We start from the raw sequence: 288358 nt of genomic DNA, 5'->3' as shown, positions 1-288358 counted from the left end.
CTCCATCGCAGTCTTTAACACTGGTAGCATGCCGCGACAGCGTGGACGTGAACCGTATGTGCAGTTGACGGACTTTGAGCGAGGGCGTATAGTGGGCATGCGGGAGGCCGGGTGGACGTACCGCCGAATTGCTCAACACGTGGGGCGTGAGGTCTCCACAGTACATCGATGTTGTCGCCAGTGGTCGGCGGAAGGTGCACGTGCCCGTCGACCTGGGACCGGACCGCAGCGACGCACGGATGCACGCCAAGACCGTAGGATCCTACGCAGTGCCGTAGGGGACCGCACCGCCACTTCCCAGCAAATTAGGGACACTGTTGCTCCTGGGGTATCGGCGAGGACCATTCGCAACCGTCTCCATGAAGCTGGGCTACGGTCCCGCACACCGTTAGGCCGTCTTCCGCTCACGCCCCAACATCGTGCAGCCCGCCTCCAGTGGTGTCGCGACAGGCGTGAATGGAGGGACGAATGGAGACGTGTCGTCTTCAGCGATGAGAGTCGCTTCTGCCTTGGTGCCAATGATGGTCGTATGCGTGTTTGGCGCCGTGCAGGTGAGCGCCACAATCAGGACTGCATACGACCGAGGCACACAGGGCCAACACCCGGCATCATGGTGTGGGGAGCGATCTTCTACACTGGCCGTACACCACTGGTGATCGTCGAGGGGACACTGAATAGTGCACGGTACATCCAAACCGTCATCGAACCCATCGTTCTACCATTCCTAGACCGGCAAGGGAACTTGCTGTTCCAACAGGACAATGCACGTCCGCATGTATCCCGTGCCACCCAACGTGCTCTAGAAGGTGTAAGTCAACTACCCTGGCCAGCAAGATCTCCGGATCTGTCCCCCATTGAGCATGTTTGGGACTGCATGAAGCGTCGTCTCACGCGGTCTGCACGTCCAGCACGAACGCTGGTCCAACTGAGGCGCCAGGTGGAAATGGCATGGCAAGCCGTTCCACAGGACTACATCCAGCATCTCTACGATCGTCTCCACGGGAGAATAGCAGCCTGCATTGCTGCGAAAGGTGGATATACACTGTACTAGTGCCGACATTGTGCATGCTCTGTTGCCTGTGTCTATGTGCCTGTGGTTCTGTCAGTGTGATCATGTGATGTATCTGACCCCAGGAATGTGTCAATAAAGTTTCCCCTTCCTGAGACAATGAATTCACGGTGTTCTTATTTCAATTTCCAGGAGTGTATTTGCCACTGTAAAATGTATGCTATGAGGAACTATTTTAATCTCTGCCATTCTCTATTGTTGTCAGAGCATATAACTTTCAGAGATCTTTTCGGTAAGAGTCAGCGATTCCGGTGCTAGTTGTCTCCGTGTTATAAAAGTGAAGTGATATTCAAGAGTGAACTATGTTTGTATGAAAGTAGTCAACGAACCTAACTGAATAATTTGAACAGATACCCTTCTTTATATACAACAGATGAAAACGGTTGTGTGTTTCTATTTAGTTCACGTTCATACTCATGTCATATTCTAGCCAGGTATTGTAGTAATGGAGTGAAGTGACAATTTAGAACTATAGACATCTTTAAATAGTTATTTTGGACGCTGCTAAATTTACGCATTCACAACACAGTTTAAAAGACAGCACACCATGCTTAGCGAGCCATTAGCTTTTTCGCAGCAAGCGCATTCACACTCCAACGATGGTGAGATTTACGGGTAGCATGAGTGGTGTACTTGCAGATGAATTTAATAGCAGCCAAAGGGGCTGGCACAATACCACAGCATCTTTTCTTATATTCCAAGCATGCCTGCAATCACTGTCGTCGAGTCGAGGATTTGAGTCAGTTAAAAATTCAGTTAAAAATTTATTATGTTATAAAGGTGAACTTTCCATCATGCACTTCCCTTCCTGAACTTTTCCAACCATTAGTCACCTCAATTTTATCTTTTTTAGTGTTTATCATTTTTGTCGTTGCATCTGAAGTAACCTTTATTGAACTATCTGGCACTGTTTTTAACGAAATTGACTTGTGCTACTAAACTTAAGAATTTAGCGTATCCTCGAATTTCATTTAACAGATCGTCAACCCTGTGCATAGTTAAGGAAACTGTGTGATTACCCACATCCAGTAATCCATTGATGGGCGGAAAATTAGCGTTTAGTAACTCCGTTGGTGCACGATGTAATTAGCATGGTTTAATTAGCGTGACTCATTGGGAGGTTACTATTAACGAGGGGCATTCAGTAAGTAATACTACACTTTTTTCTGAAAGCAGGTTGGTTATATTCAGGATTCCAATACAACATATTGTTCCTCACCCTTCTGACTGCGAAACCCTATTTCTCAGCTTCACCTCCGTTCAACGCGACAGCTTTACGCCACCACGCCGGTGGGCCTGTATGCCCGCATGATACCACTCTACTGGTCGACATCGAAGCGAACGCCCTGCTGTTCCGATAAGCATCGTCCATGTACTGCTTCCCGCGGAGTGCATCCTTCATTGGGCGAAATAGATTCGAGATAAATGTGAGAAATCCAGTCAGTAGCGTGAATGAGAAAGAACCGCCAGATGAAGTTTTGCGAGCTCCTCTCTCGGGTGGGTGGACTTGTGTGAAGTCTTGCGTAGTCATGGAGAAGCAGATGTTCGTTTGCATTATTGTAGTGATGAACACGCTGAAGTTGTTTCTTCAATTTACTGAGTGTTAAGCAGCAAACTGCCGAGTTGATCGCTGCGCCATGAGTCAGTATATGAAACAAAATGACACCTTCACAGCTCCAGAGCAGCATCGCCACGACTTTACAGAGTGAGAGTGCGGCTTCGAACTTTTTCTTCGGAGAAGAGGTAGTGTGGCGTTCCTCCTTAAATTGTCATTTTGTATCCGGTTCGAAATGATGAACCCATATCTCATCACCTGTGACGATCTTCAACAAAAAAATTATCACGCTCAGCTTCGTAACGCGTAAGCAATTCCGCAGAGGTGGTCCCTATGTGTTCTTTATGTTCTTCTGTTAAGCTGCAAGAAGTCCAGCGGGTGATCGCGTCTGATTTCCCTAACTGGTGTACGACTGTGTCAGCACTACCAATAGAGACGTCCAGCTAATCAGCGAAATGTTTGATTGCGATCCATCCATCACCTCGAATGAGAGTGTCCGCACGTTCCAACGTAAAGGGAACCGTCGTGCGGGAGATCGGACCTTGTTGCGATGACGTCAGACGCCTAGCCCAACAAGTCACTCTGCTTTTTTATGCACATTCAGGTCTCTTTAGACATTCTCCAGGCGCCTCTGTATATCTGTGATGCTCTGGTTTTCCGCCGAAAGAATCTGAATGACAGCTCTCTGCTGGAATGAACCTCCTTTGCAGACGAAACATTGAAGGCTACATATAGCGCAACCACCAAACGAAATTTCATGAAAAAGTGCGGAAGGGCTGAAGAGGGACTATTCCACGCGATCCCGCAACAAATTTCTCGCTTTTTCAACCAAAAATGGTCGAGCAAATATATTATATTACTTACTGAAAGCACCTCGTGGCATAATTTCTCTTTCTCTTTAATAGCGAGACGGGCTTTCACAATACTAGTCCTCAAAGTGACAGATGGAGTTCGGGTGCGTAATCCAAATCATTTGCCGAAGTAATCAAAGTAATAAATTGGTTTTCTGTCGCCTGCGTCATTCTCTGTCTTTCATTATCCACGAACGCTACTGTCCTTGGCTCCCAAGCCACGACAGTAGAGCAATAATGCCCCCGCTGATGTCTACTCGTTTCGCTGAGCGGCAACCATGGTCGAGCAAGGAGCCAGTGTTGCGCGCTGCGGCTCGCCTTGGGCTGTGTTCGGCTGCTCCCGTTGTTGGTGTTGCGCTGCATCTAACCAGCCAGGCGCGCAGCCGGGCACGTAGGTCAGGTAGGTAGGTAGGCGCCGGCGGCAGCGGTCAGCCGCCGCTTCCGCGAGGCCGCGCGTCGCAGCTAATTACCTGCCCCCAGCAAGCCTCGCCACCGCCCTGCAATCGCTGTTGTTTCAAACAGACGCCGGCCGGCCGCCTCCCTGTGTGGCTCTGACATCCCGCTCTGTCGCTGCGGCCGGCATCCCTCTGACCGCAGTGCCGGAAAGCAGACAGCAAATTACACTCATCCGCAGATACGGCTGCAGCTACAGCGCCAATAAATGGGAAATGCTGCAGAGCGAGCTGAGTTTCACACAACCGGATATGCCGTCTACCGCATATTCGTGCAGTAAGGTACCTGGCAGGGATTGCAGGAATCAAAATAATGGTAAATCTACTGCTGCGTGTGACATACCCAGACAGTAAAAAATGTTTCGATAGTGGATTAATAAAAATGGAGAAAAATCACCATGGTGGTTTTGATGTTTCAATCGTTCTTCAGTCCCCCCTCCCCCCTCATCTCACCCAATTGAGTACAACGCATAGAACGTTCATGCAACCGCGTGAAAATGTCCATCTTTCGAATGTTGTTCAACTCGCGCCTCACATTGGCTTCAGTGTCGGTTATGTCGTCAAAACGCTGACTCCTCTAGTGAATTTCTACAGTTTGTTGTTTGATGGTAGACTCGTACTAAAAACATCTGTTATCGTCAACCGCGGTGACATTTTCCAGGAAAGAAGCGTCCGCGTTTTGAATTTCAGTCAAGTGGCGGCAGGCGTTGTGATATTTGTAGCTTTGTACCGGTCATGTATGCTGGCGTTGGAGACGGGAGTATGGATTGACAGCTATTGAACCAAGAGCCAGTCGGGAAAATCTGAAATCACGCAGTGTAAGATCACACATCAGTCAACAGAATCACGCCTATGTGTTACTGTAATAAGTTATCTGTGTCTGTTTCCCGTATCTGAATGAGTGCAAGGTGGTCCTTCGTCTTCATGTCCATCTGAAATGTGTATAAAGATGTTGGTTTCCTTTTTGTACATATTTACTCAATAAAGTGAACGTCCATATGACGCAGAAAATTGTTAAGATATGCAGCGGACGACAATGTTCCAATATGAAATGAAAGTTGGGGTATGTATGTAAAGACATGTTAATAAAGCAAGTGTTTCTATTTTTTTAATATATATATAAAATAAAAAAAATATATATATAATATATACATATATAATATATACATATATAATATATATATAATATAATATATATATAATATATAATTATAATTATAATTATAATATATGAACCATGGACCTTGCCGTTGGTGGGGAGGCTTGTGTCCCTCAGCGATACAGATAGCCGTACCGTAGGTACAACCACAACGGAGGGGTATCTGTTGAGAGGCCAGACAAACGTGTGGTTCCTGAAGAGGGGCAGCAGCCTTTTCAGTAGTTGCAAGGGCAACAGTCTGGATGATTGACTGATCTGGCCTTGTAACAATAACCAAAATGGCCTTGCTGTGCTGGTACTGCGAACGGCTGAAAGCAAGGGGAAACTACGGCCGTAATTTTTCCCGAGGGCATGCAGCTTTACCGTATGATTAAATGATGATGGCATCCTCTCGGGTAAAATATTCCGGAGGTAAAATAGTCCCCCATTCGGATCTCCGGGCGGGGACTACTCAACAGGACGTCGTTATCAGGAGAAAGAAAACTGGCGTTCTACGGATCGGAGCGTGGAATGTCAGATCCCTTAATCGGGCAGGCAGGTTAGAAAATTTGAAAAGGGAAATGGATAGGTTAAAGTTAGATATAGTGGGAATTAGTGAAGTTCGGTGGCAGGAGGAACAAGACTTCTGGTCAGGTGACTATAGGGTTATAAACACAAAGTCAAATAGGGGTAATGCAGGAGTAGGTTTAATAATGAATAGGAAAATAGGAATGCGGGTAAGCTACTACAAACAGCATAGTGAACGCATTATTGTGGCCAAGATAAACACGAAGCCCACGCCTACTACAGTAGTACAAGTTTATATGCCAACTAGCTCTGCAGATGACGAATAAATTGAAGAAATGTATGATGAAATAAAAGAAATTATTCAGATAGTGAAGGGAGACAAAAATTTAATAGTCATGGGTGACTGGAATTCGAGTGTAGGAAAAGGGAGAGAAGGAAACGTAGTAGGTGAATATGGATTGGGGCTAAGAAATGAAAGAGGAAGCCGCCTGGTAGAATTTTGCACAGAGCACAACTTAATCATAGCTAACACTTGGTTTAAGAATCATGATAGAAGTTTGTATACATGGAAGAACCCTGGAGATACTAAAAGGTATCAGATAGATTATATAATGGTAAGACAGAGATTAAGGAACCAGGTTTTAAATTGTAAGACATTTCCAGGGGCAGATGTGGACTCTGACCACAATCTATTGGTTATGACCTGTAGATTAAAACTAAAGAAACTGCAAAAAGGTGGGAATTTAAGGAGATGGGACCTGGATAAACTGAAAGAACCAGAAGTTGTACAGAGTTTCAGAGAGAGCATAAGGGAACAATTGACAGGAATGGAGGAAAGGAATACAGTAGAAGAAGAATGGGTAGCTTTGAGGGATGAAGTAGTGAAGGCAGCAGAGGATCAAGTAGGTAAAAAGACGAGGGCTAGTAGAAATCCTTGGGTAACAGAAGAAATATTGAATTTAATTGATGAAAGGAGAAAATATAAAAATGCAGTAAATGAAGCAGGCAAAAAGGAATACAAACGTCTCAAAAATGAGATCGACAGGAAGTGCAAAATGGCTAAGCAGGGATGGCTAGAGGACAAATGCAAGAATGTAGAGGCTTATCTCACTAGGGGTAAGATAGATACTGCCTACAGGAAAATTAAAGAGACCTTTGGAGACAAGAGAACCACTTGTATGAACATCAAGAGCTCAGATGGAAACCCAGTTCTAAGCAAAGAAGGGAAGACAGAAAGGTGGAAGGAGTATATAGAGGGTCTATACAAGGGCGATGTACTTGAGGACAATATTATGGAAATGGAAGAGGATGTAGATGAAGATGAGATGGGAGATACGATACTGCGTGAAGAGTTTGACAGAGCACTGAAAGACCTGAGTCGAAACAAGGCCCCCGGAGTAGACAACATTCCATTGGAACTACTGACGGCCTTGGGAGAGCCAGTCCTGACAAAACTCTACCATCTGGTGAGCAAGATGTATGAAACAGGCGAAATACCCTCAGACTTCAAGATGAATATAATAATTCCAATCCCAAAGAAAGCAGGTGTTGACAGATGTGAAAATTACCGAACAATCAGTTTAATAAGCCACAGCTGCAAAATACTAACACGAATTCTTTACAGACGAATGGAAAAACTAGTAGAAGCCGACCTCGAGGAAGATCAGTTTGGATTCCGTAGAAATACTGGAACACGTGAGGCAATACTGACCTTACGACTTATCTTAGAAGAAAGATTAAGGAAAGGCAAACCTACGTTTCTAGCATTTGTAGACTTAGAGAAAGCTTTTGACAATGTTGACTGGAATACTCTCTTTCAAATTCTAAAGGTGGCAGGGGTAAAATACAGGGAGAGAAAGGCTATTTACAATTTGTACAGAAACCAAATGGCAGTTATAAGAGTCGAGGGACATCAAAGGGAAGCAGTGGTTGGGAAGGGAGTAAGACAGGGTTGTAGCCTCTCCCCGATGTTATTCAATCTGTATATTGAGCAAGCAGTAAAGGAAACAAAAGAAAAATTCGGAGTAGGTATTAAAATCCATGGAGAAGAAATAAAAACTTTGAGGTTCGCCGATGACATTGTAATTCTGTCAGAGACAGCAAAGGACTTGGAAGACCAGTTGAACGGAATGGATGGTGTCTTGAAGGGAGGATATAAGATGAACATCAACAAAAGCAAAACGAGGATAATGGAATGTAGTCGAATTAAGTCGGGTGATGTTGAGGGTATTAGATTAGGAAATGAGACACTTAAAGTAGTAAAGGAGTTTTGCTATTTGGGGAGCAAAATAACTGATGATGGTCGAAGTAGAGAGGATATAAAATGTAGACTGGCAATGGCAAGGAAAGCGTTTCCGAAGAAGAGAAATTTGTTAACATCGAGTATAGATTTAAGTGTCAGGAAGTCATTTCTGAAAGTATTTGTATGGAGTGTAGCCATTTATGGAAGTGAAACATGGACGGTAAATAGTTTGGACAAGAAGAGAATAGAAGCTTTCGAAATGTGGTGCTACAGAAGAATGCTGAAGATTAGATGGGTAGATCACGTAACTAATGAGAAAGTATTGAATAGGATTGGGGAGAAGAGAAGTTTGTGGCACAACTTGACCAGAAGAAGGGATCGGTTGTTAGGACATGTTCTGAGGCATCAAGGGATCACCAATTTGGTATTGGATGGCAGCGTGGAGGGTAAAAATCATAGGGGGAGACCAAGATATGACTACACTAAGCAGATTCAGAAGGATGTAGGTTGCAGTAGGTACTGGGAGATGAAGAAGCTTGCACAGGACAGAGTAGCATGGAGAGCTGCATCAAACCAGTCTCAGGACTGAAGACCACAACAACAACAACATATATAAAATCTCAAAGAACGGTAGAGCGCCGATAGGAGTATAAATCTTTTTAAACGTCTTGTCGAATAGGTTTACATAACACCTAATGAATGGCTGAAGTACGTTCCTACGAGAAACTACAAATAAGTAAATGAAGTAGTAGGTTAACGGAAGATTGCAAACAACTTATGACAACAGAATAATTCAAACAGCACAACTTATATTAACTGATTTATGATATTCGAATAATGAGGCTTGATTACTATTAGGAGACGTATGAAAGTTTTAATAATTCAGGGTGTAAGGTTATAGATATTTATTGAGAGTAACATGTAGGTTTTCCTTATTACAAGATCATTAATATAACAGTTACTCATACGTGGTAACAAAGCACTATTGAAAATTTTCTTGTAATATTGAAACGAACAAAAATAAACAAATTTATGTTTCAAAATTTAATCCACAAATTTCAGACTCATGGAATAGCACACCTATCGGGAGATACTTGCTTTTAACTCTAATCGAAATTGATGAAGGTCACCTATTTCCAAACTGAGCGTTGTCTTGGACGGTATTATAATTTTTGAAAATCTCAGAATGAAGGGAATTCTGGTGCTTCTTGCCTCAGCTAAACCTTCAAGATTCTTTCCTCAGAACAGCGAGGATATCAGCAACATGCCTATCAAACTATAAAAAAGTGGTATGAGGCAGCAGTAGAAGGTGGTACTCTTCCTGCGGGAAAGACATCCTAAATTGTAGTCTTTCACTGTGATTGGTTGCTGTTTTAGAACGCTGCGTGCCAAAACGATAACTTTCTATCATTAATATTTTATTAACTACGCAAGAAATTTCCTTGACATTAAAATATAGGTATCTCTACATAACAAGCTATCCCCCATAAACTTCGAAACTCGTAACAAAAAAATAAAACCAAAAACAAAAGCTAAGCGAAAAAGCAGAAGAAGCTCTTCGGTTATCTTTGGTGCCGCCTAAACTGCGTACCTGATGGAAGTGGTTCGTGCTGCCTAATCAGAATGGAACAGCAACCGTGGGGCATAGAACCGTTGGCTGCTGCGGTCGGTCATATTTCAGTTTTCTACAGACATGTTACGTATAGATCATTTTAATAATCAGTAAAGAGTAATCAGTTACTTATGTTAAGACAGAAAGTTTACGATTTTATTAGCAACGTACGACTTGCGGTTGCAGGCTTTCTCGGCATATTTTATTGAAGAACTTTTCTCGGGTGATCAGCCAAGTAGTGGCCTCGTGTTGTCGCAATGTTTCGATGAGTTTCGTATCCATCGTCCTCAAGCGAGGTGTTGGAATGCTCTCTCTCTCACCTTTTACTTTCCCCTCCTTGGTGAAATGTATGGAGGATTTCGTAGCCTGTTGGCTTTAACTCCACATTGTATGCTTGGTAGTGTGTGTGTGTGATTATCTTGGATAGTTTTGCCTGTCTGTGTATTGTGATGGTGTTCTGGTTGTGGCTTACCTGAGGTTGGTGATATGTTGGTATTTTAATAACGAAGGATTGGTATTAGGACTCAGAGATTTTGGGATTTTTATCTTCGACTTAGTCATCTAAGATCGTCCTAGGGCGTTTGTGCTTATCGCGGGACATGTCATACCGACCAAGGGACTGGATGAGGTTATTTCCACATCTGGAAGAGCTCTCATAGAAAGCCCTAGCCAGATCTAGGAATCTTTCTTTGAGGATGGGATTTCAGCAGCGGCGTGTCAGCCGTCTGCTGAAAACCCATGGGATGGATGCAGAGCCCTCCTGAGGGCGCGGTTCTGCAGCCTCCAGAGCTTGTCCAGGTGCTGCTTCGCGCGTACCCACATGCGGGACACGCGTATGCCATTATTGGACGTATGAGTGACTGGTATATTATTGTGACTTGGCAAGACAGCCAAGCCACTATGACCGGTAGCCGAAAGGCACGCGTTTAAGCTCACGCAGGCTGGCGTGAGGTCTGGAACAGTTAAAGGAGTTGAGTCTAGTAAAAATAATACGTAGCTGCTGGAATACTTAACTTTAATCCATGATTGGTGAACATCGGTCTGACGGTACATGCATCACAAGATAAATAGCAAATGATAATGGCGCCTTGCTAGGTCGTAGCAAATGACGTAGCTGAAGGCTATGCTAACTATCGTCTCGGCAAATGAGAGCGTAATTTGTCAGTGAACCATATCTAGCAAAGTCGGCTGTACAACTGGGGCGAGTGCTAGGAAGTGTCTCTAGACCTGCCGTGTGGCGGCGCTCGGTCTGCAATCACTGACAGTGGCGACACGCGGGTCCGACGTATACTAACGGACCGCGGCCGATTTAAAGGCTACCTCCTAGCAAGTGTGGTGTCTGGCGGTGACACCACATATACATTCATCCCTATCGAGCAGGACAGGGAGCTGATTGTGTTGAGGATTGGGTAAGGATGCACAGTCTGGCACAGACCGTCCCATGGACCTCGTCTATGTGGGGCTTCCACGTTAGTCTCGAGTTCAAGGTTAAGCTGAGATACTTGGTGGATCTGCGCCAAGGGAGTCTCAATCCATGTAAGTGAAAGGGGAAGGGCGCTAAGGGAGTCCACATCTCCCGAGCCTCCGGGTGATTAGCATAACCTGTGTCTTTTCAGGGCTGATGGTGATGCGTCAGCGATGGGCCCATGCTTCTGTGCCATCTAAAACGCTTTGTAGCCTACGTTTGACCAGGTCCTTATTCGCATTACGAGTGTAAAAGGCTGTGTCGTCAGCATACTGTGCGGTGTGAACCAGGTTGGCTGTGGGGGTGTCCACAGTGTACAGACTGTACAAAAAGGGCCCCAGGACAGAGCCCTCTGGCACCCCAGCAGGAATAAGCCTTTTAGTGGAGGTGGCTGTTTCTACTTTGACAGAGAATGTTCTGTTCGTGAGATAGCTTCGGATTATCTTGACTCTAAGTGTATAAGTTGTATAGTAACCCTTTATGCCAAACTGAGTCGAAGGTTTTACTACATCAGGTAGCACTATCTCATAGTAGCCTCTGTGGTTGAAGTCCTGCTTCCACCAGTCTCATGATCTGTTCTGGGGAGGAGTGCTTCTGTCAGAATCCGAATTGGATATCCGGCACAAGTCGCTCATTGGTGATGTGATCTCGTATTAGCAGGAGGCGCTCATTGATCTTGCTGATAGTTGGCAACAGGCTAATCGGCCTGTAGTGCTGGGGGAATAAAGGGTCTTTCCCTGGTTTGTGCATCGCGACCATTTACGCATGTTTCCAGTAAGGTGGGAACTCGCGGGTGCGAGTATTCTCATTGAAGACGTTCGCGAGGTGTTCGATAGCCGAGGGTGGTATGTTTTTAACTAGCTCGTTGGTGACACTGTTGTGTCCTGATGCCTTTTTTGTAGGGAGGGTCCTAATTAATTTTGTCACGTCTTCGGGGGTGAAAAGAGGGGGTTCGTTCTCTGGGTCATATGCAGCATTAAGGAAGACAGCCAACTGACGACGGACTACCTCTTCATGTTCAGCATCCTGGGGTTCTGCCACTTGAAACAGCTTCTTGAAGGAGTCGACGAGGGCGTTGGCCTTTTCAGCATGACTGTAGGCCAGACCCCACTCACCGTGCAGTGGCGGCATCCGAGCGCGTCTTCTGGTGTATTGCTTGGTTGCTTGCCAAAGTGTGTGATCGTCTACTTTAAGAGCTGTGAGGTAGTTTTGCCATTGCTTGTTTCCGTGCTCATTGAGCGCTACCACTAGCTCTCTCTGTAGACGATTGAGCAGCCTCCTGGTGGTCTGATTTCTGGTGATCTTCCAATCTTGTGCCACTCCGTTCTTGTGTCAGCTTTGGGCTAGCAAATGTTCCAAGAGTTGTACTTGCGGGGCGGGCTGTCCATTTGTGGGAAAGTGGCATCTTCCGCTGACTGTAAGATAATACCTGTTAAGTCTTGTAGCGCTTGTTCTACTGTTTCGGCAGTAGGTGGCGGAGCGCGATCGATATCAGAGGCGACAGTTTCTCGGTATGGTTCCCAGTCCGTACGTTTGTAAGTCGTCTGGTACTGTGGGAGTGGTACCCGTTCTCCCCCATCGACCTCTAGAATCATTGGTTTGTGGTCGGAGAATATTCTGTTGATTATCCTTGAGGCCACAAATGTCGTGATCCTTCTACTGAGGGCTATTTCTAACACGTCAGGCCTGTCTGCATTTTTTGGAAAACGTGTGGACTCGACAAGACCCCATGTTTCGAAGTGGTGGTCACGCGCTAGTTGTTGCAGTTTGGCGTCTGCTCTGGAGGTTACTCTAGAGTTCCAGTCGGGGTGTTTAGCATCGAAGTCACCTTCTATTAGGAGTTGGCCTTCAATTTGCCCTAGAGCAGCTATGTGTCCCTCCTCGTCTATCTCGTCTTGTGGGGGTCGGTAGATTGCAACAATTGTTAGGGCTCTGGTGGCAGTGGTTACTTCCACCGCCACTGCTTCGATTTTATTGGTAGCTGGTAAGTATACCTGGTGGTGAGGGATCCCCTATTTTATGTATACGGCCACTCCTTCGCCTTGGGTTGGTCCGTCTTTTCGATAGCTAATGTGGATGGGAACTGTCGCTTTTATTCCCGGTTTTAGATGGGTTTCCTCCATCATATATCTTTCCATGGAGATCTCCTTGATGAGTTCTCTGTACTCGACCACTTGATTAACAATGCCATCTACGTTAAGGACGCACATTGTCAGACCATGGTTATTTGGTCGTCTATCCATGATGGGGCTTTAAAACTACTGAGGAAGTATCAAAGGGGAGCGACTGCTGGACTGCTGCCTGAAGGGCAACGAGGATCTGAGTGTTCTGCCACTGGGCCTCCCTGAATTCCTTCATCCTTTCCATGAAGAAGTTCATGGTCTGCACCATAATACCTAACAACTGATCCGAGTGGGTGGATTCTGTGTGGGGTTCCCTAGAACTTCCTCAGTCTTGGTGGACCTGGTCGTTGTTGTTTTTCTCCCGGTGTCGTTCTTGTATGTGTGTCTGGTGTTGTGGTGACTGGGCTTCCGTCGATTTCTCGACGTTACCGTGGCTTTTTGGTGGAGAACCCACTTCTGCGTATGTTGCCTTGACTTTAGCCAAGTTTTGTCTGTGTGTATTGTTCTGTTTTGTCTTTCTGTGTAGTTTGATGGCGTGGTGGTGTTTCGTTTTCGTGTGGAGAGCGGCCTTCGCACCTTTACCTTCCGTGTGTGTTTGACGTGGACCTAACAGCCTAGGTATCCTGCCATGTAGTTTTTCCCACACAACGCGCACCTTATCTGTGGATCCATGTGTTTCATTGCGCAAGTCTTGGTGTCACGGAATTCGGCGCATTTTCTGCAGCGCACGGGCATCTGGCAAGGGGCAGCTATGTGATCCAGTCCCTGACACCTGAAGCATTACACCACCTTGTTCTTGTGGTGGAACGGCTCCGTTGTGACAGGGACTGCCAGAACACCTGTTTTGGCGATATCGGACAGAATGATATGCCGTTAGCCTGCACTCTAGCTACTTGCATTTGATTTCGTTTTATCGGGACTTCTGCTGTTTGTCTTGGTAGCGATGCTTGCGTCCTGCTTGTGCTGTTGTGTATTTTCGGCCCCCTTTGCCCACGCGTGCCGGCTGACCGTGTATCTAGTTCGCTGGCGGCTTAATGTATAATTGGCCTTACGCACGTAAGATGATAGATTTGTACTGCTTAGCTGATCTTCATTAACAGGTTGATTAATTCTACAGAAGATGTGCTGTAATGAATTATTGTATTTCTAGTTATTTAAGGCAGATGTCAGTCTGTTATAGATACCCACTAGTTCTGGGATTTTTCGTGCCTATTCGTGACCGTTGCTGCTCCCGTTTTGGGGTCCACGCCGAGCCTGTGTTGGAAACAGTTGAGTGGGCGGGCGTCCGCTTCTGGGCGGACTTGTTGGATCCCACGAGGCCGCTTGGTCACATGAAATTTTATATTTTATATCCTACATTGTAGGTTGCCTACCATTTAAGTAATGTGGTTGTGTGCAATGGTATCTGATTTGTTGTTGCCTGAACTCTGAACTACTTTGGTAATATCAACCACTGCAGTAACGAAAGACTGCAAATCCTCATTAAATTTTAGTAAATTGTTCTTCAGGTTGATCATAGTTTTTGAGTAAATAATTTTTAACTCATTTCACTAAATGTGTAATAGGCCATAAGTGCTGTGGTTAAAGAATGTTTAAATTTTGAAGTAATTTACTCTCACCTAAATGGTAATTTTAAAAATGTGTTGATGGTTCTATTTCTTATTTTTCTTGTTTAAATGTACCAATTAAATGCTAAGTGTAACTGTCGATGGTGATTGCCTGATGTGTCCCTTGCTCCAGTCCTACCACCCCACAGCCTATTGTGCTAAGCTTGAGTCGTTGTGTAAAATTTGAATATCATCCTGTGCTGAAAGATCACCATTTTTGCCCATCTGCTGAACGGTTTTTACAAAAAAATCCCTGGACAATCAGATTTGTCTCGACTGCTTGTGGGAGAGCCGTCTGGGAAGGTCCCTAGTAACGATGATTCTGTTTCTTGTCTTGGTGGTGGAGAACGTGTAGTGTGGTATACCTTGGTCAGTGAGGGCCTTTTTTATGGTGTTGTAGTGTGATTATGATAATGTCCCCCCCCCCCAGTTAGTTTTGCTTTGAAGTTGTCCCCGATTAGTGTTTTGATCGTTGTTGTTGTTGTGGTCTTCAGTCCCGAGACTGGTTTGATGCAGCTCTCCATGCTACTCTATCCTGTGCAAGCTTCTTCATCTCCCAGTATCTACTTAAACCTACATGCTTCTGAATCTGCTTAGTGTAGTCATCTCTTGGTCTCCCTCTACGATTTTTACCCTCCACACTGCCCTCCAATGCTAATTTTGTCATCCCTTGATGCCTCAAAACATGTCCTACCAACCGATCCCTTCTTCTAGTCAAGTTGTGCCACAAACTTCTCTTCTCCCCAATCCTATTCAATACCTCCTCATTAGTTACGTGATCTACCCACCTTATCTTCAGCATTCTTCTGTAGCACCACATTTCGAAAGCTTCTATTCTCTTCTTGTCCAAACTATTTATCGTCCATGTTTCACTTCCATACATGGCTACACTCCATACAAATACTTTCAGAAACAACTTCCTGACACTTAAATCTATACTCGATGTTAACAAATTCCTCTTCTTGAGAAACGCTTTCCTTGCCATTGCCAGTCTACATTTTATATCCTCTCTACTTCGACCATCATCGGTTATTTTACTCCCTAAATAGCAAAACTCCTTTACTACTTTAAGTGTCTCATTTCCTAATCGAATTCCCTCAGCATCACCCGACTTAATTTGACTACATTCCATTATCCTCGTTTTGCTTTTGTTGATGTTCATCTTATATCCTCCTTTCAAGACACTGTCCAATCCGTTCAACTGCTCTTCCAAGTCCTTTGCTGTCTCTGACAGAATTACAATGTCATCGGCGAACCTTAAAGTTTTTATTTCTTCTCCATGGATTTTAATACCTACTCCAAATTTTTCTTTTGTTTCCTTTACTGCTTGCTCAATATACAGGTTGAATAACATTGGGGAGAGGCTACAACCCTGTCTTACTCCTTTCCCAACCACTGTTCCCTTTCATGCCCCTCGACTCTTATAACTGCCATCTGGTTTCTGTACAAATTGTAAATAGCCTTTCGCTCCCTGTATTTTACCCCTGCCACCTTCAGAATTTGAAAGAGAGTATTCCAGTTAACATTGTCAAAAGCTTTCTCTAAGTCTACAAATGCTAGAAACGTAGGTTTGCCTTTTCTTAATCTTTCTTCTAAGATAAGTCGTAAGGTCAGTATTGCCTCACGTGTTCCAACATTTCTACGGAATCCAAACTGATCTTCCCCGAGGTCGGCTTCTATCAGTTTTTCCATTCGTCTGTAAAGAATTCGCGTTAGTATTTTGCAGCTGTGACTTATTAAACTGATAGTTCGGTAATTTTCACATCTGTCAACACCTGCTTTCTTTGGGATTGGAATTATTATATTCTTCTTGAAGTCTGAGGGTATTTCGCCTGTCTCATACATTGTGCTCACCAGATGGTAGAGTTTTGTCATGACTGGCTCTCCCGAGGCCATCAGTAGTTCAAATGGAATGTTGTCTACTCCCGGGGCCTTGTTTCGACTCAGGTCTTTCAGTGCTCTGTCAAACTCTTCACGCAGTATCTTATCTCCCATTTCGTCTTCATCTACATTCTCTTCCATTTCCATAATATTGTCCTCAAGTACATCGCCCTTGTATAAACCCTCTATATACTCCTTCCACCTTTCTGCCTTCCCTTCTTTGCTTAGAACTGGGTTGCCATCTGAGCTCTTGATATTCATACAAGTGGTTCTCTTCTCTCCAAAGGTCTCTTTAATTTTCCTGTAGGCAGTATCTATCTTACCTCTAGTGAGACAAGCCTCTACATCCTTACATTTGTCCTCTAGCCATCCCTGCTTAGCCATTTTGCACTTCCTGTCGATATCATTTTTGAGACGTCTGTATTCCTTTTTGCCTGCTTCATTTACTGCATTTTTATATTTTCTCCTTTCATCAATTAAATTCAATATTTCTTCTGTTACCCAAGGATTTCTATTAGCCCTCGTCTTTTTACCTACTTGATCCTCTGCTGCCTTCACTACTTCATCCCTCAGAGCTACCCATTCTTCTTCTACTGTATTTCTTTCCCCCATTCCCGTCAATCGTTCCCTTATACTGTCCCTGAAACTCTCTACAACCTCTGGTTCTTTCAGTTTATCCAGGTCCCATCTCCTTAAATTCCCACCTTTTTGCAGTTTCTTCAGTTTCAATCGGCAGTTCATAACCAATAGATTGTGGTCAGAATCCACATCTGCCCCAGGAAATGTCTTACAATTTAAAACCTGGTTCCTAAATCTCTGTCTTACCATTATATAATCTATCTGATACCTTTTAGTATCTCCAGGATTCTTCCAGGTATACAACCTTCTTTTATGATTCTTGAACCAAGTGTTGGCTATGATTAAGTTATGCTCTGTGCAAAATTCTACAAGGCGGCTTCCTCTTTCATTCCTTCCCCCCAATCCATATTCACCTACTATGTTTCCTTCTCTCCCTTTTCCTACTGACGAATTCCAGTCACCCATCACTATTAAATTTTCGTCTCCCTTCACTACCTGAATAATTTCTTTTATCTTATCATACATTTCATCTATTTCTTCATCATCTGCAGAGGTAGTTGGCATATAAACTTGTACTACTGTAGTAGGCATGGGCTTTGTGTCTATCTTGGCCACAATAATGCGTTCACTATGCTGTTTGTAGTAGCTAACCCGCACTCCTATTTTTTTATTCATTATTAAACCTACTCCTGCAGTACCCCTATTTGATTTTGTATTTATAACCCTGTAATCACCTGACCAAAAGTCTTGTTCCTCCTGCCACCGAACTTCACTAATTCCCACTATATCTAACTTTAACCTATCCATTTCCCTTTTTAAATTTTCTAACCTACCTGCCCGATTAAGGGATCTGACATTCCATGCTCCGATCCGTAGAACGCCAGTTTTCTTTCTCCTGATAACGACGTCCTCCTGAGTGTTTTGATCATATCGTGGAATTCCTCTTGTTTACGAGGAAACTCCGCCACGATCGGTGGGAGGCGGTGTGATGTGTGATTTTGTGTTGTTGTTTCCACCTGAAACTTGTTCGGGATGGATTCCACTCCTCGAGTAGGTGGAAGTCTCGGCTAGCGAAAAGTTTTTCTCACCAGCACAAAGCCGTCCGAATCCTTTCCGGTTTCGTGGTTCCCTTCCAGGGCAGGGGTTTCCTGGTTCCCTTCCAGGACGACAACAAGTGCTGCCGGTGTCTCAGTAACTGCGGGCTCCTCAGGGGTAGTTGGGCGATTTGGGTTGGGGGGGGGGGGGAGGGGGGGATTCCTGCACATCTTGTGCCAACCCTTGCAATCCTTCTTTGGTCGCCGCTGCTTCATGGACGTGAACTTCAGTGGGGGATTTAAGGAATTCGTATCGGGTGGGGGGTTGGGTCGCAGTTGTGGGTTTGGAGAGGATTTTGGGTGTTGGCGGGACTTCTACTGATCATTTAGGTTGAGGATGTGTTGGGTGAGTCGGGTTTTCGCGTTGGCAAGCGGAACAGGCTCAGGAGAGGGGAGGGAGGAGATCGCAAATACTGACAATGTAATTATTTGTTTGTGTTTTCTGTGTAGTTTCATTATGTGTGGACGTCACAATGTCTGGAGCTGAATTGGGGGTTGCTGCCAAGAGAGTTCCAGATGCAACCATCCTTGGCACCCTAGGGTTCCCAGTTCTATTGCTGGCCCTAACATAACGATGGTAGACGCGGAGCTCTGGACGGCAGTGGGAACCCTTCTCTTTGGTTTCACGACCGGCTTCCAGGTCCTGGCCCACTTTTTCCCTACGCTTGGGAGGGGAGCACAGCCTCCCTCTGCGGCAGCCAACATGCTCGAAAAGGCAGGCGGCGCTGCCCGCGGCAACAAGAGGACGCGCCTCGTGTCGTCAGCGGAATGAGGCCTCCGCGACCTAAGCTCGACATTCCGCTTTGCCGAGACGACACGACAATTCTGCTATCAGGCGACGCCACGCTAAAATTTCCAAGGGCCGTTTCGCTACGCTGAGAGCCCTCGTTGCTTAAGCCCGTCAATGTTTTAATAAAACAAAGCCGTTAGTCACTCCTGGTTTTACTCCAGTCCAAGTGGGAGCCTATGGCTGTACGTGCGCGAGTAATCAGAACCGACACGCCACGCTTGACTGCCACTCAGCAAGAGAGTCGGAATGCTGTGCTGCACATATGTACATAGTTACTTGACCGTTGTCCTCTTCTGCAGGGTGGCCAATCATGCGCCTCCGGAAAAGGTTGCCGAACGGGGTAGCGGTAGTGGGGGATTACGGAGTGGCCGGTGGTGGGGGACCATGGCGCGCCTCTGGTGCGGGCGTCGAGCCCTGATCGCTGTCCCTTCTGTCCGCGGACGCCACTACATTCAGAACGGAGCGTTGCTGCGTATCCTCTCAACTGCGGAATCTAATGCTGCGCTAAGTAAAAATGCGCTATCCCAGTTGACCAGATTGTTGTGGAGACGTATTTCCAGTGGCTCCTTAAAGACCGAGTCCCATAATCCGTTGGCCCTCCATATGTTCTTCGTTTATTCAAAGTTGTAAGTGTGCCACTGTAAGGTGTCAGGGAAATCCAACACCTTCCATGAAAACCCTGACATGATAGCAAATCCGGCAGAATGTCACATAGCTCCAAATAAATCCTGACAATGTGAAGGACATTGGAATTCCAGACGATGCAGTCCTAGCCTCATTGGACGTCGTGAACCTCTACACTAATATACCAATACCGGAAACTTTGCAAATTATAAGGAAAAACCTGATAAAAAGTAAGTCAATGAGCATGGGTGAAATCGTCGAACTCGTAGATATGCTAGAGTTCACACTGAGTTTTAATAGTTTTATCTTTAACGATAAAGTTTTATTCAAGATGAAGGTTTAGCTATGGGTAACAGTCTATCAGGCATTTTAGCTGAAATTTTTATGAATGACTTTGAGAACAAAGTTTTTAGCTCTTTTCCAGAAGTTAAGGAGAAGTTATTTTATTACAGACGGTATGTTGACGACACTATTTTATTATTCAAAGGGGAAAAAGAAGACGTAGAGGAAATGACTAAAGTTTTAAACGAGCAGCATCCAAATATTCAATTCACACTAGAAATGGAAAACAATGGGACGATTAACTATTTAGATTTGACCGTCAGAAAGGAGGAAGGCAGGCACGTTTTCGGCGTCTATAGAAAAGACACTTGCTCCGACAACATCATAGTAGCGACGTCGCACCACCCGGCACAGCATAAAAGAGCCCTCAGATTGCCACTGTAGGAAGATGAGTTGCAGAAAGAACTAGGTATTATTAAGCAAGTAGCAGCAGCTAACGGATACAGGACACAAGATGTTACACGTATGTTTAACAAGATCAAAAACAAGTCCGCGGGCATCAGTAGCGATTCTAGGAAAATTAAAGTTAAGAAGAAGTTTGTCACCCTGACATACAAAGGGCGTGTGTCGGAAAGAATTGCTAAATGCTTTCCAAAAATCATCGTAGTGGCATTTCAGAAAGAAGGGCAAATGCAACATAGATTAGGACATAAACCAGCAACGACGAAACAAATGAAATACAATAATTCCGGAGTATATAAGATTAAATGTGCTGAATGTGACAGTTATTATATACGACAAACAGGGCGGAATTTTGAAATTCGATACAGGGAACATTGCAATCATAGCAATCGAACAGCATTTGGAACACATGTAAAAGAGAGTAGACATGAAGTGGGTAATATAAATGAACAAATGGAGGTGCTACATAAAGCTCCAAAAAGTCTCTATCTCAACGTGCTCGAAGAGATTGAAATATACGCACATCAAAGAAAAACCCCAGGCCTACTACTTAATGAGCAAAGTGATTTTATGCACAGGAATTATTATGAGATTTTTAAAGACCTGTTTTAGGCTTACTCTTGAATGCAACAGCACGCCCCAGTAAGAAACAGGTACAGCGGAACGGCCCTCAGCGTACTGGCGGCGAGGTGAATTGAGCGCGGCGCAAGACGTCTCGGCGTGGCGTTGTATACGTTCTGACGTAGGGAAATCCACTCCACCACCAATCAAAAACAAAGAAGAGCAAACGCACATTTTCGGAAGAATATCTACATATTAATTATATTTTATGTTTCTTTATAAAGAAATTTTAAATTAATGTAAAAATTTTTTCGTTTCATGGTCCACTCAAAAAGATTATTCATATGTTATTACCTTAAAAATTGTTTTATTAAAAAGAATATTCGCCATTAATATATATGGCGAAATAATAACAGATGCACAATTGTTATAGGTAGAGGGCACTTTTTACTGTTACCAATCAGGTTACTCTTAAATACTGCGATATAATGTTTTAACAGATTGAAATTTACTTTACTTATGACAGTGAACTGTGTGTTCTGTACGGACAAGTTACTCTGTAACTACAACATATGGTATGTTGGCATTTAATACGTTCCAAAATTTCTTTTTGTAAACTAAGATATTTTTATCACTAACTGTATCTCTCTTATTAATTACATTTTTAACATTGTCTAACAGATTTGAAGATGGGCAGCTAGCCTGAAACCGGTAATTGAAAATAAAGAATATCGATCGAAGACTGAAACGCCATATTTTATTTATTAAATTAACCAAAGTAATACGATCAACGAGTGATGAAATGGAATACCACAGACTAACACAAGAACGCCTAAATGCATGTCATACCTTCCCACCGTGAAACAGACGCAGTTCCGAGGGGAGAAACGAGAACAGAAGCCGAGAGCAGAAACGTGTAGGCTAGGAGGCCCTACGATAAGGGACGGACACCCACGTCGCCAGCTGACCGCCAGAACCACCCCCCAGCCCATGTTAAAAGATAGAGCCCTCCAGAATAACAGTATAGATCTTACGATAACACTAAAAGGGTCACACCAGCTGAAAGTTTTAGCGTGAGACTTTTTCGCGTCTCTGTTACGTTGCAAACATTAAAAACATTGCCCCACCACGAAAAGTATAACGTTTCTCATTGGATAGACAGAATTTTTGTAGGTGGAGCTTAAGATTAACATTGAGACCCTGATTGGTCAGTTGAAAACACAGCCAGATAGCTTTTTTTAAAACCAACTTCAGTAAATTGTAGTAAGGAGAAGTTAGGGGAGAGTTGCTTCCGAGACGGCGAGGTGCGTGGAGCTGTGCCGCCCGCCGCCCCCTGACGCTGCCTAAACACCGACAAGGTAATTAACGCACATGATGCCGCATAACAGAGCATAAAGCTTCACTCAGAACTGCAGAAGTCTCATCTGTTACATCCCTTTTTTGCGTAATACTAGTGTCGATCGTCAATTAAAGCTCATGGTATTCACATTTGCTACATAAGCTAAAATCTGAAACGCGATGATTTTTCTGTTATACACTCCTGGAAATGGAAAAAAGAACACATTGACACCGGTGTGTCAGACCCACCATACTTGCTCCGGACACTGCGAGAGGGCTGTACAAGCAATGATCACACGCACGGCACAGCGGACACACCAGGAACGGCGGTGTTGGCCGTCGAATGGCGCTAGCTGCGCAGCATTTGTGCACCGCCGCCGTCAGTGTCAGCCAGTTTGCCGTGGCATACGGAGCTCCATCGCAGTCTTTAACACTGGTAGCATGCCGCGACAGCGTGGACGTGAACCGTATGTGCAGCTGACGGACTTTGAGCGAGGGCGTATAGTGGGCATGCGGGAGGCCGGGTGGACGTACCGCCGAATTGCTCAACACGTGGGGCGTGAGGTCTCCACAGTACATCGATGTTGTCGCCAGTGGTCGGCGGAAGGTGCACGTGCCCGTCGACCTGGGACCGGACCGCAGCAACGCGCGGATGCACGCCAAGACCGTAGGATCCTACGCAGTGCCGTAGGGGACCGCACCGCCACTTCCCAGCAAATTAGGGACACTGTTGCTCCTGGGGTATCGGCGAGGACCATTCGCAACAGTCTCCATGAAGCTGGGCTACGGTCCCGCACACCGTTAGGCCGTCTCCCGCTCACGCCCCAACATCGTGTAGCCCGCCTCCAGTGGTGTCGCGACAGGCGTGAATGGAGGGACGAATGGAGACGTGTCGTCTTCAGCGATGAGAGTCGCTTCTGCCTTGGTGCCAATGATGGTCGTATGCGTGTTTGGCGCCGTGCAGGTGAGCGCCACAATCAGGACTGCATACGACCGAGGCACACAGGGCCAACACCCGGCATCATGGTGTGGGGAGCGATCTCCTACACTGGCCGTACACCACTGGTGATCGTCGAGGGGACACTGAATAGTGCACGGTACATCCAAACCGTCATCGAACCCATCGTTCTACCATTCCTAGACCGGCAAGGGAACTTGCTGTTCCAACAGGACAATGCACGTCCGCATGTATCCCGTGCCACCCAACGTGCTCTAGAAGGTGTAAGTCAACTACCCTGGCCAGCAAGATCTCCGGATCTGTCCTCCATTGAGCATGTTTGGGACTGGATGAAGCGTCGTCTCACGCGGTCTGCACGTCCAGCACGAACGCTGGTCCAACTGAGGCGCCAGGTGGAAATGGCATGGCAAGCCATTCCACAGGACTACATCCAGCATCTCTACGATCGTCTTCATGGGAGAATAGCAGCCTGCATTGCTGCGAAAGGTGGATATACACTGTACTAGTGCCGACATTGTGCATGCTCTGTTGCCTGTGTCTATGTGCCTGTGGTTCTGTCAGTGTGATCATGTGATGTATCTGACCCCAGGAATGTGTCAATAAAGTTTCCCCTTCCTGGGACAATGAATTCACGGTGTTCTTATTTCAATTTCCAGGAGTGTATAATTATTGAGAACCCACATCGGCCACTGTAATTTACGACAAGTTAAATAAGTAATTAAAGATAGTTGAGGGTCACTGTAGACCATTTTGATAGTTTTCTCTTTTATGAAACTTAACTTAAATCTAGATTGTAGATGTGATATGGCATAGGTCATCCTTCGATCCATTGTAGAACATGGAAACCCATTCAGGGAATATTCGTTCACATTTTTGCTGAACGCAGTTGGTTTTTATCATCCTGTATTAAAATATTTCCTTTTATCAATATTGCAATTTATAAACAATGTTTTGTGAGTAGAATAAAATTTCCAATGGTGAACTTAACTGCTTTTTCGACGTTATTTTACCAGCTAACTAAAAATAGGAAAGCCTTGAACCCCTTCCACTAAATTTAGTTAGTATTAAGATTCTTTTACAGGGAGTGCAGTGGAGCTGACGCTGAAATCATTAAGTATTTGATGATATCATCGCCAGTTTTACTGAACTTTTCTGAACTCTACATGTCATGTGTGGTCTGTCGTCTCCTTACCAGCAACAGGTCCCAGGTTCGAACTAGTCAATTCCCTTAAAAAACATGCTCTAAGCGTCGTTGCGCGAAAGTGGTGGGGAGACACGACTTAGAACAAACAGACACCACGCAGAATGTTAGACCCCTCGTTAACACTATGTCTGATACCGCGGACTTGCTTATTTGTCTTAAGCACACGTTACTGATGTGCTCCGTACAGCGCTGTGATATACACCGTTGTGTTTGTCCGATGTGCCACCTTCCACATTCGCAATCGATACCGTAGATACCCGGGGTCTGTAATCCTAAAGGTTCTTTGGTCGAACCAGGTATGTCCTTTAGTTTCGCGTTGCGTGGAAGTGGGCTCATATACTGCTCTTTTTCAGTATTCTTGCGAATTTGGCTGATGGAAGGTCAACACAGAGCAGGAACACCGCACTATTTGTTTCGTCTCTTCTGGCTTGTCCTCCCGCTTCTTAACTCTCGGTAACGCACGTCTTATCTGCGAATCGCTGAAGCCGTGTTTTCGGAACGTTCCCTGAAGTTGCTGCAACTCCTCTAGCAAACTTCCCCTGTCGCAGATGGACCTGGCTCTATGCACCAACGTGTTTAGCGCCGAACTGCGTTGTGCTGGATGGCGGCAACTCCGAGCATTAAGATAAAGGCCCGTGTGCGCCTTTTTTCCTGTAGACCCAGTGTCTCAATGTACCGTCCGGATTCCTCTCGATTAAAGTGTAGGGTAGGCATCCGTTCTCTTCTACTTCCATGGTGAACTTTATATTTCCATGTATGCCACTGAGATGACGTAGAAACTCCTGTAGGTTTTCCTTCCCATGTGACCACAGTGTCGTCAACGTATCCCCAGAACGCCTTTGGTTTTCGGCGGGCGGTATCCAGTGCTACATGTTGAAAGTGTCCCATGTAAAAGGTTTAAAAGGTTGTCAATACCCGGAACTAAGGGGGAGCCCGTGGCAACCCCTTCTATTTTTTCATGGAATTTCCCACCACATTTGAAATAGGTGGTTGTTAGCACATGACGGAAAAGTCTGATTGCGTCCACATCGAAGTGTCCCTCGTGAATCGCTAAGGAATCGTCCAGCGGCACGCGGGTGAAAAGGGACGTAGCATCAAAGCTGACTAGTACGTCCTTCTCCTCTGCGCACAGCTCTTGGAGAACCTTAGCTAATTCTGTCGAGTTCTTGATGTGATGTGGGCAGTGACCTACAAGTGGTTTTATTAGTTGTGCTACATGTTTGGCTATCCCGTACATTGGTGAATTTATGGTGTTTAGTATCGAATGTAGTGGAACAATCTCCTTATGGATCTTCGGGAGGCCATATAGTCGTGGAGGCTCCGGTGTCCTGGGGTAAAGCATTCTGATGGTGTTCCTGTCTAGTCCTGAGCTGTTGAGAAGATCTATGGTCTTACGTGTGACTGCAGAAGTCGCGTCTTTCCTCACTCATTTGTATGCAGGGCCTTGCATCAAAGTCTCGATCTTTTGCCAGTAATCTTCTGTCTTCAATAGTATAGAAGCATAGACTTTATTTACTGCTGAGACCACTTCATCTTTGTCGTCGCGGGAGGGCCAGTAGCGCCTTGCGTTCTGTTGCCGAAATGTTGTTCTTTGTCGAGTATTCTTCAAGTCTCCCTCCTCACTTGTTCAGCGGCCTTCGAAGGGAGCCCACAAATGGCTTGCTCGACGTTGCTGATGATGTCACGTTTTGGTAACGTTCTAGTAACTGGAGCAAAGTTCAGTTCTTTCGACAGCACGGAGATTGTTGGTTCATCCAGTTCTCTCTCAGTCAGGTTGATGACGGTCTTAGCACTGTTGGATTTGTCTTCCTGCTGCCGAGCCCCTTGAAGTCGGAGAAAGGTGGCGCGTTGTTTCTTGCTGGTTTTAGTCTTGTGGAGCTCCCGGATTGCGTAAGTGTTACATCTAGCCACTCCTAGGTATGCGCTGGCAGAAAGGAAGCCAGATATGAGTAGTGAGAGAGCAAATTTCTCGCGTTCTTGCCGAGTTCCATTCTAGTAATACGGGTGTGCTAACGTACCAATACTCAACTGGCCCGTCGTAATATTCGTCTTGTCTTGGCTGTGTTGATGGGATGCTGTAAGATAGGAAACTGCGGCATCATGTCCTTATCCCGACACCTTAGCAAGAAGGCCAACCTGCTGAGCAACTTCCTTTTCTCGATTCGCAGTTTCTGCAACATCTTGTAGCTGCGCTGGGTATCCTCCCTGTAGAGGTGAGATAATTGCGATGGCAGGCTCTCTCGCGGTATTCCATTGATGAAACTTTCTCGGGTGAAAAGCCGAATGCTGGTGTCGTCTTGTCACAAAGTTTCGATGAGTTTCGTACCCATCATCCTCAAGCGAGGTGTCGGGAGGGTCTCTCTCTCTCTCTCTCTCTCTCTCTCTCTCTCTCTTTCTCTCTCTCTCTCTCTCTCATCTGATATTTTCCTCTCTTTGGGGAAGTGTGTTGAGGAGTTTGTAGCCTTTTGGTAGGCTCGACGTATTAGATATAGCTCTCATTAGGTGGATCTCAGGGTTCGTGGCTGTGGGGACGGTTAATAGAATGTCTTCCAACCACAATCCTGTCATCTTTGAGGTCGACGTGGGAGAATGAGTAGCGCTACCGCGGTACCAGGCGTCCTACAAACGCACAGACTGGGAGTGATACCGAGAAACTATCACCTCGGATATCGCTACGCTACAAGACCTAACAGGTACGATCTTGCAGGTAATGGAAGAGGCCACCACCCCCCCACCGCCCCCCCTCCCCCCCCCCCCCCCCCCCACTTATACAACTCCCGAAAAACATGTTACCTCAAATTCGACACAAACGTAGAGTAGCAAAGGAGTGGAAGATCACCAGAGATCAGGAAACTGCTCAATCGTCTACAGAGACACCTCAAGGCAGCGCTCAATGTGCATAGAAACCAGAAATGGCACAACCACCTCTCAGCCCTCAAATAGACTATTACACCCTTTGGCAAGCTACCAGACAATTCACCAAAAGACACGCTAGGATGCCACCCCTGCACAACGATCGGGGATTGTCTATAGCCATGCTGAACAAGCCAACGCCCTCGAGAAGAAATTCCAGGCCGCAGAATCCCAAGATGATGAGCATGAAGATGTTGTTCATCGTCAGCTGGATGTCTTCCTCAATGCTGAGGAAGACCCAGCAGACGAACCCCCACTTTTCGCACCCGAAGACGTGGCAAATCTAATTAGGCCCCTACCGACAAAAAAAGGTGCGGCCGGGGTGGCCGAGCGGTTGTAGGCGCTACAGTCTGGAACCGCGGGACCGCTACGGTCACAGGTTCCAATCCTGCCTCGGGCATGGATGTATGTGATGTCCTTAGGTTACTTAAGTTTAAGTAGTTCTAAGTTCTATGGGACTGATGACCTCAGAAGTTAAGTCCCATAGTGCTCCGAGCCATTTTTGAAAAAAATGCGCCAGGATATGACAGCATCGCGAACCAGTAAGTTAAAATTCTCCCACCCTCGGCGATCACACACCTTTCGAACGCCAACGTGATCTCTCGTTCCCGTGAGTTCCCAGCTTGCTGGAAACACACTGAAGTGGTCGTGATACACAAACCATGGATAAACACACTATTCCGCAGCACTACGGGCTGATTAGCATGTTGCCATCACTCAGCTAGATCTATGAGCGCCTCCTGCTAATACCCATACAGGAACATATTACCAGAGAGCCAGACTTCCAATCCGGATTCCGGCAGAACCACTCTGCCCCTAAATAGATCATGAGAGAGGTTGAATTAGCCGCAGAGGGCTTCAACCACAGAGGCTACAGTGGAATGTGCTACTAGCCAAAGCCGTTGACTCAGTATAGCATAGGTGGTTACACTATAAGTTACACGCACAAGGGTTCTCTGGGAGCATAGTTAAGCAAATTAAAAGCTATCTCACGGATAGAACTTTCTCTTTTAAAGTAGAAACTGCCACCTCCACCAAAAGGTGTATCCGTGTTCGGATGGGACCCCGTATTGCACAGTTTGTACACTGCAGACACACCAACGGGCCCCCCCAGTGCACACCGCACAATATACAGACAACACAGCCTTCTACACACGAAATGCGTACATGGACCTGGTCTTCCGTAGGCTACAAAAGTTTTTAGATGACATTGAAACTTGGGCCCGTCGCTGGAGCATCACCATCAACTCTGAGAAGACGCAGGCTATGCCGATCACCGGGAGGCTCGGATGGCGCGGACCTACTCAACGCCCCCGCTCCACATTCACCTAAATAGAACCCAGTACCCCTGACGCAGAAACGCCAAGTATCTCGGCGTAACCTTAGACTCTCGTCTAACGTGGAAGCCCCACATAGACGAGGTCTACAGGAAAGTCTGTGCCAGAATGTCTATCCTATACCTGTTAGGTAAAATTCTTTTATTACGAGGATTTCTTGGTCGGAAAATAACGAGAACTGTATTTTATAAATGTGGTCGTAATCTCGCGTTTCATAGCTTTATAACACAACATCGTAATCAAAGGACTATTTTCCATGCTGGATCACAGCCTCAGGTGCTCTTATTCAGTTCTTTGTCAAACACTGAAGAAATTTCTTATGGGTTTAAGTCCGCTTTATTATAAAAAAACTAAAATAACAATACAAAAGACATTTCAACTGTGTTTATGGTCCTCTTCAGTATGACTAGAAATCGATTGTATAGTTGTTTTAGCGTTTTACAGTGACATGATGTAAGACCCAAAATTGTTTTATTCATATTGACACTGGGTTTGAAGTCCTACGAACCTATATTAAGTACTATTAGTTCGACATCAGCTTAATCCACCCCTTACAGTACGTTTCATGACAGTTCTTCAGACCACGGATCTTCATACAACAAGTTTTCAATGTATTCCTACCATTCGTTTGTTCTTCCTTTGGTACTTTACGTCAGTATACTTTGCCCTGTCTTCATTAAAGAGATCTACATACACTCAGTGTCCAATATCCATACGCAGTCAGTCGACTTATCTTACGATTAGTTCGTGCTTATTCAAATTCTTTGCATTTACAGTTAATTTCTTTGGTAATAAACCTATAACTTTTTTTTTACTTCTAGTTCTACTCTTCCTCGTCTACACAGTTAACCCATTAGATACCAATTTTTTTCTTCGATCTACATTCATTTCTGTGTTCCGTGATTGACATAGATATGAGGGAAAAAATATTGAAAAAAAATGCAATAACCTTGAAATAAATGATTTATTTTAATCGATCTCCTAATGGGGATCATAGCACATGCCACTCTCTTTTTACATTTTCTATTATTTTTTGTTCCAGACAACAAAACAATCATATGGAGTCCCAAATTGCACACAGAACACTGTTTCCTCACATTTTTCTTGCAAATTGCACATTTTCTTTGTTTCCCCAGTGTTGTGCAGTCAGTCACATGACCGTTTCAAGAAGTCCCGAGTTCAATTGGCACACGTGAAAGGGATTATTTTGGGTATGATGGACATCCTGCCCTTTCAGGATCAGAAGTAGGAGATGACTGAACAAGCCATGCCCTTGCCACCATTCTCCTGAACTTCATTCGAGAGGCAGTATACGACGTGCGCATTGGCCAACGCTACATCTTATGCATTGGTGAACAATTGGAAGTACCGTTTCTTACCTCGAATTCTCACACGATATTTCTGCACATTCTAGTCCAGTTTTTTCACACCTCCCAAATGATAGTTATATTCTGAAATCATTCTTGGCTGCGGAACTTGCACTTACTTGTTCTCAGCTTTGCTCCATCTCTTTACTTGGCTAACTGGATGCAGTTTTTCATGGTTTGACAAGAGTTATACAAAATTTTTATCCTTCCACATTGCTGCATCTCCATATTCTTGTCAAATGTACAGTCATACGCTACTCTTTCTTTTTTCTTCATGCTTCTTCTCAGATTCTATTAGACAGTTATTCATTCGGTTCATATTGGCAGTGCCAGTTGCCCTTATTCCCATTTATGAGAGCTCTTTCATCAAACGGTAGCTCGTGAAAAAGTTATCAAAATATATTTGGTGAAGATCTGCAGTCTGCAGAAAAAAATCATATTCAACACAACTGGTCTGCCATGTATGGAAACAGAAACCGCTTTGAGAACAGTACATGGAGCACTTTTCGAATCCAAATCTCACTGGTTTCCCGCGAATGCACTGTTTTAGCTAATGGTGTCCATAATATCGTACCATTTGCTCATAAATGCTCGTTGTTGTTGTTGTGGACTTCAGTCCTGAGACTGGTTTGATGCAGCTCTCCATGCTACTCTATCCTGTGCAACCTTCTTCATCTCCCAATACGTACTGCAGCCTACATCCTACTGAATCCGTTTAGTGTATTCATCTCTTGGTCTCCCTCTACGATTTTTATCCTCTACACTGCCCTCCAATAATAAATTGGTGATCCCTTGATGCCTCAGAACATGTCCTACCAACCGATCCCTTCTTCTTTTCAAGTTGTGCCACAAACTCCTCTTCTCCCCAATCCTATTCAGTACCTCCTCATTAGTTATATGATCTACCAACTTAATCTTCAACATTCTTCTGTAGCACAACAGTTCGAAAGCTTCTATTCTCTTTTTGTACAAACTATTTATCGTCCATGTTTCACTTCCATACATGGCTACATTCCATACAAATACTTTCAGAAACGACTTCCTGACACTTAAATCTATACTCGATGTTAACAAATTTCTTTTCTTCATAAACTCTTTCCTTGCCATTGCCAGTCTACATTTTATATCCTCTCTGCTTCGACTATCATCAGTTATTTTGCTCCCAAAATAGCAAAACTCCTGTACTACTTTAAGTGTCTCATTTCCTAATCTAATTCCATCAGCATCACCCGACTTAATTCGACTACATTCCATTATCCTCGTTTTGCTTTTGTTGATGTTCATCTTATATCCTCCTTTCAAGACACTATCCATTCCGTTAAACTCCTCTTACAAGTCCTTTGCTGTCTCTGACAGAATTGCAATGTAATCAGCGAACCTCAAAGTTTTTATTTCTTCTCCATGGATTTTAATACCTACTCCTAATTTTTCTTTTGTTTCCTTCACTGCTTGCTCAATATACAGATTGAGTAACATCGGGGAGGGGCTACAACCCTGACTCACTCCCTTCCCAACCACTGCTTTCCTTTCATGTCCCTCGACTCTTATAACTGCCATCTGGTTTCTGTACAAATTGTAAATAGCCTTTCACTCCCTGTAGTTTACCCTGCCACCTTCAGAATTTGAAAGAGAGTATTCCAGTCAACATTGTCAAAAGCTTTCTCTAAGTCTACAAATGCTAGAAACGTAGGTTTGCCTTTTCTTAATCTAGCTTCTAAGATAAGTCGTAGGGCCAGTATTGCCTCACGTGTTCCCACATTTCTTCGGAATCCAAACTGATCTTCCCCGAGGTCGGCTTCTACCAGTTTTTCCATTCGTCTGTAAAGAATGCTCCCAAGGCTGTCAGTAGTTCTAATGGAATGTTGTCTAGTCCTGGGGCCTTGTTTCGGCTCAGGTCTTTCAGCGCTCTGTTAAACTCTTCGTGCAGTATCATATCTCCCATTCCATCTACATCCTCTTCCATTTCAATAATATTGTCCTCAAGAACATAGCCTTGGTTTAGACGCTCTATTTACTCCTTCCACCTTTCCACTTTCCCTTCTTTGCTTAGAACTGGGTTTCCATCTGAGCTCTTGATATTCATACAAGTGGTTTTCTTCTCTCCAAAGGTCTCTTTAATTTTCCTGTAGGCAGTATCTATCTTACCCCTAGTGATATACGCCTCTACATCCTTACATTTGTCCTCTAGCCATCCCTGCTAAGCCATGTTGCACTTCCTGTCGATCTCATTTTTGAGACTTTTGTATTCCTTTTTGCCTGCTTCATTTACTGCCTTTTTATATTTTCTCCTTTCATCAATTAAATTCAGTATTTCTTCTGTCACCCAAGGATTTCTACTAGCCCTCGTATTTTTACCTACTTGATCCTCTGCTGCCTTCACTACTTCATCCCTCAAAGCTACCCATTCTTCTTCTACTGTATTTCTTTCCCCCATTCTTGTCAACAGTTCCCTTATGCTCTTCCTGAAACTCTCTACAGCCTCTGGTTTAGTCAGTTTATCCAGGTCCCATCTCCTTTAATTCCCACCTTTTTGCAGTTTCTTCAGTTTAATCTACAGCTCATAACCAATAGATTGTGGTCAGAGTCCACATCTTTCCCTGGAAATGTCTTACATTTTAAAACCTGGATCCTAAATCTCTGTCTTACCATTATATGATCTGTCTGAAAAGTGTCAGTATCTCCAGGTTTCTTCCATGTATACATGCTCCTTTTATGATTCTTGAACCAAGTGTTAGCTGTGATTAAGTTGTGCTCTGTGCAAAATTCTACAAGGTGGCTTCCTCTTTCATTTCTTCCCCCCAATACATATTCACCTACTACATTTCCTTCTCTTCCTTTTCCTACTATCGAATTCCAGTCACCCCTGACTATTAAATTTTCATCTCCTTTCACTATCTGGATAATTTCTTTTATCTCATCATACATTTCTTCAATTTCTTCGTCATCCGCAGAGCTAGTTGGCATATAGACTTGTACTACTGTCGTAGGCGTGGGATTCGTGCCTATCTTGGCCACAATAATGCGTTCACTATGTTGTTTGTAGTAGCTTACCCGAACTCCTATTTTTTTATTCATTATTAAACCTACTCCTGCATTACCCCTATTTGATTTTGTATTTATAACCCTGTATTCACCTGACCAAAAGTCTTGTTCCTCCTGCTACCGAATTTCACTAATTCCCACTATATCTAACTTTAACCTGTCCATTTCCCTTTTTAAATTTTCTAATCTACCTGCTCGATTAAGGGATCTGACATTCCACGCTCCGATCCGTAGAACCGCAGTTTTCATTCTCCATCAATGCTCATGGTGTCGGAAAAAACTTGAAATTTCGTGAAATTGTTTAAATCCATCAACGGACGAATTTTAAAAAGTTTACCCCTTTGGACACGTGGAATTATTTTCAGATGTGTGTTATCGTTGAAATGAAGGTGGCGCTTTATTTCCACATATCTGCTGCGATTCATACACTGTCGTACATCTTATATCAAAGTCCTCATCTTCATTCTAGAATAGCTTTTCCTGTGGAAGAGCATGGTATCCAGTGAAGAGTAGTATATCTATGAAATTTCTTATGCATCCATTGGATAACTGATAGCTGTGAGTATTGTTCTGTGGAGCGTATTAGACACTTTCACCGACAGTAAAGTTCAATACCTGTTCATCAAAAAATTCTTCAAGTAACTCAACAGACATTTTCCTTTTAGTCCTGCTACTAAATTCGATTTTCGTCGTTCAATTTCTGCTGAATCAGAATTGGTTTTAGAGTGAGTCGCATCTTTTGTTGTCCAATCAGAAGTGATAATAACTTTCACTTTCTTCTTGCTTTGGCCTGCATGTTACTCATTTTCATTTTATCCATTGGCATGAATTTCCAAGGAACCTGGCACATCAGATGGAACAGTATTTTCAAATATATTTTTGTTGATATCTTCAGTCAGGCATCTGACGTACACGATCTGGAGGGAGCTCGACAATGTCATTAGTCTAATTCTCATCACCACCATCATCAAAAGAAGGCAAGAAGTTCGGATCATTTAACATTTCTTCAATTTCCTTCATATAAAGTGCTTCATAGCGACTCATTGTGCCTAAAGAGCAACTAAAAGAAAAATAAAGTTTGTAATATCTCTTTATATTCGATGAATTATTTTGATACAATTCTACCCTTGAATGACGTTTACTAATTTTCTATCTCCATACTCGCAGAATCCATGCGCAAAGTGGTTTCATACAATAGCTATGCCATGAGCGCATAATTATTCTCTGTAGCATTCTCTCTAGTGGTTGTTAGAAAAAAAAGCTTCCGAGATTGTCTTCGTGCCGATTAGCCTGAGCTTTGTTTTGAAGAACTGTAATCTGATTATTGAGATTTATGACAGAAGATAACTGATACGAACTGTACAATTAAAAGAGAAATGTATATTGCTCCTTCATACAAAAGGTGTGTATTTGACATTTGAGAATTAATGATATTCATCGATATATTGCGTAGTTGTTAATCAGAAGGGAACTTCCGAAAGACTGGATACGAACCTGCATTTAATAATCCAAGAGCTCCATTACTTCTTCGGAAGGTTAAACTTCATCAAAGCCAAATATCCGCTTGATCTGAGGTTTCCCGACTGATTATACAACGCTCCCAAAATTACGAGGCATTTTGTTTGTACAGATTAGCAGACTGCCGCAAAGCACGAGCCTCCAGAGAAGAAGAATCATCGCCTGATTTCATTCTAACAAGTAAAATTTCTGAATCATTTGTGTGACTGAGCTATGACTGTGTTTCATATTATGAATGACTGATTGCTCGAACGAATTGAGAAGTATATAATTACATTGATAGGAGGAAAAATTACAAGTTTTACGTGGAAACTGCCATGAGCCCCAAATGGGTCATACAGGTGACATGCAGAAATGAAATAGCTCTTTGAAATAAGTAATCGATAAACATCTTCTCAAACCATTAAAGACATGCTTGTATACAGATAAGTAACTTACGTAATAATATAACTTATGCTGTTTTGAAAATGTGCAATTCTTGTAAGGCTGAAAAATGTAGCTTGTTCACAGAAATAAGTGTACAACTCACTCACTCGTTTAAGAACATCTGATTAATCTTCAATGCAAGCGCTCGACAAAGGTCTGAACAATAATGAGAAATGGTAGCATTCACTACCAGCATTATTAGAATTGCAAAATTTCCATTACAAAGACAAATCCCCAAGTGGGCATCATGGCACTTAATGGGTTAAGTTACAAGGTAGTACAAAATAAATAGACTGAGAAAGAAGTAGTCGTAAAAAAATCGTCAGAGAAAAGTTGACAGATTAGTGGAACATCTGCCATGGTATTTAGAAATAATTTACTGCAGCAATCACCAACAGAAGCAAATGTGCTAAGAACAAATGCAGAATGTTTTTCTTGTAGTTGTTGTCTTCAGTCCGACGACTCCGTTATCAACGATTACTTCGCTTCAATGTCCATTGACTCTTATAAATGCTGTCTGGTTTCTGCACAAGTTTTAAATAGCCCTTAACTCCCTGTATTTTATCCCTGCTACCTTCAGAATTTGAAAGTGTATTCATGAAAAATTGTCAAAATCTTTCTCTAACTCTACCGATGCTAGAAACGTAGTTCATCCCGTAATATAAGTCGTAGGGTTAGTTTGCCATGCATGTTCCTACATTTGTCCGGAACCCAAACTCATCTTCCCCAAGATCGGCTTCTATCAGGTTTTCCATATTTTTGTAAATAATTCGTGTTAGTATTTTGCAAGCATGCAAATGTACTGATAATATGATGGTATTCTCACTTGTAGCACCCGACTTCGTCAGAACAGAGTTCATTACTACCATCTTGAAGCATCAGTCTTAATACAAAGGGGTATAATTTTTTCATCTTCATCTACCTCTTATTTCCTTTCTCCAAAATTGCCTTCCAATTCATTTCCTTTGAGTAGCTGTTCTATGTACTCCTTCCACCACTCACTTTGCCTTCCTTTTTAATATTGGCTTGGCATCAGAGCTCTTGATATTCATACACTAAAGAGCCAAAGAAATTGTTATAGATATGCGTACACAAATACAGAGATATGTAAACATGAAGAATACGGCCTTTTGGTGGGCAACGCCTCTATACGACAGCAAGTGTCTGGTGCAGTTGTTAGATCGGTTACTGCTGCTACAATGGCAGCTTATCAAGATTTAAGTGAGTTTGAACGTGGTGTTATATGTGAAATTTAAAATTTTCCCGGCGAACTAACTATTCAAAAAGATTTCGGGCTTGCATCCGGTCGTCGTTAGCTTCCATCCACGATATTTCGACTTTACAACTACCAGCCATCCTCAGGTGAGCCATCGAAGACTGACGAAGACGCCCTCCGTTCCACAATATATAGCGTGCAGCGAGTATTCCGCGCATGCGTCAAAATCATATTGACAGACGAACCACACCGCCCGCCAGCAGCGCCCTCGCTGGTGGAACCGCAGAACTCAGTTGTCTTCGGCGTTTTCAATTGCCGCGACCGTCGAAGTAGTGTGAAGTCTTCGTCTGGAGCAGATCTTAGAGATGACGGGGTTCCACGCATTATCTAGCTGGTAGCCGTTGTCACGGTTCATAAGATTGTCTGTCATGCGAATTTCCACTGATTCTTTTTTGACGGAGTCCCAAAAGGATGCTGCTGTGGCCAAAATTGTTGTCTTGTCATACTCCATTGAGTGTCCAGTGGAAATGCAATGCTCAACAATCGCAGACTTGCTAGGTTGCAAAAGGCGAATACAGCGTTGATGTTCAGTGCAACGTTCTTCTACTGTTCGCAATGTTTGTCCTATGTAAGACATGCCACACTGACAAGGTATTTTATAAATTTCCGCCTTCCGCAATACCAGATCGTCTTTCAGTGATCCCAGATGGTCGGAAATCTTCGATGGTGGACGGAAAATCACTTTCACTTCGAAACCGTGGAGGATTCTTGCAATTTTGAAGGAAATGTTGCCAACAAAGGGAAGAAAAGCTAAAGATTTAGTAGGTGTGCTCTCTTCTTTCTCCACACCCTGTTTCTTTGGCTTAATTGCAAGTGCCTTGCTAATTTGCCGGGTAGAATATCCTTTCTCTTTGAAAACCCTCTTCAGGAGGGCAAGCTCTTCAGGCAAACTATCTGCATCTGACACTACATGAGCTCTGTGTACTAGTGTTTTAAGTACACTCATTGTTTGAGATGGGTGATGGCAGCTGAACGAATTTAAATACAAGTCAGTATGTGTGGGCTTTCGATAAACTGAATGCCCAAGAGAGCCATCACTCTTCCGTCTAACTAGCACATCCAAGAAAGGGAGGCAACCATTTTTCTCTAATTCCATGGTAAACCGAATATTCTCATGAATGGAGTTGAGGTGATCTAAAAACTCAATTAATTTATCTTCTCCATGAGGCCACACTACGAAAGTGTCATCCACGTACCTCCAAACAACAGTTGGTTTGAGGGCTGCTGATTCAAGTGCTCTCTCTTCAAAATCCTCCATAAAAAGGTTGGCCACAAAGGGAGACAAGGGGCTACCCATGGCGACGCCGTCAATCTGTTCAAAATATTCTTGGTTGAACATAAAATATGTTGAGGAGAGAGCGTGGCGAAACAAAGCAGTGATTCCCGCCTGAAACGTATTGCCAATCAGTGCCAAGGAGATTGCGAGGGGTAACTTTGTAAAAAGAGAGACCACGTTAAAACTAACTAAAAGATCAGAAGTACTTAGGCGGAGAGCCCCCTGTCTGTTGATACAATCGGTCGAGTTTCGTATGTGATGTGGACAATTGCCCACAAATGGCCGCAGCAAGGATGCAAGATATTTGGCGAAATCGTAAGTGGAGGCCCCAATATTGCTCACTATTGTCCGTAAGGGTAGTCCGTCTTTATGTACCTTCGGAAGGCCATACAGTCTTGGAGGCACGCAACCATGAGTTCTTCAGCGCTTGATCGTCTCTGGAGGCAACAAGGAAGAATTCAGGAGTGTATATGTCTTCCGTTGCACACGTCCTGTAGGATCGGTATCAATCTTCCTGTGGGCAGAATCACTTAGTAGACCATATATCTTATCCACATACAAACTGCGAGGTAAAAGTACAGTTAAATTGCCTTTGTCGGCCTTCAGTACCACAACGTCCGGATCTTCTCGGAGATTTCGCAGTGCAGCCCTTTCTGCGGAGGTTATGTTACTGTGTTGAGGAGGAGCTTTCAGAAGAGCATGGCAAGTTTCCCTCCTTACTTCTTCTGCAGTTTCCATAGGAAGGCATCGTACGGCTTCAACATTACTCATAAAACTTATCAAAGGTGGTGCTCTAGGTGTAGGTACAAAATTCAAACCCTTACTTAATACCGACAGCGTCGCGTCGTACAAAATCTTGTCCGTGAAGTTAACAACGGAACGTCGTGCAGCAATCCTCTTAATGACTGCACGACACAAAGGTTTACGCCTTACCTTCAGTCCGGCTCCGCGCGACTGCTACGGTATCACGTTCGAACCCTGCCTCGGGCATGGGTGTGTGTGATGTCCTTAGGTTAGTTAGGTTTAAGTAGTTCTAAGTTCTAGGGGACTGATGACCTCACATGTTAAGCGCTCAGAGCCATTTTGAGCCTCACCTGCGCCCCTCAGGATCGACATCGTACTGTTGACTGGAAACATGTTGCCTGGTCGGACGAGTCTCGTTTCAAATGTATCGATCTGATGGACGTGTACAGGTATGGAGGCAACCTCATGAATCCGTGGACCCTGCATATCAGCTGGGGACTGTTCAAGCAGGTGGAGCCTCCGTAATGGTGCGGGGTTTGTGTAGTTGAAGTGATATGGGACCCCTAGATACGACTGCGACAGGTGACACGTGCGTAAGGATATTGTCTGATCACCTGCATCCATTCATGTCCATTGTGCATTCCGACGGGCTTCGGCAATTCCAGCAGAACAATTCGACACCCCACATTCCCAGAATTGCTGCTGGATGGCTTCAGAAAGACTCTGCTGCGTTTAAACACTTCCTCTAGCCATCAAATTCCCCAGACGTGAACATTATTGAGCATATCTGGGATGCCTAGCAACGTGCTGTTCAGAAGAGATCTCCACCGCTCGTATTGTTACGGATTTTTGGGCAGCTCTGCAGGATTCATTGTGTCAGTTCTCTCCAGCACCGCTTCAGACATTAGTTGAGTCCATGCCCCGTCCTTTTGCTGCACTTCTGCGTGGTCGAGGGGGCCCTACACGATATTAAGCAGGTGTACCAGTTTCTTTCGCTCTTCAGTGTAAATTGCTTGTCTATTCTGAAAACATCTCTTTCAGTTTCTCGTAAATGGCATCTGCTTTTACCCGAGCTATGCCTGATTCTACAGCTTGTCCTCTATTCCAGCTTAGCCATTTTGCAATTTCTGACAGTTTCATTTTTCAGAATTCGGTATTTCAGTTTGAGTGCTTCATTTATTGCATTTTTACACATTTGTGTGCACTACTTAAGGTCGAAAGTAACTCTTGTATAATGTACCACTGCCAAATAACATAGCTCAATGAAATTTAGACCACACATTGAGCCGAATGCTCATTCTCAGAGACTTGAACCCCCATCTGCTCCTATGCGCGCCGCTATTTACAGTTGCGGCGAGCTCTGGCTGTGGTTTTCTTGTAGCGCGAGACCGGCTGTGCCAGTACTTCTTGCACCGCAGAATTTGTGTGAAAGCATCAGTCGGCCGATATAACTTGCTAAGCGTGAGGAGTAGGGCACTTCAGTTTGAGGGCGTTGCTGCAGCCTATAGGCAAGGTAGAGCGACTCCCGTTCGGTTATCTGAGCAGCAACGCGTAGACAAGGGATTACTGTGGCGTTCGTGTGCGTCTAACTTGCGTGCTATAAATGCTGCAACGCGAACTACGGCAGTGTTATTATCAAATGTGTCCCAACAGGACCAACGTGCAATTATTCTTTTCTTGGCTGCCGAAGGACAAACGCCGGTGATAGTCATCGAAGAATGAAGAATTTGTATGGGGCAGTATTTCTCTCAAAAACTCTTTGTCGAATGGTGCGGCAAAATCCGTGCTGCTTAACGATGACCGACGTCCTCATATCGTAAATATCGCAAAGCAGAAGTCACGCCAACTGAAGTGGGACACTTTCGAGTACCCGCCTTACAGTCCTGATCTCTCGCCATGCGATTATGACGCTTTCGATCCCTTTAAAAGGACCTTGAAGGGTAGACAATTCCTTGTCAGACGAAGATGAGCTGTAGGAAGTTACGGACTTCTTCTTGTAGCAGGGTACAGTGTTTTTCCACACTGATATCTTCAACCTACTGCGTCGACGGGATGATTGCCTCAGTGTTCGTGGCAATTTTTCGTGATTGGCGGACCGTTTCTGGACCTCATGGCCTTCGAACAGAAACTTTTTTGATCGTCCCATGCATTGCGCGTTGTTTTATAGTTTCACCTGTTGCGATGAAAATGCTGTTCCGTAAAGTGTAGTTGGGATTCAGTAGGCACACTCTACACACAAGATTCTACGAAAATAATCTTTCATTCTTGCAGATGGGGCATCCAGTTATTTTATGTATTACCAGCTTACACTCCAAACGTTACTCTGGTATTCATTTTGCTAATTTTCTATTATAAATGTACAGTTTTTGTACCTTGGGAGCAGCTGCTTCGTGTATCTACGAGGTGATGTTGTGAACGTCTCTATGGCAACGCTTCTTCATAGCTCTGCAGACGACTATTGCTTCCGCCTACAACCGTTTGCCCTTTGCAATTGAAAGATGTCAAAAGCGCTTCCTGGTGTTATGATTTCCTTGCATTGACTCGAGTCTAGGTATCTCTTAGCAGTAAACAATAAATGTATTAAAACGTCATGTGCGATGCGCCATTTTTCAATCATCTCCGTGTTTATGACGTCACACCTTCTGAACTATGCCTGGTAACAAGGTACAATTTTGTAAGTGTATTTAACGGGATATGTGGGTAAGGTCTAAGAAATCTATTGTAAATAGGATTGTAGCACGAAAGTAATAAACTTAAATACCAAGCACAATGTTGCAGTTTTTCACTCTTATCGGTGTTTATGCCGTCATATGTCCTAATTTGTCTCGTACGGTGATATAATTCTGTAGGTACATTCAATGGCATATGCGGATACTGTCTGAAAAATCTATTGCGAATAGAATGAGTAGCAAGGCAGTTATAAATTTAAACGTCATGGACGATGCGGCAGTTTCACGTATCTCATTGTTTGACATTGTATCTCCTGAACTATGATAGATAGGTGGCTTCACCACTACACAAGTTGTTGCCTGACAGTTAGGAATATCCCCCCCAGGGGCCCCACAACTCTTTCGTGGATACGTGCGTAGCGAGCACAGAACCTCGAGCTAGTGTGACCCTGTTTCCTTTCCAGGCTGCATACCTTCCTTTTCCACATCCTTCACCATCCCCCATCTCCCCCCCCCCTCCTCTCCGCCTCTTCCCTTCCCTTTCTCCCCCTCTGGGAGTATGTTTCGTGCCTACGTCCGGAGACGGACGCTTGAAACTGTCAAACAGTCTCTCTTCTTCGCTTTCTCTGTTGGCAAGTCTCTGTCCTTTCTTTGTCCTTCTCTTTTCCTCTTTACCCTCTTCTCCGCTGCGGCGTTTGAGACCTTTCTTCTTTATGTTCCTTTTCTTTGTTCCTCCCTTTCTCCTTTTTCCTCCCCGTGCGTGTCTGAAGGCCGACCTACGTATTCCCACACGTAGCTGGTGACGGGGTAACGCATAATTCCCCGCCCCAGGTATACAAGTAGGACACGCACGTACCCCCTGGTAGCGGCCAGGCCCAAGGAGGGGTGATTAGCCGAGCTGATACCTTCCGAAAGTGCCGATTGGTCCCTCCGTCCGTTTCTCGGGAGGTGTGAACTGAGGTGTGAACAATCACCTAAGGCTGGAGTGCCCTCAGGTAGGGTCCCCACAAGGAAGGAGCGCGCCATCAGAGACGCCGGTAAGCATGGGGGATACTTCCGCAATGGTTTCCTCATCATCTACTATGTCTGCTCACAAGCGAAAGTTAAATGAGTCTCAGCCACGGAAAATTCTTCCATCAGTGCCACAGTTCCTTGTTGTTTTTCCATTGGACGAAGGTCAAGACTTCTCCACAGTCAACCCTTTCATTATTCAGAAAGGTGTCGATGCAATTGCAGGTCCTGTAAAGTCTTGTTCCTGATTACGAAATGGCACCTTGTTAGAAACAATCAGTGCCCTCCAGGCACAAAATTTGCTACATACTTCACTGCTACACACCTTCCCTGTCCAGGTGGAAGCGCACCGCACTTTAAATTCATCACGTGGGGTCGTTTATACACGCTCCGTCGACGGATTGTCCGACGAGGAAATTCAAAACTACCTGTCTGACCAGGGCGTAACGGCTGTTCATCGAGTCATGAAAAGGGTTGACAAGAGCACCGTTCGAACCCGTACTGTCTTCTTGACATTTGACAAAGTTCAACTTCCATCGAACATGAAAGCGGGCTATGAGATAATTCCCGTTCGCCCTTACATCCCAAACCCTACGCATTGCTATAGGTGTCAGCGGTTCAGTCATACCAGCCAGTCATGTTCCAATCCGGCCAAATGCGTTACATGTGGCAAGGATGCCCATGAGGGTGCTTCTCCACCTACATCCCCTCGTTGCATCAACTGTATGGGTGACCACACTGCTTCCTCTAGAGATTGCCCCATATTCAAAGACGAACGGCTTATTCAGGAAATCAGAGTGAAAGAAAAGGTATCGACATTTGCTGCTCGAAAATTATTCGCCAGTCGAAATCCCACTGTGTCTCATGCAGGTAAATACCGCACTGTCCGTGCCTCTCCTCGGCCTACAAAGGAGGCAGCCATGCAGACTTATGATCTCACCATTAGTGCCACAGTCGTCAGATCGGCCAGCGCAAAGATCACTCGTTCAACCTCCCGACTACCACCTGCTCACTCTATAGCTCACCCTTCATCGAGTTCTGCTAAATCAAGAGCCCCAAAATCAGACACCTGGACTTCCAAAAAAGGGCCTACTCGGGAAATTTTTTATGCACACCAACTTCACATCCATCTATTCCTCCCTCATCTCAACGTCCTACTTCCAAGAAGGCTAATTATGAATCCAGTTCCTCTCCTTCTGTGCCACTTCGTGTCTCCTATACAGCACCACCTGGCGGTAACTGCCCTCGGCCGTCTTCTGTGTCGCCAAGGCACACTGCTGGCGGCCGCTCAGCCGGCCGATCGCTGGTGGCAGGAGCTGCTCCCGAACAACCTATGGATCAGTATCTTCTGCCTTTGGATCAATGCCAATCCACGCTGTCGGCCGCCGGCTCTGAGCAGTCGTTGAGTTGAGGGCAACCTTGGTCATATTGTTCCCTTTTCTGTCCACCCTATGTCCATTATCCATTGGAATATCCGCGGCATTTGAGCCAATCGGGATGAATTGTCGATCGTCTTACGATCCTACTCGCCGGTCATCTTTTGTCTTCACCGAAACAAAGCTGCGTCCCCACGATCGCTTTGTTTTCCCTCATTCTCAGTCAGTCCGATTTGATCTCCCCTCTGTTGATGGCACTCCAGCACATGGAGGACCCATGATTCTTTTCCATGGTACTGTTCCTTATCACCCAGTTCCCTTAAACAGTTCCTACCAAGATGTTGCTGTCCGTCTTTCCCTTTCTGGATACACCTTCTCTCTTTGCACTGTATACAGTCCATCGTCCACACCAATGGCAAGAGCTGATCTCCTTCATTTTCTTGGTCAGCTTCGCCCCCCCCCCACCCTCCCCTATTTGCTGGTTGGGGACTTCAATGCCCACCACCCGCTTTGGTGATCTCCGCGTCCTTGTCCACGAGGCTCACTTTTGACAGACGTCTTCCATCAAGCGAATCTTGTTTGCCTCAACACTGGGGACCCTACATTTCTGTCTGTCTCCACGACAAATTTCTCTCATTCTGACCCGGCGCTTTTAATGGTTCGCTCTTGCTGTTACACACTCGAGTGACCACTTACCCTGTCTCCTTAGATTGCAGCCACAACTGCCATATATGCGCCCGAGACTCTGGAAGTTTGACCAAGATAATTGGACACTTTTTTCGTCTCTAGCGACATTCTATGACCGTCACTTTCCTAGCGTCGACGATGAGGTCACTCATATTACAGAAGTTATTCTTACAGCTGCGGAACGTTCAATATCTCGCACCTCCGATTTGCCCCGGCGCCCCCCAGTTTCTTGGCGGAACGAGGCATGCTGTGACGCAATACGTGAGCGACGTGCTCTTCGCGTTTTCCGGCACCATCCTACTTTGGCCAAGTGTATTCGCTATAAGTAGTTCCGTGTGCGATGCAGTCGCGTCATCCGCGATAGCAAGAAGGCAAGCTGGGACTTCTTTACTAGCTCATTTAACACGTTCACTCCCACCTCGGAAGTTTGGAGTCGGATTCGACGGTTATCTGGCGCGCCTAGTTTCTCCCCGGTCTCTGGGCTCACTGTCGTGCATGATACCTTAGTGGACCCCGTCGCAATTTCTAACTCATTGGGTCAACACGTTGCTGAGATTTCGAGCTCTTCAAATTACCCGCCAGATTTTCTCCCGGCTTTCTCTTCTCCAAATCGCGAAAGCTATAATACTGTTTTCTCCATGCGGGAACTCCAACACGCACTCTCTTCTTCTCGCTCTTCCGCCCAGGACCGGATGGTATCCACATCCAAATGTTGCTGCATTTATCATACCATAGTCTGCGATACCTCCTTCACCTTTATAATCGAATTTGGACCGACAGTACTTTTCCCAGAAGATGGTGGGAAGCTATCGTCGTTCCTGTTCCGAAACCTGGAAAGGATAAACATCTTCACTCTAGCTATCGCCCATTTCTCTCACGAGTAATGTCTGTAAGGTTTGGAGCGTATGGTGAATTGCCGTTTAGCCTGGTGGCTGGAGTTCCGAAGTCTTTTAACACCTGCCCAATGCGGTTTCCGAAAGCATCGTTCTGCAGTTGACCATCTTGTTGCTCTCTCCACTTATATCATGAACAATTTTCTCATGAAACGCCAAACAGTAGCAATATTTTTTTATCTGGAGAGAGCATACGATACCTGTTGGAGGACAGACATCCTCCGCACACTGTTCTCTTGGGCTTTCGAGGTCGACTGCTCATTTTTCTTCGTGAATTTATGGCAGAGCACACATTTGAAGTGCGGGTGAACACTACTTTCTCCCCAGAAATCGGGGTACCCCAGGGCTCGGTGCTAAGTGTTGTACTGCTTGTCAGTGCCGTAAATCCAATTATGGATTGCATACTTCCCGATGTCTCGGGCTCCCTCTTTGTGGACGATTTTGCGATCTACTACAGCTCTCAACGGACCAGCCTTCTTGAACGACGTCTTCAAGGATGTCTCGATCGCCTCCACTCTTGGAGCACCGCAACCGGCTTCCGCTTTTCTCCCAGTAAGACCGTTTGCGTTAATTTTTGGCGTCGTACGGAGTTTATCCCGCCTTTCTTACATCTAGGCCCTGTCAACCTTCCGTTCGCGGATGTCGCTAAATTCTTGGGTCTTATGTTTGACAGGAAACTGTGCTGTCGGCGTCTCGACTCTGTCCACCAACGTGGATTACGTTTAGCTTCTGGAGCTTTTTATACCAGCCCTGTGGAAAGCCTTTATGCTAAGACTTCTGAACCGCCGCTGTCTAATCGGCGAGCTGTCCTTCTGAGTCATTATGCTAGCCATCTGTCTTCCGTGCCTGCTAATCCGGCCCATGACATTTTTTTCGACACCTTCTTGGATTTAGGGTACGCAGGCCGCCCTTCCTCTCTACTACCACCGGGAGTCCGCTTCCGTCAACTGCTACGTTCTCTTTCCTTCCACATTCCTAAGACTTTCTCGACAACTTGGGGTACAGTACCGCCTTGGCTCCAGACCCGGACCTGCCTACTCCGTGACTTTGTCAGTTTCCCAAGGATGGTACCCCTTCTCTTGTTTATCGTCGGGCATTTGTTGCTCTATGCGCACATTTATTTACACTGATGGCTCAAAAACATCATTTGGTGTTGAGAGTGCCTATATTGTTGGCGACACCCCTAATCGATTTCAGCCTCCCGACCAGTGTTCGGTTACACTGCAGAGCTTTATGCTGTTCTCTAGGGTCCGCAGCTCGTGGTCGTGCGGTAGCATTCTCGCTTCCCACGCCCGGGTTCCCGGGTTCGATTCCCGGCGGGGTCAGGTATTTTCTCTGCCTCGTGATGACTGGGTGTTGTGTGCTGACCTTAGGTTGGTTCGGTTTCAGTAGTTCTAAGTTCTATGGGACTGATGACCATAGATGTTAAGTCCCATAGTGCTCAGAGCCATTTGAACCATTTGTTCTCTAGGCTGTCCAATACATCCGTCGCCATCAGCGGATGAAGTATATTATTTGCTCAGATTCGCTCAGCTCCCTCCTCAGTCTCCAAGCTCTCTACCCTGTCCACCCTCTGGTCCACCGGATTAAGGACTGCCTCCACTTGCTCCAGTTGGGGGACGTCCCTGTGGCGTTCCTCTGGATCCCAGGACATATTGGTATCAGTGGAAACGAGGCGGCCGATATAGCGGCCAATGCTGCAGCCTGCTGTTAGCATGGTTCCCTTCGCCGATCTACAGAGTGTTTTATGTCGTCGTTTGCTCTTTTATGGCATGCACATTGGTCTACACTTCCCAATAATAAATTGCGGAACGTGACAGTTCTTCCCTATGCTTGGACCTCTTGATCCCGAACTCGTCGTCGGGAGGAGGTAATTTTAACTAGACCCAGGATAGGGCACAGATAAAATAAATAAATAAAAAAGTAAAATAAATTATTAATTATTGTATATGTATGATAGTGATAGGTTGTAATTAATATCTGCTTATCTAGAACGTGGACGTTTAATTATTTGGTATCAGACGCTTGACAATGGCTTTTTCGTAAATGCAATGTTATTCGTAGTTGACCGTGAAATGTAACTCAAGTAATCGGACTTCGTATTTAAACCGTTTCCAAAGACTGCTGCGGTAGGTGCGGACTCAAAATCTCAATATTAGAATAATTTATAATGTCAATACGTGGTACAGAGGTGACTGTCTACTAAACACAAAGTTTACACAGTTAGTTAAATCAGATATATTCAACGAATAAGCCTACAGTTAAATAATTCAACTTACTTTCATAAATATAGAATCTTTACAGAGTCGAGTGCCTAGTGAGATTGCAACTCGCAGTGTTCTTATATAACATCAAATATGGCGGTGTGCCCGTTTATAAAATATACGTGCTTCCCGCACCAGCTATTGTACAAGACCTACTTCTTCTTAATGAAACATAAGAGTGTCGTAATTGTATTTTGCTTTATCGGCGACATAGCGCTGCAGTTCTGTGCCATAGGCTTTATTTATTTGTTAGAGATTAATTATTTAATTAAGATTTCGCGTTTCCGAGGAAACTCACGCACGGCATCCAAATGTACCTTTATATTGCCCCCTGAATTGCGAAGCGAAAGGACACACCTGCAAGCGAGCGATTCACCTAAAGGCACAAGAAAATCTAAGTTATCTACAACTATTTACATGACATACATTATACAGTATATTATATACAAAATTTGAATGACGCGCGTGCACCGTAAAAGTTCTTATGTTGACAAAATAGAGTGCGCGCATGCGCAGAAGCGTCTATGTGACTCCGGCACTGCCGTTATATCCTAAATTTAGATCACGCGGTACAGCATTGCAGTTCTATATTGTTTGTGTGCGCGCGCTTTTCTTAGTCGTTGCACAAAGAAAATATTCCACCAAGATTACATACGAAGAGTACATTCTATGACAGGTAACTTAATTTTAAAATTACAATATTTGTTATAAGACAATATAACTTTAGATTGTTGAATGTTCTTAGTTACATAGTATCACTGTAATTCATAGAGTGGCCAGTAGAAATACAATGTTCAGCGACTGCGCACTTGGTGAGTTGGAGAAGGCGAGTATGCCGCTGGTGTTCCACAATACCTTCCTGCACCGTTCATGTTGTCTGCCCTATATACGACTTGCCGCAATCACACGGATTCTTGTAGACGCTTGATTTACGTAGGCCCTGGTCATCCTTAACGGATCCCACCAGATTAGCGAGATCTATTGTGGAAAAATATTTTGCATCTAGAAACTTCTGTAATTGCTCTTCTAAATTTTCGGGTTTTGTGTGAACCGGTAAAATTATTTCATTAATTGCTCGTGAATCTAACACTAGCCTAATGCTACCATTTGGTTTTTTGACAACAAGTAGAGGACTACAGTAAGGTGAGGTGGATAGTTCAAAGATTTTCCAGTCTAACATTTGTTTTAGTTCTTGCCACACAGCAGGTCGTTGAGATAACGGTACGTTATATGTCTTGTGGTAGAAGATCTTGTGAGGCTTAACTTCAATCTTGTAGACATACATGTTGATAACACCTAATCGTTTGGTAAAAACTTGTAAATATTTGGATAACACTACCTGTTGTTTCATACGCTCATTTACACTGAGAGCTGTAGCTTCATTTATCTTATGATCAATGTTTTCAAGTCCATTAGGTTGGTGTCACATGAGTGTGTGTGCGTGTCATGAATGTCATTGTCAAGTACTAACTGAACCTTGTACCCTGTACAGTTTTTGTCATGTTTTAGAGTTCTCCCGTCCAAATCAATAATAATTACACTGCCTTTGTCATTTAAAATACATTTACCTTTGGAGAAGTCTATAATGCAGTCCTTCTCGCTCATAATATCTAATCCTAATATGCAATTTGTCACAAGGTTTTGTACAACCAGGAATGGCCATTGTACGGTTCCATTACCTATTTTAATGTTTACAAAAACTTGCTTCTTAACCCTACATGACTTATTACCTAGAGCAGTAGTTATTTTACAGTTTTGGGCAGGAAACTCAGGCACAGGCTCCAATTCACACATCTTTTTATAGAAATTAAAAGACAAAACGCTCACAGCTGCGCCTGTATCTAAGATAATAGTAGTTGGAATCCCACCTACTACACCAGTAGGAGAGGCTAAAACAATTTCATTTGTGTTTGAACGACATTGTGTACTGTCTTGCAAAAGTTCATCTGATATATTCTCATTGTGGTTGTATCTTATAAATAAAACAGGTAGTTTTTGTTTACAATTATTAGGCACATCAATATTTTGTTGTTCAATGGTGGTGTCAAATAACTGATTAACATTGAAGTCGCCCTCCAAGAATTCTTCAGCCACGACCCAGGGCATAGAAGTGACTGTTTCTAGTTTGTTGGATTAACATTTGTATTAGGTACTGACACAGATTGAGGTTGTGTATCAGGTGTCACTTCTATTATATTCACATTCGGATGTTGCCTGTTGTGATCTCCAAACTTTTGCGGTTATTGTTGCTGTTATGCATTATGACTTACGTGTCGGTTGTAAGGTATGCTCCAATTTTGTCCTGGTGGCTGCTGTGGTATAGCAGTGTTTGAATGAAAGTAGTGATCGCTACGAGTCCAGCCTTGATGCTGTCTTGGCTCGTAGTTATTATTGTTTCTGTTTCTGTTTGTGTTTTTGTTGTTATATTTGTATCCGTTGTTACCGTTGTTGTTGTAGTTATTACCGCGGTGCCTTTTGTATGGATTGCCGCATTAAGTGTTATTACTGTTGTAACTGTTGTTTCTATTGGAATACGCGTGTTGATTTTGATTTCCGTATTGAGACGGCATGTGAGTTGGCTGTTTTTGCTGTACGGCGTATCCAACTGTCGGCGCGCCAGAATTGAGTTAGCAAGCCTGCATGTTTTGCATACCACTGATATAAACATTGTGGCTGCTGTTTTGCCGCACGAAGCGCTGATCTTCTAGTAACATGTCAACCGAATCTAAAGCTGTTAAAATATAATTTGGATCGTCGTCCGGAATATGTAAGAGTTTTTCTTTATTGTTGAAAGGCAATTTGGCCTTCAACGGACGGAGTATATCACGTGTTGCGACTGGTTCGTCGCAAAAATGTCCCATGTTCAAGTATTTTTCAAAATATCTGCGTAAGTTAGCATTTTTACTGTTAAAAGTTTCGGGTTCTAAAATTTGTCTTCTGAGTCGCTCCTGAACGGATTGCGACCAGAATTTGTTCAGAAAGGCACGCTCAAACTCACTGTACGTGGTACATACGTCAGCTTGACTGCATGCGCAGACAGCTGCATCGCCTTGGATGTAACCGACAAAATATGAAATCTTTTTCCGGACACTCCAATTGCGTGGAAATGCGTTACTAAAAGATTTAAGAAAAATCACCGGATGAATGGTTCGTTTTTCTGGGATAAAAGTCTGAAATTGCCTGTGTTTTATTAAGCTTTCTTCTTCCATTGCATTATAATATGGATTTGTTCCACTGTAATTACTGTAATGTTCAGATGGCGAGTAATTACGATAATGTTGCTGTGGTTTACCATAATAATAGCTTTTGTTTGTGTTTGCACGACGTGGTATGTGTTGTTGTCGTGGTGTGTTTTGTTCTTGTGTGTTTGTCGTGTGCGGTATGTGTGAGTCATACTCGTATGTATATTGGTTTCTGAACTGTACATTTTGACTGATATTTTCGTTACATTCAGACTGTGGTTGATCCGTGAATTGTTTCATTGGTGCAGTGACAGACTGTACTGCGTCACTAATCAACTGTTTGTTATTAGTGATGTATTCCGCTATGGAGTCGTGCACAATTGTTGGTAAATTTTCACGTATGCATCTATCAAAATTGTCTTTGTTCTCTACCCAACCATGAAATTCTTTATTAATATTTTGAAAATGAGGTGTGGCATCAGAATGTAGTCTGTCAGTCAGGTGTTGTACAACATTTTCAAATAGATTCTGCAAGCCAGTAATTCGTTTTTCAAGGTTGTCTCGTACTGAAGGATATGTTTGAATTTGTTCATTAAGAGCTTCACCCGTGACATTAAGGTTTTTTACTTGTGTCTGTAAAAGTGCTACGTCATTTCTAGTCTTTTCTTGTATCGTATTAAGCTTGAAAAATTTCGTACTGAGTTCAGTTATCTGTTGGTCAGTGTGGCGTCTATAAGTTCCACACGGTTACATAAAGTGTCATTACATGTCTTGATTGCTATGAGACCAGATTTAATTTCGTCATTTTGTGTCTTTAACTGTTCATTTTGTGTCTTTAAGATTATGAGGTTTTCCGCGCTCTGCATCTTTAAGGTTGCCATATTTTCTGCGTTTTGTTTCATTAGCATTTGTAACATGTTGGCAATGTTTACTGTTTGCAAGGTCTCTGCCCCCGCCGCATCATTAGACGTGACGTCATGTATTAACATGGGCTCTGACTGAGACTTTGAAATTTTTGTGGTGGACGGTCTATTGTCAAAATTTCCGTTAACACTTGCGTCAATATTTGATGAATCATCACTACCGGTTGCTGCCATAAAGTCATTTTCTAACATTTGTCTCGCATCCGAGTCGGATTGCGTCTGAATAGTATGTCTTTGCTGTTCCATCTTTGCGTATTGTTTTCTAGTTATGACCATGCCACTCGTAAGATGTGTTTCAAGAAAATAAAGTTAGACACTGGTTTTAAAATAAAATGCAGTTGAACATGGATCGCTTGTAGCAACAATGGATGTTTGTTAATTTAAAAATGTAAACTGAATATCGGATTATTCTTAATGGCTGCTGGCCATGTTACAACGTACCGTAAAGAAGTCGGCCATATTGTACACTCGTGTATCGGTATTGTTGCAGAAGTTATTGTTTAAGGAAAAGTACTGAGAATGAAATTTATCACTGAAAAAAACTACGCGTGTAAGAAATACTACAGAATCTAATGAAAAGCTAATGCACTGAATTATGCGTCTGGTCAAGCCTGCCAATGCGAAGATGCAGCATCATAACTTATTTTGCTGAAAGCTTCGTTGCGTCTTTCTGCAAAATTTTAGAATTGGAAAATATCTTCAGATTTTTTTATTTCTCATATATTCACGTCCAGGTCCAGAAAGTTGATTTTTCACATGAAACAAAGAGAACAATGTAACAAATGACAAAATAACTAGTCCTGTCACACTCGCCAGTATAAAATAAATAAATTAATTAAATAAAATAAAATATTAATTATTGTATATGTATGATAGTGATAGGTTGTAATTAATACTGTATTTGCTTATCTAGAACTTGGACGTTTAATTACTTGGTATCAGACGCTTGACAATGGCTTTTAAGTAAATGCAATGTTATTCGTAGTCGACCGTGAAATGTAACTCAAAGATTAGGACTTCGTATTTAAATCGTTTCCAAAGACTGCTGCGGTAGGTGCGGACTCATAATCTCAATTTTAGAATAATTTTCCAGCCATGTCAACACGTCGTACAGAGGTGACTGTCTACTAAACATAAAGTTTACACAGTTAGTTAAATCAGATATATTCAACGAATAAGGCTACATTTAAATAATTCAACTTACTTTCATAAATATAGAATCTTTACAGAGTCGAGTGCCTAGTGAGATTGCAACTCGCAGTGTTCTTATATAACATCAAATATGGCGGTGTGCCCGTTTATAAAATATACGTGCTTCCCGCACCAGCTATTGTACAAGACCTACTTCTTCTTAATGAAACATAAGAGTGTCGTAATTGTATTTTGTTTTATCAGCGACATAGCGCTGCAGTTCTGTGCCATAGGCTTTATTTATTTGTCAGAGATTAATTATTTAATTAAGATTTCGCGTTTCCGACGAAACTCACGCACGGCACGCTAATTTGCCTTTATATTGCCCCCTGAATTGCGAAGCGAAAGGACACACCTGCAGGCGAGCGATTCACCTAAAGGCACAAGAAAATCTAAGTTATCTACAACTATTTACATGACATACATTATACAGTGTATTATATACAAAATTTGAATGACGCGCGTGCGCCGTAAAAGTTCTTATGATGACAAAATAGAGTGCGCGCATGCGCAGAAGCGTCTATGTGACTCCAGCACTGCCGTTATATCCTAAATTTAGATCACGCGGCACAGCATTGCAGTTCTATATTGTTCGTGTGCGCGCGCTTTTCTTAGTCGTTGCACAAAGAAAATATTCCACCAAGATTACATATGAAGAGTACATTCTATGACAGGTAACTTAATTTTATAATTACAGTATTTGTTATAATACAGTATAACTTTAGATTGTTGAATGTTATTAGTTACATAGTATTGCACTGAAATGCTTCAAAGAAAAATGTCTTTTTGTTTCATGTGCGTTGACCTATACACATCGTGTCGTTATTACAGTTTATATTCATCTGCTGGACAGTAAAGTTTCACGGGTTAGTGTCGTCGTGGTAAAGTTTTTTTGATAACAGTAAGATCGCTGTATAACAACGTAATTGATACATAAGCATGTCCATTTCCTATTTCCATTATAGTCATTGTGATCCAGTTCGTTGTGACAAAAAGCATTGTTTATAACAGAGCGGACGTGACCCGTCGAGTAATTGGTCCATATGCAGTTCGTTTTCAATATCCCGTGGAAGCTTGGTTGCAGAACCTCGGACGGCACATAGCTGGCGTCGATCCTTGGATAGTCCAGGTAAGTGTGTCCGTCACATTTCTAGAACATATTCACTGTCTTTTTAGCCATCGTCATCTTTTAAGTGGCGATCCTCCCCCACTTTGTCTCCATTGCTCTCAACTGTGGACGGTGAGACACCTTTCACTTGAGTGTCACCATTTTACTCCCTTACGCGCCCGTCTACAGCTGTCGCCTGATCTATTTTCCATTTTAGCAGATGACACACGCACAGCCGATCGCGTTCTCGAGTTTATTAGTGTCAGTGAGATGACGTCGGCCATTTGAAGTTCTTTTTGGGGACAAACAACCCTCTTCTATAGTTGTTTTTTAAGCTTTCCTTCTGTTTTTAATTTCCCCACTTTCTTGAGTTTCGCTCCCATTGCTGCTGGTTTCCAGTTTGTTTGTTTTTTAACTTTTCCTAAGTCACAGACAGGGGCGCCAATGACCGTAGCAGTTTTGCACCATAAAACCATAACAAAAGAAGAAAGGAATATGTGTACCAACTTTGATTGAATTGCTCTTGTGGTTTAGGAGATGTGGAGAGACAGCGAGACAGAAAGCCAGAGACAGAGAGACAGACTGGCAGAGACACAGGCAGACAGACTGGCAGTCACACAGAGACAGACAGACAGACTGGCTGAGACAGAGACAGACAAACAGACAGACAGACTGGCAGTGACAGAGAGACAGACTGACTGACTGGTAGAGACAGAGAGACAGACAGGCAGACAGACAGACTGGCAGAGACACAGAGACAGACAGGCAGACAGGCAGACTGGCAGAGACAGAGACCTCACTCAACTGTTTAAATAATGCATTATTATCACTTTTAAGCTGTTCTATCTGATTAAGGGGCTCCGGAACGCCCTATACTTGCAATGTTAAAATAACGCTTATAAATTACATCTTTCCTCACAAAGTATTTGAGGTAGGAAGTTGAACTTTATACAGATTATTTATTGGAATATGGGTTACAACTTTACACAGGGATTTTACAAAATTTTAGTTCAGTTATTACAGATGATTTTTTTTTCAATTGTAATGAAAATTCACAACATTTTTTTGCAATTTTTTATTTATATATTCAAAAATATACAGTTTTTTTTGGAAAAAGGCTGTGTTAAATTATGAAGAAGGTACTGTGTAACATTTACTGAAAGTTTGAAACAAATATGTTTGGAATATCCTTAGAAAACATGTAATTAGTATGAGAAAATAAAAGTTTTGGGGATCGAGCGACAAAGATTGGATTAACTTTTTAGTGCATTCCAGGTCCATAGGATGGATTATCTTCATCCTCTGCAAACTCCTCCTCCAGCTCCCTCTTGTTCCTCCTCCTGTTTATTCTTGCTTGTATTTCTAGACTCTTTACAGCCCTGTCTGCAGCCCGAAGGCGTTCCTTGTCTAAAGCAAGCATCGCTTGTACCATGTTAGAACCTATCTTCATTGTTTACAGTAATAACACATACCTTTGGCTTTCCAACATTTCTCCTTTTCTTAAAAGCCTTCAGAGGATTTCTAATAACTTTACTTTTACTCATTATTATACTTCAACAAAACAGAGACTCAAGAAACAGAATTAATTAGGAATATTTTCGAGATAACGACAGAGTAAATAAACATGAAACAATCGACAATCACACCAGCGATATATATTGAACCATCACAGATTAGCCACAACACATACTTTATCTCACATCACTAAAATGTACCTGATGAACACGGACGTTAATAATAACACCATTTGACAGCAGTTTAACAGCGCCACAGTGGGTCACGCCCATGTAGAACACATTTCAAAAAAATTTAAAAATAGTTGTAGTCTTCGGAATTGAATAAATTATATATCTATTAAAAGGTAATAGTCTGCAGATTCAGAAAACGCAAAAAAGTAAAAATTGCACTTTTCATGATTTTGAGCCTTTCCGGAGCCCCTTAACTAAGATCTGAATAGCTTCCTCAGTAGAAACCGCTTGTGGTGCTGACTCTGACTTTGTACGATTTCGTGTCATCATTTTACAAACTGTTAGTTACACAATCTTACTACACTGATTGAAAAAGATGTTTAAATATTTTCGACAAACTCCTAAAGTCATGAGAGAAAATACACTTCTAAATAAAGAAAATATTACGACTGCTATGCAAACCTCTATCCTTTCACACATTAAACAATACTAACTGTGGACCTTCAATGACTGTCATTCACACCTCATATTGAGCCAAGGGTTTTCCTCTGACACCAAATGTAATAGTTCTGTTACTAAATGTAACTGGGTTTTCTCTTTTGATGCTAGTCAATTGTCAGGATGAGCGTTACTGCAATGGGCATTTAATTCTAAAGCCTTATGTCAGGGTGAAAATACTCAATAAATTAATTTTTCTCTCTTAACAACATGTGGGCAGGGTGGGTTCTTCCTTGGCTCGGGTATGAGGTAGAATGAAACAGCATTTTTACATAAGATAACTTTCTTCTACAACTGTTTCCTTACTCGATGTCCTGGCTCTGAGAGCGGCAGCTGTGTCGTTTGCGAAGCCTTCTGCTGCGGCAGCGGCGGTGTCTGATTACGCGTGGCAGTGTGTATCTCGTGTCGCCGTCTCGCCCAGCTGACTGGAGACGCGCAGCGCGAGGTGGCCCATTTAATTATTGCGAGCGAAGTCGTGCATCGGATGGTGATACCTTGGATGCGGCGTCCCAGTGTTTGTCTTCTCTAAGCGGCCGCGTGTGTTGTGCGTCGGCCAGCAGAGCGGCGTAGCGGGGGAAGGCGAGTGTCCCGGACTCGAACAACGGACTCCCGCTTGCCAGTCTTCGGCTGTCAGATCTTCATCCCAGCTCACAGGTGACTGCTGATGTGATGCCGTCTCCTTCCCGTCCTCACGAGTCACCTGGGTACGTAAAAATCAGACTTCAAATACCTTTTAACTTCTGTCTTCTTGCGCCGAGGCTGCTGCTTGCTATTCCATTACAGCGGCGGACTTGGTGCGCCTGTGCATGATGTAGTCTCTTCTTGCATGACGGTCTTCAGCACCTAAACTGACTGAAAACTACTGCTACTCTTCTCTTCTTCCTTCGTCTTCCTCCTCTGGGCCCACTGCGTCTCGCGTATTTATTCACTTCAGTCCACTGGAGGTGAACGACTTCACGGTCATTGCCTCATCTGTCACGTTGAAAAGCTTTTCGAAGAATCTTCTTAACGTCGGTCTTTGGCTCTTGGAATGTAGGCGAGGGCCTTTGTTCACATGTGACAACTGAGAAACACGTGAGCCGGTCGGGCGATGCCCTGACGGCTGAATCGACAGCGTCCCCTTATGTGGAACTTGCTGACTTCACGGTCATCGTCTGTTCTGCCCGCTGTTTGCCAGTATGTAACTCTCTAAACTAAACCAAGTTTTTCGTTTATATTCTAATTTCTACTTCACTTTGATTTCCCTAATTTATTTACTTAAGTACCACTCAACACATCAGAGGCCCAGACAGAGAGACAAACAGACAGACAGACAGATGGCCTGGCAGACTGGTAGAGACACAGACAGAGAGACAGACAGACAGACAGACAGACAGACTGGCAGAGACACAGATCAAGAGACAGATGGACAGACAGACAGTATCTTTGCCAGACACAGAGATGGACAGACAAACAGACATACAGACTGGCAGAGACACAGACAGAAGGACAGACAGACAGTCTGGCAGAGACATGAGCAGACAGAGACAGACAGGCAGGCAGGCTGGCTGAGACACAGACCAATTGAGACAGACAGACAGTCTGGCAGAGACACAAACAAACAGAGGGAGACAGACTGGCAGAGACACTGCCAGAAAGACATACAGACTGGCAGAGACACAGACAGAAAAACAAACAGACAGACAGACTTGCAGAGGCACAGACAGAGAGAGAGACAGGCTCACAGACAGACTGGCAGAGACACAGACAGAGAGAGACACATAGACAGACTGGAAGAGACACAGACAGGGAGACAGACAGACAGATAGGCTGGCAGAGACACAGACAGACTGGCAGTGACACAGACAGAGAAACAGCCAGACAGTCTAGCAGAGACACAGACAGACCGTCAGACAGACTGGCAGAGAAACAGACAGAGACAGACAGACAGGCAAACAGACAGACTGGCAGAGACAAAGGCAGAGAACAGACAGACTGGCAGAGACACAGGCAGGGAACAGGCAGACTGGCAGAGACACAGACAGTGAGACAGACAGACAGACATACTGGCAGAGACATGGAAAGCGAGACAGACAGACTGGCAGAGACACAGACAGAGAGACAGCCAGACAGACTGACAGACAGACAGACTGACTGGCAGAGACACAGACGGAGAGACAGGCAGACCGACAGGCCGGCAGTTTGGCAGAGACATAGAGAAAAGAGACGGACATACAGACAAATTAGAGGAGATACAGACAGAGAACAGACAGACAGACTGGCTGGCAGAGACACAGACAGAGAGACAGACAGACAGAAAGTCTGGTTGAGACACAGACAGGGAGACAGACATACAGACACACTGGCATAGACACAGTCAGAGAACAGACAGACAGACTGGCAGCGACACAGACAGAAAGACAGATGGACAAACAAACACACTCTCAGGGACGGAGACAGAGAGACAGACAGACATACAAACAGACTGGCAGAGACACAGACAGAGAGACTGACAGACATTCAGACACACAGACAGAATGGCAGGGACACAGACAGAGAGACAGACAGAAAGACAGACAGAGAGACTGGCAGAGAGACAGACAGATAGACCAACTGGCAGAGTCACAGATAGAGAGACAGACTGACAGATAGAAAGTCAGACTGGCAGAGACAGAGACACAGACAGGGAGACTTACAGACTGGCAGAGATAGAGAGGCTGACAGACAGGCAGGCTGACTGGCAGAGGCTGAGAGACAGAAAAACAGGCAGGCAGGCAGTTGCCAGAGACACAGACAGAGTGATAGACAGATTGACAGATACACAGACAGAAAAACACACAGACAAACAGGCAGACTGGCAGAGACACATACAGAGAGACAGAGATACAGACATAGTGGCAGAACACAGACAGAGAGACAGACAGACTTGCAGAGACACAGACAGAGAAACGGTAAGACAGACAAACAGACAGACATGCTGGCAGAGACACAGACAGAGAACAGACAGAGGGAGTAAGAGACAGACTGGCGGATACACAGGGAACGAGATAGACAAACAGACTGGCAGAGACACAGGTAGAGAAACAGCCAGGCAGACAGCCTAGCAGAGACACAGACTCAGAGACAGACAGACGGTCAGACATTCTGGCAGAGACAGAGACCGAGAGGCAGACAGACAGACTGGCAGAGACACAGACAGAGAGACAGACAGACAGACCGACAGACAGACGGAAAGACAGACAGGCAGACCGAAGGGCAGAGACACATAAAGAGAGATGGAGAAACTGAAAGACTGTCAGGGACACAGACAGAGAACAGAATGACAGACAGGCTGGCAGAGACACAGACTTGGAACAGACAGAGAGACTTGCTGATGCACAGGCTGGCAGGCTGACAGACAAACTAGCAGAGACACAGACAGGGTGACAGACAGACTCGCAGACACAGCCAGAGAGACAGACAGACAGATAGACAGATTGGCAGATACACAGACAGAGTTACACACAGACAAACAGACAGACTGGCAGAGACAGACAGACAGACAGACAGACAGACATATACACAGTCTGGCAGAGGTAGAGAGGCAGACAGGTAAACAGACTGACTGACAGAGACAGACAGACAGACAGACAGACTGGCAGAGACAGCGAGAATGGTAGAGACACAGACATAGAGACAGACAGGCAGGCAGGCAGGCAGTCTGGCAGAGACACAGACAGAGAGACAGACAGACTGGCAGAGAAACAGAAAGAGAGACAGACAGACAAAATGACTGATAGAAAAACAGACAGACAGACTGACTGATAGAAACACAGACAGACAGACAATCAGACAGACAGGCAGACTGACAGGCAGACAGATTGACAGGCAGAGACGCAGACCGAGAGACTGGCAGACAGACAGACAGGCAGTTTGGCAGAGACATAGAGAAGAGAGACGGAAATACAGACAGAGAACAGACAGACAGACAGACTGGCAGAGACACAGACAGAGAGACTGACAGACTGGCTGAGACGCAGACAGTGATGCAGACAGACAGACAGACTGGCAGAGACACTGAAAGAGAGACACACAGACAGAATGTTAGAAACACATACAGACAGACATACTGGCAGAGAGACAGACAGAGAGAGAGACAGACAGACAGAGTTCCAGTGACACAGACAGAGAGATAGACAGTAGGACAGACTGGCAAGGACACAGATAGAGAGACAGACAGACACAGACTGACACACATGCAGAAAGAGTGGCACAGACACAGACAAGGAGACCGACAGTTAGACAGAGGGGCTGAGACACATAAAGAGATACATAGAAACTGACAGACAGTCAGGGATACAGACCAACTGACAGACAGTCAGGGAAACAGACAGAGAACAGAAAGACAGACAGACAGACAGACAGACTGGCAGAGACACAGAAAGAGAAACAGGTAGACAGACAGACTGACTGACAGAGAGACACACAGACATAGACAGACTGGCAGAGACACAGAGAGAGAGGTGGACAGACAGACTGGCATAGTCACAGACAGAAAGGTAGACAGACAGACAGAAAGAGTTGCAGAAACACAGGCAGAGAGACTGTTAGACAGACAGAGAGACTGGCAGAGACACAGACAGAGAGCCAGACAGGTGGACAGAGACACAGACAGACTGCCAGAGACACAGGCAGAGAGACAGACAGACAGACTGGCAGAACACAGACAGAGAGACAGACAGACAGACTGGCAGAGACAAGGACAGAGAGACAGACAGACAGAATGGCAGAGACACAGACAGACAGACTGGCAGAGAAACGGTTAGACAGACAGTCAGACACAGTGGCAGAGACACAGGCAGAGAGGTAGACAGGCAGACAGGCAGGCAGACAGGCAGACAGACAGACCGACAGACTGGGAGAGACATAGACAGTCAGAAAGACAGACAGACAGACAAACTGGTTGAGACACAGAGAGAGAGACGGACATACATACACACTGACAGAGACACAGACAGAGAACAGACAGACAGTCAGAAAGACTGGCAGAGACACAGGCAGAGAGGCAGATAGACAGACAGAGAGACAGAAACACAGAGACACAGGCAGAGAGACAGACAGACAAACAGACTGGCAGAGACACAGAATGAGAGACAGACAGGCAACGTTCAGAGATACATACAGAGAGACTGACTGACAGGCGGACTGATTGGCAGAGACACAGACAGAGAGACAGGCAGACAGACCGACAGAGAGACTGGCAGGGGCAGAGACAGAGAGACTGACCAACCGACTAACAGTCACACTCGCATACATACAGACAGAGGGACAGACAGACAGACATACTGGCAGAGACACAGACAGAGAGACAGACTGACAGACAGACAGAGTGACTGGTGGACACCCAATCAGAGAGACAGGCAGACAGACAGACAGCCAGACTGGCAGAGACATAGAGAAGAAATATGGGCATACAGACATACTGGCACAGACACAGATAGATAGATTGACTGGCAGTGACACAGCAGAGGGACAGACTGACAGATGGACAGACTGGCAGAGACACAGACAGAGAGACAGGCAGACTGACAGGCTGACTGATTGACACAGAGAGAGAGAGAGAGAGAGAGAGAGAGCAAACATACATACATATATTCATGTTTATAATATGTATGGATTACTTTGCAAATGTGTGTCAGATGGAATGATAATTTATATCATATCATTGCAAACTAAACAGCGAATTAAGAAAGTGAAATGAGCATTGCTACTGTCTACATGACGATGTTTTCGCTTCAAAACATGAAATGTGTCGACAAAGGAATCCGTTGAAGTTATGTTACGGACTGAACCCAATTGTCGCTGACTTTGTTAGTTCGTGTCAGTGTTGTAGTGTGTGAATGGAAAAAGCGAGCTGGACCTACCGGAAGTGCTGCTTAGCAGAGTGCGTGGGGAGCACGCGCAGGGGAGCGCCCGCTGATCTTTTATTTAAGCCTTGTGACGGGCGGCGTACCGCAGGTGTGTTCTCCGCCTGCCGCTGTGATGTTGCCGGCACTCCTTCCCCCTCCACACCCTGCTTTGGCTGCGGCGGGTGTCGCCACGGCGCTGACGTTGTGAGGTTTTTGTGTTCGTGGTGAGCGGCACCGCAATTGCGTCTGCGGTCTGTTGTCATGTGCGTCCTCATCGCCTGGTTCTCTCAGGCCGCCTGCGCGACAAGCAGAGTTGTGTTGTATTTGGAGGAAATGTCTTATCTTTCTCTACAATTCAATAAAATTTTCCTCGAAAAATTTAGCATAGAACGCGCAGGAGTCTAACATCTACACTATGTGTTCGAGTGTGTCCGGAGACTTGGTAATGGACATTAATATGAGGTGTGTCTACCCTTCACCTTTATTACATTCTGAAATCTGCTGGGGATGTTTGTGCAGGGATGACAGCCCATTCTTCAAAAAATGGTGCAAATGGCTCTAGGCACTAAGGAACTTAACATCTGTGCTCATCAGTCCCCTAGACTTAGAACTACATAAACCTAACTAACCTAAGGAAATCACACAGATCCATGCCCGAGACAGGTCTCCAACCTGCAACCGTAGCAGCCGCGTAGTTCCGGACTCAAGCGCCGAGAACCGCTCGGCCACAGCGGCCGGCGCCCGTTCTTCTCCCAGAGCCGAAAGCAAAGAACATCTCGTTTAGGTGCTGGTCAGCAGAATGTACGGCATTTACAAACGTCATAACACTGCGATGTCTGTGATAATGACATTTATTCTGCTACGGATTCGGTCTTTAATCATCTTCAACGGCAGAAAAATTATCGCAGATTTATCGCATGTCATACATGCTTTGACATAGGTTACTATCGAAAACCATAATTGCCAATAAAAACAAAAAATTGTAGCAAGATTACAATACGATGGCCCACTGACGAAACGACAACATGTGATGTATGGCAATACAAGTGAAAATGAAAAATTGTAGCAAGTTTACTGTATGATGGCCCATTGACAAACGGCCAGCATACATCACATGTATGTGATGTGTAACGATAAAAGTATCGTACTTCACAGTAATTACTGTTACAGGCTTCCAGGACTTGTAAAGAGGAAATAGTAAATGTAGCTTTTAAAATAGACTGTAAACGGAAATGTACCTCTCGGATATAAAATGTTGGAAGGCTAGAATACTTTCAAATCCCCCACAGCACGGTACGCACCATAACTGACAAGAGGGCACAAGTGTAAGTCACCCATCGTAGTTATGACATCATACATCGTTTTCACCGACTGTAACACAACGCAACTGGTGTGTGTGGCGGGGGGGGGGGGGGGGGGGGGGGGGGGGGCTGACAGCGGTGGTCCACGGGTCGCGCTGCCTCTTCCCGACTTGGAACGGTGAGTCCTTCGTCACTCAGAAGAGAATTGATTGGACGGCCAACACTTAAAACACTACCCATGACACTGGCTCTTGTAGAGCACATACGTCGGACTGTACGGCAACCACTGCGTGCGTACTGTGACCCTGCAGTTTCAAAAGTAGTTAGATTACACAATCAAGCCAGGTGGTGCAGTGGTTAGCACACTGTGCTCGCCTTAGGGAGAATGACGGTTCCAACCATGTTCGGTCATCCTGACTTATATTTCTCCAAACAGCTTCAGAAAAAGGCTGGGATGCTTTCTTTGAAAGTGCAAGGGCGATTTCCTTCCCCGCTCTTACATAATCCGGGCTTCTGCTCCATCTCTAATGACCTCGTAATGGACGAAGCGTTGTACACTAAGCTGCTCCTCCCACGACCTTCCAAATTATTTTACATCAAAATGGTACATTTTCGTACACGAGTTCTCTGTCAAAACTACTACACCTCTTACAGACCTGTAATAGTGATTGTGAAACACCATAAATATTCTCAGTGACATTTATTGTAGGACACTAAACACATTGTTTGTAGTAAATAGTCAGTTTCCAGTAGCACTAATTTTATTTGAAATACTGGTTCAGTAACCTTCACGCACCACTCTCAAAGTGCGATTTCCTTAGCGGATTGTATTGTCCGAATGCACTGCACTGATCTGTGGGTGATGTACACTAGACAGCAAAAAAAGTGGATCACACCTGAATTCCAACATGTAGGCTGTACCTGAATGTATGCAACCAGCATAGCATATCTGTGTTGCACATCTTCGCAACCCTCCATGGTACAGTCGTTGTAAGATACACAATGGGTACCGCTAGAGACTACTAGAGAACACCAGACTTTATGACAGTCTGTCCAGATGTAAAGTAACACCACGATAGTACAGAAGAGATCAGACAGTCCTTAACGTTTGTAAACTAAACTTAATTACAATAAGTGACATTTCAAATGTTATGGGACATCTAGTTTTGTCACATAAATCGTTCAGTAATCCTTAGGCACAATTAAATATTTGAGACAGTATATGGATTTATAAAGTTGTATGGCAATTGGAAACAAGTTCTTTGATGTTTAAAAGGTTTACCCAACACATGCTGAACGTCGTTCAACGTTCAACGGGGAGTGGTTTCGCATCAACTTTATGTAATACTAAGCGGTTAAAAGAAAACGTGATTAACGGCGGCAAGCAGTCTACGGAAATCCCAACATTAACAGCGAATCACAAGTAATATCATTGTTCACATTACTCATCAACAGTTACTTGTACACAAAGTTGTACTTTAGATGACATGACCAACGTCTTCGTTCTGGATCCGGATGCAAACCCAGAACGTAAAGCCATTGTTAACCAAGCAAAGCTTTGTGCCTTATCGAGACTCGATCACTAGGCAGAAAGAGACGTCAAATATTGATGTTTGCACCCGTATCAGTTATCAATCCTCAACTTGAACGTAAATGACGATAATGTCTGTACGAAAACAGAAACCCTAATATGACAATTACCTTCTTGGTAATTAACCTCGAAAGACGTTGTATAGTGTTTCATTGTTAAGGAACAAAGGATGCACATGTTTAAAATTGAAATGTCATCATGTAATGCTGGGGACAAGGATGCGAACCCAACACCTAATCGGATTGTTGAATAAGTACGTAAAATCACAATGTAGATATCACAGTTTGTCACCAGTAATGGGGTTGGAACCTTAAATGACGACTGAAGTTTTATTACCTGACAGGGATTCGAACCCGGAACCAGGAAAAGACGAGAAATGTCCAATGTTGGTCCACCATCAGCGAGATGTGCACACGTTTAACTAGAAATAAGGTGACGAAAACGTCTATGCTGACTGATGGTGGTGGTGGTGGTGGTGCTTAGTGTTTAACGTCCCGTCGACAACGAGTTCATTAGAGACGGAGCGCATGCTCGGGTTAGGGAAGGATTGGGAAGGAAATCGGCCGTGCCCTTTCAAAGGAACTATCCCGGCATTTGCCTGAAACGATTTAGGGAAATCACGTAAAACCTAAATCAGGATGGCTGGAGACGGGATTGAACCGTCGTCCTCCCGGCTGCGACTCCAGTGTATGCTGACTGAGAGTCGAACGCCGCACACATGGTTATGGAGATGTAAATGAAGTGCCTCAGCAGAAAGTAATTTCCGTCGTGCAGCACGTATTGTTTCAGAGACACTGAGTACATGTTATAAGTGCACAAAACGTGTATTATATACTAAGTATATACTATTATTTGGAGAAGCTGCCGCCAAACCTGTTTACTTTTACATTCCGCTTAGTTGTCGTGGTTGAACACAGGTTTTCTTAAGGCTACATCTAATACACAGCGCTTACAAGAAAGTATAGTTTCCTGCGTCATGCTATTGCTAGCTAGGTGAAATATTTTGGGGTAGCTATGTTTAAAATGAATGTATTTTTGAAAGTATTGTTCGTCAAATATTTGAATGAATCGTCAACTGTAGTTGTGCCTGCACATGTTATAGCATAATAGCTGTAGCTGCCTTAGTTTATACTACAGACTTGGGTAGGTTAGGTGTAACTTGTGATCCTTCAAGGGGTGATCGTGGCCTTGCAGCCCGGGTCTGTACTAGCCGCGGCTCCCGAGCTACGGGACCGCCAGGCTGGCCGAGGCGAGACGGAAGTGAGCGAGATGGCGGTGTCGGTGGGCCAACAGCCCGAGACGAGCCAGCACGGCTGCGCCGCATGCCTCTGCCTCTGCCGCTCCGTTTGACGTAAATACACTCCTGGAAATTGAAATAAGAACACCGAGAATTCATTGTCCCAGGAAGGGGAAACTTTATTGACACATTCCTGGGGTCAGATACATCACATGATCACACTGACAGAACCACAGGCACATAGACACAGGCAACAGAGCATGCACAATGTCGGCACTAGTACAGTGCATATCCACCTTTCGCAGCAATGCAGGCTGATATTCTCCCATGGAGACGATCGTAGAGATGCTGGATGTAGTCCTGTGGAACGGCTTGCCATGCCATTTCCACCTGGCGCCTCAGTTGGACCAGCGTTCGTGCTGGACGTGCAGACCGCGTGAGACGACGCTTCATCCAGTCCCAAACATGCTCAATGGGGAACAGATCCGGAGATCTTGCTGGCCAGGGTAGTTGACTTACACCTTCTAGAGCACGTTGGGTGGCACGGGATACATGCGGACGTGCATTGTCCTGTTGGAACAGCAAGTTCCCTTGCCGGTCTAGGAATGGTAGAACGATGGGTTCGATGACGGTTTGGATGTACCGTGCACTATTCAGTGTCCCCTCGAAGATCACCAGTGGTGTACGGCCAGTGTAGGAGATCGCTCCCCACACCATGATGCCGGGTGTTGGCCCTGTGTGCCTCGGTCGTATGCAGTCCTGATTGTGGCGCTCACCTGCACGGCGCCAAACACGCATACGACCATCATTGGCACCAAGGCAGAAGCGACTCTCATCGCTGAAGACGACACGTCTCCATTCGTCCCTCCATTCACGCCTGTCGCGACACCACTGGAGGCGGGCTGCACGATGTTGGGGCGTGAGCGGAAGACGGCCTAACGGTGTGCGGGACCGTAGCCCAGCTTCATGGAGACGGTTGCGAATGGTCCTCGCCGATACCCCAGGAGCAACAGTGTCCCTAATTTGCTGGGAAGTGGCGGTGCGGTCCCCTACGGCACTGCGTAGGATCCTACGGTCTTGGCGTGCATCCGTGCGTCGCTGCGGTCCGGTCCCAGGTCGACGGGCACGTGCACCTTCCGCCGACCACTGGCGACAACATCGATGTACTGTGGAGACCTCACGCCCCACGTGTTGAGCAATTCGGCGGTACGTCCACCCGGCCTCCCGCATGCCCACTATACGCCCTCGCTCAAAGTCCGTCAACTGCACATACGGTTCACGTCCACGCTGTCGCGGCATGCTACCAGTGTTAAAGACTGCGATGGAGCTCCGTATGCCACGGCAAACTGGCTGACACTGACGGCGGCGGTGCACAAATGCTGCGCAGCTAGCGCCATTCGACGGCCAACACCGCGGTTCCTGGTGTGTCCGCTGTGCCGTGCGTGTGATCATTGCTTGTACAGCCCTCTCGCAGTGTCCGGAGCAAGTATGGTGGGTCTGACACACCGGTCTCAATGTGTACTTTCTTCCAATTCCAGGAGTGTATGTTTACCTCCTCTCCTTAAATCAGTATAAGAGCGGCAAGCAGAAATACACATCAGGCTGTCTGCCATAGTGGCTCACTGGGAGAGGTCTATTCGAGGTAGAGTCAAAAAATGGTTCAAATGGCTCTGAGCACTATGGGACTTAACATCTGAGGTCATCAGTCCACTAGAACTTAGAACTACTTAAACCTGTCTAACCTAAGGACATCACAGACATCCATGCTCGAGGCAGGATTCGAACCAGCGACCGTAGTTGTCGCGCGGTTCCAGACTGAAGCGCCTAGAACCGCTCGACCACTCCGGCCGGCCGAGGTAGAGTCGTCGCTCTCGTTGAGGAAGGAGGATGTTCCATCAGAGAAGCTGGCAGACGGTATGGCGTACCACATACCACTGCAACGAGATGGTGGAGGATCTGCCTTGAAAGAGGCACCACCAACAGGGCTCCTGGCTCAGGCAGGAAGAAAGTGATCTCAAAGCAGGAAGACAGAGTCCTAGTGTCTAGGAGCAGACAAAATCCCTTTCTGAACGCGAAGCAGTTGCGGCGGGAGACCAATTTCCCCGGCTCCAGTGACACAATTCGCCGAAGGCTGAGGGACGCTGGACTGCATGCACGACGATCCGCCGTGAAACAAGAGCTCAGCGAAGACAACGTTTTATACCGGCTAGCATTTGCGGAGCTCCATCCGAGGGCGTCGTGGAACAACGTCATTTTCACTGATGAGAAGGTGTTTTCCACCAATAACGACGATCCACGAATCGTTTATAGGCCGCAAGGGACTCACCATTGACGCGAATATGTAACCACGACGAGAAGTGGCCGGCTATCTGTTACCTGCTGGGGTTGGATTTCTGCGAGAGGGGCGGGAATTCTTCACAGGATAGAAGGAACTCTGGACAGCGCGCAGTATGCCCACATATTGGAAAATGTGATGCTTCCGTCAGTGCGAATGCTATACGCAGAAGGAGACATCACAATGGAAGAGGACCATTCTCCAATTCACAAGTCTGCATTTGTTCAGCAGCGGCTCTCCACGATTGGCGTCAACATCATGGACTGGGCGCCACGGGTGGCTGATATGAACTCCATGGAAAACATGTGGGCTGAGGCCGCCAGAACATTAACAGAGAACTGGCCACGAAACCAACCAACAACTGCGGACGCTTTTGGGACGGCGTCCTGGAAGCCTGGAAGGAAGTTCTTCAGGCTGTTACGTCCGACGACTTATACATTCTATGCCAAGACGCGTGATAGAAGTACAAATTAATGAAGGATTCTGGATAAAATATTGGAGTCCTTAAAATGTCTTGTTATGTCTTCTTTTTCGTCATTTTTCCTCATTGGGAGCTAGTGGAAGATCGCGTGGCAACAGAAAAGATACGATATGGGTTAGCTTTCCTTTGAGTTGCCCTTTCAATTGAAGTGGGTTTCTTTTGAATAAACAGTTTGTTAAGTATTCTATTTTTATTTCATTTATAGCCTGTCTACATACTTACAAACTAATCAGCGTAGATGGACTCTGTCACAGTAGTTTTTGTTATTTCAAATACGTCTCTCTCTTCCCCTCCATGCATGAATACACCCTCCGTCCTCCACACAATACGCAAACGATTTCATATTATGTTTACTCGCCGCGCGGGATTAGCCGAGAGGTCTTAGGCGCTGCAGTCATGGACTGTGAGGCTGGTCCCGGCGGAGGTTCGAGACCTCCCTCGGGCATGGTTGTGTATGTTTGTCCTTAGGATAATTTAGGTTAAGTAGTGTGTAAGCTTAGGGACTGATGACCTTAGAAGTTAAGTCCCATAAGATTTCACACACATTTGAACATTTATGTTTACTCGTTGTTAATATCTCCTCTATTCTCTCTCACACTCTCTCTCTCTAACACTATCGCCGCAAGTGCCCTTCTATTCCACTCCCCCAAAACTTTATAAACAAATCTAGCGGTTTACAATGACGCTACATTTTCTCTTTTGATTGCTTCTGTCTTTACTCTCTATCATTCCTCTCAACACCTATGAAACTGTATTCTTTGATCTCCCCTTCCCTAAAACCCATTCTTCGTTCTGAGAACAGTCCTTCCTTATCTCTCGGCCCTAAGACAAAACGAACTGTGGCACACATCTAAGTAAGCAATACTTTGCTAGCATTTCACGCTTATATTTTGCACTGCTGCGCTTCTATCCATTCCCAGATCCCGCCCTCCTTCCTCTTACGCGTCCCTTGACATCTGCATCTACATCTAAATGAATACTCTGCAATTCATAATTATGTGCTTGCCCGGGGGTTCTGTGATCTGGTGGATTAATCTTGTATTGATGTGTAAAGCGTGTAGGTTGGCATCTCACGTCAGGCATAGATTTTCAACACACACAAGTAGCTCTCCTTCACCCCTAGTAACGCCAAGTGCAGAACGCCAGTAAGCTCCGTAGTTCAATATCCGCAATAAAGGTTACATCCCTATGCTGCCGACTGGGGCAGAGTGGCATTCGTTTGAGCTGTGACAGATGGAGAAACCCCGTAATGCAGAGCGTCCGCAGCTCGTGGTCGTGCGGTAGCGTTCTCGCTTCCCACGCCCGTGTTCCCGGGTTCGATTCCCGGCGGGGTCAGGGATTTTCTCTGCCTCGTGATGACTGGGTGTTCTGTGCTGTCCTTAGGTTAGTTAGGTTTAAGCAGTTCTAAGTTCTAGGGGACTGATGACCATGGATGTTAAGTCCCATAGTGCTCAGAGCCATTTGAGAGCCCGTAAGGCAGAGACTCTGTCACCAGCAAGCCGTCGTAAACTAGAAAACGTATTTCATTTAATGAACCAATGGCCATGTAAGTTCACAAAGCTCTTACTTTATTTGAAACTGAGACGTTGAAAATTGTGGTGCTGGACTGGGATTAGAATTCGATTTCACTGAGGTCCCGAAGATTGCAAACTCTTCTAGGCGTCCTCGAAAGGCACGTATCTGGTTTCGAATCCTGATCAGCACAAAATATTTATTATTTCATTCCAAGCCCTAGCAAGTGCACACCGAACTACTAGTGAAAAATAGTTGCATTTACAGCGTCTCTTCGTGCGTTGTCAGCTGTAACGTGTTCGTTTCAACTCACAGCCACATGATGAGCTTTTTATCACACAGTTACAAGATCAAACGTTTCCTTACATCTTTTCAAGTTCAAACATTCCTCTCCATCCTACTGGTGAAAACGGATTTGAGTTTGACGTTGTTTTCGTTGTGATCACCAACGACAATATGTTGTGGATTCAACTTCTAGCCAGCAGAGTATTTTCCATCACATCAGTGAAAGTACAAACATGCCATTCCTAGCTATTATTGGAAAAGAATTTGATAGTTAAAGTTTCTTCATGACCACGTGTGCGGGGTTTGAAGTCCTTCAGCACAGAACTTTTCGCCGGCCGGTGTGGCCGTGAGGTTAAAGGCGCTTCAGTCTGGAACCGCGTGACCGCTACGGTCGCAGGTTCGAATCCTGCCTCGGGCATGGCTGTGTGTGATGTCCTTAGGTTAGTTAGGTTTAATTAGTTCTGAGTTCTAGGCGACTGATGACCTCTGAAGTTAAGTCGCATAGTGCTCAGAGCCATTTGAACCATTCGAACCAGAACTTTTCGTCGCCTGATGTCTAGCTAAACATGCGCCCATCTCGCTACTGGTAAACCAACAATAGCTATTTATCGTCTGTTCCTGGCTAGAAAACGACAGTGCTAGATACTGGGTTCGAATCCCAGTCAGTCAAAAACAATTCTATAGTCATTTAAGGTTAAAGCATCTCGCTATTGGCGAAAACATTTGATATTTAAATTCTGATTTTATGTACGGGCGTGCACAAAAGTATCCGAACGACCTGAATTGCATTTCGCCTGATTCCCATGCAACCTACATAACGCAGCTGTCTAGCAGGTCCTCTAATCCCTCCTTGGTACAGTCGTTTGACTATTGAAAATGGTTCCAACAAGTCACCACTAGAAAACACTGCTCTGTATCGCAATAACTCAAGATGTAAAGTAATACCACGATACTACAAATATCAGGGAACACCTCATCACAGATAAGACTGTCCGTAAGGCTTGTACGCTCACATTTATTGCAATAAATGACACACTTGAAATGTTAGCACTCTCATTATTACGTCAGATAGGTAATGCACGTAGTAAGTTCGTCGTATTCATGATTTCCTCTTCAAAGTAACATACCATACTTGTTATTTAACACAAAATATCATTAAAAATTTACGTTATTCTCGGGCAGCTAGTTGAGAATATGTATGTACTTCAAATGACACGGAAAACCTAAATCAGGATGGCCGGACGCGGGATTGAACCGTCGTCCTTCCGAATGCGAGTCCAGTGTCTAACCACTGTGCCACCTCGCTCGGTGTTAAGGGCGGTCTGAGTTACATTCCCAGTTCAGAACCAATTTTATCGACATACAGAAGCTCAAATAAAAGATTGAATAAGTGTCCTGTGACCATATACAGGGTTTGTTTCGTCACTAGAAATAAATAACTAGTATAAGAAAGGTTACTGCATATAGAGTTTCTACATGTAGCCACTCCTTACTTTATTGTGGTTCCACCTAACGTCTACTTGGTAGAGAAGGAATATCATGTTTAATGTGATTTTCAGACCACAATGCCATTGTACCTTCTTTGCTTGGCGTAGCCAGAAGAGAATAGAATCAGCCCCCCCCCCCTATCGAAAAACATAGGCAGAAGTTGGAATCGAACCCAGACCATCATCATATGAAACTATCATCAGTCCAACAGACCACCAAACCCTCTTCTCTACGATTCATTTCTCTGTCATAACACTGTTGCAGCACACAAGATGAGAATTCTGACACACAGGCTCCCTGTAGTGGTTTGCAGGATGTTCAGTACAGTCATTTACTTGGTTGACCAAATCGCCATGAACTAGCTGCCTTGGCTACCCAGTGCATACATTCGACTCTATTTTGTAATCACCGAAATAAAATAACGTAACTGCCACCTACACAGAACTGCCAACAGTGTAGGATGCAGAAATTTAAATAGGAAGTGTTCTTTTCCATTTGAGCTACTCTATTGCGCTATCTGTTGTTGAAACCGTGAGTGCAGTGCAAAAGAAATGTTGTAACTGTCTGTCTCTCAGAGGTCTAGATCCGGCCATATGCATAATCTCACGGCACTTTGGAATGCGGAAGTTCTGGAGAAACTGTTGTTCACTTCCAGAGCTCCTGTAGCTACGTCACAGCTAGTAACATAGCGGTAAGCGTCGCGTACTGTTGATAAGACGTCGCGTGTTCTATTACATTCGCTGCCACATTTTTTTTAAAACGCAATACTGCTGTCTGCTGAAGTTATCAATGTAATGGAACTGTGAACATAATTCTCTTCACTTCTCAGCCCAAAATAGTTGCATGTGGAAAAAAGGCTAACTTCTGCGTCATTTTGTTCTTTTCAGGTTTAATAGACGGCCAGGCAGCAGATTCGTCTCGAAGCTTTTGTATTATGTATGGTGAGAGCACACCGTGCCAAAATAGTCAAAAAAGTATTTTCTACATTAGCTGTCGTCTGGTAATGGCATTTTATTCTTCTTCAAACCTTGTTGACAGCTTTAACTCAGAACAAGTTTTCTACATGCATGTAATCAATAAACTGCATGTGCATTGTCAGACTGTTATAGATAACATCAGAGAATTCGCATAATCGTTGATGATTAATTTCTCTCTCATGTTTAGTATTGTTTTAACAACACTAAAAGAAACCTTACTTAAACTGTGTACTGTATTATAAGAAACGAAATAAAATTACCCGCGATAACCTTACGACGAATGTCTGTTTTAACAAAATCGAGTATCTGTACCCAAGCGTGCATGGGTCTGCACGAATTAGTAAAATACTAATCACTTGGATTTCGATTGGGTCTGTGTTTAAATGGTATACTGTGTCATACTCAACAGGTATGCAAATGTGGCATTTGATAAATAAAGTGACGTATTCCTAGAAACCCAAAATTTGCCTTTCAGCAGCGGAAACAGTCGTTACATGTTGTGCAGCATTGTAAGTTTATCACCATTGCACTATGAGCTGAAAGTATTTTCTTACGATTTGCTTATCGATGTTAGATCTGACTGCTTGGAGCTCTTACACAGAAGGGATAAAAACGTTACATTCAGCGAATCTGGAACCGCGAACCATAATAGTCGCTTTTTCACAGGTCAGCACGTCAACACAGAACTAGCAGATAGATACGGTTTGCGCCTTCCTCTTACAGATTAGAGGACCTGCTAGACAGCTGCGTTATGTAGGTTGCATAGGAATCAGGCGAAATGCAATTCAGGTCGTTCGGATACTTTTGAGCATGACTGTACTTCGTTAACAATCCGATTAGGTGCTGGGTTCGCATCCCTGTCACAAACTTTATATGATGGCATTTCAATTTTAAACATGAGCATACCTTGTTCCTTGTGAAAGACACCATATTAAACGTCGTTGGGGGTAGTTCCCAGGAAGGTAACTATTATGAAATGATTCCCAGTTCAGTGCAAACATTTTGGTCATTTATTTTCTGGATCTGAATTGATAACTGATACTGGGGCAAACGTCTATACTGCACGTCTTTTTATGCCTAGTGATCAGGTCTCAATAAGGCACAAACAGACCTTAGCTTAGTTAGCAATGGCTATAGCTGCTGGGTTTGAATCCATGTCCAGAACGACGACGTTGGTCATATCATTTAAGGTTCAAATTTGTGTACACGTAGCTGTTGATGTGTTACGAGAACAATGATATTACTGGTGATTCGCTGATAATGTTGAGATTTCCTTAGAGTGCTTGTTGCCGTTAATCGCGTTTTTCTACTGGTTCGTCCAATATCCAGTTTTGAGAGCCACTCGCCGTTGAGCGACCCTCAGCACATGGATGGAAAACCTTTTAGAGAGCGAAAAACGTTTTTCCAATTGCCGTACAGCTTTGTAACGTCATATATTGTCTCAAGTATTTAATTTTGACTAAGGATTACTCTATGGTATATGTAAAATAATCCGTTTTCTCAGAACTTTTGGATGTCACTTGTTGTAATTGAGGTTAGTTTATGAGTGTCATGGGGTGTCTCATCGCTAAGAACATGTTTTCTAATATGTTTTGTATGACTATATTAGTTGACGCTTAGACTGACTGCCATAAAGACCTTTGGTCACTAGTAGTTGTGCGTAGTCAAACGACTGTACCCCATAGGGTATTAGTGTTTAGAGGACCTGCAACATAGCTACGTTATGTTGGTTGTATTCGGCAGTGACCCACTTTTTTTGCTGTCAAGTGTACATTATAGATGTTTTGTGATCTCTTGATTTACACAGCTGTCTTGACTCATCTCTCATCATCAAGTCTACGCCAATCTTTGAGTGACGGGTCATACAGAATGTACAGGTCACTCCCAAACACTACCAGTCAAATTTTCATATTTGGAGAATTTTAATGAAATAAGTTATATCTCACGTGGACAAGGGTTGTTTAAAACTAAATTAGCTGCTGCCGTTTCAAAAGTCTGCATTAACGTGTAGGAAGTCGGTTTGTGCGCCGTTTTCCAGTCATGTCTTACGTGGAGACTGAAGTAGCAGTCGACGACACAGCTAATGTTTAAAAGACAGGATCAGAGTATACAGAGGTTTTTATAAAATTCCTGGCAAGTGGCGTTTCAGATTGCTTCTACCGAGTTCCGAAGATTGATTACTTGAGCTGCTACAAAAGCATGACAGACAAGGTGCTGACGGAAGAAATATCAGACATATTTCGTTGGAACTACACTACTGGCCATTAAAATTGCTACACCACGAAGATGACGTGCTACAGACGCGTAATTTAACCGACAGGAAGAAGATGGTGTGATATGCAAATGATTAGCTTTTCAGAGCATTCACACAAGGTTGGCGCCGGTGGCGACACCAAAACATGCTGACATGGGGAAAGTTTCCAACCGCTTTCTCATACACAAACAGCAGTTGACCGGCGTTGCCTAGTGAAACGTTGTTGTGATGCCTCGTGTAAGGAGGAGAAATGCGTACCACCACGTTTCCGACTTTGATAAAGGTCGGATTGTAGCCTATCACGATTGCGGTTTATCGTATCGTGACATTGCTCCTAGCGTTGGTCGAGATTGAATGACTGTTAGCAGAATATGGACTCGGTGGGTTCAGGGGGGTAATACGGAACGCCGTGCTGGATCCCAACGGCCTCGTATCACAAGCAGTCGAGATGACAGGCATCTTATCCGCAAGGCTGTAAGATATCGTGCAGCCACGTCTCGATCCCTGAGTCAACAGATGGGGACGTTTGCAAGACGACAACCATCTGCACGAACAGTTTCGACGACGTTTGCAGCAGCATGGACTACCAGCTCGGAGACCATGGCTGCGGTTACCCTTGACGCTGAATCACAGACAGAAGCGCCTGCGATGGTGTACTCAACGACGAACCTGGGTGCACGAATGGCAAAACGTCATTTTTTCGGATGAATCCAGGTTCCATTTACAGCATCATGATGGTCGCATCCGTGTTTGGCGTTATTGCAGTGAACGCACATTGGAAGTGTGTATTCGTCATCGCCATACTGACGTATCACCCGGCGTGATGGTATGGGTTGCCATTGGTTACACGTCTCTGTCACTTCTTGTTCGCGTTGACGGCACATTGAACAGTGGACGTTACATTTCAGATGTGGCTCTACCCTTCATTCGATACCTGCGAAACCCTACATTTCAGAAGGATAATGCACGACCGCATGTTGCAGGTCCTGTACGGACCTTTCTGGATACAGAAAATGTTCGACTGCTGCCCTGTTTGACTTAAGGCCCAGGCGTATCAAGGGCGTTATTACGGCCAGAGGTGGTTGTTCTGGGTACTGATTTCTCTGGATCTATGTACCGAAATTGCGTGAAAATGTAATCACATGTCATTTCTAGTGTAATATATTTGTCCAATGAATTCCCGTTTATCATCTGCACTTCTTCTTGGTGTAGCAATTTTAATGGCCAGTAGTGTATATCACCTAAATGGCCAAAACGTCGAACGTATTATATCTTGAATGCTGAGAAATGGACTTGAACATTTCGTGAAACACATGGATACCTTGGTCGTTATGGAGAACTAAAAGAATTATTGGAAATAAGGTATCACTTTGGATTGTGTTTCTTCCTTCATCTACCAGAGGTGAGAGGTAGAAACCGAAATTCGTTGTAAATGGTGCCGTAAGTTTTCCTAATGTCTTCAGTCATTCGATATACGTACTGTAATCTGTCTTCCGTATAATACTTACGCTCTACGGTTATCTCTAGTGCCGAGGACGTAATATCCCGATGTCTTAACCTATGCCCTGACACGCTATATCTGATTATACTTAGTGTTTTCCACACTCTTCTGCCCTCGTCGATTCCCTAGAGAATGTCCACAGATCTTATGAACACACGTACTACGGACTAGAGGTAAGTAGAGTGGCCTATTTAATCTGACATAGTTAATCATTTCGCCAAAATAATGAATGTGGAAGTGGTTAGCTAAGATAACAAAAAAGAAACATAATTAATTCAGTCCATTATGTTTAAGATGGCTCATAAAATATCTGACAAAGGTTGACATATCAAAACTAATATCTAGTCTAATCTGGGGTCTGATTCTAGTAAACGCGCACCAGTACACAACAATTATAGTCGCGAAGTCGTACCGTGATTGCCTAAATGTTGGTAATGAAAAGCAGATAGCGCTATAGAAAGGTTTACATTTGCTTCTGTGGCCGAAATTGAAATCACATTGATAACAAAATCAGGAAGCAAGTCATCCGCTGCTGAATTTCAAAAACAGTGATAATAGTTTGTTTTATTTCTACAAGAGAAGCCAAATACAAATTTTCATAGATCTAGCTTCAAAAATACTTGAACGATGAAATATTTCCATAAAAACTTGCATCCCCGTTTCACCCCCAACAGAGGCTGAATTTTCAATAATAGTGAAACATGTAGTTTTTATTTCTAACTCAAAAGCCAAATTTAAATTTTCATAGGTTTAGCTTTAAAAATGCGTTCGTAAGAAAATATTTTCATAAAAATTCTCATCCCCTATTTTACCCTCTTATGGGTTCAATTTCCAAAAGCACTGAAACATGAATTTTTTTTATTTGTAACCGAGAAGTCCAATAGCAATGTTCGTATATGTAGCTTTAAAAATACTTTAGTAGTTCTTTAACAATGATATATTGTCAAAAAAAGCTTTCACCCGCTATTTCATCCCCATAGGGTTAAATTTCCAAAACTACTGAAAAATGTATTTTTTTATTTCTGACCGAGAAGCCAGATAGCAATTGTCGTAGGTCTAACTTTAAAATTGCCTTAGTAGTGATATTTTTCAAAAACAAAAAAAAGAACCTTCATTCCCCATCTCACCACCTTAGGTTTGTAATTTCAAAAAATCCAATCTTAAACGACGCCTACAGTACAAGATGCACATCTTTTCTCAAATTTCGATATTCTATCCTTTGTGGTTTGGTCTGGGCGATGTTGAGTCTGTCAGTCTCTCAGTCAGTCAGGGTATTACCTTATATACGAGTATATAGAGGAATGTGACAGCGATAATCTGGACGCATGAAACGTACACTTTCTAATGACCAGCGTACAGTAATAAATACATTTTGGGCACAAGGAACTTCTCTTCCGAACCGAAGGAAAGAAGCTTACATGACATTAGTAAGAAAGGAAACAAAGTGCTTTCTGTCACAAATCGTCATTTTTATTTCAATACGAGACAAATTGCGAGTCCTGAAGTCTAATATTCAGGCGCTTTATTATTCTACATCACTTTTGCAATAGTTCAAAAGAAAAACACCTTTTGCTAGCTGTGCATTAAGTTCTTTTTTGTTTTTTAATTTATTGGACACCCAGACGCGTTTCGCCTTAGTTTTAGGGCATCTTTAACTAATGTCCTGAAATCTTACACGATTTCTTTCGTTTGCACTTATATTTTCACAAGTTGCTAGGAGATGCATATTTGAAACTGAAATGAAGAAATCTATTTCTGCCGGCCGGAGTGGCCGTGCAGTTCTAGGCGCTGCAGTCTGGAACCGAGCGACCGCTACGGTCGCAGGTTCGAATCCTGCCTCGGTCATGGATGTGTGTGATGTCCTTAGGTTGGTTAGGTATAATTAGTTCTAAGTTCTAGGCGACTGATTACCTCAGAAGTTAAGTCGCATAGTGCTCAGTGCCATTTGAAATCTATTTCTGATTGGGAGTCGAAACCAGCACCAATCGTAATTGATGACAACAGACGGAGAGACACCTAAAATCATGATTAAATTTCACCTTTAATTTGATGTTCGCGAACTACATCTTGAAATGACTTGATGAAAGATTTTGTCCCGGACGAGAATTCTAATCCAGGCAAGCACTTTCATGGAGGGCATGGAAGTTGGGTATCTTGGAGAAACAACGAAACGATGGAACTATTTTATCCCAGATGAGTCACGTCCCACGAAAAGCGAGGCCTTAGTTCGATCCCACTCCAGCACCGATATTTTTAGTATCTCAAGTTCAAGTATGAGAAATAAGTGTCCTGTGCCTTACATGGTAATTGGTCCATTAATAAAATAAAATTCCGGCCTGAAGTGATAACAGAGCTTGTACCTACAGCGACTTCTGCCTTGGTCGTGGTCCAGCCTACACCGGCTGTCTTCCAGATGGCAGCAAAGCAACTGCATGTGTAATGTGGTGTCAGAAGACCGTGTTGTTCAGTTGTCGTTACCAGAGCAAAACAGAATATGTTACTGTTTGCTAAAAATCGTTGATAAATGTGAGAATGGAACCCACGCCTTTATCAATGATTCTGATCACCTGTCCTCTTGTGAAGTATCACAAAACAGTGTGAAAATATAAAAACTGTGAGGGGTAGTCTAAGGAGAATGAGACATATTCATAACAAGCAAGTAAAGTATTTATTATTTCAAAAGTAATCGACATACCTAGTAATGCTTTTCTTTCTATTCCGGTCTAATGGTCATCAGTTATGAGACAAGACTGAATGAACAAAAACGGTGGCACACTCATGGTCGGCTTATGATTTTATCGTAACGAACGATGCCCCCCACTAGGTGTGTATTCTGATTCTCTCGAGCTGCATTACAGCCTGTTCAAATCAGTTATTTCCTGGCTCGTCCGCAGCGCCAGTTACCAACGGCATCGGCTAACCGATGCACACGTTAGACGTAATTTTGTAATCACATATTGGCCACCTTCACAAGCTGCCAACTCTGTGGGAAGCGGAAAATTCTACGTTTCTACAGGAAGTGTTGTTGTCTGCGAAGGCTGAGGGGGTAAAAGAAGACTTCCCAACTCACCATTTGCCTTTAGAGACTTGAGGAAATCACTTAAAACTTAAATGTGGATGGCCGAACGGGGATTTGAACGTCATCTTTCGGTATGCGAGTCCTGTGAGCTAACCGCTGCGCCATCTCGATTGGTAGTTGGGATGTTGTATGTATTTGTGGTCTTTTCGCAAATCTTGTGCAGTGTCAATGCAAAGCCGAGATACCGAGCACACTCTTCTCTTCATTATTCTTAAGGCGCACTACATCTCATATAACTGTACAGACAAGAGCGTTGTGATCTGTTCTCATGCAATATATAAACAGAACAAAAATGAAACGTTTTGGGTAAAAATTTTCCCGAAAAAAGCTGAATGCTGCGGAGATTTTGGTTGGTATTTTGTCAGGCAGATTGCTATTAGGAAATTTATCACTCGTCATTTTTTATTTGAGGTCTAGAACCGCTCTTGCAGTCATTTGTTGAATTTTGCATAATTGAAGTTTATGATGAAGGTTGTTTAACCGATAGAAAATAAAGCGAGAAACGGAGAAAAAGTCTATCAGGTATGACTTTTGTTGCCTTTTGATTTAACAGAGGCTTTCAGGCAGCGGAAGCAGTTGCAAATATTTGTGCTACCCGTGGGCTGAGTACATCGAAGAAATCACGTCAGAAATTGGTTTCCTCGTTTCAGGTAGGATCGATTTAGACGTGAATTATTTTCCGCATTGAAGAGATCCAGCGGGATTTGAAGAAACGTACAGATAAAGATGATAATTAGAGATGTAACTGAATGTTGGATTGTAAAGGTCGGGGAAGAGAAACAACTGTGCCCTTTCAGAGGAAAGATCCAAGCACTTATCTTTATTTAAGGAAATAACCGGAAACATAAATCATGATGATTAGATGAGGGTTTTAACATAAAAAGAAAATTATGATTGGAAATAACAAAGTATTTGAAGCAAAGGCCAAAGTGAGTCAACAAAATGTAATATTATGTATGTGGTGGCGTTAAGGAGGCGTTTTGTGTCAAAAGACGAAACCCAGCAGTGCGTCTTTCACAGTCACAGTCCGTTGCCAATAACTGAAACGCCTTGTATTCATCATATAGGAAAAATGACTAAGGAAAGTGCGTTAAGTGTTGCTTCTGTACAACAGCCCCCTTCAGCACACTGATTATTTCACTGAGGAACTTGTCAAGGAGCTTGGCAGGAAAGCAATCTCTACCGTTCTTATTCTTCTAATTTTCGGCCCTCAGACATTTACCTTTCCAGCTCATTATCAAACAACGACAAAGAAAATGTTTTGGTGGACGAAAGTGCAATTTAAACTTGCATTTACTGCTTTTTTGTCTCCAGACCAGTAACTCTCTACAAGCGTTGAGCACAAAAAGTGGATGGGCATTATCAGACTGTCTTAGTTAATTTGAGATATTACATTGACGATAATAATTATCTCTCTTTTTTTATGTCACATATAATAAACCATCAAGAGGCGCTGTAGAATATGCACTGCTCTAATTCAAATGAATTAGAACTCATGATGATAACTTAACGACGAAAGTTTAGTGAACAAAAAGTATTCACAATACTATACTCCCGAAATCTTCACTCACTTCTGACCTTTCTATGTCTATGTGTAGTCTTGCGTTCTAACCAAGATTCGTTTCAAGACTACCACAGAAATGTGTAAATCTGGTTGTAAGAGTGCACGCAAAAGGAAATCAAGTTAATAAATCATTAAAACGCCAATATAAATCAACAAATTATGTAGTCGGAGGAGGGCAGCAGCAAGAATCACGTTCAGTCAAGTGTTGTCGCATTCAAACCAATGTTCGGACTGACTACTGTTTTACTTTTAACGAAATCGTATTTGCATCACATTGGGACTGCGATGATAATAGTAGTGTGTAGCGGACATACGTCAGCCCGTCCTCGAGTAACCTTAAGTGTCTCACATTACACGTAGAGATCTTCAGTGACACGTATCAGGAGTTGTGAACTACGTTCGCTTTCAAAACGTTTAAATTATTCCATCAATCTTATGTAATCGATAACCATTTCTATACCAGTCTTTGACCTTTTCATGTTATTACACGGTGATATCAAGAATGAGGCGTCTATTCTGCATGTCTGTCTGTCGATCCGGCTTTTGCAATGCTTATGTCATCTCCCATTTTTTTTAGTTGGCTTACAACTGATGAGCAATAGTACCAGGAGAGAATATGGGTGTGTATGAGGGATTCCTTGAAGGCGTTATTAAAACTTTCCAGGAGTCTCTAAGATGAAATGAAAATGCAATTAGCGTTGTTCATTGCGTGTTTAAAGTGGTGGTCTGTTCAAACACTGACGCTTCTGTAGTTCTCATATGCATTTTCTGATAACTTAGAGGCGTCGTTAGTGTGCAACTGTCAGGAAATAAACTACGAGAAAAATGCGTCGACTATGAGGAGCGTATAGAAATTCCGTCTCACACTTGACTAGGTGAAACCCTTCTTGTTACCTTCGTTTCCCTCTGTCTTAAGCTATCTGAAAATTACAAAGCTCATTGGTCAGATATTATTAGCAAAGCATCGCCAGCAGTTATATTGTAATGATACTACAAAGGAACCCCCCCCCCCTGACACCATGGACCTTGCCGTTGGTGGGGAGACTTGTGTGCCTCAGCGATACATATAGCTGTACCGTAGGCGCAACCACAACGGATGGGCATCTGTTGAGAGGCCAGACAAACGTGTGGTTCCTGAAGAGGGGCAGCAGCCTTTTCAGTAGTTGCAAGGGCAACAGTCTGGATGATTGACTGATCTGGCCTTGTAACAATAACCAAAACGGCCTTGCTGTGCTGGTACTGCGAACGGCTGAAAGCAAGGGGAAACTACGGCCGTAATTTTTCCCGAGGGCATGCAGCTTTACTGTATGATTAAATGATGATGGCGTCCTCTTGGGTAAAATATTCCGGAGGTAAAACAGTCCCCCATTCGGATCTCCGGGCGGGGACTACTCAAGAGGACGTCGTTATCAGGAGAAAGAAAACTGGCATACTACGAATCGGAGCGTGGAATGTCAGATCCCTTAATCGAGCAGGTAGGTAAGAAAATTTAGAAAGGGAAATGGATAGCTTAAAGTTAGATATAGTGGGAATTAGTGAAGTTCGGTGGCAGGAGGAACAAGACTTCTGGTCAGGTGACTACAGGGTTACAAAATCAAATAGGGGTAATGCAGGAGTAGGTTTAATAATGAATAGGAAAATAGGAATGCGGGTAAGCTACTACAAACAGCATAGTGAACGCATTATTGTGGCCAAGATAGATACGAAGCCCACACCTACTACAGTAGTACAAGTTTATATGCCAAATAGCTCTGCAGATGACGAAGAAATTGAAGAAATGTATGATGAAATAAAAGAAATTATTCAGTTAGTGAAGGGTGACGAAAATTTAATAGTCATGGGTGACTGGAATTCGGTAGTAGGATAAGGGAGAGAAGGAAACGTAGTAGGTGAATATGGATGGGGCTAAGAAATGAAAGAGGAAGCCGCCTGGTAGAATTTTGCACAGAGCACAACTTAATCATAGCTAACACTTGGTTTAAGAATCATGATAGAAGGTTGTATACATGGAAGAACCCTAGAGATACTAAAAGGTATCAGATAGATTATATAATGGTAAGACAGAGATTTAGGAACCAGGTTTTAAATTGTAAGACATTTCCAGGGGCAGATGTGGACTCTGACCACAATCTATTGGTTATGAGCTGTAGATTAAAACTGAAGAAACTGCAAAAAGGTGGGAATTTAAGGAGATGGGACCTGGATAAACTGAAAGAACCAGAGGTTGTACAGAGTTTCAGGGATGGGGGAAAGAAATACAGTAGAAGAAGAATGGGTAGCTTTGAGGGATGAAGTAGTGAAGGCAGCAGAGGATCAAGTAGGTAAAAAGACGAGGGCTAGAAGAAATCCTTGGGTAACAGAAGAAATATTGAATTTAATTGATGAAAGGAGAAAATATAAAAATGCAGTAAATGAAGCAGGCAAAAAGGAATACAAACGTCTCAAAAATGAGATCGACAGGAAGTGCAAAATGGCTAAGCAGGGATGGCTAGAGGACAAATGTAAGGATGTAGAGGCTTATCTCACAAGGGGTAAGATAGATACTGCCTACAGGACAATTAAAAAGACCTTTGGAGATAAGAGAACCACTTGTATGAACATCAAGAGCTCAGATGGAAACCCAGTTCTAAGCAAAGAAGGGAAAGCAGAAAGGTGGAAGGAGTATATAGAGGGTCTATACAAGGGCGATGTACTTGAGGACAATATTATGGAAGTGGAAGAGGATGTGGATAAAGATGAAATGGGAGATATGATACTGCGTGAAGAGTTTGAGAGAGCACTGAAAGACCTGAGTCGAAACAAGGACCACGGAATAGACAACATTCCATTGGAACTACTGACGGCCTTGGGAGAGCCAGTCCTGACAAAACTCTACCATCTGGTGAGCAAGATGTATGAAACAGGCGAAATACCCTCAGACTTCAAGAAGAATATAATAATTCCAATCCCAAAGAAAGCAGGTGTTGACAGATGTGAAAATTACCGAACAATCAGTTTAATAAGCCACAGCCGCAAAATACTAACATGAATTCTTTACAGACGAATGGAAAAACTAGTAGAAGCCGACCTCGGGGAAGATCAGTTAAGATTCCGTAGAAATACTGGAACACGTGAGGCAATACTGACCTTACGAGTTATCTTAGAAGAAAGATTAAGGAAAGGCAAACCTACGTTTCTAGCATTTGTAGACTTAGAGAAAGCTTTTGACAATGTTGACTGGAATACTCTCTTTCAAATTCTTAAGGTGGCAGGGTAAAATACAGGGAGCGAAAGGCTATTTATAATTTGTACAGAAACCAGATGGCAGTTATAAGAGTCGAGGGACATGAAAGGGAAGCAGTTGTTGGGAAGGGAGTAAGACAGGGTTGTAGCCTCTCCCCGATATTATTCAATCTGTATATTGAGCAAGCAGTAAAGGAAACAAAAGAAAAATTCGGAGTAGGTATTAAAATCCATGGAGAAGAAATAAAAACTTTGAGGTTCGCCGATGACATTGTAATTCTGTCAGAGACAGCAAAGGACTTGGATGAGCAGTTGAATGGAATGGATAGCGTCTTGAAAGGAGGATATAAGATGAACATCAACAAAAGCAAAACGAGGATAATGGAATGTAGTCGAATTAAGTCGGGTGATGCTGAGGGAACTAGATTAGGAAATGAGACACTTAAAGTAGTAAAGGAGTTTCGCTATTTGGGGAGCAAAATTACTGATGATGGTCGAAGTAGAGAGGATATAAAATGTAGACTGGCAATGGCAAGGAAAGCGTTTCTGAAGAAGAGAAATTTGTTAACATCGAGTATAGATTTAAGTGTCAGGAAGTCATTTCTGAAAGTATTTGTATGGAGTGTAGCCATGTATGGAAGTGAAACATGGACGGTAAATAGTTTGGACAAGAAGAGAATAGAAGCTTTCGAAATGTGGTGCTACAGAAGAATGCTGAAGACTAGATGGGTAGATCACATAACTAATGAGGAAGTATTAAACAGGTTTCGGGAGAAGAGAAGTTTGTGGCACAACTTGACCAGAAGAAGGGATCGGTTGGTAGGACATGTTCTGAGGCATCAAGGGATCACCAATGTAGTATTGGAGGGCACCGTGGAGGGTAAAAATCGCAGAGGGAGACCAAGAGATGAATACAGTAAGCAGATTCAGAAGGATGTAGGTTGCAGTAGGTACTGGGAGATGAAGAAGCTTGCACAGGATAGAGAAGCATGGAGAGCTGCATCAAACCAGTCTCAGGACTGAAGACCACAACAACAACAATCTATAAAGGAGATGATGCGTCCCGCTTCATTGACTTTTTTATACTGAATGACAGTTTCGCTTAATCATGACATATTCGAGACGCTCCTGTCAGCGCTTTGTGTTCCTTATTACACATTCTCATCACGACTGCTTCTGCTTGCATGTTATCAGGTGCTGTACGAGAAATAGCTCTGCATTCATTCATTTATTTCATTTTCTTCACGGCTTTTTCAGTCCCGTTTTTCGGTCACTGTGCGAGATTTCCTCGCACAGATAACTTTTATGGTTTCGAAACATCTGTTACTGCCAGCTTTCGTAATTTCTTTGGAGCTTTTCACATTTTGTAATCAGTTGTATATTCTTTTTATGTGTGCAATTTTAGGTCAGAGGTAGTCGTAATGAAAGTATTCTTAAGAAAACCTGATTTTAAACGCACGTTATTAAAATGAATGTTATTTACTCATAATGTTGATAGCGTCTGGGGATGCCACAACTGGGAATCGCTTCCGGTTAATTTGTAACATACTTAAAACGGCAAAAAAACATGGATATGACAACCGTATGATACCCATGCAAAACTGTGTTATGTACTGTTTTCGTGTGGTAACCATTTTGTGTAGTCAAACGATTCTATTGAAGAGAGAATAGAGGACGCGCAAGACAGTTACGATATGCGTGTTGCATATAAATCAGGATGAAGGCAATTCAGATCATTCTTTTAAGCGTAGAAGTAGGCTACAGTTATTGACATTTATTCTTCAAGTAAGGCCTATATTTCATATTAGCAGTATCCGTTTCGCGAAGAATACTGTCTAAGGTCGTGCAAAACTGCTTATAATATCTTTCTTGCTTCGTCTGGCATACGTTATCTCACTTCAGAGGTAGTATAAAAATGGTTCAAATGGCTCTGAGCACTATTCGACTTAACTTCTGAGGTCATCAGCCCCTAGAACTTAGAACGACTTAAACCTAACTAACCTAAGGACATCACAGACATCCATGCCCGAGGCAGGATTCGAACCTGCAACCGTAGCGGTCGCTCGGCTCCAGACTGTAGCGCCTAGAACCGCACGGCCACTCCAGCCGGCCAGAGAGGTAGTATAAATAATTTATTTCGCCTACTGCGTTGTCCCTACTTAACATATTATGTTTGTCATTAATGTCATTTCTGGTCTTTCTGCCGGCCGGAGTGGCCGAGCGGTTAAAGGCGCTACAGTCTGGAACCGCACGACCGCTACGGCCGCAGGTTCGAATCCTGCCTCGGGCATGGATGTGTGTGATGTCCTTAGGTTAGTTAGGTTTAAGTAGTTCTAAGTTCTAGTGGACTTATGACCACAGCAGTTGAGTCCCATAGTGCTCAGAGCCATTTGAACTATTTGAACCATTTCTGCTCTTTCTAAATATTCTGATCCTGATTTGGCTCACTTTTAATCCCGCTATCGTTCAAAAGACTCAGATTTTACGACAGCGTAGTTATGCTGTAATTCCATTACAATAATATACGAGATGCATATCTGGCAATTCTTCATCATTACACCTATCCATACCGCCATGTACCACTGTTAAAATACAACTGATACTGCTGAATAAAGAATGCAAAGACAGAACAGAGCTGTACGGTAAAAGTGGTCTTACTGTTGCCAAAAACAAGTACTACGGGTGAATAGAAGTTTATTTCCAAACGACACACACACCACATACCGTCACCATTTGTACTGTTGTGCAAATGCTGTCAGTTCAGTGCAGATACAGAGATAAATCGCGGTAGGAAATCAATCTAAACCAATTCCTCTGTAACGAGCGATCGGAGACCAAATGCTCCTTACATCAAAATACTCAGAAACTATACCTGCACATCCATCTACATTTTGTAGCAGGAGTCCGCGTTCACGCTGTGTGTCATTATAGGACCAGCACTTTTTACTTTCAAGAAAAAACATCAAAGTGAATTCGGTTAAACCTTACCTTCAGTTTATTGCCGCACCAATACTGATATGTTACAGTCCATTTTCAAACGAGCATAGATACTCATAGCGTTTTTCTCGTTCAAGTCATGGCATGGCATGTCGACGCATGTTCTCTGGCTACATAAGTTGAGTAATCACGTGGTTTTCCGGCCCACCGGCAGAAACGCATTTGAAAATTATTCATGAATGAGACTAAAGCGCTTGTACAAATAAAATACAGTGTATTTGGCAGCTGCGATGATTTTATTTTGATATATCTCACTGAACCGTCACACTAAATTCAGACAGAGCTGTTGGTACGGAAAAGAGTGACTGAAGATGCTTCATTTATACACGAATTTACATATTATAGTGCAGAATCTTAGTTAATTTCCAGGCGTTGAGCAGTCACATAATAAAAAGTAAAGTTAACATCAGAAACTTTTTGTTCTGTGCGTAACGGACATAGGCAGCAAACTCTCAAGACGGTACTGAAAAAGTCATACGGATATCGGACACGCTCTCTTGATCTTTATGAAGGCCAGTGCTAGTGTTATTCGGGCAATTCTGATTTCAAATTCACGATATATAGGTAACATGCCCTACAGTTAGTTTCATGGGTACGACATTATACCCCTAAATGAGACTGAGTGTCTCAAAAATTACTGTCCAAAGACCTCAAGAACAACTTTCCAGTGAATTTAGAGAAGTTTGTCTGCTTACCAAAACTGGCACGTCAATTTGTACTCTCCTTGTCACATGGGAGTCTACAGTGTTAGTATTATCTTCAGCATAGCATCATGTTTTTGCTGGTGAATGACTGACCATACTAGTACGTTTCAGTCATCTTGCATTACAACATTCTTCTTTGCTACAAAGAACGACAATGAAGTTACATAATTTTTATCCGCGCATTTCCAGAGACATCCTACAATTTTTGAGCCGTATGTAACCTCTGTGAGTACGATACTAGTTGCCAATCAAACGTCTTAATCACACCAGCTTTCTACTTCGCAAATAAAATATAGGTGTGATTTGGAGCAAATTTCGTAACTGTGGCGTTATTGCCTGTAGGGTAAAGTTTATACGTTGTTTTGTGACAGTATCTTTCAGTGTACTTTGTTATCAAATGGTTCAAATGGCTCTAAGCACTATGGGACTTAACATCTGAGGTCATCAGTCCCCTAGACTTAGAACTACTTAAACCTAACTAACCTAAGGACATCACACACATCCATGCCCGAGGCAGGATTCGAACCTGCGACCATAGCAGCCGCGTGGTTCCGGACTGAAGCGCCTAGAACCGCACGGCCACCGCAGCCGGCCTTTGTTATCAAATGACTCTTTTTGTAAATAAATTTCCCACCTGTGAGCAGTTTATTTTTCTTAAGCAACATCACAAAAAATGTAATCTCTTTTCATCAGCGGCCCCCAACTATTGAAATCCACTTGATTGGAACTATGCTTCCTGGTAAGGCAGTGCATTTCAAAAGTATCATAAACAACGTATCATAAAGTTTTATCTATAACTCTTAAGACTCCCAGATAAAACAAAAGACTGGGCGTCTTTGGACATAAATAATTCCTTCTGGAAAGTCTCGGCAGGAGCACCATCTGCTGTTTTTAATTTCTTTTATCAGGAAATCTTCTCGTGTGAAGTCCTTTGATTAAAATTTCATCCCTTAAGCCATTCTTAATTACTTCCTGTAATCTGCCCAAATACCCTCTGTTTTTTTCTTGTGTTCTATCTTTTGAATAACGGACTTTCTAATTGCGGTTAAGTTTACTGTGTTGCAGCTTCTTTTTTTATGATACGTCTCTTTCAGATCTATTTCTATGTATCGTTATTGCTTCATTCAGCCATTCATCACTCGGAAGCCATGTCTTCCCAATTTCATTTCAATGCTTTATCCAGTGACGTATAAATCTCATTTTCAGTTCCGTTATCATACGAATAACTGAACAATGTTAGTGTGTATGGGATCATTTATAATGCGAAAATACCATATCTATGGTATATACTTTGGTAAAATGAGTTACATATTGCATCAAAGTAATTGTAGTCGTTTAGTGACAGCGACAGTTTTAGATGGGTATTCATTACAGCGTCTTTGGTTAATTTTCTTGTATATTCGACCTCAAGACAGCACACTATGCTTCAAAAGTTAAGCAAGCACGAAGAAACGAAAAGAGGGTCAGTGACTTAAAATGTCTCATGAGCTCTGCTTCGAATAGGATAGTGTGGTCTAGGGTAGCGTCTTTGAAATTTCTTTTTAATGACGTATGAACTTTGATTTCATCTCTAAATTTTGACCTCTGCGTCTCTCATGACTAACTCCCAACAACTATTACCTAATTGTTACTTTGTTGTAGTATGAACATAACTTTACAGGTAACTACTCTTCCTAGTGAGATTTTTGCAGCTAATGGAATTGCAAAAAGGTAAGAAAGAAATAAAATAACGAATTATGATACGATGACATACAATGAGAATCATCTAAATGGTATCCACCCTCTTAGTGACACTTAAAAACTTATTTTAACATGAACAGAGTTATCTCTCACGAAGTTTTGATACCAATGCCTGAAGTTTTTTTTACTATTGGTATATAATTGAATAAAATGGGAGACTTCGATTTACGAAATGTTTCACTTCTTTTAGCTTTTGAAGACTTCCCTTTTAAGTATTCATTGTTCGATTTAGGTGGGCGTATTTTTGTAAGTACCAGAAACGGGATTATTTTAAAATATGTCAACAAGAATCGCAAAACAAAAACTTTAATAATAACAATAATCAAAATGCGTGTCCCAGGATTAAACACAACCACGGTTTACATTTTGAATAAAAATCATCAGCAGTGGTGGAAGAACACTTCCGGCGTAAGAAGTCACCATCGTTCTGTCAACGGCATTGATGGAGCGGACAGACGTTCAGGGCACTCTCTTGCCATTAAGGTGGCCAAGTGCCCCTAGAAGACGGAAGAGTCAGCAGTGACCAACGGCATGAGAATGCAGAAGACAATGCAAACAACTAAATTAAGGACACATAATGTGAATCCATAGGACATGTAACTTGTAATTGAAATATGTGATGATGATCTCTCCAGAGGCAAATGATTCCAGGTTAGGCTCTCGCTCGGATCTCCGTAAGAGAAGTGCCAAGAGCGAGGTAACCACGAGAAAACGATGGAATAAAGAACAGCATGGTAATATTCAACGGGGCAACATTCTGCGAGTCGGAGCGTTGAATGTGAGAAGTCAGAACTTGGTAGGAAAGCTAGAAAACCTGAAAATGGGAATGCAAAGGGCCGGTCTAGATATAGAGGGTGTCAGTGAAGTGAAATGGAAAGAAGATCAGGATTTATGGTCAGATAAATACAGTTTAATTTCAGAATCAGCAGAAAATGGTATTCAAGAGTACGATCCGTTATGAACAGACAAGTAGGGCAGAGCTATTTTTAACGGTTTGGTGATAGGTTTGTTGTCATTAGATTTGACAGGAAACCGACGCCGATAATATATATATATATATATATATATATATATATATATATATATATATATATATATATATATATATATATATATATATGCCAACGTCGCAAGCACAAGACGCAGAGGTAGACGAAGTACATGAGGATAATAAACTGGTAATTCAGTATTTAAATGAAGATAAAAATCTAATAACCATGGGGGGACTGGAACGCAATTGTATGGAAAGGAGTAGAAGAAAGTGTTACCGGAGAATGTGAGCTTGGTTCTACGAATGAGAGAAGAGAAAGACAAATTGAGTTCTGCAATAAATTTCAGATGGTAATAGCGAATACTCTGCTCAAGAATCAAAAGAGGAAGAGGTATACTCGCACAGGGATTCTGTAATCAGATATTGGATTGTTAGGCAGATGTAGACTCAGTTCGCATTTAGTAAGTCTGAGAAAGTCGTAAGGAAGAATCAGTGTGGAAGGTAGTGCGATATTGAGGCAATGCTGAATGATGAGACGTATTTGATGTTCGATAAGGATGTTGCTACTGCAATAAGGAATAACAAATACTGGACAGACAAATATAGGTACAAGGAAGGTAAATGCGAAGAAACCTTGAACAAAAGGAAAGACTGGAATATGACAACATAAATCCATTATGACTTAAAGAACTAACAAGGGCAGTGATGCGAAGTCTAAATGTCTATAGAAAACATTTATAGAAATCGAGAAAGAAATGTTCGTCGGAAGATATGGCTCGGCATATGGAAAAGTCGAAACAACCGTTGGTGAAATTAAAATCATGGCTGGTTACGTTACGACTGCGGTGGGAATTTCTCTGTTAAAGTCAATGAAAAGGGAGGATAACTGTAGATAATACACTGGAGGCCTCTAAGACGGGGAAGGCTTACTTCACGACGCGATAGAATAAATTAGAGTCTATGTGGAAGACATAGGGGACCCAGTATTAGAATTTTAAAGAGCTCTGAAAGACTGCATTTCAAATTAGGCAGAATGGTTGACAACATTCCATAACAAGTTCTAAAATTATTGGGGGAAGTGGTCACAAAACTACTGCCCAAGTTGGTGGTAGAATCTATGCTATCGGTGACGTCCCATTAGGCCATCGGGAAAGTATCATCCACACCATTCAGCAGATGGGAAGGGCAGATAAACGTGAGATCTGTTACAGAATCATGTTAACAGTTCGTGAGTCCAAATTGCTAACACGAATAACACACAGAAGAGTGGAAAAGAAGCTGAGAATCTGTCATATGACGACCAGTTTGGCGTTAGGAAAGGTAAGGACAACAGAGAAGCAGATCTGAAATTGTGCTTGATAACGGAAGCAGACTGAAGAAAAATTTAGACACTCTCATAGGATTTGTCGACCAATAAAACGCGTTCGACAATGTCAAACGGTACGCTATATTCGATATTCTGAGAAAATTAGGAGTAATTTGGGTTTAAAATAAAACGCAGCTGTTTGTCAAACATGCATTTTATACATTACTTGACAGCTGTTAGTAGACACGTTCCAAAAATGTTGAAAGGTCTGAGGACTGATGGTCACGAAGTAGATGAAATGAAGGAATTATTCTACCTAGGAATTATTCTACCAGTATAATAACCAATGACGGACGGAAAAGGGGGACATCAAAAGCAGACTAGCAATGGCAAAAAGTGCATTCCTGGCCAAGAGAAGTCTACTAATATCAAATAACGGCCTCGATTTGAGGAGGAAATGTCTGAGTATGTACGTATGGAGTAGAGCATTGTATGATAGTGAAACATGTACTGTGGGAAAAGCGGAACAGAAGAGAATCGAAGCATTTGAGATGTGGTGCTACAGACGAATGTTGAAAAATAGATGGACTGATAAGGTAAGGAATGAGGAGGTTCTGCAAAGGAGGAATATGTGGAACACACTGATAAAGAGAAGGGACAGGATGATTGGACATCTGTTAAGAAAGGAGGGAATGACTTCCGTGGTACTAGAGGAAGTTGTGGAGGACAAAAACTGTAGAGGAAGACAGGTATTGGAATATATGCAACAAATAATTGAGGACATACTTTACAAATGCCACTCTGAGATGAAGAATTTGACACAGAAAGGGAATTCTTGGCGGGCCGCATCAAGGTAGCAGAACTCCGTAATTCCGTCTACTTCGTGACCCCCAATTTTGATGTTGAGTTCCCACTTTACTCATTTCTGACACTTCTCATTACTTTTGTCTATTTTGTGTTTACTCTCAATCCACATAATGTACGCATTAGACTCTTCATTCCATTGAACACATCCTGTAATCCTCCATTTTCACAAAGGGTAGCAATGTCATCGGCGAATCATCATTGATGTCCTTTCACCTTCATTATTACTTCCACTCTTGTTCCTTTCTTTTATTTCCTTTATTGCTTCTTCGACGTGTAGATTGAAAGTAGGGGCAAAAGACTGCGACCCTCTCCTACATCCTTTTTAATATGAAAACTTCGTTCTTGATCTACCAAGGTTATTGGTCCCTCTTAATTCTTGCAAGCATTGCATATTACCTCTCTTTCCCTATAGCTTACTCCTCCTTTTCTCAGAAAATCGAATATCTTGCACCATTTTACATTGTCTAATGCGTGTGCTTTGTCGACAAATCCTATGAGAGTGTCTAGATTTTCCTTCAGTCTTGTTCAATTATCAACTGCAACGCCAGAATTTCCTCCTGGTACTCCTTATGGTCATACCGTTCTCAGTGTCCAGCACGGTCTTTGAATCCACCTCCAACTGACGCATCGATAAACACCCGAAAAAGCCTCTACCCTTGCCATCTAAACCTCTCCTCCGATTATGAACTCCTATACCTCAGCTATCCCCTAATCTAGTTTTTTTTCCTAATCAGTTTACTGAAGCTTCCTTTATGCCAGAACGAATGGAAGAAAGTGCGAGCGAACGAGTATCTGCAGACAATTCACCAGTGTTTACTACCATTCGCTTGTAACTGTTAATCAGCGTTTGTACTCGATGGAACGGAGGAGAAAACGAGAGAATGAGCAGAGAGTTCTAAACATCGGAAAGCTGTGTTACTATTTTTTGGCGTGTACTAATTTCCACATAAGTTTCACTCCGTTCAACACTAATTGTAGCCACGATGCAAACCTCTCGTATTCAAACAGGATTATTTTGCTTAGCGAAAGAGATAGTGTCGATGAAGCTATGAATTAAAAAAAAGAAAACAATGTAGGGAAAGAAAAATTTTGTCCTAAGTCTTTGATTTGTACGAAAATGTGAAGCGCTTGAAGGTAAACTAGGATTATTCTAAAACTTTGCACATGTGTCAGTTGAATCATCCGCTGATTCCCCATAACAGCAGAGGGGGAAATTTAAAAACAGAACACTAATAATCGGCGAAGAAGGTAACTGGAAGAAAAGCTAGCCTCTATGCTCTGGTTATTAGAAACTGGAGATGTCTTTGTTAAAAAATTGTTTCGCACTTGGATAGATTCAGCGCCTCAAATAGTTCCTGATAGCTACTAACACACGCGAAACGCTCTGGGATTTTATCAAGGTCCACATAATGAAGATGATGTCTGTAAGGTATATACATATAACTTGTCAAATAAGTTACCCGATAAAATCTGGTATGCAGTTTTTAAGAGGGCAGGTACAGTGTTTGAAAGTAAATGGTGGTACTTATTCGGTTATTATATTAAAAACCTCTAAACTAACAGTTATACATCAGCCATGTTATTACAGATACAATGGACGTAACCAACGATAGTGATCAAAGCTTTCGTATATTTTTAACTTTAATCAGTATAGTACACACATATTCGTACTTGTGTAATTTCAAGACAATTTATTGAGCTTTTAAATTTTTTAACAAGAATAAACTGAAAGATGTGCTTGTTACGGTTATGGTTCTTCACATTGTCCCTGTCTTTTGGAAGCACCTAATGAGTTTGTGGTCTTTGTCACGTTTCAAGTTAAACCATTGAGTGCTTCCCCCATTTTCTACCAATTATACTTCCTTTTGTTAGCAGTTTTTGCTGTGAATCTCTTGGATCTCACAATCAACTGTGACAGCTGTAATCTAACTAATGCCAACATCAAAAGTTCACCCTCGAAACAGTAGAAGAATTGTCTGTGGTGCTAACGCCAAATGAAAGGTGTGTGAACTTCCTTCAGCGGTTCGATAAAAGACCTACAACCAGCGAAACGCGAGAAAGCACCTCTGAATGCGAATAGAACGCGACAGAATAGTGTCTGCTCGCTCTCAGTTGCCGTTCACACCACAGAGAATGCTCCTTCTCCTGATGATCCTTCACTTGTGTTCACTCCAATGTAAATCAGGCTTGAGAGATTTGATGTAGCCCGCAGCGTATTCCTCCCCACGTCCCGTCACCCTCCATGTCCCTTACAGTTCGCCCGTACAAAAATGGTTCAAATGGCTCTGAGTACTATGGGACGTAACATCTGACGTCATCAGTCCCCTAGAACTTAGAACTACTTAAACCTAACTAACCTAAGGACATCACACACATCCATGTCCGCGGCAGGATTCGAGCCTGCGACCGTAGCAGCAGCGCGGTTCCGGACTGAAGCGCCTGGAACCGCTTGGCCACTGCGGCCTGCTTCTACTGCCCGTAAAGTATTCCTTGATGTCTTATCATGTGTTATATCATATAGTCCCTTCTTCTTCTTCTTCTTCTTCTTCTTCCGATAGTTTCTCACATGTTGCACTTCTCGAAGATTCTGCGGAGTACCCAGTTTCTTTTCTTGTCTGTCCACCTAAATTTCAACATCCTCTCTTGTTCTCCGGTTCTCCACTGGTACACGATTCATCCACATACAATGTTGTGTCAAAACGCAGATTCTCTGAAAATTTTTCTCCAAATTAAGGTCAACGTTTAATATTTGTAGACCTCTTTTGTCGTAGAAGTGACTTGAAGCCGTAAACACAAAGATGAAGCTGTCTGGTCGCACAATAACAGTCACAGGATATTTCCGGACAGCCATTTCTTATTCATGTTGCTCATAAAGTTATTTGCTAAGTGGAATAGTAAACTTTATGTTCGTTTCAACGTCAATCGACATTCTTGTAAAAGTTGTGTATTCATGCTGTACTAAATGGTCATCTGAAGATGGGCAGAACCCGAAATGTGAAATAAATAATGAATGGGTCCAGAAGCATCCCGTGACTAGTTTGCCAGCAAACAGCTATTTTAAAGCCGTTTCCATCGATGAGACGTCTTTTGTTCTTTTTGGTCCTCCTTGCTTGGTTCATCTTGTGTTATTTTGCTTCCAAGATAGCAGAATTGTTTCACTTCATCTACTTTATGGTCACCAGTTTTGATATTAAGTTTATCGCTAATTTCATTTCTGCTATTACTCATTACTTTGTCTGTCTTCAGTTCATAGTGTGTGATCACTAGACCGTTCATTCCATTCTGTCCTGCTATTCGTCGTCACTTTCACCGAGGAAAGCAATGTCATCAGCGACTCTTGTCACTGATATTGCCGCTAATTGTGCCGCATACAATGTGACAGAGTGGTTAGCGTTTCTGCTTGGCACGCTGCCGGTCTCCTGTTCAAATACAGTCACCAGCAATTAATCTTTGTTTAGTGTTTTTCATTTCTGGAAGGTTCTCGATATTTCTTATGTTTGTAATGTTGATACACTCTGCATTCTATAAATGATATCAAGCTGTTTCCAGGAGTTCTGTTCTGGCTGTGCGTTGTTATTCGTAATAAGCTTGTTTTCAGTGCTAAGTGTTGTACTGCACTGACCACCTTGTTCACTGATCTTAACCTGATTCTGGTTATAACGTAAGACTGTTTGGTGGAGATGCTGGCTACTTCAGACCTACATCACCGTGGCTCCAAAGGTGACGCAGAAGCCGTTACCTACGCTGACAAATTTGGGCTAAAATACAGCTAAAAAGTACAGTGATATCTGAAAAGCGCCTCAGAGGTTCAGATTCTTCCGTATGGGTTGGTCCTCGTTAGAGTCCGCATCAAGATAACAAATCATACCATCTCAAGACAATATTGCAGTTTAACCACCCAGCTTGGAAGACAGTTTCTTCTCCAATTGAAATACTAATACACATTTACAGAGAAGAGCTCCCCCACAGAAGGCTTTCAGACAAGAGGAGTTTTCTTTCAAGAGATGTGATTATGTTTTAAAGTATTTTAACGCCAAATAAGCTAGCAAGAAATTTGAAGTAATCTAGAGGTATTTTAGATTTCATTTATTCAACTTGACTGACAATGTTTGTTTCAAGAAAATTTATTTTCACGATTCAGACTGATAAAGTTTCAATTTTTTTCTAGTAAAATAGACGAGACTTCTATCCAGAAAAATCTATAATCAGTAAGACATTTCCCTTCTTTCTTGTTTATTTTTTCTGTGATCTTTGGGTTCAATTTCACATTCAAATGTTTTTCACCCAGTACGACACCATGAACTGGAAGTTAGGTCGCCTTCGTACAAGAGATTGTACTTCCAGATTGAGGCGCCGCTACGCAAAAAGGCTTTCCTTTCCCAGATTCTCGGGAACACAGAGGGAAACTCTGTTACAAACACATTGTTTCGTTATACGTTAAAATGCTGCGGAATAATAAGTTTTGCTATATGATATGACACATACATTAAGTTCTACACGCCTGGGATATCCCGGTAACAGTGACTCCGTTGACCATGACTCCAGTCAATGTCGTTGGAGTTTGTGCGACAGTCTCGGCGAGGTTTTTTTATGACTTTGGATCTCACGGTTAATGCACATACACTCCTGGAAATTGAAATAAGAACACCGTGAATTCATTGTCCCAGGAAGGGGAAAATTTATTGACACATTCCTGGGGTCAGATACATCACATGATCACACTGACAGAACCACAGGCACATAGACACAGGCAACAGAGCATGCACAATGTCGGCACTAGTACAGTGTATATCCACCTTTCGCAGCAACGCAGGCTGCTATTCTCCCATGGAGACGATCGTAGAGATGCTGGATGTAGTCCTGTGGAACGGCTTGCCATGCCATTTCCACCTGGCGCCTCAGTTGGACCAGCGTTCGTGCTGGACGTGCAGACCGCGTGAGACGACGTTTCATCCAGTCCCAAACATGCTCAATGGGGGACAGATCCGGAGATCTTGCTGGCCAGGGTAGTTGACTTACACCTTCTAGAGCACGTTGTGTGGCACGGGATACATGCGGACGTGCATTGTCCTGTTGGAACAGCAAGTTCCCTTGCCGGTCTAGGAATGGTAGAACGATGGGTTCGATGACGGTTTGGATGTACCGTGCACTATTCAGTGTCCCCTCGACGATCACCAGTGGTGTACGGCCAGTGTAGCAGATCGCTCCCCACACCATGATGCCGGGTGTTGGCCCTGTGTGCCTCGGTCGTATGCAGTCCTGATTGTGGCGCTCACCTGCACGGCGCCAAACACGCATACGACCATCATTGGCACCAAGGCAGAAGCGACTCTCATCGCTGAAGACGACACGTCTCCATTCGTCCCTCCATTCACGCCTGTCGCGACACCACTGGAGGCGGGCTGCACGATGTTGGGGCGTGAGCAGAAGACGGCCTAACGGTGTGCGGGACCATAGCCCAGCTTCATGGAGACGGTTGCGAATGGTCCTCGCCGATACCCCAGGAGCAACAGTGTCCCTAATTTGCTGGGAAGTGGCGGTGCGGTCCCCTACGGCACTGCGTAGGATCCTACGGTCTTGGCGTGCATCCGTGCGTCGCTGCGGTCCGGTCCCAGGTCGACGGGCACATGCACCTTCCGCCGACCACTGGCGACAACATCGATGTACTGTGGAGACCTCACGCCCCACGTGTTGAGCAATTCGGCGGTACGTCCACCCGGCCTCCCGCATGCCCACTATACGCCCTCGCTCAAAGTCCGTCAACTGCACATACGGTTCACGTCCACGCTGTCGCGGCATGCTACCAGTGTTAAAGACTGCGATGGAGCTCCGTATGCCACGGCAAACTGGCTGACACTGACGGCGGCGGTGCACAAATGCTGCGCAGCTAGCGCCATTCGACGGCCAACACCGCGGTTCCTGGTGTGTCCGCTGTGCCGTGCGTGTGATCATTGCTTGTACAGCCCTCTCGCAGTGTCCGGAGCAAGTATGGTGGGTCTGACACACCGGTGTCAATGTGTTCTCTTTTCCATTTCCAGGAGTGTATTTACTAATAAGTTTGCAAAGACCGTTTGATTTTCACGCTGTGTCATACGGTTGTGAATCGCACCTTTCTTGTATCAGCAGTAATTTAATTGCTTCAGTCCACAAACCAAAGACCATAGCTTTATGGCACCAGACTGATTTTATGGACATATTTCCAAAGCACCGATCAGAAGAGCACAGAACGCTGTCTTATAGAGCGTCGATTGCGTGCTAAATTAGTGTCCAGAACAACTCAGTAGGGACGTTTCATCGTTATCTAGAATGAACGCAGGTATATTCCGATTTCAGTATGTAGAAACATAGTAGGCAGCCTTCCGAAGATGAAACACCAAAGAAGAACCTGTACGCTGCGAGGCACATGGTTGGCGCTTTTATAATTAAAAGCTACGGGCGACCTTCGGCTAGGCTGTACATGCTGTAAGCGACGGAGACTCTGACATCATTACAGGGCGAACGATGCTCCTCGTTGTCTGGAATCTTAAGATAATACTGTCCGTCATTTGTGCATCACCGGCTGCACACTACAGAAGGTAAGGCGGGATTTTAAAATATGCACAGTCACATACCCAAGTAATTTGGTCATGAATTTTGCGTCTTGACAGGGATTATTTAACAACCTTTCAAAGTTACGTTTGCACACATACGTTGCCTACTCGCTGTATATTGTGTCTGAGGCGTTCAGCCTGACCGGGTTGCCTCCAAACACGTCTCCGACAATTGTCTAGTAGAAGGCATACGCAACACTCGTCTGGGAAGAGAACGTGATGCCAATCCTGAGCGGTCCATTGGCATTTTGTTGGGCCCATCTGTACCGTGCTGCGTGGTGTAGTGGTTGCAAAGATGGACCTCGCCATGGACGTCGGGAATGAAGTTGCGCATCATGCAGCCTATTGCGTACAGTTTTAGTCGTAACAGGACGTCCTGTGGCTGCATGAAAATCATTATTCCGAGCCGTAAGCTGTAGAGTTCCTGTCTCTCTGTATCTCCTCCATGTCCGAGCAGCATCGATCTGATTCACTCCGTGATGCCTGGACATTTCCCTTGCTGAGAGCCCTTCCAGGCGATCAAACCGAGATATTGACCGTCTAGGCATGGTTGAACTAAAGAGACATCGATCCATGTACCCCATTCCTGATGAAATGACTGGAACTGATCGGCTGTCAGACCGTCTAATAGGTGCTGCTCGTGCGTGGTTGTTTGCATCTTTGGGCGGGTTTAGGACATCTCTGAACAGTCAAAGGGACTGTGTCGTGATACAAAATCCACAATCAACAACTATCTTCAGGAGTTCTGGGACCCGGGGTGATGCAAAGCTTTTTTGGATGTGTGTAAAAATAGAACAAAAGGCTACTGCTTACAGTAATTTCAAGGAACCTTTATTCATCACAATCGCAGTGATCCTCATCCGTAATGGATAAAAGTTTTACAATTTATTGTGAGTGAATACGAACTTCAGCGAAAAAATTTTGGAGGTTGTTCCGCTAGCCTACATTTTGATTTAAAGTATCCGTTGCAGAATAATTGCTTTACGTTTGGTTTCTTACTCCCATTTGTTGATGTATCTACGTTGCACTGAAAATATCTGCACAACAGGGGAAATACTCAAGGCATGCTGTGAGCGTCTTATTTGAAAATAAACTTGTTCCATTCATTCTCGACACTTGCTGGTGACACTACCGTAGTCTCCTCTCCGCGATTCCCCCTCAAGATTGAATTCAGTGCTGCTCGGTCGTGCCCCAGGTTGGTTTTTCCAGTTGTGTTTGTCGTATTTAAACAGTCATACACAGCAGTAAGGATAGGTTTACTGTTGAAGAGCTGGTCGATACGCACCTCGTGTTCGGGATCACTGAAGGAAATGGAAGAGCGACGCGGTGACAGTGATGAGAGTTTGCCACAGCGATGGCAACCTCATGACATTATTTTTGGATCTGTACACCAGCACCTTCTAGAAAGTGAATCCTTCTGTGTGAGAATAATTGCATATCACCGGCTTTTTTCACTGGTGTAAAGGTATTGTTACAGGTACAGAAATTTTTGGGATAATAAACCGAGTAAATCACAATTACCTTACCACTCTGTAACGAGTTACCGGAGACAACCGTTGACGGCGAATTTGTGTTCACTCATTATATACAATGGATAAATAGTCAGGAACATAAGAACATCAACAGAAAAATAATGCGTCACTAATAACAGACCATAAAGATAACGTCTCGTCGATGTAACCATCTTTTTTGTCACATCACACATGTACCAATTGGTTCCAGGGGCTGCAGTTCATTCCACCCATAACATTTTATAATATGGATGTTCTTGAATTGGCTCCTGGCTTTTTACTCGCCTTCTTCCTATTGCTTATCATGAAGCTGTTATATAAAATGTCCAGTTAATCTGAATTCTATTCTCTGTATGAAGTTAATCAATGTCCTTCTCTCTCTTTAATTTCTGTTAATATCTCTTCATTCAATTTTCTTTCAGTCCAGGATGTTTTTTAGCTCTTCTCCATACCCACATCCATATTGTTTCTTTTCTTGCTTCTAAATGGAGCAGCCATGACAACCACAGCTTAAAATGCTCCATTTAAATGTAATGATCAATTTGTTTAAAGTATCTTTCTTATTTATACTTTAAAATGATTTTTAATAAATTACTCTTATTTCTGCACTTTTGTTTAGTCTTTGTAGTTGTTCTATTAATGTCCATTGTACGTCTATTGCTATCTTTTATGGTCTTTCCCAAATATAAAAGTGATTTACTTGCATTTCTATTTTTTTCATATTTTGAAGTCTGGTCTTACTTGTTTGTTAAATTTATCTATCATCTTTATTTTAGTCTAGTTCTTGTTTGTTTTCATCCTATAGCTGCCGCTAAAAAATCACAACTCCAAAAAGTAATACATGTAGAATTATAATTGTTTAACATTGTGACATCACAGGTTAATGTAAGCTCAAAATAAGTGACTGAAGATGTCAAATTTTGGTGCATTAATAATCGCTGTAACGGCCAGTATGTTGAGTGCAAGCATCCAGGTGCCAGATGTCAGTTCGTGGGATGGAGTTCCATGCCTGTTGCACTTGGTCAATTAATACAGGGATGATTAATGGCGGTCGTGGATGGTGCCGGAACTGTCCCATATGAGCTCCACTGGCGACAGATTTGGTGATCGAGCAGGCCAAGGCAACATGTTGACACTCTGTGGGTGTGTTCAGTTACAACAGCGGAATGTGGGCGAGCGGTATCTTATTGGGAAACATCCCCCTGGAATCACTAGACCGATGTAAAATTTTGTAATCAGAATGCTTAATGTAGTCAGAACAACCGCGCGAGTGCTCCTACTGCCAAACGAAATCATCCCACAAACCACAAGTGCAAGTGTCGTTCCAATGTGTCTAGCACGAAGACAGGTTGATTGTAGGCCATCAACAAGACTCCACCGCTGGCACCGAGGCAGAACCATTTTTGATCAGAAAACACAACAGACCTCCACCCTGCCCTCCAATAAGCTCTTGAAAATTGCGGTGGTTTGGCGGTCAGTGGGAGGCACGAAACAGGGTGCCTGGCTCGGAGCTGTCCTTGAAGTAACCAATTTACGATAGTTCGTTGAGTCACTGTGGTGCCAGCTGCAGTTCAAATTGCTGCTGCAGATGCAACTCAATGTGCCACAGCTATGCGCCAAACACAACAGTTTTCGCTCCCGGTAGCGTCACGTTGCCGTCCGGAGACCGGTCTTCTTGCGACTGTAGATTCTCGTGCCCGTCGCTGACAGCAGTCCTGCACAGTGGTTACAATCCTGCCAAGTCTTTTTGAAGTATCGTAGAAGGTACTTCCAGCTTCTCATCGCCTTATTACACGCCCTCATTCAAACCCACTGAGGTGTTGACACTGTCACCTGAAAGGCATTCTTGACTAACATTAACTCATGACGTCCAGTCACAAAGGTAACTAACGATCACCACCGTTGCAACGTGTATTTAAAGCAAGCCTTATTTGCATCCTCATAGCAGCGCTAGTAGCGCCACTCTAGTGCGAAATTCGAAATTGAGTAGAAGACATCTTTTAAATGTATAAACACGCCTGCCAACTTTCGTTTAGGTCTCAGAACTGGCGTTTTCTTTTTTTTCTTTCAATGTACATCAAGCCGTTTTCAGAATCTCTTAAGAGTACAGCAGCTCCTTGTCTTGCGGCAGCGTTCTCGTTTCCCGCGCACGAAGTTCCGGATTCGATTCCCAGTGGGGTCAGAGATTTTCCCAGCCTCGAGATGACTGGGTGTTGTTGCTTCATCTTCATCATCATCATCATTCATCCCCATTACGGTCGGAGGAAGGCAATGGCAAACCACCTCCGCTAGGACCTTGCCTAGTCGGTGGTGCGGGTCTTCAGCATCGTCCCCTACGCTCCTCGGAGTATGAAACCTCTTCATCATCATCAATGTATTTGTTTGCCACTAAATTGATCCGCTTTTCATGTTTGTATTGCACTTTCTATAAGTAAATTAAATAATTGTCGAGAGACGACAAACTTGTCGGATGCCTCTTTTTCCTAACTTCTTTCTTACTTCCATTGCTGTCTATTTGTGTATTCCTGCTATCGTATAGATTAAGAATGTCTTTATCTCTCAGTCTGTCTCAATTCCATTCAATTCTCCAAACGTAGCTTCCAGTCACTCTATCAAAAGCCCTCTTTGGGTCACTGTACACGGGATATGTTTTCCTGTTCAGCCCAATTCTTCTTTCCATCATTCGTAATACCGTCAGAGCTCTAGGCCATCGCGTATTTACAATTATTACCTCATGCCGGTAACTATTGTAGTAGGAAGTCACGGTTCCAAAAATTCACTAGTAAACAGCAGTTAATTAGCTGTGGCTGTCTGTGACAGTAAGGGAAACTGAAGTCCAAACTTTTCATAACTCCTCTATAAAGTTCCTTTGCACAAACTATATAGATTGCTACATATGCAGCATGCAGCTCTGTTACTTAGGCACGGTCGTTTTTGCAGCCCACGGCGAACACAGCGTACATGTACTCCCTTAATTTTAGCGGTTTAGATCCTTGTCGCACGTTTCCCGTGTAGACCAATATGCTTACTGTAGTCTCACACCGCCGTCCGCGGTTCTAGGAGCTTCAGTCGGGAACCGCGCGACTGCTACGGTCGCAGGTTAGAATCCTGCCTTGGGCATGGATGTGTGTGATGTCCTTAGGTTAGTTAGGTTTAAGTAGTTCTAAGTTCTAGGAGACTGATGACCTCAGATGTTAAGTCCCATAGTGCTCAGAGCTATTTGAACCATTTTTTTTTTTTAGTTTCACAACACAACTACATAACTTCATTCCTGTTGACGTGTAGATGGGCTCTTAATAGGATATGCGCACCGCAAATTACATCTCTGAGTTATCATCCAGTATCACCTTCGGGCATTTACTTTTAAATCTAAAAGATTCTATGAGATACTGGTAGCATACGATCTTCCTAAAAAAGACAATCGCCACTTTATCATATTTCTAACGAGTCTTTGTTACTTTTGTTAGTATAGGATCGATAGCCACTATAAATTTCTTGAAAAAAAAAAAGCTTACTCAGAGAACAAATTTTCTTCAAGAAAATTTGGGCCAGGTTTTATATACCTATCAGTTTCGTGTGACGGGTACGAAGTTAAGCTAGCTCTTCAGGTCAGTTAAAAGCAAAGCCGAAATGAAACGTCCTCCAGCAGTAGCAACCCGCCTTTTGCGCGCCAGGATATTTTCAGTTACTGTACTCCGAGAGCAAATGAGAAATTACTTCGTTTCAAGCGGAACAAAGCCGGGCGCTTGTCTGCTCTTGACGTTATACCTCTTTCGCAGCCAGTACTAGCGCGTCGTAACATCATTCTTGCGTCAGATGGCAGCACCTTTCAGTCGTTATAAATCAGAGCGTTCTTCCATGTCTTTTAGAGGTAGGAGGAAGCGATTAGCGTCATGAGACACTAAGAAATTACTTAGATGAAAGGACAGGGGAAATATTGGTCGCAGAACATTCAAGGGAAGAATTTCAGGATTTATCTAATAAGTTACAAAACCATGAAAAAAACTGAATGAGAAGAATCGGGCGGGATTTTTTCCTGGACGCAGTGCATATGATATAAACGTTTCTCCTTCGCTCTTGGACGAACGATAGCTTGTAATGATATTGACCAATTTTAGTTGGAAACAGCCTAAACATTTATTTTGTTGTAGCTTTTTCCTTAGTTTTTCTTAGTATCACGGATATCAAAAAATTAATCTCTAGAGTAACAACTAAAATTTTGTCTTCGTTTTATCGAGTTTCGTATTCCACATTACATATATTTTTATTTATTAGTATTTATTGTAGTAGTTAAGTCAAGAGACTTTACTAATGTGGAAAACTCCTTTTAAAATACGCTGACATAATTAGTGGTATGTTTCGGGAAAATGAGGTAAGGAAGATTGATATTTTTTCATCGGAGTACGGAGTTATGTGAACTTCGTCTGAAAACTGTTTGGATTTTTTAATTTGGGAAGTCGTCACTCTGTAACAGGATGTAATTTCTTTTTGACGGCGTTGCAGCAGCGCTATAACAAACTTCATCTACCTTGCCATTGCTGTAGACCTCATTAAAACTTGATCCTGCGTGACGAACTCTGTGCAGAACCAGACAGTATTCAGCCAACAAGTAACAGACAAGCCGAGACCGCCCTGATGTCAACTGGAACGAGAAAAAGAAGCTAATTGTGTGTGATATGTACGGTTACAAACGTGAAAATACAGTCAGTTGTTAATTTCATCTTCAATTAGGAATATTCCGTCGGTATTTTATATAACAAGTACCTCACTGAAGTTGGATTTTTGACTGCCAAAAAAGTACACAGTAATGCTGCACGAAAACGTAAAAATCTAACATTTCCCGAATCCCTCCATTTTAGTCATAATTTACACCCATTCGCTGTTTAATTTTCAGAGCTAAAGCGATGGCACTGCAAGTAGAATTCCTTTGATTTACTCATTCTAGCATGTAATCTGTACACTGGGTGTTCAGCGATGAACACACAGTCTGAATCCTGAATGTAGTTGCGCCTTCTTTTTGATAGGAACTTTCAAAATATCAGCATTAGCTGTCAACAGAAGAAAAATTCAAAAGTGATAAAATGACAATACATGAGGCGGTTACTGTTGTGGTCTTCAGTCCTGAGACTGGTTTGATGCAGCTCTCCATGCTGCTCTATCCTGTTCAAGCTTCTTCATATCCCAGTACTTACTGCAACCTACATTCTTCTGAATCTGCTTAGTGTATTCCTCTCTTGGTCTCCCTCTACGATTTTTACCCTCCACGCTGCCCTCCAATGCTAAATTTGTGATCCCTTGATGCCTCAGAACATGCCCTACCAACCGGTCCCTTCTTCTTGTCAAGTTGTGCCACAAACTCCTCTTCTCTCCTATTCTATTCAATACCTCCTTATTAGTTACGTAATACACCCATCTAATCTTCAGCATTCTTCTGTAGCACCACATTTCGAAAGCTTCTATTCTCTTCTTGTCCAAACTATTTATCGTCCATGTTTCACTTCCATACATAGCTACATTCCATACAAATACTTTCAGAAACGACTTCCTGCCTGACACTTAAATCTATACTCGATGTTAACGAATTCCTCTTCTTCAGAAACGCTTTCCTTGCCATTGCCAGTCTACATTTTATATCCTCTCTACTTCGACCATCATCAGTTATTTAGCTCCCCAAATAGCAAAATTACTTTACTACTTTAAGTGTCTCATTTCCTAATCTGATTCCCTCAGCATCGCCTGACTTAATTCGACTACATTCCATTATCCTCGTTTTGCTTTTCTTGGTGTTCATCTTATATCCTCCTTTCAAGACACTGTCCATTCCGTTCAACTGCTCTTCCAAGTCATTTGCTGTCTCTGACAGAATTACGATGTTATCGGCGAACCTCAAAGTTTTTATTTCTTCTCCATGGATTTTAATACCTACTCCGAATTTTTCTTTTGTTTCCTTTACTGCTTGCTCAGTATACAGATTGAATAACATAACGGAGAGGGTACAGCCCTGTCTCACTCCCTTCCCCACCACTGCTTCCCTATCATGCCCCTCGACTCTTATAACTGCCATCTGGTTTCTGTACAAATTGCAAATAGCCTTTCGCTCCCTGTATTTTATCCCTGCCACCTTTAGAATTTGAAAGAGAGTATTCCAGTCAACATTGTCAAAAGCTTTCTCTAAGTCTACAAATGCTAGAAACGTAGGTTTGCCTTTCCTTAACCTTTCTTCTAAGATACGTGGTAAGGTCAGTATTGCCTCACGTGTTCCAACATATCTACGGAATCCAAACTGATCTTCCCCGAGGTCGGATTTTACCAGTTTTTCCATTCGTCTGTAAGGAATTCGCGTTAGTATTTTGCAGCTGTGACTTATTAAACTGATAATCCGGTAATTTTCACATCTGTCAACACCTGCCTTCTTTGGGATTGGAATTATTATATTCTTCTTGAAGTCTGAGGGTATTTGGCCTGTCTCATACATCTTGCTCACCAGATGGTAGAGTTTTGTCATGACTGGCTCTCCCAAGGCCGTCAGTAGTTCTAATGGAATGTTGTCTATTCCCAGGGACTGCAGAGCTAGTTGGCATATAAACTTGTACTACTGTAGTAGGCGTGGGCTTCGTGTCTATCTTGGCCACAATAATGCGTTCACTATGCTGTTTGTAGTAGCTTACCTGCACTCCTATTCTTTTTATTCATTATTACACCTACTCCTGCATTGCCCCTATTTGATTTTGTATTTATAACCCTGTATTCACCTGACCAAAAGTCTTGTTCCTCCTGCCACCGAACTTCACTAATTCCCACTATATCTAACTTGAACCTATCCATTTCCCTTCTTAAATTTTCTAACCTACCTGCCCGATTAAGGGATCTGACATTCCACGCTCCGATCCGTAGAACGCCAGTTTTCTTTCTCCTGATAACGACGTCCTCCTGAGTAGTCCCGCCCGGAGATCCGAATGGGGGACTATTTTACCTCCGGAATATTTTACGTAAGAGGACGCCATCATCATTTAACCATACAGTAAAGCTGAATGCCGTCGGGAAAAATTACCGCTGTAGTTTGATTTTGTATGTTCGTTCGTTAAAAAACGTTCCAGAGGTTTGATTAAATATCGTAAATGATTTCAAAATATCATACATCGCACGGACTGCTTTCCGATCTAGAAAAGCTTGACGATAGTTCCAGTACTAAGTGGAAACTTTGGCCTAGAATAGAGTAAACTCTGCTGATAAGAGTGCATCAGGCGGACATGAAGGTAATACTGAAACCCACGGGAATGCACTTTCCGACCGGGTTGCCAGACCGCATGGAAACATCCTCAAGTTATTTTTCCTACAAATAGCGTAAATTCTTGTTTCAAAGGACAAGACAATAATTCTATGAATGATGAAAGCTATAGACTTATCTCCAACTGAATTGAAACATTCCAGCAGTGTCCTTGTTCAAGAAAGGATAAAAATATCTTCCGAATATACACTCCTGGAAATGGAAAAAAGAACACATTGACACCGGTGTGTCAGACCCATCATACTTGCTCCGGACACTGCGAGAGGGCTGTACAAGCAATGATCACACGCACGGCACAGCGGACACACCAGAAACCGCGGTGTTGGCCATCGAATGGCGCTAGCTGCGCAGCATTTGTGCACCGCCGTCGTCAGTGTCAGCCAGTTTGCCGTGGCATACGGAGCTCCATCGCAGTCTTTAACACTGGTAGCATGCCGCGACAGCGTGGACGTGAACCGTATGTGCAGTTGACGGACTTTGAGCGAGGGCGTATAGTGGGCATGCGGGAGGCCGGGTGGACGTACCGCCGAATTGCTCAACACGTGGGGCGTGAGGTCTCCACAGTACATCGATCTTGTCGCCAGTGGTCGGCGGAAGGTGCACGTGCCCGTCGACCTGGGACCGGACCGCAGCGACGCACGGATGCACGCCAAGACCGTAGGATCCTACGCAGTGCCGTAGGGGACCGCACCGCCACTTCCCAGCAAATTAGGGACACTGTTGCTCCTGGGGTATCGGCGAGGACCATTCGCAACCGTCTCCATGAAGCTGGGCTACGGTCCCGCACACCGTTAGGCCGTCTTCCGCTCACGCCCCAACATCGTGCAGCCCGCCTCCAGTGGTGTCGCGACAGGCGTGAATGGAGGGACGAACGGAGACGTGTCGTCTTCAGCGATGAGAGTCGCTTCTGCCTTGGTGCCAATGATGGTCGTATGCGTGTTTGGCGCCGTGCAGGTGAGCGCCACAATCAGGACTGCATACGACCGAGGCACACAGGGCCAACACCCGGCATCATGGTGTGGGGAGCGATCTCCTACACTGGCCGTACACCACTGGTGATCGTCGAGGGGACACTGAATAGTGCACGGTACATCCAAACCGTCATCGAACCCATCGTTCTACCATTCCTAGACCGGCAAGGGAACTTGCTGTTCCAACAGGACAATGCACGTCCGCATGTATCCCGTGCCACCCAACGTGCTCTAGAAGGTGTAAGTCAACTACCCTGGCCAGCAAGATCTCCGGATCTGTCCCCCATTGAGCATGTTTGGGACTGGATGAAGCGTCGTCTCACGCGGTCTGCACGTCCAGCACGAACGCTGGTCCAACTGAGGCGCCAGGTGGAAATGGCATGGCAAGCCGTTCCACAGGACTACATCCAGCATCTCTACGATCGTCTCCATGGGAGAATAGCAGCCTGCATTGCTGTGAAAGGTGGATATACACTGTACTAGTGCCGACATTGTGCATGCTCTGTTGCCTGTGTCTATGTGCCTGTGGTTCTGTCAGTGTGATCATGTGATGTATCTGACCCCAGGAATGTATCAATAAAGTTTCCCCTTCCTGGGACAATGAATTCACGGTGTTCTTATTTCAATTTCCAGGAGTGTAGGTGAAAAGCATATCACGAGGAAACTTTCAGATGACAAAACTAAATTTACTGCTGTGGCTTGGAAGGCAGCATGTCTTCTGTTCGAATATAGGCTAACTGCGGATATATTCCCGATTAAATATTCCCAAATCACCAGCACATTTTCTCGGAAGAGATCTTAGATGCCAAAATTATTTTGCCATTCACAGAAAATAACAGCAGTTTTTGACTACAGGGGCCCTTCCTCTTCAATTTAATTTCGCTTACTGCGAATATTTCGTCAAAGTCTTGTTCCCTGGTGTCACTGTCTCCAACCAGGCCCCGTTAAGTACCCAAAAACAACTTGTGTTACTACAAATGTAGCTTCATCATAGGTACATTTAAACACTTTTCTGTAGACTATTTTACAAAATTCCGACTCAGATTTGGTAACGTTATCAAACCTATATTTTTGCGTACTACGATAAGTAAAAGTGCACTTCATTCTAGAAAACACTATTCTGATTTCAGTTCGTAGCATGAGGTGAGTGCGCTGACACTCCGTCTATTCTAATTGGTTCTTACTTAGTACATCTATTAAACAGCATCCAAACACATTCAAGAGACAATCAGTCTCTGAAAAACATGGAAACAGAACATTTGTACGTTTTATCTGATTTCTACGTTATATCCACTACCAAAAAGAATACATCTGTTGGAAAAGGAATTTATGCCATATTTTAGTTTATTGCCTTTACGCAGATAAAATTACATAACGGGACAGTATACCCACAAACCTGTCCTCTTGGAGAATTCCAGTACCTCCACCTAGCCCAATATGAAGGCCACTATTACCCATAATACCCGTAATGTAAGGCATCCCAAACCAGTAAAGAGCATGTCCTCCTAAAAAACACAAACTTACCATTAACAACTGACCATTTTATATGTCAGCCTACCGCAGTAAGTCTCCGTGCCCCTACAATATCTGAAGACCGTTTTTAAATTCAGGAGGAGAACTGTCCAAATTCATTTTTAAGTTTTCCATGGTTTACCTACACCGATTAAATCGAATGCAATGATGGTACCTTCGAAATGACGCAGTTCACCGAATGATTCATTTTCTATGACGACATTCTTGATAGTCCGCTGAGCCCTGTTATTCTTCCCTTTTTATAGCAAAATTCGCTGCGAAATTCATCCATCTGGACGTCGTCACAAAGTATCCCATATCTCCTTAACCATTCTCCCTCATCTTACTTGCCTAACTTCACACTGCGTGACACTATCCTCTTCTCTACTTTCCGTCAACAGTCTTCTGACTGGTCTGATGGGGCCCGCCACGAATTTCTCTCCTGTGCCAACCTCTTCATCTCAGAGTAACACTTACAACAGACGTCCTCAACAACTTGCTGGAAGTATCCCAGTGTTTGTCTTCCTCTACTGTTTTTACCGTGCCGACCGCGGTGGTCTAGCGGTTCTAGGCGCTCAGTCCGGAACCGCGCGACTGCTACGGTTACAGGTTCGAATCCTGCCTCGGGCATGGATGTGTGTGATGTCCTTAGGTTAGTTAGGTTTAAGTAGTTCTAAGTTCTAGGGGACTGACGACCACAGATATTAAGTCCCATAGTGCTCAGAGCCATTTTGTTTTTACCGTCTGCAACCCCTCCTAGAACCATGGGAGTTATTCCCTAAAGTATTGACGTACATTATCCTGTCCCTCTTCTTGTTACTGTTTCCAACATATTCCTATCCTCTCCGATTCTGCATAGAACCTTGTCATTCCTTACCTTACAAGTCCACTGAATTTTCAACATTCGTCTGTAACATCACATCTTAAATGCTTCGGTCTTCTTCTGCTCCGATTTTTTCAAAGTCCATGCTTCACTACCATGCTATGTTGTGCTCCAAACGTACTTTCTCGGAAATTTTTTCGTCAAATCAAAGCCTGTGTCTGACTTTTCATGTCCAGGAATGCCTTTTTGTCAGTTGTGATGTTAAATTTCTCGCTGTTCTCGCTTATGCTATTTCTCATTAATATCATCTATTTACTTCCAGTCCATATTCTTTACTCATTAGTCTGTGCATTCCACTCAGCAGATCCTGTAATATTTTTTCACTTTCACTGAAGTCAGCAGTGTCATCAGCGAATATTATCATTGATATCCTGTCACCTTGAATTTTAATTCCACTCTTGAAACTTTCTCTTATTTCCATCATTGTTTCTTCGATGTATACACTGAACAATAGGGGCGAAATACTGTATCCCCGTCTTACACCCTTTTTAATTGGAGTACTTCTTCATGGTCTTCCGCTCTCATTCTTCCCTGTTGGCTCCTGTGCATGTTGTATACTACCCGTCTCTCTCAATAGCTTACCAATATTTTCCTCAGAATTTCGAACATCTTGCAGCGTTTAACACTGTCAAACACTTTTAGCAGGTTAACAAATCCTATGAAGATATCTGGATTTTTCTTTAGTCTTGCTTCCGTTATAAGAGGCAACGTCACATCTGTCTCGCTGGTCCTCTTACCCTTTCTAAAGCCAAACTGATTGCCATCCAACAGATCGACAATTTCTTTTCCAGTCTTCTGTATATTAGTCTCGTCATAAGCTTGGATGCGTGAGCTGATAAGCGGATTGTGCGATAATTCTCATACTTGTTAGCTGTCCCTGTTTTCGGAATTGTGTGGTTGATACTTATCCAAAATTCATATGGTATATCGCCAGACCCGTACATTCTACACACCAACGTGAATAGTCGTCATATTGCCACTTTCCACAATGATTTTAGTAATTCTGATGGGATATTATCTATCCCTTCTGCATCATTTGAACTTAAGTCTTCCAAAGCTCTTAAATTCTAATTCCAATACTGGATCTCCTATCTCTTCTATACGGACTCCTGTTTGTTCTTCTATCCCATCAGACAAGTCTTCTGCCTCATAGACACCTTCAATGTACTGTTTCCTGATATCTGCTTTCTCCTGTGCATTTAACAGTCGAATTCCCATTGTACTCTTAAAGTTAGCATTGTCGAAAGGACTGACTCAGCATATAGAAAAGTTCAAACAAACTTCAGTGAAATTAAAATCAACTTTTCTATTTGCTGAGACAGTCCTTCCGACAATCATTTCTTTTTCTATTTCTTCATGAAGCCATTTCATCTTAGCTTCGCTGTACTTCCAGTTTACTGTATCCCTAAGCGACTTGTCATTCTGTATCCCTGAATTTCACTGAACGTTATTGTACTTCTTTCTTTCATCGATCAACTCAAGTATTTCTTCTGTTACCCATTTCGCAGCTACGTTCTCTGTACCTATGTTTTTCTTTCTAACTTCTGTGACTGCCAGTTTTAAAGTTGTCGGTCCTCTTCAGATGATCTGCTTACTGAGCTATTGATTACTGCAGTATCCTTTGCCTCAGAGAAGTTCAAGCCATCTCGCATCTCTTCTTTCCTTAGTACTTCAGTATTACATATCTTTGCGCATTGATTCGTGCAGACTAGCCCCTTAAACGTCAGCCTATTCATCATCACTACAACATTGTGATCCGAATCTATATCTGCTCCTGGGTGCGCCTTACAATACAGTATCTGATTTCGGAATCTCTCCCTGACCATGATGTAATCTGACATCTTCCCGTATCTCCTGGCCTTTTCCAAGTATTCGCCCTCCTCTTGTGACTCCTGAACAGAGTATTCGCTATTACTAGCTGAATTGTATTGCAGAGCTCAGTTAATCTTCTCCTTTTTCATTCCTAGATCCAAGCCCATTTTGTCCCGTAACCCTTTCTTCTACGCCTTCTCCTGCAAAAACATTCCAATTCCCCGCCACCTTAATCCCCACCCCATATTATTAGGGTTTTCATCTCCCTTTACGTACAGTTTTACCCGTTCAATGTCCTCATATGCTGTGTTAGTTCATCTTCGGCTTGTGACGTCGGCATGTACACCTGAACTATCGTTGTTGATGTCGGTTTGCTATCGTTTCTGACGAGAAAAACGCTATCACTGAACAGTTCACAGTAACATACTCTCTGCCCTACCTTTCTATTATTACGAATCCTACTGCCGTTACACCAGTTTCTCAAAAATTGGTTCAAATGGCTCTAAGCACTATGGGACTTAACATGTGAGGTCATCTGTCCCCTAGACTTAGAACTACTTAAACCTAACGTAAGGATATCACACACATCCATGACCGACGAAGGATTCGAACCTGCGACCGTAGGAGCAGCGCGGTTACGGAATGAAGCACCTAGAACCGCTCGGCCACAACGGCCGGGACACCATTTTCTGCTGCTGTTGATATTACCTTATACTCATCTGACCAAAAATCCTTAGCTTATTTCCATTTCACTTCACTGACCCCCACTATATCTAGACTGAACTTTTGCATTTTCCTTCTCATATTTTCTACCTTTCCTACTACGTTCAAACTTTTGACATTCCACACCCTGAGGCGTAGAACGTTACACTTGATTATTCAGTCTTTTTCTCATGGTCATCTCTCCCTTGGTAGTCCTCTGCTTGGAGATCCGAATGGGGGACTATTCCGGAATCTTTTGCCAATGGTGAAATCATCATGACTCTTTTCAGTTAAAGTTCACATACCATGTGGATGCAAATTATGTGTCTTTGATGCAGTGGTTTCCATTGCCTTCTGCATCCTCATGCCGCTGATCATTACTGATGTTTTCCGATGCACTGGAACTAGTGCAGTGAAACAATCTCCTCCTCCGCCCTCTTTGACAAGGCCTTTGGCAGAATGGTGTGAATTCTTATGCCGGAAGTATTCGGCCGTCATTGCTGAAACTTTTTATTCAAAATTTAAGGAGTGGTGGATGCCTGAGGTATCCAGGGAATGTCACACACAGGCTATAACAGTTGGTCAGTCACTTTTCCCAATAGCCTTATGCACTGCAGAAAAAAATTAAACACCTTCCAGAACTGTGTACAAGGTGTAATACGTGGGTGCCGAGGGTTTGTGGTGATAGTAATTCATCGGTCATGATTATCGGCGATCAAATGGCACTCAGGTGACATATCTTCCTGCCCTCTGTTTAGACTCTGCAGGCAGTAAATGTGCTGAGTTTAGAGGTGCATACATTGGCCACAAAGTACCAGTGAGAGTCATTGCTTCAGCAGTACCTTTAGAACGTTCACACACCCCCAGGCCAGCTTCTGGACGCCCATGAAGTACAGAGGCACATCGAGTCGACGCATTGTGAGAGCAGCAATGGCGGATCGATCTTCGTCCAAGGAAGAAACCTGGGCACATGTTGCACCTCATCTACCACCAAAGACCATTGAAAGTGGTTCAAAGGGCTCTGATCACTATGGAACGTAACATCTGAGGTCATCAGTCCCCTAGACTTAGAACTACTTGAACCTAACTAACCTAAGGACATCAGACACATCCATGCCCGAGGCAGGATTCGAACCTGCGACCGTAGCAGTTGCGCGGGTCCGGACTGAGGCACCTAGAACCGCTCGGCTACCACGGCCGGCACCATTGGAAAGAATATGCTGGCAGCAGGGCTAAGATCAAGTGTGGCTCTGAGCAGGCTACCATTGACACTTCGAGACCGCTAAGCACAGCCACGCTGGTGTCGTGAAACAGTCGACTGGAGCGTGATGATAGCGGATTCTGTCCGTAAGCGAGCGGCAGTTACACGCTTGAATGGCGAAGGCTTGGTGAGGGGTCTATTGTGGAGTGTATTCGCCCACGACACTCAGGTCTGCCCCCAGGCTTCATGGTGTGAGGAGCTACCAGTTAAAACTCACGGTCACATATGGTGTTCAAAAAATGGCTCTGAGCTCTATGGAACTTAACTTCTGAGGTCATCAGTCCCCTAGAACCTAGAGCTACTTAACGTAACTAAGCTAAGGACATCACATACATCCATGCCCGAGGCAGGATTCGAACCAGCGACCGTAGCGGTCGCGCGGTTCCAGACTGTAGCGCCTAGAACCGCTCGGCCACTTCAAAAAAATGGTTCAAATGGCTCTGAGCACTATGGGACTCAACATCTTAGGTCATAAGTCCCCTAGAACTTAGAACTACTTAAACCTAACTAACCTAAGGACGTCACACACACCCATGCCCGAGGCAGGATTCGAACCTGCGACCGTAGCAGTCCCACGGTTCCGGACTGCAGCGCCAGAACCGCTAGACCACCGCGGCCGGCTTCGGCCACTTCAGCCGGCCACATATGGTGTTTCTGCAGGGTTAAGTAACCAGTGCCCGCTACGTTCCTCAGGTTGTTATTCTCGTCCTGACCATTTGATTGACAGGACGGTGACGCACTTTTTCAGCAGGACAATGCACGTCCACATACGGCTGCTGTTGCACGACGTGATCTTCCTGGTTTACAACAACTGGCCTGGCCACAAGATGGCTAGACCTCTCGCCAATTGAACGCGTATGGGGCACGATAAAGCACGAACTTACTCGTTCTCAAGAGCCTGCGAGAACTACTGCTGAATTGCAAAAAGAGTTGCAAGGTTCTTGGGGTACACTATCGCTGGATGCAATTCGGCACTTTTACGATCGCACTTTTAATGTGACAATGCACGCGTGCATTACAGACAGATATGGGTACACCGTGTGTTGAGCGGCTGTATGGGCACGTTTTACTGTGTGTTTCATTTTGTCTAAATTTGATATCATACGCTCTTAGAATGATAAACTACCTACCACATCACTTATCAACAAAATGGCCTTCTCTTTGAGGTTGTTGCATTTGTTTTCCAGTACTGTGTGTACCACACGCTCACCAAACATTTTGTAAAATTTATCACTCTCTGCATCCACTCAGGCCATCCCATACCGTTATAAAGTGATGAGCCAAAACATTATCACCACCGCATACCTCTAAACAGAGTGCTACTTGGTGGTGTTGCAGGCAGGTGACGCGGTGAGGAAGGCGGAGCAGATAAAAATGAGGAACCATTCTAGCGACGATACGGGCCACAAATGCGAAATTCCGCTAAGATAATCGTCTTACACAAAAGCCGCTCGATATGCTCACTCGCGAAGAAAAGGGGACCTCAGAAATGACAAAACTGATCGGCTGTTGGCGTGCTACTCTCGTGAGTATATATGGAAACTGGTTGAAGGACGATGAAGCCAGAAAGAAGCAACTGTGGACGCCCACACCACGTCACAGAACGTGTAGGTCGGCGGTTTTCCCGCTCTGCAAAGTGGTACAGGTAGTAATCTGTGACAGATCTCACGGCAGAGTACAATGCTGGAGCAGGCGCAAGTGTTCGGAGCATACCGTTCAGCACGCATAGTAGAGCATGGCGCTCCGCTCCGTAGATCATGTGGCGTTTACGCCACCTTGAGTGCCGTGATTTGCCATCCGTATAGAATTGCATTGTATGTCATAGCTGTGCCAGCCGGGAGAGAGACAGAGAGTCAAGACACCTGGACGCGAAGTGTGGGAAGGCTCTGACAGTAGCAGATTTTGTCATGAAGTGGAGGCAGACTGGAGGAACGCCCACAAAAAAATTGGCGGCAAGGTGCACAATTCTCAGTAATTATATTTAGTAACTGATGAAAAAAATTGCAACACCAAAAAATAAATAATGATGAGTAATGAAATTTCAGGAATGCTTTTATCTAGGTAGCATACAGTATTTAAGTGATTAACATTGCAAGGTCACAGGGTGACGTAAGCACGAGGTAAGCCATTTCAAATATATGATAGTGGTACATTAATAACCGGTGTAATCGCCAGAACGTTGAATGTAAAAACAGAGACGTTCTTGCAGTGTGTTGAACAGGCGCCGCGTGTCAGTTTGTGGGATGGACGTCCATGTCCGTTGCACTCGTTTGGTCGAGACGGGGAGGGTTAATACTGTTTGTGAATGATGCTGGAGATGTCTTCCGATCATGTCCCATATTTTCTCGGTTGGAGACACATCTTACGACCGAGCAGACCAACACAACGTTTCGACACTCTGTAGAAAATGTTGGGTTACAACAGCAGTATGTGGGTGAGTGTCCCTTTCGGAAAACACTACCTGGAAGGCAGTGCAACAGGTCCAATCAAAAGACATGTATAATTTTGCAGTCAGGGTGTGCGGGATAATCACGAGGGTGCTCCTGCTGTCATACTAAATCGGACCCCAGACTATAACTCAACGTGTAGGTCCAGTGGGTCTAGCACGCAAACAGGTTGGTCGCAGACATCAACTGGCCACCTTCTAACCAACGCACAGCCATCACTGGCACCGAAGCAGACACAGTTTTCATCAGAAAACACAACGGACCTCCAACCTACCCTCTAATGGGCTCTCGCTTGACACCACTAAAGTCGTAAATGACGGTGGTTTGGCGTCGATTGAATGCATGCTATAGGGCTCTTGCTGGGAGTTGTCCTCGAAGTAACCGATTTGTATCAGTTCGTAGAGTCAGTGTGGTGCAACGTGCTGCTGAAATTGCTGCTTCAAAGAACAGTCTTCTCGTGACAAAACATTCTCTCTGCCAACAATCACGAACGGTGGCCACATTCCTGCCAAGTCTTTCTGCAATATCGCAGAAGGAAAATTCACCTTCTCGTAGCCCTGTTGCACGATCACGTTCAGACTCAGTGAGATGTTGATAACGGCCTCTTTATCGCCTTAATAGTATGCTTGACTAACATCAACTCACCATGTCCAACTTCAAAAATAACTAACGCTCATGACCGTTACAGCGCATATTTGAAGAGAACTGATTTGTATCCTCATAGTGGCGCTAAAGAGCCAAACTTACGCTGCTGACATGAAATTTGTCTACCAAATGGTAGTTCAAATAGCTCTGAGCACCGTGGGACTTAACGACTGAGGTCATCAGTCCCCTATAACGTAGAACTACTTAAACCTAACTAACCTAAGGACATAACAAACGTCCATGCCCGAGGCAGGATTCGAACCTGCGACCCTATCAGGCGCGCGGTTCCAGACTGAAGCGCCTAGAACCGCTTGACCATCACGGCCGGCTAAACACCTACCAACCAACTTTTATTTATATCGCACAACTCCTTGTTGGTACTGCGAATTTTTTTTCCTCGAGTGCATTCTAACCATGCTGGAGTTCAAAAAATGGTTCAAATGGCTCTGAGCAGTATGGGACTTAACTTCTCAGGTCATCAGTCGCCTAGAACTTAGAACTGCTTAAACCTAACCAAGCTAAGGACAGCACACACATCCATGCCCGAGGCAGGATTCGAACCTGCGACCGTAGCGGTCACGCGGTTCCAAACTGTAGCGCCTAGAACCGCTCGGCCACTACGGCCGGCCATGCTGGAGTCTTTGCTTATTTTGATGCATAATAGTTGCAATTATACTAGTGGAAACTAAACTTGCAAATCATAGATAAATGCGTTTACTACAAAGAATATCGGTGGAGACGGCCGACGTATCAACAAAATGCGCCCTACGGTTGGTAGTAGCCATCAGTCAGTGTCGGTGAGTGAACTCGTATCACACAGATCAGACCACTTCACTATGAACACGTAACAAACGATCAAACGGACTAGATCTACTTCTGCAGGTAGAAGTGACATATTTCACATGCTTTCCACTGAAATGCTAACCTGATATTAATAGACTTGGGCCAAAAGACGGTGAATCTACGTCAAAGATAGTATGATTAGACTTTGCGATCATTATAATGATGGATGGATGCTGACTGGGCCGGCCGGTGTGGCCGTGCGGTTCTAGGCGCTTCAGTCTAGAACCGCGTGACCGCTGCGGTCGCAGGTTCGAATCCTGCCTCGGCCACGGATGTGTGTGATGTCCTTAGTTTAGTTAGGTTTAATTAGTTCTAAGTTCTAGGCAACTGATGACCTCAGAAGTTAAGTCGCATAGTGGTCAGAGCCATTTGAACCATTTTTGATGCTGATTGGCTCTCACATAATATAGATTTCATCGTATCGCGAGATATATGTTTCCTTATTTCACTCATCATCATCATCATCATCATTTAAGACTGATTATGCCTTTCAGCGTTCAGTCTGGAGCATAGCCCCCCTTATACAGTTCCTCCATGATCCCCTATTCAGTGCTAACATTGGTGCCTCTTCTGATGTTAAACCTATTACTTCAAAATCATTCTTAACCGAATCCAGGTACCTTCTCCTCGGTCTGCCCCGACTCCTCCTACCCTCCACTGCTGAATCCATGAGTCTCTTGGGTAACCTTGCTTCTCCCATGCGTATAACAAGACCCCACCATTTAAGCCTGTTCGCCCTGACTGCTACATCTATAGAGTTCATTCCCAGTTTTTCTTTGATTTCCTCATTGTGGACACCCTCCTGCCATTGTTCCCATCTACTAGTACCTGCAATCATCCTAGATACTTTCATATCCGTAACCTCAACCTTGTTGATAAGGTAACCTGAATCCACCCAGCTTTCGCTCCCATACAACAAAGTTGGTCGAAAGATTGAACGGTGCACAGATAGCTTAGTCTTGGTACTGACTTCCTTCTTGCAGAAGAGAGTAGATCGTAGCTGAGCGCTCACTGCATTAGCTTTGCTACACCTCGCTTCCAGTTCTTTCACTATGTTGCCATCCTGTGAGAATATGCATCCTAAGTACTTGAAACCGTCCACCTGTTCTAACTTTGTTCCTCCTATTTGGCACTCAATCCGTTTATATTTCTTTCCCACTGACATTACTTTCGTTTTGGAGATGCTAATCTTCATACCATAGTCCTTACATTTCTGATCTAGCTCTGAAATATTACTTTGCAAACTTTCAATCGAATCTGCCATCACAACTAAGTCATCCGCATATGCAAGCCTGCTTATTTTGTGTTCACATATCTTAATCTCACCCAGCCAGTCTATTGTTTTCAACATATGATCCATAAATAATATGAACAACAGTGGAGACAGGTTGCAGCCTTGTCTTACCCCTGAAACTACTCTCAACCATGAACTCAATTTACCGTCAACTCTAACTGCTGCCTGAGTATCCATCTAAAGACCTTTAATTGCTTGCAAAAGTTTGCCTCCTATTCCATAATCTTGTAGAACAGACAATAACTTCCTCCTAGGAACCCGGTCATATGCCTTTTCTAGATCTATAAAACATAGATACAATTCCCTGTTCCACTCATAACACTTCTCCATTATTTGCCGTAAGCTAAAGATCTGGTCCTGACAACCTCTAAGAGGCCTAAACCCACACTGATTTTCATCCAGTTGGTCCTCAACTAATACTCGCACTTTCCTTTCAACAATACCTGAGAAGATTTTACCCACAACGCTGATTAAAGAGATACCTCTGTAGTTGTTACAATCTTTTTTGTTTCCATGTTTGAAGATTGGTATGATTACTGCTTTTGTCCAGTCTGATGGAACCTGTCCCGACTCCCAGGCCATTTCAATTATCCTATGTAGCCATTTAAGACCTGACATTCCACTGTATTTGATGAGTTCCGACTTAATTTCATCCACCCCAGCCGCTTTATTGCACTGCAATCTATTGACCATTTTTTCCTTATTTCACTTGGACAACCAAAAAAGGTTGTCTCCCTTACTATTACAAATAGCAGTGTTAGAAGCCGCGACCTATGGGGAAGAAGTCTGATTGGGAAAACTCGACAGCCTTAGAATATATTGTATGAAGTAAGTGGGCCTTTTCTCGAACAGTCAGCGAAATACTAAGTGCAGTATGATAGGATTTACTCACTCAGTTAACACAACGAAACTCTCATTACACTACTTCACGTAATGAGCAGCTTATAGCGTTAGCATATCTTGTAAGCGGTACTGTTTCGTGGCAGAAAGATTCGCTATACCGATCTTTTTCAATAAAAGACGCCAAGAGGGAACCATTGCAATTTCTCAGACTATGCTGTTCCGTTTACACACCCGAGAACGAGGCACAGTAATACGTCAATGGTAATCACATAGGCACACCCGCAATATACTAAACATAAAATGCCGTCAGTATTCCTGCAAAAAATATGCATTACAATCCGTATATCATACCCCACAAACTCAATCAAATATTGGATTTCTTTTCCCTCAGCTTATAAGGTACACCACAGTACCTTCACAGCAGCGGCCCGGACAGCGATGCTTCTTACAGCACCGCTTCCGGGACGAGAGTCGGTGTGTCCGCTGGCCTGGATGTGGTTTTAAGGCGGTTTCCTAAAACCTGCATCTCATTAGGTGAATATCGGGCTGCTACCCAAATCCTGTCTCAGTTACATGATCCGCAATTATTTACAGAACCTTCGCTTACTTCCACATGAGCAGTACTGTTTACAGTCGGGGGACGCATGTTCCATCCTCAGGGTAGTGACAGACCTTACACTAACTATGCCGAATCCGATAAATAATCATTCCGACCATGTGGCCATTCGAGACAAGGGTACAAGAAAAAGAAGAGTTTGAGTCTGACTTGCTAAGGATAAATATGCTGAGTTTAACAGTCATCTGTGAACGTTTGATAAAGCATTAATTGTGGTTTCGATGTTTATTATTAAGCTGAGGCACTTTCAGTGCAGCTTCAGGGGGGCAGGCTTGTGAATGCACCAGTTGGTTCGATACTGGTCGCAAAACATATATACTGCAACGTAGGCAGATTAGCCTTCTTGAATAGACTATGTGCAACATAACTCTCTGTAGTTACCAACATCACTTGCAGACGTTACAACAGAACCCACTGTATTAATTATTCTCCATTTCAACACTTCTTTGACACATGACCAGAAAGTTTTCTTAACATTTCATGAAGCTTAATGAAAGGAGTTACGTTGAAGAAAATCTATTCAAGAACGTAACTGAATTTTCTCAGTTTGAGAAGACAGAGGGTGTGAGACAAGATTGCATAAACATTTCCTTGTTTAAAACAACCGGTTTGGACACATTTTTCTGTCATCATGTCTTAAAACTAATTTTTTTTCTGAAACATGTTCTTTTCATGTTGGACCTCACGTAAAGTTGTCTTGTGGATAAAAAACAGCACATTTAAAAGTTTGTCATAACTAGAATGTTTAAAAACGTTCCTCCCTCGGGCATGGATGTGTGTGATGTCCTTACGTTAGTTAGCTTTAAAGTAGTTGTAAGTCTAGGGAGTGATGACCTCAGATGTTAACGCCGACAGTGCTTAGAGCCATTTGAACCATTTCAAAAACGTCAAACACGTTGTGCAAATGTACACTTCCATATACTGTGTATGTAAACCACTCGCAGATGATTGTTACGTTACAAAAACACTTTACACAGCACCGCATCTGTTTACATAAGCTGGACGTATTCCACATAAAAGAATGGTTCAAATGGCTCTGAGGACTATGCGACTTAACTTCTAAGGTCATCAGTCGCCTAGAACGTAGAACTACTTAAACCTAACTAACCTAAGGACATCACACACATCCATGCCCGAGGCAGGATTCTAACCTGCGACCGTAGCGGTCACACGGTCCCAGACTGAAGCGCCTAGAACCGCACGGCCATACCGGCCGGCCTATTCCACATTTATATATATATATATATATATATAAATGTATTATAGACATCGAAAGGAAGTATCACAACAGAATAAGCATGCTAACTAATCCCTTGAACATCACCCACATACGTAAGGCCGCATCTATACCATATGTACAACTACGCAATATAAATGGACATTTATCCTTCGTGAGTATTAACATGCACTCTACAGTATATTGTGATCCGTTACCTATCACAGACACACCTGAGACCAGTTCAGAAAGTTCCCACAATCCTTCGTCAAACACTAAATATGTCTTTGCCAGGAAGATCTCTCTTGCAAATCTGAATGTCAACACTCCATATAGCTCCCATCCTTGAAAATCGTAGCCCCCTGGCATACCTCTCCAAAAATTCCATACCCTGTTTCTCCCGGTCTGTGAAATAATGCCCGAAAGCTACTCATGCTATGAATGCTAATCTCGTATACCTCTGCTAGTCATAGTAAAAAATCCAACTAACCTTTCCCTGGTTAGCCAGAATACTACTTACAACCTAACGATTATGAAAGAAATGTCAATTGCTCCCTCCAACCACATCCTACATATTTCAACATTCTACCTTGACCTTTGCAATGCATAAATATGAACAGCCGCTACCTGACTGCTGTCCAATGCGCACAACAATAAATATGAAAAACACAGGATTTCCCACTTTCAGAATTCATTACACTCTGAAGTCCCCTTCCCCCCCTCCCCTCCATGCTACAGTCAGAGCTTTAAAAATCATGACATGTAATCACGGTTAACCTGGAGATGTATATGGGGATTACCACATTATGCCATTTGTACGCATGTCCACAAAGCATCAACTATGTCAACTGTGGTTAATGAAGGTACGTATACATTGGGCTAAGTGACATCAACCATGACACTTGGCGTTTCTCCGCACTATCAATCAGCCCTGCAACTACCAGATTGCTGTCGCGATTATTCTGACACCAAATACCCAGTTGAGGCCATGTCAGTCACTAGCATTAGCCGAGCGTAGCAAAACAGTTCTGTAGGGAATTACACCGTCTTTCTCAGTAACTATCTCTGCTTGTATACAGACTGAAGGCTTAAGGATACAGGGTACTTTTCCGGCTCAATATTATGTAAAAACCAACACCTATTTCTTTCAGACTCTGTTTATAAGGTATGTGTTTTACAGATTTTTTGATATCAAGTAATGAAGCACTGTTTCTAAACAAATTATAAGTATTTTGAATATTTTGGAACCTGCTAAGGGTTATTAAAAATTTACAAAGAAATCGATGCAATTTTTTTCCAAAAAACTTTCTCAAATTGACGTACCATTTAATCCAATGTTACACATCTGAAGGAGACCAAATTTTTACCAGATATGCATGACATGATGGCTGAGATACTAGACCTATTTAATTCCACCTATTATGTATTTTACATAGATAAAAAACTATCACATCTTATATTTTAAATTTTATAGTTTTTTCCTAGCGAAAATGTTAATTTTTTCTATAATTTAATTGATTCTGCAATAAAGCTTAGGTCTCCTACATAAGTATTGACCATTGCAAGTTACAGAAAAAAATTAGTGCAATGCTTTATAAAGTTAGGAAATATTTGTACCTGAATTCTGAAAAATACAACTTGCAGAATAATGCGAATGAAGATATGAGACCAATGAAATTGTACCTCAGAACATTCGTGAAGCACAGTCGTGCAGCATTTCTTCATCTTCAAGCTTCCTCTTGGCATTCCTTTTAGCACTTCTTCCTTCTTTGGTAACGCATCTTTCAGTTTCATGCACCTGTTGTCTATCACACGCAAGCAATTCCATATTAGAGCCACATTTCATGCCTAAATTTCTTGGGACTTCCAACCTTCCTATCACTCCATCATTGAAACATATCACTGCATCTATTACACCAAATTTTAATGTATTTAGTCCTAAAAAACATTCTTGGGTAATCTTTCCCATATGCAATGATTGAAACTTTTATTTGTATTCTGAGTGCCCCCATGAAGACATTTACTAAGCAAGATAGGGTCACTCACGTCTCTAAAGATTGGTTTTATTTCATTCATAACAAGCTGAGGAAGAGAATGCTTGTGGTGGCATATTTGACCACTTTCTTTTGCTTTTTTGTAAACATGCCAAGAATCTGCTCCTTTAAGGCAATGTCCGTGAACAGAGTGGTCATCTGTGGACAACGTATGAAAGTAGGTGGCCCATACAGCTTTTCACATTGCTGTAACATCATTCAGAGGTGCAGTTCGTCTAATGGACAGTCCATCATATATCTGAAGAAGGTCTATTTCAGTTCCTGTCAATCCCCCTCGGCCAGGCAGAGATTTTCCATCAGATAGCAACTTTCCTTTCATTTCTCTTCGTAGCTTCCTCAATCTAGCACCCATCCTCTTTTGCGCATGTCCACATCACTCCAGTTTTGTTACCAAGGTATCACCATAACCATTGAAGTCATTAATTTTATTGAAAGCTTTAGAGTCCCTATCGTATAGGTACTTCGTATCTCTAATGTTATAAACGGACACCGACCACTGAAATATTTTTAGAGCTCCATCACACTCCATACCTCCACTGTAACCATCATAATTCTTAGAACACTGATGTTCAATATATCCTTCAGTGTTACCATGGCAGGTGTGGCAGTACTTAGATGAGCACTCAACATCAAAACTTTTTGATTCTCCAGAGAAGTAGCACATACAACACCATTCAAGGAACGATGTCTTTGATGTTGCCATGTCCCATCAGGTGCAACAGCAATGTGCTTAGTTCCACTAATATTTACAGTTTGTTCTACTGCCTGTTTCATAGATGCTTTAGACACAACCGTCAAGGCACCTAAAAGTATTTCACCGTATTTGCTGAACCTACGGGGAGGAAGAGGAAGGTCCATCAAACAACAAAACGTTTGAGCAGCCTTTTTTCCTTTTCCTATTGCACATATTGCATTCAAACACATCAAATCCACATAATATGGATTATGCACAATGTTCGAAGTCATTTTTGAGGTGGATTTATTGCAAGATCTACACAGAACAACTAATTTTGGCGCTAAACCCTTTCTGCTACTTTTTTGTTCAGTTACTTCCAGACAGCCTACACCATCACATTTTTTACGTTTTGCCACTTTCTTTATAAAAGAAGATAAGACGCCCGCATCAACAACAACAAATCCACTACAAACAGCGTCTTTGTTAATACAAAGATTTGAATCACCAGGAAGCGTGCCACATGGGAGTTTCTTCCCTGAAGAACTGATACATAGGTTACTTTCAGCAGTGTGGTTTGCTTTGTTTGTGAACTGGTTACCACGGAATTTCCTTTTATTGAATTTCTTGATGCGTGGCATAGTTCGTATTTATTGCACACTAAGGGATATGTACTTCCACAAATATATGTAGCACTTGGGCACCAAATATTGAGTAACACGTGAACAAACTGCTTCTGAGAACCAAAAGTAAATACTTACAAAGATAATTATTTACAGACACTAGAAACCTGCACTGTTACCAACGTATACAATGTATCATACGTATAATAACTGGAAACAGAAATTTCACAGTTCTTTTCGAAATAATAATGGTTTCTGTAACAGAAATAAAGTGGACATGGCGACATACATGACCGTAACTTTAAAATTTGGTATATATAGGTAATTTTTCATTGAAATTCTATCAAGTATATATCAATGTAATCAGGAAAAGCTATAGAATTTAATAAAGTTATAAAAAACTTCGATTTTTTCCACCATTTATAAGTACCCTGTATCCTTAAGGACTTATTTTGGAGAATGTTGAAATTGTTTCCCAACTCAAGAATCTTCGATGCCGTCAGTGAACGTAAGAGATCGTTTTGAAAACAAAACCGGCAACTTCCAAAAACGTATACATTATAGGAATATCTTAAAGTTATTGCTATTGCTTCTGTATCATGTAAAGATAAAATGTTTTTTAGACGTCACATATAAAACTGTCGCACATCATTTAGTATCTTTATTATTTTAAGAGTATCAAAAAAGTATGTACTGTCTTAAAATTTTTCATTTCCCATCCAAATGTATGGGGAACTGTTTGAGACTTCGACCCATTGGAAGGCTCAGATCTTTGCAGGAAGATCGCCATTAATCTGAATTTGATACAGAAGTTCCCCAATGGGAATTTATTTTTCAGTATTTGACTTACAACGAAGGGAAACCTTGTGAAAACGTCGGCCGTAATGCGTGGATTGGAAATATATACAATTTACTTTGACGCAGTGGTGTGTGAGTTTGTCTATGGTGTGTTTTGTGTATGACATAATCCATTATGTAGTTAATCGCTAGTGCATGAAATAAAGTTCTTGTGATCTCGTTTCGAAATGGAATCACTTCCTACAGCCAACGTGGGACAGTGTGTACGGTGAAAGCTGTGGCATTTTTGTCGCATTGTTTGAAATTCGTAAAAAAAAAGAAAATGAAAAATACATAGTTCAATATTAACGCCTGAGAGTTGAGCAGTCTTGAAGTTAATTAAGTTTTTAACTAACTTTTAATCAGGGATTTCTTGTTTGAATTGTCAATGCACTCTTAATTCGTTGACTGTAATTAGTCTTAATTAAGAAAATTACGTAGACACTGATTCGTCTGAGGTATAATTAAAATTCTTATTCCCACCTTCTTCTGTCAGAGGGGGTAGGCAGCTATCTTATAATGCTTGGTGCGCGAACACGTCCATCAAACGTCAATAATGAAAGAAGAAAATTTGTTCTCACCTTGCTTCAGTACAATTACATATCATGGTGCATAATAAAAACGTATCTGTTCACAGTATCAGTTACCAGCATTATTGGACAATGCAGTTTCATCGTGTCTTTATCTTCATGCATGCAAAATCTTCGCCTCGAAAACTGATTAACTTTCTCAGTATTCAGGAACATTCGGAATCATGTTTCATCTTACTGAACTGATACTTATCAAATTTAGAGCGATACGCGACGTTAACTGTTACCCTTACAGAACTGAAACACAGAAAATTAAACTACATTCTAGTGAATTCAGCTTTGGAACCGAAAGGATTTAAATATAGAGCTGTAAAACCCTTTGGCAATCTGTTTATGGAAAAACAAGTCAGATAGAGATTTGAAATGTAGTACTTTTTTTTTCTTGACAACTCCTTCTGTACCATAGAAGAATTCTTGCACATAAATAAGAACTTCTTTCCAAATCAGCAAATGGGCAGCATTTCGCCGTATATTTATTATTTGTGTATGAAATCTTTTGTCACACGTTCCACATTATAACATTTACCATGGATATGAATTACGGAACATGAAACACTAATTAACTACACTCCTGGAAATTGAAATAAGAACACCATGAATTCATTGTCCCAGGAAGGGGAAACTTTATTGACACATTCCTGGGGTCAGATACATCACATGATCACACTGACAGAACCACAGGCACATAGACACAGGCAACAGAGCATGCACAATGTCGGCACTAGTACAGTGTATATCCACCTTTCGCAGCAATGCAGGCTGCTATTCTCCCATGGAGACGATCGTAGAGATGCTGGATGTAGTCCTGTGGAACGGCTTGCCATGCCATTTCCACCTGGCGCCTCAGTTGGACCAGCGTTCGTGCTGGACGTGCAGACCGCGTGAGACGACGCTTCATCCAGTCCCAAACATGCTCAATGGGGGACAGATCCGGAGATCTTGCTGGCCAGGGTAGTTGACTTACACCTTCTAGAGCACGTTGGGTGGCACGGGATACATGCGGACGTGCATTGTCCTGTTGGAACAGCAAGTTCCCTTGCCGGTCTAGGAATGGTAGAACGATGGGTTCGATGACGGTTTGGATGTACCGTGCACTATTCAGTGTCCCCTCGACGATCACCAGTGGTGTACGGCCAGTGTAGGAGATCGCTCCCCACACCATGACGCCGGGTGTTGGCCCTGTGTGCCTCGGTCGTATGCAGTCCTGATTGTGGCGCTCACCTGCACGGCACCAAACACGCATACGACCAGCATTGGCACCAAGGCAGAAGCGACTCTCATCGCTGAAGACGACACGTCTCCATTCGTCCCTCCATTCACGCCTGTCGCGACACCACTGGAGGCGGGCTGCACGATGTTGGGGCGTGAGCGGAAGACGGCCTAACGGTGTGCGGGACCGTAGCCCAGCTTCATGGAGACGGTTGCGAATGGTCCTCGCCGATACCCCAGGAGCAACAGTGTCCCTAATTTGCTGGGAAGTGGCGGTGCGGTCCCCTACGACACTGCGTAGGATCCTACGGTCTTGGCGTGCATCCGTGCGTCGCTGCGGTCCGGTCCCAGGTCGACGGGCACGTGCACCTTCCGCCGACCACTGGCGACAACATCGATGTACTGTGGAGACCTCACGCCCCACGTGTTGAGCAATTCGGCGGTACGTCCACCCGGCCTCCCGCATGCCCACTATACGCCCTCGCTCAAAGTCCGTCAACTGCACATACGGTTCACGTCCACGCTGTCGCGGCATGCTACCAGTGTTAAAGACTGCGATGGAGCTCCGTATGCCACGGCAAACTGGCTGACACTGACGGCGGCGGTGCACAAATGCTGCGCAGCTAGCGCCATTCGACGGCCAACACCGCGGTTCCTGGTGTGTCCGCTGTGCCGTGCGTGTGATCATTGCTTGTACAGCCCTCTCGCAGTGTCCGGAGCAAGTATGGTGGGTCTGACACACCGGTGTCAATGTGTTCTTTTTTCCATTTCCAGGAGTGTATATACATTGTCCTACACACAGATATTAATTGCTGGCAGATATAGCTACTTTCTGGGCAATCATTTACAAGAAGATATTGTCGGACGTAAAAATTAGAAGGACAGCCTTTAAAAGGGAAATTCTGATTTGACAATAATCCTTCCCATACCATGACAATATTCCAGGGTTTCAAATTCTCAATGAACTTTTAAACATTTTACAGTTACGATGCTTTTAGCGTAAGCAAGTTTATACATAGTGGCCGAGGTAGCAAAGTGGGAACCTATACGGTAGCTCTGCGAGTTCGATCAGAGGACTGGTCACCATCGATAATACAAGACTGAGGAAAGTTTTCATAAAAGGAATTTGAGAGGCGTCATGTGACTTCTGCTCAGAACTGCAGAAGAAAAACAAGGAAGAAACAGAAAGTAAGTACAGCATTACATTTCGGCCATGGGGATCCTGGCTTCTAACTTGGGTAACGGCAGGGATTTCTCCTCACGCCAATCCCTTAAGGGCGTCCATAGCTCCTCTTAGCTTTCTGTAAGAATGAGTACCGGGGACATCTCACGGAGGTAAAGAGCGACCAGGACGAGGAAGCTACCGTCATTCCCTCTGCTAGTGCCTCGGTGGGTGAAAGAGTGCACTCCACAGGCCAATAGTCAACGCACAGGCCTGCACCACAGACTTCACCTCATTTGATTTATCCATAGACGCACACAGTTGGAAAAAATTAGTACATTAGGAAAGACGACGTTGATTTTGATCTGATGACATATGCCACTTGGGGGATAATTTGTTGATAACAGTTTTAACGTCGTCTGCCAAAAGATAGTGTCATTTTTGTCTACCTTTTAATAGGGAATACTCACAGCCAGAAAGCTCAGTGTGGTGCAAATGTGTGAAGCAAGCAAGCAACGAAGTCACGATGACACATCAAATAAAAGAACCTTTTGTTTTACATTTCTTTTTCGATACCCTAATGAAATACTCTCCAAAGAGGCCATTCATTGAAAGTTTCGTAATTCCACTTGTATTTAATAATTGATTTCGTGTAATACAATAAATTTCATAAAAATTTTTTAATTCATTTGTTTAGTTGTAAGTCGTGTTCGTCCAATATACTCTGGCATTATTTTGCATTCACTAATGAAGCCATAATTAAGAAAAATTATGTTGGCATTGTTGTCTTTCACTATTTTGCTTACTGTGATGTATATCTTATGTAAAAATCTTTTATAATGTATACGCCAGTTTGGGCATAAAATACGAAAGATTTTATGTATAGTTATTTATTATAACTTTGAACTTTTAATTGTTAGTTTTATAAACTTGCAATATAGTTTCGTTAACTTCATTGTTAAGAATATATAAACAGGGGGAGCAGAAGGCTCCAAAAAGGTTAGTTGGAGACAGTTCGCACACACGACCACTGTGTCGCTCGTCTGTGTAAATAATCTAATTGCTGTAGTACGGTTTCGTGACTACGTAGCCTGTTATGTGGAGTGGGCTCCCACCAAGAATAAGTGGTGCAGCTTGTCACTAATAAACCACTATAAAACGACTTGGTACCTGGATTATTTCATGGAATTCATGTAACTAGATCCAGTTCGCAGACGAAATGGACCTGGACGACGACTTCAGCAGCAGCGGCAGGAAACAGAGTACTCCGAGTTACACCGAACTAAGATATGTATAAGTAATGAACTAAACTTTGTATGTCACTGCAGAACTTGTCTCAAAGTTATCTTTGAGTGGTGGAGGCCAGAGTGATCAATAATATATGTCCCCTCATCGTCACACGTTCTTGATGTCATTGGAACACAAGCAGAACAACAAGCTTTTCAAATCTCTGTTTAATCAAATAATATTACAATGATTATTATTGCGACAATTCCAGTCTCCCCCATGCCCCTTCCAAAAATTTCGTTACACACACTCGTGCTTCTTACAGCCATCTGAGTTTGGAAGGGGTTAAATTGTGGTCTTCCGAGTGGCGGAACTGTCCTTTCGGGGAATTGTCACCCAAGTTGGACATGCTGCGTCAGTTGTTCAAGTATGCTGGAATCAGTAGTCCCGTGAACATTCTCACACTCGTAGACCTCGTTGTGGACGATGATGCAGCACATGCGCCCACCACGGTCGTCATACTTTAAGGGTAGCAGTGGTAGGTCGTACAGCTACCACAGCACAGACATGAGGGTTTGCGAGCCCGGACTGGTCAACACGAACAGTTGCGGACCAGTCATTAGCACTGGGACAATGGTCACTCACACCTCTGACCCGTCTTCTACTGACGCCTCAGCATCGACGAGCACGGCTCGACCGGTGCCGTCGGACAATCATTTGTAAAATGGAATGGTGCGCCGTGGTCTTCGGCGATGAAAGCAGATTCTGCCTGCACGGAAGTGATGGTCGTTTCCGCTTACGACGTAGACCTGGTGAGTGCTGTCATGTAGAGTGCATTCGTCCAACACACACTGGCCAGATCCCAGGCTTTATGTTCTGCCGTCCGAATAAGCTACAACTCGCGTTTAGCTTCGATGTTTCTGGAGAGGTCGCTAACCGCCGCTCGCTATGTGCAGAATGTCGCTAGACGCGTTGTCTCGCCGTTCTTCCAACAGGGAGGTGATGTGTTTTTCCAACAGGACGATGTTAGGCCACAAAAGGTACGTGAAACTCAACGTGCTCTGGAAGATGTGCAGCTACTACTATGGTCAGCACGATCTCCTAACTAGTCTCCAGTTGAGCATGTGTGAGATCTGAGAAGTAACTCATGCAATTCATCAGCCAATAACTCTTACAGAACTGTTTGAACAGGTCGAGCAGGAGTGGCATAGCGTATCCCAGGACAGTATTCGCCATCTGTACGATCAACTATATGCCAGAAATCAGCACCTGCATTGCATCCCACGAATGCTACATCACGTATTAATATTGGTGTTTCAGCATGGGTAGATACCTCAGAACCGCTTGTACGAGGGTAATCCCAAAAGTAAGGTCTCCAATTTTTTTATAAGTACAGTACTCTGTTTGTGTGGCAGTTGGTCACACTCTTATGAACAGTGCTTCACGCGCTGTGTGTAAACATGGGCACGCTGCGCTGCGGCAGCCGTTGAGAATGGAGCTCCCGTTGGATGTAACCGCCAAGAGCGAATTGCGCGCAGTTACTCGGTTTTTGAACGCAAAGGGCACTGCGCCGATCGAAATCCATCGCCAATTGACGGAAGTGTATGGTGAGTCGTGCATGGATGTCAAAAATATTCGTAAATGATGTAGAGAGTTTTCAGTAGGTCGGACAGAAATTCACGACGAACAAAGGAGCGGGAGGCCGTAAATTTCTGAGGAAATAGTGTTGAAGGTTGAGCAAAGCATGCGTGAAGATCGGCGGATCAACCTGGATGATCTCTGCACGTTGGTTCCTGAGGTTTCCCGAAGCCCCGTTCACAGAATTTTAACGGAAACATTGAACTACCGGAAGGTGTGCGCAAGATGGGAGCCACGCATACTAACTGAGGACCACATGCGGCAACGAGTTGATGCTTCCCGCGCATTTCTTCACCTCCTTGCAGCCGATCAGGACAACTTTCTGGACTCAATTGTCACGGGTGACGAAACCTGGGCATTCCACTTTACACCTGAGACCAAGCAACAATCACGCCAGTGGCGGTATTCTTCTTCGCCAAAGCCGCGGAGCTGGCGGCGAGCTGGTATGATATGGGCATACAAAAACTGCCACAGCGTCTACAAAAATTCATCGACAGAAATGGTGATTATATCGAAAAATAGCTAAATGTTCAAGCTGCAAACTGATGTAAACCATTGTATAAATAAACAGGTCTATGTACTTATAAAAAAAATAGGAGACCTTACTTTTGGGATTAACCTCGTACTATTGATCTGTAAATATAATCATTTCATGTATTCCGTACGCACTCTTGCAACAATCAATCTTGAGAGATTTTTTTTCGAATGTCTATATTAGCGCCGCATCACCAAAATACACTAAAGGATAGACTGAAGCTGGATGTGTTTCAGTGTATTACATTTTTCTTCTGTTTAGGAATAAACGCTTTGAGCCAGAAAGAGATTTTCACTCTGCAGCGGAGTGTGCGCTGATATGAAACTTCCTGGCAGATTAAAACTGTGTGCCGGACCGAGACTCGAACTCGGGACCTTTGTCTTTCGCGGGCAAGTGCTCTACCGACTGAGCTACCCAAGCACGACTCACGCCCCCTCCTCACAGCTTTACTTCTGCCAGTACCTCGTACCTACCTTCCAAACTTTACAGAAGCTCTCCTGCGAACAAAGCAGAACTAGCACTCCTGAAAGAAAGGATATTGCGGAGATATGGCTTAGCCACAGCTTGGGGGATGTTTCCAGAATGAGATATTCACTCTGCAGCGGAGTGTGCGCTGATATGAAACTTCCTGGCAGATTAAAACTGTGTACCGGACCGAGACTCGAACTCGGGACCTTTGCCTTAAGCGGGCAAGTGCTCTACCGACTGAGCTACGACTCACGCCCCGTCCTCACAGCTTTACTTCTGCCAGTACCTCGTCTCCTACCTTCCAAGCTTTACAGAAGCAGGAGAGCTTCTGTAAAGTTTGGAAGGTAGGAGACGAGGTACTGGCAGAAGTAAAGCTTTGAGGACGGGGCGTGAGTCGTGCTTGGGTAGCTCGAGAGCTTCTGTAAAGTTTGGAAGGTAGGAGACGAGGTACTGGCAGAAGTAAAGCTTTGAGGACGGGGCGTGAGTCATGCTTGGGTAGCTCAGTCGGTATAGCACTTGCCCGCGAAAGGCAGAGGTCCCAAGTTCGAGTCTCGGTCCGGCGCACAGTTTTAATCTGCCAGGAAGTTTCAAAAGCTTTGAGGTTTCTGGACAGTGGAAACTAATGTAATTTATAACAGGCATATTACGTACCCAACAGAAGACAGCGCCAAACTAACAACACAAACAGGTCCAGACTCAGTACAGTAGGGAGCCAAGAATGTGCAGAAAGGTCTACGGACGTGCACCGCTAAGCAAAGAAGGCAGTAGTCATTCCATTTTATGGTCACACAGTAATATCCATGACCCACTGCGTAGACCCTTTCAGCAATCTACAGGTTTCACACATACACATCTCTGCCTTCGTGGCACTCCTTGCTCTAGCTCACGTGTTAACTTACAACAAAAATAACAAAGGAAGATGAGGGGCTTAGTGTCCCGCGAACAATTAGGTCATTATAGACGGAGAACAATTTAGGATCTGTGTTTAATGTTTAAGGGAATGTAAAATTTCTTTTCTATAACATACTACGTAAGAGCTAAATCTGGATAAAATGATATCATTTGAAAGTTGTTGTTAAGTACTGAAATACTCACTTTCAATTTTTCAATTATACATAAGAAGTATCAGGAAAAATTTTCGAAAAATAGATTTATTTGAGATATTGCTGCAATGCCTCAAAATTGTTCAAAGTACAGCCATTGAGCGTCGACACACTTTCACCAGCGGCTTTTCCATGACTCGAAAGCTCCCTGGTAGGCAGAGTCTGGAAGATCCTCATGGTATCATGGTGGTGCCCTTTGAGGGAGGATTTCACTTTTGGTTGCCAAGTCGGGACTGTAAATGGGGTGGGGAATCTTCGTGATGCCGTTTATCAGCAGGTAATCGGTGGTCTTGGAACAGCTGTGGCTGGGCACATTATCGTCATAAAATTTCCAGTTTCCGGAGATGGGTCGCCTCACTCGGTTTACCTTTCTCTCAAGTGTTCTTAGCACTTCTAGGTAAAACGCACTATTCGCTACCGGTCCCTCAGGTACAAATTCGTAGTGGACCAAGCCCTTGGCGTCGGAGAGGAAGATGAGTAAGGCTTTCGCTCATATTTGCTCGTACGAGCCTTTTTGAAGAGATGATGCTGCAGTTTGTCATTCTGAACGTTGCCGCTTTTTTCCAGGTCGTATTCGAATGTCCAAGTTTCGTCTCCCGTAACTGCGTTGTCCAAGAAACCGAGGTATTCTTCGAAATGTTGCAGAAGGTCTTCGCAAGCAGACTCTCGCCTCTGCTTTAGGTCGGCCGTCAAGACTTGCAGGACGAATTAAGCGCCGATCTTTCGCATCGCCAAATCTACAGTAATAATAGTGTGCTCTTTCATCTTATCAATGCCAGTAGCATCTGCAACCATGTGCACACTTAATCGACGGTCTAAATTCAGCACTTCAGCACATGTTGCACGTTGTCGTCATTTCTTGACGCCAAATGCCGTCCAACGCGGAACTCGTCGTCCGCACTCTCTCTGTCTTCTTTGTACCACGTAAAAACTGCAGTTTGTAACATGCTTTTACCATGAACACTTGGCGAATTATGATCAACGTCTTTGTACCCACTTTCCCCAGTCCAACACAAAATTTAATGGCATACCGCTGTTTAATTATTTGCTCCATTTTGAGCTTCCACCAAGTAACAAGATAGACTCCACTAACAACAGGATCTTGCCTTGACTAAGGCTCGCAGGCGACTGGCGCTTGGTGCATGTTGGTCACGCCCCCACCATCAAGTATGTCCGATGCTAGCGCGCTGTGACGTGCAGTCACAACAGTAACAAAAAAAAAAAGTTTCCCAGTAATTTTTATGCATCTCTGTATTTTTACTATGTCTCACGAACTAGTCGTTGCACATACTTTGTAAGATTTTTCTGTAAGCTATATCAACGTCAGGCGGTCACGAACTTTTATGTGTTCTCTCTGTGATGGATGGCGGGAACATCGGTCACGAATTTCCAGGCGTTTTTGCCAAACAGCACTTTGGCGGCATGCAAGCGTATCGGCTAGTAGTTCTTCAAACGACATTCAGCTCCTGCTGCTTCGCGGTGTACTGTTGTTAAATATGGCTGCCACGAGTTTTCAGTCTTGGTGAGGTAGATTACGGTTATCCAGAGCCATTTTTCATACATAAGGTCATGCCATTATATCATTGGTGAGGGTCTCGCATTCCACGGATAAACTTATGTCACTAAGTGACTATCCCGGAACCATGAACAAAAGAATAGTTGCAGGTTGCCAATTGAACAACTTACATGGGCTACAAAAATTTGTTTTTCTGTATTTCTCTTAGTTCTTGAAAGAATTTAAACATTTAAAGTGTTGTTGTAATCTACTCATTAAGAGGTATAACTTTATGTTAAAAGCTTAATACAATATTGGAAGTATTAAAGTTACAATCGGCGTATTGGTCTTGTGAATCGTAACTGATGGCGCTCAAATACATGGGCTTTATTCATCCAGTATTTAAGAATGAGAGCACTGAGAGACTTCTAACAAACTCTGCACATACATTACCGGCCGTTAAAATTGCTGCACCAAGAAGAAATGTAGATGATAAACGGGTATTCATTGGACAAATATATTATACTAGAACTGTCATGTGATTACATTTTCACGCAATTTCGGTGCATAGATCCTGAGAAATCAGTACCCAGAACAACCACCTCTGGCCGTAATAACGACCTTGATACGCCTGGGCATTGAGTCAAACAGAGCTTGGATGGCGTGTACAGGTACAGCTCCCCATGCAGCTTCAACACGATACCACAGTTCATCAAGAGTAGTGACTGGCGTACTGTGACGAGCCAGGTGCTCGGCCACCATTGACCAGACGTTTTCCATTGGTGAGAGATCTGGAGAATGTGCTGGCCAGTGCAACAGTCGAACATTTTCTGTATCCAGAAAGGCCCGTACAGGACCTGCAACATGCCGTGGTGCATTATCCTGCTGAAATGTAGGCTTTTGCAGGGATCGAATGAAGGGTAGAGGCACGGGTCGTCACACATCTGAAATGTAACGTCCACTGTTCAAAGTGCCGTCAATGCGAACAAGAGGTGACAGAGACGTGTAATCAGTGGCACCCCATACCATCACGCCTGGTGATACGCCAGTATGGCGATGAAGAATACACGCTTCCAATGTGCGTTCACCGCGATGTCGCCAAACACGGATGCGACCATCACGATGCTGTAAACAAAACCTGGATTCATCCGAAAAAATGACGTTTTGCCATTCGTAGACCCAGGTTCGTCGTTGAGTTCACCATCGCAGGCGCTGCTATCTGAGATTCAGCGTCAAGGGTAACCGCAGCCATGGTCTCCGAGGTGATAGTCCATGCTGTTGCAAACGTCGTCGAACTGTTCGTGCAGATGGTTGTTGTCTTTCAAACGTCCCCATCTATTGACTCAGGGATCGAGACGTGGCTGCACGATCCGTTACAGCCATGCGGATAAGATGCCTGTCAGCTCGACTGCTAGTGATACGACGCCGTTGAGATCCAGCACGGCGTTCCGTATTACCCTCCTGAACCCACCGATTCCATATTCTACTAACAGTCATTGGATCTCGACCAACGCGAGCAGCAATGTCGCGATACGATAAACCGCAATAGTGATAGGCTACAATCCGACCTTTATCAAATTCGGAAACGTGATGGTACGCATTTCTCCTCCTTACACGAGGCATCACAACAACGTTTCACCAGACAACGCCGGTCAACTGCTGCTTGTGTATGAGAAATCGGTTGGATACTTTCCTCATGTCAGCACGTTGTAGATGTCGCCACCGGCGCCAACCTTGTGTGAATGCTCTGAAAACTAATCATTTGCATATCACAGCATCCTCTTCCTGTCGGTTAAATTTCGCTTCTGTAGCCCGTCATCTTCGTGGTGTAGCAATTTTAATGGCCAGTAGTGTAACTGCAAACATTTACGAAACTTTTTCACGCTGACGCTTCCACAAAATGATGAAAGGAAAACGTTCATCTATTATTAAATTTTCGCTGTTCCCGCGGCAAATTTTCAGCATCAGACATGAGATTTTAACTTGTTGCTCCTTTACTACCCATAGATAATTTTCATAAACTACCCATATATAACACTTCATTGTACCAGATAAATTCATCATTGCATGAAACAGAGATCAGGAGACATAAGTTCATAAACAATGAGATATATGAAAAACTTGCTTTTGCTTAAAACGGAGAGAAAATTACCATACTACATTCATCCAATGTTTCATAGTGACAGTTCTCAGTGAATTCCAATAAACTTTATGCATAATTTCAATCCTTTTTTAAACTTTTTCTCTCTTACATGCTTAATAACAAATATTTAACACAACAGTTCATTTGCAATCAGACGTTTGAAACTGTTTATACATGGTACTTCGATTCTTTAAAGAATCAGGGGTTTATTGGTTGTTCACTAATTCATGTTGCTAAACTATGAGCCGCGGATGTAAACATGTGCTCTGTGTAGTACTGCAAACAGTTCGAAGCTTTGTAAAGTTAGACACGTGCCTGGTTTCAGAATTTAGATCTTGTCATTTAATCCTTAACATTATACAATTAACTGAATCACTCCTTCTTTCAGTTTAGTTTATTCAATGTTTTATTTTCTGTCGTCTATTGAATGGACTTCCTGTGATTCTGCTATATCGGAGTTGTGTTTCACGTGTCTCTGTGATACCGAGGGGTCATATGTTATCATGTATATTCTGTTTTGAATCAACTATATTGTAACGTCACTGTAGGTGCCGTTCCATAATTAAAATTACTGCTCCAATATATGTTCATACTATCTGATATACAAAATCAGCACAAATTCATCTTCTACATAATTAATAACAGTGGAGTAATCGTAGCCCCAACTACCGCATGCCTCTGGAGTAATTATGGGTCGACGAATTTTCCTTTCATTCCAATGTGCACGTCCTGTGTCCTTCTTTGCCTTTTTTCACCCCTCCATAAAGTGTGTGGCCATGTATGAATGTTTTAAATGTGATAGCTGACGAACCAGAGAAGAGGTGGGTTTCTGAATCTTCTACCAACTTAAATGCTGTCGGTGGGAGGCAAAGAGGAAGAACAGGATGGTTTGGCCAAAAGTTAAAAAGTTTTCCTAGTAGAGGTTGGTCATGGGCTTCCCCCACCACCTCGGGCTGCTCCGAGGAGGCTCCACACGGCCGTTGGTAGCGGAGAGTGAAGACAGGTAAGCGACCGGATGTTCCCTCAGAACGGGTGTGTCGAATACGGGGCAAAGGTATTTGAATTTTACTTATTTCTTAAACTCAACTATTTTCTTTTGATAGATGTTTCAGTGATGATTATTTAGGGACCGGTTACGAGTTTTAGTCGAATTAATCGGATACAGACTAATCTGAGAATGTGATTTCCGTTAGGTGCGACGACGCGGTCCATAAATTCAAATCTAAAGCTCCGTTAAACTCAGTAAGAAATGTTATAGCTTGCCTTTCATTATTGATGAACATTTTAAAATTATCTTGTGTCGATATTGGAATGTTTCGTTCAAAATTTGTACCGAGTGCACGCTTCGTGAGAGGAGTCTGTTTCTTTACAAGCTCTTCACGCTAGCAATGCCCCGCCACAATGTCCTGCTCGATGCCAGCCATGAAATATAAAACAATCTTCTCACCAAAATGCTGTCGATATTTGCCTGTCCATGTTGATTATTTAGTGCATGTGAATGTCTGTAGTTGAAATAGGACAACGACCACGTGCTCTCCATAACTTTCCCCTCCCCATAGGACTATGCAAATTGAAGCCAACACGGCTTGTAATTCTCAGGTGAGATATTGTGAAATAGGATTTCGAAAGGTATCTGATCCCCTGTAAATAATATCATGGCTGTTTGTCAAACTGTTAAATGCAAGAAGATTAATCAAAAATAAACATAACTTGTAATGTGAAAGCAAATTCCGTTTATCGCTACCTTATTCCTAACCGTGCCTGAAAAGAGAGTCACGTTAATAGCATTTATGATTAGTTCTTGGCACAAGATTGGTTCAAGCTAGAACGTAGTTTTCTCTGACTGCCCCCAAATTCCTATTGCATTATTCGTTGCGACCTTATAAAACATCCATAGGTGCAAAAGAGCACCCGGATATAAAGTTCAATCAGTGATGGATTGTTCTCAAAATTTTGTCTGTTAGTGGGCATAATAGTGACACCAAGTTACGTCAGCGTTAATAAGAATGTGTCCAAGATCTTTCATCACAGCAGGCCATATAAAAAGAATGAAAGAAATTCCTGCTATGAAAAGTAAGCAACTCCCTTCTTAGCCTGCCATTATAAATTCAATAATAATCAGTATATGTAGAACAGACTGGCAGAGTTAACGAAACGCAAACAAAACGGGTAGTGTCTTCATAAGGGAGCTTGCAATATAACATAAATTCTAATAATATTTCTCATTTCAGCCTTCCAAATCATTTACCGGATACTTAAGGGTGTATTGGTGTCAGACGCCATATGTAATGGAATGAGGCAGAAAGCACCATATTAAAACTCGGTGAGAACTTTCCAAATGATTTATTGTTTCCAACTACAGCGCCCTCGTTCCTCTTGGTCTCTGTGACAGGGCCCCAGCGGCCCAGGTAATGCAGTGCTGTGTCGAGCCGGCCTTGTACACCAGTGGAGTTGTGGCGTCGATGCCAGGAGCTGGCTCAGAAGTCTACGTCCCTGCTGACTCAGCGCCACTCGGTGTGAGCTGCAGGTAGCCAGCTGCATCCTTCTCTCTCGTGTGGCTGAGACCGCGACGACAACAAGCAGCTGAGATCCAGTGTCCGAATCTGCGACCCTCTCCTCGGGATGCCTCCAGTGTGTGTTGGAAGCCGGGACGACTGCCCTTGGTAGCGAGCCGTAGAGTGACCCACTGCTGGCTTGCTCGCTATGGAACCCATGTGAGCCTCAGGGGGTCGAACCAATGACCCGCCGTGGACTACAACACTGGTATCCCATCTGCTGCTGTGTGTAGCCAGTGGTGTGGCATGCCCCACTGTCCAGGAGAGCTGCCACACTGGAATGAATCTGGTTATAAAACGGCACCTATTTTCACTGGGCTATGCACCTCTATTTTGCCATACACGCTGCTTCATGTCACATAGGCTGGCCAGTTGACCCCTTCTGCCTGCGACTTGCGACATGTAAAACAGCTACATATACTCTTTCAGCAATTTGACAGTCCTGTGGGCTCTATTCCACGTCGCAATTGTTGGTAAGCGTATCTCACTGCAATTCAGCCCGCACCTGGCTGTAAATTGTGCTCAGAATATTGCACAAAAATACCTTTCCCTATCGTAAAAGGTGCTGCTGCTACAAGGGCAAATTACCTTAATGCTATTTCGCGATCGTGTGTTATGAAACATTACTTTTACTTCAGCTAACTGTGGTGTTCGATAAATTTATCGAGTATTTCATATCACAAATATTCCCTCTAATTTAACAATATGTATCATCGTTCTGATTCGTGCAGTTTCAGCTAACGTGGTAGATCTTGACGACGGACTCTGCTTGGAGGTCAGGGTACATGATCCTGCAAAGCATATTTATTCATGTTTTACAAACTACCTCGATTAGAGTATTATCTAGATGTATCTAGCACAGCTTGGAATACAATGCATATTCACGTCGTTCAAACTGCAACATTATTCAGCAGACTTTAAGTAATGCTGGTAGCTCATCTTCAGTGTTTTATATTTCACTACTACGAGTATATACTAGAGGATTTACATACCCGCCGCGCAGTGATCAACTACGAACTGCTCACTGCAATACTCAAGATATTGTTAGGACTGTGTGAGTGATGTTCATGCTCACTGTTGCTCAATTTCTAATATTATGCATGATATTCTACCGTTGCGAGGTTAATGTAAGCATTTGCTGCTCATATAACTACCTTTTACCATACCGGACTTTGTGTTCATTAGTCAGTTACTTGTGTCGTTATTGGGACTGTTACAAATCGTAGTTTCTTTATATGAGAGCAAGTTAAATCTACTTGGCAGAACATAAACCACTTCTTAAAAGAGCACACCACTCACAAACTGTTCAAGTACTTGCACTAAACCTGGAAGGACGTACTCTCGGTCGGAATAATTTCGGAGAGGAAAAGTTGAAAGTTTTCTGTGATGTACAGTATGACACACGAATAAAGCACAAGGCATACTTCCCAGAATCAGTTTTTCAATCTGCATTGGCGTGTGTGCTGATATGAAACTTCATGGAAGATTAAAACTGTGTGCCGGACCGAGACTTTCTTGGGCAAGTTGGGAAGGTAGGAGATGAGGTACTGGTAGAAGCAAAGCTGTAAGGTTGTGTCGTGAATCGTGCTTGGGTAACTCAGTGGACAGTTGCCTGCGAAAGACGAAGGTCCCAAGTTAGAATCTCGGCAGGAAGTTTCAGGAGGGACAGTGTTTCGAAATTGGTTTTTGATGTAGGTATTCACGAGCACAAATTTGTGTGTAGTAATTTGTGGCTCCATCATGTTGGAACTACAAACGTGCGCACATCCTCTGGAGTTCCTCTCTCTCCTCCCGTTTATGTATGCTAGGACGTTGGCTTTCCTGCCCTATTAGAGTTACCAATTACGTGGTTGACGTTAATCATGTTATTACACCATACAAAAAGCAGTTCATAGGCTTTCAGACACTAAAGTGAAATGGAATGAGGGCAAGAATTTCCGATCACTTGTGTAAAGGATCACACCAGCAGAAAATTTGGTAACGGGAACAGGATTCGTCATGAATAGCAAGGTGGTTGGGCAGAGAGCTAGAGAGAGAGAGAGAGAGAGAGAGAGAGAGAGAGAGAGTTACCTTTAACAGTTCCGTGATAGTGTTATTCTCATCAGAATCTACACCAAACCAACGGCAACAACGATAGTTGAAGTAAACCCACCGACGTCAGAAGCAGAAGATGAAGGGACAATCGAAGTATATGAGGATATTGAATGGGAAATAAAGAATTAAAAGCAAATACATCACTTACAATCCTTCAATATGTGCATCCTTGGTCACAATAAGGACACAAATTCTCTCATACAGCATTATTCATTTATAAACACCCTATATTTCTGGACTCCTCAGGTAAATCCGATTCTTCATAGCTTGTAATAAGTCTTTCGTGGCTTCTATTTTCGAGCTTCTATAACTTCAGTACCTCCCATGGATCTCATTCGAGGAAGTTACTGCCTTTGACAATAGAGAGAAATCACCATAACCTTCGATATATTAGACTAGGATTTTTTAAAAATAATGATTGTATGTGTCTCCACGGCTTGATGAAGTCTTTCAACTGGGCGCCGCTTAAACCACTTGCACATCGCTTCAAAATGGTTCAAATGGCTCTGAGCACTATGGGACTCAACATCTTAGGGCATAAGTCCCCTAGAACTTAGAACTACTTAAACCTAACTAACCTAAGGACATCACACACACCCATGCCCGAGGCAGGATTCGAACCTGCGACCGTAGCAGTCCCGCGGTTCCGGACTGCAGCGCCAGAACCGTTAGACCACCGCGGCCGGCCACTTGCATATCGCAAACCTAACTCAATAAGCGTAGCGCGAAATGGGGCACACAGTTCAACGTGGAATGAAAAACACATTTCATTCCTGATGAATCTTCACATCGTTGAGAATGATTCAATCACATGACGTTTTAGTTTCTATTAATACACTTTACAATCTGCTCACTGAGGTCGACTTTTTTTTTTAACCCTCTACGGTTTCTCCACTTACACTACAAGACAGTATTAAAGCACTGACTTGTCGCAGGAATGGTGATACTGAACGTGTCATAATTGACGCAAGGCTATTATATCATTTACAATTCTTTGATCTTATACTTTCTGAGAAATAGCCATAAAGGCAGTCACCAAGCAACGGAAAATTCAGGATGGAATGGGACAATATAGTTGTTGTGTGTTGGTCTTCAGTCCTGGGACTGGTTTGATGCAGATCTCGATGCTACTCTATCCTGTACAAGCTTCTTCATTTTCCAGTACTTACTACAACCTACATCCTTCTGAATCTGCTTAGTGTATTCATCTCTTGGTCTCTCTCTACGATTTTTACCCTCCACGCTGGCCTCCAATGCTAAATTTGTGATCCCCTGATGCCCCAGAACATGTCCTACCAACCGATCCCTTCTTCTTGTCAGGTTGTGCCACAAACTCCTCTTCTCCCCAATTCTATTCAATACCTCCTCATTAGTTATGTGATCTACCCATCTAATCTTCAGCATTCTTCTGTAGCACATTTCAAAATCTTCTATTCTCTTCTTGTCCAAACTATTTATCGTCCATGTTTCACTTCCACACATGGTTACACTCCATACAAATACTTTCAGAAACGAATTCCTGGCACTTAAATCTATAATCGATGTTAACAAATTTTTCTTCTACAGAAACGCTTTCCTTGCCATTGCATTTCTACATTTTATAGCCTCTCTGCTTCGACCATCATCAGTTATTTTGCTCCCCAAATATCAAAACTCCTTTACTACTTTAAGTGTCTCATTTCCTAATATAATTCCCTCAGCATCACCCAACTTAATTCGACTACATTCCATTATCCTCGTTTTGCTTTTGCTGATGTTCATCTTATATCCTCCTTTCAAGACACTGTCCATTCCGTTCAACTGCTCTTCCAAGTCCTTTGCTGTCTCTGACAGAAGTACAATGTCATCGTCAAACCTCAAAGTTTTTATTTCTTCTCCATGGATTTTAATACCTACTCCGAATGTTTCTTTTGTTTCCTTACAGATTGAATAACATCGGAGAGAGGCTACAACCCTGTTTCATTCCCTTCCCAACCACTGCTTCCCTTTTGTGCCCCTCGACTCTTATAACTGCCATCTTCTTTCTGAACAAATTGTAAATAGCCTTTCGCTCCCTTTATTTTACCCCTGCCATCTTTAGAATTTGAAAGAGAGTATTCCAGTCAACATTGTCAAAAGCTTTCTCTAAGTCTACATATGCTAGAAACGTAGGTTTGCCTTTCCTTAATCTTTCTTCTAAGATAAGTCGTAAGGTCAGTATTGCCTCACGTGTTCCAACATTTCTACGGAATCCAAACTGATCTACGTCGAGGTTGGCTTCTACCAGTTTTTCCATTCGTCTGTAAAGAATTCGCGTTAGTATTTTGTAGCTGTGACTTATTAAACTGATAGATCGGTAATTTTCACATCTGTCAACACCTGCTTTCTTTGGGATTGGAATATTGTGAAAAGGAAAGTTGCCAGACGTAGCTACACCTGCCAGAGGCTGCAGTCATGTGTGTGTCGTCTGTTTTCGACAAGGGCCTTGTTGGCCGGAAACTTATATCGTGACTCTGCCTATCTGCATCAGGGCAGTCAACCCTGAAAGCTAAATGAAATTTGTCACTACATTTTTGGACCTCATGTCAGTTTGTTAACTGCTTCCCGAATAGGCACTGACAGCACACTTCCTCAGCATTTCCCAAAATTCAAATTCCTGTTCACGTTTAGATGATTAGGACCAGTAACACATGATACCTAACACAGGAACACTTGATTACTCTCGAGGGCCACATACGAATTTGTCTCAAACCGTCACTGCTGCCGCCTGCGCAGTATTGTTACAGACAAGATGAGTAATACGGCGCGGTTTCCTGAGGCTCACAACCTTAATGGGAACGCGGAGCGATGTCAGAGAGACAAAGTGCTTGCCGACACACTCAGCAAGCACGGCTAAATGACAGCACTTACCGGCAATAAAGCCGGCGGCGCGCCGCCCTTTGAGCCTCTCGGCACAAGAGCCGCCCCCGCCTGCCGCCGGCGGCTGCGACGTCATACATCAACGTCACTCCGCCGGCAAATTACGGCCGCGAGCGCTGTGTCGTATTACGCGTTTATCAGGCTGGGGGTCGCATTGTCCTCCGTGCAGCTGCGTCGCTGCGAACTGACAGATTTTGGCACGTCGTTCCTAATATAACATGTCGGGATGCTATTGTATTCTCGATACTAATTTTCTCCATTTCGTTTGAAGAGAAAATCATATGATAAAATAGAAGTTACCCCCTTAAAAGGGCACACTTGCCACTTCTGAGTGCCGTATGCGGACGCATCTATTGGTTACCGTACTGGGGAAATCTGTGTCATTTAGCAATCGGACCTATGGTGACAAGTCACTGCAAGAAGTTCTCCTCTACTTTTCATAATCAACTGCTATTAACGCCATAATCTAATTCCATGATAAGATCTACACGTAGCATGATAAAATTTGTTGTTGGCATGTGACATGTCACCTGCCACCTTGAAGTTGGTGTGTAGGTTTCGTGTCTCAGTGACCTATGCTGCCGGGGAGCTATGCTCCTGGCAGAGCCACCTATGCCAGACTGATCAGTTGATGAGTTTGAGAAAGTGTAATCCCCCTAGGGGGCCGCCGGCCGCGGTGGCCGAGCGGTTCTACGCGCTTCAGTCCGGAACCGCGCCACTGCTACGGTCGCAGGTTCGAATCCTACCTCATGCATGGATGTATGTGATGTCCCTAAGTTAGTTACGTTTAAGTAGTTCTAAGTTCTAGGGGACTGATGACCTCAGATGTTAAGTCCCATAGTGCTCAGAGCCATTTGAGCCATTTTGAACCTATGGGGGCCCTCTGTATTTATGCAGGTGGCAACCACTTGGACCATTAGTTAAGCCTGACATTTCTCCCACTTACTTGTGTCAGCCTTCTTTTCTTTCCTGCGCTCGTTCCTTATCTTATCGCCGGCCGCAGTCGCCGAGCGGTTCTAGGCGCTTCAATCCGGAACCGCGCCACTGCTACGGTCACAGGTTCGAATCCTGCCTCGGGCATGGATGTGTGTGATGTCCTTACGTTAGTTAGGTTCCAGTAGTTCTAAGTTCTAGGGGACTGATGACCACAGCAGTTAAGTCCCATAGCGCTCAGAGCCATTTGAACCATTTTTATCTTATCAGTGCACCTAATTTTCTGTAGCACCAAACCTTAAATGCCTCGATCCTCTTCTGTTCCATTTTTCGCAAAGTCTATGCCTCACTACAGTACAATGCTTTCCTTCTAATGTACATTCTCAGAAATGTCGTCCTCAAACCAGCGCTTATGTTTGATACAATTAGACTTCTCTTGGCAAAGAACGCCCTCTTTTTTGTATCCTCTTTCCTCTATCCGTCATGGTTTATTTTAATGTCGAGGTAGCAGAGTTCGTTAACATCGTCTACTTCGTGATCCGCAACTGTAATGTTAAGTTCCTCGCTGTTCTCAGTTTTACTGCTTCGAATTACTTTCGTCTTTACTTTCGAACCATATTCTGTACTCATTAGGCTGTTGACTCCGTTGAAAATATCCTGCAGTTCTTCTTCACTTTCAATGGGGACAGCAACGTTATCAGCGCATCTTATCATTGATAACCTTTCACCCTTCATTTTAATCAAACTCTTGAACCTTTCTTTCACTTCAGCTATGGTTTCTCCGATGTGTAGATTGAACAGTAGGAGCGAAAGATTACATCCAAGTCTTACTCATTTTTTAATCCCAACACACCGTTCTTTGTCTCTGAAGCTCATTGTCGCTCTTGGTTCTTGTACATATTGCGTAGTAATCGTCTTCCCCTACAGCTTACCCCTATTTTTCTCAGGTTTTCGAACATCTTGCACCATTTTACATTGTCGAACACTTGTTTCAGGCCGACAAGTCCTAAGAATGTGTCTTGATTTTTCTTCAGTCTTGCTTCCGTTATCAACTGCAACATCAGAACTGCCTCTCTGGTGCCTTCACATTTCCTAAGTTTTTCCGCTCTTTCCTCTGCATTCAACACTGAAATCTCTATCACGCTCTATAATGTTACCAATCTTGCTTTTAATTTCGCCAAAGGATGTTTTGACTTTGCTGTATGCTGTGTCAGTCCTACCGACAATAATGTCTCCTTCTGTATCTTCACATTTTTCTTGCAGCTGTTTCTCCTTAGCTTCCCTACATTTCCTATTTAATTCATCCCTAAGTATCACTGTATCCCTGAATTTCCCTAGGAAATTTTGTACTTCCTTCTTTCGTCGATCAGCTGAAGCATTACTGTTGTTGCCCATAGTTTCTTCGCAGTTGCCTACTTTGTTCTTACATTTTTCTACCCAACTTCCGGGCCGGCTTTGTGGCCGAGCGGTTCTAGGCGCTTCAGTCCGGAACCGCGCTGCTGCTACGGTCGCAGGTTCGAATCCTGCCTCGGGCATGGATGTGTGTGATGTCCTTAGGTTAGTTAGGTTTAAGTAGTTCTAAGTTCTAGGGGACTGATGACCTCCCATAGTGCTCAGAGCCATTTGAGGTATTTGAACCCAGCCTCCGTGTTTGCTCATTTTAGAGCTATTCATTCCTCTTCAAGGGAACTTCCTATTGAGCTATTCACTATCACAGTAGGTATAGTCCGGAGAACTTCAAGCGTAACTCTTCATTCCTTAGTGCTTCTGTATCTCACTTCTTTGCACACTGGTTATTCCTGACTCGTCCCTTAAACATCAGGCTACTCTTCATCACTACTAAATTGTGATACGAATCTATCCAGTATCTGATTTCGGAATTTCTGCCTGAGCATGATGGAATCTGAAAGGAATCTTCCCATTTCTCCCGACCTTTTCTAAGTATACTTCTTTCTCTTCCGATTCTTGAACAGTATATTTGCCATTACTACCTCAAATTTATTGCAGTTGTCAATTAGTATTTCTCCTCTTCATTCCTACTGCCTATTCCATATTCTCCAGTAATCCTTGCTTCTATTCCTTCCCCTACGACCGCATTCTAATGCCCCATAATTATTAGATTCTTATTCTCTTTAAGTACTGAATTATCCCTTCAGTATCCTCATATATTTTCTCTGTATCTTAGTCTTCTGCTTCCGATGTCAAAATGTATACACGAACTATTGTTTTCTTTGTTGGGTTGCTGTAGTTTCTGATGAGAACAACCCCATCATTGTACGGATCACAGCAACTCACTCACAGACCTACCTTCCTATTTATGAGGAAAACTACTCCATTGTACCATCCTCTGCTGCTGTTGATTGCCCTATACTCGTCTGACCAGAAATCTATGTCTTCTTTACATTTTACTTCACCGACCCGCACTGTATCTACTAGCATTTCCCTTTCCAAATTTTCTAGCTTCCTTACCATGTTCAGACTTCTGACATTCCACGCCCCGACTCATACTAACGTCTCCTTTCGTTGGTTATTCAGACTTTTTCTCAAGGTCCCAGAGATTCGGATTGGGTACTAGTACAGAATATCTTATCAATGGAGAGATCGTCATGACTTTTGTTTTTAAATTAGAGGCCGCATGTCTTGCGAATACACGTTATGTGTCTTTAATGCAGTGGGTTCCATTGCCTTCTGCATCTCCTATACTAACGGGAAGAAGTTGGTTTAGGCCTCATAGTGTAATGGAACAACTGTACTTGACACTAAAAGATGACGATGTTAAATTTTTTTCATAAATATTTTAGATATCTGGTGATCGATCGAGAAATTTCTACACGTACATGCAAGTAAGTGGAAGGCAGATATGTTTGTAACTTGAAAATAACAAGTTTATGAACACGTATTAGTTCATGGTGGGAAAGAGTTGTAATAATTAATTTTGTAAATGTAACTTATTGCACTAATCCAAGGGCTTATAAAATAATTGCTTGAATTTAAAATTCATAATAATGGCTGCACAGCTGGGGTGCGCAGTGGTGTCATGCGTAGTACCAAGGAGAGAGAGGATGGTGAGGCTCTGAACTGAGCAGCAGTGTTGTCAATGGATGGCGACGTTTAAAATTTATTTTTTGGGAAAAGTGCGTTTTAACAATTAGAAAATGGTTTGGCGTTAATTTTCACGCTATTAAGTCGTCTCTGATATTTGTAAAGCGCGGATGCAAGAATTGCTGCACTCGTAATGCTGTAATGTTTAGGAGCTATGGTTGCCGAAGTGACAATGGTTCTAAACGGTGTAGTATTGGTCTACGAGTTATTCATGTACCAGAGACGTGAAGAAGCAATGCAATCCTGGTTTGTCTGTCACACTTCTAACGACGCACGAAACAATGAACATCACGACTTGACGAGGCAGAACCCTCCAATTAATTTTCTTAAAGACTAGAACTGTGTGGGAGCTTAGTGCAATATTGTGTTACTTCATATGTGGCAAATTGTATGTTAATAAGTCTTCAAAGCAGTGTTAAAATCAACACAGACCATTTCTTGCTCCCAAATCCAAGGCACTTTAATAACTAATAGCAATGTTTCTTTTAAACCATCGTGTTTCGTAATAAAAAAAGACCTGAAAACAATAAAACTAAGACTGCTGCTGTAATTGTGAGTTGACGGAAGGAGCATGCAAGTTTTAACTGACTGCATTGGCCGCTTTATGATTCAATTCTTTCTGTCGTAGTTAGCTGTATTAACTTCAAAGTCTTTACTGAAAGCTAAATTCTTGTTAAAGAAACCATTTCCATGAAGCGATACGTAAAATTAAGGATCGTGCTTCACAGTATACGAATGAATCAGAATCCCAACTTAAAAAAAAAAACACCAAACGGAATTAAAATACAGCGACCACCCAGAATTCAGTTGAGAATTAAACCAAAAACAGCTCAAACAGAGCTTCGCACCCATAAAGGAAACAAGAGAATACTTGGTAATAGTATATATTACAAGAGGATTAGAGGGCGTGAGTCACAAACTATTGTTTCCTGAGCTGAAACCTTCTACTGTGCGCTGGCGGATGAAACTACGATATCAAAACGATATCGGATGCAGGCAGTGTTAACATTAAGACAGTGTTTCGTCTGTCATAGTTGGTGTAGTTGACGACTGAACCGATATATCCACCAGTCGCTGTGGAATAAGTAATCAGTCGCCTTTCTCATGTCTGGAAAAGTCCAGGTAGGACACACACAGCCCAATCTAAATGCGGCAAAATTCTTGCTTGCGTCGGAGTCCTGCGTAACACTAAGGGACGTATCTAATTAAAAAGCGCGGACTGAGTTAAAGTAAAAAGATCATGAGGGTTTTGATTGCACAAGCCACCTATTTTCATTAAGTCATTTGCTTTAGCACTGAATTTACAGAAAACTAGTGCTGGCACACAGACACTGGTAGCTGAGCATAGCACAACAACCTGCAGCTGTAAATGTAGCTACAAATCTGCACCACTAGGCAGTCAAGCTTTTCTCAACTGAAATAATGGTGGCAGCTGAGTCGAACGTCAGGAAGAGCAATAGATCCTGATGAGAGACAGGAAAAAGAAAACCAAAGGAATATTTCTGTCAAAACATCCTTACCAACGTCCCGAATCTTCAAGATGAGAACGAAAAACAACAGATCAAAACGATCTGATCCAGAACTATCAGATGATATGACTGTTCCTGTCTGATGGGTCAGATGACGACAACACTTCTGATGATATTGACATAGATTTTTGCGTAAGATAATTAGGACGTTCATTATGTAAAGATCCCTCTCCAAAGAAGAAGCGACAGGGGGAAGGAGACCAAAGATCTTCATCGTTAAGATATCTTCGATGTTACAGTGGAACTTCAGTGGGTTCAGGATACAAGTGAATAAACTACGACCATTAGCTCAATGAAGGGCAATTTGTGTATGTCTTTAGAAATGAAACTATAAATTATCTCACGCCATAGCGCTACCTAGCTATATTCTATGCCTACAGGATGACCTTAGTGGAGAGCGAGCTAAAGGAGGAGTGGCAATATTTACAAATAATGGTTATCACTCCAAGCCTCCCACACTCAGAAGCGACCTGCTCGCGGCTTATGAGCATGTGCATCACAGCTTGACACACTCTGCCTTCTCCCAAATGAGGAGCTAGATGAAGAAGCTCTTAATGAACTCCGTACTCAGCACCCACGATACTATCTCCTCCGTGGAGATTTTAAAACATGCTATGTGCTTTGGAGTCTGTAAACATCTGACCCAGAGAATGAGCAATTGAGAGCCTTCTAATATCATCACATGCTTCTTTACTGCACAAGAGGCAGAGCACACACTTCAGCACCGCGAAGGAGAGCCACTGTTATCGATCTCTCGGAATGTTCTCAGACCCTCCTGCAAACCGCTCAATGGCAAGTGGTTGATGATTTTCATTCAAGTGATCACTTCCTGTCTGACAGAGTAGTGTCCGAAACAAAGACGTAATGATGGGTGTTCAGTAGGGTAAATTAGACACTTTGCTGTCAAATTGCTGTGTTTGAACACTGCGACAATATCTAGGAATGTGTCGATCATAGTACCAAAATGATCCACCACGCCGCTGCAGCATGCCATCTAAAGGCTTCATATCCTTTCGTGAGGTGACGAGTGCCATTTTGCAATCAGGACCAGACAGGTGGTCAGCTGCAGAGAAACTAACAACCTTTTTTGTAGCGCGGGCGAGATATCGCTGAACTAGTAGAGACAGAAAAAAGACATCATGGCAACAGTTCCTGAACAACGTAAGCCACTGAGAGTACAGTCGTATGGGAGATATCCAGGAGGATTTCTGCGAGATGTGGGAAGTCTCTGTGGCTACCATAAAGGGGAAGGGCTGTGTCTAGAACAGCCCACAAGACATTGCCCAGTCTACGGTGGAATATTTTGGCACATTATCGCCATTATCAGACAGGACCCAGATTTTCGACGCAGCAGAATGGACGCTGATAGTTCCACTAAGGTTAAGGAATAGAACAGCCCCTTTTCCATATGGAGACTCGATTCAGCTTATCTGCAACTTGTGATATAGCATCGGGCCGCTATCGGGTCATCACAAGGCGAAGCAAAGAAATCCACCCCATCCTTTTTAGGACGGAATTTCTCGACTTCAGTGAAAGTAAGTATACGGCTCAGTCCTAAAACCTAAACTTTTTAAATGTAGAGAGAATAATAGGAAACAGGACAAACTATAGCCGAGCGGGATTAGCCGAGCGGTCGAGGGCGCTGCAGTTACGGACAGTGCGGCTGATCCCGGCGGAGGTTCGAGTCGTACCTCGGGCATGGATGTGTGTGTTTGTCCTTAGGACTATTTAGGTTAAGTAGTTTGTAAGCTTAGGGACTGATGACCTTAGCAGTTAATTTCCATAAGATTTCACACACATTTGAACTTTTTTTGACAAACTATAAACAATAATTCTTTTAATGGGTAGCACAGTAACCTATGCAGAGATTAAAGGAATTGCCTCAGTAATATACACTCCTGGAAATTGAAATAAGAACACCGTGAATTCATTGTCCCAGGAAGGGGAAACTTTATTGACACATTCCTGGGGTCAGATACATCACATGATCACACTGACAGAACCACAGGCACATAGACACAGGCAACAGAGCATGCACAATGTCGGCACTAGTACAGTGTATATCCACCTTTCGCAGCAATGCAGGCTGCTATTCTCCCATGGAGACGATCGTAGAGATGCTGGATGTAGTCCTGTGGAACGGCTTGCCATGCCATTTCCACCTGGCGCCTCAGTTGGACCAGCGTTCGTGCTGGACGTGCAGACCACGTGAGACGACGCTTCATCCAGTCCCAAACATGCTCAATGGGGGACAGATCCGGAGATCTTGCTGGCCAGGGTAGTTGACTTACACCTTCTAGAGCACGTTGGGTGGCACGGGATACATGCGGACGTGCATAGTCCTGTTGGAACAGCAAGTTCCCTTGCCGGTCTAGGAATGGTAGAACGATGGGTTCGATGACGGTTTGGATGTACCGTGCACTATTCAGTGTCCCCTCGACGATCACCAGTGGTGTACGGCCAGTGTAGGAGATCGCTCCCCACACCATGATGCCGGGTGTTGGCCCTGTGTGCCTCGGTCGTATGCAGTCCTGATTGTGGCGCTCACCTGCACGGCGCCAAACACGCATACGACCATCATTGGCACCAAGGCAGAAGCGACTCTCATCGCTGAAGACTACACGTCTCCATTCGTCCCTCCATTCACGCCTGTCGCGACACCACTGGAGGCGGGCTGCAAGATGTTGGGGCGTGAGCGGAAGACGGCCTAACGGTGTGCGGGACCGTAGCCCAGCTTCATGGAGACGGTTGCGAATGGTCCTCGCCGATACGCCAGGAGCAACAGTGTCCCTAATTTGCTGGGAAGTGGCGGTGCGGTCCCCTACGGCACTGCGTAGGATCCTACGGTCTTGGCGTGCATCCGTGCGTCGCTGCGGTCCGGTCCCAGGTCGACGGGCACGTGCACCTTCCGCCGACCACTGGCGACAACATCGATGTACTGTGGAGACCTCACGCCCCACGTGTTGAGCAATTCGGCGGTACGTCCACCCGGCCTCCCACATGCCCACTATACGCCCTCGCTCAAAGTCCGTCAACTGCACATACGGTTCACGTCCACGCTGTCGCGGCATGCTACCAGTGTTAAAGACTGCGATGGAGCTCCGTATGCCACGGCAAACTGGCTGACATTGACGGCGGCGGTGCACAAATGCTGCGCAGCTAGCGCCATTCGACGGCCAACACCGCGGTTCCTGGTGTGTCCGCTGTGCCGTGCGTGTGATCATTGCTTGTACAGCCCTCTCGCAGTGTCCGGAGCAAGTATGGTGGGTCTGTCACACCGGTGTCAATGTGTTCTTTTTTCCATTTCCAGGAGTGTAGATAGGGACTGGAGAAACAGGCAGCAGGGAGAAATAGAAAGTTTGTAGGAAAAAGAGACAATTCAGAACAAACAAGAGATGATGAAAGGAAGGCATCAGGACAAAAGCTTCTACCAGGTTTTATTTTTCAAGGCACGTGGTCAGAAAACTAACCAGTATCTCACATAAGTTCGACAGTGTGGAAGGGCTAATGAATATGCTGTGAACAGTACCAGACGAGATTTGATAGCATACGAAATGACTACAAAGAAGAAGAGAATGCACACCATTGCAGGCAAGGAAAATTTGTAGATGCAACAGAAGAAACAACTATGATAAGTGTACCAGAAATAAAGTGATAGTTCCAGCGATTATGTCAGGAATTTATTCAGCAGCAACTGGGAAACAGGAAACAATGAACACAGAGTACGTTTAGCTTTAATTAAGATTTATGAGGTAACTGAAACAGAGGTATTAGTTTTACCGTATGTGGAAACAGGTGTTCATATGGACAAAACAGACCCAACACAGACATTGCAAACTAAATATGGAATAATTAAGAGAGTTCATAAATTTAAGTATCTAGGGGAATGGATTACACCGACAGGGTTACCAAATGTTTCACTACAGGAAAGATCAATAAAGATGGAAACGGCATACCAGCTATGCCGAAATGTATACAATAAAAAGTCGATCTCCATCAATGCCAAGCTCAGGCACTACAATGCGGTAATAAAACCAGAAAGTTTGTATGCGATTGAATGCATCCCACTGAACAGAAAACGTCTGTTGGAGAAATTGGAAATAAAAGAGAGAAAAATACTGAGAAAGATCTTAGGACCTAAAAAGGATGGACAAGAATATAAATTGCGATCCAATAAAGAGTTATACGAGAAAATTGAAAAACTGACAACATCCTTTAAAAAGAGAAGACTGAGTTTCTATGGGCATGTCAAAAGAATGGCACCAGAAAGAACGGCAAAGAAAATCCTGGAATACATGGAAAGCAGAAAGACACAAATTAACTGGCTGAAAGAAGTAAAAGAAGACATTGCAGAAATGAACATTATACCAGAGACAGTTTACAACAGAATGGAATATAGGAATGCCATCAACAAAATACAGGGATTCAAAGACCGAACGCAATCAAAGAAGACGGGAACAACCTGGTCGCAAGAACGTAAAGAAGCCCACTCAGAAAAAATGAAGAAGTACTGGGAAGAACGCAAGAAAAAGCACAAGAAATGACTGATGCTTAGCGTAGTCCAAAGTTGACTGTAACGAATAATAATAATAATAATAATTGTTTGTTAGGTGGTAACATGTTTGTATTGAATGGTGAATGAGGGAGGGACTTATCTCAGTACTGTGCATGCCACAGCTCAAAATGGGGCATGTTCTATGATTGACGATGTTAATAGTAATGAAAAACTAGGTGCAGAGGTAGAGTTTGATGATATATGTATAACATTGAGTGTATATGGTGACTTAATGGTGACGAACTGGTAAATGAAGTATGAGTAAGTTGTTACAGAGAAAATGTTATTCAAAAGATTTGCTCTGAAGAAGATTTGAAGACTGGGTAACTTACTCAGAGGTGCATAAAACATTGATTCCAAAGGAGTGGGACAATTTAAAGTTTAAGGTGGCTTGGAAGCTCACAGAATTAAGTGAAGAAGAGGTTTTGGAGAAATATTTAATGATTTATTTAAGAGATATGTGTAATATATGTAATAGTGAGAGAGAGCAGGAAAGAAACTGGAGCAAAGAAACTGGAAGAAACCGAATTAAAGAAAACAGTTATTAAAGGGGTTTAAGAAATTATTGATGTAAAAGCGGAGAATATAAGAATATTTCATTATTAGTTTCTGGATCTAGCATGTCAGCCATGGCTGAATCCTTCTAGTGGAAAGTAAGGTGCAGGGAGATGATGAGATACCTGTAACTGGAATTAAAATAAAAACAGCAACCTGGAGGGGCTCACATCAAGACAATTATAAGAGAAATTTTATTAGAATTTAGGAATGGGGATAATCAAATGCCTACACAAAACCTGATGTACATAACTGTGTGTGTATGTTCCACATCTCCTCCTAAACCACAAGATAAATTTGAAGCAGGTTTTGTATAGTTACTACTTATTATCAGGGAAGATATGCTGTGAAGGCTAGTTCCCATAGGAGTGGAGGTGAGGGAGAAAAAGGTTGGTAATCCATGAAATCTAAAGTGCCTAGCACAGTAGATGTGCTATGCAGGTAGTATCAGAATGGATGTCAGGGATATATGTGTATGAAGAGAGAAGGGGAGGAAGTAATGGACAGATAGGCGTGACAGAAATGTGTTCAACATATGTCAGATACACGTATATGAGGAGTGACCAGTAAGTCCACTCGCTATCAAAAATTAGTTTGAAGCGAATTTCTACGCCACAAGGTGTGCTACATCTAGTTATGGACTGGTTTTAATTCGAAATGATATTTTTAATCTCTAAGCTTACACACTACTTAACCTAAGTAGTCCTAAGGACAAACATACACATCCATGCCCGAGGGAGGACTCGAACTAGGTGCAAAATTTGACTTTAGGTTCAAAGTAAAATAAGTCCATCGGTGAAATTGGCTCAAATCGCGATAAGTCCTTTACTGCCCATTGCTAGCAAAATTTTTTTCAGTAAGACAAATAAAATCTGTGGCGCCATGACAGAATGCGCTTTGAAACTTCACTACAATTTATCTGTTGTATACCCATACCACTTCTGGTTGTAGCCAGCACAGTGTCACGTGAAACAGACTGGTTGGCCAGTATAACGTTTATGTGGGAGCTTGTTGTTGGTGAAAAATATGACTGACGTGGAAGGAGTTGCACATGTAGGGGACCACTCCTCTGGATCCAGGAAGTGATTGAAGGGCGTTGTGGAAAGGAAGATTGAGCAGATGTAGAGGTAAAATGTTTTAAAAGACAGTTTTTTGTCAGATTGTCTACTAAATTGATTTTACTACACATACTAACTACGTGTTTCGTTTTAATTTCTGGATAGGAATCCACCTATTGTGATAAGGAACCTGAAATGCTAGAGTTCAAGCCTCCTAGTGGACACAAGGAGGGAAGATTCAAATGCTACACCAATCCTGTATACCATCTGATCAGCAATAGGATGAAACTCTACAGACACTTAAACAGACTACAGCAGGACTCAATTCTGTCTTCATTTATAGTTGTCTCCGGTCGAAACGACGACGTCCTCGGAAAGAGGATGGAAAACTGAAGATTCAAACTCACCTTCCTGGTTTTTTAGAGCTGTGTTCGGTATAGGAAGAATAGCATTGCTTCCTCGGTAGTTGCTGGTAATGTAATTTGTGAAAAGAGAAGATGGGATCACAGAAAAAAAAACTTTACAAAGAAACATAGTATAATACAATTCATCGAAAATTTGAAGGCTACAGAAAGTGCCTGTAGCAGACAAAAAGGTAAAAGGGTGTATCCATCTTCAGACGTAAATATCACAAAAGTTTTTAAAATGTATAATGAAAATGTCCCTGATTCATTTACAGTAAAAAGAAGTGGTTCTTCAGCAACATATTCTCAAAAAATTTTAATTTTGGGTTTGGTGATGGTTCAAATGGCTCTGAGCGCTATGGGACTCAACTTCTGAGGTCATTAGTCCCCTAGAACTTAGAACTAGTTAAACCTAACTAACCTAAGGACATCACACACATCCATGCCCGAGGCAGGAATCGAACCTGTGAGCGTAGCAGTCTCGCGGTTCCAGACTGCAGCGCCTAGAACCGCTCGGCCACTTCGGCCGACGGGTTTGGTGATACTGCAGTAGATGTTTGTAGTTGTTGCTGTGGAATCAAACACGAAATGAAACTAACGAAACTAACTAAAGAGTTGATCAAGAGACAAAGCGTGAAAGCAGAGATTGCTGCTCATAAAGTGAGAGCTAAACAGTTTTACAAAAGTATAACATAGACACTGCCCAATATCTTGTATTTATGTTTTGATCTGCAACCCCTGCCAAAACTTGCTATTGGTGAGGCTTATTGCGCACGACAAAAGTCTCCAAACTTTTACTGCTGGACTGAAGACAAGGCTGTTAGAGGTATAAATGAACTAGCTTCAGCATTAATAGACGCTCTGAGTAAGCAAATATATGAAGAAAACACTTCAACAATGAGACTATTTTGCAATGGCAGCGCTGGACAAAACAGGAATGCCCATGTGGTTCATTCTCTCTACTGGTGGCTGTTAAAAAATCTCCAGGCTCAGTAAAGGAGATACGCATAACATTTCCAGTGCGCGGTCACTCTTTACTTACCTGCAGATCAACATTTTGGTACTCTGGAAAAAAAGACTTCGGAAGCAATCTGAAATACTAACTCCTGAACAATATCACTGGATTTATCAGAAAATTAGGAATGTTCGAAGGCTAGGAATAGACTGGAAATATTCCAACTTCAAGGACCTCTGCCAAAATTTGAGGAAGCCAGTGGGGATAAGAGACATGAAATAGGTTATACTCAAAAAGAAACTGAAGGGGAAAAGAATCACTATTGATTTAGAATGGCGCCCTCATATGGTTTGGATATGATCCTTGCTTCTGTTGTAGCCTTTCAACCACTACTCATTATCAATAATGAATGACAGTCAAGTGTCTCAAGGACTGGATGAGGATTTCTTGCTTTATATTCTGGCCAAGTAAATTTCTGTTTGCGAATTTAAGTTATTCAGGTTAGGCTCTATGGCCTAAAATGTACTTCAAATGTGTTTTCGTCTTTGAAATTTCATTTTAGTTTGTGGGCATCGCTTTAAGTGGAAAATTTGAGTGGTAGTTACACGAATCGGATTTTGAAATGTTTCAACAACAGATAACCGGGAGCCAATGGGATACCTTCCCTTCAGTTTCAATAGGCTTAACTGCAACGATGGCTTTATAAAGAAACTGTGTTTGACTCGGTCAAAAAAATTCCTAGCCACTTACTGACCAGGGAATTTATCTTATCTGTTTCGAAGTATTTTGTAAATATTTTAACAGTTATTTGCACTGTTATATCTCGAGCAGGTGCAAAGTAAAGTAGTGTTTTATTTGCTTGAACTACTTAAAAAGTATTGTTATTCTGTTTGGCAACAGGTCACTTTTTTATTCAAAGAAATGAATTCGCGGATAACGTATTTCAATGTTATTGCTAAGACAACGTGTCGCACAATGAGCCATCTCTTGTGAAGCAATCATATCTCTGCTAAGTAATGGAACAATTGGCTGAGAGATACCATACAGCTGTCGGTGAATCCCTCAGCATGGTCATGATGTTTCGTCCTTCAACACATGATGTGACACGAATTTAGCGCAGATAAAGTACTGTCAGATGTTACAAGGGCTCTTCTTCTAACGAGGAGAACCTTTCTGTGCCCATGGAAAGTGCATTGATATCTACAAGACACATTTCGACGGGATGTGCTTGATACTGTATGTACTGTAACAAGACTAATGAAAAATATATTTGATACGACGATAGTCAGAATGTGATTCGATTTTTAAGATTGCGTGTTGTGACCAATATCATATTCAAGGTACTCGTATTAAGGATAACTTTCCATGCGCCATCCGAGTGAGTGACCCTTCCTTTTTCTACACTTACGTGCTGCACACACTTTTGTGTTTAATTATTTTTAGTTGTAGAGCCAGCAATTTACTGTCGTTGCAACAGGTTTTATAATATAGCTTCATGTTAATTCATTATTCCGTCGCTGCTTGGCATATGTACTTCACAATTATAAACGAAAAGCACAGAATTGTGGATATTCTCGTGGATATTTCTATCCCTATGTAGCATCAAAGTAATGATATAAAGTGTCATTAATCAAAAAAGAAGTCACAAACCAAGTGGGGATACTACAAAGATAGTAAAAGTTAAATATAATCAAGAAATTAGAGCTATATCATCAACAGGATGTTGGAAATGTTAGAGAATAGAGTGTACCTTAAACAGAACGTATTTTGCATGTAACTCTGGTTTTTCATCCTCAGTCGGTGTCCCACAGCAGTATTTCACAGAATTTGAACGCTGTTGAAAAACTGTATCGGGTTGACAACATTTGGGTGACGGATCTGATGTGTTGCTACACCTCTTTTTAGTCAGGTCGTATAACTAGTTTTCAAACTAGGTTTAGACAACATGGTACTACTCCTAACACTAAGTCAGCTTTAGCTGCGTTTTTGGCCCGCGTAACGTTTGCGTAACGTTATGGATGAATTAAAAACATTGCATGTACAGTCAAAATGCCCGGTCCTTAACATTTTGGATTAGAAATCATGAACTTAGAAGTCATGAAGTTTAGGTTGCAACACTCAGACAGTAGTCTCAACAACCAAACCGAACTTAAATGGATGCTCAGCAACTACTTGCATTGTCTACAGCGGTCTCCACTACAATAGGTTGTCGTTGTGGTGTCACCGCCAGACACCACACTTGCTAGGTGGTAGCCTTTAAATCGCTCGCGGTCCGCTAGTATACGTCGGACCCGCGTGTCGCCACTGTCAGTGATTGCAGACCGAGCGCCGCCACACGGCAGGTCTAGAGAGACGTCCTAGCACTCGCCCCAGTTGAACAGCCGACTTTGCTAGCGATGGAACTGACAAATTACGCTCTCATTAGCCGAGACGATAGTTAGCATAGCCTTCAGCTACGTCATTTGCTACGACCTAGCAAGGCGCCATTACCAGTTTATACTGAGATTGTAATTATGTATAATCAAGAGCGATGTTCTCCAATTATGGATTAAAGTTAAGTATTACATCAACTACGTACTTTATTTATTAGACTCAACTCCTTTAATTGTTCCAGACCTCACGCCAGTCTGCGTGAGCTTAAACGCGTGCATTTCGGCCTCCTTTAGCAACACGTTGTTGGCTCTTCTGCCAACACATCAGTCGTATTTCGTCATATTCGCGTAAGTTATATCCTTAACATCTCGGAGGTTTCACGTCATGTCAACAGTGAGGTATAACATAACGTTTTCAAAACTAGGTTCGAGTTTTCTTTTACTGGGTTGTGCGTAATATATTGCTCCTCAGCTTAGTACCTAATGTGTAACTCTGCAGCTACGTATATACTTAGTATCTTTTGGAGTTTACTAGTCACACTGACAGCACCGTGACTAGAGATTTTATGTGGCCTGATTATGGAGGTTACCATATTACTTATTTTGTACTATCTGCATCCATAGTTCTACATTCTTAACATGATTTACTCTATATTTTGAAATATCTTCCGCTTTCAACTTTAATTTGTGGCATGTCAGTTTGGCCACTTTTATATTTTACTCTATGGTTTTATTAATTTTATATTTTGGAGTGCGGTTTTATTAATTTTATTTCTTTACAGTTTCTTATATCTCTTTATTACTTTTATTTCTTGGCGCTTGTATTATGCATTGCATGCTCTGTGTTAAGCTATCTTTGCTCGTGCCATTGCGTATGTAAGGTGGTTTTAGGGCTGTTAGTAGAACTGTTCCATGCCTCAACCGCTGTGGATTTCGCATTCTACTTTATAAACTTGCTGATACAATTTCCTCGTACACAATCAAGGTATATACTGACAATTGGAACTGTATGGGGCCTTTTGACTCAAATGGTTCAAATGGCTCTGAGTACTATGGGACTTAACATCTGACGTCATCAGTCCCCTAGAACTTAGAACAACTTAAACCTAACTAACCTAAGGACATCACACACATCAATGCCCGAGGCAGGATTCGAACCTGCGATCGTAGCGGTCGCGCGGTTCCAGACTGAACGCCTAGAACCGTTCGGCTACAATGGCCGGCTTACACTTACACCAATAGTGAAACTACCCCTTACGTAGCCCTAATTTCCGTCAAAAAGAGAAATAATTTGACATTTGTTATCACCAGCTCCATAGATTGCAGCGACCGACAGTATTCACTTTCCACATTTCTTACTCCTCGAGTGCTGCGGGGCGGACCACGTGCCAATATTTTCATTCCATTCTCGGCCTAATGAACCGCCCTGTAGGCATTTAACATTTTTGATGTAATGGAAACACTGTCACGGCATAATTTTCTCAAAAACAAAAATTTAAAACTTGTTCACAAAACGACAACAATGTATATAAATGCCACTCCATGAAAAATGGAGGTACTTTTAATTCCCACTATTAGGAATCACTAATCAAATGCGAAAACAGCCGAGTGAAAGGCATTTACAGTCTTTAAAAAAGGCAGAAAAAATAGATTTGTGTCACAGTTACAGTATCGCGCGCTAACGTCAAGAAAATTAATTTTACCCTGGCTTCTACAATAGGGTCATTGCTCTAACACTTTTCCACGAATGATAGTACAATGGTTCTGAAAGTTAATTGAAAGACAATACAGTACTTTGCAGGGTCATCGAAGAGTTGTTCGTAGGAGGAATGTAACTATCGAGTTGTTGTTAAGGTTTCACTGATGTTGACATCGACATTGACAAATAGGAGTAGACCAGCGGTGTTTAGAATCAACGAGAGCTTAAGTCCCGATGATCAAGAAGACTGGGGTCAAGCTGTAGGTGCCACCAGTTTTCTGCTTTGAGAAAGGATTACGTGGAAATGTGTAACCCGACCCATGCCGTGACTGATCTGACCTCTCATATGAGAAGTTTAGAAGCGTGAAGAATATGTTACCGCTATCTGGCTACGACTGTTATAGAGGAATATAAGAAGCAAAGATAAGCTTAGCTTATTTTGTGCAACTTGGTAATAATACGCATAGGGAGACTCTTGACTGAATTCCGTGAACATACTAAGTTCTGAACCGCGTACCCTAGCTAAAGTTTTGCGAGGCTGCCTTCGGCGCGGAAGGACCCAGTTTAGATTCCAGACGCAGGTACTCTCCAGCTGTCAGCGTATCTTCGATTAATACCACAGAGCCCATGCGAGGTTAGCAGAATGTTTCCCACAGCATGAAAATGCTCCCACCTTGACGTGGCGCACTTTCCGAGTCGCCATTCGCGTGGATAACTGCGTTTGTGGAGACAACCTGATGTAGCAAAGATGTGATTCATCCGACAAAGCGACACTTTTCCTCAAATCACGATCCAACCTCGATGATCCCGTGGCCGCTGGAATCGTAATAGACGATGTCATTGGGCCAACAAGTAAACGTGTAGGGGTGGTCTGCTGTGGAGCCCCGTATTCAACAATGTAGGATGAATGGTGTGCTCTAAAGCACTTAAGCATCCACGAGGATGGCGCTCTTTCGGCACAGATGGCACAGATCGGCACCTAAACAGATTTGCAGAGCAGACAAGCCTACGTTCTGTGACGTGTCGTGGATGTCCAACCACATACCGCCCAGCGGTTTTTTCTCTGTCGTTCCACCTCTTTCCATAGATGCTCACTACAGAAGCAAGTGGATATCTGACAAACGACACAATTTTCTAGATACTCGTTCACAGGCTCTGGGTAATAATAATAGTATCACCTTTGTCAAAATCTCTTAAGTCAGTAGATTTCCCCAATTTGCGGCCCCTCTCGTCGCTGGAATGACTCCCAATCTGCTTTCGGTTCACTTATGTAACTTCCTTAGCGTGTCACTTTCCCGCAACGCCACCAGGCGACATTCAACCTCGCGGTGTGTGTGTGTGTGTGTGTGTGTGTGTGTGTGTGTGTGTGTATGTGTGTGTGTGTGTGTGTGTGTGCGTGTGCATATCACGGAAAAGTGCACCTTTTTAGAGGTTTCCAATTCAGTCAAGATTTATTGTTGCCACAGTGCATATGGGTTACGTGAAACGACTACATTTACAGATCAACACCGCAAGTGGTTCTGAGGTACTACGTATCGACCTACGCTGGAACACCCATATGAGTACGTGGTGTAGCCTCCATGGCTGGCACTGCAGTCGCTGATTCAACATCCATTCGAGCGTACGGACAGCGAATACTTTACTGGGATACGTTATGCCACACTTGCTCGTCCTGTTCAGGTAGCTCAGTAAGAGTTATTGGTTGACGAGTCGCCGCAGTCATTCCTAGCCTCATCACACCCCACACGTGCTCAATTAGAGACAATTCCGGCGATCGTACTGGCAAGGGAAGTAGCTGCACGTCTTGCCGAACATATTGAGTTTTATGGACATTGTGAGGGCGAGCATTAACATGTCGGAACAATATATCACTTTTCTGTTGCAAGAACGGCAAAACAGCGGCTCTAACAGCATCCTGCACGACCTAAGAGCTGTTTAGCGTCCCCTTCAGAAACACGAAAGGAGATAGAGCTTATCGCAGCCCAGACCATAAGGCCTACGTCGGGGCCACTGCCTCTTGGACTAATGCACTCTACGAGACAGCGCCCACGAGATCTACGACGTATGCGGAAACGACCATCACTAGCGTGCAGAGATAATCAGCTGTCATCAATGAAGACCACGGTGCGCCATTCCAAGTTGAAACCTCCCCTTTGAAAAATTAATGAATGACTGTGGCGGTAAACCTCATACGTTAGTTGATTTTCAAACAGCTGAGCAGAACTGAACGTACTCAGACATTACTCTCTTTACTTATTCTGATCAACACTAAACTGGCACACAATATTTTTAGCGCAACGCAATCTGACTTTCAAAAATCCCTACATAAGAATGGCCCTGACTAACAATAACCTATACCTTTCATGAATCACTCACCTCACAAAAATCTTCGTTACTCGAACTACTGCAATACAGTGAGCGCCACTACTGCCAGCTAAATAAAAGATTCTGATTACTAAAGGCACTAACTACTGATAGGAATAGTGAGCAAATGATAGATTTTGATAGAGAACAAACAATGTATTTACCTTAATAATGTTCAAAAGTCATTCATGATATCCAGTATTACAAATTTACTCTTTCTGGCGGACACACGTCCAGATCGTCCGCTCTTAAAATTCTGCCATATCTTTCCCCACATCCACCACTGCTGGCGGCTCACCCCCAACTGCGCAACGCTACGCGATGTTCGCATCCAACGGTCCAACACTACAATAGCAAATATTTCAACAATGCAAACCAGCCACAGACTTCACACAGCACAGTCAGTGATTTTCATATAGAGCGCTACATGGCGTTACCAATATAAAAACCTAAACAGCCTACTTACAAAGTGACCTTCTGACGGTACCAGTCGAACAGTGCCCGTAGATGTTGTGGCGTGAATCGATGACGGTCTCGTTCGCAACAGTTGGTGTTAACACGTCTGGAATCACAAAGCTTGTTATCTGTGACTGCCACTGCCACTGCTGCCCTTACAATACGACGATACTGTGCGGATGTCTGTACCGGGTGAAAATCCAGAACTTCTTCTACGGGTGTGAGAATGTTCACGTGACCTCTGATACCAGCATCGCTGCACAGCTGATGCATCGCGTCCAGCTTGTGAGGCAGTTCTCCGACAGGACATTCCCGACACTGGAAGGCCACAATTCGACCCCTTTCAATCTCCCACAGTTAGCCGTAGGATGCACGAGTGCGTCTCCGTCGCATGGTTGCCTCCTTGCTTCATACATTTGCACCACACTGAGCCTTCCGATTGTGAGCAGTCCGTATTAAAGGGTAGACACAGATGACGCTATGGTAACCATGCCACTACACTATCAGCTGGCGGACAAGTTGAAAGCACTACCAGTACACCTACAATCCCCCAGGTGCCATATGCCATCATCAGATCAAAATCGACATCGTTTCTCTAAGTGTATCATTTTTTTTCCGAAGGTACACTACTGGCCATTAAAGTTGCTACACCAAGAAGAAATGCAGATGATAAACGGGTATTCATTGGACAAATATATAAATCTAGAACTGATATGTGATTACATTTTCACGCAACAACCACCTATGGCCGTAATAATGGCCTTGATACGCCTGGGCATTGAGTCAAATCGAGCTTGGATGGTATGTACAGGTACAGCTACCCATGCAGCTTCAACACGACACCACAGTTCATCAAGAGTAGTGACTGGCCTATTGTGACGAGCCAGTTTCTCGGCCACCATTGAACAGACGTTTTCAGTTGGTGAGTGATCTGGAGAATGTGCTTGCCAGGGCACCAGTCGAACATTTTCCGTGTCCAGAAAGGCTGGTACAGGACCTGCAACATGCGGTCGTGCATTATCCTACTGAAATGAAGGGTTTCGTAGGGATCGATTGAAGGGTAGAGCCACGGGGCGTAACACATCTGAAATGTAACGTCCACTGTTCAAAGTGCCGTCAATGCGAACAAGAGGTGACCGAGACGTGTAACCAATGGCAACCCATACCATCACGCCGGGTGATACGCCAGTATGGCGATGAAGAATACACGCTTCTAATGCGCGTTCACCGCGATGTCGCCAGACACGGATGCGACCATCATGGTGCTGTAAAAAAAAAGCCTGGATTCATCCGAAAAAATGACGTTTTGCCATTCATGCACCCCGGTTCGTCGTTGAGTACACCATCGCAGGCGCTCCTGTCTGTGATGCAGCGTCAAGGGTAACCGCAGCCATGGTCTCCGAGCTGATAATACATGCTGCTGCAAACGTCGTCGAACTGTTCGTGCAGATGGTTGTTGCCTTGCAAACGTCCTCATCTGTCGACTCAGGGATCGAGACGTGGCTCCACGCTCCGTTACAGCCATGCGGATAAGATGCCTGTCATCTCGACTGCTGGTGAAACGAGGCCGTTGGGATCCAGCGCTGCGTTATGTATTACCCTCCTGAACCCACCGATTCCATATTCTGCTAACAGTCATTGGATCTCGACGAACGCGAGCAGCAATGTCGCGATCCGATAAACCGCAATCGCGATAGGCTACAATCCGACCTTTATCAAAAACGGAAACGTGATGGTACGCATTTCTTCTCCTCACACGAGGCATCACAACGACGTTTCACCAGGCAACGGCGGTCAACTGCTGTTTGTGTATGAGAAATCGGTTGGAAACTTTCCTCACGTCAGCACGTTGTAGGTGTCGGCACCGGCGCCAACCTTGTGTGAATGCTCTGAAAAGCCAATCATTTGCATATCACAGCATCTTCTTCCTGTTTGTTAAATTTCGCTTCTGTAGCACGACATCCTCGTATGTAGCAATTTTAATGGCTAGTAGTATATATATACGTTGAGAATGTACATATGGAGCACTGCATTGAACGGCGGAGAAACAAGCACCGAGGGACAACAGGAAAAGAAGAGAATCGAAGCAGTTGAGAAGTGGTGCTACAAAAGAATGTTGAAAATTATGTGAAATTTCAAGGAATAAGGCGGTCTTCCGGTGACTCGCCAAGGTGGGGAATATATGGAAAAAAATGGCGAGAAGAAGGGAAATGATGGTAGGACATCTGTTAAGACATTATGGAATAATTTCCATGGTCCTTGAGAGAGCAGTAGAGGGTGAAAAAGACAACAGACTGGAATACGTGCAGTAAATAATAGTTTGCAAGTTCCATTCTGAGATGAAAAAGTTGGCACACGAGACAAATTTGTGGCGGGCAGCATTAAACCAATCAGAGGACCACTGACTCAAAAAAGAAAATAGGGTCTTGAAAGGTTTCAGTGTTATATAACTCGTCTTGTATTTAACTTAGCGATCTACCAACTCAGCAAGGTTTCCTTTTTTTTTTAGTAAGGTAATCAATAAAGGTTTTGTATTTTCACTTAACAAGAGCAATATAACAAAAAAAAAAATTTGTTGTTGCAGGGTGGCAGAAGAATGGAGTCTGCACAGGAAAAAGGCACAGTGAGTGGCTTAATTTACTGAAACGATGGCAGACGCCAAAATTCAGAGGAATTTCAGAACGCGATACGGGAAACAACCATTCACCCCACCATCCACAAGAAAATGGCACAGGGACTTTATGAAAACAGAAGGTACTTGACGAAGATATTCGACAGGTTTTTCTGTTTCATCGTAGAAGTCTGTTATAAGACACCAAAAAATCTAAGAACGTCAATGCACAGGGTACTCCGAAAGTGTCTTCGTCGAGTGGATACTGTACATGCCACAATGTGACTGTATGTAGAACCTGAGTAAAGAAAGAGAATTAAACTTTTTCTGTTAGCGCATCGGAGAGATTTTACTTTTTACCCCAAGTTAATTACAGGTCAAATGTCAATGAAATTGCACCTTTTTAAATAGAACAATGTCGATTGACATTAACAGCCTAAAATTAGGGCAAATTAGAATGTCTGTGGTGTTTGTTTCAGGATTCTAGTGTGAGTCGTTTACGATATTTAGTATTTTGAAAAGTTCCCGAGAACAACACAAGTGCGTACGCTAGTTATGTGGATTCTGACCAATAACGAGACAACTGACCACCACCATTGCCATAGACAACACACGCTTCCAATCTGGTATGAAACGAGTGCTGCACACAAGCTAGCATTTCAGCGGATATGTCCGAGCAGGTTGCAGTAATGTGTAGTTGCGAATCTTCGACTGTAGTTGGTATTTTCTTGTAGACAGCGCCTTTCATCTTTCCCCACAGAAAAAAAGTCAACAGGCGTCAATTCCGAGCAACGGCTCGGCCAAGATTCAGGTCCTCTGCGTCCAAACTGGTGATCTGTAAACCATTCGTGAGTACACGATGTAGTACTTGGTGCACTGAGGCCTAGGCAGCCATTATGGTGGTATCACGCATTCCTCCTACTCTGCAGAGGAACGATTTTTTGGCTTCTGTGGTAGTTGGTCTGTTAGGAGGCTGCGATACTTGTGCGCATTCAGTGGTCCGTGTACGAAAAACAGGCCTAAGAGCTGATGCTTCACTATTCCACACCACACGTTTACACTCCATGGACGTTGATGTTCCTGTGATGTGCTATTTGCGTCCAATAATACGACAGGAAGGAGCCGGGCCATAATTAAGAAGCATACACAGCTTGTGTTAAACAATGTTAATTAGTAATAAATGAAAAGCACCAGTTTGGTTTTGTTCTACAATATTATTTTTATTGTAAACCGGTTTTCGGCTTACAAGGCCATCTTCAGACATTTACTGAGTATTATCACTTCTTTGGTGATAATACTCAGTAAATGTCTGAAGATGGCCTTGTAAACCGAAAACCGGTTTACAATAAAAGTAATATTGTAGAACAAAAGCAAACTGGTGCTTTTCATTTATTATAATGTTGTTCTACCAAGAACCGACGGAAGATTCTGTTAATATGTTAAAATGTTAATTGGCTTGCACAATTATTTAAGTACAATGAAATCGATCAATTTAACAAGTGCAATAAAATTTGTTTCTTAAATCCCATTTCAAATCTGCATAAAACATTAAGAAAATATTGTTGATGTAAATAAAATCAAAACTTGCCAAACTCTGAACCCGCAAGATTATCCTGTACAATGACTTCGCTTCTGGAATATAAATTCATACCAAGATATAACATTAAGGCGCTACATAATGCACACAAGTAACAATAAAGCAACTTCCAAAACTTGAACGCTCGGCAATGAAGACACCGGGCACACCACTTTCTGACTAAGGGATAATCCAGTTGATGCCAGTACAGGTAGGCGTTAATTACATAACAAACCATTAAAAAAAAATAGCGCCTCGACATCTAAACATTCCTTGAGAACATACGCACATGAAACCATCCTTTATAAATTAAACTACACAATCAGCATACAAGGTACAAATATGATTAAAATGGCTGATAATGGAATATAGAATTAATAAGGCGGAGCCTCCTGCAACCTGATCGTGCACTAATTACAGAGTGGCCCAGTTTTACAAGTTTAAATTCATATTTCGAGCGAAAGGTGCATCCGCCAAGGCGGTGGAGGAACGAGCTGCAAAGTTTAACAACCTGACAGAGCCAGGAACAAGGAGAACAGCAACACTGAAGCCCGAGATCGAGGCAGAAGACCAGGAACATTGAGCCCGGTATTACGAAACACAATTATACATACAACGTCCCACCGTACCAGAGGAAATATACTGCACTCCACCCAACTGAAACATGAATCAGCTACAACAGCACACTTGCGATTACACGGTGAAATTACATAAAAGAATAAAACATAACATGGAAACAGGAAGGCACGTCAATTTTTTTTAAACTCAACCCTTAAGGATACATTGAAACACTGCAATACACTCGTAAATGAGATTGTCCCTTGAAACGTAATAGCAACAGCTAAGTATTGCCTTAAAAGGGCAAGAACCGACCAGAACTACATTTTTATGGAATAGTATTTCGTTACTCAGTTATTAAGGTGCAAATTTTAGTACTTAATCACCAAGTTTACCACAATTTTAGATACACCATCACTCAACAATGAGGAGCTCACCAGCATTCCTTGCATCTAACTGCAGATCTGTCATCAAGTGGTAGGAAACTAAGATGGAAAGTCCAAGCTCCGTTATCATGTCACGTCTGACATAACTTTGACATATCAGACTCGTCACTGAGGACAACATTAACCATTAACATACATATATAAGCACACAATTGCACCTGTTTAAATCAAACGCACACCATATGCCCTGGCGAACGGTTAACGCCAGGCGACGCTCCGGCAAGCTCTTCCTCCCAACGTGCACTGCTTTCCGAGAAAGACCAAAACACCAATCCTCGTGCCGGAATCCAAGCCCTTTCTACATCTACATTTATACTCCGCAAGCCACCCAACGGTGTGTGGCGGAGGGCACTCTACGTGCCACTGTCATTACCTCCCTTTCCTGTTCCAGTCGCGTACGGTTCGCGGGAAGAACTACTGTCTGAAAGCCTCCGTGCGCGCTCTAATCTCTCTAATTTTACATTCGTGATCTCCTCGGGAGGTATAAGTAGGGGGAAGCAATATATTCGATACCTCATCCAGAAACGCACCCTCTCGAAACCTGCCGAGCAAGCTACACCGCGATGCAGAGCGCCTCTCTTGCAGAGTCTGCCACTTGAGTTTGTTAAACATCTCCGTAACGCTGTCACGGTTACCAAAGAACCCTGTGACGAAACGCGCCGCTCTTCTTTGGATCTTCTCTATCTCCTCCGTCAACCCGATCTGGTACGGATCCCACACCGATGCGCAATACTCAAGTATAGGTCGAACGAGTGTTTTGTAAGCCACCTCCTTTGTTGATGGACTACATTTTCTAAGGACTCTCCCAATGAATCTCAACCTGGTACCCGCCTTACCAACAATTAATTTTATATGATCATTCCACTTCAAATCGTTCCGCACGCATACTCCCAGATATTGCACTACACACCGGAAGCAGCTACTAGGGTAGCAGAGTACGTGTGGCGTGCACACTGGGGTTTTTTAGGTTAGAGGGACCCCCCCTTGGGCGAAACGATAAAATACCTGACGGCTTACCAGAGAGGACATTATCATCGTTGATAAAGAACGTCCGTCCTCAGAGACCAAAAACAGGAAAAGTTAACGTAATATTGGTAAACTGCAGGAGTATCCAGGGCAAGGTTCCTGAATTAGTATCTCTTATTGAAGGAAATAGTGCGCATATAGTATTAGGAACGGAAAGTTGGTTAAAACCGGAAGTGAACAGTAACGAAATCCTAGACACAGAATGGAATATATACCGCAAGGATAGGATAAACGCCAATGGTGGAGGAGTATTTATAGCAGTAAAGAATTCAATAATATCCAGTGAAGTTATTAGCGAATGCGAATGTGAAATAATCTGGGTTAAGCTAAGTATCAAAGGTGGGTCAGATATGATAGTCGGATGCTTCTATAGACCACCTGCATCAGCAACCGTAGTAGTTGAGCGCCTCAGAGAGAACCTGCAGAACGTCGTGAAGAAGTTTCGTGATCATACTATTGTAATAGGGGGAGACTTCAATCTACCAGGTATAGAATGGGATAGTCACACAATCAGAACTGGAGCCAGGGACAGAGACTCTTGTGACATTATCCTGACTGCCTTGTCCGAGAATTACTTCGAGCAGATAGTTAGAGAACCAACTCGTGAAGCTAACGTTTTAGACCTCATAGCAACAAATAGACCGGAACTTTTCGACTCCGTGAATGTAGAAGAGGGTATCAGTGATCATAAGTCAGTGGTTGCATCAATGACTACAAGTGTAATAAGAAATGCCAATAAAGGAAGGAAAATATATTTGCTTAACAAGAGTGATAGGGCACAAATCGCAGAATATCTGAGTGACCACCATCAAACGTTCATTTCTGAGGAAGAGGATGTGGAACAAAAATGGAAAAAATTCAGAAACATCGTCCAGTACGCCTTAGATAAGTTCGTACCGACTAAGGTCCAAAGCGAGGGGAAAGATCCACCGTGGTATAACAATCATGTACGAAAGGTACTACGGAAACAAAGAAAGCTTCATCATAGGTTTAAGAGTAGTCGAATCATAGCTGATAAGGAAAAGCTGAACGAAGCGAAAAAGAGCGTAAAGAGAGCAATGAGAGAAGCATTCAACGAATTCGAACATAAAACATTGGCAAACAATCTAAACAAGAACCCTAAAAAGTTTTGGTCATATGTAAAATCGGTAAGCGGATCTAAATCCCCTATTCAGTCACTCGTTGACCACGATGGCACCGAAACAGAGGACGACCGAAGAAAGGCGGAAATACTGAATTCAGTGTTCCGAAACTGTTTCACTGCGGAAAATCGTAACACGGTCCCTGACTTCAGCCGTCGCACGGACGCCAAAATGGAAAATATTGAAATAAACGATATCGCAATTGAAAAACAACTGCTATCACTTAGTAGCGGAAAAGCATCCGGACCAGACGAGATACCCTTAAGATTCTACAGTGATTATGCTAAAGAACTTGCCCCCTTTCTATCAGCAATTTATCGTAGATCGCTGGAAGAACGTAAAGTACCTAGCGACTGGAAGAAAGCGCAGGTCGTTCCCATTTTCAAGAAGGGTCATAAATCAGATGCGAATAATTATAGGCCTATTTCGCTTACGTCAATCTGTTGTAGAATAATGGAACATGTTTTGTGTTCTCGTATTATGACGTTCTTAGATAATACAAATCTCCTTCATCATAACCAACATGGATTCCGCAAACAGAGATCATGTGAAACTCAGCTCGCCCTATTTGCCCAAGAAATTCACAGTGCCGTAGACACTGGCGAGCAGATTGATGCCGTATTCCTGGACTTCAGGAAGGCATTTGATACGGTTCCGCACTTACGTTTAATGAAAAAAAATACGAGCTTACGGAATATCGGACCAGGTTTGTAATTGGATTCAGGATTTCCTAGAAGAAAGAACACAACATGTCATTCTTAACGGTTCAAAATCTGCAGATGTAGAGTTAATTTCGGGAGTACCGCAAGGAAGCGTGATAGGACCTTTATTGTTTACAATATACATAAATGACTTAGTTGACAACATCGGTAGCTCCGTGAGGCTATTTGCAGATGACACGGTTGTCTACAAGAAAGTAGCAACATCAGAAGACTCGTACGTACTCCAGGAAGACCTGCAGAGGATTAATGCATGGTGCGACAGCTGGCAGCTTTCCCTAAACGTAGATAAATGTAATATAATGCGCATACATAGGGGCAGAAATCCATTCCAGTACGATTATGCCATAGGTGGTAAATCATTGGAAGCGGTAACGACCGTAAAATACTTAGGAGTTACTATCCGGAGCGATCTGAAGTGGAATGATCACATAAAACAAATAGTGGGAAAAGCAGGCGCCAGGTTGAGATTCATAGGAAGAATTCTAAGAAAATGTGACTCATCGACGAAAGAAGTAGCTTACAAAACGCTTGTTCGTCCGATTCTTGAGTATTGCTCATCAGTATGGGACCCTTACCAGGTTGGATTAATAGAAGAGATAGAGTTGATCCAGCGAAAAGCAGCGCGATTCGTCATGGGGACATTTAGTCAGCGCGAGAGCGTTACGGAGATGCTGAACAAGCTCCAGTGGCGGACACTTCAAGAAAGGCGTTACGCAATACGGAGAGGTTTATTATCGAAATTACGAGAGAGCACATTCCGGGAAGAGATGGGCAACATATTACTACCGCCCACATATATCTCGCGTAATGATCACAACGAAAAGATCCGAGAAATTAGAGCAAATACGGAGACTTACAAGCAGTCGTTCTTCCCACGCACAATTCGTGAATGGAACAGGGAAGGGGGGATCAGATAGTGGTACAATAAGTACCCTCCGCCACACACCGTAAGGTGGCTCGCGGAGTATAGATGTAGATGTAGATGTATTTTACAGAAGTAACTGCTACCAGTGTTTGTTCTGCTATCATATAATCATACAATAAAGGATCCTTCTTTCTATGTATTCGCAATACATTACATTTGTCTATGTTAAGGGTCAGTTGCCACTCCCTGCACCAAGTGCCTATCCGCTGCAGATCTTCCGTCTCCGGCCGCAGCACTCCAGTATTACCACGCGCAGTGAGCATGCGCACCAAGTAAGGACCAATCTCCCAACCCCGTTGTAACCGCAACCGACAGACCACACAGTGATCCCTGCTGCCTCGAGGCTACAGACTTAAATAGCCGAACCCGCGGTGAACAAGACTCGCCGCCGGCCAAAGCGAAATCGATGGCAAAGATGACACTACAAGAAAGGGGTACTAGCGCTAACCGCGTGACGTATCAGTTCCACCTTACGATGCCAACGGGGTATGTCAACGGACCAGTAGAGCACGTTTCGGAGGTTTACTGGCCATGATTGGTAACTCCATCACTAAACAAGACACATGATGCATCTGGAGTATCGCGTCTTAATGCCCATGTACAGAAGTTAACCCAATTCTCATAATCGTTTCCATGCCGCTCTTCATTGAGAGACAGGTGATAGGGATGGTTCGTATGTCGATGGAGAATGCGTAGGACACTTGCGTGATTCATGCCACTTCATCGTACAATTGCGCGGGACTTAACGTGAGGATCAACTGCAACAGAAGAAAGAACATTAATGTCCCCCTCTTCTGTCGTCGTCAACGGCCTTGCCGCAGTGGTCACACCGGTACCCGTCAGATCACCGAAATTAAGCGCTGTCGGGCTAGGCTAACACTTGGATGGGTGACCATCCGGTCTGCCCAGCGCTGTTGGCAAGCGGGGTGCACTTAGCCCATTGTGAGGCAAATTGAGCAGCTACTTGATGGAGAAGTAGTGGCTCCGGTCTCGCAAACTGACATACGGCAGGGAGAGCGGTGTGCTGACCACATGCCCCTCCATATCCGCATCCAGTGACGCCTTGTGCTGAGGATGACATGGCGGCCGGTCGGTGCCGTTGGGCCTTCATGGCCTGTTCGGGAGGAGTTTAGTTTTAGTTTCTTCTGTCGTCACTTGTTTCCTTGTGTCTAGATGTTACACTATCATTTTCAACTAAGTGTTTTAAGAAGTTGATAAACAATTCCCTTGAGGGTTGACATCTATAGGGATACAGGGATATTTTGTGCGTACGTCGTACACTCTCCAGCTACACTCTCCGAACACCATGAGCAAGGCGGCTTTTTCTGCGGTGGTAGATTTAATCGTCCACTCATGACTACGGCTTGTAATGCCATCACTAATTGAGTAGCAAGTCGCAGTGCACTAAAGGAACACACAAGCACACTGTAAGCAAACATAGCAACACCGTACATAGCAAATACGCAGGTTGAATGGCACAACGAAGTGTCGGTCCGAAAAAAAAAGCAAACGACACACACTCGAATCCCGCAACAAACTACACTGGCAACCTAATTACCCTTATTTTAGTCTGTTAATGTCAATAGGCATTCTTCTATTTAAAAAAACTGTATGTTTGCAGAAAATGTACACTTTATAAATATTATTACAATCTGCTGATTCGCTAACAATACGAGCCCCCGGCTACCAATCTATTTAAGAAGCTCCTCATTTAAACTCACAATGGCAGAGTGGACCAGGTACCAGATCTCCCTACCTCAGAGAAAATATTGGAGGTACCGAGAATCTAATACAGGTCCTTCCTCGCCAAAGGAAGCGATGCAAAATCTTAAGTTGCGCAAGTGGTTCAGAACATATGTTGGTGGAATTCCGGCAAGAGTCGGTTTATGCTAAGCTTTATTATACTTCTCTATAACAGTCGTAAATTCCTATATAACAGTTGTTATCACATTATTCGTGCGTCTGAACTTCCGAGAAGGTGATGACATCTTTGAGCAAGATAATTGTCCGTGTCTCAAAGCCAGAACAGTGTTTGGGGGAACATGATAGTAAAGTGACGTTGCTATCTTGGCCTCAAAATTCGTCTGACGTGAAGTCAATGGAACCATCTGGGTCGCTATCAGGCACCAACGCTACAATCTCAAATCACAGCCGGTTATTTACGGAAATTCATGACTTCGTATGTTTAGGAATCTGTTGCCACACACCTCAACAACCTACCAATAAACTGTCGGATACATGATATGTAGAATCGCTGATGTATTGCGCTCCAGAGATAGCGCAAAAAGCTAATAATCAGGTTTTCTTAATGCTTTGGCTCGTCAGTGGGTGCGTGTGTGTTGTGTGTGTGAGTGTGCCTGTATTGGTTGCGATGGTTGCATTGTTTTGGAAAATTCCTAACTCTGCTGAAAAGAGAATTAACCTGAAGGCACCTGGCGCTGCAGTCCGGAACCGCGGGACTGCTACGGTTCGAATCCTGCCGGGCGCTGATAACCTCGCTGTTGTGCGCCCTAAAACACTAATCATCATCATCATCATCGAATCCTGCCTCGGGCATGGGTGTGTGTGATGTCCTTAGGTTAGTTAGGTTTAAGTAGTTCTAAGTTCTAGGGGATTTATGACCTAAGATGTTGAGTCCCATAGTGCTCAGAGCCATTTGAACCATTTTGAACCTGAAGGCACCGCGAGTGATAGATCGATACTGAAACTTCCTGGCAGATTAAAACTGCGTGCCGGACCGAGACTTGGTCTCGGTGCCGAGTTCGATTCTCCGTCCGTCACATAGTTTTAATCTGCCAGGAAGTTCCATATCAGCGCACACTTCGCTGCACAGTGAAAATTTCGTTCTAGATCGATACTAATCGAAACTGCGAATCGACTGCATGTAAAGTAATCGCAGGGTATCATGATGGTACACGGAACCAGAATTACAGTGGGACCAATGTGATTTGCACTAAAATTTTGATCCTTAGATCCATGAAGCTTCTTTGCACAAGATGTCATAGTTCGTATGGAGATTGAGTGCATTCTTTATTAGTTACTAAGTACCAAATCCTCACGTCCTAAAACGTAGTTCGGTAGTTGAATAAGGGTGGTGATAGCGATTTCCTGTCTAATTAGGCGATATTTGTTGGTCATGTGAAGATACTGTGAACTAGCATATTCCTACTGTTATTCCGCACACAGCATTAAACATGAATGTACTCATGGAACGCATGTTAAATACAAAAATACAGAGGCATTTATATGAAGGAGTGATTTTGAAACAGAAACATATTACAGCCATGTAAGTGAGGCAAGTGGGATTTTCTCACCACATAGATCGAACCCAACCGTTCTAAGTGTGTAAATATGGTTAATGGCGAGAAGTCAAGGTGAAGAAATTATCTGCTGTGGTGGTAAACATGACAACGTGACAATGTTGTACCTACCTAAGGGAGGGATAACTAATTGTCCCGTGTAGCGAGCTTCCTGGGCTGGGGTGTAACTAATTTACACAGCAATCAGGCGGGACTTGGCAGAAATCACGGCATATATGCCAAGCCACAGGGATGGCCGCTAAGCTCCCATAATCTGAGTAACGCGCCGTGAATTAGTAACGGCGGTTAAGTCGGAAGCTCGCCGCTGGGTTCGTCGAACCCAGGCATCCCGCGCGCATTCGTAGCGCTTTAATGGTCGTATGCTGTCGACTGCAGCGCAGCGATGCATCTGAAACCCTAATTACCGAGCAGGCGGTAAATAACCACGCACATTCCACAGACGAACAAACCAATTGGTTATTCACCTATGTGTCTCGCAGTCCAGTCTAATGTGGAATATTCATTAATGGTCCTGTGAAGGTGTGACCGACGAGATCACAGTACTAACAGATATTTTGTAGTTTCATCTGTTAGACAGTGATATCATAACTGACGGAAACCTTTACACGCGCAACATGCACTGGCGATCTCCATAAACTTACTTTTGCTAAGCTATACACTCTCCTGTTTATTTACGGAATTGAGTACATCTGTAAAAGCTCCGATGAAAACAGTTCTATGCTGTGAACTACACTCCTGGAAATTGAAATAAGAACACCGTGAATTCATTGTCCCAGGAAGGGGAAACTTTATTGACACATTCCTGGGGTCAGATACATCACATGATCACACTGACAGAACCACAGGCACATAGACACAGGCAACAGAGCATGCACAATGTCGGCACTAGTACAGTGTATATCCACCTTTCGCAGCAATGCAGGCTGCTATTCTCCCATGGAGACGATCGTAGAGATGCTGGATGTAGTCCTGTGGAACGGCTTGCCATGCCATTTCCACCTGGCGCCTCAGTTGGACCAGCGTTCGTGCTGGACGTGCAGACCGCAGGAGACGACGCTTCATCCAGTCCCAAACATGCTCAATGGGGGACAGATCCGGAGATCAGGGTAGTTGACTTACACCTTCTAGAACACGTTGGGTGGCACGGGATACATGCGGACGTGCATTGTCCTGTTGGAACAGCAAGTTCCCTTGCCGGTCTAGGAATGGTAGAACGATGGGTTCGATGACGGTTTGGATGTACCGTGCACTATTCAGTGTCCCCTCGACGATCACCAGTGGTGTACGGCCAGTGTAGGAGATCGCTCCCCACACCATGATGCCGGGTGTTGGCCCTGTGTGCCTCGGTCGTATGCAGTCCTGATTGTGGCGCTCACCTGCACGGCGCCAAACACGCATACGACCATCATTGGCACCAAGGCAGAAGCGACTCTCATCGCTGAAGACGACACGTCTCCATTCGTCCCTCCATTCACGCCTGTCGCGACACCACTGGAGGCGGGCTGCACGATGTTGGGGCGTGAGCGGAAGACGGCCTAACGGTGTGCGGGACCGTAGCCCAGCTTGATGGAGACGGTTGCGAATGGTCCTCGCCGATACCCCAGGAGCAACAGTGTCCCTAATTTGCTGGGAAGTGGCGGTGCGGTCCTCTACGGCACTGAGTAGGATCCTACGGTCTTGGCGTGCATCCGTGCGTCGCTGCGGTCCGGTCCCAGGTCGACGGGCACGTGCACCTTCCGCCGACCACTGGCGACAACATCGATGTACTGTGGAGACCTCACGCCCCACGTGTTGAGCAATTCGGCGGTACGTCCACCCGGCCTCCCGCATGCCCACTATACGCCCTCGCTCAAAGTCCGTCAACTGCACATACGGTTCACGTCCACGCTGTCGCGGCATGCTACCAGTGTTAAAGACTGCGATGGAGCTCCGTATGCCACGGCAAACTGGCTGACACTGACGGCGGCGGTGCACAAATGCTGCGCAGCTAGCGCCATTCGACGGCCAACACCGCGGTTCCTGGTGTGTCCGCTGTGCCGTGCGTGTGATCATTGCTTGTACAGCCCTCTCGCAGTGTCCGGAGCAAATATGGTGGGTCTGACACACCGGTGTCAATGTGTTCTTTTTTCCATTTCCAGGAGTGTATTTCAGCACATAATCAAGATACTGACTCTCTCACAGAAACCTAAAATCAACTGTTACAGAACCATTTTTCTTCTGTTTTCAAATTATTTCATTGATATCAATTTGTACTGTTTCATGAACACTGTACTTTGTGATCAGTTTAGAATTTCATGGTACGAGGGTTGAATGAAAAGTAATGCCTCCACCTTCATTAATTGGTTTTGGATGGGAATATTTTAATATATCAAACGCAGAAATACTCCTTAGAATGTGATCTTTAATTACCAATAATCACTTTTCCACATAATCACCAGCCAGTTGGATAAATTTCTGCCAACGATGAACAAGTTTTCTGAAGCCGTCACGGAAGAAGTCGACACTGTTTCCGCAACCACAGTCTCACAGTTCTCTCAAAGTCTTCATCAAAAGCATAATGATGTCCCCACGGATCGTCTTTCATTATCGGGAACAGATGGATGTCAGACGGTGCTAAATTTGGACTGTATGGAGTATGCCGTACAGTGGTGATATTCAGTCTCTGAAGTTCTGCTGTGGTGGCACGTTAAGTGTGTTGTTTGGCTTGTCATGCTGCAGGAAAACATTTCCCTTTTCCTTTCGGACTCTTGTTAGCCGTCATTTCAGACTTCGTAGCTTTGTGATGTAACTCTGTGAATTTATCGTTGTTCCACCATCAAGGAAATCAACAACCATCAATAACACCATCTGCGTCCCAGAACACTGTGGCCATGATTTTTCCAGTTGAGGGCTGCGTCTTGAATTTATTTTTCTGGATCGAGTCTTTGTGTCGATATTCCATAGACTGACGTTTCGTCTCCGGGTCGTAATGGTGTACCCACGTTTCGTCAAACTTTCATTTCAGGAGTCAGTATCCGGAGTACCCATCGTGCACACATTTTCCGATAAGCAAGCAAAGCAATAATGTGACCCACACGTTCTTGTCAAATGCCGATTGTGCTTGCAATTTCTCTCTGAGTGATACGACGATCATCCTGAATCAATCTGTCAACATTTTGCTTGTGAAACTCGGTGATTGCTGTCATAGGACCTCCAGCTCTTTGTTTGTCACGCAAGTCAGATGTTCTCGCCGTGACATCTTTAAACTTAGTCGCCTAACGACACACAGTACTCATGTCAACACAATCCCATAAACTGTTTTTATTCTGTGATAAATCCTCTTCGCGGCGACACCTTCTACATCTACATCTACATCCATATATCCAAGCCACATGACGGTGTGTGGCAGAGGTTACTTTGAGTACCTCTTTTGGTTCTCCCTTCTATTACAGTCTCATATTGTTCGCGGAAAGAAAGATTGTCGGTATGCCTCTGTGTGGCCTCTAATCTCTACGATTTTATCCTCATGGTCTCGTCGCGAGATATACGTAGGAGGGACCAATATACTGCTTGACTCCTCGTTGAAGGAATGTTCTCAAAACTTCAACAAAAGCCCGTACCGAGCTACTGAGCATCTGTCCTGCAAAGTCTTCCACGGGAGTTTATCTATCATCTCCGTAACGCTTTCGCGATTACTAAATGATCCTGTAACGAAGCGCGCTGCTCTCCGTTGGATCTTCTCTATCTCTTCTATCAACCCTATCTGGTACGGATCCCACACTGGTGAGCAATATTCAAGCAGTGGGCGAACACGTGTACTGTAACCTACTTCCTTTGTTTTCGGATTGTAATGAATACCAGTCTGGCATCTGCTTTACCGACGATCAACTTTATGTGATCATTCCATTTTAAATCACTCCTAATGCCTAATCCCAGATAATTTATGGAATTAACTGCTTCCAGTTGCTGACCTGCTGTACTGTAGCTAAATGATAAAGGATCTTTCTTTCTATGTATTCACAGTACAATACACTTGTCTACATTGAGATTCAATAGCCATTCCCTGCACCATCAGTCAATTCGTTGCAGATCCTGCTGCATTTCAGTACAGTTTTCCATTGTTACAACCTCTCGATATACCACAGCATCATCCGCAAAAAGCCTCAGTGAACTTCCGATGTCAAAAATTCAATGACTGCACGTTGCTTAAATCGCATTGAAAGATCGTCTGCGCAGGGTTTCATACTTTACACCGTAACAACACAGTCGTTCAATGCTAAGGCTTCCCGCCAACTGGAGCTGTAGAGAAGAGGCTACAAAAGAAGCCAGTACCTGCCGCATACCAATGCTGCCAACTGTTGAAGAGTTACGAAGGTGAAGGCACTACTTTTCAGTCAGTCCTCTAGTTTCTGTATCTACCCGAACAGCCACTCCCTTACTACCCCGCTTCCGACATTCGGGGAGGCACTGCAGCCCCAGATTGAATCCTTCTGGCGGACTGAGGACAAAGGTCGGAGTGCTGGTCAGCCTGGAAGTGGTTTTTAGGCGGTTCCCCATGTCTGACTAGGTGACCATTGGCTGCTACCCATGTCCAGCCTCTGTTACACGATTCGCGATCATTTAGAAAACGTTTTCATACTTTCCCATGATACAAAACTAGACCCACACTGTTTGGGGTACACAAATTCCGCTTTGGTAGGGTGGTGGTAGATTGAGAGATGGTGGGGAGGGGGTGCGGCTGGTAGTGCATGCAGCCACCCTCTACAACTACCACTACCACTACTGAGTCCGAAAAGTCGCATACCGAGCCCAATACGGGATACAGGCCAGGAAAAAACAAGAAGATAATTTCTGCACATGTGCTGTTTAAACATACGCACATTTTCCTTTTTTCACTTTCTGTGTAGCGTACTTTCGATAAATTTAGTACATATACATATTAGGAAAAGTATCTGATAGCTCAGCAGTTTCACAACAACCTAAGAAGGCGTCTGACAAAAATCACAGTAACGAACAAATACCTCGTACCAAGTAAGGTAACTGCCGACTATAACAGAGTAGCAGAAACGAAGACATTATTAAGTGGTAGTAGAACATTAGTAACCAGTCTTTATTTAAACTCGTTGAATACACAGTATCTGCTTTGCTAGGTATTTGGACTATCTAACAGTACATGAAAATTCCTAAATACAGCGTTTTCTCAGCTACATTGTTATAATTCAGTGTTCTCATCTTTACTAATTAGTTCTCTCTCATTGTAAAAGGTTTGAAAGCAAGCATGTGAAAATTGTGGGCCCCGTAATTAAACTATTTGGACTTAGCAGTGCTGTATTACTGCTCTACATGTGCGTTGTCGTCTTCAAATGTCTCTTAGTGCTTGCAGTACACTGCTGAACAATTTTTACCTCATCTCTATTACTGCAAACATGACTGGGCTTCAAATCAAGTGGCACAAGGAATAAAATAATAAATCTTAGGGAAATAAAATAAATGTAAACGAGACAAAGTAAAGGCTCTCTTGTAAATACTACATATAATAGCACTCCGTCTTCAGGCCACAAGTGGCCCATCGGGACCACCCGACCGCCGTGTCATCCTCCGATGAGGATGCGGATAGGAGGGGCGTGAGGTCAGCACACCGCTCTCCCGGTCGTTATGACGGTTTTCTTTGACCGGAGCCGCTATTATTCGGTCGAGTAGCTCCTCAATTGGGATCACGAGGCTGAGCGCATCCCGAAAAATGGCAACAGTGCATAACGGCCCGGATTGTCACCCATCCAAGTGCCGGCCACGCCCGAAAGCGCTCAACTTCGATGATCTGCCGGGAACTGGTGTATCCACTGCGGCAAGGCCGTTGCCAAATACTACATATACACACATCAAAAAAGTTTTGCATCACCCCAGTTCCCAGTAACTACGACCACAACCATAGATGGAAGCATAACAGACCAAAGACATTACTGGCTAGGAACTAAACATCTATGGTCTATAGAACGCTAACACGACAGTACTGGCGAGCCCCTGCAACACAGTTACTACTGGAAACCCCGATGTGCGACCAGCCGAAAAACAGGCAACCGCAGGGAAGCCGTACTGTACACAGCACGCAAACCAGCCACACACACCCCCTACACCGTCCGTGAGCCGATCTATGACAGATCGCCCACTAATCTACAACGACCTTGAACTGTTTCAGGGACGCAGCAACTGCAGCAAGCGCCGCAACAAGCTCCAGCAACGACAAAGGTAACGATGCACGATACCTCGAACTAACATAACCGCACCTTGCATGCTCTGTCGCAGCTAGCAAGCCCCTACTGCCCTTACTACCCGTCCTACTGTCGCAGAGGTTTTTTTCCCTTGGCTCTTGCCTTGGCACTTTTTTTCCTCTGCCCTTACAACCGCTACCCTTCAATCGTTTTCGACCACTTCTATCTCCTGATGGACCATGTTAATGAGTAATCTTACTCAGATGCATGGATAACATCACAGCCCGCATCCTGTGACGCCTGATTCAAAAACTAACATGTTTACGGAGGTGACAGTAGAACTTTTGGTGTGGTCATCACGTTGGTGTGGGCGTGGAGGGGCCCCATCCTTATTAAAGAAAAAACCCCAGTTCCCAGAACTCTGTCAGTGAGACAATATCGCCAGTCAACGTCTAGTTTCCAGAGTTCTGGAAGTCACTTTGACTGTTCACAGATGTCACTAAACCCGCCCAAAGATGTAAACAACCATTCATGAGCAGCGCCTCTTAGACGGAGAGGGAACGACAGCCGAACAGGTCCAGTCGTTCCACTAGCAAGCAGGTACACTGATCGTGTGGTCTATAGTTAGACGATGCCTAGACGGTCAATACCGCGGTTAGATCGTATCCGCGTTGTTTCTTTGTGCCAGGAAGGGCTCTCAAACAGGGAAGTGTCCAGGTATCTTGGAGTGAACCAAAGCGATGTTGTTCGGACATGTAGGAGATACATAGAGACAAGATCTGTCGATGAGATGCCTCGTTCAGGCCGCCTAAGTGCTACTACTGCAGTGGATGACCGCTACCTACGGATTATGGCTCGGAGGAACCCTGACAGCAAAGCGACCATGTTGAATAATGCTTTTCGTGCAGCCACAGGACGTCGTGTTGCGACTCAAACTGTGTGCAATAGGCTCCATGATGCGCAACTTCATCCCCGACGTCCATAGAGAGGTTCATCTTTGCAACCATAACACCATGCAGCTCGGTACATATGGGCCCAACAACATGCCGTATGGACTGCTCAGGATTAGCAGCACGTTCTCTTCACGGACGAGTGTCGCATATGCCTTCAACCAGACAATCGTCGGAGACGTATTTGGAGGCAACCCGGCCAGAGTGAAGGTCTTAAACACACTGTCCACGAGTGCAGCAAGGTAGAGGTTCCCTGATGTTTGAGATAGCAATGGGTGTCGACGACTTACGCTACTGGTGGTCATGGAAGGCGCTGTAAAGTCTGTACGATACGTGAATGTGTACGGTGTCAGGCAAATCTAACACCTTCCATGAAAACCCTCACATGATAACAAATGTGGCAGTATGTCACATAGCTCCGAATAAATCCTGAAATTAAATTAACCAAAGTAATAGGGTCTACGAGTGAGCAAATGGAATACCACAGACTAACACAAGAACGCCTAAATGCATGTCATACCTTCCCACCGTGAAACAGACGCAGTTCCGAGGGGAGAAACGAGAAGCCGTGTAAGCTAGAAGGCCCTACGATAAGGGACGGACACCCACATCACCGGTCGACTTCCAAGACCCCCCCCCCCCAGCCCATGTTAAAAGATAGAGCCCTCCAGAAGAACAGTATAGATCTTACGATAACACTAAAAGGGCCACACCAGCTGCAAGTTTTAGCGTGAGACTATACGCGTCTGTTACATTGCAAACTTTAAAAACATTGCCCCACCATGAAAAGTATAACGTTTCTCATTGGATAGACAGAATTTTGTAGGTGGCGCTTAACATTGAGACCCTTATTGGTCAGTTGAAAACACAGCCAGATACCTTTCTCTTAAACCAACTTCGGGAAATTGTAGTAAGGAGAGGTTAGAGAGAGTTGCTTCCGAGACAGCGAGGTGTGTGGAGCTGCGGCGCGCACCGCTCCCAGACGCTGCCTAACCACCGACAACGTAATGAACGCATGCGATGCCGCATAAGAGTGCATAAGGCTTCACTCAGAACTGCAAAAGTCTCATCTGTTACATCCCCTTTTTACGTAATACTAGTGTCGATCGTCAATTAAATCTCATGGTGTTCACATTTGCTACTAGAAGTTAAAATCTGAAACGTGATGATTTTTCTGTTATATAATTATTGAGAAGCCACATCAGCCACTATAATTTACGAAAAGTTAAATAAGTAATTAAAGATTATTGAGGGTCACTGTAGGCCATTTTGATAGTTTTCTCTTTTATGAAACTTAATTTAAACCTAGATTATAGACGTGATATGCCATAGGCCATCCTTCGATCCATTATAGAACTTGGAAACCCATTCAGGGAATATTCGTTCACATTTTTGTTGAACGCAGTTGGTTTTTATCATCCAGTATTAAAATATTTCCTTTTATCAACACTGCAATTTATAAACAATATTTTGTGAGTAGAATAAAATTTCCAATGGTAAACTTAACTGCTTTTTAGACGTTATTTTACCAGCTAACTAAAAATAGGAAAGCCTTGAACTCCTTCCACTAAATTTAGTTAGTATTATGATTCTTTTCCAGGGAGTGCAGTGGAGCTGACACTGAAATCATTAAGTATTTGATTGTATCATCGCTAGTCTCACTGAACTCTTCTGAACTCTACACGTCATGTGTGGTCTGGCGTCTCCTTACCAGCAACAGGTCCCAGTTTCAAACTAGTCAATTCCCTAAAAAACATGCTCAGAGCGTCATTGCGTGAAAGTGGTAGGGAGACATGACTTAGAACAAACAGACACCACACAGAATGTTAGAGAATGGCGACCCTGCCAGGATGGTAAAATACCATGATTCAAGGTCGACTACATGCCTAACTAGGTCAGAAAAATACCCTGTTGAAAAATTTTTGTAACTAGTAATTTTATGAAAGGTATAAATAGTCGAAAACAGTAGCCGCAGCGATAGATAGTAAGAAAGTATTCAATAGAGAGTGAGACATTCTAGCAGAGACAACAGCATAATTAAGTTATGAATTTTAATATTGTTAGAATTAAGTTTTCTCTCCAATGCAAGCGCACAGGTGGCGGATATATCGTTGACAAGTTGGTTCTGACCCAACAAGTAAGTGAATGGATTGTCAGTCTTGGGTATAATAAGTGTCAAGTCGTGTGATCAAAAAGTTTATGAAACGCGTGAGAATGTATGCGCGCATGTTAACGCGAAGTAGGGCGCGTGAATTGCTTTTAAAACAGAAAATAAGGGAATCGGAAAGATTAGCAATGCAGATCGAGGCAGTGAACGGATTGAGGCAGTGACCCAGTATGAAGACGGACAGAAAATAGAGGACAGTACAACAGACGATGCAGTACCGCGAGAAGTAGGACAGATAACGCACCATAACGAGGATAATGTACGCCAAGGCACAGAAAACGTTGGTCAGCATACGGCAGAGGAGCCGGAAAGTAGAGAGACAGTCGATGAAGATTCTAACTTGCGTCTTGAATACGTAGAACCCATAGTACAAGTAATCAGAGCTCCCTCACAACAGAGTACAAGGAATTAGAGCAGAAGCGTGTCACCGCACAGTTCAATGCAATCGGTTGCAAACCAACACTTGGGCGAAAATACAGAGCGTAGGACGTCGGAAGAAAACGCAATAGGACCCACCAATCTGCCAGAATTATTACAACAAATGATGGAAACCATGACATGGCAGAATAAAGAAATTGCGAACCAAATTAAAATTCAGAATGCAGAAACGACGAAACAAATTGCAGAAACCACGAAACAAATGCGTGAGATTAAAGAACAAAACAAAAAAAATCAGTTACACGTAAGTCATATTGAAGACGAGGCAAAATAATCTCGAGAAGTGATAGGAAACTTAATAACAGGTAACAATCAATTGAGAACAGACATTGACAAGGTACAAGTGGAAATACAAACATTGCGTAATGACACTCAGGACGAGATCAAAACATTACGTAACAACACCCAGGGAGAAGTCAAGAAACTAGAGTAACAGATAAATGTAATTACTAGACAAGCAGCAGGTACAGCGCGTGAAATTGTGGAAAACAGTGTGTTACACAAACGTATCACAAAAGCAGCGCTGAAAAGATATGATAATCGCATAGTCAAAATACAAGCGCAAACGAAGCAACAATTTCAGAAATTGCGAACAGAGTTGTTGCAAACCATTAAAGAGCGTAGTGAACATGATCGAACAAGCACTAAATCTGCGACCACATCCGTATCTGTAACAGCACCGGAAAAACATGCAATTAACGAAGATATTATGCATTTGCGATTCCAATCACAGGCGGAAAGTAACATACGTGAAATCAGACAGCCTGCACCGCAGCAAACACGTTTCAAAACTCCTGATGAACAAACGGCACCACAAACACATGCGGAACCACAAATGTATGTTTCAAGACAGTTTGGATCGTGCAATGAAGCGGCAAGGTTAGCCAGACAAGATACCGAACCAATATGTGGCAATGGAAAGCCAGGTCGCGAAGAGTACAGTGCAATGCATTCAGCTACACGTTCACAACCGATGGAAGAAAATTATTGCGTACCACTTCAACGATGCCACGCAAAGGTAGGTGAAAGTTACATTGGACAATATCCAATGGATCTACCACAACCGGAAAGAATGACGGGAGAAATGATCAGAAACAAAAGTGGCGAAGAATCGCGAATGTCATATGGAACCATGGCGAAGTACGACAACGATCATTTCCTCACAGTCAAAAAATTTCAACACTTTCGAGAAGGAAACTCACTACATCGACGAACCTTTATTGACCAATACCGAGTAGGATGACCAGAACACTGGACGCTAGCACACAAATTAGACTTTATATGGGCACACATGTCAGGAACAGTCGCAGAAACCATGCAGAATGTTGCAGCAACATGCCGATCGTACGAAGATTTCAGAGAGAAGTTTCTCTCACGATATTGGTCCAGCGAAGCACGAACAGAGTGAAGTACCAATTATTAGAGAACCCACATTTTGAAAATTCAGGAGAGAAGAGTCCCATGAAATTTTTCGAAGTAATGGCAAACAAAAATCAATGCTTAGATGTACCACACAGTGACGGAGAGTTGATTAAATTATGCGCGATGAAGTTACCATTGAAATACCAGCAGTCATCAGTAGGTCGCGGAGGCAATGACGTCGAAGCATTTCAAGGAATTCTAAGGGAACTAGAGTTTATATTTTCGGAAGATGACGCAAGAAAAATACGAAGCGCACGTGAAAACGAAAGCAAAAAGCAGTGTAATCCACAAGACACAGTACGAAGAAACACTAATTACGAACCACGTGATAACTTCGCACCAAGAAACGACAAGAGATTTCAACAAAGAAACTGTTATGGATTTAGAAGAGGATATGGCAATAACTGTAATTCACCCAGGAACGGCAACAGCTATTACAGAGGGAATAATGAAAACCAGAACGGGTATTGGAGAACCAATAGACCGACAAATTATCAACAAAGAAATCAATATCAACAAGCTGAACAAGAAAAGAGAATACAGATAGAAGAGGTGGAGGTAAGACCACCAAACCCCGAAAAACGTTCGAATTGACAGCTAAGCGCCAAAGCCAAAGAGAATGACGCACCGACTCAGGATAACTGCAGCACCTTGAACAGAGAAGTAAATACCTTATCACGAGAAGAGATGAAGGGAGAAATAAAACCGCAGGGACGAGATGAAAATGAAGACAGGAAAATAACAATATCGTGCTGGGACGAAATTAATTGGGAGAATACTGAGGAGGAAGATGAATTACCAGAGGCATGCACAATGAATGTAGCAGGAAAGGATGAAGCAATGAGTATTGCAGAGCTATTTGAGATGGAAACCAGGGAAAGCAAATTCAATGAGGATAATGCGCAGTCGACAGAAATTGAAAATAAGTTACTAGTGGGCACACAACCCAACGTATATAATGAAGAAAGTTATGAAGCGATAATTAGAGCATTTAGCTGCGATTACGTGGAAGTAGCGACGAAGAAGGAGAAGATAGACGAAGATGAGGAAAAAGTAGAGGATGTTGCAGAAAGCGTAAATGAAGGAAGAAATAGAGAAGAGGAAATAAAAGAGAGAGAAGTAGCAGTCGAAGCTTATCCTACAGAAAGTTCGAATTCACAGGGGAAAGTCCTGAAAAGACTCATGTATGATTCAGTGGAGGATTCGTTGCTGCAAAAAGAAGAAGAACAGAACCAACCCTTTCAAATTCAACCAATTGTAAAGGCCATGGTGAAACAGATCCCAGTCAATATTGTAATTGATAGCGGAAGTGAACTGACCGCAATCTCAGAAACTTTATTCATGCAGTGTAATGCCAATGAGTAATTGCTAGTTCTGAAAGTAAGAGGTCCTATTAGAAACAATGCTGCGGAAGTTACGAGACAAACAAGGTGAAATCTTTCGTGCCAAGGTCAAAATATCGAAGCCAACTTCGTGATTATACCTAAACTAACCGTAGATTTGATTATAAGTGCAGATTTTTTAAATGAGAGACGAGCGATAATAGATATAGGGAAAGTTAGCGTAACATTCGGGAATGTCACACTTCTCTTTGAGCAAAAGCTAAAATTAGAAGAAATACCAGTTATGAACAAACAATTAAGAATGATGTGAGATAAAGAGGATGAAGAATTAGAATGGTATGCACAAAATGGGGAATCGCCTCAACTCATGTTAGAAGTCCATAAAGAAATCGACGAAAAATTGCAAGAAGTTCAAGATATTTCGGAACACAGTAAAAGAGAATTAGAGGGTATTTTACGAGATAAAGCAGAGATATTTTTACCTAAGACTGGCAGTATTAAACACTTTCAGTACACGTTTGAAGTAAAACAGCACAAACCATTTAGAGTGCCACCCTATACAATTCCATTAAGCTACAGGAATAAAGTATTCTAGGAGATATCTAAAATGTTAGATGATGATATTATTGATCCAGCTACCTCCACATATAACAGTACGCTCCACATTGTACAAAAACGAGATGGGAGCATCAGGTTAGTGCTTGATTCCAGACAGATCAACACAATCATAATCACTGAGACAGATCGCCCAGAAAAATTAGAGTAATTGCTACAAAACTTCCTCGGTGCTATTTTCATCAATTGATTTATGGAATAGTTTCTGGCAAATAGAATTGGCCCCAGAATGTAGAAAATTTACAGCATTTATCGTATTCGGTAGATGTTACCAATTTAAACGATTGCCATTTGGTTTAAACATATCATCAGCAGCGTTTATTAGGGGATTTAATACTATACTCAGTCTTGAAATTTTACCAAAAATTAAATGTTATGTTGATGATGTGATTATAGCAGAACCCTCTTGGGAACATCACAATGACACATTAAATCAGTTTTTACAGATCATGAAAGAGCATGGGGTTACTGTAAAAATAACAAAATTCAAATTTGGAAAGCGAGGGGTCAGATTTCTAGGACACATAATTTCAGAGAAAGGGATAATGCCTGACCCAGAAAAACTAACGGCAATGAAAGAATTCTGTACTCCATATAGTAAGAAAACTCTCAGAGGATTTCTAGGTCTCACCGAATTCTGTAAAAGATTTATTTGAATCGACTCTCTTGCAATACCACACCTATGTGCATTGACTGGAAAAAAACACGCCATGGGTATGTGATCAGCAAGCCAATGAAGAATTTTTAAAAGTGAAAAACGCACTAACAACATCACCGATTTTAGCATATCCTGATCTAACACAAAAAATTTTTATGGCCACTGATAGCGCGAAAACAGGTTTAGGAGTTGTTTTATTCCAAGAGTAAGAACAGGCAGGGCTAAGATCATACAGAACAGTTACATTTTCCAGTCGTGTACTCAATAAAACCGAGCAAAACTATTCAGTCACGGAGCTGGAAGCATCGGCCATTGTATGGGGTTTCCAACGTTTTCGATACTTCCTATTCTGAAGAAAAACAAAAGTATACACTGACAACAAAGCATTAGAATTTCTGTTATCCGCCAAACTAACTCATGGGAGGTTAGCCAGATGGATGTTATTCTGCGGATGTATTAGCAGATCCTTTATCACGATGTCCACAGGGTGCATCCAATAACATAGGTTTGGAAGCAGCAGAAGACCAGTTTACAATGTACTATAGGAAACAAGCACCTTTCGAAAACTACATTATGACAGCATTGAAAAACATAGGCAATGAACAAGACAAGGATCCCGAAATACTAGGAATCAAATACAAGTGGAGAAGTAAGGACTTTACAGACATTAGACAGCACTATATTATATGCAGGCAAAAGACACAACACTTGGGATGTATACCTTAAAGATTTGCAAGAAGTAATAAATGAAATGCCTCATAGCACTACACTACTACCTCCAATTACTGTACTTAAAAATATTGAACCCCCAAACATAACCAGAGAAAATATCATACTTCCTATTGTACCATGTAGGCAGCATAAACAAGTCATAGCAACAGCACTCTCCAACATCAGAAAGGCAGCCATTAAAAGAAAAGAAAGAGGAGATAGAACAGCAATTAAAAGTCATTCTCAGTAGGCCAGAAAGTATTTGTAAAAACACACCATCTCTCCAGCAAACAGAAACACAAAATACATAAGTTTTATGCTGCATGCAAAGGACCAGTCATAATTAGCCAAATTGCTCACGATAATGCTATAGAACTAATGAACCCAAAAATAGGCAAAACCTTAGGCCTTCACCACGTGAGCCATATCAAAAAGTTTGAAGATTAATTTTATTACTGGTAAATAATCAGCACAATACTTCAAGTTTATGTTGCAGATAAGATCGTCAGTGGAAAGAAGAATGAAGAGAGAGGAAGGTGGGAAAAAGAAAGTAGTTTCAATAAAAACAAAATCATAAATAACACCAATAGTAGTATAGATTAAGGTGAAGGGATAAAGTGTAGATAGTCTAACAGCATGAAATACTAAAATGCTATATACCACAACACTACACAAAAATAAAAAAACGAATTTGAGGATTCTTGTAGAAGTTAAGACAAAAAATATCTTAGAATTTTAACATAGAAAGGGCGCCAAAATTTGTAATGCTTTTTAAAAAGGCGTAAAACAATGTAGGTACTAGACATACATTAGATGATTATAAGTCAAACTTTTTGTAATAACCATTCTAAAAAACTCCAGCAAGAACCAGATGCAACGACCCACAAGTTGCAATGAGAGAAGTGCCAAGAAAGGAAAGGACTTAATTAGCAAGACACGATTCCTACAAGGCAGAAGCATCGAGAGATGGGAAGGGACCATGAGACCAGCAAAGGGCACTTGTATCGGAAGTCGGCAGCAAATCTATTACTAAGGTGAACCCTGCAGGGACAGACAAGCAAACACCGGACTGTCGCTGCTCATAAACACCAGGATGCAGACCCTTTACGACTCAGTGGAGTGAGCAAAAGCGGCCCGAAGAGAAGACGGCTTGGCCAAGCCACCACTGGCAAAAAATATGTGTAAAAGTCACACTACTGCTATTAAACAGCATGCTGATGCACGAAACTGAAGAAAACTTCCATGAAGTAGAAATGACACGTCCAAACGATTTATCAAATTGTTACTAAGAGAAGAACTTCAAAGCACCTAGTTATCAATAAATATTCCCATATCCTGCCCACAGAAGACCCAAGAATCAAGTAAGAAGCAGAGAAAAAGCAGGAAGAAGTTGAAGATTCGCTAGATTGAGACCAAAAAAGAAGATGGGTGAAGAATAGACGACATACCTTCCCAAATCCCTATCCTACTGTAAACTAGTCGTCTGCAAAGTATTACAACGAAAACCAACCACTTTCAGCGATATATAACGATGACTTTCACGCATACAAAGCCAATAAACCACGAGATTCCGCACTCACAGCTCCATTCAATTATAGGACCTCCACAACAGCAACACACCATTGCAAAGCCAACAACGAATGACGAACAAAGCTGTACACCAAATACTTGCCCACATCCATCTCGCTCAAGTACATCAACTACATGCAAAAACACTCATCAACCATGAGCATAAACATTCATAGGATTGTGAAAATGTATGAAATCAGGTGATGTAGGAATTGTGCAAAAGACATGTGTGAAAAACTAAATAAGTAATGCACACCAGACAGCTAATAAACTACAAAATAACAGGCATTGACTATGGGCTTAAGCAAAAATAGACTATCGATAAAAATAAGTCATTAGTTCTGAAATGGACAGTGTATAAACAAGTAAAGCATAATAAACACTAAAACTATATGCTACTTATTTTCACCTCATAAAACTAAAAGAATAACTACATTTTACTTATTTTCTCCTTATAAAAACAAAGAATAAAAAATTATCTTGTTGGATGTTTTCCCTTTTTTAACATTAGTACCATATGTTAGGATAATATATCAATACTTGTGAATGTATATTTCTTTGTCAAAGCAATTCCTGGAAATAATTCTTATTTGTTAGTGTGACAATGTTGAAATGAATGTCTAGAAACAAAAACATTTTTTTAATAACAACCAACAATATTCACAGTATTTACTTGTATATGATATTTAGAAAATGTGTTAGGAATGGTTTTCACTTAATTACTACATTTATAGAAAAAAATATTTCTAAGAAAATCGATGTGAAAAACTCCTCACGTTCGATAACAAACTTCTTAAAAAACAAACCTCACACTTAAATAAAGAAAGAATATAATTAAAAATTAATAATGATAATAGCATAAATATATTCTTCTCTTGTGAATATAATCATATTTTTGATAATAATGTGCAAGAATATAAAAATATAAATTAGTAATACGAACTAGCATAGAACTAAAATAACGAGGCTGAACAGTAGGCAACAAAATTTCGATAAAGGAATAATTTTTGACTGACTTAGACAACGATTCAATCACCGCCCAACTTCAGTGCAAAAATTAAGTTCGAAGGGTGGTGATATGTAAGATGTCAGGCAAATCCAACACCTTCCATGAAAACCCTGACATGACAGCAAATCCGGCAGTATGTCACATAGCTCCGAATAAATCCTGACATTAAAGTAACCTAAGTAATACGATCTACGAGTGAGCAAATGGAATACCACAGACTAACACAAGAACGCCTAAATGCATGTCATACTTTCCCACCGTGAAACAGACGCAATTCCGAGGGAAGAAACGAGAACAGAAGCTGAGAGCAGAGTCGTGTAAGCTAGAAGGCCCTACGATAAGGGACAGACACCCACATCGCCGGCCGACCACCAAGATCACCCCCCAGCATATGTTAAAAGTGTGAGACTATGCGCGTCTCTGTTACGTTGCAGACATTAAAAATATTGCCCCACCATGAAAAGTATAACGTTTCTCATGGATAGACAGAATTTTGTACACGAAGCTTAAGGTTAACATTGAGACCCTGATTGTTCAGTTGAAAACACAGCCAGATACATTTCTCTTAAACCAACTTCGGAAAATTGTAGTAAGTAGAGGTTAGAGAGAGTTGCTTCCGAGACAGCGAGGTGTGTGGAGCTGCGCTGCCCACCTCTCCCTGACGCTGCCTGACCACCGACAAGGTAATGAATGCACGCGATGCTGCATAAGAGCGCATACGGCTTCACTCAGAACTGCAGAAGTCTCATCTGTTACATCCCCTTTTTACGTAATACTAGTGTCGATCGTCAATTAAATCTCATGGTGTTCACATTTGCTACTAGAAGTTATAATCTGAAACGTGATAATTTTTCTGTTATATAATTATTGAGAAGCCACATCAGCCACTATAATTTACGAAAAGTTAAATAAGTAATTAAAGATAATTGAGGGTCACTGTATACCATTTTGATAGTTTTCTCTTTTATGAAACTTCATTTAAACCTAGATTATAGATGTGATATGGCATAGGTCATACTTCGATCAATTATAGAACCTGGAAACCCATTCAGGGAATATTCGTTCACATTTTTGTTGAACGCAGTTGGTTTTTATCATCCTGTACTAAAATATTTCCTTTCATCAATAGTGCAATTGATAAACAATGTTTTGTGAGTAGAATAAAATATCCAATGGTAAACTTAACTGCTTTTTAGACGTTATTTTACCAGCTAACTAAAAATAGGAAAGCCTGGAACCCCTTCCACTAAATTTATTTAGTATTAAGATTCTTTTACAGGGAGTGCTGTGGAGGTGACGCTGAAATCATTAAGTATTTGATTATATCATCGCTAGTCTCACTGAACTCTTCTGAACTCTACATGTCATGTGTGGTCTGGCGTCTCCTTACCATCAACAGGTCCCAGCTTCAAACTAGTCAGTTCCCTAAAACACACGCTCAGTGCGTCGTTGCGCGAAAGTGGTAGGGATACACCACCTAGAACAAACAGACACGACGCAGAATGTTAGAAATGCCATCCACCGACCGATAGTTCAACCATATCGGCAGCATATTGGTGAGGCATTCGTCTTCATGGACGACAATGCGCGCCCCCATCGTGCACATCTTGTGAATGACTTCTTTCAGGATAACGACATCGCTCGACTAGAGTGGCCAGCATGTTCTCCTGACATGAAGCCTATCGAACATGCCTGAGATAGATCGAAAGCGGCTGTTTATGGACGACGTGACCCACCAACCACTCTAAGGTATCTACGCCGAATCGCTGTTGAGGGGACGGACAATCTGGAGTTATTGATGAATTTGCGGATAGTATGCCACGACGAATACAGGCATACATCAATGCAAGAGGACGTGCTTGTGGGTATTAGAAGTACCGGTGTATACAGCAATCTTGATCACTACCTCTGAAAGTCTCGCTGTATAGTGGTACAACATGAAATGTGTGGTTTTCATCAGCGATAAAAGGGCGAAAATGATGTTTATCACCATGTTTCTGTATAGGTTCCGGAACTCTTCGAATCGAGGTGGTGCAAAACTTCTTTTTATGTTCGTATTTACACATCTGTGGTACCAAAATTTGCAGCTACATATCATTACATACCGTGTTCATCCATCCTGTTGCACTGTAAAATGCTTTGGCCTTTGTTGGAATGATGACCACAAGGTGGTCGATACGATGCTTCTCAACCGTGCGTCACTTTCCGACGGCAGCCCACCCTACGTTTACCCACTGATAATTACAATTGGGCTCAAGCGTGTGCAGTCCGGTCCATGTCAACAAACACTACACGCAGTTTCATCAAAAGACTGATTCCTAAGTCCTGCAGGGAAGTCTATATGAGGTGATTCCGATGTTTTTAAGCATTTACTTTTTGAATCCATAACCGAAAAGTTAGCTGATAGGCTGGAAAATAGGTTGGAAGATTTTGTCGTTAAACTGCAAGTTTCCAGAATGAGATTTTCACTCTGCAGCGGAGTGTGCGCTGATATGAAACTTCCTGGCAGATTAAAACTGTGTGCCCGACCGAGACTCGAACTCGGGACCTTTGCCTTTCGCGGGCAAGTGCTCTACCATCTGAGCAACCGAAGTACGACTCACGCCCGGTACTCACAGCTTTACTTCTGCCAGTACCTCATCTCCTACCTTCCAAACTTTACAGAAGCTCTCCTGCGAACCTTGCAGAACTAGCACTCCCGAAAGAAAGGATATTGCGGAGACATGGCTTAGCCACAGCCTGGGAGATGTTTCCAGAATGAGATTTTCACTCTGCAGCGGAGTGTGCGCTGATATGAAACTTCCTGGCAGATTAAAACTGTGTGCCCGACCGAGACTCGAACTCGGGACCTTTGCCTTTCGCGGGCAAGTGCTCTTGCCCGCGAAAGGCAAAGGTCCCGAGTTCGAGTCTCGGTCGGGCACACAGTTTTAATCTGCCAGGAAGTTTCAAACTGCAAGTTCTCAGTTTACCCTTAATGCCGATGAGAGGCGACCGACATCCGTGCATGACACTGGTCCAAAACGTGACGCACCCTTCCTGCAGTCCTGAGACTTACAGTGGTACCAACCCGCCTCTGCTCTCTTCTGGGACAATTGTCAGGCGTCAAACAAATCCTCCACTAGTCAGTGAAGAAAACCCCTGCTGCTGGCAGCGTGGCTAGCTGTGGCGTCTGCATCCAGCGATTCTGACACTTGTTTCACAACTCCGCCGTGTCTCCCCAGTTTACACAGGACAATGGCATGTGGCAAATTCCAGGGGCGCATCCGTCCACCAAAATTATATGCAGACAGCAGGACCCGGAAGAAGAGCTCGCACCAGCAGGTGACAATGGTGGGTGCTGGAATGCTCAGCTGGTGGACTCCAGAGGATTGCACCAATATGAACACGAACTGCTGCCCTCCAACGCAGAAGTTCGGTTGCTGCTGTGGTGAGCCTGACAGGGATTCATATATCACACGGCACTAAATCCATATGTGGCGGACGTAGGACTATGGAGCTGGTCTGGCAGAGGTTGTAGCCCCATCTGGTTTTGGCTGCTTCTTGATCCATAGCCTGTTGGTGACTTGTGTGCCCCTCGTGACATCGTGGGTGTTGTCAGAATACGCATACCTCTGCTAAAATCAATGATTTATTCTGGATAGTTACATGTTTGTCTGACTGATGAACAGCTTCCAAACACATTCGAATCAACACCCTGTGGCTCAATATATATATACCTAGTGACCCATCATGCAATTGTAGTGCACCTATGCTTTGTTGCCAGAATTGTGATGTGTGGCTTAGCCTGCCCCATGGAAGATTAACAATTCTGTTGATGAAATTGGTATGTAACTGGCTCAGTGCACATCGGCTAATCATGGTGTTTAACATAGCGATAGCAAAATCGATATTCCAAAATTTAGTGACAGCACTAATCATTATCTTTGGATAAGAACTGCAATTGCTGGTAAAATTTAACAAAGCTGGTGTCGGTGACCACAAGGTGCCACTATTAGGCAGATCTTCACTGCTTTCTCACACAACATCAGATGATTAATAGAATGACGTCACTGTGGTGTAATATCGAAAATGCAGGTAAAATACCTTCCCATCATCCAAAAGTTTCACCGTGTAATATCTGTTGATAAACTGTACTGTACTTCTGATTCTCAATATGTGAGCTTTATTACAGAATCTATAGTTAATACGTAATGCATGTAATAAAGAATTTATTTCTCACTGTATATAACTGACTGAAATTATAATGTAAATAGTGTAAATTGCTGGGTAATAGCCAAGGGAACTTTATTTTAATGTATCGATAGCAACGACAAAATGGCAGTAGCTGATCCGTTGTTTATCTTTGCACATGGAGAGTCTCTGACGTGCTATGAGCAGAGAGGAAAGCAGGGTAGCTTGAGTGCTGAAAAAGTGTGGAAGTGTTTGTTGGGCACTCCTGAAGGTGCGGTGTGCAGCTATGATTGCACCAGTGTATGTGCACCAAATTCGTTAACTTGCGAGCATTGAGTTCACGGTAGGAGTGGACAGGCGAAGGATGCTGCAGTTCTAACTATTACCTGTACCATAAATATCCGTGTCTATGGAGACGAGTCCGGGTCTACTACATTCGTCTACTACATTCTTCGTCGTCCGCACAGCTATAGCGTCGTAAGACCGTAAAGTAACAAAATATAATCATAACATGTAAGCTTTCACGGCCGGCGGCTTCATTAATTAAAACTTCCGGGCTGAATTGCCGTGGTCCATATATAAAACTTCTTCTCCTTCCTGACATTTCGTTGCCTACTGTGGGCAACATCTTCTGAGGTTGATATATTGTGCAACGTTCATCCTTTTTTTGTCATCAAAATGCTAACGTTGGTTTTCAATGAGGTGACTAACACACAACGGAATGGAACAGTATACACACTTGACAAGGGCAACATGTGGACTTCGTACACTGTCTCCGGTGTATCCGTACTGCAACAGTACAATATCAAAAGCTGTAGTAATCGCACTGCCAAACGATGAGATAGGAACAGCAACATCGTATACGGACCTTTGCCACCCATGCGTTAACATATGTGTATACTTCGGTGCAGGAAGTTGGTTGCAGATAACAGATTGAAGGAGGGTGATGGAATATCGATCATGTAATGTGACCTGTCGTCTGTCAACTTGTAAACGTACAAAATCAGCACGACAGGCTGTCTAAAAAACTATACAATAAGAGGCTGGCAGTCTTTGGTTGTCTTTGGTGGCAGTATCTGTAACGTAATATTCTAGTTGGGAAACGGTTCTTCTGTCAGATCTAGTCTTTGTGCCATGACCATGATTCACAAAGTAACAGACCATTCTCACCAACATGTTCACAAAGAACCGAACTGAAAAAGCCTTTCATGTGCTCTTTGGTCATTTTTCCACTTTTACTCCCTTCAACATGTATGTTCCATAGACACATTGCTGCTAGTTTCTTGCAACCTGCGGACTAAACGTCCATTGTGTTCTTTGCAAAGAAATGTTAAGTTTGTTCATAATCTACCATTCATCGACATAGTCACATCTATTGCGTAACAGTATGTGGCAATATGAGCAGATTGTACTCCTCCAGCCGTTGATTTTTCACGTCTGTGTGATAGAGTTGAAGGAGACGGTAGTTCATTTAAAAAAATTGGCTCTGTTCACTATTCCACACGCATACCTTAACGATTTATCTTTAATGAACATCTCTGCATCTGGCATAAATGTTTCTATTTTCTTTCTAAAATAGTCTTGTTCAGTCTCTTTGCCCGTCATGACCGTAGTGATACACCTAAACGAAACGGTATATTCTTTTCTGAAGCCACTGACGAGATGCAAAGAAGCTTTAAAATTGTGCAGAACAAGTGCCCTAGCAGCTTCCAGAGCCCACACTTAAATGTGTCAGTAGTAGACTGCTGATCAATAGTCTCTGGATTTGTCAAACTGAGCTCTGACAGACTCTTTTCAAGTATTCAGTTTTGATGTTTTGTTTCGCTTGAAATAGCCAGTGGCTTGCCTTTTGCGCCTCGCACAATCTAAAACTATCTTGCAATTCTAATTTGAACCGATGCAGCTGTAACGGTTCAGAATGTTGTTTGGGCGTTCGAAAAGTGTTGGGACACATTCCTCTTAACAGTCAGATTACAATCGCTTTTTCATTCTAACTTTTTTTTCCTTTATTTGCAATTCCTCATCAGGGCTCTTCAGCCAAGAGGCATTACAAGTAGACAGGAAGACATTTAAAACAATACAAAGAAGTAAACATGGCGGAACATAGAAAAAAAGGCGGAACATAAGAGAAGAAAGCGTACAAAAAGCGGAGACTTTGAAACGGAGGTAAAAATCTAAAAAAGTATTTTACACAAAAAACACACACTGTAAGGAATAAAGGGCACCAGAGCATAAAAATTCACAGAACGGTTAAAACAGCCACGTGACGTACGGCGTAGCACAGAATAATCATATACAGGTCGAGCATACAAGTAAAACTACATCACTCGATGACAGTGGATGACGCCACGGAACACACACTAACACAGCACACTTGAGAATTAATAAAAACCTGGGAGGAGCTGCGAGGGGTGGGGGACAAGAGAGACGGGAAAAGGAGGTGATAAGGAGAGGAGATGAAGGGGGATGAGGTGGCAGGCGCGCAAAAGGGTGGTGGGGAGGAAAGGATAGGACAGGACTACAGCCAAGGAGGGGGTGCACAGACTCAGGAGGGGAAAATCCGCTCTGGGAGGGGGGGGGGTGGGCACAAGGACAGGCTACAGTTGGTAGGAAAGGTAGATGTCACAGCGAAGTTCTGGGAGGAGGAGGTGCTGGAAATTGCCCTGATGAAAGAGGGTGTGGAGGTGGAGAGATGGAGGGATACAGTGATAGAGGCGCGGCAATGGGCACAGATGGAGAGGAAGGAGGACACCAGGGGGTGGGAGGGGATCAAGCCTGCAGGCAGTGTAAAGGATGTAGATATGTTGGAGGAAAAGGAGGAGGTGGGGAAAGGGGATGAGGTCACACAGAAGTTGTGAAGGGGAAGGAAGGCGGATACAGAAGGCAAGGTGGAGAGCCTGGCTTTCTAGGATTTGGAGGGCTTATAAAAGTGTGTGTGTGGGGGGGGGAGGGAGATCTAGGTAACGCTGGCAAAGCAGAGTACAGGACAGATGAAGGATTTGTAGGTGTGGAGGATGGTGGAAGGATACATTCTCCATGTCTGGACAGACAGGAGTTTCAGGAGGCAGAGGCAGGAATGGGCTTTCTGGTGGATGGTCAGGAGATGAGGAGTCCAGATGAGGTGATGGTCGAAGGTGAGCCCAAGGCATCTCAGGGTGGGGTTGAGCTAGATGGGACGACCGTAAATGGTTAGGTAGAAATATGGAGGTGGAAGGAGCGGGTGGTGCTGCCTATAATGATTACCTGGGTTTCGGAGGGGTTGATACGAAGGAACCACTGGTTACACTAAGTGGTGAACTGGTCAGGGTGGTTTGGAGGGTGCACTGGGAATGTTGAAAGGTAGGATAGAGAGCCAGGAAGGAGGTGTCATCAGCATATTGGAGGACGTGGACAGGTGGGAGTGGCTTGGGCATATTGGCAGTGTACAGGCGATAGAGGAGAGGGGAGAGGACGGAGTCCTGGGGGATGCCAGCAGTGGGATAAAAGATACGGGAAATAGTGTCGTGGAGGGTTACATAGGAAGGACGGCGTGAGAGGAAGGAAGCAACCAGACAGACAAAATTGATAGGCAGGGCGTAGGTTTGGAGTTTAAAGTGGAGACCGGGATGCCATATGCAGTCGTAGGCATTTTGGAGGTCAGGGGAAACAAATTTGGCGAAGTGACGGGAGTGAACTTGGAGGGAGAGAGGGTGGACGAGGTTAAGGAGTTGGTCTTCGGCGGAGAAGGAGGGTCAAAAGCCACTCTTGGTAAAAGGGAGGAGGTACTGTTGATGGAAGTGGTGATGGATACAGTGGGAGAGGACGTATTCGAAGACATTACTGAAGATGGAGGTGAAGCAGATGGGACGATAGGAAGAGGCGATGGAGGGGGGTCTGTTGCTTCTGAGGAATAAGAGGCCAGTCTAACGTATTGGTGCGTTTTTCTGTTAAATCACTTCGTTCTCCGCATCCTGTGCTTGCATTGAACGAAAAGGCACATTAAAGTAAAGTTCCCACGAGTAAAGCTAATAGTTTCATTTATCAGAGGAAGATAATCTATATGCCATTGCACAGTTGGCAAATTCAGATCAGGACAGAATTTTTATTAAGTAACAAACAGGGACAAAATGTGTAAAGTTATGTGGAATGACAATTTTATGCCATTTCACTACGGCTGAGTTGAACATATGTTTTATTATCGGCTAAACGGGAAGGAGTGCACGAGCTAAGTCCACAGACGCAGTCAGATGCAGGTTGGTGACTTTCATTTATTTTTACCAGTAAACTTTCATGCAGTCAGATGTGTATTTTGAGTATTAATTTTCCAACATGCAGTCAGATAAAGTTCAGTTCAGTTAAATACGCAGTCAGATGCAAGTTTTATTAAAGACTAAAGCAGTCACATGCATTTCAGTCTAGTTTAAATAGAGAATTTTTATTAAAAACACTTTCACATTCCCAGTATCCGGTGTGTAAGTACCACATACCTAACCACGCAGCAGTTTCACAATATTCACAGGATTAATTAGCTTCGGCCTACTCAATACGTGCACTTCACTGTTGAACGTTGCAACAGTTATTCTCGCACTCTCTGTGCAGCTACTGTGCAGTGGGGCTAGTACACTGACCTTCAGATGGCGCTAGCGGCCGCACACGTAGTTTGACAGATGAATGACGTTGACAGCCATTCGAACAGGTACAGTATTATATTTGAATCATGTTTTCAGTCCGCTTCAGCCGTTCAAACGGAATCACTTCCTTTGTAAGTTTTCTTCGTCTCTCCTACGCAAAACTAGCAATGCACCCTCCTGTTAAGTTTCACTCTACACTGAAATGACGGAAGCCGTGGGATACCACCTCATATCGTGCTGGAAATTTTTTGTCAGGCATTGTTAAAAAACTTGGCATGGCGTGGACTCAACAAGCCGTTGGAATTCCTCTGCAGAAATATTGGGCCGTTCTGCCTCTATAACCGTCCACAATTGCGAAAGTGTTCCCAGTGCAGCATTTGGTGCACGAACTGACCTCTCGCATACGTCTATTAAATACACTCCTGGAAATTGAAATAAGAACACCGTGAATTCATTGTCCCAGGAAGGGGAAACTTTATTGACACATTCCTGGGGTCAGATACATCACATGATCACACTGACAAAACCACAGGCACATAGACACAGGCAACAGAGCATGCACAATGTCGGCACTAGTACAGTGTATATCCACCTTTCGCAGCAATGCAGGCTGCTATTCTCCCATGGAGACGATCGTAGAGATGCTGGATGTAGTCCTGTGGAACGGCTTGCCATGCCATTTCCACCTGGCGCCTCAGTTGGACCAGCGTTCGTGCTGGACGTGCAGACCGCGTGAGACGACGCTTCATCCAGTCCCAAACATGCTCAATGGGGGACAGATCCGGAGATCAGGGTAGTTGACTTACACCTTCTAGAGCACGTTGGGTGGCACGGGATACATGCGGACGTGCATTGTCCTGTTGGAACAGCAAGTTCCCTTGCCGGTCTAGGAATGGTAGAACGATGGGTTCGATGACGGTTTGGATGTACCGTGCACTATTCAGTGTCCCCTCGACGATCACCAGTGGTGTACGGCCAGTGTAGGAGATCGCTCCCCACACCATGATGCCGGGTGTTGGCCCTGTGTGCCTCGGTCGTATGCAGTCCTGATTGTGGCGCTCACCTGCACGGCGCCAAACACGCATACGACCATCATTGGCACCAAGGCAGAAGCGACTCTCATCGCTGAAGACGACACGTCTCCATTCGTCCCTCCATTCACGCCTGTCGCGACACCACTGGAGGCGGGCTGCACGATGTTGGGGCGTGAGCGGAAGACAGCCTAACGGTGTGCGGGACCGTAGCCCAGCTTCATGGAGACGGTTGCGAATGGTCCTCGCCGATACCCCAGGAGCAACAGTGTCTCTAATTTGCTGGGAAGTGGCGGTGCGGTCCCCTACGGCACTGCGTAGGATCCTACGGTCTTGGCGTGCATCCGTGCGTCGCTGCGGTCCGGTCCCAGGTCGACGGGCACGTGCACCTTCCGCCGACCACTGGCGACAACATCGATGTACTGTGGAGACCTCACGCCCCACGTGTTGAGCAATTCGGTGGAACGTCCACCCGGCCTCCCGCATGCCCACTATACGCCCTCGCTCAAAGTCCGTCAACTGCACATACGGTTCACGTCCACGCTGTCGCGGCATGCTACCAGTGTTAAAGACTGCGATTGAGCTCCGTATGCCACGGCAAACTGGCTGACACTGACGGCGGCGGTGCACAAATGCTGCGCAGCTAGCGCCATTCGACGGCCAACACCGCGGTTCCTGGTGTGTCCGCTGTGCCGTGCGTGTGATCATTGCTTGTAGAGCCCTCTCGCAGTGTCCGGAGCAAGTATGGTGGGTCTGACACACCGGTGTCAATGTGTTCTTTTTTCCAATTTCAGGAGTGTATTTTGCGGGGTTCATGTCGGGCTGTCTGGGTGGCCACACCTTACCCTCGAAATGTCCAGTATGTTCTTCAATCCAGTCTCAACCAATTGTGACACGTTGACATGGCGCATTGTCACCCATAGAAATTCCGTCTTTGTTTGGGAACATGTATTCCATGAACGGTAGCAAATGATCCAAGGTAGCCGAGTATAACTATTTCCAGTCAACGATCAGTTCAGTTGGACCTCAGGACCCAGTTTACTCGACGTCAACACAACCCACACCATTATAGAGACACCACCAGCTTGTGCAGTGCCTTTTTGACAACTATGGTCCATGGTTTCGTGTGGTCCGCGCCACACTCGAACCCCACCATCCGCTCTTACGAACTGAAATCGGGACTCATCTTACCAGGCGACGATATTCTGGTCATGTAGTGTCCAGCCGTTGTGGTTACGGGCCCAGGAGAGGCGCTAAAAGCGATGCATGGTGCTAGCAAAGGCACTTGCATCGGTCGTCTGCTGCTGTAAACCACTAACGCCGGATTTCGACGCACTGTCGTAAAGGATACATTCGTCGTACGTCCCACATTGATTTCTGCGGTTATTTATGGCGCTGTTGCTTTTCTGTTAGCACTGACAATTTCGTGCAGACTCCTCTTAAGTGAAGGCCGTGGTGAGAGGTAATGCCCGAAGATTGGTATTCTCACTAAACTCTTGACACTGTGGATCTCGGAATATTGAATTCCCTATCGCGTAGTGTATGAGTCCACCTCGAAATATCATTCCGCTTCAGAGTCTATTAATTCCGCTGGTGCGGCCGTAATTACGTCGGAAACATTTTCAGATGAATCAGCTGAGTACAAATGGCATCTCCGTCAATGCACTGCTCTCCTACGCCCTGTGAAAGCGATAACACCGACGTCTATAAATGTGCATATCGCTATCCTACGACTTTCTTCACCTCAGTGTACACTAACAGAAATTGTTGCTAGTTCGAGGTTCCTCTGTGCACGTCTGTTCGTCTGCCCTACAGTGCTCACACTAGCGGCTTATCCGCTATGCTCTAGTCTCGTGGAAGCACCTGTCTGAGAAGTTGTAGAAACTGTAACTGCGGTGGCGGTAGACGAGGCGCTGCGGTAACACAGACGCGGTAATCACGTATTAGGGCGGCGCGGTGGTCTGCTGACGACGCGACGCTGCGCGACACGGCGGCTGCAGGGTGCGGCTCTGAGCGGCTCCCTCCCACTCCCCCCCCCCCCCCCCCCACCGCCTAACCTGTCGTGCGGGCAGCCACAGACTGCAGCCGCGCCGCCGCCGCCGCCGCCGCCGCCCCCGCCGCCACAGCGACCGCCGCCACGTCTGTTTGCACAAGCCGCTGCCGCTGACAACGGCGATGTCGCAGTCTCGCCGAGCAGCCAGCTCCGACACCTCTCACGGTATTTCTCGACGACTATTAGACGTCCCTCAGTAAGTTCTGTTTCAGAATAAACAAGCTGACAGCCACTTTTATTATTATTTCAAGACCAGGGAGCCCGTGCGAAACCTCCACATTTTTATTGTTTCAAATAATGACAATATCTATATCTTTATACATACTCCGCTAGCCACCAAGCGGTGTGTGACCGAGGGCACTATTCGCGTCAGAGTCATAAAAAATGGCTCTGAGCACTATGGGACTTAACATCTGAGGTCATCAGTCCCCTAGAACTTAGAACTACTTAAACCTAGCTAACCTAAGGACATCACACACATCCATACCCGAGGCAGGATTCGACATGCGACCATAACGGTCGCCCGGTTCCAGACTGAAGCGCCTAGAACCGCTCGGCCACTTCGGCCGGCTCAAAGTCATACCCCTCCCTCTATTCCACTTGCGGATCGCGCGAGGCAGAAACGACTGTCTGAACGCCACAGAAGGAGTTCTAATTTCTCTTATCTTTGAATGATGATCATTGCACGATTTGAAAGTTGGTGGTAATAATATACGCTCTACATCCTCGACGAAGATCGGATGATGGAATTTAGTGAGCAGCCCCTTCCATTTAGCGAGTCGTCTATCTGCAAGTGTGTCCCACTTCAAATTTTCTATGACATTTGTAACGCTCTCGCAATATTTAAATGTACCAGTCACGAATCTTGCCGCTCTTCTTTGGATCTTCTCAATCTCTTGAATCAGACCCAACTGGTAAGGGTTCCATACAGACGAACAGTACTCTATGACTGGACGAAGTAAAGTATTGTAAGCAGTTTCCTTCGTTCAAGTACTGCATCGCTTCAGGATTCTACTAATAAACCGCAATCTAGAGTTCGCCTTAACCGTTACTTGTGTAATCTGATCATTCCATTTGAGATCACTTCGAATAGTCACACACAGATACTTAACGGATGTTACCGCTTCCAAAGGCTGTGTATTTATTTTGTACTCGTACATTAATGGGGATTTTCCCATTGTTATACGCAGTAGGTTACACTTACTAATATTGAGAGACAACTGCCTGTAATTACACCACGCATTTGTTTTCAGCAAATCCTCATTGATTTGTTCAAAGCTTTCGTGTGATACTACTTTCCTGTAGACTACAGGATCATCGGCAAACAGTCAAATGCCGCTGTCAATACAATCATACAGATCGTTTATGTAAATCGCAAAAAGCAGCGGCCCTATTACGCTGCCCTGGGGCACACCTGATGTTACGCTTGTTTCTGTTGAAGTCTCCCCATTCAGGACGACTTCCGTCTGTTAGAAAAATTTCTATTCAACCGCATATGTTATCGGATAGACCGCAAGCGCGCACTTTTTGTAGCAAGCGACAGTGCGAAACTGAGTCGAACGCCTTTCGAAAGTCGAGGAATATGGCATCAACCTCGGAGCCGGTATCTAGAGCGCTGTATATCATGCACAAAGAGGGCCAGCTGTGTCTCGCATGACCGCTGTTTCCTAAAACTGCTGGTTTGTGCAGATGAGCTTCTCAGAATCTAGAAAGGTCATTATGTCTGAACACAAAATATGTTCCATCATTATACAACAAATCGATGTCAGTGAAACTGACACTCCTGGAAATGGAAAAAAGAACACATTGACACCGGTGTGTCAGACCCACCATACTTGCTCCGGACACTGCGAGAGGGCTGTACAAGCAATGATCACACGCACGGCACAGCGGACACACCAGGAACCGCGGTGTTGGCCGTCGAATGGCGCTAGCTGCGCAGCATTTGTGCACCGCCGCCGTCAGTGTCAGCCAGTTTGCCGTGGCATACGGAGCTCCATCGCAGTCTTTAACACTGGTAGCATGCCGCGACAGCGTGGACGTGAACCGTATGTGCAGTTGACGGACTTTGAGCGAGGGCGTATAGTGGGCATGCGGGAGGCCGGGTGGACGTACCGCCGAATTGCTCAACACGTGGGGCGTGAGGTCTCCACAGTACATCGATGTTGTCGCCAGTGGTCGGCGGAAGGTGCACGTGCCCGTCGACCTGGGACCGGACCGCAACGACGCAAGGATGCACGCCAAGACCGTAGGATCCTACGCAGTGCCGTAGGGGACCGCACCGCCACTTCCCAGCAAATTAGGGACACTGTTGCTCCTGGGGTATCGGCGAGGACCATTCGCAACCGTCTCCATGAAGCTGGGCTACGGCCCCGCACACCGTTAGGCCGTCTTCCGCTCACGCCCCAACATCGTGCAGCCCGCCTCCAGTGGTGTCGCGACAGGCGTGAATGGAGGGGCGAATGGAGACGTGTCGTCTTCAGCGATGAGAGTCGCTTCTGCCTTGGTGCCAATTATGGTCGTATGCGTGTTTGGCGCCGTACAGGTGAGCGCCACAATCAGGACTGCATACGACCGAGGCACACAGGGCCAACACCCGGCATCATGGTGTGGGGAGCGATCTCCTACACTGGCCGTACACCACTGGTGATCGTCGAGGGGACACTGAATAGTGCACGGTACATCCAAACCGTCATCGAACCCATCGTTCTACCATTCCTAGACCGGCAAGGGAACTTGCTGTTCCAACAGGACAATGCACGTCCGCATGTATCCCGTGCCACCCAACGTGCTCTAGAAGGTGTAAGTCAACTACCCTGGCCAGCAAGATCTCCGGATCTGTCCCCCATTGAGCATGTTTGGGACTGGATGAAGCGTCGTCTCACGCGGTCTGCACGTCCATCACGAACGCTGGTCCAACTGAGGCGCCAGGTGGAAATGGCATGGCAAGCCGTTCCACAGGACTACATCCAGCATCTCTACGATCGTCTCCATGGGAGAATAGCAGCCTGCATTGCTGCGAAAGGTGGATATACACTGTACTAGTGCCGACATTGTGCATGCTCTGTTGCCTGTGTCTATGTGCCTGTGGTTCTGTCAGTGTGATCATGTGATGTATCTGACCCCAGGAATGTGTCAATAAAGTTTCCCCTTCCTGGGACAATGAATTCACGGTGTTCTTATTTCCATTTCCAGGAGTGTATGTGCATCCGATTTTCTACCCTTTTTATAGATTGGCCTTCTTCCAGTCCCGTGGAACTTTCCGCTGTTCCAATGATTTCTGATGGATGATGGATAAGAATGGTGCTATATCTGTAGCATAATCAACATAAAATCTTACGGGGATACCGTGTGGGCCAGATGCCTTTCTGGCGTCTAAAGATCTTAACTGTTTTACAATCCCAGACACACTAAACACTATGTCAGCCATTCTTGTGTTTCTTCGATAACTGAAAGGGGGAATGGTGCTGCAGTCCTCTACCGTAAACGAGATTTTGAAGGCTAGGTTTAGAATTTCAGCCTTCTGGTTATCATCATCCGTTACATTACACGAACTGTCAGCAAGAGAAGGTATTGAATTATTTCTAGTGTTCATAGAGTTTACGTGCGACCAAAATTTTTTGGGGTTATTTTTAGAATCTGCAGATAAAATGTTGCTTTCAAATTCGTTAAAAGAATCTCTCATTTACCTTCTAACAGCTATTTTCATTTCGCATAATTTCTGTTTATCAGCGGGACTATGCAAAATTCTCTGCTTTCTCAGAAAATTCCTAGTATGTTTGTTGAACCAAGGTGGGTCTTTTTCCTACATTTTTGCTAGGCACATATTTCTCTGCACGTGGTGGACAATACCTTTAAATTCTGACCAAAGATGCTCTATATCTTTGTGTCTCGAGGTGAATGCTTGGAGCTTTCTATAAAGATATTCATTAATGACACTTTTATTTGCTTTCTCAAACAAGAAAACTCTACGCTGTTTTTTTTTTTTTTTTTTTTGCAACTTCCACTGACATAGAAGCCACAATGACATTGTGGTCGCTATTACCTTCTTCTAGATTAACTTCCTGAAAAAGATCAGGTCTGTTTGTCGCCAAGATACCTAATATGTTCCCATTTCGAGTTGGTTTTCTAACCAATTGCACTAGGTTGTATGTTGAGAGCGCTCCTAGAATAACTTCACACGACTCTTTGCTTCTACCCCCTGGGATAAACGTGTAATTTTCCCAGTCAGTGGACGCCATATTAAAGTCTCCACCTATAACTAATGGATAATTTGGATTTTTATTTCCTATGTACTGCGACGTTTGTTGCAGATGCTGGTGGTCTATAAAAACATCCTAACACAATGGTCACTCCTTGTCTGATTGAAAGCTTTATCCACACTATTTCACAGTCCGACCCAGTATCGATCTCAACTGCGTTTAAACAGCTTTTAACTACAGTTAACACACCACCTCCCACAGCATCAATGCTATCCTTCCTAAACATTGTTCAACCCGAATTCTAAATTTCATTGCTATTTATGTTTGGTTTCAACCAGCTTTCGGTACCTAATACAATATTGGCATTACTACTGTTTACGTCGGAGAGTAACTCGGGGATCTTGCTACAGACACTTCGAAAATTTACTAACATTAGATTTAGCATATTTAAATCCTTTGGAATAACCTGTTTAGGCAAACTAACTATTTCTATAGTTGGCACACGCACATGGGTGACATGAACTGGTAATATTTCAGGCCAACGGTTTGTTTCCCGTGGGGAGGAACCTAATCTAGAAAAACCCCATGTGCACGCCGCAAATACTGTGCTACCCATGTAGCTGCTTCCTGTGTGTAGTGCACCCCTGATCTATCGAGGGGCGTCCTGCAACCTTCCACCTCATAGCACAGGTCGAGGAATCTACAACCATTTTCATCACGGAGTCGACATAGCCTCTGGTTTACATTGTCCACTCTACTCCAAACCAGATGACCCTGGCCCACCCTGGGTATGATGCTGCAAATCGTTAGCTTTGCTTCCACTCCTCGAGAGATGGAGGCTACCTTCACCAATTTAGCCAGCCGTTGAAAGGACCCAAGGATTTCCTCGGAACCCCGACGACTGGCATCGTTGGTGCCGACATGTGCAACAATCTGCAGCTGGCTGCACTCCTCCCACTCAATAGCCTCCGGAAGAACCTCTTCCACATCCCAGACAAGCCCCCCCCCCCCCCCTGGCAAACACAGAGTGTGAACGCTGGACTTCTTCCCCGCCTTAGCCGCTACGTTCTTGAGGGGTTCCATGACCCGCCTAACATTGGAGCTCCCAATAACTAACAAACCCTTATCCCCACGTGCCTGTCCGGACCTTGCTGAAGGAGCGGCCACTATCCTGGCAGAAGGCGCATTCTGATCCGTCTCAGCCTCCCCCCCCCCCCCCCCCAAGCATCAGATATCACACTGAATCTATTAGCAGAGTGCATGGGATTTGGCAGGAACCTGCGTCCACCATGCAGCCTTCGCCTTGAGGCTCGAGACCTCGACACAGTCCGCCATCCACACTGTGAGAGTGGGCCAGCCGGTTCAGTCGCATCCGAGGTCGCCTCAGTGACACAGAGCTGTTAGATCCCCCCTGCGCATCTAGTACACTAGAGGCTGCCCCAGGCACCCCATCCCGACCGCACCTCACGTTGGCACTCTGGAGCCTGGTGACTGTGGCCAACAAAGCTTTCAGCTGTGTTTGGAATGTGGCCAACCCCTGCTGCATCCGCACACAACAGACATAATCCCTATTCATCTAGCTAATATGTGGTTTACTGTAAGAAACTTAAGGAAACCTACTGCCACACAAGGTTAACAGCTACACTCTAGTTAGCAGGAAGGACACTCAGCAATGAACAACAATAAAAATGTATGGTATAAGCTAGATCTGGTGCTTATTTTCCTGCTACGGGCAATCTAGTGAATACTGATGAAAAAAACAGTGACCTTCAGTAAACTGCTAGGCGCTATCTAGTGAATATCATTAAAGAATTAAATAGTAACCTACGGTAAGCTACACCTACTGATTATCCCCCGTATTTATAATGTAAACAAACGTTTACGTACACGAAAAAAAGACCTAATAAAACTATAAAAACTGCTACCTTCAATGTATCGAGCCTAAATGACACTAATAAACGTAAATACTGAGTATTGTATACTGACTTAATTGATAATCCCGCGTATTTAACGTCAGTTAAGAATGTAAACAAACGTTTGCGTACACGCGAAACTGTCCTAAACAGAAACTTCGCTTTTCCTATTCAGACACAAATAAAAACTGAAACCTTCAATTTATCAAGTCTATCTGACACTAATGCGCATAAATACTATAGATTATACAGCAAAAAAATTAATTACTAGCTAAATTACTTATCACGTAACAAGCGAAAAGCGCTCGTAACCGGCGTCAGGGCTGCCAACTGACATAAGTGTAGCCGTTGGGATAAGGGACGTTGTGGAATGAAGAGAAAACATCTTTAAAAATGAACCGAGCGACGAGACATAAAAATGGTGAATTTATGATACATCCATGCATACACATTTCTATGTGTCCAAAAATGTGTTCTGAATTCTGAAGTTCGTTCCGGCTTGTACGTCGAGCAGAGATTAGAAACTGTCAGTAGGGTCACATAACCTATAGTTTTAAGTCAACAAACATTTTCAGTTATAGTAAGCACGTCAGACTGTAGTAGCAATAGGTAAATCAAAATTCAAGGCCACAATGAAAATTATGTTTGCCGTTTGAAGTGTGTATTCGTATAGCAAAGTCAGCTTGAACGACTGGCAGAGATAACGGACTAGTGCAACGGTCACGGTTATGATCTATGACAATACTGCATACCGGTTATCCAGTTAATAAGTAATTGACAAAAAATGCAATGGTATTTGTAGTAAGATAATGTGAAAGGACAGTCCCTTATTCGTGATTAGTAAGTTAATTTTGTAAAATATAGGTATGAAACTAGGTATCTATGATGGTCTTTTGCTTATGACAGTTAAAAGCCTTTTTCATATTAAAACCTTCCACAAATAGCACAGTTTAGCGCAAAATCGGTATGCGATGACAGAAGCCGGTTGAAAAACATTTATAACGATACCTCATCCCTCCCTGTATAATACAAATATCACAACTTTGAAATATAGAAAGGTTTTGATCGCACAGTTTTTTTATTAAGCATTGCACGTTTCAAAATTTCATCTTCAGAGTGATGCTGTGGAGTAAAATGTACAAGAAAAAAAAAGATGGCAAAAATTCATATAATAACGTAAGTATTCATCTTAGTATTCCATATACAGAAATTTCAGTTAGTTTTACCATTAATTTATCATTAATTAAAATCAAACTGTAGTAAAAATCTCACGAGAGTGAGCATATAGACCGAATACAGTACACATCTCATCTCATCTCAGGTAGACATATTTGAAAGTGCGGTTGTCTATTCGAACAGAACAAGTGCCGAACTGACTATAGTGATTAAGCTATCAAAGAATTAAATGAAGGCCAGTGGGTGGTGCTAGCATAAATCATACCAAAGAATAAGTCTACAGACAACTACACATAGTGATTAAGTACATAGTGGAAGGTAAGTCACTTTATTATGAATAAACTTTTGGGGTCAGCTTGTTAGGGAGTGTATATCAGTCCATAAGATACCATCAGTTGGTGTATGGGTTAGGATGTCATAGCATCAAGGAACGTGGTACCTCATACCGTTGCGAGGGGTATTTTCCTGTCCAGAGCTCTTATGCGCTACAACAAGCTACAGCTTGACAATGGTACATTTATGCTGCTTTTGTGGAAGAGACAGCATGAAATGTGTGTCGTTAGGTAGCATTTATAAAGTACACATAGATGAAAAAAATGATGATTTTTAAAACTTGTTTGACGATTTTATATCACGTTTACAATACAGTCATTCTTCAACATGAATGGTGGCATGGTGAGATAGTGATTCAACGAGGAGCTGAAAAAATTGCTGTCATCTGCGTCCAGGTGCTGCCGAAACTGCTAGGTTAGTTGGAACATCGTACTGAGGGAGATGACCCCATGTCCGCCAAGGATTATCTCATGCCTGCAAAAATATACAGTTTCGTCCCAGTGTCCAGAAGTCTTTAGAACTAATTGCTCTCTCCCTAGAAACGGAAGAGCTCTAGCGACTGTACTCTGTGACGGTTCACTCCTCTCCCGTTGTTCACAACCTTCCAAAAAACAGCCATTCCCCCTGATGTTCTTGAATAAACCTATCATGGGCCAGCAGCCGTTACCGTGCCAATCATATTTTCTAACAAGGAGACCCGATCATCCTTAACCAATCACAGCAGTGCAGTTCACATTCTCTGAAAAGAAAAGCACAATATGCCTTGAGGTCCTGCAGCCAAACGCCTGGCGCATTTCACAAGATGAGGGGAGCTTCCTAGTGAAAACAAGCTGTCTCATCCATAAAACGATTTAGAGGGTGCCGCTTGGGCGAGGCGCGGCGGCATCTAAGAAAAGCGGCATCCGGAGAAATTCGTCGTCCTGTCTCACACGGTACGCTGTTCTTGTAATAAACACATTAGCCGGACGCCAACCGGACGCCGCGTTACTTGGACCCGCACACTGCATAAGGAGACCATACCACGTCCATTCGCTAAGGAAGCGGTCAGGATGCCCGGCACTGCCGGTTACTAAAGAAGTGTCATTTCACAATCAGCCATATCGTGCCCAACCTCTTGCTTGGCCATCAGCGGAACAAGGGCGACCGCCAGACTAGTGGCCCATAAACCACTGTCCTGCATGGCCCACGGCCAGTTTCGGTGACTACAAAGGCAGGATAGCAATGAGAAGGCTCCGCAAACTCGCTTCCTACTCTGGGAAAGTTCTTAAGCTGCCCCTAATGCGATGGTCACCTCCAGTGTCCAAAAATCTGTCTCTATAGCCGAATTTAATTCTACTACTGCTCTGAAGTCATGCAAGTACTGTCAGATCAGTCAGTGGTTTAACCTAACTCTAACAATCCATCAGATTACTATCAATCAGGGAAAATTTAGATACATCAAAGGCGAATGAAACCATAACCACCGAAACAAAATGAAAGAGGAAGTGCCTGACAGGTATTACCATGGCAGTGGCTTGCCCAGGAGCCACACAGTGGGGAAATACTACGTCGAGAGACAGCCATTGTAAATTCTGGTCAAGAGCACTAATGGTTTACATGGTAAGTTCTGCAGGTACAAGTTGCTGATATTGTCAACACCAGGTGCCTTGTTTCCAATTAGCTTCCTGAGAAGAGTTAGGTGTATTTAGATGGGGACAGAACCGGTTGGGAGCGGAGATGATCCGATCGACTAGTTGTATGGTGACATACTCATGTCCTCTGTCGCCTCTATTCAGAGACTCCCTCAGAAGCGTCATTTGTCTCTCATATGCCATTGCGAAAGTTTCCGATTTGGTCTTCTGTTAATCCCTGAGAAGTCTGGAGCGTTCGTTTGGGCGTGAGGTCGGTCCTCAAGTTTTTCACTAACCGCCATTCTTCTCCACATCCCACGTTTCTCCTAACTATTCGTCATCGAAGCTGGCTTTCCAGGCGGTGCACCCATCGGCGGTAAGGTGGGTTGCGAGTCCCTTGCCATAGCTTCCGGTACTGGTTGTTTTGTAGACATACTTCTTTAAGTAAGGGATGCAACGGATTGTAAGTCTGGGAGTCATCAACAACCGCTACAGACCAATTTTGTCGGCTTTCTGTAGTTTCCGCGTTAAGTAATAGATGGCAGAATTGATTTGGGAAGGTGTCTCTGAACGTCTAGGGTAGGCACGATGGCATTATTTAAGTACCTCTTGAACGGGGACCAGTTATTTTTCTGGTGAACTCGCTGGTGCAGTAGGTGACTCGTCCTTCTTAGCGTCGCCAGAACAGGATCGTAGTTTGACGATAAATCAAGAGTGTGAGTTGGCTCAAGAGACCTGCAGATCTCCAGATCAGTGCCCTGTTCTAGATAGTGCAGGGTTGGTGGCACGTGAATTCCAGGTAGGATACTTCGCATTCCAATCACCACTAATAAACATCTTGCATTTTGGTGCTAAGATATGATGTAAGTCTGGACTTCGGGTCGCAGATATGCCACCACGAAATTGACCTTTCTCAGATCTGTCCAGAGAAACCGCAGTCACCTCCAGCTCCTGTAGGTAAGGTAGGTCTACATGCCAGTGAGTAAAAGCATGGCAAGGATAAACTGCTGTGGTACCACCTCGTACATGTCTGTCAGTGCAGTAACCCATCATATTTCGAAGTTTTAAAGTTTCATTGTTGAGTCTCTGACAAAAGGTCCACGTCGATCTTGTGAGGGCCAATGAAATCTCGTAGTTTATATTTCTTATTGCGAGCTCCAGTAGCATTCCAAAGGCAGCTGTAAAGATCCTTTGTGTGTGCACCCATGCCGTTAATCTGACCTCTCAAGTTGAGGTAGTGTTTCCACCAGTGTAACTATCTCAAACAGCTTGTCTTTAGTTCTCAACATCTTTTTCCCAGTAGTGATCAGTTTCTGTAGAAAGTTCTGGCAGCTAAGAAATTTGAGAACGGTTCTCACCGTCATAAGCACAGCATCCGCATCTTTGTCCCGAAACGCCCTCGTTACTGAACGACCACTGTTATGCTGCAAATCCTGCAGTGCTGAAGCAAACGGTCATCCGTCTCGTGTTGTATCTGTAGTCCACACCTAGTCCCATGGCGGTGGAAGGGGAGCTTTTTGAGTAGCCAGGTCAGCTGTATCAGCCATTACAAGTTTCACACCATCGGGAACAGTTGGAAATACCGTCTGTGATTGTTCAGGACGTTAGGTGGATAGGCAGAACTTCTTGAGAGTTTTCTGAAATTCGCTACAGCCCCTCCAAGAAGCTGCATGTAGGTCCTGGCAACCCACATACACTCCTGGAAATTGAAATAAGAACACCGTGAATTCATTATCCCAGGAAGGGCAAACTTTATTGACACATTCCTGGGGTCAGATACATCACATGATCACACTGACACAACCACAGGCACATAGACACAGGCAACAGAGCATGCACAATGTCGGCACTAGTACAGTGTATATCCACCTTTCGCAGCAATGCAGGCTGCTATTCTCCCATGGAGACGATCGTAGAGATGCTGGATGTAGTCCTGTGGAACGGCTTGCCATGCCATTTCCACCTGGCGCCTCAGTTGGACCAGCGGTCGTGCTGGACGTGCAGACCGCGTGAGACGACGCTTCATCCAGTCCCAAACATGCTTAATGGGGGACAGATCCGGAGATCTTGCTGGCCAGGGTAGTTGACTTACACCTTCTAGAGCACGTTGGGTGGCACGGGATACATGCGGACGTGCATTGTCCTGTTGGAACAGCAAGTTCCCTTGCCGGTCTAGGAATGGTAGAACGATGGGTTCGATCACGGTTTGGATGTACCGTGCACTATTCAGTGTCCCCTCGACGATCACCAGTGGTGTACGGCCAGTGCAGGAGATCGCTCCCCACACCATGATGCCGGGTGTTGGCCCTGTGTGCCTCGGTCGTATGCAGTTCTGATTGTGGCGCTCACCTGCACGGCGCCAAACACGCATACGACCATCATTGGCACCAAGGCAGAAGCGATTCTCATCGCTGAAGACGACACGTCTCCATTCGTCCCTCCATTCACGCCTGTCGCGACACCACTGGAGGCGGGCTGCACGATGTTGGGGCGTGAGCGGAAGACGGCCTAACGGTGTGCGGGACCGTAGCCCAGCTTCATGGAGACGGTTGCGAATGGTCCTCGCCGATACCCCAGGAGCAACAGTGTCCCTAATTTGCTGGGAAGTGGCGGTGCGGTCCCCTACGGCACTGCGTAGGATCCTACGGTCTTGGCGTGCATCCGTGCGTCGCTGCGGTCCGGTCCCAGGTCGACGGGCACGTGCACCTTCCGCCGACCACTGACGACAACATCGATGTACTGTGGATACCTCACGCCCCACGTGTTGAGCAATTCGGCGGTACGTCCACCCGGCCTCCCGCATGCCCACTATACGCCCTCGCTCAAAGTCCGTCAACTGCACATACGGTTCACGTCCACGCTGTCACGGCATGCTACCAGTGTTAAAGACTGCGATGGAGCTCCGTATGCCACGGCAAACTGGCTGACACTGACGGCGGCGGTGCACAAATGCTGCGCAGCTAGCGCCATTCGACGGCCAACATCGCGGTTCCTGGTGTGTCCGCTGTGCCGTGCGTGTGATCATTGCTTGTACAGCCCTCTCGCAGTGTCCGGAGCAAGTATGGTGGGTCTGACACACCGGTGTCAATGTGTTCTTTTTTCCATTTCCAGGAGTGTATTTAGGAGGCGAACGTGGAGGTAGCGTGCTTTCAGTACTGGGTTGCACGGAGTCACATTTAACACAGCATACCAGTAGCCAACACAAATTAGATGTGTGTCCAACGTTGACAACGTTTACATTGGATTGGTTCGTTGCAGAAGCGGTAATCCCCCACATGCACTTTTGTCGACAGCTCATAGCAGATTCCATAGATGGAATCAGATTTATCCCCTTTTGGTAGAGTCACAAAGTATGACATTCTGTACCGTATTTTTCATAACTTGGAGACACCCTATTTTTGTTGAACTGGTGACCCCCAGGTAAGCCACAGTTGACCCGCTCCCCCAGAGTATATCACGCCCATGCAGTCTCAAGTTGATAGGTTTCGAGTGGCGTTTTTTGCTGAAACAGATGGATGTCGACTTGGCGGGATTTATTTGCACTTTACTGGACTTACACAAAGCAGCTGTAGTACGTATTTGATACTGAAGGCGTCGAATGTTGGCGTGAATACGTCTTCAACTGGTGGCATATCATTGGCAGACTGTGCAATTTGTACCCCTGTGACAGTTCGCATATCATTTAAATGAAAATTAAGTAGTAGTGGGGATAAAACGGATTCTTGAGGCAGTCCCGTCTGCGCCAGTTGGGTATCAGACGATTGGCCCTTTGCTGTAACAATCATGCAAAAAATGTTTCATCTGAGAGTTGACTATCGACGTCAGTTCGTTCAGTTTCTGAATCAGTTGTCCTTCCATACCTTATCATAGGCCTATCAATATGTAGGAAGACCGATGCAGTAGCACTAGACACATTGAGATGTCTGGTAACATGTTCCGCCAGATGAAGGAGTTGCAGCTCTGTGGATAGTTTACATTGGAAGCCATACTGTACTGCCCTGATTGTACCATCTGCCACTAGTGGGTCCAAAATGCAGGCCTTGATGATTCTCTTGAAAGTTTCTCCTAAACCACTAGAAGACTAATTTGTGGCCGGGGTAACTCCCTTCTGTGAGTTGGGAATAGGAACTACGCTGCAGGCTGGCCTAAGGTGGCGGCAGTTTTCCGTCTGCCAAACGACTAAAAAGTCGCAATCACCACACCAATGTAGATGAACAGACGGAAGTATGAATCGCTCGTGTGACTGACCCCAGTGCCCAGTTTTGACCCACACATCCTCATAAAACGAACTGATTCTACAGTAGCTAAGTCTCGTTCCTCCCAGTTCCATTGCTGAAATTATATGTATTAGTTACTGGATCAGTTTCCCGGAGTGAAATCTGAGAGTTATACTGAACTTTGTGCCATATGATGTTGGTTTAGCAGAAGGACTTCTGTTTGCCATGTTGAAAAATAAATGAATATTTTACCAATGAACTATGGAATGATGATGATGATGATGATGACGATGATGAAGTTTGGTTTTTGGGGCGCTCAACTGCGCGGTTATCAGCGCCCGTACAAATTTCCAACCTTTGCTCAGTCCATACTCACCACTTTCATGAATGATGATGAAATGATGAGGACAACAGAAACACCCAGTCATCTCGAGGCAGGTGAAAATCCCTGACCCCGTCGGGAATCGAACCCGAGACACCGTATTATGGAATGCGTAATCACACACAGCATCTCCCCAGCATTTCCCCCTCCAAGGAATTTTTGTGGGACTCCGAAAAGAGAACAATGTCACCATTAGCCTTGCAAAAATTAAAGGAAGCTTAGCCTCCTCACATTCTAATCAGTTATTTGAATTGTTCTTGACGTCTTCTTCACATTATACCTGCATGTCCATTGTATGTTTCATTGACTCCTATTGCTGTTATCCGTCACACTACAGATTTAATTCTATTTTACTTATTGATTCGTTTGGGCCATTACGCCATTTGCATTCCTCAAGTTCCTGCACAGGTATAAAAAGGTAGTGAGGAAGAGATAGCTACTGAAACAGAGCAAAGCATGTCTGAAGAGATATGAAGAACCAATACGATTAATTTACACTAGACAGTCGAGCCGATGCCACATGAGTAGGAGCATATCATTTAAAATGATAATGACTTGGAAATGACTGGTCTCGATCACATAACTGTCACAAGAGCCGCCTGGTATTCTGTTAACCCAACGTTCCGCATGTGCCGGTATCGAAACATACGACCGAAAAGATAATAACAATTCCCAGCGTCCTGAATCACATTAGAATGGATGGGGTGCCCTCCTTACATGAAACTCAGCGACCGTAATGAAGTACATGACTTGTAACGCTCCACGCACAGCTATGTATTGTAGCACTTGTAGCTTCTGCGTCTTGCCTAAAACATCGTAAGCTCTAATTGTCTTTATATACAGGGTGAGTCACCTAACGTTACCGCTGGATATATTTCGTAAACCACATCAAATACTGACGAATCGATTCCACAGACCGAACGTGAGGAGAGGGGCTAGTATAATTGCTTAATACAAACCATAAAAAAATGCACGGAAGTATGTTTTTTAACACAAACCAACGTTTTTTAAATGGAACCCCGTTAGTTTTGTTAGCACATCTGAACATAGAAACAAATACGTAATCAGTGTCGTTTGTTGCATTGTAAAATGTTAATTACATCCGGAGATATTGTAACCTAAAGTTGACGCTTGAGTACCACTCCTCCGCTGTTCGATGTGTGTATCGGAGAGCACCAAAATACGTAGGGATCCAAAGGGAACGGTGATGGACCTTAGGTACAGAAGAGACTGGAACAGCACATTACGTCCACATGCTAACACCTTTTTATTGGTCTTTTTCACTGACGCACATGTACATTACCATGAGGGGTAAGGTACACGTTCGACGGGCGTTTCATAGGACGTAGAGGACGCATAAATTGGCCAGGCGAAGGGTCATGTTTCCGACAATACACTTCAAAATCGTACACACTTCCTTTCCAGCCACAGAATATATATAATTTATACCCACATTTTTGAGGTATCTTTGGCATGTACTGTTTGAAGCTAGACTTTCCCTTGAACAACACCATTTGCTCATCAACACATAGCATCATATTAATATACTGGTTGTTGAATTTTTTGAGCAAACTATTTATTAGTGGCCTAAGCTCGAAAAGCGTGTCTTTATTTGCACATACATCAGGCATTTTGGTGTTGTCATTGAAATGGAGATTGGACTTTATATCTTCCCACCTGTATCGACTCATCACATCTGACACACAAAGAACACTGAATGAAGTAGATCTATATAATCGAGTATGATGTACACTAAGAAGTGACATATAGGATGTTGTTCCTATATGTTGTTCCAGTCAGCTGGAGAGGTTTAGCTGGGTTCCTCCGTACAGAATACGGATTTGTTTGTTCAGTACTACGTTGGAGAAGTTGAGTGTCAAAGAAGTGTCTGAAATACTCAAAAGATTTCTAGATTGAAGTAGAGTTAGGGATTGAGCCTAGCCACTGTGGTCTGTCGCGAGCACTGTTGCCATTACTAATATTTCTCGAAACTGTTTTCCCCTAGTGATTGCACGTTATACTGAAGCAGTTGAAGTATTGTCTGCATCAGGAACACTGGTATCATCTTCACTACTTGCTTCTGAAAGTGTCAAAACGTGTACTTCTTAGTGTTTTTTTTTAATCACTAAGACACAAACAGTACTACACAATGCTGCAGTAAAGCCCAGAAATAAAAGCAAATACCTTACCATCTTCAGAACTGCTGATTGATGCTTGTCTATTTGTCGGCACTTATTCCTCGTCTGTCTTACCGGATGAGTCAATCAGGCAACTGTCATCAGTCTCTCCACTAAATACAGAGCAGAAGCACGCCTATTCTTTCCATAAAATGCGGCAGCTTTCATGATATAAACAAACAACAGCTTTTTTGCGTGTGACCACGTTGACAAAGTTGTAACGTTTACGACATTCGCTCACAAATTGTGAGAGCTATGTCTACAATAACCAGTTTTCAGTAACTAATACACCAATATTACATATATCATACAATATTTATGTAAAGTTGAAAACTCACATTTTTCAAGATCAATAACTCTTAATAAAATACCTGAAACACACGCGGCTACGCTACACGGAACTCACGAGAGACAACTGTTCAAATAGTTTACGAAATTGCCAGAGCGCAGAGCCACTTCCTGTATCTGTTTTCTGAAGCGTCACGCATCTGCTACGCTCGGCAACAGCTTGAAAATACTTCTTGTTAGGCACATACGCAATGAATCGTAAGCGCTACAAATTTGTCGCGATCGTCCATAGGGGGTTAGTTTTCAGTTCGTTTCCGGCAATGTCGATTAGTATTGAGAGACTGGGAACTGAATATAGCCTGCTCTTTCAGCCGGTGAAGCAGTAGGTAATGTTCTGCAGAACTGACGGCTGAATCAATTGTTATAACTTACTTTCCACACTGTGTGGTTCCTTAATCGACACAGAAGCGAAGAACAGACGCTCATTATGAACAGAAAATTCAGATATTACTTTATTCTACATCTAACACAATAAATAGTAAAAATAGTAAGTAGCTCTGTTGCGGTAGTTGCAACGTCAGTTGCTAACAGTAGATTTGAATGCAGAAATATACACAAATACAAAAGATTTATAAATCTTTCACTCTTCAATACACTGTCTGTTCAGAAGATGTCGAGATCTGGTCGCTATGAAAGTCTACAAATGTTATTCAGCTGGAAAGCACATAAAAATTGGGTCAATGCGTGAGTGTTCGAACATAATTTCTCCCGTCGGTGGAGCTCCGGGGAGAGTATGCTTGCATCTCATTGGCAGCGGCGTAATCCTTCGTGGCAGCGACTTCGCGCTGCGGTGGTGGCTCTAGGAACCGCGGCGCATATGGCGGCTGACACTGCACGAATGGCTCCCACCAAAAAACCGAAGTATGCGACGGACTTCTGTCGCCGAAAGTAAGTGTATCTTTTATCTCCCATATGATACCTGAAAATCTATTAAATAAATCAGTCGGTACAACTTGCAGGAAAATTATTGTGATTTTAGGTGCAGCTCTTTCTGTCTCGGAATTGTACAGAATGAGTTTCTCTGTTAATATTATCTATAACACTTTTCTATCATCATGATCCATTGCAAAACAAGAAGACGATGAGCGTAGATTTGTGCTTCGTCTGTAACTATACTGGGCTGTTTGCAACGTTATGGATTGCCAGGCTTCAGACCTCGTTTTCATTTCTAACACGAAAGAAGAGCGGCAAGCGGTCTTTGACATTCGTTGACGGAGTACACGTTGAATTATTACGGCAGGAAGAGAGAGAGAGAGAGAAAGAGAGAGCCGGAAAGAGAAGCAGAGAAAGAGAGAGAGAGAGAGAGAGAGAGAGAGAGATAGAAAGCACACTCTGGGAGATGAGGTCGATGAATTCTTTGCTTTGGTATTCGACACGGCACGTCGCGGCAATGCCTAAGGGCAGAAGCGAGGGTCAGCTGCTGCTACTGTCAGCTCCGCTATGGAAGTAACCCTTGTCATTTCTCAGACAAAGACACTGTGCGAAACGAGCTGCTGCTTACAGGCCACGCTCTGAGAACAAACGAATACAGCTAGGAGAACTCACCCCGTAAAGACACCGCTCATGCAGGGCAAATTATAAACAAGTTTAGCCTTTGTTGCGCTCTAATCATGACTCTTTTATTATGACAGTTTCACAAAAGTTTTTCACTTTAAGCAGTTACAAATCGTAGAGTGCGCCAGAAGCAGGACGTTTTTTTTTACCCATTCTTTTGACTGGTTTGATACGGTCCGCCACGAATTCCTCACAATGCCAGACTTCCATTTCAGAGTAGCATTTTCATCCGACGTCCTCACGTACTTGTATATGTTCCGACCCAGATCTCCTACAAAAGTCTTTTTCTTTTTGTTTCATCAATGGCTGCCTCTTTTACCGTACAAGTTATTCCCTGATGTCCTATCTTCTAGAGAATATTTACCACAAATTCGTTTCCTCAACGATTCTTCGGAGAATCACCGCAATTTATATCTTAACAATGCACTTTTTCTTCAGCATGCAACTCTAAGATGATATCTCAAATGCCTCGGTCCTCTACTCTTTCCCCACAGTCCATAATTCATTACTTCCATACAATGCTTTACTCCACACACATATTCTCAGATATTTCTTCCTCAAATTAAGGCCTACGTGTCAACAGTAATTTTTCGAGGAATGATCTCTTCACCTGTAATAGTCTCCTGTACCTTCTTTGTTTCGTCTATCATAAGTTATTTTACTTCCAACGTAACGAAATCCCTGCACTTCAACTACCAGGTGGTCTTCAAGTTTGTTGTGAAGTTCATCGCTAGCCTCATGGAAGTATCTTGATTTTTTTCCTTGCCTCCACTAGCAAATGCAACTTCAAATCTGATCCCTTTACCATTCCTAAAGCAAAACTATTAGTCATCTATCAAATTCTCAATTTTCTTTTTTCTTTCTTCTGTATCCAGCAGAGGTGTCAGCCGGGCAACCTTTTGTACTAGCCCAATGGAACCGGGCAGATCTGATCTAAATGCAGGCAGCTTACCATCAAGCATATGTCACAGTGTAGAGATACGGGGAGAGAGAGAGAGAGCGTGCCCAGCTTAATTGGTTAGGCATTGCGAGTAGTGTGAGCCTGGACGTGACAGGGATTCAGTGACGGCAAGGTAAATCTAATACTGTTGTATTATTTACAGTGTACTTACATTAGAAACAAAGATGCAGGCATCATTATTTCTCATAAACGTATAATTATGTACGAAGGACGCTCAGTAAGTAGCGCAACACATTTTTTCTCGGCCGGTTTCGACTGAAAAAATGCGAAATTAGTTGTGGGACACCGCGGAATATTTCCGCTTCAGCCCCTATAGTTTCATGAAGTTTTCTGGGTGGCGGCGGAATACGGAGCCTTCAAAATAGTGTCTGTAACGTAGGTGCATTGCAAGCAGAGAGCTGTCATTGAATTTCATCAGAACGTTTCAGACTTTCATTGGCAATTTCAGCACATCTACGGAGACCTGGCACTGAAGAAAAGCACTGTGTGTCGTTCGGTGAGGCGCCTTTCATCATTGCAGCGAGGTCACACAATCCCGTCCGCTCTCCCACGTACCAGCAGGCTACATACAAACGTGACTCCTGCAGTGTTGGAACGTGCAGACACTCTCATTCAAGGTGATGGACGGATCAGAATCAAACACCTCGCTGTACAACTGGACGTCTCTGCTGTTAGTGCTGACACACCCATCCAACAATTAGGGTAATCAAAGGTGTGTGGGCACAGGGTTCCTCGCCTCCAAACAGAAGACCATAAAGAGTTAGGAGGATCATCTGTGGGGAATTTCGTAGGCGTGACGAGGCTGATCTTGAAAATTTTGTGACGAACATCGACACAGGCGATGAGACGTGGGTTCATCACTTAGAACTGGAAAAAACGGCAATTCATGGAGTGGCGGCACACCACCTCCCCTCCGAAGAAAATTTCACAGCAGGACCCTCAGCTGGTAAAATCATGTCAGCAGTCTTCTAGGACTCTGAAAGGGCTTTTTGTTTAATGTCCTCGCTCATGTTGCAATGGTCAACTCGGAACTGTATTATGCTACCTTCAGGAAATTGAAGAAACGACTTCAGCGTGTTCGTCGCCACAAAAATTACAACGAACTTCTGCTTGTCCGTGACAACACTAGGCTTAAAACATGTCTACGCGCCCAAGAGAGACCTCACAAGATTTCATTGGAGCTGATATCGCAACTTCCAAGCTCTATCTGTTTGGCCCAACGAAGAATGCACTCCTTGAGAAACGTTACGAGCTTATGGGTGCAGAAAGACCGTGGCTCCGACACATACACGCCCTCCCAGTAAGTTGGCATAAGGCAGTCGCATTGAACCGAGATTATGTTGAAAAATAGTGTACCGAAGCCAAAACAGTGAGGAATAATATGGTGTACTGGAAGCCTGAATGAAACCAACCTGCTTACAGAACAAAAGTGTTGCATTACTTTTTGAACGCCCCCTGCAGATTTCCCACGTGTTGCTGTAACCGAGAGAGTATCTGGATAAATAGTGTGTTATTTTTTGTGATGGATATTTGGATTTGCAGAGCTTTAAGTCTGAGAAAAGTTGTTCGCATAAATATATGGAACTAAACACGCATAGTACAGCTTCCGCTTCCGCATGTATTGAGGATATCTACCCAGTGGAGCGTAAGAATAAAACAGAATGATGTCATCCGCCATTCTAAACCCCTCCTTAACGAAATGGTCACATTAGAGAGCTGTTAATTCTAATTTCACCTCTGCGGACACCATTTTGACGTCAACGTAACACGGTTACACGAAGATATCAAAATCCGGCTCAAGAGACCTCAAATACTGAAATCTTTACGCGAGTGCTACATCTAAACTATCAAGAGTCTGAACGGATGATCCAAGATCGTCATTATTAATGCCAACTGAGAATTTCGCTACATTCGGAAAATGCGTGAGATTATGGTCCTGGAGTTAATTCTCCCTATATCGATTGTCATTTGCATTGGGCGAATTCTAGAAAACAGAGATACAATTAATTGACCTCTTCTTGCAAAGAAGCACTGAGAATATTCAAAAGATTCGATATGTCTGCAGTAAAATCTAGGTTAACAATCCTCTCACTTTTGTATCTGTAAACAGAAAGGAGGAAGCATTCAAGAGTTTCACCTCTACCTCGCCATCTTAGTTGCCAAAAATAGTGTATATCATTGGAATCACAGATTCCAATGATATTCACCACTCATAACCATTTCAAACTGCACAGTATTGGCCTCAGACGAACCACATAGTGCACTAAGTAAAATTTCTGTCCTGGGTTCAACTTAGTTTTTACACGTCCCACAAAACCCACATTAAAGCAGGCCATATTTGTGGCGCCATCAATGGCGACGGAGCCGCTCGGAATGGCCACGCTGTTTGAGGCGCCATGCATGGATTGCGCGGCACCTCCCACCGAAGGTTCGAGTCCTCCCTCGGGCATGGGTGTGTGTGCTGTTCTTAGCATAAGTTAGTTTAAGTAGTGTGTAAGTCTAGGAATCGATGACCTCAGCAGTTTGGTCTCTTTGGAATTCACACACATTTGAACACTCAGTGGCGACGGAAACCAGCTTATTCCAGGGCAGATTCAAATTCTCAAGAGCTTGTTCAACAGCACGAAAAATATCTTCGCTAATGTATGTATCTCTCAAGGAGATTAAATTTCGAAGTTCTTCTGTGGTATTCAGATCGATATCCACTCTCGGATGAAAAAATACCCAGTTATGTTGTATCAATAACGACGGTCCTTTCAAGGCACTGAAAATACGTAGTTCTACACTAAAATCTTTTATACGGCGTGCAATTGTATAACGAGGCAGGCAAATTGCATTACGTTATGACTAATTTAGAGGACATACAGATTCTTTGGCAATGTCGAGCCATTCTTTCACAAATGACCCAATGGAGAACGGCAGAAATCCCGAATTTAAAGCTCGCTCTCACTGCACCGTCGTTTGTAGCTTCAATTTTCTAGAAAAAATCGTCGATTGAAGAAAATTGTAGTGTAATTTTAATAATATTAATAATTTATATCAAATTAAGTGAAATCAACCAGCTTACCTCATTGCCGACGGACACGCTTACTCTATGGCTTATGTATAACTTTGGTAATGGCCACTATATCGGTATCCATTGCAGTGTAAAGTTGAGTGCAATGTTCTACAAAGGCATTGCCTATTTCTTGCTGCTATGGTGGGCGTCTGCCATCATCCGTGTCCACATGTACCAGGGCTCTTTGTCTTCTTTTGCTTTCGTTGATGATGTGATACACCGACTGGAGTTCTCCTGCAACCCCAGTCTAGTGTCTGTGCCCTGACCACCGTACCTTCGAGGTGGCGTCGCATGATGGATATAATTTTGGCCTTTGCTCGTTGTACCGCCTCTTGCCGCTCCGGAGAAGGCAGTTGTTCGGCGCATTGCCGTAGCACCGTGAAATATAAGTCCATCGTCTGACGTCGCCACACTACCCGCTCACGGCCATATGTCATCACTGCACGGCGTAGCGCCGGTTTGGCGCAATCCATCCACCAACGTAGGGTCGTGGGATACGACCGAAGGCGTCGTTCAATAGATCTTCAAACAGCATCAATGCTCATTTTCCAAGGACCGCTCCTACGCCACACTGCGCAGCCGGAGGGAGATTGTATATACGAGGGTGAGTTAAATGAAAACCTTAAATATTTTTTAAATATTATTTATCGTGCAGAAGTGGTACAAAGCTGTATCACGTTTCAACATAATCTCCCCCACGCTCAATGCAAGTCCTCCAGCGCTTACAAAGTGCATAAATTCCTTTAGAAAAAAATTCTTTTGGTAGTCCGCGCAACCACTCATGCACCACGTGGCGTACCTCGGCATCAGAACGGAACTTCTTGCCTTCTATTGCGTCTTGGAGTGGTCCAAACATATGGAAATCACTTGGTGATGAGAAATGGCGCCATTCCTTGCTCGCTCTCTTCGTTTCCGGTTGGCGGAAGTGAACCCAGGTTTCGTCCCCAGTAACGATTCTTGCAAGGAAGCCATCACCTTCTCGTTCAAAGCGCCGAAGAAGTTCTTCACAAGCATCAACACGTCGTTGTCTCATTTCAGGAGTCAGCTGCCGTGGCACCCATCTTGCAGACACTTTGTGAAACTGGAGCACATCATGCACAGTGTGGTATGCTGACCCATGACTAAGCTGTAAACATGCTGCAATGTCATTCAGTGTCACTCGGCGGTTTTCCTTCACTATGGCTTCAACTGCTGCAATGTACTGTGGAGTCACAACGCGTTGTGCCTGACCTGGACGAGGAGCTTCTTCAACTGAAGTCACACCATTTGCGAACTTCCTACTCCATTCGTAGATTTGCTGCTGTGACAAACATGCATCACCGTGCTGAACCTTCATTCGTCGATAAATTTCAATAAGATTCACACCTTTACTACACAAAAACTGAGTAACATAACGCTGTTCTTCCCTGGTGCAAGTCGCAAGTGGGGCGGCCATCTCTATACTGATACTGCGACGGTATGTGTGCATCTGCACTCTGCTGCCACCTACAGGCCATTCTGCACGCTGTTTGTGGCACTCTTACCAACTTACAGGATAACGGCGCGAAATTTCGATTTGTTATCACAAATTTAAGGTTTTCATTTGACTCACCCTCGTATTAATGCCGTATGGACAGTGTAGGCTGTAGGCCACAGTTCCGTTTCGAGCACGGCAGTATTAAGTTTGCGCGTAAGATTCGGTCGAAACGAATAGCAGAATGACTAGTTATATGGGTCTATCCAGGACGGAGGCCAAACATGCTCTCAGGTGTCAACCAGGTGTATATTCTGCACCAACATTCACAATTCTGATCACGGGGTATACCGAGGAAATTGATCTTCCTGTGCAGGTACACACTTGAAATCGCCACCTAGGCTTAAAATGTCGCGTCGACCATCGAAGAGCGCTGCAATTTCCTCTTCGAAGAAGCGGGAACATTCTCGTCTCCTGTCTGCACCTAACGGTGCTTAGGTCAGTCGTACAGCAAGTACTGTCATTGGTAATTCGCGCGCGGACGGTAGGTGCAGTACACTCTCTGCCGTGATGCCTTCTTTGAGAAGTATTGATATGTCGCTGCCAGTTTCGGAGGAGTGTGATACGTAGAATTCGTACCCGTACCTGACAGGAAATTCATCGATGTATACTTCTTGTAGGAGTAGTTGTCGATGTCCACCGCTTTTAGAAAATCTTTGAGCATAAACATCTTAATCTGCGACCAATATCGTTGTCTTCGTTCCGTCGCATATGTATCGGCTGTGGAAGCTTACGCCGTCTGCTGTTGAACTCACACGTTACGTTGCACCGTCCTGTCCGCCGTCATTGGTTATATAACTTCACAGGGGCGCCGCCTCAGCTGCGTCGCATATTGAGACCGTCAGTGGGTCCCCTTCACAATCATCAGCCCAGTTTAGTAGGGATACGTTTGCCGTCGGCTGGATTTTTCCAGCCCCGTCTCTGTGTCGGCTCTTCTACTACCTACGATTGGCAGTGGACTACTGATAGCTCTACGTTTTCGAGCTTTTCACTTCGCTCTTACCGTGTAGTGCTGTCGAGACGATACTCTCTGAAGATGACTGTCTTCCTCGTTCATTTGTTGATCGTCGCCCTGCGTATATATTAAGCACTCGTCTGACGGGGTGAGGCGTCGTTTTTTCTGCCGTTTCGGGGATCGTTGCTTAGGGGTGTGCGCTTCTGCATCCGAATGTGAATGTGTGTCCTGTCACCACTGCAGTCTGAGACGAGGGCAGCCATTTGCAATATCCAGCTGTCGATGACCATTTTCTCTTCTGATCTCTGTGTTGTTGGTATAGATCGGTGCTGCTCAAGGGGGTAAGAGGGGGTGGGGTCGCTGCCACCAACACGCTCGTGTCGTTATCCGCCTTCGTCGGCTTTTCGACAGGACTATACAGCTGTTGGGTGAGGTCAATGTTCACATTTGCATATGTGAGAGAGAGATACGTCACCACAGGCGTTGCTACACCGTCATCTGCCGGTACTTGTACATGTTGAGCGAACGTGGCATTCCTGACCACGACCTGAGCAAGTTTTCGGTTGCTCATCAAAAATCACTATCGCTCTGCAGCCTCCAGTCGTGAGATAAGACAGCACACGTTTTGATAATTCGATCCGTATATGTCGCACAGCATTGAGTAACAGGTACGTGGTAAAAGTCGTGCATGTTCCTGCTATGTGACTGAGTACCTGAGCACCGGGTTGTAGCATGGAAACCACGATGTCAGTCTGAACCTCAAATGGTAGGTCGAATACTTGGACAGTCCTTAATCCAAGCCCCACATGATAGCCATTGATCCGACATGGCCGTCAAAATGTTTAATTCCGTGTCCATCTTTGTGGTCATACACGATCGCGTCACATACCGGTTACTGATCAGTACGTCGTAGACCACACTGCTTTTGACAGAGAAGTCAATTCCAATCATACACTATGTGATGAACGTATCCGAACACCTGGATGAAAATGACTAAAAGTTCGTGGCGCCCTCCATCGGTAATGCTGGAATTCAATATTTTGTTCGACAATCCTTAGCCTTGAGGACAGCTTCCATTCTCTCAGGAACACGTTCAATCAGGTGCTCGAAGGTTTCTTTGGGAATGGCAGCTGATTCTTCACGGAGTGCTGCACTGAGAAGAGGTATCGATGTCGGTCGGTGAGGACTGGCACTAAGTCGGCGTTCCAAAACATTCCGAAAGTGTTCTATAGGATTCAGGTCAGGACTCTGAGCACGTCAGTCCATTACAGGGATGTTATTGTCGTGTAACCACTCCGAAATAGGCCGTGCATTATGAAGAGGTGCTCGATCGTGTTGAAAGATGCAGTCGCCGTCGCCGAATTGATTTTCAACAATGGGAGCAAAAAGGTGCTTAAAACATCAATGTAGGCCTGTGCTGTGACAGTGCCACACAAAACAACAAGGGGTGCAAACCCCCTCCATGAAAAACACGACCACACCGTCACACCACCGCCCCCGAATTTTACCGTTGGCATTACACACACTGGCAGGTGACGTTCATTGGGCATGCGCCATACCCACACCCTGCCATCGGATCGTCACATTGTGCACCGTGATTCACTCCACACAACGTTTTTCCGTTGCTCAATCGTCCAATGTTTGCGCTCCTTGCACCAAGCGAGGCGTCGTTTGCAATTTACTGGCGTGATGTGTGGCTTATGAGCAGCCGCTCGACCATCAAATCCAAGTTTTCCCACCTCCCGCCTAACTGTTATAGTACAGGCAGTGGATTCTGATGCAGTTTGGAACTCCTATGTGATGGTCTGGATAGAAGTCTGCCTGTTACACATTACGACCCTCTTCAACAGTAGGCGATCTCTGTCAGTCAACAGACGAGGTCGTCCTGTACGCTTTTGTGCTGTACGTGTCTCTTCACGTTTCCACTTGATTATCACATCGGAAACAGTGGACCTAGGGATGTTTGTAAGTGTGAAAATCTCGCATACAGACGTATGCCGCAAGTGACACCCAATCACCTGACCACGTTCGAAGTACGTGAGTTCCGCGGAGCTCCCCATTCTGCTCTCTCTCGATGTCAGTCAACAGACGAGGTCGTCCTGTACGCTTTTGTGCTGTACGTGTCTCTTCACGTTTCCACTTGATTATCACATCGGAAACAGTGGACCTAGGGATGTTTGTAAGTGTGAAAATCTCGCATACAGACGTATGCCGCAAGTGACACCCAATCACCTGACCACGTTCGAAGTACGTGAGTTCCGCGGAGCTCCCCATTCTGCTCTCTCTCGATGTCAGTCAACAGACGAGGTCGTCCTGTACGCTTTTGTGCTGTACGTGTCTCTTCACGTTTCCACTTGATTATCACATCGGAAACAGTGGACCTAGGGATGTTTGTAAGTGTGAAAATCTCGCATACAGACGTATGCCGCAAGTGACACCCAATCACCTGACCACGTTCGAAGTACGTGAGTTCCGCGGAGCTCCCCATTCTGCTCTCTCTCGATGTCAGTCAACAGACGAGGTCGTCCTGTACGCTTTTGTGCTGTACGTGTCTCTTCACGTTTCCACTTGATTATCACATCGGAAACAGTGGACCTAGGGATGTTTGTAAGTGTGAAAATCTCGCATACAGACGTATGCCGCAAGTGACACCCAATCACCTGACCACGTTCGAAGTACGTGAGTTCCGCGGAGCTCCCCATTCTGCTCTCTCTCGATGTCAGTCAACAGACGAGGTCGTCCTGTACGCTTTTGTGCTGTACGTGTCTCTTCACGTTTCCACTTGATTATCACATCGGAAACAGTGGACCTAGGGATGTTTGTAAGTGTGAAAATCTCGCATACAGACGTATGCCGCAAGTGACACCCAATCACCTGACCACGTTCGAAGTACGTGAGTTCCGCGGAGCTCCCCATTCTGCTCTCTCTCGATGTCAGTCAACAGACGAGGTCGTCCTGTACGCTTTTGTGCTGTACGTGTCTCTTCACGTTTCCACTTGATTATCACATCGGAAACAGTGGACCTAGGGATGTTTGTAAGTGTGAAAATCTCGCATACAGACGTATGCCGCAAGTGACACCCAATCACCTGACCACGTTCGAAGTACGTGAGTTCCGCGGAGCTCCCCATTCTGCTCTCTCTCGATGTCAGTCAACAGACGAGGTCGTCCTGTACGCTTTTGTGCTGTACGTGTCTCTTCACGTTTCCACTTGATTATCACATCGGAAACAGTGGACCTAGGGATGTTTGTAAGTGTGAAAATCTCGCATACAGACGTATGCCGCAAGTGACACCCAATCACCTGACCACGTTCGAAGTACGTGAGTTCCGCGGAGCTCCCCATTCTGCTCTCTCTCGATGTCTAATGACTACTGAGGGCGCTGATATGGAGCACCTGGCAGTAGGTGCCAGCATAATGCTCCTTATAAGAAAATCGTATGTTTTTCGGGGTGTCTGGATACTTTTGATCACATAGTGTATCTCGAGATTCAGGTTTAATCTCTTCAGGTACAAATCGTTGAAATGCCTTCGGTCTGGCATATTCATCACCAAAGCTCATCTTCACGGTAGATTGTCAGTACGAATAAGCCATATGATTATATTAAAGGAGGAGGGGCGAGAAAAGAAAGGAAAATGATTAGTGACGTCAGCTGCATCGGGACATTACACGGATAAGCAGCGACGAGCGAAAAACGTATGCCCGACCGTGATTCGAACCTAGGATCTCCTGCTTACTAGGCAGTTGCGTTAACAACTGCGCCACCCGCGACACACTAGTTATCGCAATTTCGCGGACTATTTCGGCATTCCTCACTGCCGAGCCGGAGTGGCCGTGCGGTTCTAGTCGCTACAGTCTGGAGCCGAGCGACCGCTACGGTCGCAGGTTCGAATCCTACCTCGAGCATGGGTATGTGTGATGTCCTTAGGTTAGTTATGTTTAATTAGTTCTAAGTTCTAGGCGACTGATGACCTCAGAAGTTAAGTCGCATAGTGCTCAGAGCCATTTTGAGCGGCTCCTGTCCGCAGTCCCTATCCATTTCCTCCATGCTCGCTACTCATATTCCCGCAGGATCTCGGACGTACTTGGATCCAGTGCCCATCTGGGTGTATCAGTTGTACAAATGCGTGGTGTCTGTTGTTTCAGACATGTCCGGAAGAACAGACATAACGCATTCATGTAACGGATGTGCAAACACTGGCGAAGGCTAACACGAGGTAAGCAACCATGTGTGGACGAAGCTCCGCAAGGATGTAAACAGACATCCGAACCTCACGACTGCGGAAAGCAGACTGCCAGCTGAGGTACCCAGGCATGCCTCACGGCCCTTCCCCATCATTATACTTCCGCCAGTACCTCATCTCCTACCTTTCTAAATTCACAGAAGCTCTCCTGCGAACCCTGCAGGACTAGCACTCCTGAAAGAAAAGGTATTGCAGGGATATGGCTTAGCCACAGGCGGGGGATGTTTCCAGGATAAAATATTCACTCTGCAGCAGAATGCGCGCTAATGTGAAACTTCACGGCAGATTAAAATTGGCTAAGCCATATTTTCGAAACATCCTTCCTTACACGAGTGCTTGTCTAGGAAGTTTTTCAAAAGCCCTCCTGTGATGTTTGGAAGGTAGGATATGTGGTCCAGGCGTAAGTAGAGTGAAACGCCTGGTTAAATCCGCGGGACAGAACAGGTAGTTGGAATTGTGGAAATGGGCCAAAAATGAGCGGCTGTCAGTTACACTCGAACACATGTAACTTTATTTATTTGCCCAAACATTATAGCGCAAATTTCCGAGCTTAACTATCGACTGAATATGTTACACAATCTTATGGCTTAAGGGCACAACCTCTTTAATTTTTGAAATGGCTAAAGATCCATGTTTTAAAACACAGCTACTATAATTATTTTTGAATACATTATGAGACTGAACAGTAATCAATGTGTTACAAATATTTACTATCAAAAACAGTCTTGATCAAAATTTATTTATTACGGTGACCGGTTTCGACCACTACTGTGATCATCTTCAGACCTACAAGTCGTATACAAAGCTTTAATTAGAGGGCTACATACATTAAAGAAAATACATAAAATTATAAAGTTATAAAACCATGAATTACCAATGAGTAAGAACCTCCTTTTGCTGGAGAATCACTACTGGAGAAACCAGTGCTCTTCTTACTATATATGATGTAGGCTCCGCCCACTTCTGATGGAATGATGTCATTACTAACCAATGGGCGATAGGTCGAATAACAATGTAAAATTTCTTAGTTAAAAGAACATTGTCAAGAAAGAAAAAAACACACACTAAACTAACTTAGCTTATTTATCAGTTATTGTCAACTAAGAAGCGTTAAAAATATTTAAACATATAGGATAAATGAACTTGGTTTTGACAGTACATGGGTTGCCCTCTTAAGGCCTGTTAGTGATCCATTTGGAACCACTGATTGCCGTGGTGAAGTTGGACGCCGTTCCAAGGATGTGGCAACAGGCTTCCTTCCACTGAAGTTGTAAAGTCGATAGGCAACCTAGTGGTTGCCATGGTGAGGATAAACGCCAGTGCAAAGATGTGGCAGCAGGCTTCTTTCTAATGAAGTTGTTGCGAAAGTGGAATGGCAACGACTGTCACGTCGGACGATGTACTACTGAGCAGCAACATTTCGCTATTGAAACGATTTTCAATGAGTAGGCTGCAACAATATTTAAGAATTAAGAATACAAGCGTGACCATAGCATTTAAAACCAATAACCCACTACATATGAAACTGAAACACACAATTGGAGAATCAAATTTATACCAAAAGTCAGGCGTTTACAAAATACTTTGAAATGACTGTGAGAAAATATGGCTTAGCCACATCAACATCTTGATGGATAAAATCATTCTACGGTTGCATTTCTAACAATTTGAAAATATTACATACTGTGCCAAAAGGACTACTGCTAAATACTTAAGAAGAAATTGAAATCTATTCACTTCACAAGAGTAATCCGTTGTTTGTTTTAAACGAACAACTTCAGTTCAAAGACAAACATTTCTTTGAGCTTTTCGATGATCGGCTTTAGAATGTTCACTCTTCTGTCCTTCTTTTTTAAAATTATTAAGACCTTTAGGAAATATTTTATCTTTACTTGGTATTTTTATTTCACCAAACATTATTTTATGACTGACTATCTGTTTTTAGAATGTTTGCTTATATGCTTTTAGACTGCATTTGCTAATTCACATCCTTTTATTTTTGACACTAGGGCTCATAGTATTATAATTTTAAATTCCTTTCATTTTCATAATTTTATTTGTTTATAAGACTGGCATGCAACATAAGACATAGCAATGCCTTTTTAAAAATTGTCACAAAATAATAAAAAAAATCTTCATATGAACTTCATACACAATATTTCATAAATATGCACAAGTACTGTGTCCTCTCGATCTGTAAGAATTATTATGTAATCTATGTAAATGAAAGTCTCTTATAACACCTGTAAATTGTATCTGTGCAGCATGTGCCATACATGTCAGTTAAAGATTATTGCAGCCTACTCATTGAAAATCGTTTCAATAGCGTCATGTTGCTGCTCAGTAGTACATCGTCTGACGTGAGAGTCTTAGCCATTCCACTTTCGCAACAACTTCGTTAGAAAGAAGCCTGCTTCCACATCTTTGCACTGGCGTTTATCCTCACCATGGCAACCACTAGGTTGCCTATCGACTTTACAACTTCAGTGGAAGGAAGCCTGCTGCCACATCTTTGGAACGGCGTGCAACTTCACCATGGCAACCAGTGGTTCCAAATGGTTCACCAACAGGCCTTGAGAGGGCAACCCGTGTACTGTCAAAACCAAGTTCATTTATCCTACATGTTTAAATATTTTAACGCTTCTTAATCGACAATAGCTGTTAAATAAGCTAAGTTAGTTTAGTGTGTGTTTATTTTCTTTCTTGACAATGTTCTTTTAACTAAGAAATTTTACATTGTTATTCGACCTATAGCCCATTGGTTAGTAATGACATCATTCCATCAGAAGTGGGAGGAGCCTCCATTATATATAGTAAGACGTGCACTGGTTTCTCCAATAGTGATTCTCCAGCAAAAGGAGGTTCTTACCCATTGGTAATTCATGGTTTTATAGCTTTATAATTTTATGTATTTTCTTTAATGTATGCAGCCCTCTAACTAAAGCTTTGTATACGACTTGTAGGTCTGATGATGATCACAGTAGTGGTCTAAACCGGTCACCGTAATAAATAAATTGTGATCAAGACCTGTTTTTGATAGTAAACAACTACAATAAATTTTCAAAAGGCAGAAAGCGCAAGGTTTTATCCTTAAATAATATTTCAATGAAGCTGAAGGCCCAATCTAAAACTTGACAACTAATGAATTTGAATTTTAAAATGGCTGAAGACCCATAATTTAAAAACACAACTACAATAAATTTTCAAAATACAGAAAGCCCAAAGCTTTATCCTTAAATAATTTTTAAAAAGGGAAGCTGAAGGCCCAAACAATCTATGACTTAACAATAAGGAATTTTACTTTTAAAACAGCTGTAGGCCCATGATTCAAAACACAACTACAACAAAATTTTAGAAGGCAGAAAGCCCAAGGCTTTATCCTTAAATAATTTTTTTGAAATGAGACTGAAGGCCCAAACAATCTATGATTTAAAAAGTAAGGAATTTTAATTTTAAGACGGCTGAAGGCCCATGATTGAGAAACACAACTACAATAAATTTTCAAAAGGCAGAAGGCTCTAAGCTTTACCCAGAAAAAAATATTTTAAATGAGGCTGAAGGCCCAAACAATGCAAGACTTGACAAGTAAGGAACTTTCAGTTTTAAAATGGCTGAAGGCCCAATATCTAAAACCCAACTAAAAGCATACCAAATCTAACCATCGGCTATGAGCCATTAAAATTCACAATCAAATACCAATAAGAAAAAGCAGTACAGCCAACGGCGCTCAGAAGTTTCTGGGGGTCGGTCTGCATCTGAAATATTAACGTTCGCTTAATGGAGGCAGGTAGTCGGCCCAACTACATCCGATCCGCCGGCAACCCAACCAAGAGACAGTCAACGGACCCACCGACAAGACAACTTGATTTCCACCCAACCAGTATACAAGTAATTCCAGCGCCAAAATGTAAAAGGCGTATCCACCCACAACCAAGTATGCATAAGGTGTTAAAACTACACACACGTGTTGGACAGCGACAACACGGTGAGGAAAGGACACTGCCTGAATGTTACGTCAGTGGCCAGTGCAGGTAACCGGAACGCTAACGGCTACAAGGCAGAAAATTCCGCTGGTGCACTTGGACTTCAAATAACCTAAATACAGTTAAACTCCACCGGATGGTGACCAAACTTTCGTCAACTCGAACACAGCCAATCATGAATACCAATGGCACAATGTGAACAGACTGGCTTCGATAATTAAATCACCACTCAACTTTGATGTCCTGGGTCGGTGAGCCACGAACCTCGTAGCAATCAGAACAGCTCCCACACACTCCGACACTCCAGAGAGCGCCAGCGGGCCCGGCCCACTGCGCCGCGCGGAGATTTCCTGGCTGATCCACACCAACCGACCGACTGCTGCACACCGGCTAGCCGGAAACTTTAAGACCAAAGATAGCACAAGGTGCGAATATCGATACACACCGCTGCTGCCACACGTAGAAAGAGGAAGAACCACGGCATAACCGCAATAACCGCGAGAGACCAAACGCAGAGTAACAGTCAAGGTTTAAACCAACGCCTTACCCGGGACCAGCATCGCTCATAGAGCTCTGCGGACGTATCGTGAATAGTTCTTGAGTAGTTCCATTGGTAGAGCACTTGCCTGCGAAAAACATAGGGTCCAAGTTCGGGTCCCAGTCTGGGACACATTTATCATCCGTCACAAACTTTCATATCAGCACACAGTCTGCTGAAGAGTGAAAATCTCATTCTGCTACAATATACTGCAGAAGGTAACTGAAGGAATTACGCAGTGGGACAAATAGAAGTGACACTTTTATTCAAAGGCACCACGAATATCAAAGCATACTCTGCTACGTGGTCCAAAGCTGGCTGCAAGGTTGGAAGGAGCTCTTGTGGTTGACCACTCCAGTCCTCCACCAGCACAGCCAGTAACTATTGAATAGTTGTTGGTTCGTGTCATAGTGCTGCAATACGTCTCTCCAAAGCATCCCACACCTAAGTTAGGAGAACGAGCAGACCAGTCTATTCGCCGAATACCCCTTGCTCCAAGAGCTCTTTCACTTCCGCTGTTTGATGCAGTCGCGCTTTCTCATCGGTAAAAACAAAGGCCCCAACTGATCCCTGAAAAGATCCACATAGGAGAGGATTATACTGTTACAAAAACGATGGCCGGAGAGTGCAGCTGTACTCAAATATTTGGAGGTCAGTATCCTCATGCGACACTATGCCTCCCAAAACCATAATACGTGCATCATCAAAACAATCATGTACGACAGTGATCCTCTGTGAATTATGTGTTCCCACCTCACGCCAGTATTTCTGAACATGATGGTTCTAATGATGCAGGTGATGCGGTGTGGAGAGGCATAATGTTGCATAGGTATACTGACCTCCAAACATTTGAGCACAGTCCACTCACCCATGAAAATTATTGTGAAACTCCATGTCCGTCTTTTCAGGGATGAATTCGGCCCTGAGTTCGTTATAATCGAGGAAAATGCTTGACTACGTACAAGGTGATTATAATTAAACTTTCAAACCGCTGTAGAAATAACACCATTGGTCGGAATGACGTCAAATTGCAACGGAATATTATCGGAGAAGGGGGAAAACGTACGACAGAAGAAAAAAATAGTGTGAAAATTGATCAATAGCTGGCGCTGTATGTGTCACAATACGTAAATGCAAACACCTGCCATGCGCACGACCCATTGAAATCGGTATAAACACGCCGAGTACACAACTTTTCCTCCTTTCGCGTCTGCAAAGTTAGCCATGACTATCTCGATGCAGAATCGCGCTATGCTTGTAAAACTGTATAACAAGAATGATGACTGCGCACACGTCACTCTGCAGAAATTTGAGGGTTTGAAAAAAGGCGTTGGTCCGATGACTGCCATGAGTCTGGATAAAATGATTCGGAAATTCGAAAATACGGGTTCTTTTCGTGTGCAACCTGATAGAGGAACGAAACGAATTGATTCGACATCTTTGGAAGCAGTGGCCACAGCAATGCAGGAGGTGACGAGTGATGGTGTGCAAACGTGTTGTGCACAGACAGTTTCCCGAACATTGGACATACTCGTGAGCACAGTGCGTAAAATCCTACGATACATCCTTCTTTGGTATCCATTCAAAATCTCCCATGTGCACGAGTTGCTTCCTGTTGACCTGCCAGCAAGAGAGACCTTTGCTTTGGAATTTCTTGTTCGCATGCAAGTGGACAATGTTTGGCCGTGGAAGATTTTGTGAACAGACGAAGCCCAGTGCCATCTGACAGGATGCGTCAATACACAGAATTGTCGAATATGGGGAACGGAAAATCAACACGCAAATGAACTAACACGACGTCATCCTAAAAATATCACTGTGTAGCGTGGGTTTACGACATCATTTATCATAGGGCCATATTTTTTTCGAAGAGACAGGTGCTCCCGGTTCTGTTACCTGTACAGTCACTGGTAAGCGTTGTGAGTGACTTCTGTTCAACCACGTCACTCCACCTCTCCAACAGCGTGGATATGTGGATGAGATCATTTTTATGCAAGATGGCGCAACTGCAAATCCAGTTTAGCAGCTGAAGAAGCGCCATTTCGAAAATTCTGCCTCCATTTCCCTTCAGTCTGGCCGTCCCGATCACTTGTTCTTAATCCGAGTGACTTCTGGATGTGGGGCTATCTGGAAGATGTTGCGTTCAGTGTTCCGATTGCAAACTTAGCTGCATTGAAGGCACGCATTGCGCAACACATTCTCAACGTGACCCCGGAAACACTTCGATCAGTTGTGGAAGATACTGTTTCTCGATTTCAACTTGTTGCAGAAAACGGTGGACAGCATGATGAACATTTTTGCACCATTCCCACGTATATTAATAATCCGATTTGATTTTGATTAATGCTCTTTATTCGGTTTTTGGCCTCAGGACAATTAAAAACCGATTTTTACCTTCCCACCTTGCCATGGTGGGGCTTACGTAACTAACAGTATCACACCTGTACACCCATGCGCACACTGAGCAATACAGTTTGTTAAAGTCAAACGTACACCTTAGGCATTGTAAAATGATTCATTTGTCATTTTTAGTCGACAACTATTACATTATGATGCTTAGAGCGCTATCTATTGCTGCTTTTTGTATATTTATTTTTCTTCTGCCAAACGTTTTCCCCCTTCTCCGACAGTATTCCGTTGCAATTTAACGTCATTCTGACCAGTGGTGTTACTTCTACAGCGCTTTGAAAGTTTAACTTTAATTATAATCATCCTGTATAACACCACACGTGGAGGAACTCTTGGAACGAGAGGATATTCGGCCGAAGGACTGATCTGCCCGTTCCCCTGACTTAAATTCCGTCGTGCGCGTGTGGGAAGCGTTGGGCAGACGTACTACAGCATGTCTACAGGCACCGATAACCATACCGCAGGAACTCCTTACCAATCTTGCGGCCAGAGTGTGAGCGCGTTTCAGAGCATTCACTGCCGTCCTTGGTGATCACACACATTATTAAGAACCCTGTCCCGCTGTTTTCAGTGTTCAGGAGACTATCATTAATTGGGGGGGGGCTTCAGTGTAATTATAAATAAACTGTCATTTCTGTTCGTCTCATTGGCATTTCTTTCGGCTACTTTCTGTACTATACTGTAGCAGATCTTTCTGTACTTGGCCCAAATTTTATTGACCTATGTTGTATGACAGTGACACATCATGCGATTATTACCTTCAGTTTGCATCCCAGTTATGCACTATTATGTACGTTTGTGATACAAATATCATAATAAAACCATATTTACTGTTAAAAACTCTTATAATTTGATAAATTGTGTTCTTCATGCCATAAATGCTTACGCCGACACTTATACAAGCTGCATCACGTAGTGCTTTTACATTCTTCTTATGTAATTTATCGTAGAATTGCATGATTTTGGAGCTTCTCTCAGCTGGAATACTTAAAATTTTCAGTTCATCAACTGAGTTTATGCTGTTGTTGTTGTTGTGGACTTCAGTCCTGAGACTGGTTTGATGCAGCTCTCCATGCTACTCTATCCTGTGCAAGCTTCTTCATCTCCCAGTACCTAATGCAGCCTACATCCTTCTGAATCTGCTTAGTGTATTGATCTCTTGGTCTCCCTCTACGATTTTTACCCTCCACGCTGCCCTCCAATTCTAAATTTGTGATCCCTTGATGCCTCAGAATATGTCCTACCAACCGATCCCTTCTTCTGGTCAAGTTGTGCCACAAACTCCTCTTCTCCCCAATTCTATTCAATACCTTCTCATTAGTTATGTGATCTATCCAACTAATCTTCAGCATTCTTCTGTAGCACCACATTTCGAAAGTTTCTATTCTCTTCTTGTCTAAACTATTTATCGTCCATGTTTCACTTCCATACATGGCTACACCCCATACAAATACTTTCAGAAACGACTTCCTGACACTTAAATCAATACTCGATGTTAACAAATTTCTGAGTTTATATCGTTGGCGAAATCTCCATTTCCATTCCACTGCCACCGACCTGTCAGGGGAACTGGTCACTGAACCAGATCTGTCCGTTCAGTCAAGTAATCTTGTTTTATTAGAAACAACCAGCTTAATTTAATTATTAATAAGTCCTGCTTGTACCCTTTCAATATTTTCGCATGAGTATCCTGGCTTACGGATTAACACATTCACCATTTTTATTTTTAATACGGAAGACGCATAAGCTTCAAATAATGTGACGATGAGAGGTTCAGGAGACATTTTTCATAAATAATCTTCCATCTTTTGTGAAGCTGACAATACTAAAATGTAGACTTTCACGGCCGGAAATATCATGTCCATTATAATTATCCGGGCTGTTATGCCGTGGTCGGTTGATGAATTCTGTGTCGATTCTCAACGTTTCGTCTCCGATTGCGGGAGACATCTTCAAGGGGGTCCGTAGCTCAATGGGTCCAACACACCCACTGGCCCGCTACTGACTGCCGCTAAATTCCGTGTCCGCGCGCTCCCACGCCGCGGCGTGACGTCACGTGTTTTGAAAACGTCAGTGCAATTGGCCGCTGTCCGTCGCCGTCGATCGCCGTTGCCATCACCCAGTAGTGGGCGGGTGGTACACATCTTCTTTAACACCGGCATCCATATGCCGTTTAATTTCACGCCCTCCTCCTTACGGTTGAAATTATTTGGGTTTTAGCGATTTCGATTGCCTCCCTGTAGAGCCTTTCGTAATATCCGCTTGTGGCCGCTAGTACTTGCGTCTCCTCGAAACGAATATTGTGGTTCCCTGGCTGGAAAGCATGCTCCGCAACAGCTGATCGTTCCGTTTCTCCTCCTCTGCCTTTTCCCTTATGCTCTTCCAAACGTTTAGAAACAGTTCTTTATAGTGGTACTCACATAAACATCACCACAGCTGCGTGGGATCCTATACACTCCAGCTTTTTCCAGTGGTTTGCGAGCGTCCTTGGTAGGCTTAAGGTATTCCTGTATCTTCCTGGTGGGCTTGTAAATTACGGTAATATTCCGCTTCGTCAAGATCCTCCCTATTCTTTCCGTTACATTTTTAACAAACGGCAGGAAAACCTTAGACTTTGCAGTAGCCTGTACGTCAGTATGATTTCTGCGTGGCTGCCTCAACGCACGTTTTATTTCGGCGGACGAATATCCGTTCTTCATTAGTGCATTGTGGAGATGTTCCATCTCAGCGTCGAGCAACTCAGGTTCACAAATATTTCTAGCTCTGTCCGCTAACGTCTTGATATCACCCCGCTTATGTTGTGGGTGGTGGTTCGAATCCCGGTGCAAATAACGGTCCGTATGCGTGGGTTTGTGGTATACTGAGTGGCCCAAACTACCATTTTCGTTTCTAAAAACAAGCACATCGAGGAAATGTAACTTGCCGTCTACCTCCTCCTCCATTGTAAACTGAATTCTCGAGTTTATACTGTTCAGATGTTCGTGGAACCAGCATAGTTCCTCCCTACCATGTATCCACAGCACAAACGTGTCATCCACGTATCGGAATCATACATTTGGTTTTTTGCTGGCAGTACCTAAGGCCTGTTCTTCGAATTTCTCCATAAAGAAGTTTGCAATTACGGGACTTAGGGGGCTTTCCATAGCCACGCCATCCGTTTGCTCATAAAACTGTTCATTCCATTTGAAGTATGTGGTCGTCAAACAACACTTAAACAGTTCTGAAATATCGGCAGGAAAAATTCGATCCAGCTGTTCCAATACATCATTAAGTGGAACCATGGTAAACAGCGATACCACATCGAAGCTGACCAATATGTCCTCCGGCTGGACCACTATGCCATTCAATCTGCGCTGCTGATGAAATGTGTCGAATTCTTTATATAAGAGTCCGAACAGCCCACATGTGTTTTTAGCAGCGTAGTCAAAAACTTGGCTAACGAGTAGGTGGGCGAACCAATGGCATTTAGTACCGGTCTTAACGGCACATTTTCTTAATGGATTTTGTGCAATCCATAAAGCCTCGGTGGTAGCGCAACCGAATTGCAGAGACCTTTCTGTACACTCTCTTCAAATGGTTCAAATGGTTCTGAGCACTATGGGACTTAACATCTAAGGTCATCAGTCCCCTAGATCTTAGAACTACTTAAAGCTAACTAACCTAAGGACAGCACACAACACCCAGTCATCACGAGGCAGATAAAATCCCTGACCCCGCCGGGAATCGAACACGGGAACCCGGGCGCCGGAAGCGAGAACGCTACCGCACGACCACGAGCTGCGGACACACTCTCTTCAATGGAGGACTTTTTTATTAACCACGACACAGTTCTGAGAACGCTGTTAGTGGGGTCCTTATTCATCTTCCTATGTGCTTGCGGATCCAGTAGATCAGTAATTTTACTCCGATAGTCGGCCACATCCATAGCCACCGTTGCGCTTCCTTTGTCAGCTGGGAGAACCAAAATACTATCGTCGTCATTCAGGAGTCTTAAAGCTCTTCTCTCACGCACAGTTATGTTACTTTTCGGCGGTTTTGCATTGGCTAATATTCTTACTGTTTCTATACGGATTTCTTCAGCTGTTACAGAATCCACACTGCGAATTCCTGCTTCTACACTGGCTATAATTTCTTCCGTGGGCACAAAACGCGGACTAACAGCAAAATTTCCTCCCTTGGCAAGCACAGACGTCTCATCGTCGGATAACGAACGTTTGGACAAATTGATAACGGTCCGGGAAACGTCTAAATGCCGAACAGTCTGATTAGGTCTTCTTCTGTCTACTAGACGTTGTCAACATACGCTTCCCCATGGTATCATTGCAGTGGTGACATTGCAGTGGTGACTGGGATAAAATTGATAGACTACTGCATGATATGGTATCTTGCAGTAGACTATCAATTTGCAGCGGTGACTGGGATAAAATTGATAGACTACTGCATGATAGTACGTCTAGTAGACAGAAGAAGTAGTTTGATAATTTGCTACCTAATCAGCCCACAACATAAGCGGGGTGATATCAAGACGTTAGCGGACAGAGCTAGAAATATTTGTGAACCTGAGTTGCTCGACGCTGAGATGGAACATCTCCACAATGCACTAATGAAGAACGGATATTCGTCCGCCGAAATAAAACGTGCGTTGAGGCAGCCACGCAGAAATCATACTGACGTACAGGCTACTGCAAAGTCTAAGGTTTTCCTACCGTTTGTTAAAAATGTAACGGAAATAATAGGGAGGATCTTGACGAAGCGGAATATTACCGTAATTTACAAGCCCACCAGGAAGATACAGGAATACCTTAAGCCTGCCAAGGACGCTCGCAAACCACTGAAAAAAGCTGGAGTGTATAGGATCCCATGCAGCTGTGGTGATGTTTATGTGGGTACCACTAAAAGAACTGTTTCTAAACGTTTGGAAGAGCATAAGGGAAATTGCAGAAGAGGAGAAACGGAACGATCAGCTGTTGCGGAGCATGCTTTCCAGCCAGGGAACCACAATATTCGTTTCGAGGAAGCGCAAGTACTAGCGGCCACAAGTGGATATTACGAAAGGCTCTACAGAGAGGCAATCGAAATCGCTAAAACCCAAATAATTTCAACCGTAAGGAGGAGGGTGTGAAATTAAACGGCATATGGATGCCGGTGTTAAAGAAGATGTGTACCACCCGCCCACTACTGGGTGACAACGGCGATCGACGGCGACGGACAGCGGCCAATTGCACTGACGTTTTCAAAACACGTGACGTCACACCGCGGCGTGGGAGCGCGCGGTCACGGAATTTAGCGGCAGTCAGTAGCGAGCCAGTGGGTGTGTTGGACCCATTGAGCTACGGACCCCCTTGAAGATGTCTTCCGCAGTCGGAGACGAAACGTTGGGAATCGACACAGAATTCATCAACCGACCACGGGATAACAGCCCGGATAATTATAATGAAGCTGACAATGTGATATTTGAGAAATTTTGGAAGATATTTCATATGGAAACACGATACTTCCAGAAGGGGTGCAGATCCATGCCTCTACATACGCCCTGACAGTTAAATATATATATCACGAACTGAATTCTCTCCTTTGGCTATAATTCGAATTCATCACGGAACATAACAATTTTCAAGCAAAAGATTGATTTCGCCAAAACCTTGCAAGTTTAATATTCGCCGAAGGACGGAACGATCGTCAAGAATGAACGCACTTAATCCTAAAAATGCAGCATATTTTTGCTGTTGCTTCAAGTTTTGGCACAAAGCTTAAGATTTTGGTAGCTAATTTATCAACTCTTTTGTCAGAATTCATGCTTTTTTTCTAAGCAACTGTCATTTTTGGCACTACCAGTGTGACACATTGACGAGCAGGTAATTTATATAGTGGCGAAAGAAAAGCATAAATGTTAGTTTCACAAATGACAGCTCGTTTCCAGAGCTTTCATGTATTAACAAAAGAGCACGGAAATGTTCTTCCGTAAAGTAATTACAGTCAAATGCACTGTACTTACTACAACTGCGATTTTCTCTCAAAACTTAATGGTCCGGGTTGAGTCCCAAAAAGGAAAGCTCAGATTGCCCTTGCCCGCTCTGTTCTGGTATCGGTTTCAGCGACCCTTACTTGGCCAATGTCATCTGTGAAATGAGAGCCAAAAACTGATACTGAAAAGAAGGCAGTCTGCCTATATTAGGAAATACTTTGCTATGTTGCTGGATTTCTTTTTTTCTCGGTTTTCAAATTTTGAAGGGATACAGGCACCCTTTACCCTTACCCTACTTGGTTAAAATATCATACACCTCATTTTTACATGAAAATGAAGTAATCGATGAGTAAGCTAAGGAAAGTTAAAGAAAATTTCAAAAAGCACCATACAGGCAACTGGTTTTGTAGGAGAAACGCGCGAGGCGAATCCCAAAAGGACGTACTGCCTGTGGGTCGAACCACTCGTTGTTGGCGGTACCTTTTTTCGGTTACCCTGGCTTAATTCGTCAGACTGATTGCACGCTGCTACTACTCACCCGTCTGTAAGGTCATAGGTCAGTTTCTAGGTGCTCGTCGCTTTCGATGTAATGTGACAAGAAAGTCTGAAACAAACCTGACGTTTTCTCAGATAACAAGCACATATTTGCTTATGTGTAGTGTCTTCATGAACAAATCCATACAAGCTTTCTTCTTGTACTGATCGTTCATGGGCGTCCGCGAAATACATCTAAGCGGGAACTGTAAATTTTTCTGTAACTGACTCGGTGAGTTTTAGAAAGTATCGTGTGGGGAAAGACATAAGTTTGATAGAAAGTGCGCAAAATTTATTGCTCCGGAGTAGATTTGTTCGTATGTACTTAGTGCCTTTACATTTGTTTACTTTGGTAGCTCCATGGCATAGGCAGAGTACACCTTCGTGTTAATTCAGATTAGCACCTCGTATTCTTATTCAACGATCTGAAATTGCATCCCTCGTATATCCACCGTATGCTGTTAGTTACTCACAAAAAATTTTTATTCAGTTATTCCTTGTTTTTCCGTCTTAAGCTTGGTGCAATTTAATTAAAGAAAATTTTACGAAAGACCCGTTTCGTTTTTATTTGTAAAACATCCTCCACAGTTATTCACACCTACGTGTGTACATTTTTAAAAAAATTAAAAACAGTATTTTGTTTATAATTTCTAGCGCAAATTAGTTCTGGCGTTTCTTTGCAGATTCTCCAAACCACTGATTCTTCCCTTCTTGTTAGCAGCAGTTGATATCCAAAGACTTCTTTTCACAAATACGCTTGGCAATTGTTGCCATTCTGCAGTATTTCTTGCACTGCGTGCGTATGAGAGAGAGAAAGAGAACTAGTGAAAATGTATATTTGTCAGAGATGTGAGAGGAGATCGGGAGATTGGGTAGAGTGGGGAGGGGGTGGGGGTGGGGGGAAGGGAGGGTGATTGAGAGTTGTGGTTCGATTTTTTCTTTTTTTCTAGGGGGGGGGGGTGAAATGTAAATAACCCAATGACATGCAAGAAATACTGCGGAATGGCAAAAACTGTCAAGTGTATATGTGAAATGAAGTCCTTCAACATCAACCGCTGTTAACAAGGAGGGAAGACGCACTGGTTTGGAGAATATGTAAAGAAACACTGTAAGCAGTTTTCACCCCAACTTTATAAACGGAAAGCTGTTTTTCATCTAAAACCACCAAAAATGTACAACTATACAAATATCCAAACTTGCAGAATAACCACGGAAGATGCTTTGTAAATAAAAGCGAAACGCGTCTGGTGCAAAATTCTCTTTCATTAAGCTGCAGCTAGCTTATACGGAAAAACCAGTAATAACTGATTTTTACAGCTGCTGCAGAAAATGGCCATGCAAACAACTATTTTTTATTCATATTCCTATTAGGTTACTTTCACTCTGAAACAAAAAAACCCTAAATGGGAAAAATAGAATTTTTGACAGAATTGGGTTACAGAGAAAAAAATTGTCACATGAATACTGATCAATGTGGAGAGAAGGGAAATAAACTTTAAAAACGATTATTCACCTTCTATGACGCGTGTACCACTTTCTCTTCTTCCAAAACTTCAGATCTGATCACGTATTGTGTAAGAGGACATTAAAATTAAGAAAATGAACCAACAGCCTCCCAAAATCTCAGATACCATAGATTTTCTCTGTGATTTTTTCGTTTGGTTTCTGCCTGAAGACGTTTGATACACCAGACTTACTTCTTCCTGTATCATGAGTCTCTTGGCTCCTTATCTGTCCGCACAGATAAAAAGGTTGTCCAGTTTAGACTAATTATTTTTAATTTAAATATGAATTAACGTCGTATAACATTATTGATATTTCCTGTCCTAACTTTGCTTGTGAATTTATTTTACAGAACTGTGTTTGAGGGCGAAAGATATGGTGTCACTTATAAGGTGATGCTACCGATCGGCAGCTTTTACTGCAGCCTTAAATGCATACTGCATAATCAATAGGAAACCTGCTTTTTTCCTAGAATTTGGTTTTTAGGTCCAATCCATTTAAAGGAACATTGCTCTTCTACACTAATTAGCGTTCAAATATTTTAATTTCCCTCCACAGCCTTGCATCACTGTATTAGTAGCGGACCTACAACTATAGATTGTGCAGATCCTTAAAATTCGCTCCCGTCATGAAGATAATCCCGTCTTTTATATTTTTGCTAATCATATGAAACAAATAGCATTTGACCATTTTCCCAAGAGGGAGGAGGAACTGAAATTGCTTCCATACCTGCATTAAGTCGGGCGTGGTCGTCTATCGGTAAAGCGCGTGCCTGGACACCGAGAGGCCGCGGGATCGAATCCCGGTCGAACTATGGAATCTTTCAGTCTGCATTTACTCTAAGCTTCACATCGCAAGGATATGAGGAATTGCCTGGAAAGACCAGTTGCTTAGGTTCCACCTTAAATTGTAAGTTTTCTCTGCCTGGTTGGATAACTGGCGCGTCTTAGAGAGGCGCAGGTAGCTGAAGCGACGCCGAAGTGAAAGACTTGCTTCCGTGCGTTAAGCCACAAGAAGTTCCGTACCATCATTTAATGTCGAATGGCATTATTAAAGTTGCACAAGATGTGTTTTAAAGGCAACGTTTCTTGGGTTTTTTGGGTGGACTGGAACGCAGGGCATCAATCGACTAGATGATTGTAGGAAACCATTCTCAAATTGGCCAATAGAATCTGCTACTGACATACTAGGACTAAACCAAGGCAATCTATGGCTCCCCAGTTTGACATGTTATTGTGCAGCCATAGCAACTGGACTGTAAGATTCTCATCTGCACGTTGCGTTACGTTGCATCCCATAGACTTTGAGGATGTTCTGATCCCTGTGAAGGACGTCTTTTCCACTTTAAAATTTTACACTTTCTTCTGTACTGGTTCAGTTAGGTCAATAGATGATGAAAGTTAGACCTTTACAGCATAATAAGGTTATATTCTTCAGAGTATACTAGAAACGCTGTGCTGTGTAAAACTGAATGTAGTCCCAGTAAGTCGTAGCAGTTCTCGTTTCCCCGCTGACAGACGCTAAACAACAGTTCTGACTGATCGTGAAGTAGGGGCAGAGGGTATCCTTGTGGGAATTCGGGCTATGACCAGGCACCCACACTGCAGCCCCGTCTAGGATGTGCTGGGAGATGTCACCAGAATCCGCGCGCCTAGATATGCCCCGCCCCCCCCCCCTTCATCTTGTCATCTTGACAGCGCCTATAGTTTCTGGTGACAGAGAAGGGACTTGCCCCGAGCAATTCTTTGATATGAACCCTGTGTAGCTAACCAATCACCTCCTTAGCGTCCCGGCAGAGGGCACGCGCGCTCTCCAACTGACCGACTGAATGGCGTTGCACATTAGTCAGCCCTCAATGGTTAAACACCGTTAACTGTAGGCTGGCCATCCAAGGGCAAGTGCTGTCAGTCAGGTGGCATGTGGATGCTACAAGCATTTGCTGAAGTTGAATACGTGTTTCAGTAAATATGTGATTCTCTGTTCTACTAACTTACATGCCTGAGAAGAAAGTCACTTGGTTTTAATGGAACACGATATTGGAACTTCGTCTGCTATTTCTGTCTACAGAATTCACGGGCTAATTGGGATTACTGAGTCTTGCTCATCGCAGTTTGTTGGAGGCACCTGGTGAGCACCTAATTCTTTAGATTGAATGAACAGTTATTCGGAGCTACCCGCGCTCCTGTAGTGTTGTTTAAACTATTTGTGTTACCTTGTTTTAGCTGGGAGTTAAAACCAATTTTATCTAAGGAGTTCAGCGACTCCAACTTACCTAATTTACATTGTTAAAATTTTTTACGCCACAGTTACTTGGGTCACGTTGTCTCCTTTCTGTCTAAGACCTGTTGGTAATTTATGAATATTACGTGTGCTGGTTTTGTCTAATTTATTTTGTAGTCACTATTAGTGTAAGTTAAATTTTACTATCAATTGTTTTAGTTTGAGCAATGTTGGCGTTGTTGTTTAAATTTTATTTACACATTCTTTACTGTAACTAGCCTTATACCAACTTAAAATCAAGCTAGGCATATTGGTACATTGTCTCTTGAGTGAGGTTTGCTTTCTATTTAATGTTTGTTTATTTGTTCCTAATCTCGGACTCCTTAATGAAACAATCACTACCTTTTCATAAGAGTTCAAATAATGTTCCTCTGATCTGCGTACAAGTTTTTATTTCACAGTGTTTTTAAAGCTGCTCATTGCCTGTTGTGGTGTCGTATGCTTACGGTTGTTAACTAAATATTCATTGACGCTTGATTTATTATTTTGGAACATACGCTGATTGAAATGTTTTTCTATCTGTTCTAGTAGTACCTGTATTCACACTATTCTTTTGGATTTATTTTGAGAAGGAACTACGTGAGTGCGACTAAACTCTACACAACGTTACAATTTGATATCTCAAATTAATACTGATCAAATTTGATATACTGAATGTTTGTTGCTGATTTTCTTGCGCGTTATAAATAACTGCATTAATTCGGGATTGTCAGATTTCACTTTTTGAAAAATCATTCATAATAAAACTTCGCACAAATTGTTAAAGAAAAGCAATTTATGCTTCCTGGTTGACGCATTATGCTTTTGTGGCGTGCCACTTTGCCACTGTCAGACCCTGGCCTGCTATCGTTTCCAATATTTAGGATTGTTTCGACTCTTTCTAAAGGTTCGCATCTACTTCGATTACAGAATAGCTCTGAAACCGCTACTCCCCAAGGAGACAATGATTTTCTGTGAACTGGGCGGTAACCAAACAAATAGTTTTAACAGTTATTGATAACACTACCCTATTCCCGTCTTGCTCGGCAGTGTTAAGTTTGCAGTTTACTTCAAACGCTGACAACATTTTTAAAAATAAGAAAGGATAATGTAAGGATTAACATGCCTATACCCCCAGAAACATGAGAAGGCAAATGCTCCCTGTTGTCTTCGGCCCTCCTCTCCACCAACTCCTTGCTGACGACTGTGCAAAAGATGCAGAATCAGTGACTGTACGTCACGCATTCCTTAAGTCAGTTTCTACCAAAATGATCTGGCTTTACATATCAACTGATATTATATCTGCTTATCGACATTTATCGAAAATGAAGAATTCATAGAAAACTGGGAAGAAATTCGTGTGGTGTTTGGAACGGTGAGTGTACAAAACAAGAGCTAAAGCCAATAGTTCGGTGAAACGTTCGCCGCGAGGTCGGAGCGTTGTACCAATATTTTTATTCCCGGTTCTCCATAATGAATCCAAGTGCCCAGCGGCGTGCGTTCATTAAACGTGCGGCAAGCTTATGAAGATGATGTTATTCAGAGTAAAACCAATATCGCAACTGGAACATATACGAGTCACTCACTGCAAACAGTGAAAAAAAAGGAAAAACTCATCCATGACGTAAAATTTAAATTACCTTGCAGCCAGGAGGCAGACTGTCATAACATGAGAAAGGAGAGAATGTTTCGGATAAATTGATGAACAAGTATCAGTTCCTGCGTATACAATATTTAGCGCGACTTGTGCTGGTTTTATACAGACGAGTTTAATGAAACACGCTGTTTGATTAGTCACGTAAATGACAAGTTCTGAATGACACCAATCTCCAAACAAGTTTTAAAAAAATGCAGATATTATTTGTGTCTGTCAACATACATACGACGTGCATGAATAAACAGGCACACTGAAATTTATAATACCGTGACGTTTAACATTTTACTGTCAGATATTCCCAAATACCAAATTAAAAATAATGGGAAATTGATAGTTGAAAAGACACCTATGGTGTAACCTTTCCAGAAATGAAAAAAGTTTACTATAACTGCCGTGCGTCTCCATCTTCCCTTTACTTTAGTTTCACTTTATTCGATTCCCTCTTTAACAGTGAAACAGTGAAACGGGCCTGTTTGCTCAGCATTTTCATTTTGCTTTTTTTTTTAATCGCAATGCTTAGTATTTGCTGTAATCTATTAGAAATTGTACTAACCATTTGTGATCTATCCATAGAAGCTCATTAGCAACCTTTTTGCTGGACTATTGCAATGAACTTAGCCCTTTCGCGAGTCTGTTTGTTCTCACCCAGTGGTATTCATTCGCGATGTGGGACTTATAACCTTTCTCGTTGAAAGTAGGTCGCCATTACACTTCGTCCCGTCTTGTTCGGAACTGGTACGATAATAACGAAGAGGTACTTTGTGCTGTGTTCTGATGCTGAGTAAGAAGCTGCTTTTGACTGACAAAGGTGGAAGCTGATGAGCAGACACTGCAATGCATAAAGAACTGCATGAGACCCACTCAGTTTACTATGACGAAAGTTTTATGTAGCGGTGTCTGTTTTGGAATGTTTGCCCGTATTACTTGGCGCGTAAGTATCCGACCATGTGTTCCGGCACAGTCACATAAACGCTCATTAGTTGGTATCACCAACGGTTTATAAGCTAGTTACTGCACCACATACTGTTTTACTTCACTCCTTGGTATAATCAATTCACAATTGCATCAGAATCAGGTAATTCATAAGATGTCGGTTCGGTTTGTAAAGTTGAATCTAGAAGAAATGTCAATACGGGGCAGTATACCTTTTCTCTAGTATTTAAGGTTAATATATTGCTTGTTATACTCTCTTCTTACGAATTCATTTGCCGAAACCTTACCGGAGCAAGTAAGTGGTAAGCTGCCATAAATAACTTCGACCAGGGTATTAACACAAAGTTTTATTAACTTGGTCTCCGATCCAAGATAATAAATACACAACTTCTTGAAAAACATATGTACACATTGAATCATAGAAGAATATTTACTACATTAGAGTTAAACAGTACCCTTATTTTTAGGAAACAATAAAACAGTTTTTACTAACTAGTTTAGTTAAAAAACTCTTACTTCTGAAAATTAACGATATGCTTCTGGTTCACTGGCGTTTATACAACCAGCCCACTGGAGCCTTGGAACATTGATATCAGTTAACAGATAAGGCAGAACGATAGTTAAGAGAAAGAAACACCATTTCAAATAAGTATTTAGAACGTTAAAACGTCAGTTTAACCAACTGATTAAATCTACTTACCAAAACACAGGAGGTGCCAGTTATATGCCTAGAAACATTTATATGTAAAAGAGTTATGGTTAATCGCGAGCAAAACTACGTTCTGCACAGGCACTAATGAAATCATTGTATAAGTTAAGATAAACAAAATGGCTATAAACAGTCTCCAGCTAAGGTAATAATTTGTCGTTAGACCCAGAGAAAGTTAAGGAAATCGTCGTAACTCACAGTAAGTAAAATTAATAAATACACACTTGGAATATTAATCACAGAAAGCAGCAATAAGTGAATGTTCAAAGCTTGTTTTCCGCTGAGATCGGCAGAAACAGTTTTAGCATAAGGCTCTCACCAAATAATGTTTTCCTCCGTGAATGTCCGAGGAGTGAAGGCTTCGTAGCGCTCGGTGTCCTGTGCCGAAAACGGATCCACTTAGACTTCCTTCTTAAGACGATTCTCGAAGTTAACCACCAATGCTGCTGGAATCACCTGGAAGTAAAATGCGTCAAATATAACTTTCCCACTCGGGCACAACATGGTATCATATGGCAGTGTAGCGCCTCTAGCCCAGGACCGGTGTTACGCCTGGATTAACTCCAGCACACGACTGACCCGTGAACGTGACCCACCCGCTGAAGCTGGCGAAGCGCCGGCTGCCTCGAGTGCGCACCGATAGTAAACACGTTCCCGTGAATTTGACAGAGACAGAATGGGAACCTACCGATCACGTGCCTTGCACGGCTCAATTCTCCTCTCCTATAACTAAAAAATACGAAGGAATCTCTGACCATTAGAGAGACTAACTATCCCCTAAATAATTTATAGTTTTTTCTGGTTTAAGTGGACTGTATATTTTGCACCAGTTTTTAATTCTTTTACTATTAAACTTACAGAGTTGGTCATTTCAATAACCTCACCTACGAAACGCGGCAGTAACAGCTTGAGTTTTTCTGATGCACGATATTGTGTACAGGCAGAGTCTTGACAAAAAGTCGGTCACCTATCCCCAACGAGAGTAAATGCCTACCTAGGTTGTATCTGTGAGCCTCTCGCCGACCGTCTGGGCGAATATTATTAACAACTCTCTTCTAACTCTGCTTATGAGTATCAGGAACTACATTGTCGGGAAGAATACCAGAGATTAGATATCGTCGAGTTTACTAGGTAAGCAAACATGATTTAAGCTGGTTTAGTCTTATGAGAATCATTTACGGCTGAATTTAACGCGAAGTTTAACCAAATAATGGAGTTATCCCATTTACTTTGGGTTTGACTTTGATAGATAATGAGCGCAGATTTCAGGTTTGTATTAACTCGCTCAGAGAAAGATGGCTCAGCGCAGTTCAGAATGGTTGCAATGTGAGCTGTTCCATTCCCAAAGCAGAATTCCTTGAACTACCGTGATCTAAAGGAAGGATCATTATCACTAACCAGGTTTCCAGATTGTCCAAAATAAAAAAAAAGCTCTTCATTTGGCAAAAAATTAATTAGTCATCCTGCCCGATCTTGGTACCAATCAAATAAAGTGCGCAAATACACTCCTGGAAATTGAAATAAGAACACCGTGAATTCAATGTCCCAGGAAGGGGAAACTTTATTGACACATTCCTGGGGTCAGATACATCACATGATCACACTGACAGAACCACAGGCACATAGACACAGGCAACAGAGCATGCACAATGTCGGCACTAGTACAGTGTATATCCACCTTTCGCAGCAATGCAGGCTGCTATTCTCCCATGGAGACGATCGTAGAGATGCTGGATGTAGTCCTGTGGAACGGCTTGCCATGCCATTTCCACTTGGCGCCTCAGTTGGACCAGCGTTCGTGCTGGACGTGCAGACCGTGTGAGACGACGCTTCATCCAGTCCCAAACATGCTCAATGGGGGACAGATCCGGAGATCTTGCTGGCCAGGGTAGTTGACTTACACCTTCTAGAGCACGTTGGGTGGCACGGGATACATGCGGACGTGCATTGTCCAGTTGGAACAGCAAGTTCCCTTGCCGGTCTAGGAATGGTAGAACGATGGGTTCGATGACGGTTTGGATGTACCGTGCACTATTCAGTGTCCCCTCGACGATCACCAGTGGTGTACGGCCAGTGTAGGAGATCGCTCCCCACACCATGATGCCGGTTGTTGGCCCTGTGTGCCTCGGTCGTATGCAGTCCTGATTGTGGCGCTCACCTGCACGGCGCCAAACACGCATACGACCATCATTCGCACCAAGGCAGAAGCGACTCTCATCGCTGAAGACGACACGTCTCCATTCGTCCCTCCATTCACGCCTGTCGCGACACCACTGGAGGCGGGCTGCACGATGTTGGGGCGTGAGCGGAAGACGGCCTAACGGTGTGCGGGACCGTAGCCCAGCTTCATGGAGACGGTTGCGAATGGTCCTCGCCGATACCCCAGGAGCAACAGTGTCCCTAATTTGCTGGGAAGTGGCGGTGCGGTCCCCTACGGCACTGCGTAGGATCCTACGGTCTTGGCGTGCATCCGTGCGTCGCTGCGGTCCGGTCCCAGGTCGACGGGCACGTGCACCTTCCGCCGACCACTGGCGACAACATCGATGTACTGTGGAGACCTCACGCCCCACGTGTTGAGCAATTCGGCGGTACGTCCATCCGGCCTCCCGCATGCCCACTATACGCCCTCGCTCAAAGTCCGTCAACTGCACATACGGTTCACGTCCACGCTGTCGCGGCATGCTACCAGTGTTAAAGACTGCGATGGAGCTCCGTATGCCACGGCAAACTGGCTGACACTGACGGCGGCGGTGCACAAATGCTGCACAGCTAGCGCCATTCGACGGCCAACACCGCGGTTCCTGGAGTGTCTGCTGTGCCGTGCGTGTGATCATTGCTTGTACAGCCCTCTCGCAGTGTCCGGAGCAAGTATGGTGGGTCTGACACACCGGTGTCAATGTGTTCTTTTTTCCATTTCCAGGAGTGTACATTGACTACTACCAAAATGCACCTATTCCTCCTTTAAGTCAAAACGGAAGTAGCTCTAAATAATCAATAACAAGCTTGTCCATTGGCCTCTCTTCTCGACTGGACTGTAAAAGACGCTGGCAGGTACAGGGATTAGGTACGGTGCGTGTGACTCCTGACACAATCTAAGCAGTCGTCTGACATCAGAATTTAAAAGGCGCTTGGTAAGTTGCTGCTTTATCTTCCTCATTATTTTAACGCTTCCTAAATGGCCACCACAAGGAGAAGAAGCTGTGGGTACAGGTTCACGGGGCAAACAGATTTTAAGCTCCCGATCATACTTAGTGCGATAACATAATAATTATAACCTTCTTGAAACAATACTCGTGGGTAGATTGATCCTGACGGAAGTGATTTTTAATGCTACAAATCCTCTGATTTTGGTCTTGCTTTTTCGCAGGATTTTGGAAGAGACAAAAAATCTCTGTCAAAATCGCACTAGGAACTGCAAATCCTCTTCTTCCTCCAGTCCCCCAAAGGTTCATCTCCCTCTTGGCCTTGACTAAAGGCTCGATTCAACGCGTCTGTGATTTGGTTGCCACTCCCTTTTATGTCACTAACAGAAAATCGGAAGGCTAAATCCGTCCTGCCGAATGGGCTGTCTCTCCAGCTTCACGAGAACGAGTCAATATCCAGCCGCGGGTATGGTTGTCGGCCTCCGGACGAAATTTTCTGTGCTCTTGGTAGAGTTTATATTTTTCTAACAGTAAGCCAAAGCTCCAACCCACAGACCGAATATTTAAGTTCGCCAGCTCTTGACACGCACACGTTCTGCTGGCTGTGTCCCTGGTTATCTTGCTAGAGAACTGCTGAACTGGAGTTGTGTGCCTGAAATTTTGGTGTAACAAGGACTGGTGCATTACTGAGGGTTTGTTTTAAGTCGTCTAAAGCCACTTGCTGACTAACGCCCCAAACAAATGGTTCCGCTTTGCACTGATCAGATGTGCCTACCCTGATGTTATCCCGCTAGCCTCTTTTGAGCGTCAGCAGAACTGTCTTCTGTGTGGGCCTTAGCAGTGACTTGTGTCGACTGCCGCCGACTTCTGCGCTACCAGTGAGGCTGAGAGCAAGGTAGACTCTAAGCTGGTGCAAACGGATCTTAACGTCAATGGTACTGGGTTTTGCCAATTTTTTCATGACTCTGATGAATTTCTGAAATATATGAGAGATATCTGTATGTAAACTACGTTTCTTGCCGAAGTTTATGCCCAAATACAAACCTCACTGTGACGCAACGGGGTTCCCACGATTCTCAGAGAAGGATTCTGCGAACGAGAGGGAATGCCTTTCAACAAAAGGTAAGCATACGTGCTGCGCGACTTTTAATTTATTATCTGAGTCACACTTTTGCATTTGAGCAAAAGCCTGGGTCTTGAGTCCTTTGCCACCAACCGCTATGTCGTCACCATAGCCTGTTAAACCTGACTTGAGCGTTTTAATTCAGAGTCGTTAGCAATGGCTCAAGGGTAAAGTCACAGCAAACTGCAACACTTACAGACGCCTGTGGACAATCGTTAGTAATTCACCTCGACACGACACTGGATATTGTGCCCTCTGCCTACTGCAGCTTTCACACTAATCCAGGAAACTCTGCTACAAGCATTTTTGGGATGTACAACTGTGCCAGTCAAGCAAACATTGCGACCTACCACAAGTTGCCAAATGAGTCAACACACTTGCTGCTACAGTTGCCCACAATGCTGACAAGGACTCCATCGAGTGCGAGGTCGCAAGGTCACTCTTTATTAAGGCACCTTTAAAATCATGTGTAAAGAAAACAAACGAAAAATTCGGAGTAGGTATTAAAATCCATGGAGAAGAAAGAAAAACTTTGAGGTTCGTCGATGACATTGTAATTCTGTCAGAGACAGCAAAGGACTTGGAAGAGCAGTTGAACGGAATGGACAGTGTCTTGAAAGGAGGATATAAGATGAACATCAACAAAAGCAAAACGAGGATAATGGAATGTAGTCGAATTAAATCGGGTGATGCTGAACGAATTAGATTTGGAAATGAGACACTTAAAGTAGTAAAGGAAGTTTGCTATTTGGGGAGCAAAATAACTGATGATGGTCGAAGTAGAGAAGATATAAAATGTAGACTGACAATGGCAAGGAAAGCGTTTCTGAAGAAGAGAAATTTGTTAACATCGAGAATAGATTTAAGTGTCAGGAAGTCGTTTCTGAAAGTATTTGTATGGGGTGTAGCCATGTATGGAAGTGAAACATGGACAATAAATAGTTTGGACAAGAAGAGAATAGAAGCTTTCTAAATGTGGTGCTACAGAAGAATGTTGAAGATTAGATGGGTAGATCACGTAACTAATAAGGGGGAATTGAATAGAATTGGGGAGAAGAGGAGTTAGTGGCACAACTTGACAAGAAGAAGGGACCGGTTGGTAGGACATCTTCTGAGGCATCAAGGGATCACAAATTTAGCATTGGAGGACAGCGTGGAGGGTAAAAATCGTAGAGGGAGACCAAGATATGAATACACTAAGCAGATTCAGAAGGGTGTAGGTTGCAGTAGGTACTGGGAGATGAAGAAGCTTGCACAGGATGGGGTAGCATGAGAGCTGCTTCAAAGCAGTCTCAGGACTGAAGGTGACAACAACAACAAAAGGATTTGTTAACAATTATTACAGGAAAAATATTAGCTGCTAACGAATCACCATATGCATCAGGAGACCGACAGAAAATGAGATTCTGGGAGGGACAGAGATCAACCTCCTATGGGACGTATGCATACACTTCACACATTGGACATCGTCGACACTCAAGAAATGTTCAAAACAAACCATTAATTTGCTCCACGAACACCAAGTGAAACATGGCGGGTCACAGTGATCACAAAGGTTCGCACCATCGAGATCAAAGGCGAACTTCGTGGGAGTTACAAACCATGCAGGACGCTGAACTAGGTAGCCATTCTTAAACAATACATGCAGCATAATATTGGTGTAAAGGGGTGATGAGACTTATGGTTTGTGACTGTGTGCAAACTACTGCGAAACACAAAATTGTTAAGGCTTTCGTGGTCACTTGTTGACAAACTGCCTATTTGCTTCTGTCTCGGGTTCTTTGGCCGACGTTCGTCTGATGTGCACATTATGCCCTAGGTTCGCCACATGTAGTAGCGATCGACGCTAATGCAAAATCAACGCTGCGGCGCAGTTGTCGTATACAAATGCAGAAAGCATTTAATGAATTAAACCTCCACGTGGTAAACAGGGCGGGCTGTCCAGCTACGTAGGAAAACAGTTATGGTGTCGCACCCAACATAGACTGATTTTACTGACGCTTCGCCAGCACGAGTGGCTGACATTTTCAAAGCTTCACCCTCCAGCGGCAATGGAGGGTGAAGTTTGACAATGCCAGCCACTCGTGCTGGTGAAATGTCAGTAAAATCATCAGACGAACGTCGGTCGAAGAACCCGAGACAGAAGCAAATAGGCAGTTTGTCGAATGCGAAACAGTCTGTGTGGAACTTTACGTGAAACTGGCTGCCCTTTAAAATGTAGCTGCAGATCGTGCTATGATATGTTTTAGAGGCACGGCAACAGAAACATACAGAGGCTGAATTTGTGCAGTGGTCCCAGTGGTATGAACTTCAATGATACACTCTTTTCAGGAGGGATAGATCGCTCTAAAGTAGCATGATTTTTATAAGCAGACTAGGAATCAAGAAAAAGCAAGGTATTTTAACCAGCTGTTGGCTGAAAGCAGTGCTCATACCATAGTCGAAGCTCTATGTCGCCCGTTTTTCAACTCTTGCTTGCTGAGACGTAAATATTCCCTACTGCCTTGCAAAATCACGCATACGAGAAAGATTCGTTGGGGCAGAGCACCTCCAACTTCTTACAGCACAATAAGTAACTTTGCAGCCAATTTATCGATCAGATTAGCAGTCGGCATAGTTGTATACGAATGCATTAAAGCATTAATGATATTTGATCCTGACAGAGCTCTTTTGGTACCTCTAATTTCAAGGGTTACTTTCATAAGTAGTTCCTCTTCAAATCCCGATTGGTCGGAGTTGATAACGATTTCCTTACTGAACGATAGGATAAGTTTGTTTGTCTCACCTACAAATTTTCGGGTCGGTTCCGGAGCTTGCTCTGCATCGTCAAACTGATGATTTGTTTGTAATTTAGGCATCTTACTTTATCCAGTTATGTAATGCTGTTTGACGTTACGCAACCATCGACTGCTTCCCTTGAAGTCACTGTAAACTATGTAGCGCGCAGTTGGATGTGCATAATGTAGTAGGTCACTATCATGCACATTCTGTAAACTGTATGGAACATATTTGAAACGCGCAAACAACAGTTTTTGTACCTCTCTTACGCACTACAGGTCACATTGCTGCAGCCTTATTCGAATGCTGTTCATAATTGTGTTTTATGCTGCGTATGATCTTCAAAAAAAATGGTTCAAATGGCTCTGAGCACTATGGGACTAAACATCTATGGTCACCAGTCCCCTAGAACTTAGAACTACTTAAACCTAACTAACCTGAGGACATCACACAACACCCAGTCATCACGAGGCAGAGAAAATCCCTGACCCTGCCGGGAATCGAACCCGGGAATCCTGCTATGATCTTCCATGTACGTAATTATATTTAGTACCCGCTCTTTGGACAACGATTGTCCTTTACCACATTCGACTGGAGACGGGATTTGTGCCTTAGCTGCCTGACTAGGATGATAAACGACGTGGCTGAACACCTGCTTGAATATCACTTTCATTTTTTAAGCACGTTATCATTATCATTGTACTCCTCATGTACATTTTCCTCACATTCGAGCGTATACAACACCACACATTCTACGGACTCATCTTGCAGAAACACTAATATTTCATCTACCACTTCTTTCTCACTCTGTGAAATTCCTTGGGTACCTTTCTGGTGAAATGTCCACTTTGGCAACTGTTGTTGTAGGTAATGCAACTTTTGCTTAGTTTATCGTTGCTATTGCTCTGCTTCGTTTCAACACCACAAGCACTGTAGCACGTTAGTCGTCGACTAAGCAGTTCAACTACGCTCCGTAGCCTCAGGCTGTGCTCACCATCGGATACTTCAATTCCCGCCCCCTGTCGCCGTTTGCGGCCAATATTGAGGTTGCAAGGTAGACAATATGTGGGGCGTCGAATGCCTTAAACATCACTGGCCTTTTGCGGCATCGTACACAAGGGGATCCATGTGAGAGCACAATTAATTGTTACGTCTATGGATCTGACCTTTCTGAAGCACAACTGGCTCTGACTGGGGCCATTTAGCTCCCTGTGGGAGTGTAGTCTACTAGGCAGCAAGCGCTCCTGTACATTACCGAAGATGTTAAAACGATAAATTCTCCTGTAGCTCTTATGAGTCCTTAGATCTATATCCGTACTCTTCTGGGACATTACTGCTTGCGTAGATTCCAGACCACAGAGATTCTTCCTTTCCTTAGTGATTCGTTTGATAAGTGTGTGAAGAATGGAAGAATTTTGTTATTTTCAGCTTTCAGCGTTTCGCCATGAATGTGATGAGGACTGGGAGCGTCTCCATGCTTTTACTAAGTGATACCAACTACAACTGAAACTAGAACGACACTTCAGCTTTAATATGGGCAACATACTTTCTCAGGCCTCTCTTTAAAGATAGTCATCTTGTTTGCTGTTGCCCCTCTGGAAAAGCGACTTCAGCAGGTATAGCTTTTCGCAGTTAACCTTTATAAAACTGAATCGTAGATTATCTTTTCGCAGTTAACCTTCATAAAATTACACCGAAGATTATTGTGCTGCTGTGCGACATTCGTTAGTTGTAAACAAGGGTCTAACAAATCTGCCGTATCGCATTGTGGTCGCTTCCAGTAGCATGCTGAAGGACTCTTGAAGACTTAACTGTTAGCTCTAGTCAGAGACAGAAAAGGACTTGGAAGAACAGTTGAACGGAATGGACAGTGTCTTGAAATGAGGATGTAAGATGAACAAAAGCAAACCAAGGATAATGGGATGTAGTCGAATTAAACGTGGTGATGCTAAAGAAATTAGGTTAGGGAACCAGACACTTAACTGATGATGGATTAAGTAGAGAGGATATGAAATGTAGACTTGCAATGGCAAGAAAATCATTCCTGAAGAAGAGAAATTTGTTAACATCGAATATACATAGATTTAAATGTTACGAAATATTTTCTTAAGGTATTTGGAGTGTAGCCACGTATGGAAGTGAGACATGGACGATAAACAGTTTAGATAAAAAGAAAACTGAAGCTTTCGAAATGTGGTGCTACGGAAAAATGCTGAAGATGAGATGCGTCGATCACGTAACTAATAAGAAGATACTGAATAGAATTGAGGAGACAACGAATTTGTGGCAATATTTGGCCAAAAGAAGGGATCAATTGACAGGACACGTTCTTAGAGACTGAGGGACCATCAGTTTAGTATTGGAGGTAAGTGTTGCAGGTAACAATCGTTGACAAGAGATGAATGCAGTAAGCAGATTCAGAAAGATGTTGGTTTCAGTGGTTATGTGGAGCTGAAGAGGCTTGCACAAGATAGAGCATCACGTAGAACTGTATCAGACCAGTCTTCGGACTGAAGACCACAACAACAACGACTACAACTGATGGATTTATCAAAGTGATGTCTATGTTGGGTGCGACACCATAACTGTTTTCCTACGTAGCTGGACAGCCCGCCCTGTTTACCACGTGGAGGTTTAATTCATTAAATGCTTTCTGCATTTGTATACGACGACTGCACCGCAGCGTTGATTTTGCATTAGCGTCGATCGCTACTACATGTGCCGAACCTAGGGCATAATGTGCACAGTCTTTCAGCCTATGGTTAAATGTATGGTTCAGTGCAGTATAACGACAGCGTTGATTGGCCACTATGCTGGGTGGCCGAACTCCAAGGTCAGGATGCCGGAATACCACAACATAAGAGAAGGGTTGCAATACATACCTGATGAAATGTCAAAGAAAAGCTTTTAAAATCCATTCATTACTCAAAAAACATTCGTTGTGTCGCTGCCCAGCACGCAAGCACCCACTCTACATAAACAGTGCACACGCAGGCGAAGAAGTCTCTGCAGTCAGTACCCAGTGCGTGGGCATGGCAGGTGACAAGTGAGAAAGTGGTGATGAATAGAAGTTCTTTGTGGGTTGGGTCAAAAGTTGCTGACGTAACCATAAGCTTTCGAGGAGCTGATGACACCAGTGTCAGCATTCCACGACAGCAATCACTGCGTGGGCAACCTTACTTTGCTACATTTCGCTGTCATCAGCATCACATCCAGACAGTTGTTCCAAGGCCTGAAATAATCATGTCACAACTCTGTGACATTCCTGCCGTCACCCTCCCCACCAACCCCTCCCCCCACCACTGCGCCCCACCAGTACCCGTACAACACCTGACCTGCCACCCCCCCCCCCTCCCGCTCCAAGTGTCAGACAAGCACTCATCGATGTCATCATGCTCTCAGCCAACTGCATGTGAGCAAGTTTCAATTTTTTATAACTCAGTTGTGCTAGTGCCATCATTTTCTGTCTGTACATTGCCCAGTATGAAACCCTGTCAGCTGCAGCAATGATCTCCTGGGAAAAAGAAGTATGTTTCCACACACATCTAATCATTACTATTGTTGTGTGTGTGTGTGTGTGTGTGTGTGTGTGTGTGTGTGTGTGTGTGTGTCTCGCTAAATGTAGGTTTTATTATTGCTGGAGACTATGATCCATTGCTGGACGAGGACACTTAGGTGTCCCACAACTCAGGTGTCGCACGATGTTCTGTGGCCTGAACTTCCAAAGCAGCAGCTACGGCAGTCACTGTCCACAGGATATCTTCCCAACTTTTGACCTGCTCTCGTTCGCCCAAGCCGCACCACAGCTTCAGCAGCCACCGGAACTCGAGTCTCAGCAAAGGGCTGGCGAATTACTGTTATTTGCAAGACGTACAGTGTGACTGAAAATGGATATAAACGTCTAAATATAGGTCTAGCACCTCACGGTAACCTTAATGTGATGGCTGAGAGATGAAAGTGACGACTGAATACAACATGTCATATACCGCTATTAATATTGCACGTTAAAGGGTGAGGCATCAGTATTGTCAACATGTATGGAGAGGCAGTGGCTGAGTAACCATTTGAAGGTAAAGTCTTATACGTTAAAAATTCAAGTGTGGTGAATTTGAATTACCTGTACAAAGCTTTACTAATTACAGCAGATGGACTGAGCTGCTGGCATCCTAATATCAGAGCTGCATACTGTGCCCTTATTGACTAATTTCCTATATACAATTTGAATACAAACCAAATAGAAATCGAAGCATTTCTAGTTGAACAGGTGTCCTTAGTGTCCACGATTATTTAGAAGACTCTGGAAGTTGCTGATTGAAATTTCGTAAATAGATCTAGCCGCAAAGAAAACCGGCATTGTTTCAGTGACTGCCACCCTAACTCGCATATCATATCAGTGACACTCTCAGCCCTTTTGCGCGATAACACGAAACGAGCTGCCCTTCTTTGCACTTTTTCGATGTCCTCCGTCAATACTACCTGGTAAGGATCCCACACCGCGCAGCAATATTGCAGCAGAGGACGGGCAAGTGTAATGCAGGCCTCTTTAGTGGGTTTGTAGCATCTTCTAAGTGTTCTGCCAACAAAGTGCAGTCTTTGTTTCACCTTCCCCACAATATTATCTATGTGGTCTTTACAATTTAAGTTGCTCGTAATTGTTATTCCTAGGTGTTTCAAATGGTTCAAATGGCTCTGAGCACTATGGGACTCAACTGCTGTGGTCATAAGTCCCCTAGAACTTAGAACTACTTAAACCTAACTAAAATATGGAGTTTCAGTCTTCGATCGCTATTCTTTATTTTCAATTACCGGTTTCGGGCTAGCTGCCCATCTTCAGATCATATGTTGTAGTTACAGAGTAACTTGTCCGTACAGAACACACTGTGTGTTTTGTACGGACAAGTTACTCTGTAACTACAACATATGATCTGAAGATGGGCAGCTAGCCCGAAACCGGTAATTGAAAATAAAGAATAGCGATCGAAGACTGAAACTCCATATTTTACTTAATGAACGATCGCGGAATTCCCAGTGAGACAACTATGTCTAGTTTTGATAAACCTAACTAACCTAAGGACAGCACACAACACCCAGCCATCACGAGGCAGAGAAAATCCCTGACCCCGCCGGGAATCGAACCCGGGAACCCGGGCGTGGGAAGCGAGAACGCTACCGCACGACCACGAGATGCGGGCTCCTAGGTGTTTAGTCGAATTGACAGTGCTTAGACTTGTGCGATTTATCGTATACCCAAAATTTATCGGAAAAGAGGAAAAGTTGCCTGTTCACGTGCATTTAAAGGGCGCTATAAGCTCGCCAGTCGGGCAGTTGGTCAGGCGGAGTGAGTCTGGGTCAGTCACTCGTCACCAGTTGCTGGTCTGTCTCTCGTTCGCATTTGTGCGGCAGTTAGTGTCTGTCTGTCGTTCGGAGTGCTAGTAAGTCTGTCTTTTTTTTTTTCTTTATTGTGATTTTAAAACCTGTACAACAGGCAGGCTGGCAGCAGCATTCTACAGTGCTCTTCAGCCGTAGAGTAGACAATGATAAAAAATACAGAAGGAATACACAGAAGTTACATAATGGCGGGTAATAAAACAGTAGATACATAAATACAAAACCACGGAGCCGTTTACACTCGACGAAAATCCACACTATAAACTGTTGACACGACGCACAAACACTGAAGATTTCGATGGCACATGTGAACAATGGAGTGTGACGGTGAACACAAAACACAAAACACGACGGCAACCACGAGAAACGGATGGCGATGATCTCTTGCGCGCTAATGTTCACGCAACGTGTGCGAGTCCGGGGACCTGCCAAGACGGGGAGAAGGGTGAGGGGGAGGGAGATGGGAGTGCAAAGATGCCGATGGCAGAGGAGATGGGAGGAGGAGTAGAGGGACGGGGGTAGGGGAAGCCTGGAGGAGGAGTGGGAAGAAAGGGATGAAGGAGGGGAGGAGGAGAGAGGGGAGGGAGGGTGCCCAAAGGAAAAAACACAGGAAGTGGGAGGAGAGATTCAAAGTTGATAGGAGGGGTAGATGGAGGGGAGGAGAGCATCATCAGGGAGGGGGAGCTGGCGGAAGCCACCTTGGGAGACGGTAAGGAGGGTGGAGATATGGAAACTGAGTGGTACGTGGGAATACAGGCGCGGCAGCGGGCAGAGGTGGGAGAGGATGGGTGAGACAAGCAGGTGAGGAGGATCGAGTTTACGGGAGGTGTAGAGGATCCGTATCTGTTCGAGGAAGAGGAGGAGGTGGGGGAACGGAATTAGGTCGTACAGGATCCGCGTGGGGGAGGGGAGACGGATGCGATAGGCGAGGCGGAGAGCATGGCGTTCAAGGATCTGAAGGGATTTGTAAAAGGTAGGGGGGACGGAGATCCAGGCCGGATTGGCGTAACAGAGGATAGGGCGGATGAGGGATTTATAGGTGTGGAGTATGGTGGAGGGGTGCAGACCCCACATACAGCCGGAAAGGAGCTTGAGGAGACAGAGTCGGGAGTGTGCCTTGGCTTGGATTGTCTGGAGATGGAGGGTCCAGGAGAGGCGACGGTCGAGGGTGACGCCAAGGTACTTAAGGGTGGGGGTGAGGGCGATAGGACGGCCATAGATGGTTAGATAGAAATCAAGGAGTCGGAAGGAAGGGGTGGTTTTGCCTATAATGATCGCCTGGGTTTTGGAGGGATTGACCTTAAGCAACCACTGGTTGCACCAAGCAGTGAATGGGTCAAGATGGGATTGGAGAAGGTGTTGGGAACGCTGTAGGGTGGGGACAAGGGCAAGGTAGGCAGTGTCATCGGCGAACTGGAGAAGGTGGACAGGGGGTGACGGCCGCGGCATGTCCGCCGTATACAAAAGGTACAGAAGGGGGGAGAGGACGGAGCCTTGGGGCACACCGGCGGAGGGAAAAAAGGTGTAGGAATCTGTGTTATGGATGGTGACGTAGGAAGGATGGCGGGAGAGAAAGGAGCCCATCAGACGGACGTAGTTCATGGGAAGGGCGAAGGTTTGGAGCTTGAAGAGGAGACCGGAGTGCCATATGTGGTCATAGGCACGTTTGAGGTCCAGTGAGAGGAAGATTGCAGAGCGACGGGAGTTAAGCTGTTCGGAAAGGAGATGAGTGAGGTGAAGGAGGAGGTCACCGGAAGAGAAGGACGGCAGAAACCCACACAGGGTAATAGGAAGGAGGTGGTGCTGGTAGAGATGCTGGTGGATGCGTCGGGTGAGGATGGATTCCAGGACCTTGCTGAACACCAAGGCTGATGGGAAGATAGGAGGAGACAGCAGGTGGTGGTTTACCAGGTTTAAGGAACATCAGGATACAGGAGATTTTCCACAGGTTGGGGTAGTAGCTGGTGGACAGGACTACATTGTAGAACCTGCCCAGGGTGGAGAGGAAAGAGACAGGAGCTTCACGAAGGTGGCGGTAGGTGACACGATTGTGACCAGGAGCGGTGTTGCATTTTGTGCGGGGTGTAGCAATAAGATCCTGTGTAGTGATAGGGGCATTGAGTTCCGTGTGTGCAATGTTGTCCAAGTACTGGAAACCAGGTGCGAGGGGAGGGACAGAGGTGTCAGTTTGATCGCGGACATCTGGGAAGAGGGAGTAATCGAACTGGGGATCATCGGGGCTGGAAAAGACATCGGAGGGGTAGGAGGGAAAGTGATTGGCCTTACTAAGGGTGTCACGGAAGGGGTTATCATCATGGAGAAGAGGATAGTAGGGGGAGGGTTTAGTTCCGGTAAGGCGACGGAAGGCTGACCAGAACTTGGACGAGTTTATAGGTAGGGTAGCATTTAAACGGGTGCATGTCTGTCTCCAGTCTCGGCGTTTCTTAGCCGTGAGCAAGTTTCGGATGTGTCACTGGAGTTGCCGGTAGCGTCATAGTGTGTCCGGGTCATGCGTGTGGAGGAAGGCACGGTAGAGACGGCTGGATTCACGTAGGAGGAGGACAGTCTGTGGGGGTAAGGTAGGACAGTGGGGGTGGATGGTGACAGTAGGGACGTGAGCCTCCATGGCCTCAGACAAGGTCTGCTGGAGAAATGAGGCAGCATGGGTAATATAATCAGGGTGGTGGTAGGTGAAGGGGTGGCTATCGACCTGGGTGGAGAGGGTATCCTGGTAGGCATTCCAGTCGGCACGGGAGTAATCATGGAGATACTTCAGGGGAGGGTCATGACGAGAGTTGGGGCGGGGGCGACGATGGTCTGAAACAGTGAGGAGGACAGGGAGATAGATGGACGCAACCAATGGGCTCCAGGACATCCATCGTTATGCGGCCAAGGAGGTTAGGGGAGGAGAGGACGACATCAGGGATGGAGTTGGATTCAGGGTGGGTGTGCTGGGGAATGAGGATGAGGTTGCCTTGAAGGGAGGAGAGGAACCGATGCCACCGCCGTAACTGGGTGGCGGAACGACTATGGATGTTGAGGTCGGCGGCGATCACGTAGAAGGAGAAGGTACGGTCAATGTGGGAGAGGAAGTCAAAAGGAATAGGGGCGTTAGGGCGGACATAGATGGTGGCGCAGGTAAGGCTGGCGAAGAAGAGACTAAGGATCAGGTGTTCGGTGGGGTCAGGAAGGAGAGGTTGGAGCCAAACCAGGATCTGGCAGTGTGGTGGTGACCAATGGCAACTCTTCCACGTGCAGTTTGGATTATCGGAGTGGTGAAGGAGGTAGGGCGAAGTGTGGATGGTTTGGTGGGGTTGGAGGAAGGTTTCATTTAGGAGGAAGGCATCCACGCAATGGGTGACAAGGGTGTGTAGGAAGAGGTTATTGTTGGCGGGAAGGGAGCGGATGTTGTTGAACAGGATATGGTGCTGTCACGCCATGACTAGGATTTAGACGATGGTGTCGAGACGGGAGAAGGTGAAATGGACCTGATTGTGGGAGTAGGTGGCATATATTTTTAGGTGAAAGACGAAACGGGTGGTGAGGGATATCTGTTGGATGGTGTGGTGGCGCTGGAAAGGGTAAACGTTTTGGAGGACGATGGTAAGGAATCTGATGATGTCCTCAGCGGTAGGGGGGGGGGGGGCGAAAGGAATTGCCAGGAGAGGTGGGAGCGTCCAGAGGGCAGACAGGGATGGTGAGTTCAGGAGTGGTAGGTGGGGGTCGGGCCTTACATTTCTGGTAGTACGTAGGATGAGGAAGGTTACAGGTGTTACAGGAGGGAGGGGACTGGAGATTGGGGCACTGCCGTAGGAAGTATGCTTGCTTACAGTGCGTGCAGGTTGGAGCCTCGCAGCACTCAGATGATGGGTGTGCATTATACCGCAAGCACCTCTGGCAGCGGAGGGATTGAGGAGGGGAATGGGAGGGGTCAACCTTGTAGCGTTCGTTAAAGAGGAGGGCACCCTCCTTCAGGAGACGGTCTATGGAGGGGGCGTGTTCGGAAAAAACCCGCATAAGGCGTGTGGGGCCGTCGGAGTTGTGAATGCGGCGAACTGCACGCACCTCCAGATGGGAATACGCCTTGAGCTCCGCCAACACCTCCTCCTCCGTGATCGTCGGACTGAGCCGAGTGATCATGGTGGTGAGGGTCGGTGGGCGACACGAGGGTTGGGGTTGGGGGGAGGGAGGTGGGGAAGGGACAGGGGTGAGGGAGGCATTAGGGCCAAAGCGGGTGACGGTGATGCGGGAAAGGATATTGGTGTGAAGGGTAGAGCTGGAGGAAGAGATAAGGACCGAGTCACGGTGAGGAGGGAGATGGGGGCACCAGGAAAATGTTGGTGAATGAAGAGGGTGAGGTTCCGGGCCTCAAGAAGGGAAGGATCAGGATGGGAGAGGAGGTAGAGGTAGGACGAGGGGGAGGAGGAGGTGGAGGGGGCAGGGACAGGTGGGGAGACATCCATGGCATCCTGGGCAGGGGAAGGGGGACGAGGAGGAGCCTTTTTAGGTACAGAGGAGGCAGGGGTGCCACTGGGGCGTTTGACAGCAGCGGAGGAGGTGTGGGGGACGGGAGCAACTGGAGAGTGGCGTGGAGTGGCAGGTCCCGGTGCTGGAGTCGGCGCCGGAGATGGTAGGGCGAAGGCGATGGCGATGATGGAGACAAAGAAGAGGGCAAAGGTGCAAGTGGAGTGTGGGTTTTGGCCCTCCAGGCCACAACCCTAATGGCAGCCACGGAAACAGATGGAGCAGAGGGAGGGAGTGGAGGGATGGGATCAGAGGAGGCACGGGAGGGAGGAGCTGGCGATGGGGCGACAAAAAGCGAGGGAGATGGGAGAGTGAGGAGTGGGGGGATGGACTGAGGGGGAGGTGATTGGGCACACCACGTGATAGTGGTGGCGGCGGTGGAGGGAGATGTGTAGATGATGGCAGTAGTGGTGGCTGTAGTAGTGGTGGTGGGTGTTGACATTGCGACAAGGAGAAAGACACAGGACAGGAAAAAGAAACAGTGCCAAAAAAGTGACGGGCAAGTAGATGAAAAACAGAAGGAAAAGGAATTAGAACGACGAAGAAGACTTGGGCTGAAGCCCCACTCTGCTGCTGCTGGCAGGGGGCGACACAGTTCGCTGGCCGGTGGGGACACCACTGCTGCTGCTGCTGCTGCTGGCTGCTGGCTGCTGGCTGGGACCATTGCTGGCCGGAACCGCTGTTGGCTGGGACCGCCGCTGGCTGGGACTGCTGCTGGCTGCTGGCTGGGACCGCTGCTGGCTCCTGGCTGGAACCATTGCTGGCTGCTGGCTGGTACCGCCGCTGCCTGCTGGCTGGGAAAGCTGCTGGCTGCTCGCTGGGACAACTGCAGGCTGCTGGCTGGTACCGCTGCTGGCTGAGACCGCTGATGGCTGGGACCGATGCTGGGTGGCACCGTTGCTGTCTGCTAGCTGGGAGCCCTGCTGCATGCTGGCTGAGACTGCTGGTAGCTGCTGGCTGGTACCACTGCTGGGTGGGACCGCTGATGGCTGGGCCTGCTGATGGCTGAGACCGCTGCTAGCTGCTGGCTGGGACCACCGCTGGGTGCTGGCTGGGACTGCTGCTGGCTGTGACCACTGCTGGCTGCTAGCTGGTACCGCAGCTGGCTGCTGGCTGGAACAGCTGCTGGCTGCTGGCTGGGACCACTGCTGCCTGCTGGCTGGTACCACTGCTGGCTGGGACTGCTGATGGCTTGGACCACTGCTGGCTGGGACTGCAGCTGGCTGCTGGCTGGGACCACTGCTGGCTGCTGGCTGGTACCACTGCTGGCTGGGACCGCTGATGGCTGGGACCGCTGATGGCTGCTGGCAAGGACTGCTGCTGGCTGCTGGCTGGGACCACTGCTGCTTGCTGGCTGGTACTGCTGCTGACTGCTGGCTGCTGGCTGGGACCACTGCTGGCTGCTGGCTGCTGGCTGGGACCACTGCTGGCTGGGACCGCTGCTGGCTCAGACTGCTGCTGGCTCAGACCGCTGCTGGCTGGGACCGTTGCTGGCTGGGACCGCTGCTGGCTGCTGGCTGGGATCGCTGCTGGCTGGTGGCTGAGACCACTGCTGGGTGCTGGCTGATACCGATGCTGGCTGCTGGCTGGGACCACTGCTGGCTGGGACCGCTGCTCGCTGCTGATTGGGACCACTGCTGGCTGCTGGCTGGTACCGCTGCTGGCTGCGACCGCTGATGGCCAGCACCGCTGCTGGCTGGGACATCTGCAGGCGGCTGCCTGGGACCACTGCTGGCTGCTGGCTGGTACCACTGCTGGCTGGGACCGCTGCTGGCTCAGACTGCTGCTGGCTCAGACCGCTGCTGGCTGGGACCGCTGCTGGCTGGGACCGCTGCTGGCTGCTGGCTGGGGGAACTGCTGGCTGCTGGCTGGGACCGCTGCTAGCTGCTGGCTGCGACCACTGCTGACTGCTGGCTGGTACTGCTGCTGGCTGGGACCGCTGCTGGCTCAGACCGCTGCTGGCTGGGACCGCTGCTGGCTGCTGGCTAGGACCACTTCTGGCTGCTGGCTGGTACCGCTGCTGGCTGGGACTGCAGATGGCTGGGATCGCTGCTGCCTGGGACTGCTGCTGGCTGCTGGCTGGGGCAGCTGCTGGCTGCTGTCTGGGACCACTGCTGGCTGCTGGCTGGTACCGCTACTGGCTGCTGACTGGGACCACTGCTGGCTGCTGGCTGGTACCGCTGCTGGCTGGGACTACTGCTGGCTGCTGGCTGGGAACGCTGCTGGCTGGGACCTCTGCTGGCTGCTGGCTGGGACCGCTGCTGGCTGCTGGCTGGTACCACTGCTGGCTGCTGGCTGGGACCGCTGCTGGCTGCTGGCTGGGGCCACTGCTGGCTGCTGGCTGGTACATCTGCTGGCTGGGACCGCTGGCTGCTGGCTGGGACCGCTGCTGGCTGGGAGCGCTGCTGGCTGCTGGCTGGGACCACTGCAGGCTGCTGGCTGGTAACGCTTCTTGCTGCTGGCTGTAATCGCTGCTGGCTGGTACCACTGCTGGCTGCTGGTTGGGACCGCTTCTGGCTTCTGGCTGGGACCACTGCTGGCTGCTGGCTGGTACCGCTGCTGGCTGCTGGCTGGGACCACTGCTGGCTGCTGGCTGGGACCACTGCTGGCTACTGGCTTGTACCGCTGCTGGCTGGGACCGCTGATGGCTGGGACTGTTGCTGGCTGGGACCGCTGCTGGCTGCTGGCTTGGACCACTGCTGGCTGCTGGCTGGTACCGCTGCTGGCTGGGAACGCTGCTGGCTGGGACCTCTGCTGGCTGCTGGCTGAGACCGCTGCTGGCTGCTGGCTGGTACCACTGCTGGCTGCTGGTTGGGACCGCTGCTGGCTGCTGGCTGGGGCCACTGTTGGCTGCTGGCTGGTACCGCTGCTGGCTGGGACCGCTGGCTGCTGGCTGGGACCGCTGCTGGCTGGGAGCGCTGCTGGCTGCTGGCTGGGACCACTGCTGGCTGCTGGCTGGTAATGCTGCTGGTTGCTGGCTGCTGGCTGGGACCGCTGCTGGCTGCTGGCTGGTACCACTGCTGGCTGCTGGTTGGGACCGCTGCTGGCTGCTGGCTGGGGCCACTGTTGGCTGCTGGCTGGTACCGCTGCTGGCTGGTACCGCTGCTGGCTGGGACCGCTGGCTGCTGGCTGGGACCGCTGCTGGCTGGGAGCGCTGCTGGCTGCTGGCTGGGACCACTGCTGGCTGCTGGCTGGTAACGCTGCTGGCTGCTGGCTTTAACCGCTGCTGGCTGGGACCGCTGACGGCTGGGACCACTGCTGACTGGGAGCGCTGCTGGCTGCTGGCTGGGACCGCTGCTGGCTGGGACTGCTGCTGGCTGCTGGCTGGGACCACTGCTGGCTGCTGGCTGGTACCGCTGCTGGTTGCTGGCTGCTGGCTGGGACCGCTGCTGACTGACTGGCTGCCACCTGCAACCCCAACGCTTCGATTAGTGCACGAAAACACAAATCGAAGTGCAGTACTCGAAGCGAAGTACCGTCGGAGATGTGTAGGAAGTCTGTCGTTTGGATCAAACTTTAAAGCCGTTAAAATTAGAGTCTTGCCACTCCACCAGTAACAGAACTCAGCTAGTGGTCGTCCGGTTGGGGCTGTGTTCCTGCATCTGAGTCTGCACGTTAGGCCGCCATTCTTCTCGAGTTGCTCGGACAGGCAACGGTCATTGGCAGTTGGATCGTTCGGTTGGTCGGTCGCGCACTGAGACACAAGATGACTTGACCACTTTGAGCGTCGGCGCATGTGAGGTCGCCACGTGAGTCCAGTGGGCCGCGCCGTATAGCGAGGGATAGTGGCTTCGCGGCCGTCCCGAGAGCAACAGGAGTCAACCCACGACTTCGGTCTGGCCGGTGCGAGCTGTGACGCCGTGAGACGGGAGATCGGCGCGTCTTCCTGCGTCCGTTGAAGCGGCTGGGAGCGGACGGTTCGGGAGAACTTTGGGGGTGTTGTGCCAGGTCTTCGCCAGAAATCGTAGTTTATTAGAAGTTAAGTGGTTGGAGATATGTTGTTTCATTTACTTGTTAAATTCTACTTGTTTTCTTGGTGAGGACACCAGCCGCTTTGTTTTGGGGTCGTCCCACCATTCTTGTCCATTTGCCTACTTGTGGGAAGGTGGTTATTTATGAATTGAGTGTCGGCCCCTTGTAACCGAGCGGTTCTAGGCGCTTCAGTCCGGTACCGCGCTGCTTCTGCGGTCGCAGTTTTGAATCCTGCTTCGGACATGAATGTGTATGATGTCCTTAGGTTAGTCAGGTTTAGGTAGTTCTATGTCTAGGGGACTGATGACCTCAGATGTTAAGTCCCATAGTGCTTCGGGCCATTTGAACCATTGTGAATTAGGTGGTCCGTTTCTTTCCTTGTGGAGTAGGGGCAGGTTAGAACAACCTGCGTTTCGGGTTGTTCAGTAATCTCCCTGTCAATCTGCATACGTTAGTAGCTGCCTCTGTCATGTTTGTCGGATTCGGTGTTAACGAATTGGTGTGTTGCAGATTTGCACCAGTGTATTCTTTCAGAGTTTGTTGTGAGCGATCATGACTACGGCCGTGTCAAAAGGGAGCGACAAGGTTCTCAGCCCAAAAGCTCATACTGTCAAAAATTTGTTCTTTCCGCCTCTGAATACATTGTAACTTGATATTTAAAGCGTGCTTTCTGATTATAATTTTAAATCTGTTTTAGAAAAAGGCTTTTAGGAATAAAATTTCCATTTGTTGAAAGTAATTCGCGGTTTACTGCTGACATAAGCATCAGTATTTCAGGAGTTGATGACATCAGCATCAGAATTCCTAGAACTGCGGATGTCAGCATACAGTGCATAGGCAACTGCACCTGGCATCATCGCATCTGGACAATTGCTGCAGGGCTATGTCATCACGTAACTTACCTATGGACGCCACTTACACCACCACTATTTAGTGATTCTAAAGTAATATTATCAAAGTCATGCTAAAGTATCTTTATACTCGGATAAGTGGACATGTCTACGTGGTCTTTCAATGTTGATTTGTCTCTTGTTGCATCGAAACCCTCGCTGATAGTAGATTAACATACAGTCACTTTAGGGGACCTTCTCTGAAGGGTCAAAATATGTAATAGCAGACAGTGCAAATATCTATTGGAAACACCTTCAAAAACCTAGTTCTTACTAGCTACGCAATACAACCTGATCTAGAGTGTCAAGTACGACAGAAACAATATGTCTACCAGTTCTATGAGAAACTGTGGGCAAGCTAAGCTTTTGGAGGTGGCACACAAAACATGTCGTCCATCAGAAGCAACGATCATTGAACTCTATAATTCATGTTGTGCCTCAGTTAAAATGCAAATGCATGAAGCAAGTGTGCCAGATACCACCAGACCTGAATCTAACGGGGGGGGGGGGGGATATCTGCCCCGGATGGTAATTTCTCAGGGGGTGTTACATTCATATTCTTGCAGAAAAAACATTTTTTCCCAAAGCACTAGCATCCGGTGCATGTTGGGCTATCAATTATGATTTTGAAACGCATCCCAGTTGGGTTTTGAACATTATTGGGCACATTTAAAGTTGATTTCTCAACAAATTATAAGTTTATTTTTGAATACGTGCATAGTGCACTTCATGTCTCTGACAGGGGAATCCCCATTGCATTTAGAAACAAAGAATCATTCCCGCAGAGAAAGAGATGACGGGGCTACAGGAGCTGACCCGAATAAACCCAATTGGGTAAATGTCAATCGCTGTTTGTTTATATGGGTGACTGTGTGTGCGAATGATCAGCGTTGTTATAATTATTAGCGAAATCCGTAGGTTCAGACTGCCAGAGTGGAAATAAATGGGTAACAGGAATAAGAGATAAGAAAGATTACATATTATCTTCTAGGTGTATCTAAGAAAACGAAATTTCGACAGAAAATTTTTGTCAGATCGCTACACTACCAGTTGTACTGGCCCCAGTTTGTAGCCGCTTCATGATTTGTTCTCGAAACAGCAGGAAAAAGTCGTTATACTCTCACTTAATAACACCTAACGTAGAATTAACGCGGGATAACTGAACTGATGATTCTGGCAGTGTTAGTGAAGTTACACAATGAATAAGTTTTGGTAATGGCAGGAATAGTTACAGAACTAGTGCTGACAAGATTGTTTGTTAGAACGAGGAAGGATAAGAATCGGGAACATCACACAAATTAAAGAATATCACGATTTCTAATTCGTATAAAAATTTACTACTACTTTTCAATCTTTCAATCTTAGCTTGAGAAACTGGATCGTATTAATGAAATGTGAAACCATTTCCTAAAATAAAACTATCTGCTTGCAGGAGGCCTAATAGGTTTGGTACTTCGTTATGTTCTGTCGTGTTATATCTGTAAATGAGGTACATAAAAATGATCATTTGTGCCAAAACAAATCTAGAAACCACACCAGTCTTGGGTAATATTCGTACTAACGTCTTTTTCAGTGTTAGTCAACGACGTTTTGATTTTTTATGTAGCAAAACGTTTGACGAACTTTGATGAAGTAATAGATTCTTTCGCACAAAGGAAGGTACGCCGTCTAAAGCTGTAGCAAGAGAAGAGAGGAAAAGGTGTTGGGAGCTAAGGATTGAAGAAATGTTTACTGTCTTGCTTGTCTCTGGTCTTTACTGTTTATTTCCTAGACGTAACATTATATCACACAAAAGTGAAAGTCACAAAGTTACCGGCTAACAGGGGGTAAAGAGTCAAAATTTTGTGAGTTCTTATTCTCCCCGTCACCCTATATTAATTGTGGGTTTTTTAAGCGGTGTAGGATGTCAAACCGGTCGACTGGGAGAAGGAGGGGTACGATAGAACACTTTATTTTCCACTGTCTTGAATATAGGTTTGATGGCTATTATTACGAAATATACACCTTGAATTTCACAGCACGAAATACAGTGACGTGCGATAGAAGAATTCTGTGTTCTTCGGAACCCTTAAGACCGAATGACATGTCTTACATTTCCTCGAACATGTATGTGTTGTCTTCAGAAAGATGTGCGCTGTAAAATGAATATACTTTTGAAAAATCTTTTTTTCTTAATTTTTCACGTCCAATCACAAACGCTCGTGGCGGGAGGGGAGGGGGGGAGACACTATCAATATTTTCTCCCGGTTAGGAAATACCGTAGGTCCGGGGCTGCCTCAAAAGCCTTATGGCTCGGATGTGAAATAACTTAGTCATCTGCTTGGAGTGGCTCCAGACTTCTGCAGTGTCAATAGCATTGTCACCTCGGCCGCTGTACTTGGTGACAGCATGAGGTAACCGGCTTGGCGCCTCGTTAGCAGTATTCCCGTATCAGCGGACGTTTCTGGTGAAGGTTTGTTGAGACGTCTTACTTGACCTTGTAAGTAGCCTGTTTATATGTTGTCAGTGCTACAAACTGTGTTAATATAGCTGACTGCGCTCTGCGCCCTCGGCAAGAGATTCTGTGGATTAGCAGTTAGCGATTGGATAGAAAAGTGTATGGACATGATTTTCTTAGTGGAGACTGTGTTGGTAGGACATGCATTGTAAAGTGAGATGAAATGATGTGTTTACGAGAAAATACGCAAGGAAATGTATGAGGATAGATGCATGATGGATAATGCTTGGGCAGTGGAATTGTTGTCAATTATATAATTTTTGGAACTGGGTGTCACATGAATAAGGTATGAATAAGGTAAAATTTCCTAAATACACTCCTGGAAATGGAAAAAAGAACACATTGACACCGGTGTGTCAGACCCACCATACTTGCTCCGGACACTGCGAGAGGGCTGTACAAGCAATGATCACACGCACGGCACAGCGGACACACCAGGAACCGCGGTGTTGGCCGTCGAATAGCGCTAGCTGCGCAGCATTTGTGCACCACCGCCGTCAGTGTCAGCCAGTTTGCCGTGGCATACGGAGCTCCATCGCAGTCTTTAACACTGGTAGCATGCCGCGACAGCGTGGACGTGAACCGTATGTGCAGTTGACGGACTTTGAGCGAGGGCGTATAGTGGGCATGCGGGAGGCCGGGTGGACGTACCGCCGAATTGCTCAACACGTGGGGCGTGAGGTCTCCACAGTACATCGATGTTGTCGCCAGTGGTCGGCGGAAGGTGCACGTGCCCGTCGACCTGGGACCGGACCGCAGCGACGCACGGATGCACGCCAAGACCGTAGGATCCTACGCAGTGCCGTAGGGGACCGCACCGCCACTTCCCAGCAAATTAGGGACACTGTTGCTCCTGGGGTATCGGCGAGGACCATTCGCAACCGTCTCCATGAAGCTGGGCTACGGTCCCGCACACCGTTAGGCCGTCTTCCGCTCACGCCCCAACATCGTGCAGCCCGCCTCCAGTGGTGTCGCGACAGGCGTGAATGGAGGGACGAATGGAGACGTGTCGTCTTCAGCGATGAGAGTCACTTCTGCCTTGGTGCCAATGATGGTCGTATGCGTGTTTGGCGCCGTGCAGGTGAGCGCCACAATCAGGACTGCATACGACCGAGGCACACAGGGCCAACACCCGGCATCATGGTGTGGGGAGCGATCTCCTACACTGGCCGTACACCACTGGTGATCGTCGAGGGGACACTGAATAGTGCACGGTACATCCAAACCGTCATCGAACCCATCGTTCTACCATTCCTAGACCGGCAAGGGAACTTGCTGTTCCAACAGGACAGTGCACGTCCGCATGTATCCCGTGCCACCCAACGTGCTCTAGAAGGTGTAAGTCAACTACCCTGGCCAGCAAGATCTCCGGATCTGTCCCCCATTGAGCATGTTTGGGACTGGATGAAGCGTCGTCTCACGCGGTCTGCACGTCCAGCACGAAAGCTGGTCCAACTGAGGCGCCAGGTGGAAATGGCATGGCAAGCCGTTCCACAGGACTACATCCAGCATCTCTACGATCGTCTCCATGGGAGAATAGCAGCCTGCATTGCTGCGAAAGGTGGATATACACTGTACTAGTGCCGACATTGTGCATGCTCTGTTGCCTGTGTCTATGTGCCTGTGGTTCTGTCAGTGTGATCATGTGATGTATCTGACCCCAGGAATGTGTCAATAAAGTTTCCCCTTCCTGGGACAATGAATTCACGGTGTTCTTATTTCAATTTCCAGGAGTGTACATTGTTTGCTCTTCAACGAAGTCTTTCTTTTTGCTAACCATATGCCTCCTAGTAGTTAGTCTATAGTAATTAGAATCTTTTTATTTAGCTGGCCGTTGTTGTTACTTGCTGTAATTGCTGTAGTTCGTCTCATGAAGATTTTCTATGAGGTAAGAGACTTACGAAAAAGAATGGGGTTTGCGCTATCGGGATTCGTGACTGAAATGAGTTTAGGCAATTAACAGAGTTGGACGTAGTTTCACATTTCTTTAATTTCATACTTTTTGGATTTGTATTACAGTCAGAATTTCTTGCAGTTCAGGGCCATTCTTTTGTGTTACTTATTGGGAGTCATGTTGTCAATGTATAGCAGTCAGATTGCGTTGGGCTTGTTTATTGTGGGTAATAAATGAATAGGTTAAGTTTGAGTTGTCTTTGCCAGGGAAAGTTCTGAGGGTCATTGTTTAAAAAAAAATCAAACGTTTAGTTTAAAACTGCTTATCTGGCTCCCTGCAGTGGCCGAGGGAAATATAATTTTTTTCCCGTCGCGCCAAGTACATCATTTTGTGGGGCAACAGTTGTATGAATATTACACACAAATGCTCGTTAGTGTTAGCTTACAATGTGAGGTCTTAAGTGTCACTGATACAGAGTGTGCGTCACAAAGTTGGGATTTTTTTTTACTAAATCAAATCTCTTGAAAAGTCCTGTCGATGCTTTTGCATTTGGATCACATACTATTACCGTTACGTTAACTGAAAACTGAGAAATTCCTTACGTATAACGTCTGTCCCTCAATGTTCTACTAATTTATGTCTCTCAGTCATTTGTCTCGCATTGTACATAGCATTTATTTGTAATATCTGCATACATCAAAGATGCTTAGCGAATACATGTTATGAAGATTGGGAGAAGTAAAAGTAGATCCGGTCATGCACTTTGACAAAGAGTTCATAAGTTTGTTCGAACTCAAGGAGGTCACAGAGATCTCAGTGGTACGTTGTTCACTGTCAGCTGAATTCGGTCAATCGCTTCAGGAATCGGAAAGACAACTGAGCCACCTCCAAGGCGCGGCAAGCGGGTAATGTAGCTAAGACTATTTTAAAGATTGTTATGCGTAACTTTTAGCTCTTGTTGCATATCTACAGATGATATAACGTCCTTTGGCTGCAGTTTCAGGTTGTTGACGGATTGTAGATTATCAAGTGTAAAAGCTTCTGGTGATTCCACTACATCAGTATCAGTCCTGCTAGATACATATTGAAGGAGGGTTTGAGTCAGTGATAGGATAGTACTATCTGTTTCTCTGTGCCTTTCATCTTTATTTGTCTTGGTACTGAATTCCTCGCCTTGTACGTGGTTTCCACAGAAAAGAATTGTATCTCACATCAGTGATTTACGTTTGAGTCACCATGTCGTCATAATTATGTCTAAGTTGTCTATTTTCGGCAGTATCTTCTTTGTATTTCGGCATATTTGGTTTGCGTGGAATCTCGATTGATATAGCATATATTCTGCTCATTCCCCCCGACCGTTTTGGAATCATTCAAAGAAATTCTACACACAGTAGCACGGACATTCCCAGAACTTACAATATCAGTTAGAGTGAACTTTAACACCCAGAGGTATAGATCAGGGACGTCTATGGATCAACTGTAGGTAACAGGGATAATCTTGTGAAGTACATTTGATCACGTATTTTAGACACTGTCTTGAGCAGATAGTTCGACAGAACACACGGAAAGGACATATTTTAGACCTAGTAGCTAGAAACAGGTCTGACTTCATCCATAGTGTCGGTATAAAGACAGCGATTGCCGATTATGATATCATCATAATGACGATGGTTACTTAAGCAGGCTAGCAGAGTATTTTTGCTAGAAAGAGCAGATAAGCAGTTCTTAGAATCCCACTTAGACAGTGAACGGGAGTCATTTAGTTCCAATTTGATGGACGTAGAAGAACTTTGGGCAATGTTTAAACTGATTGTAAATCGCGCTCTGGAAAAGTACATGCTGAGTTCATGGATTAAGGAAACAGCTGCGATTTTAAAATTCACAAAATGCCAAGGAAACAGAGACTATCATACTTTCTGTTCTTAAAAGAACGCGTAAATGATGACAGACAAAAGTCAGTTGAAATTCATGCTTCACTTAAGAGTGTGCTTGCGTCGTTCGTCAAAGCCTCGCGCCTCAGCAGTGTGTTTACACTTTGCGGCGTGCACTGCAGCTGTAGCGGTTATAAAGCTAAATTCTGACAAACTTACTTGTGTTCTGTAATACAGTTATTAAATTTAAGTTTTCAGCCGTGTTGTGTGCCGTTTGTGGCGAAATAACGACTAATAAACTTCTGTAATCGTTCGCTCGCTGTGTGTTTTAAAGTTTTCTGTGCATCGAAGTCGTTTAGTAATTTCGTGCTTTAGTTTCCAACTGACGTTTATTATTGTCTCTAGTGAAATATTTCAGTAAAACTTTCTTTCAGTGTTTTAACTTTGCTTAGTGTTCCAGTGGCCGTTCGAATTTTTTGGTTTTAGCTAATAATTTTGTGAAATTTTGTTTGTATTGGTATTAGCTGTGGTGTAGTATTAATACGAGCAGTTGCTTTCTTAATAGGCAGAGAATTTCGAGACCATTGTTGTTAGTTCGTAAATAGTTCTACTGGTGTAACTGAACTTTGGTAACGTAGATGTACAGTTTTTTCAGTAACTGTAAAATTTTACCATGAGTGAGAAGTGTGGGCTCTGTCGTGGGTTTGTGAGTGGTGGATTACGGTGTGGGATTTGTTCAAAGTATTTTCACTGGTGGTAATGCAGTGGGGAAGCCAGCGGTCCTTTTAGTGCGATCCTCTCCTGGGAATGCAGAATCTGTAACAGAAATAAATTGACAGAGGAGCAGGAGCGTAAGATCTGTGCCCTTCTGATGCAGTTACGATGCGCAAAGGAGGAACTAGATAGGTTCAGGGGGGTGAAGGGTGGTGGGGAATGGGAACCGGCAGTTGGCAAGAAGGCAGCTAGAAAGAGGAGGTATTCAGACAGTTTTACTTTGCGCACATGCAATAGATATGACAAACTGTCAGAGTTGAGTGGAGAGGAGTCTCGTGTAGATGTAGATGTAGGGAACATGCAGCAGTGCTCAGCAGTTAGGAGGCCTAGGTTAATCGCAAAGTCTAGCAGAAAGAAGAAGGTTCTGCTGCTAGTTAGTTCTCACGGTAGAGGTGTGGGCCAGCAGTTGCAGGAAGTGTTGGGGAGTGAGTACCAGGTCATCAGCATTGTGAAGCCTAGTGCAGGGTTGGCTCAGGTGACTGACAGCATAGGGATGTAGGAATTTTACGAAGGAGGATCAGGTAGTGATAGTGGGTGGAGCAGGGAACAGTCTCGATAGGGACGGGGAATATGATGTAGGTGGTGACCTGGTAAAGATAGCTGCTCAAACTGGTGGCACTAATGTGCACTTCGTGCAGCGGTTTCAGCGTCATGATCGACCTCACCTTAATGCAGCTGGTAGGTGCGTTAACGTGGGCTGGGGAGGGCGCTGATGGCAGAGGGCATGGGTCACATCTCAATGGTGCCAGCTGGGTCTGTCAGTAGATCGGGTTTCACTAGGCATGGCCTGCACCTCAATAGATATGGGAAGCGGATGCTGGCTAAGCTTATGGTACAGGTGAGAGTGTAGTGGTTGGTGGTGGTGGTGGTGGTGGTGGTGGTGGTGTCACTCATGGCAAATTTCCTGTATTAGTTGGTGTTAGAGGTGCACCTTTTTCAGGCTGACGTCAGCTGATAGGTATACCTGCTTAAAGGAAGTCCCTCTAACTAAGGGCTCGCCTTCCAAGGATGTAATGTTTCCAAGTAGAGAAGGAATTAGCATATTTCATCAAAATATGAGGTATTAGAGATAAAGTTAGTGAACTACTAACAGATGTTGACTATGAAATTATTGGTATATCAGAGCACCACTTAAATAATCTGACAATTCAGAGGCTTCCTTTACCAGGCTACAGATTAGCTGGCTGTTTCTCAAGGAGTTCTTTGCGGGGTGGGGGAGTGGCTCTGTACGTAAAAAACAGTATTCCATTTGAGTCCATAGACGTATCGCGACACTGCACTGAGCAGATATTTGAATGTTGTGCAGCGGTAGTTGAATTTAGTGAAACTAAACTTCTAACTGCTGTTGTTTATAGGTCCCCTAATTCCGACTTCAGAGCATTTCTGCTCAAGCTAGAGAGGGTTCTTGATTTACTTTGTAGGAAGTACCAGAAACTAGTTACATGTGGTGACTTCAATATAAATTTTGTACATGATGGTGCAAGAAAAAGGATGTTGGTAGATCTCCTAAATTCATATGATCTAATGCAAACTGTGTTTTTTTCAACTAGGGTGCAGGGGAACAGTAGCACAGCCACACAGCTACAGACAATATTTTTATTCGTTCTTCATTACTAGATGGGCATTCTGTTAGTAAAAGCGTGAATGGCCTTTCATACCATGATGCACAAATTCTAACGCTAAAAGGCTTTTGTACTCGAACCAATGTCATATTTAATTACAAACTATGTAGGAAAGTTAATCCAACAGCAGTAGAGAGTTTATTAAACCTTGTCAAGGAACAAGAGTGGGAGGATGTTTATAGTGGCGATACCATAGATGGTAAATACAATGCTTTCCTTAACACATTTCTCATGCTCTTTGAGAGGTGCTTTCCATTAGAACACTCTAAACGGGATACTAGCAGTAATGGGCAGCCCGGGTGGCTGACTAGTGGGATAAGGATATCATGTAGAACAAAGCGGAAATCATATCAAAATGTTAGAAGTAGTCACAATGAAGCTACAGTAGCCCATTACAAACACTATTGTAAGGTGCTTTAAAATGTTCACAGGATACAATTAAAACCATATGGTCAGTTGTGAAGGAAGTGTCTGGTCAGCAGCACAAGGTCGACGATATAAAGTCAGTTCGCAGTAAAAATATTTCTGTTACTGATAAATCACATATATGTACAGTATTTAACAATCATTTTCTGAGCATTGCTGGTGAATTAAATAAAAATTTAGTTTCTACAGGAAATCATATAACTTTCTTGGCAAATGCCATTCCGAGACTGATGTCTGAAAT

This window comes from Schistocerca cancellata, chromosome 6 (assembly GCF_023864275.1).
Source record: "Schistocerca cancellata isolate TAMUIC-IGC-003103 chromosome 6, iqSchCanc2.1, whole genome shotgun sequence".
NCBI classification, from domain to species: Eukaryota; Metazoa; Arthropoda; class Insecta; order Orthoptera; family Acrididae; genus Schistocerca; species Schistocerca cancellata.
This window is presented reverse-complemented; position numbering follows the sequence as displayed.